Genomic DNA, 288,358 nt, shown 5'->3' with positions numbered 1-288,358 from the left:
CTCTCAGCCTCTAAATATAGGGTCCTTCAAGGTCTGGTTCTGAGTTCTTTCTGTCTCTGCTCTCTCTCCTTAGATTACCTCCTTTAACTCTTTTCTGATCATCCCATATTTATATATCTATCCCAACTTTTTCCTCTGACCTTTCCCATATTTTCCAAAACCTTTATGACATTGCCATTAGGACCTCAATGAATTTTAGGTCTCTTAAATATCATGTCCATCCAAAATGAATTTAATTCTTGTATTTCTTCTCCCCTAAACCTATGTTCTTTCCCATCTTCTTCATTGAAAAAGAGTGGCACCATCTTATATTCATGATTCCAGCCAGACTTCATCCTGCATTCCTCTTTTTCAACCTCAGGTCCAGACCTTCAGTATTTTTAAATTTTGCATATTCAGTTATTATCTAGTTGTAAATCCTCCTCACATGTGTCTTTGAATGTTTCTCTGCTAGACCCCTGCAACTTTGTATGTGCATTAACACATGTAGCCCCATCACCCCTTGGCACCTTTACATCATAATTCATGGAGCCAGGGATGGAGGTATAGTCTTCTTGTACAGAGGCCGTCTTCTAGACTTCACCTTCAAATGAACTGATAGTGCCATTGTATATATATATTACATATATATATACACACACTAATATATATATTATATCCCTGTATATATATTATATATGCTATTATACTATACTATTTATACATATATATGCACTATATATATTATACTATTTATACTATACTATATATCTTCATAAGTAAGAAATAAAACAATACTGAGATACTTTTTTGATACTTTTTCCAATGTTCCTGTTGTTCCTTTATTTCTTACACATACAAGGGAGAACATTACAGAGTAATCTTCATCACCACTGCCTCAACACTCCTACTTATCCCAGACAAACCACTTTCCTAACAAATTGCTTCACTCTCTATTAAGCATAGTGAAAGCAGTGAAACGTCACGTTATCTTCTAGAACTAATAAATGACACCATTTGTGCTCCTTTTCTCTCTCTCCAGCACTGCACTGCCCTTGGTCTTGAGGCAATTGACATTCTTTATTCTTTTCACAATATCTAATGTTTCCTCTCTAAAGTTTTGTCCCAACATTGCAATTCCCACACTTTGTTTTAGGGGCACAAAGCTGCGGGTGATATGAATAACCTCACTTAGATTTTTTTGCATCAATCTCAAAAGAAACCCAACAGTGTTAAACTGCTGAGTTATTTATTCTTCAGTTGTTAATAGGTGAATGATAAGTCTACTTAAAAATAATTATTGACTGGGGTGCCTGGGTGGCTCAGTGGGGTTAAAGCCTCTGCCTTCAGCTCAGGTCCTGATCCCAGGGTCCTGGGATCGAGCCCCGCTTTGGGCTTTCTCCTCTCTCTCTCTGCCTACTTGTGATCTCTGTCTGTCAAATAAATAAATAAATAAATAATCTGAAAAAAATTATTGACTTATGCATATTCCCACTGATATTAAGTGATGTTAAGTTATATGCACAATGAGAATGGAAAACAAGGGCGAACTAAATGCATGTTGGCATTGTCTGTATTTCTGAGTGTATTAATCGTTGGTGGCACATACCTTTTTCTCATAATGTCTCTAAGTCTGCACTGCTTGTTCAGTCTTTCGTTACAAAGCTGAGAAGACTTTTATTATTGCTACTTCTTTTTTTTTTTAAGATTTATTTATTTATTTGTTTGACAGAGAGAGAGAGAGAGAGATCGATTACAAGCAGGCAGAGGCAGGCAGAGAGAGAGAGGGGGAAGCAGGCTCCCCCTCCTGATGCGGGGCTCGATCCCAGGACCCTGAGATCATGACCCTAGCCGAAGGCAGAGGCTTAACCCACTGAGCCACCCAGGTGCTCGTAACATTGTTACTTCTGAAGGAACAAACATTTTACATTTTGATGAGTTCGTAAGAATACTGAAAAAATATGCCCCTTCTGTGTGAATTGGAAGCTGATTTTTAAAAATCCAACTATCATTAGGATTAGAGAATATAAATAATACCCTGTAGTGATGTTTAACAGATGTTTGACATTTGATGACATCAGTACCAAATAAAATACCTTGTTAGTTTTTTAAAATGTAATTTTCAAAAGTCTAGGAAGTACTGTTTGGTGGGGGGAGAGGGGGCTATAAGGTTACTATAACTAAAGATACTTTGGAATTGCTTGGTTGAACCTATTGAGAATCTTGCATTACAACCATTAAGTAAACTTTTTTCCTAACCTTCGTGGTATGCCAGATGAGTAAAAAATTTTAGCTGATCTAAATCAGTTCAAAAGCAGCTGTCATTTGAAACCAAGTGACCAAATCAGCTCAGAGGTTTTGTTTTCATCATTATAGGAGTCAAAATAGAAGTAGAAAATTTTACAGCTCTGCATATGCATACATCCCAACCTATAAGCAAAAAGCAAACTAGAAGAATGTTTTAAAGTGCATGTCATGTGGCTTGATGGTGAGGTAATCAAACGAAGTCTTCAATACCCATACACCCAATTAAGGACCATTTACGTCAGAGGAGTTTTTATAATTGTATGTTGAAGGCAAATTGGGTAGGTGGCCAGCTAGTTATTCAGAGAAAAGGATTATCTAATCTGTCTCAACCCTGGAAAAAAAAAAAAAAAAGTAGATGGAAATTATGGTCAATACAGTCTACCACCCAGGTCTCATAGACTCATTTCAGTATATAGGCCCCTAAAGGAAAGCTTCATCAAACAGTATATATTTTATTTATTTTGAAATATGGAGATCTCTAACTGCTCTTTGAGGAGAAACTCCTCACGTGATGATGAAAAGGCACCTGGGCTCAGCAGGCCCAACGTGCCAAGGCAGGGATGCCTCCAAAAGCAATAAAAAATAGAATCCCTTCTTGGTTCTTTTTATCTCGCTTGTGTTAAGTCTATTTGATTTTGCTATCAGTGTGGCTTATAATGGTCTGGGTGCAATGAAAAATAATTCTGTGAATCTGTGTTCAATATCTCAAGGAGTTTTCAAACCAACAAAGGTAAAAGATATTTTCCCCTCTCTCCTGTTTTAATTGTCTGAAAGATATGCACAGGCTATTTAGAATGACCATAAGAAGTGATGTGTGCAAAGAAAAATCCCTGTCAAGTGCTCCCCTCTTTGCTATTTGCCTATGGCGATGGACAGTGCAGAGATAAAGGGGGGGGGAGCCTAAAATGCATCAATCCCAGAAATCTCTTGGTAAGCAGTAACTGAGGGCAAAATAACATGCTGCTGAGTGATATAAAGCGAGGCTACCTTGTGAATTTAGGGTCGAATTCTCTTCTCCCATCTCTAGTTAAAAACCAAACAATTTTTTTCACGTAGCTTCCAATTGCAGAGCCTGTTGAAAACTCATTATCTTCAAATAGGATTACATTCTGTTAATATGAGAACATGCATATTACAATATCTGGTAAAAATCAAAAGTTCCAATTTGCTCACTACATGTAAATCCAATTCAAAATATTTCCATAACATATATCTGCTGGATGTTACACTATTTGTGTGTCACTCTGGAATGGATTAACTCCATGACAGGCTAGGCTCAGTTTTTCTGCATTTGGTGTTTTTAAACAGTTTATATTTGTTATCATATCAAAGACAGGCTTGCAGTTTTCAAAAGGAAGAAGAGAACACAGCGCCCAAGGCTCCTCCAGCATTACATTTCTTATTCCATTTTATCTTTCTTGGTTTTGACTAATGTCAGTAACAGCTACTGGTAATAAACTGCTTGTTACAGCCTGCTGTTGCCTTGAAGCCTGGCTTTGATACATTGTCAGCCAATCGGAAGCATTTCCTGATTACATTTCCAAATTGCTTGTTTATTGATCGAGAGTTAATAAAGCAAAAGACAACTTTACGGCTTATATTAAATGAAAGTTTCCTTTGATGTTCAAATTATCCAATCAACCAATATGCAGTGAAATGTAAGCATTTGGAAGTTTTATCTGAAAAGAAAAAAAATATATGAGATAAATGGATCTTAGTATAGACACGGTAGCTAAGTGCTAATGAAAAATATGTGCAACTTAGCATACTGTGATTTCATTTATTTCTCAGGCAGAGGGAATGATGTGTTCTTCAGTGCGTCCCACTTCCCAAACCCGAATGAGGAAAAGGACTTCTAGGATGCTTTGCCTTTGGTTGACAATAATTTGTTAAAAACTGGAACCCTTTTAGTAAATACAATGAGGTGTATGTAACTTTATGGATTCGCTCATGTTCCAGCATTTGGAAAGGACGACACAACTTAGACTCTGTCCTTGGATGATCACAGTGTAGCTGTCTCAGTGACACCTAGAGCCAGTTCAGGGATGTAAAAGAAGTCGGCCTCTGAAATTTTCAGTAGCTTTTGACACCCCTCCCTCAATGGGATAGCAATCCATTATGAAGGGACCGGGGAATCGGACGTTTCTGTCAATGATGGAAATCAATAAATATTCAGAAGGTTTGCCGAGGCTAGGATTCCTGGGAGACCAGCCTTTCCTCCTGTGTCACCTAGAGGCGATGTACTTGCTTGGAGGGGAGAAATAGGGTTACCTAAGATCTCAGGTAAATTCAGGAAGAGTTTTTATTTCGCATGATTGTGTTATTGTCACCAAAGACAAATAAACAGAATCGTATAAACAGTGTGATGACAAACCTGGAAGAAGAAGAAAGAGAAAGCTTAATAAAAAATATGCCAAGAAATAAAATACAACCCTAACAGCAGCTATTTTGGAGAGATACTGAAGGTATCTTCCCTCATTTCCTTAATTTTTTTATAATGAACATGCATTACACTTAAAATGGGGGAAAAGACCATTAGTTTAAAATTAAAAGTAATGGCATTTTCTTAGCTGTTTCTTTGATAGTGAAATTGCGAAAAGTGTATCCTGGAGTTGGATATCTTGAGAAGCCTCGAATATATTACCTAGGTATTTGGAATTACATGCCAAATATTTGAGCTTGCCTATATTGCTTTTTCTTCTCCTCCTCCTCCTCCTTTTTTGCTCATTCAAAGCTCTCCAAAGACCGTTACTCAGACTCTGTTACATTTCTAGATTGGGTAAAGAATGTTAATTAGCTGCAAAAAGAATGTGATCCGGTGTCATCCTTCGGCTGGCCTCCTTCGGTCTAGTTGTTTGCCACCAACCGTCAGGTTGGTCTCTTGGAGATGCAGTCTGGTCACGTGTCACCTGCTCTGAACCCTTCAGCGATCCCTGCCTACAAGCTGTGCGGAGCCTGTTTCGGAATCCTCTCAGGGGTTCTTCCGCTCCAGCCTCAAGGGCCTCTTGTGGGTCCTCTCTTTACGTGAACTTACTCCTGCCGAACTCATGCCTTTGGCACTTTGCTGCAGAGTTTCTTCCTCAGGGAAACCCTCCTTGACTTTCAGTCACCATCAGAGTCCTTTGTCATTCACTGTCATCACATTTTTGCTGCCCTAACCCTGGCACCATGTAACTCAGTACATGGCCCAAAGTAACCACTAAACAAATATGTATTAAAGGTTTAAATGAACAACAGTAAATGAAAGAATAAATGAACTAGTTGTTTAACAGAGTTACCCTGTATTCTTCTCAATGTTTTCCTGTAATATTGAGAATAATTCACATAAAAGGCTTTCGTTCATTCATTATTATTTTCTGAGCATTGACTCTGCAGTGACACATTTAGACACCATAGGAGATGAAAAGATGAATTTGACACATGGGCTTTGTTCTAAGTGTTTGTTGTAGGAATCAGCATTTCCCATTGTCAAGGTTAGTTGCTCTTGGATCAAAGTACCATGGGCACTTGAACGTAGAATGGTGCTTATATTTCAGTAATTATAGTAATAGTACTGTGTACCCAATTTTAGGCCAAATCCAGGGATTATCCCTCATTTTTCTCTAGCGTTCACTCCCTACTTTCTCACCCACAAAACTTGCAGCAAACCCTAGTAGCTTACTTCCAAAATGCATTTTGAATCCAACTACTTATTTCCCCTGTGATCGCCTGGCTGAACCAACGACCCTCTTTTTGTCCTTAATGGTCTCCCTGCTCCTTCTTGCTCCCCTGCATTCCTGATCAGTTAATTGCCTGGTTTATTGTCCACATGCCTTGCCCTTGCACCCACCTCGCCCCGGCTTCAAAGCCCTACCTTACTTGCTTTGCCTAATCCTGTGACTAAGCATCACTCTCCTTCTTGATCATCACCACCAGCCACAGCCCCAGGTCAGCCCTGCACTTGGGCCTTTACCTTCATTTTTCTGCATGCCCATCATACCTCCTCAGGTCATTTCATGGGTGACTGCTTCTTTACCTCCAGGTCAGAGCTCACGGACCCGCTCTTCAGAGAGCCGAGCCTTGTCTGGAGTAGTCCCCTTCCGGTTAGTCACTCATGTATCACCCTTTGGGGTTGTCTTCACAGCACTTCTTACTATCTGGAAACATCCAGCTTATTTATTTGTTAATTAAAAAAAAAAATTCTGCTTCTCTCCCCCACCCTCCTACAAGGAAGATTATGCCTGGTGTGGAGTGTGTGGTCTGTAGATAACTTGTTGAATGAGTGAAGACGGGAATGAATGAGTAGCTTTCTCATTCATAGAAATGGTGAGTACTCAGCAGGCTTCTCTGGGATTGCATTTGATTTTGGGCTGTAACTGGCTCTTCCTCCCGGCTCCTACCCTGCCATCAGGTCACATTGCAAATCCCACCGGTTCTGGGAAGCATCTCCCAACAGCCAAGTCTATAGACACCGTCCCCTTTTCAGAACCACTGGCTATAATTTAGTACCCAACCCAGGTTACTTTGGGGAGTGACAGGAGGCGTGCACTGGGACTGTCCTGGGAAAACTGGGAGGTATGTCACCCTTATTCGTATGCCAATTACTTATCCCTTTTGTTTGTAAGATTTTGATAGGGTCGCTTATCGTTTCCCTTATTAGTGCATAAATGCTTAGTTATGTTTAATTATGTTTACCACACAGGTGGGGTACTGTGTTCAGTTAGCAGTACCATATCTTTTTCTCTGTTGTGATGATACAGTTCACTCGTTTGGGGGAAATTAAAAGGGAGAGATTCTTTCATGCATCATCCTTGGTCTGATGTCTAAGAGGGAACTTTCAATTTCTTGTAAAATCAGTAAGAAACTCTTACTGTCACCCCCCTGTAAGGTTCATACGTAGTGCTTACTGCATTCCCAAAACTTTATGCTTCATTTGCTTGGAACACTGCCCTCCCCGTCATCCTCCAGCTAGATTCATCGCTGTCCACTCTACAGACCTCCGCTTCCATGGGCCTCCATCCCCAACGTGTGCTTAAGGATCACTGTGAAGCACTCCACAGTTTACTATACTGCCCGCCGGGGCCCTATCATAGTCGAATGTTTGGAAACTGTCTGTTTCCTTTCCCTCTCCCCATAGGCCTGACGTAAGCTCTGTGAGAACAATTATCCTGTACCTTTAATTGATCTCTCTGTCCCTTGGGCTTCATACGATACCTGTCTCATAGCACATTCTCAAAAAAGTACTTATTGAATAAATGTATGAATGAAGGAGTTTGCCTGTGTTAGCTCTCTGGTGTAAGAAGAGGAAAGTGTGTCTGGATATTATAGTCAGCTAATTTCAGACTACAAAAGATGATTCCTTTGAATAACATCCTAGACCAAGCCTTGGATGAAATCATTCAATCCAGCAACTGTTAATATAGTCAGTCAACCTTGTGTACGTGGGCCAAGCCATTTTTAATTAATTTGAGTGCTGAGAATTAATTTGTTATTTTTAAAATTTGTATTCGGGGGATATAAAGGAACTCTCCACTGTGGCCATTTACTTACCAAAGTTTATAACTGTTGATAACTTTCTGGTGACAGGCTGCAATTAAAGTAGACACATGGACATTCACTTAAAAAAGTCTGTATTTTGTGTTGTAGCAGGGAGTTGTGATAATTCTAGTATTTGATACTTCATAAGCCCATTAATTTAAAATAAATCTAGAAGTAACTCCTATCACTCTTGCTTCTTAATCATGCATAAAGAAATACAGTGATAATAATTTACTTACAAGTATTTTGAAAAACAATCAAATTTTTAATGATAATAACTAAAAAAGGAAAATACCTCGGAAGATTCTGCTCATACTATCAAAAAATGAACTCTCTTAGGAAATATAAATTAATGTGTTAGAACTTGTATTTTTACATACACTCCTTCTGATGACTTTGAGACCCTTTAAAAGCATTATCTAATAAAATAATAGTTCTGCTTATTAGATAGTATATATTGAATGATTTTAGCTCCCATCTCCTCTCTTTCTAATGAATCAGAAAAGTTGATATAAAATGACATTTGACATAGTGAAGTCTGTCTTGAATTCTCTGAGTGGAAGAGAAAGTGATGTTGAGTAGGAGACAGAGCATAGCAAACATTTTACAACATTTTCAATGCACAGGGTCGTGTTCTAAGCACTTCACATGTCTTAGATGTTTTAATACCATTGACAATCCTCTGAGGTAGGGTCTGTTCTTATCCCCATTTTTCAGATGTGGAAACTGAGGCTTGGGAAGACCAAGGTACGTGTCTGAAATCATACAACTCCATAGTAGAAGTTGGATTTAAGTCCACATTCGTCAGGCGCCAAGGTCCCTGCGCTTTCTGTTATATCACGTTTATCCCCAAAGAAGTTTAGTGACTCAAATTCTTTATTATAAGGCAATGCCATCTAGAAGATGAGTTACCACATGGATCCAGACGAGGAGAATATAGCGCGATCCTTTGGGACTGGCTAGTTAGGTTTCACTCAGCCACTCACTGCGGAAAAGCCTCATGTCACCGTATTTCATTTGAGATGACTCTGGCTGCAATGAATTGAATGCCCAACAGTAACTTAGACACTAGGAGCATTTCATTGTTTTTGTCACATAACAAGAATGCTGGATGTAGCTGATAGTAATGACGGTTCACCAGCTCTGTGACACCAGAGTGCTAGGTGGATAATTCTCTTTCCTTTCTCCTTATGCTCACATGATGGCTGCGTTGGCACCAAATATATATATATCATTATATATTATATATATATATTATATTACATATATATGTATATATATACACACATATATATATATATACACACATATATATATATACAAAATCTCCTTGCGTGACAGCAAATAAAGGAAGAAGAGAGAAAAGGGGTTCCTTCTCAGGGGTGTTCTTTTTATGTAAGAGAGGAAAATATTCCCCAGAAACATCCAGACTTCTCCTTTGTGATTCATGGCCTAGAACCGAGTCACATGGACACCCTGAGCTGCAAGGGAGGCTGAGGGAAGTGAACACACGGTCAAAGGAAATGGGATTAGCTTGGTAGACTTTAACCAGTCAAGCTTCTGCCCCAGGGCTGGCCACCGTGCCACCAGAAGGACACCTGATGGTCTTTGAGCAAAGTGGGTAACCAGTAGAGTCTGCCCTCCACAAGCTCCTGAGACCAACACATCTGGGATGCAGAGCAGACACCATTTTATAAATGACTGAAAGGAAGTTGGTGACTTGCCCAAATTTGTGTAGACAGGATCCAGATGAGAATTCCAGTCAGAATCCTTTGGCTCTACCAGAGGTTTTCAAAACGAGTGCCTCAGGGTTTCTACAGAAATTTTATTAGAATATCATTTTAAAACTCTTTTAGTCATGTGTTTGAAATGTGATTAAAGCGGGGCGCCTGGGTGGTTCAGTGGGTTAAACCGCTGCCTTCGGCTCAGGTCATGATCTCAGGGTCCTGGGATCGAGCCCCGCATCGGGCTCTCTGCTCAGCAGGGAGCCTGCTTCCCTCTCTCTCTCTCTGCCTGCCTCTCCATCTACTTGTGATTTCTCTCTGTCAAATAAATAAATAAAATATTTAAAAAAAAAAAAAGAAATGTGATTAAAGCTACAGTACACATGTAGTTTTCTCATGTATCAGAAGTCGACACAATGCAGTCCCTATCACACAAACCGGGTTAGCCTGAGCTGTCAGTTAACTCAGTTTTTGTCACTGTTGTTTTTCAAACTTGGAGTAAAGCATCTTCTGGCATCTCTAGTTCATCATGAGGTCTCCTGGGATTGCTAGCCAGGCTGTTAAAAAGCATTTGTAACCATTTGTCCATGTTAATCTGGATTTTTTTCAATACCGGACAACCACAATAAAATAATCAATTGGGTGTTGACAGTGATATAAGGCTGCAGCAGCTCCTAGCAAATTTGAAATAATCTCTAATTTGAAATTGTCTTGGGTATCAGAACAGCTGCATTATTCTCATCGACCGACTTAATATCTCTCTGGCTCCTTTTTACCTCTCCCCTGACTCTCCCTGCTCCAGAAGCATCTGTTTCAATGCTGGGAACACTTTTCTTGCCTCAGGGCTTTTGCACATGCTTTTCCTTCTAGCATGTTTTCCTCATCTAATTAGATTCCGCTCATTCTTCATGTGCCAGTTAAATGGTACTTCCTTCCCTGACCTCGCAGATTAGGCTGGTACCCTGGGTTTCACACTTCCTTTGGCACACTTGTTTTATAATGATTTTGTTCACAGCTGCCTCTCCTCCTGGGTTGAGAACTGTCTGAGGGCAGCAACCACGGATGCCCCGTTCAGTGCTAAGCCGTCAGCTCCTCATCCTGGCACAATGTGGCTCCAGTGGAATTAATCAGTTATTTTTTATGGAATAACTATGACATGATTAAATGCATTTGAATTTAGATATAATATTGATTAGAGGCAGGTAGGAATGGTGAACATTTTTTTATTAGAGAAAAGCTTATGAAATTGAAACCTGACATCCAGTGAAATATACAAATGTACTGATTTTAAGTGCACAACTTGATGCCTGTTTCCATTTGTGTACATTTGTTAGCCTCCATCCACGTGAAGTATAATACACGTTTAGCTCCCCGTATCTTTCCCTCATGTTCGTTCCTATCACTCCATTCCCAGAGGGAACCACCATTCTGACTCATATCATCATCCCTTAGTTTTTGCCTGTTCTTAAATTTCATATAACTACAAACTATTGAGTATGTACTCTTTCGTGCCTGTGTTCTCCCATTCAGTGTGCTGTGACATTCATCCATGTCATATGTAGCTTTTCATTGTTTTATTGTACTGCAGTGTGTAAAGATACCATGATATAGTTGTTTGCTTTCCTACTGACGAGTATTTGTGCACCCCCCCCCCAAGTTTGGAGCTATACTGAAAAAGATGCAATGAGCTCTCTTATACAGGTCTTTCTGTGACATAAATTGTTAAAAGAGCACTTTTATTTCCCCCTCTTTGCTACGACAAAATTCAGTCAACCTGTGTTCTTATGATGTTCAGAAATATCTTTTCAATTCTTAAAAAGCAATAAGAAATCAGAATACTATTAGCTGTTACAGAAGAAATAGATGAGAATCCTAACTGAACACTGGGCCAGAAGTTAGCACCCTGTCAGAGATAGAAAAACATGAAAAGCTAATGAAATGGAAAACTCATTAAATTTGGTAATGTATCTAACAAAAAAAATTTGTAATGTACCTAACAAAAAAATGTGTCCATTAAAAAAAAAGTGTACAAAGGTGTTCTTAGCATCTTTATTCATTATAACCCCAAACAGGGAAAAAATATCAACAATCTTTAACATATTCTGCACATTTTATTATTTGGGAGTACATAGATGCATTCTGCTATCCCGCAAGTGTCCTAGATTCTAATAATGTCCTACATCTATATAGAAATTTAAAATTACAAATTTCACATACATCACATAGCTAATAAGTGGCAAAGCAGGAACTCAAATGCAGGACTTCTGCTGCTAACTTTAGTGTGTTTCCCCATCACATCCTGATTACACCTCATCAGGAAAAGCAACACTCAACATGATTACTTATGACAAAGTGTATTTAATTTTTAACATTTTTAAAGCTGTGTCTTATACTTTGGAGAGTTTTTCTAATTAGAAATAATTAGTTGCATATGCATTCTGATCTACTCTTGTCAGTGGGTCTCAACCCTTCTGATCTCATGACTTGCCAATCATCCCATCAAAGAGCACGCACCCCTCTCACACATGGTTCTTTCCACGAAAAATGAAGTTTCTTCTTGTTTGTTGGTAGACACTCTGTTATTATGGTTTTCATTTGTGGTAATTCTGGCAAAATAAAAAACATTTTCTTTTTTTTTAGTAGAACATGTCTCATATCTTTTAAAATGGCAGTGTATCTGGTGACTTTAAAGGGCAAGCTGTGTGCACTGTAATTCCCAGTACAGTACAGTTAACAGCATTTCGAAATTCCTGGAGAAAACACATTTGGGGAAACTCCATTCTAGACTTCTGTTTTCTTGGTTATCTTTTTGAAAGCTTAACATTCAACTGTACCATTCCTTCCAATACTGTTAAGTGACTGCCTAGAAATCCCACCAACAATTGATATTCATGGATGGTAAAGGCGTCATGTGCTGTACTCACTTCTGGCTTGAAGATTTGCCCCTTGACAGGAATTATCAAGACTAACCTGAAAATGACTAGTATAAGCTCAGACACTGTGCCGGCAGAAGAGAAACGTGTGCTGTGGTGGGGTAGGGGTAGAAGGTTCGGTCAGAGTTTTAAGTGCCAGAGAGTAAAAAGCCTGGAACCTGGCTTGGGTTCCCTGTAAAGCCAAATGAGTGTACTTGGTGTGGAAAACAGTGAGAAGCATGAACTTGAATAACAATGCTGATACATCATCCTAATACCCACCTCTTACCTTTTTATCTACCTTCCCTTTAATAACTAATATTTGCAAGATCCGTACCTTAATGGGCATACCCAGCAGGAAAAATTGCTTTCTACACATGTGTAGAAATCTTTCTTTCATAAGCTTTCCATCAGGGTTGTTTGGCTGACAGAATTCATCTGCGAATAGTTTTGTTTATTTTTGCCAACTATGAAAAATCACTCTTCATTCTGCCTGTAGCTGGAAATTTAGAGTCATGTCCATTTCAGCAAAACATATTACTCTTTTGTTTTTTTACTGGCTTGTCTTCTCCTCAAGTGTGCAGTGGTCTGTTCTATTAGTACCAGTAGAGCTGAGCTGTTTTCTTTCCCCAGTTTGGTTTAATTAGATATGCTAATTCCATATTGATGTATATTCTAAATGGGTACATTACTGACTCCCTAAAGTATAGTTAAAATAATTTTTATTCTGAACATTTTAACCCTAGATATAGTTTAAAAGGAAGAAAAACTCTCAACCACTAAAAATGAAATAATTATTTTATTTTAAAAGACAGATTAAAAAGTAACAACTAGGTGTTGAGATACAGAGTAATTTTTATATTTCTTAGATGCTTTTGTATGTATTTTTCTTTCAATGAAAAAGACCTTGTGTGGGGCTCCTGGGTGGCTTAGTGGGTTAAGCCTCTGCATTCAGCTCAGGTCATGATCCCAGGGTCCTGGGATCAAGCCCCCCACCCTTCCCCGAGTCGGGCTCTCTGCTCAGCAGGGAGCCTGCTTCCTCCTCTCTCTCTGCCTGCCTCCCTGCCTACTTGTGATCTCTCTCTCTCTGTCAAATAAATAAATAAAATCTTTATTTAAAAAAAAAGACCTTGTGTTCATTAATATAAAAATATACTTTATAGTTGTAATTATTTTTATGTCTATCCAACCTATTCATGTTTTTGTTTTATAAAACAAGAAGATACACTGAGAAGGATTAGCCAGTATGTGTAAATTACATGATCTGAGGGTTAGTTCTATTCTCCTGTTCTAGGAGACTATTTCAAGTAGGTGTCACAATCTGGAACCAGACTGTTTAAGATTAAATTCTGCCACTGCATACTAGCTCGCTAACTTGGGATCAATTATTCAGTCTCTTTGGGCCTCAGTTTCCCAATCTGTTAAAGTAGGGTAATTGTAGAACATGTCTCCTATGTTGCCCTGAGGATTCATTGAGGTTACTATGTGTTATGCACTAAGAACAGTTGGTCTATATAGTAAAAGTCAAAAAACATCCTCATCAACATTATGTACAGAGAGTGATAGACGTATTGGTCCTGTTAAAAAACTAGACTGGGAAATTCAAGAGTAAACATTTGAAAAAAGAGCAATCCCCCCTTCTAATAATCAGGGACATAAATATATAAAATTATAATACCATTTTTTATGCATCCAACTGGTGATCATTTAAGTGTGACGATATCAGAGGATTTCAGAAAACAGGAATTCTCATATACTGCTGGTGAGAGTGCAAAGCGGGGCAGTCACTTTGCAGTATCCAAAAAAATTGCAGATGCTCATAATTTGCAATCCAGTGTTTCTGCTTCATGGCATGTATATATATACTATAGAAAACTCTCCCATAAGCATGAGGAGTTATGTGCAAGGTTATTTATTATAGCACGTGCTTTTTTTAAGAAGAAGAGGAAATTGTATGTATGTCCATGAATAAGAGACTAGATAAATATGATAAATCTATTTTATGGACTTCTGTATCACAGTTAAGGGAAATGAACTAGCTCTCTATACTGCAACATGGGTCTGTCTCAAAAACAGTGAAAAGGCAACTTGTAAAATGATACATGTTGCAGAATGATTTATGTAAATAAAGAACCCCACAGAACTATACTATATATTATCACAAATAATTTTGAAATTTTGTAATTTAATTTATTCGGTGAGCTTGAATGATACAGACTATATGCATGACAATGGTAATTTAGGAAGAAGGAGAGTCTGCAATGGGAAGGAAAAAAAAAGGACTTTAAATTTATCTTTTTATTAAAATAAAAAAGCTTGACACAATTATATAAATAAGGTTAGTATTTGACATTCCTTGGTGATGAGTACATAGTCCTTTAGTATATATTTCTCTGTTTCTGTGTTTTAAACATTTCCCAAAATGTGTATATGTAAACTAATGTTTAAAAAAGATACTCTTCCAAAAAATGATAGGTAGTATGCAAATATTATCAAGAAGGGAAAGAAATAACTTTCCATTATAAATTAATAAAGGACATTGAAACATATGCTATTTAATGACCCCTTGAAGGTCAAATGTCATGCTTGCCTTATCATTGTACCTCTCAAACACCACCCAGCACAGCACTCAGTATACAGTAAGTGTTCAACAAGCTTTTATGAAATTATCCTGGGCCATAATTATCCAGGACATGAAAAAAATTACTTTCACTAATTTCTAAGTAAATAAAATAATATAAAACAACAAGGAGGCATTTTAAATATGTTAGCAAAAATTAAAAGTAACAATCCCCAGTGTTGATGAAGATGTGGGAAAATTAGCAAACTCAGGAATTGCTGCTAACAATTTAAAATGGAGAGCAGTTTGCCAGTATGTTTTCAGAGACAAAAATGTTCCTTGGTTCAGTAATATCCTATTTTTGGAAATCTATCCTAAGGAAATAATCCAGAGATGGAAAGGACTATTACATGTGTATATGTTTACTACAGGGTTACTTATGCTGGAAATGGAAATCGGTGCAAATGTTTACTGATCACAAGATGGCTAAATTATGGTATAAAACTGTGTTAGAATATTATGTAGCCATTAAGATAATAATTATGAAGATGTAAATGCAATGAGACTGAAACCTCTGATACTCGGCTTGAATTGATTTATTTGATAATTATGTACATAGGTAGAAAAATTTTCAAAATTATGCTAAGAAAAAAAAAAAGCAGGCAACAAATAGGAATACATGCATTCTGAATTTATACAAAAATCACATAAGCAGATACCCAAAATGAGAGAAGATAAAAATTGGGGGGAAATATTTTTTTCTCATAGTTGAAATCTATTTTTATAGTGTTTTTTAGAAAGAAAAAAATTCTGTCTGTCGTTGGCATAAATATTAAGGCATCTATTATCATGAAATACCTACTTACTATTATGAAATCCAATCATGACCAAATAACGCTCTTATTTGACAATTGACTTATTGTGGAAGGTAAAGATGAGTAGAAAAGCCCCTGGTTGTTATATTTATTTTGAAAAAAAAAATATACTAACCAATCTTAAGAAAGAAAAGTAGATGACTCTTTTCAAATTGATTAGGGTTTCGATTTATGACGGATAGTGTCAAGCCAGCAATTTTACTTGTTATTTATGCTTGCCGTAGAAGTGTTCAGTTCCATTTTTAGAAATCACCACCGATAATTCTTTGGAAATTTGGTGAAAACATTTCCACCTGGAAACATTTCTGCTCCATTCACATATTATTTGTTTATTGAGTTCTGCAGAAGAAAGATGTGTCTCACCAAGAGTTCCTGTAATAAAACATGAAAAATTGGGGGTACATTGGCCAGTGGGACCAGAAAAAGACAAGATTCTTTTCAGCATAAAAATGATAAATATGAAAATAATATTAAATTACATATGGAAAATGCTTTCATTTAGGTATTGTATGAGATTACTAGAGAAAGAATTATGTTATCCAGCATTAACCGAAGTAGAGAAATAAGAGAGAAAATGTATGTATGTTTTATACTTTAAATCTGCGACATAGAGAGACCAATTGAGATTTTCCGAGGATGTCATCCCTGGTTGCTGCCTCTCATTTACACATTACCTGGGAGAGCGACGTGCGGCTGCATATTCTGAGCTGTTGAAAGTGTTCTGCTCATTTTCCAGCGGGAAGGACCAGTTTCATGCTTTCCGGCAGTGTGTACCTTTTCACTTGTGCTGTTTGTTTACCTGTCTTCTTGCTTATTTACTGTTTGCATTTAGCTTGCCCTGCAAGTGGTTCTGAGAATTGTAGGGCGAGTAGACAATACCTGTGCAGGCCATAATCCTGACAAATAAATCTCTCCCTCTCTTCAGTTTTTATACGGGACCTATATGGAGATTTCATTTCTTTTTATCACTTTACCTCAATTTGATGACATTTTCTAAAGGACCATGCATATTTAAACAAAATGTAAAGGATATCAGGGTTTTTTTTTTCCCCTTAGATTTATGAAACCTGTCCTTAGACCCCCAAATTCTTTCCACAAAAGTTAAATCCTAGTGTGCAACTGTTCTCCACATTAAAAACCAACTCCTTTTTCTACTTACGTAAAAGATAGTGCTAGTTCCAAGGTCGTGAGCAAGTCACTAAACCTGTTTTCAGATTCATCTGTAAAATAAGGGAACTGGACAACATAAGCCCATGGTTCAATGAAAGTTTAATAATTTCCAAAAACCTTTTACTTCCCGAGATTTCCAAAGAATAACTGCACAGATAGTTTAAACTCTGGGGGATGGTGTTTGGTGAATAAATACTTAGCAAACAATTGGAAGACAGACAGGAGAAACAGTCATAGCCCTGGCTATATCAATAGCCACAAACCATATTAATGATTTGGGAGGGAAGCTCAGCAAAATGCTAATTTATTTAATAAATATTTAATAGTGTATTATTTCAATAAATAAATTAGTGTTTACATAGTAAAGAATACAAATGTTTTATGCACACATTCGTGACCCACTTCCATAGTCCTTCTTCAACATTTCCCAAATAATTATTTTTAAGAAAAGATGAACATCAAAATATTTCCGTTTATAGCAGTTCTTGACGATGGGTAGTTAAATCTATAAAATAATCCAATGGTTTATCCCTCTTATCTTGAGAATGTTTAATCATCTTTGGTATTTGCTTTAAATTAGCACTGTCAAATGTACATTTGTATAAAATCTCCCAAATCATGAAAGATTTATAATTTGAAATGTATTTGGATTATTCTCTAGTTAATCAGCTAGATAAAAATTAGGAATATTGTAACTAGAACAATTGAGTTGAGCTGAATGTTATGAAAAATGAAAAATTTGTTTCATGGTGTGCTTTGGCTACAGAAATAAAACTAAAAGCCAATTCACTATCACAGAATTGATGTGCTAAGAGGAGCCATATGTGTCCTTTTCAGGATCCCAGATTAATAATCAAGCATAGATCAGAAGAAAAGGAGTCTAGAATGGTGCATTCTTGCTCATCAATCTACTGCTAGCCCGATACGGGTTTGTGTGGGTTAATTAACTCTGGAATGACTCTTTTCTCGCTCCTGAGAAGTATGATGATAAACAGTAACTTGCCATTCAGTTCAGCAGCTAGGTGTTAACGGCTGATTCTAGTGGTATGCAGTGGACACAGCAATGCCCTAACTGCTGAGGGTGGTGACAGGCTGGAGCGGGGATAGGAGTACAAAAGGAACACAAAGAGAGATGTGCTGACATACCCACTGACTTTGTTGGAAAGTACAGTAGACCGGGCTGGTGTGCACAGTCATGGATCCTCCTTCCTTCCTTAGAGGACTCGAATATGGGGAAGATCCACACTCCTCCTTGTAGACATGCCTTTCAGGGAAGGCACGAAGTATTCCTAGCCTCTGAAGTCTGCCGTCTTCCCTTGGTTACTGAGGCATGAGAATACAAAGCAACTAGGGTCAGCAAGGCACAAGGCCAAGTTGGCTTGAAGAAGGGGTGGGTTGAGGTGGGACTGATGTTTCTGCGAAAGATTTTCCTTAATCTTGAAGAAACACAGAAAAGAGAAAGTCCTTTTACTGCCTTTGCTACCTCTGGACATTGGCCTAAGATAAAATCTCTTCTTCAGACATCTTGTATCCAGGAGGCAAAGACACTAAAGATGACTTAAACTGGACCTAAGAAGAAGGATGGATTTGCATAAACAGCAAAGCGTTTTACCCCAAGCATGAGTTTACACATCTTTGCACACAAATGTACATTTCTCTTGGGTGTTTGGGTGAATTTGAATGTTCAATTTGAAGTAGAGGCTGCTGAACAATTTTCCAAAGTGGTTGGAGCAATTTGGTCTCCCACCAGCAATGTAGGAGAGTTCCATTTGTTCTTTCTATCCTTTTTTTTTTTTTTTAAATGATTTTATTTATTTATTTGAGAGAGAGAGAGAGAGAGAGAGAGCATGAGAGGAGAGAGGTCAGTGGGAGAAGCAGACTTCCTGCCGAGCAGGGAGCCCAATGCGGGGCTCCATTCCAGGACTCCAGGATCCTGACCTGAGCTGAAGGCAGTCGCTTAACCAACTGAGCCACCCAGGCACCCTCCATATAAATTTTTAAATCACCTCATTAGCACACAAAAATTTGCTCAGATTTTTATGGGAGGAGATGAAATCTATATAGCAGCTGGAGCAAAGTTAAAATTTTTGTAATAGTTGTCTAACATGAAAATCCATATGATTCCATTAATTTAGATTTCCTTTTATTTTACTCCATAGTGTCCTGTGGTTTTCTTTGCAGATGTCTTGATGTTTTTGTTAGATCTACTCCCAGAAATGCAGTGCTTTTTGTCACTATTTCAAATGGCATTATTTTAAAAGTCTATAGTTTGCTTTATGCTGGCGTATGGAAATATGGCATTTGCTGGCATATAGGAATTTATTTTTGTGTGTTGATGGTTTTAGTTCTTCCTTGAGAACTTTTTTTTTTAAAGATATGAACTGGCTAGGAGTGCCAGGACAATATTCACAATAGACATTTTTGTCTCATTCCCAACTTCAGAAGGAAAGCTTTCAATAATAAGTTATGGTGCTTGTACTAGGTGTTTTATAGATATCTTTTATCATAAAGTTGAAGAAAGTTTCTACCTATTTCTAGCTTTAAAATTTTTTAAAATTTTAGTTCAGTATTTAATCATGATTGGTTATTTAATTTTGTTAAAAGCTTAATTTTCCATAATTGGGGATTTTTCTGGTTATGTTTTACTATATATTTCTACTGTAATTCCATTGTGGGGAGAGGGTATTTTGAATGATTTCAGCCAGTCTCCCTTGCATTAGGTCCTTATGTGCTGAAATGATAATTTGTTTCCCTACAAGCTTCTTGAATGAAGCCCTGAAAGGGAAAAGGATTAGTGGGAAGATTCAAGATTCCCAACCCTTTGAACCTCTAACATTATATTTACAAGAAACATTCCTCAGTTGTCCAAAATATGTCACTCTCGTTTGTGTATTCCTAGTAGATTTCTCACTTGAAAAAAAAAAAACCAACAACCTTAAAAAAGGACACATTGCTAGGACTGGGTAGGTGAAATGGGAAAAGGGGGTCAAAAAGTACCAACTTCCAGTTATAAAATGAGTAAGTTCTGGCAATGGGTGTACATAATGGTGGACTATAGTCAATTATCATACCATATTAAATATTTGAAAGTTTCTAAGAGAATAAATCCTAAAATTTCTCAAAATAAGAAAGGATTATTTGTTCTTTGGGTGTTGAGTTTGCTAAGTTCTTTATAGATTCTGGACACTAGTCCTTTATCTGATATGTCGTTTGCAAATATCTTCTCCCATTCTGTCAGTTGTCTTTTGATTTTGTTAACTGTTTCCTTTGCTGTGCAAAAGCTTTTGATCTTGATGAAATCCCAATAGTTCATTTTTTCCCTTGCTTCCCTTGCCTTTGGCGTTGTAAACCTGGCAATTCACAGACCTGTACCCCTGGGGATAAAAATATATGTTTATAAAAAATAAAAAATTAAAAAAAAAAAGTATATATGGAGATGGACATTAACCAGACTTACTGTGGGGAATATTTTTAAAATATAAAATCATGTTGTACACTTGAAACTAGTTTTTTTTTTTTTTTTTTAAGATCTATTTATGTATTAGGGTGAGAGAGAGAGTGAGTTGGTGGGGACGGGCAGAGGGAAAGAATCTCAAGCAGACTCCCTGCTGAGCGAAGAGTCCCCACCCCCGGCTTGATTCCAAGACCCTGAGATCATGACCCGAAATGAAATCAAGAGTCAGACACTCAACCAACTGAGCCATCTGAGCACCCCCAAAATAATGTTATATGTAAATTATATCTCAATTAAAAAGAAGGCAAAGACAGAAAAAGAAGAGCACTTTGCCAAGTATTCGTAATTATTTTTAAAGTACAGACTATCGATACCTTATATAGTACAGTTCTGATTAAAATCTCAGCTACATTTTATCTTCCATATTTTCAACGTGGATAACAAAATTGAAAAGCTGGTGTACTAACACAAGTTAATGTAAAGATGAATGGTTAATGGGATATCAGTCCGAGCTTACACATTCACCAGAATATTTATATTGTTCTCAGAGGTTTATTGGAGAACAAGATTTTCTGTTAGCATGCAATGGTATCATTTCAAAGGAGCAGCATTTCTGGTTATTTCTGTTTGTAAATGATTCCTCTTTCAAAAAGTTAAAAAAAAAAAAAAGAAACCTTCAGGGGTAGGTTCTTAGTGGGCTCTGTTTCTTTGGTGCCATTGATGGAACTTGCAAATCAATCCATATGAGGCATTGTGCTGACAATGTTAAATGTTCCAGATGGCAGTTCTTTGGGGAGTCTATCCATACAAGAAGTTTCCAGAAGAAAGCACACCAAGTGGTGGTGGGGCAGACGGGGATAGGTGTCACAACTGAGACTGTGTATGGGGCACTGAATGTGCTCCACAATGGAAATCTGTCAGCATTTCTGAAAAGACACTGTCAGCACAATAAGGTGCTCGATGCTGATATCAGAAAAAATGCAATGGGGAGATACAAGCTCAACACATTTGGATTAAAAAAATAAAACTCATTAAATAAAAACTCTTTAGATAAAAATCTAAAGAAAGGATTGCTAGAGAGGCAGTTCCTGAGAGAACACAAGAAGTTGTACTGAATTCAGAATTTCATATTATGGTAAGATTCTTCAATTATAAAAATATTAGCAGATGGCAAAGGGAGATGGCTTTATTTTTATTTCTTTTCTTCATAAACAATGTTATTGAGGGCTTCCACCCCCCTTGATTAAAGTAGGTTATGTTGATCATACAAAATCTGGAAAAGGGAGAAAAGTACAATCATAATAAGTTCATCACAATCTCCAGAGATGAGCACAGTTAATAGTTTGTAATACATATTATCAGTCTTCTCCATATAAATATATGACTTTAAAAGCCAATTTAATCACACTATACACAGATGCACCAAATATAAGGCAATTTATTTCTCCTAAGTGTTCTGATCCCCCTTTTTAGCCCTCTTCTGACCTTGCCCCCACCTTGGGTATCAAGAAAAGGAAAAAAAAAAATTCAAACATTCTGTCTCTAAGATTTCCTATTCCTGTGCCCAGCTCCTTCCCTGATCAACTTATTTAAAATTACATATCTCCCCATTGCCGTCCTCTTCAGCTTTATTTCTGATCTTTTCCCGTAGTTCTTACTATTATCTAACACCCTCTATATTTTGCCTATTGCTTCCTTTCCTCAGCTAGTATGTAATTTCCATAAAGGAAGGACTTTTTTTTTTTTTTTTTTTTTAACTCCTAAGTGCCCAATACCAAGATCAGTGGCCTTTACCGGGCAGGTCCTAAATCTGTTTGTTGAATAAATGAGCAAGTGAAGTGCTAGTGAATATTTGGCTTATACAAGAGAAAGAGGCTGCAACTTTCTGTCCTCTGGACCTTGTATGGTCTTCTCTGCTGAAGTGGGACTGCTCTTTTTGGCCCATGATCTTGGCCATCTGTCCTGACCTTGAAACCACAACTTGAAATGCCCTCTTGTTTCTGGCCAAGGCTCTTTGACTCTTCCTCATAACTGGGTATTCTGTATTTGGTAACTGGAACAGGGAAACTTCTAGATCCTCTAGAAGCCACCAGCAAGCCCTAGTGAAGATGGCAGGAGGGCCCATAGCATTGCCTCAGTCTCATTTTATCTTCTCCTCCATAGGCGACCTTCCTACTCCCAGTGCTGTGTCATTTAGGTCATGCGATCAAACTGAGGACTGGTACTTTGCAGTGCTTTCATATGTCTCCTAAGATATCCTAAAGCTGTGCTGGCCACTTTTTTTTAAGATTTACTTATTTATTTTAGAGAAGAGGGGAAGGTCAGAGGAAGAGAGAATCTCAAGTGATCTCCCCACTGAGTGAGGAGCCCAGCTCGGGCTTTGATCTCAGGACCCTGAGACCAAAATCAAGAGTCAGCATAACCAACAGAGCCACCCCAGTACCCCACTCAGGCACCTACTGAGTACAGTTGACCTTTGAACAACAGGAAGGTGAGGTCTGATACATCACACAGTGGAAATCTCAGTATAACTTTTAACTTCCCCCAAACTTAACTACTGACAGCCTACTGTTGATCACAAGCCTTAATGATAACGTGTACGGTTAATCAACACCTATTTTATATGCTAATATATTATATATACTGTGTTCTTACAAGAGAGTAAGCTAGAGAAAAGAAAGTATCATTGAACACATCATAAATAAGAAAAAAGACAGTACTGTAAAAAAAATCCATGTATAAGTGGACCCATGTAGTTGAAACCCAAGTTGCTCAAGGAACAACTATATTTGAGGCATGGCTGGTCTGTATGGGAAGAATACAAAGTTGATTTCAAAGACAGTAATAAAAATGTAAAATGTCTCTCTAGTAATTTTACATTGATTATATGTCAAAATAATATTTTGGTTGTATTGGTTTGAGTAAAATATATTATGAGTACCATGTGCTTCTTTTCACCTTTTCCTGTGGTGACTGGAAGATTTGCGCGTATAGGATGGGGCTGGCGTTTTATGTGTTTCATGTGATGTTTCTGTCAAGGGGCACTTTCTAAAGCTCCCTGCACCGACCACTGGCAGAGGGGAAACTAGCACCCTGGCCCCAGCTTCCAAGCTCTCCCTCCCTCTTCTTGCTCAGATGATACTTTGGACAGGATAGGGCCAACTTTGGGCTCTCTTTCCTTTTGAGAACCTTTTCTTCCCCTTAGGTAGGTAGTGTGGCCAGGGTTTGTTCTGGGCAAAAGAATCCTCTTCTCCAAATTAATGGAAAAAACTATGATTTAAGTTTTTAGGCTTGATCCCTAATATGCCAGAAGAATGTAGAAAATTATTTTTCCTTTTCCTTCCCCCCAAACCTGGCTTTAAAGTTTTGTCTTTGACAGTCAGAGCTTTGCAGTAGCTTGGTCTTCTACCTTGTATCTGCCCTACCTCTGAAGCATCAAAATCCTATCTTTGGCTGTTATGTGTGGGAACCCCCCATCCTCGATACCTATGTCAATATGATATTCTTAATCTTATTGATATGTATATCAATTTTATGTGCACATCATGTTGATGTGTCAATATTAAATTCTTATATACATCATGTATACACCCTACAACACTGCAAGAAAAATACTGTCCTTATTACAGAGGTGTTATTCTAATTTTTACTTAATCAGATTTTTATAATTTGCATTTTTCTCTTCAAAATGTAGTGTGACTGGAAGATGGAAGCATGACCCCCTGGCAGAAGGATGTAAGAGAATCCCACAGCTGTCAGGAAAGAAGTTTCAAAGAACACCTGTGAACTCCTCCCTCAGCCCACCCACAGTAGGGATTCAGATTTTTTGCTATTCCTGCACCTTCAGCCTCCCCCATATACCAGCATTGCTAGTAGAAATAGCACTCCAGAGATACCGACCCAGAAATGATTTACTTGTGCTTGATTTGAAGGGCTCTAAACACTTGCTTAGCTCCTAGTATGTGTCCTGAGGGTAGAGCACTTCGCTTGGTGCTCATAAACAAACATTCTTCCTCAAAACAGAAACACCCTGGATGATTCATGTACTTCAGGTAGGATTTCACCTGCCCATGTAGTAAGCTGTCCACACTGTGGGTGAGGTAGTTCATCCCATTCTTCTGTCAGTAGAAATGGAAGTCTGAGTGACAGTGAAAAGGGACCTGGAGGAGAAGGAGCTGGTGGAGGAAACAGGGGTGTGAATAGAAATCCCGAGGCTTGGTCTGGAGCAGAAAGAGGGCAGTACCAGGGGCCCAGTTTTCTGAGTAGAGGCGCTTGGAGAGAGGAACATGAGGAGGAAGTCTGAGTCTGAGGACAAGTGACCCTTTGTCACCATCTTTCCCAGCCTGGTCCTTCGTCATGGCGGCCAATTCTTCCATGCATGAGAAGCAGTTCCTCTTTCTTTCTATAAGTAAATACACAGAAAGTGGTTCAAATAGAAGATAAAAGAGGAGTTTCCAGGGGCTGCAGAGTGTGGGGAATGGGGAGTTACGGTTTAATGGATATGGAGTTTATTTTTGGGATGATAAAAAAGTTCTGGAAGTGGATAGTGGGGACAGTGGCACAAGATGGTGCATGTACTTAATGCTGCTCAACACCTAAAAATTAGTAAAATGGTAAATGTTATGTTACTTTACAATAAAAATTTTGTAGGTATATATATATAATGATATTAATATAATATGTGTATATATATACACAGAACTTATACATTATTGTATATTACATACATATTATATATAATAGATACATTGTATATTATATAACAATATAGTAATATATAATATATAGTAAGTTCTCTGAAACTAAAAGTTTAAAAGCATGGTTGAGATCCATGGGTGGCACGTGCTAGGTAGTCAAAAACTTGGCAGCTGCTCATACGAAAAGAACAGCAGTTGCAAAGTGGAAATGTCACAGGAGGAAATGATGCAGCAAATGCTTACAAGTGAGGACAGAGGAACTAACAGAAAACAAGTGACCCCCAAGGGAGTCCAAGCTGAAATGACCAAAGGAGCCCCTCCCTTCAGAAATATTTAAGGAAACAATTTGCATTTGATTGAATATGACCTGAGGAAAATGGACACTTTGGCAATAGGTAGTACCTGTAACACTTCAGAGTAGGAACCTTATTTTTACACACATACACACACAGACTTTTTTTTTTTTGGAAAGTGCTTTCCTTATAGCATGGGGATAGGACCATGGGCAGAAAGAACTGCACTGTGACTGAGAAGGGGTTGATGATACACTTTTAAGTTGGCGGTGGGGTAGAGATAACAGAAGTCTCTAAAGGGATTTCCGTATATTAGAGAAGACTTTCAGGATCCTGGACGTCTGGCTCTTGTCAAGCTAACGTTGCCTGTTAGTCTCTAGCAAAACATCAACATTAAGGCAGCCAAGAGTTCCTGGAGGAATGTCACAGTCTGCTTGTCTGGGGGATTTATCAATGGGCTGCAAGTTGTAAGAAAATTTAATTTTATCTACATTTCTCTTGCCTTTGTTCTCACCATTCTCCACCCCCGCCTCCTCCCCACCCCCGAACAATTTTGATCCTTAAATCTTAAAGCTGAGGGTGGAAGGTCTTATCTTCTGTAACTTCTTCCTGTTGAATAGAGGTGTACTGGACATGTCCCCACCTATGGGTCAACATTGGTCAGCTGGGGAATTTATATATAGGAGTTATGAAAGGAAGAGGTGACTGAATCCAAAGTAGACAACGTAGATGCGTCTCCTTGAATAGAAAGGATCATATGTCGGCTGGAAGTACAGCAGTGAAGGGGTCTCAGCAGCAGACAGGGAGATACAGGAAAAGACAACAAAATAAGATTAATACTGTTATGAGGAAAAGAAGCCCAATACAAAGGACTTTGATAGTTGACTGAAAATCCTCCTCCAGTCCTGTTTTTTTTTTTTTTTAAGATTTTATTTACTTATTTGACAGAGATAAAGTGAGAGACAAGCAGTGGGAACAACAGAGGGAAACAGAGAAGCAGGCTCCGCGCTGAGCAGGGAGCCCCATGCGGAGCTCAATCCCAGGATCCTTGGATCATCACCTGAGCCAAAGGCAGACACCTAACTACTGAGCCACCCAGGCACCCCAACATTCAGTTTTAACAATGGCTCCTGTGTACCTTGTGCAGTGAACCTCATTTTAAAAAGAATTCACTGAAACTGAATAAAAACAGCCATAACAGCTATCTGTGCAACAAAAGGGGTTTTTTTTTTTTTTTTAAAGACTTTATTTATTTATTTGACAGACAGAGATCACAGGTAGGTAGAGAGGCAGGCAGAGAGAGAGGGAAAAGGAAGCAGGCTCCCTGCTGAGCAGAGAGCCTGATGCAGGGCTCGATCCCAAGACCCTGGGACCATGACCTGAGACAAAGGCTGAGGCTTTAACCCACTGAGCCACCCAGGCGCCCCACAAAAGGGGTTTCTTAACACAGTTTGGTCAGTTTCAGGCTAGAAGGCAGGAGACTCATGAGTTCCTCTGGTGATCACTTCTGATCTCACACCGTGTGTAGTGTTAGCACCTAGAGTCCCTGTCACATTGAAGCATTAATGAATGAAGTATTTGGTTTGACAACAGTCAAACAGGTTTGTTGTCAAGTAGGTCTTACAACAATCCAGAAGGTAGTGCTTCTATACGATTGTCACATCATTAGATGTCTATCTCCAGAGTATAACCAGCAATGTATGCATGCAATATGGCTCAGTCAGTAAAAACTAATCATCATCATCACCCAATGCAGACAAACAAAATGAGGAGAAATAATAAGATTACCTGGCCAACAGTATTGATTGAGATGATTAAAATATATGGCAGTGAAATAGTACCCTTTTACTACTTAATTCGAGTTTTCATTCTGATGGCCCCCACATTAGCCAGTAACTCCTAACAGCTTTAGGAGATAGGTCTTCTTCAAGAAAAATGAGTTTTCCCCCTTTTGGCTTTATCATGGAGTCAATATTACTCTTAGCCAGAGGGGGCCCTGGGCTCATAAATACTGAACACTTGCAGGGACAGCATGCTCTCCCTGCAAGAGCTTTAGAAAGTTGTCAAGGACAGGATGACTTGACGGGGAAAAACCATACTACAAACCACCCACATGCGCGAGTACTGAGGATGCCAGCTCTGAAATACGTTGACATAGAACTGACAGCACCGGCGAAGGGGTTCAGAGCAATCATTCAGACATGATGATATTGGACATGGGGCACTGGAAGATTGACATCAGAAATTGGACTGGCCAATATTGGGAGCACATTTCACAGCTTCCCCTCTTTCACTAAAGTCCTAAAAGTGCCAAAAAAGAATCGACTATCTCCCATCCTGGACCAATAGTGCTGAAATTGCTGGATGGGGACTAGGAAAATCTAATTTGTGTATCTTCCTCACTCTTGTCATGAGCATTTCCCCCTCCTCTCTGTCATTTTCATCTAAGGCAGGGATCTCTCAGCCTGAGTTCAGGCTGTCCCTCCTCCTGCTTTACCTCTTCCCAACTCCCTTGCCCCCACTCCAGGGCATCTGACACTGCCAAGGGATGGCAGCAATGGTGCCTCCAATTTCTGTTACTCTTACCCTATAATATTATTCCCACATGAGTTTCATATCTCCTAGAATAATCTTCAACTATAAAAACAGAAGTTAAATTTGGAAATCTTGGCACCATAAAATCCAATAACACAGTTCTCGCTAGCGTCCTGTTTATAGTTAAACCACACGCCCACAGTGACACATCACAGTACCACTCTAATACAGCAAATTTAAGGCACATGCCTGTTAGGCTGATTCGCAGTGACCCTCCTTACAGAGGAGGAGAGCTGGCGAAGCCTCTTTGGAGTGCTCCTTTTTCCTTCTTTCCCTTCTTTGTTTAGTTGAGTAGCTACTTCGAGCTTTATCAGCCATCCTTGGAATCATGGCCTCCTCTGTCTGTAAAGAGCAGGAATCCAGCATTCTCTTATCTGCCCTTCTTGAATAGCTTGCAACCCCTCCTTCTTTGTTACCATCCAGACTGTTAAACTCATAAAACATAGGTCTTCTGATTCACAGCTGGTTGTGCTTAACCCATCCTAGAAGCCCGTGCTTTGTGCTTTTTAAATTATTTAGACCTGCCAGAGAAGTCTGAATCTGTTTCATCTTCACCTTGTCTTTTATAATATTATTTTTTTTTTATCTTACAGTGTTCTCATTAGTCCTCATGGGCATGCTTATGGGCTAATATAGCCCTCGAAATCACCTTCTGGCATTGAAAATTCTGCCTTGGGGCTTCTAAAGCACTGAAAATTCTGCAGGGACCCCTCTCCTCCAGGCCAGTTGAGTCGATTCCCTGGATCTTTAGAGGAATAAGAAACATACCCTGACAGTAATTCCCTCCATTGGGTACACCGATGCTGCATTCCAACAAATGAATGTTACATGTGGATTTTAGTTTATATTATTTAAAACATATACATCCATGCTATCAGAATGTCCTTCTTTTCACTGTTGGTGCAAAGGTGATATGTGTTAAATTAAAAGTGATCTGTGTAATAGCAGTTAAACTACAAATATGGTTCAGTAAGATGCTGTTGGGACAGATGCTGGTTTCGTGCCGGCGCTCCAGCGTGGGCACCAGAAGCCCTGCCCTTAGCTCTGTGACCTTGTGCCTTGCCCTGTGATACAGTAACTTTAATCCAAATCTCAGTTTCCTCCGATTCTTAGCATACCTTCTTAAGACGTTCTTCTCTTGGGAAAGCAGAAATTTTCTCAGGGTCTTCTGGTTAAACCTTTTTTTCCCCCCTGCAACTTCCAGTTTGGCTTGGGATAAACATTTCTGATCTAATAGTAACAAAGAAATCATCTTTAGGAAGAAAACACTAGCCTGTGGCCTTATCAAAACTTTGAAGGAAGACACTGCCCAAGTATTAAACATGACTAGAATCCTTTCCTACTGCTAGAGCCTCACAGGGGCTCTGGTTCTCATCTGGCTTTGTCAGCTAGAGTTCACGTGGTCCCTTGCATATGTGTCCTAGCAGAGCGAGGCTTAAACGGATGCCCTGCAGACATTGGAAGACTGGCCCCATAGCATGTTGAGTGGCTCTGCACAAACCCTCTGCTCGAACTTCCTCCCATATGTCGGAACACAACAAAATCAGTAAACTGGGCATTGTGTATTAAAACGGTTACTATGAATGTGGCAACTTGCCTTCATCTGCTACTAATGGTAAAGCAAGGTTATAAAACACAGTTGCTAGACAATTCCATTTATATTTGAAAGTACAGAATAAAAGACTAGAAATAGATTCAGCGAAATGTTATAACAACTTTGGTGTCATTACAATGATATTAAAATTGTCATTAGTTTCTTTCAGATTCTTTTGGTGCTTTTCTATGAAAATAAATGCAAATATGATATATTTTCTTGTTAATCCCCCTTTTTTACACAAAAGACATTTTTACACAGAAGATATTTGTGCTAAGTTATTCTGCATGAATACAAACAGTCCCTGAACTTTAGGGGCTCTCAGAGTACATTCTTCTTTCTCCCTCACTTGGTTTACAGACTGCTCTGCTCTACCTATAGCCCTGCTCCTGGCCTACCTGCAGACTTCCCAGGTCATCTTTTTCTGGAATCCAAGCCAAAGGAGCAGCAGCTGTCTGAGGCGTGCTCCTCCTCCTCCTCCTCTTCTTCTTTTTCTTCCTCCTCTTCTTCTTCTTCTTCTTCTTTTTTAATATTTCATGTATTTATTTGAGAGAGAGACAGTGAGAGAGAACATGAGCGAGGAGAAGGTCAGAGGGAGAAGCAGACTCCCCATGGAGCTGGGAGCCCGATGCGGGACTCGATTCTGGGACTCCAGGATCATGACCTGAGCTGAAGGCAGTTACTTAACCAACAGAGCCACCCAGGCACCCCTGAGATGTGCTTCTTATGGGAGAGGGCTGGGGCGAGAAGCTGGTGGAAATTCATGCTGCCTCAGGAAGCTCAGACATACGTGTGTCACATTATTTCAGTGGCTGTAGCATATCACATGGCCAAGCCCAGTATCAGGAATGTATAATCTTATTGGAGAGCAGTGCTTTGCACCGTGTGTTTTTTTCACTTTGCAGTGTGGCCTGGAGATCTACTGATCTGAATATAGAGAGGGCTTCTTCACTTTGTAAATACTTGCATGATGCTTCATCATGTGGTTGTGATGTAGCTTATACAAACCAGCCCTTTATAAATGGAGACATGAGCTTATGTCCAGTCTTTTATAATGTCAAACAATGTTGAAATAAATAGCATTATCCATATATCATTTCATATGTGGGTGAAGGAATAGCAGGGTAAAAGTTAAGGAACCCTAAAAAAAAGATCCAGATATACAGTGTCTTAAAGTTATTTCCTTCACAGAGCAGTCTTGAGAGTAGTGTAGGGGGAGTCCAGTTTGGTGAGGGTCTTGTCCTTGTGATCATTCAAAGGTATCTTAGTCCATTGGGGCTGTTGTGACAAACTGCCATAGACTGGGAGGCATTAACAATAAACATCTATTTCTTAAAGTTTGGAGAGTCCAAGATTAGTGCACAGGTAGAATCAGCTTCTGGTGAGAACCCATTTCCTGCCTCATGGACAGAAATCTTCATGCTGTGTCCTCACATGGAAGAGGGAATGAGGGATCTGTCAGAGGTCCCTTTTATAAAAGCATGAATCGCATTCATGAGAACCCTAACCTCATGACCTAATCACCCCCAAAGTCCCACCTCTTAATACCGTGACATTGGGAGTTAGGATTTCAACCTATGAATTTTGAGGGAGCGCCATCTGTCCATAACAAGGGGCTAGGTTCCTTCCATCTCATTCTTCTGGCTTGGCTCAATGTCTTAGTTTGCATTATTGAAACTGGATCATGTACACACCCATATTTCATGTCATAGAAAGGAAAAGAGAGATCATGGAGATGTGCATGCCCAATATGTGAGGACCCAGACCAAATAAGGGTGAGCATCTCATTCAGTCATGTTCCGTTGGCAAAGACTCAGTGACATGGCTGCCACTAGCTGCAAAGGAGGATGGGAAATGCAGCGTCTGACTGGGCAGCCATGAGCTAGCCACAATTCTACCATCATGGTAGAAGGTGAGAGTGGCATATCTACAAGATAAATTCCTAGAAATAGAATGCTTGAGCCAAAGGATAAATATATTTGTAAGTGTAGAATTCTAAATTGCATTCTATAGAAGCTGAACCATTCAGTACTCCCACCAGCAATGTATGAGGGTATGTCTCTTGTCTTCCCAGTACGATAAGGATTGTATTGTCAGACTTGGGTTCTTTTTGCCAATTTGAAGGTTTTTAAGAATAAATGAAACAAGATGGGATCAGGAGGGAGACAAACCATAAGTGACTCTTAATCTCATAAAACAAACAGGGTTGCTGAGGAGAGAGGGGTTGGGAGAGGGGGCTGGGGTTATGGACATTGGGGAGGGCATGTGCTATGGGGAGTGCTGTGAAGTGTGTAAGCCTGGTGATTCACAGACCTGCACCCCTGGGGATAAAAATACATTATATGTTTATAAAAAAAATTAATTAAAAAAGGGATCTCAGTTTTGTTTTGATTTGAATTTCTCTTATTTTGAATGAGATTGAGTATCATTTCATAGGTTTAAGGGCCATTTGTATTTTTTTCTTTGTAAATTTTTTTTTTTTGCCTATTTCTCTTGTTTTTTGCCTACAATATAAGTTGCAGGAATTTTTCCTCCCCACAGCTGTGTTGTCTTTTTATCATAATCAGAAAGCACCATTTGTCCTCCCACTCTGGGGTCTAAAGACATTTTTAACTATCACAACTAAACAGGCTGGGGTTCCACATAACTGGTGGTCAGAGGCCAGAGAAGCTGTTAACTGCCCTACAGTGTACAAGAAAATGTCCTAGAGTAAGGAATTATCCAGCCTGAAACATCCATTGTGCCGACGTGGAGAAACATTGATTTAAGGAATCAGTTCATGGCTTTTGGTAATAATTTACAACATTTTATATTTTCCGTTTAAACCTTTAATCCATTTAGAATATATCCTGGTCAACAAGAAAAAGTATGGAATCAAGTTTTCTTTTTCCATAGGGGTTCCCAGTTGTACCAACATCAGTGATTACTCCATGTGTTATCTATTGCTGTGTAACAAAATGCCCCAAACTTAGCAGTTTGAAACACAAATGTTTATAGTGTCACAGGATTTCTGAGGGTCAGGAATATGAGAGTGACCTGTCTGGGGGGTCACTTCTTTAGGTGGTTCTTGCTCAGGGCTCCTCATGAGGTTCCTGTGAAGCTCTTGGCAAGGAATGGAGTCATTTGGAGGCTCAAAGACCAGCTTCCAGATTATTCCTTTGGACGTTAGCAGGCTTTAATTTCTCCTTGGGCTGTCAGCTGGAAGCCCGTGTTCCTCACCATGTGGGCCTTTCCTTCAGGTACTTGAGTGCACTCATTATTTGGTATCCCCTTTCCCAGAGTGAGTGATGCAAGATGACAGAGAGCATCCAACACAGATATTGGAGGGTTCTTTTTTATAGCATGATCTTAGAAGTGACATTTGATCGCTCAAGCAATGCCCTATTTCTTCATTAGAAGTAAGTCGCTAAGTCCAGCATTCACTCATAAGCAAGAGAGTTAAGCTTCATCTCTTGAAAGGAGGAGTATCAAAGAATTTGTGGACAAATTTTTTGAAACTGCCACAGTCTGTTTACTTGAGATACCTTTTTTTAAAAATCATATACTTAATCCCCATGGAGATAGAGCTAATTTCTATAATTAATGATGAATTGCTTCTGACAGCTTATGGCAAGGTAATTTTTTAAATGATTCCTATGTCTATGTCTATATCTATGTCTGTGTCTATTTTATGTGCATCTCCTAGCCTGGTAGGTCAAATGAAATTATGTATATGAAAGTGCTTTGCAAACTCTAAGGAAATACACTACTATAAGTTTTTATTACTACTATTTTTGTGTGTGTGAAGATATAGACAAAGAAGTTTGGTATTATATTTCCTATTTGATTTGCTGAAATTGGTTCTTGGATCCAAGTTGGAATGGGAGTTGTGGGCCAGTTGTGGAATTTTCCATCATAACATTTCCTGTGGATACAAACTGAACTGAAACCCAATCCAGGAAACAAACATAAAATATGTCAACTAGGTTATATTCACTGAGTCTTATCTGTCACTTCTGGGGGTGTCATTTTATCTTTTATGTTGCTATTTGGGAAATCATAGTTATTGCAGGTGTGTATAAATATGTGTGGCCAGGTTTGGCTATGAAGTGGGGACTGCGTGAGCCTCACTTGATAAAGCCCCAGCAGGAGTTGCTAAAGATATTTTGTGTGATACAAGGCATGCTGCACCGAGCCTCGTTGCCCAAATCTCTCTGAAATGCTGCTTCCACAGTCCTTCCTTGATTCTTGCAGGACATTTTTAAAAAAGATTTTTATTTATTTGAGAGAGGGTGAGAGCATGAGCAGGGGGAGGACAGAGGCAGAGGAAGATGGAGAAGCAGGCTCCCTGCTGAGCAGGGAAACCTGATGTGGGGCTCAATCTCAGGACCCTGACTGAGATCATGACCTGGGCCAAAGGCAGACACTTAACTGACTGAGCCATCCAAGTGCACCAGAACTTTTTTTTTTTTTTTTTTTTGACAGAGAGAAAGATCACAGGTAGAGAGGCAGGCAGAGAGAGGAGGAAGCAGGCTCCCCGCTGAGCAGAGAACCCTATGTGGGGCTCGATCCCAGGACCCCGAGATCATGATCCGAGCGGAAGGCAGAGGCTTAACCCACTGAGCCATCCAGGCGCCCCACTTTTTTTTTTTTAATTGCAGCAGTCTTTTTTAGATATAATCCTGGAGCAGTAACACTTCAATCCTATTAATTAAGGCTGAATTGAGAGGGAGGAGATGACAAAAGGGGAGACTAGAACTTAGAAATGCAAGGAACCAGGAAAGGAGTAAAGAGATTGAGATGTAAAGACAAACTTTATCTGTAATCTGCATTCTTCACGATTATTAATGTGTTTGGATTTTTTAAATATGAAATCTCCAGTTGGCAGTCCACATGCTGAACCCAGTCCACAGATATGCTTTGTCTGAGCAAAAACAAGTTTAAAAATTTAGTGATTTCCTGAGAAATTGCTGGCATTTCTTGAAAGAACTAGACTCTCTTGCCATCCTGGACATGCATGAGAGCTATTGGCCAGAGCTGTGTGGCGCCTGTGACCTTCAGATGGAGTAAGAATTCCCCACGTCACTACCGTCTCTGCGAGTCCTTTATACCTCCCTGGTACCCAGGTCACATGTGGTTACTATTTGTCATCTTACTTGTGCTGCTATTATTCGTGTAGTGGGAAAATATTTTTTGTACATAAGACCCTAATAAAAGTAGGGTAGAAAAGACAGATTGAAGGGACCGCATGTTTTAAGAAGACCGATAAGCTTCCAGATGGGCCTCCCCTGTGGGCACTCGAGTGTACAGAGCCTGGCTTAGCCACGGCCATGGTCAGGGCCATCCTTTGAGGCCTCTGTCAGGCTGCGTGCCTGTGGGCTCGTGCCCAGCCTCTTCAGCAGCCGGATGGCCTGCACGGTCTTTCCTCAGAGCGCTTATCGTGCTGTACCTTGCTGCTGTCAGGAAGACAAGAGCATGAGGTCATGTTTGAATTGGAGAGACAGTTGGCACCGAATGAACCACATTCTCCAACACGTTCACCCTTGGTCCCTTCCGGCCGACCTATCAAAGGAAGCTGCCTGTGGGTTATACGCAGAGGTTTTCTGAGTGCTGTTCTTGGCCCCAGACAGCCACGAGCTGGGGCCTCATCCATTTCTGATGCCATCACTGAAGCCTTTATGTTCACCTCTCTACAGGTTTCCCAGCTCTGTTCAAGCTTTTTAGTAAGGACGCTTTGGGTGACAGAGTTGCTTTTGTAAGAACTCCTTCAATGGAGCACGTTTAGGAGGGCACTTTCAGCCCCCCGTCCCCCACACCCCCAAGGACTCAGGAAAGAGCTTGCCCTCACCTCAAGCCTGCTCAGCTGCCAGGGAAGGACACAACCTTGCTCACATTATAGAGTGACTAATTACTCCTGTGGGAGAGGGAAGGAGTCCCAGTTGCCTTAGTGAAGAAGAAGGTTCACTTCTTCAGGCTTCTCTGCCCGTCCGCCAAGAGTTTGACCCACCACTCTTGGGTTTTGGCAGGTTAAGATCTCCATGTATGTTCAATTTCTCAACTAAAGCACACTGTGTTATTTATGTGGCCACATGTGGCTTCTCTACCTTGAGTTAAAGATAGCGATCAGAACAACAGTGACAACACACACACACACACACACACACACACACACACACACACCTTCGATGAGCACAGTTAAAATATTCCTAAACTTTATTCGAACCACACCTGATAGAAATGCTAGAGGCAGTTTCACTGTGAATACACAGATGCGTTTTGTCTGTTTTCTTTCCTGTTTTTATCCTATGCATCATCTAGGATTCAGCTAAATATATTAGAAACTAAGTAATACTGGCTTGACCAAAGAGGGGTTTATTTTTCTCCCTTAGCAATAAGTCAGATGTCAACATCCAGTGTCCAGTCTTTCTGCTCCCCTTCCTTTAGCATGTTGGTTTCATTCTTGTGTTTATTGCCTCTTGGTCACGGGAAGGCTGCTACAGCTTCAGCCTCATTTCTGCATTCCAGGCAGGAAGAAAAAGCAGGAGGGAAGATTTTGTATTGATAAAGCAAAAACTCTCCCAAAAATCCTTAACAAGTGTTTTCTGATGTGGAAACAATGGCCATAACTATGTCATTGTAGCCACTCCTAGGAACTGATAGAATATTTTAACTCCGTGCTTTTCTGCGCTTCTTCCTCTCACCGTCCACCTGTGTTCTGTGAGTCAAGAAGGAATGGGGGAGGGACGCCTGGGTGGCTCAGTTGGTTGGACGACTGCCTTCGGCTCAGGTCATGATCCTGGAGTCCCGGGATCGAGTCCCGCATCGGACTCCCAGCTCCATGGGGAGTCTGCTTCTCTCTCTGACCTTCTCCTCTCTCACCTTCTCACTCTCTCTCTCTCAAGTAAATAAAAAAATAAAAATCTTTAAAAAAAAAAAAAAAAGAAGAAGGAATGGGGGAAACTGACAGTGCTCGTGCAGTTAGCAGTGTCTGTCAGTTCTTACTCATTTCAGAAAAACATATAGACACATGTGGACAACTGTTTTCTCACTTTCCTTCACTTTTTTTTTTTTTAAGATTTATTTATTTATGAGAAGGGGAGGCTCAGAGGGAGAGAATCTTTAAGCAGACTCCAAGCTGAGCCCAGAGCCTGACATGGGGCTTGGTCTCACGACCCATGAGATCACGACCTGAGCCAAAAACCAAGAGTCAGATGCTTAAGTGACCGAGCCACTGGGGCATCCCCTATTTTTCCTTCACTCTTAATTTCCTTCTTCTTAATGCCTCCTTTGAAAGAGGAGAGTCCGTTCAGTGCAGGTATGTGAAAGGGAGGATTTCCAGTGCCGGTTGACAGTGTGGTAGGTCTGTCAACAGAGTTGGAAGCACTTGGGATTTGAGCATCCTCTGAGCCTCGAGGCCGGGTCTCTACAGACGGAGAGAGAGGGGAGCTGTGCAAATGTGGCTGTCTACCAGGCACGTTTCCTGGCCTTGGAACCATTTTGATTTTCTCTCTACTAATTGCCCATCTCTGATTCTCCCAGACATTTCCCTCACCTTATCTGCAGATCAGTCAAAGGCTGAGTTGTATTTTTTTTTTATTATTAGTATTGGACTTTGGGACTATAGCCTGCTGCAGTGTGCAAACACAAGCAAAGCAAATACATGACAACATGAATAAATTCATTTAAAGTAAACTACACTCTTATAATTACTTTCTTGGATATTCAGCATAGTTTCTTCTCCTTAGGCAGCATGTACAGTCATGACTATTTCTCATTATTGCTGATGCCATTAATATTAAAAATAATGGCATTTATTGAAGACCTTCAACATGTCACAGCTCTGTAAAGAACACAGCCGGGACCCTGATGACGGGCTTCTACTCTAAAATAAATGTACAGAGGGTGCTTCAAAATCGCAGGGGGAATAATAATTCCTTTGTAGAAATTCCGTGTACCGGCTGTGTGCAACCAATGGAATTGGGTTCTGCTGGAGTTTCCCTTGGGCTCTTGGATATTTTTCTGAGTCAGGTTTGTTCATTTACATCAAATATCTAGTCAAACTCCTTGGCTGTCAGCTGTTAAATGAATATTAAGCCGCCAATATGACCAGATTTTGGATATTTTGGCAAAGCCAGGCAGTGAGTGAAGAGACAAGGTATATGGGAAAGCATATGCTTGAGAAGGCAGAGGAAAGAGACTCCAATAATCTATCCGTTATTGAGATTCCATTCAATGCCACGTATAGAAGTCTATGGATTTATTGTTGAGGTTTGGAAATGGTGGTTTGTTATGCTTGCGGGTCCATCTTCATCCTCAGTGGGAAAGCTGGAAGCTCCTTGACTGCAGGCATTGTTACTCCTCTTTGGATTCTGCTGCTTAGCACTGTACCAAGTACGCACTAAGAGTTTGTTGAATAAATGAATGAATAGGCAATGATACTTTTGAATTATATTTAACTTAACTAAGGGCAATGTAAACACACCCAAAATCTATATGGGTTGGTAGAAGAAATGAATATACTGAATGAGGTTTTCTCAATAAAAAATAAGGATAATTATAGGAAACGAAGAAGCACTGTAAATTAAGTTATTCTGCATGACTTTGGGCAAGTTCTAAGCCTCAGACAGTACACACCTCACAGAATTATTATAGGGTTAAATAAAATATTTGATGTGTTTAACATAATACCTGGTACCTTATAAATTGTCACAACATTTCAGGCATGACAAGTTTCTTTTGATTTCTCTGGGACTCCAAAGAAATTCTGGACCAAGAATCAAGTTGAGGAGTGTTGCGATATCAGGACATCTTGTGAGCTGTGGGGGCTGCTACTTCTCTGGTATGATCCACCATCTGGTTCTGGGTCTTCCTCAAAAGAGCAGTGGGGGTGAGGGGGCGATGCATCCCCGAAGCCAGGATGACCAAAGTCTCTCGAACTATAACTCCCATTCCATGGGATGGACATGCTTAGTTGAGAGATTACAGCAGTACTGGGAATTTGGAAAGGAGAATTGTACGGGGCCAGAAGTCTTTTATAAAGAAGCAGCCCAAGGGAGAGGAGAAGGCGGATGTGAGGAAATTCTCTCAGAGGATAAGATTTAGAATTCTTCTGGGGAGAAGTAGGGATCTTTTCAAGACAGAGGTGTGTTCAGAAAGGCTGTGGTGTCCTGGGTGGGAAGGAGAGAACTCCAGGTCCAAGAAATGGAGGGAGATATTAGAAAGGACCTGAATGTGGTCCCAACAACAGGGTAACTGTGAGTGAGTGACGTGTAGTGCTCAAGGGTTTGAAAGGTCATCCTAGCAAAGACAGGGGCACGGCTTCAGGGGTCATCATCAAAGCTTCTGAGGGCCATCATCAAGCCAGTCATTCCCTCTCTGAGGTCCACCCCAGCTCTCTGCCTATTGAACATCTCAGCCCCCAGCCACTCAGTTCAGGACTCCCTCCATTGGCTCCCGGGATGGGACGTGTGCTGTTCATTCCCTTCATACTAGGATTCTAATCTTGGCGTCAAGTTCATCCTTTCCCACAGCAGCCAGGTTGTTTTCTAAAACAAATCCTGAAGGTCTTATTTCCTTGTTAAAACGTCAGTCCTTGGCTTTCCAGTGTTTTCAGGAAACAGTTTTCCCTTGCCGCCAACAGACCTGTCACCTCCCAACAACCGGGAAATGTTTGCACACTCGTTCTCCTCTTCACCTCCCCCAGATGTGCAAATAGTTTAACTCTGTTCTTCTCCATCCTGGTTAATTCCACTCAGCTCAGTCGTTTCTCCAGCAGTCTGTCCGACCCCGCCCCCCTCATCTGTAAGCTGGGTTAGGTGCTCCCCTCTGCTCACTTACAGCCCGGTGCTCCTCTCCTGCCACCAACCTTCCCCCTCGTCTCATTATCTTTTTATCTGGCCTTCTACTCACACGTTTATGTATGCCTCCAGGGTCTTATTTATCTTACATAGACAGTAGCTAGTTCTTGGTAAATGGTAGAAGCATTTTTCTAGAATAAAAGGACAAATGAATGGATGCCTCATGACTTGAATCAGAACACATACTGAGCAATCAGACTTCTGTTTAAGATGGTTTTCGATGGTACTGAAGGTGTTTCTTGGGGTCTGACCTTCACGGCTTCACTTGTTGGCTTCTCCGGACATCTTTTTTTTTTTTCCCCCTCATTATTTACAGCAGCAGAGCTTTTTAGTCCTTCTAGATTTGATTTTCCTAATTTATCTGTACTTCCATCCTTAGGATATTTATTGGGTAGCCAAAAGAGCAAAGGGAAATTTTTATGCAGGTCATGCCTATACCTGAGTAAGAATTCTTGATGGCAATGAAGTCGGGCTCCTTCTAGAAAGATTAAAAGCCTTACATCTGGAGAGTCGTTTAATAAGAAGTGAACATTCATATGTTGTCTTGCTGACTTTTAAAGGTAATTAAAGCTGTAAGTGAGCTCATGATGAAGGTTCTTCATTGATAGGAATGGTGGTTGTTCAGAAACTCTCAGGAAGCTGACTAGTTAGAGAAGAAACTGTCCCAGAATCTCCCAAGCAAGGATCTCTGACATAACCAGGCAGCAAGCTCATAAATCAAACTTACCTCACACAGTCATCATGCTCAGTGAAGTTTTGAAGGTTAAACATTTCAGTTCTTAATTTGGTTTTATTATTTTAGATCAGATTATGTAGAGATTTTGGTGTAAGGATTAGATATATTATGAAATCAGCGGAACATTTTCAACTTCGGAATCAAATAAAACATATTTAGTGTATAAAAATGCTGGGAGAAGATATTTGTATTTGTCACTGTTACTGGCAAACTAATAGGCAGAAACTATAGGATTTCAAATTTATGGGTCTTAAGAGGTAGTCACAAAGGACTATTTGTTTCTTTGCTATCGTCGTTAGAATAATGTATGTTATACTGCTGTCCCCATTCAAAACTCAAGTATTAAGTCATAATAATTGATAAACTGTTTCTAAATTCTAATACACCCTTTAAAGACAAAGTAATCTCGATGTCCTCCCTTCTGCTCCTCTGCCCTGCCCTGTTCCCCTTCCTGCTTTCCTCACTTTAAGTCTCTGTCTAGAACTATACCCTGAATTGGAGAAGGGAAGCCGATACTCTGGAATCATCAAGCAGCTCTTTTTCTGTGAATTGTGCGAATTTATGTTTACTGGAAGTTCTGATATTTGCCCTCAATGGCACACTTCCCACTGTTACTATTAGCAAAAGCTGAGGACGTTGAAGAGAGCCGAATGCATCTGGCTGCCGATTTCTGGGAATGTGAGAATCTGCCGTGCCTTTTCAAGTATTCTGCTTTGGGTATTTTTCATTTACTCTTTAATTATTAGCATTTATATCTTTTTTCCCTATCTTTACATGTTACTTAAGTGTTCAAAGGCGATATTCCCTCACTGCCAATCTGAAGAGCTTCTTTTTGAAGACGGGAGCAGCATGGGGAGTCCCAGCATCTGCTGAACGGAGCCACTCTAAATGGTTGGCAGGCGGCTGCTGTCGGAAGTAATTTTGAATCAGACTCCATTTGCTTTGCAAAAACAAGTAAAACATGTGTCAGTAGCTCTTCTCCAAACAATGATCTTTGGAGTCTCTTCGTGTATCCCTATGTCAAAAATTTCCATTTATCTTTTAAGTATTTCTATACAGTAAACTTTGAGGCTTGTGTGAGGCGGCGTAATTGGGGACTGAGAGATTTCTCATGAAGTGGGACACTCGTGGGCCAGGGTGCCGAGGGCCTTAAAGGAGAATTCCCATGAGTCCTTTAGCTTCGACTAAAGGACTGGTGGACTCACGTCCTCACAACCCAAATCTTTGTGTTTGCCAGCAACCCACTAGACAACTAGAACATTCAGGTGGCTTTCTAGTTAGTTTTGAATTTGTTAAATTATCATCGTTTTCCAGTATTTTTTCCTTTGTTCTAAATGACATGTCAGGACACATTTATAGACACATTATGTACCTTAAGGTAGCACAGAGTGGGACGAAACATTTAAATCTTCATTGTTACAATCGCTTCTTTTTCTTAGTAATTTTTCTTTGGGCTCAGAACTCGGCTTTCTTTTTTTTTTTCTTTTTATCATATTGGGACCAAATTTTATTTTAACATCCAAATGATCATTTTTAGTGTATCTAGTTAAAGAGTAATGGTAAGCACTAGAAGGTTTTTTTGGCAACAGTTAGAAGTTCAAGGGGATCTTTCTATGTTAATTTTGACTTCTATTAGGCTCCTAGCTTTCAGGAAATTGACTATGGATGTCCACTTCAATTAGAGTGACCAAAAGTTGCAACCTTCTGGTAGCTAAGTAAAAGAGTAGATCATGCCAGTGATTTTTCTGAGAGACAATTCAGCTGCCCAAAGGCGAGCTCTTTGGTTTACACCTAAGTGATTCAGGGTTAAATACAGATCTTTACTATTGTGAAGGACATCAAGTTCCAAGTTCAAGTTCCAAGGTAAAATGTGTTTATTTTTTAACTCTTTGACACTGAATGTCAGTAAAAACAGGCCTAGCAGATTTCATAAGTACAGGGTGAGTCCTTTCCTGGTGGTATGTGACAATCACTAACATTCCTCCTGAAATCTTTATGTGTTGGTGAATTAACTAATTTGCACTGGTAAGCCACGTCTGATTCGGTTATTTCAGTCACCTTAATAATCAATGCAGATTGCTGCATGATCGATTTAGCAGCGGAGTTGGAAATTAATCATAAAGACACTTCCTAGATTGCGGTCAGATGTAGTGCCCACAAAAGATGTGATCTTATGCCAAGGATTCTTTTCACAGGCCTGGGTCTCAGGTTTCTCCTTTTTGTTCTTCCTCTTGTTGGTACAGCTGCAAATACTGTCCAAGTCTTAGAACGTCATAAGCAGGGGGTTGGGGGAAGAACCTCATAAGCAACATTGTGTTTATGACATCACACCTAGATAAAGACGAATTTGAACTTGAGAGTAGATAGTTTAGCTTCTTAAAAAGCCATCCAAAATGATGGCTGAAAAATTAAATCTTCAAAATGACCTGACAGATTTTATTTTCCTTTTTCTGGTACGGTTAAAGTAGCTGAGGGTGTAAACATCTATTAAGCATGCATACACACTTGTGCAAACATACTTGGTCTGTTTGATTACTTCTGTGTTTCACCTATTTTTGACAAAGCATGCATTTTAAATATGGGACTGATAAGTTTCTAAAGACAGTTTTTCTCAAGTCTGTAGACTTTCTGATATTAAGATTTCTGCACAGCTCTTCCTGGGATGCCTACTCTATACTGAGTCCAGTGAAATGAAAAATACTTATTTTCATCTGGGAGAAGTGATCAATGTCTGCACTTACCTGCTGATAGGTCTTGGTTGTCTCTGTCAGGTGACCTTCATGTCAACTGGCACAATAATCATTAAAAACAACTAGAGTGTCCCCGCTGAACAGTTTGAGTCTGGACAGACAGTTACGAAGTATGAAGACATCTGTGACTACAGTGACATGACATCGGTGACTTAAAAATGCTAACTTCTTGGGGTGCCTGGGTGGCTCAGTGGGTTAAAGCCTCTGCCTTCGGCTCAGGTCATGATCCTGGGGTCCTGGGATCAAGTCCCGCATCGGGCTCTCTGCTCAGCAGGGAGCCTGCTTCCCTTCCTCTCTCTGCCTGCTTCTCTGCCTACTTGTGATCTCTGTCTGTCAAATAAATAAATAAAATCTTTAATAAAATGCTAACTTCTCAATGGATTTCAAGTAAATGACTAAATTAAGTGAAACAGAGTCTCTTTGAGACGTTTCCTAAATTGAGTAAAGTATTTTAAGAAAAAAGTACTTTATGGGAAAACACGGTATCACAGGACGTCTTGCAAAGTTGAAGTTCCGTTGAACATGTGAGAAGGTGAAATTGCCCTGGGGATACCTGAACCCCACTCTGAACCCTGCCTGCCCTGAAGCTGGGCGGCACATGGGTTCTCTCACCAAACCTGAGTCTATTAGTAGAGCCTGTGGTGACTTTTTCGTATGATGCCTTGTTGGTTGTATTCTGAGGAACAAATAGTTGGCCATATTCTAGAAAATGCCCTTTGAATATAATACTGCTTTATGGACCATCTAGTTCATGCGAGGCACAGCAGGACAAGATCCAGTTGGGGCCCTTGCTTCTGGCAGGCTCTTGGTGGCCTTGCTTGATCTTGGTTCATGTACTTTCTTCTTCCATACATGAAAGGGCCTGGCTTTTCTTTAGTCCTTGAGAGATAGTTTGTAAAAACAGTTGGTTAATATAATATGTATTAGCTGCTTTCTCCGTGCAAAACACTAAGAGGAGGTTTTTTTTTCCTTTTTCTCACACTTGCATGGAAACAGTAAGAGCAATCTAAAGGACAAGAACGTATTTCATGATCCCACGCCCTGGCCTGAGGAAGTTGGGTATTTAAGGGCAAAAATGTGAAGATACTTAAGCTTGAGAGCTGGGACCTCAGGAAGATACATTTATCTGGCTCTTAATTTTTTTTTACAAAGTGTTATCCTTATATTTGTATGCCTTTTGGTCCAACCAACCAACTACCGACTCAGTAAGGAGTAAACTCAAAAGGTAACTAAAGCATTCAAATCAAGTGAGCTGTTTTAAAAGTAGCCAGAGGAAAATAATTTTATCAAAGTATGTTTTTTTTTAATCCATTTGCCAGATCACCAGTCATTTCTTTAATATGAACATTTCAGTTGGTCAAGAAAACTAAGGCCATTTTTAGACATGCCTCTTGGTCTGAGTGTTCTTTCCACTGATTTATTGCATTAACTTCTTTAATTATTTTTTCTTTTCAAATTTTTATTTAAATTCCAGTTAGTTAACATATAGTATAATATTAGTTTCAGGAGTAGAATTCACTTATGGTGCTTATCATAGCAAGTGTCCTCCTTAATCGCCATCCCCCGTTTAGCCCATCCCTTATCCAGGTCCCTCCATCAACCCTCAGTTTTTTTCTATATCATTAAATGTCTTTTATGCTTAGCTTCCCCCCTCTTTTTTTTCCCTTCACATATATTCATCTGTTTTTGTTTCTTAAATTCCACATACGAGTGAAAGCATATGGTATTTGTCTTTTATGGACTGACTTCACTTAGCACAATATACTCCCGTTCCATCCACATCTTTGTAAATGGCAAGATTTCATTCTTTTTGATGGCTGAGGAGTGTGTGTGTGTGTGTGTGTGTGTGTGTGTGTGTACATATCTTCTTTATCCATTCGTCAGTTGATGGACAGCTGTGTTCTCTCCACAGTTTGACTGTTGCTGATAATGCTGCTATAAACAGGGGGGTACACGTACCCCTTTGAATCTGTATTTTTGTCCTTACAAGTTTTCTACGTGGAGTATCAGGTCATCTGCAAATGGAGTAAGTTCTTTTAAAATGCAGAGTCTACCACAAACAACAACAAAAAAAGGGCAGGCTTCTCCATCTTTTACTCTCTGCTATGCTTGTTTTCCTCATCATTTCGGGACCAGGATCACGTGCTCTTCCCACTTTGAGGCCTCATCATCTTTTCTGCTAAATAAATCTTCTCTGGCTCAAGTTTCACTACATCCAAAGGACTTTATTTCTTTGTACATTTTGTAATTTTCCATTGTGGCCAAATCCAGCAGAATCTTATTTCTGGGAATCTTTCAGGACCTGGATTAAAGGTAAATAAGTCTCTCACAGGAGGATTTGTGTTGCTTCTGCTGGATGTACTGGAATGATATCAATCTGGGAATAATTTATGTTACTTCTTGGCTTGGGATTTACCAAACTTGGAAAGAAGTATAAATTTGATCCCCAAATCTGAATAAAGGCAGTCCTAAATTTATAAATTCTCAGGCAAGACTTTACCCAAGATGTGGGCCTCATCTCTACCTCCATTTGCCAGTGGGAGGATTTTTTCTTAATCTACAGTTGCATTGACTGTCTAGCCCTTTGAAAGTCCCAACTTTATGTGTAGGTCTTGGCTCCAAATGGTGCTCTATGTGAAGGCCCAAGACACTTTTCTATCCTTATGAGGCTATTGATGATCAAAACTGGCAAGTTCTCAAGAGTAGTCATTGAGTCAGCTTTCATTTATGACTCTGGTTAGAAATTCTTCATCTTGAGACCCTGGGAATTTCCTTTAATTTCTTGCAGGCTCAGCTCTGCCTTGAAATACATATCATTATATTTTATGCATCATTTCTAGATGCTCTCCATCAGGAAGGTTTTTAGGATATGTAGCCTGCCATATTGCCAGAAATAGAGGTTCACAGATGCTTAGAAGATTTTTTAACTTAAATACACAAGTGTACTTCTCAGCCTAGAAAGCTACAGGACTTAGAATCTGTATCACGTGGTTTTTTGTGTGCACTCTTGGAAGCTTTATTAATTATCCTGTGTAGCTTGATATGAGTTCGTGTGTATTAGTTGAACCTCTTCCCTTAGATTATTAACTTTTGAGGCTTGCAGTTTACATCTTCTTCTTCTTCTTCTTCTTCTTCTTCTTTTTTTCCCCCTGTATGTCCCATTGGGCCTAGGATAGTATCAGGTACATGATAGTTGTTCAATAAATATTTCTTCCTTGGTTTAAATGATCATCAGGCTTTTCCTTCACCCAGGTTGGGAAAAAACCATTGTAGTTGTCACTTTTGCTGTCTCTTCCTTTCATTTAAGCATTTGAATTTTTCTTCCTTCTAGTGGAAGTTACTGAATACTTATGATTCAGTAATTCCTGATCCCACTGAGGCCAGTCCTCTTTTGGGCAATTAGTGTGGATACTGAAGACCCAATCTGATTTTTTACTTCTCTCTCATTATTGGCTGATATAACCCTGGACGTTTCAGTGTTCTAAATTTTGGTTGTTTTTAGCCCAGTTTAGTTATTTTAGTAGCTCTGATCTGACTTTTTTTTAAAAAAGGTGTTTGAAGAGAAAGGTAAAGATAGTCATTTGTGGAGAAGAGAGAAATGCTTTTGGAAGACAATCAGTGCAAAGGCCTTATTTTATGTGCTAGTTAACCTACAAGAGCTTAAAAATTCTGAAACACATGTGATGCACACCATCAAATAGGGGATTTCTGAAATTATAGTTGTATGCTAATTACTCATTTTAGGCTCTCGTTTTTTGAGGCAGTAAATGATCCTAAGCCCTCTGTCTCAGTGAGGGGGAAAAAAAAAACTTCGAAGTCGGGGACTGTTAGTCACCAGTATAGGAATTGCCACTTTTCTAAACCTGAATAGAAATGAATTCAATAAAAAGAGACATAATGACAGATTTATAAAAGTAACGTTCCTTCACATAATGGGTTTCCTATTCTAATGTTTCTTTACTGTAATCCTTTAAAATTATGCAAAAAATTTATTATTTAAGTGATAGTAAAGAATTCATTAAAAGATTAATAGTTCTGGTTTACCAATTCACTTACTAGGTCACTTAATTATTTAGTTCATTAATTCTGTAAATGTCAGACTTACCATGAACTCTAGTGATTTGCATAAGTAAGGTTATAGTTCTACTGGTAATCACAGTCTGACAACTTCAAATAGGAATTTGGCATCATTTATACATTTCAAAATGAAATAAAATCTTTTTTTTTTTCTTTCAAACCAACAAGGGAAATCCAACAGCTGAGAAATCGCAACAATGTAATCTAGCTATTCAGCTTCCAACTTTGTCCAGTAAAAGGACCATGATGGGCAGCTGTAATGAAAAAAAAAAATCTCCAAAGAACAGGACAGAAATAGCTTCTAGATTAAGCAACTTGAAGGACTCTATTTTTGAGAAACATGCTTTTCTTTAAAAAAAAAATATATATATATATATATATATATATATATATTCCTCTCAGTGAAAGAACTATGAAGTCTTCTAGGGATCCATATTTTATTTTATTTATTAAAAATGGTTACTCACTGGGAAAGCTTCAGGAGAGGCAACATCTCATTATCATAAGGGTCCTAGAGCCGAGCTGGCATGTTCATATATAATGAATATCATTTACACCATGCTAATGCATTCACATCACTCACAGGCACTGTTTACCTTTAATACAATTTAATCTACACAATATAAAATTGGCACATTATTAGATTTAACAACGGAATTAGTACAAATAGCCACCAGCTATTACTAAACTTTACCAAAAGTCACTTGAACAATGCGTAGAATATGATTTTCTTTCTATTCTTTTTTCCTTTATGCAGGTTAATATTATCTTAGCAGGTGTGAATAGAGACAATCTGCTAATGTTTATTAAATAAAATGGAGTGTTTGCAAACTTTGGCCTCTGTAAGGGCACTTCTAATGTATAAGCGCTTTCTTGGGGTGAAATTCTTTTCCTAAGGCCCCTGGGAGAAGTGCTACCCTTTATTTTAGGCAGTTTCTCAGCAATCCATAGTTCATTGGTTCCCCCATGACAGCATTTATCTGTGCTCACAGTTCTAGATTCATTAACATTTGCTAAGAGGGTGTTAATAAAACAGAGAGAGACAAAGAGTTAGGAATGAAGAAAGAAAAATCAGGTTCTCCTGGGACAAAAATTTTATATCCCAGCTGAAGGGAAAATGATCACATTCATATGGAGAAGGTTATAGGTTTTTATAGTTTTTACAAATCCATGAGAATGGATCAGAGACTATATATATCAATCCACAAATAAATAAATAAATAAATTCTTATCTTGGCATATATATTTTCATGCAGGTGTATTCAGGAAGATGAGAAATAACAAGATGGAAACCTGCCTTCAGAGTTGTACTTTGCTTAACAAAAGAGGGAGGAAACAAGTTATACCTACTTTTGTGTGGTCATTGTTGACAAAAATATATACATTTGATTTTATTGAAGGAGCAATTGAAATAATGTGTCTTGTTGAACATTTGTGAGAAAAGCACAGCATTTAGGTTTTTAATGTGTCAAAGGTCTGGGAATTAACTTGCAAGAATAATGGCTCCAGCTGATGTTATCACTCAGGAAGCTATCATCTGGTTGTTAGCTCAAATAATCTTAAACAATGGAAATGTATTATTTCACCTAACGGTAAGACAAGATGTAGAAAAGAGTTTTAAGATTTTTCAAGGAAGAAGCTTCAAAATAATCTTCAAGTTGTTAAAAGACAAAATTCAACTGAGATCTTATTGGCTTTTTTCAATGATTCATGAATCGGGCAGCATCTTGTCCAACAGATAGAAAAGAGCTCCAAAGAGCTATAGGAAATGAAAGACTTTTAGGGACAGAAGGGAGCAGCACAAGGAAGTCATGAGGAAAGAAGAGACTGCTTGTGGTCACCTTCCTTTCAGGGATTGGGGTGGGGGGTTCTACCAGGAAGATTACCTCACTAATGCTGACCAGGTAATTCCAGGTTGACTGGTTTAAGATTCCACTCTTGGGAGAGGTGAAAGTGTTATTACATTAGGTTTTAAGTCTCAGTTTGGTGATGTGGGTTTAGCACAAGTGACTCCATTTCAGACCTGTTGTCTTTTTGAATAATGCCTAACTCATAGACTTGCTACGAAAACTTAATTAGATGATGTAAAGAACATAGTAAGGTGCCTAATGCATAGTTTGTGTTCAACACTTTTATTCCACTGCTTTCCACATCTCTCCTTTCATCTTCTGAAATCTGAATTTATCTTCTCACAGCCCTTCACTCTGCATGTCACATTCTGAACCACCGTCATGTGTCTGTGGTCCATTCTGCAGCTAACATTTTCCCATAGCTTAACAAGCTATAACTTGACACATTATGTCAGTATGTCTTAGTACTTTCCAGGTGCCCTGCCTCTTGCTCAGTCACATATCTCAGTGCTTTGGCCAAACTGTGCTTCCCTTCTCATGAGCTTTTGTTGCCCTTATACGCACCAAGGCATTCCGTTATAAGTTAGGATCAATTCCTTACCATCTCCAAGGCTCTTCCCTTCATCCAAACTGAAGGCCAAATGTATCTCTATCATTGTAATCCCTTTTCTTTCCTCAAAGCAAACATTATCCTCGGTCCCTCCCACCTCTTTCAGTCTGTCTTTCCAAAGGGACCCTGGGACTAGGGTTTATAGATTAGTGGGTTTCCTAGAGTTTATAATTGATATTGAGAGGCTTGGGATAAAAAGAATGGGTAAAATGTTCTGATTTGCCCTCGAAGTCCTACATTTGTTAGGTCTTCTCCTACCCACCCTCCCTAATGCAGAATGGAGGGGAGAAGAAAGTTCTCAAAGACCTCCCTGCCCCAGATTTGCATAATGGCCCTGCTTCCCAAGTGTCTGATGGGGGCACCAGGCTTCTACCTTTAGTTGCATTCTACGCTGTTGGGAAACAGCCAGGTTAGGGTTGTGGAGCATGTCGGAAGAGACGTCATGTTGCAGGAATTCTCATTTTTAAATTTTGTCTGGGGAGATTTCACATAAAGTTGAAGAAGCGAAGCTAATGAAAAGGTTGCAGAAGGTTTATGTGTTAAATGACAGGAATCTGAACTAGATACTTGTTTTTTAGGGGGGCACAAGGCTGGAAATTAGAGAAGCTGTGTAGGAAGTGGCAAGATTTAATGAACTCATGGTTGTAAAGGGAGAGATTGAAAGAGCAGGTTCTAAAACAGGCTCAGACTCGGGCTTGTGTGATTGGCATTGGAGTAATATTCCCTACAGGGACTGCAGAGTTGAAAAGAGAAGAGTGTGTTCCAGTAAAAAATTAAAATCTTGATCTTTGCCATGTTAAACATGAGGTGGTAATGAGACAGCAGGAAGCTACTTTGGTGAGCCAGCAGGAAAACAAGACTTAAACGGCTGGAGAAGTATGACATGCAGAGGTAAAACGGACTGGTTCATTAGATAATCATACCTTTCAATTACACAGTATTGAGCTTTACAGTTTACAAAATACTTTCATATACATCATCCGAATCTTCATGACAACCACATAAAGCAGGCATTATTGTCCATTTTTTACAGGTATGGGGACTGATGTCCTAAGGAGCACTTGCCCTGGCCAGTGAAACTACTGATAAGTGCTAGAACTGTGATTCAGGCCAAGGTACCTTCATCGCCGAGGTCAGTATGCCTCCTGCAGGCTCATACTGGCAGTTCTGAAAGCCCCCTTGCTATTGTTCCCTTTGGAGATGGAATGGCCCAAGCTTTGTAGAACTATATCCCCTGACAGCAATGTAACTTTTGTTTTAAGTTTCAAACATACTTTTTCCCCAGGTGAAGGTCATGTGGCAAATGACCAAGAGCCTTGGCCTGCATGTCCAGAATTCCCCCAGTGTCCTCTAGAATACTGGGGGTAAAAATCATGGGGTTTCTCCCCTGTGTTGATATCCCACTTCTTTTTTGCCAGCAAAACCAGATTTCACAGAGGAAAGGGTGGCCCCGATTACATTTTTACTGTTCTAGACCATCAAGGGTGTCCCATTCCCTTTGCTGTGATTGGCATCTGGGTGGCAGAGGGGAACAGTAGGAAGTGCGGCCAATGTTCTAGGATGATTCCTGGGGAGTCAGGAGCAAGGGTTTCTTGTTTTTAAAAAGAGACAAGGAAGGGATGTTCCCCCTTTCTCTCTGTGGGAGATGTCATGTCTGAATGTGTTGCCGTTACTTCTTTAATGATCTTAGGTCTGTAAGTGGAGAGCCATCGCAGTTAAGATGTCAGAACTCAGGAGAGATGAAAACAACTTGATGACTTGCTTAAAAACAAAACTAAACCGAGTAAATTTTAAACATTTTATTGGCTTTATTTGATGATTCATGAATCAGGCAGCATCTCATCCAACAAATAGAAAGGAGCTCCAAAGAGCTGTGGGAAATTAAAGACTTTTAGGGACAGAAGGGAGAAGGACAAGGAAGTTAGAGGAAAGAGGGGGCTGCTTGTGGTCACCTTCCTTTCCGGGAGGGCGGGGCGGGGGTGGTGGTTACCAGGCAGATTACCTCACTGGTGCTGACCAGGTAATTCCAGCTTGACTGGTTTGAGATTCCACTCCAGGGAGAGGTTGAAAGTATATTTAAGTCAGGTATTAAGTCTCAGTTTGGTGATGTGGGCTTAGCACAAGAGATTACATTTTGGACATATTGTCTCTTATTTAACAATATTATTATTGCTGTTGTTACAGATGAGAAAAGTAAACAAGCTCGCTCAAAGTCACAGAGCTGGCACTTGGCCTGAATCCAGGCACTTGTAAATTCTGCCAAGCCTCTCAATTTTATCATGTGATCACCTTTATACTAATCGTGTGGCACAAGCCACAACAGGCAATTTTACGTTTAAAGGAACTAAGGCTCAGAGAAGTTAAGCACCTTGCCCAAGGCCACACAGCTTGTTTTCTTTGAAGCTGGAATTTTAATTCAGATCAACTTGGCTTCCATGCTCACTAAATTATACGCATGAATGTAACAAGGGAAAACATCACTTAGCCTCAGCCCTTCTTGAGGGCTTCACATATTAGCTATAATTTCACAGGTGTTCGTGAAGAGGTTTCTAAAAGGTGGAAGTGAATTGAGAGTATATTTTCTGTCTGACTGTGGCACCCTGAAACTACTCCCTGGGCCTGAATTTGCCCAGTACCCACAGTGTGCCCTCAGCAGCTGTCAGCTTTCCCAGTGAGAAGACACAGTACCTCTAAGGCTTCAAGGAGTTAGAAGTGAAAACTAAACTCCTTATCAGGCGCTTTCTTTTGTCCAAGTGGCCTTAGCAAAACCACTCTCGCCTTCCTACGTCTTTAACTACTGCTTACAGTTGGTAAAGGCCCTCTTAGCCCTGGAGGGCAGAGGCATCCTGTACTTCAGTGGGGCAGCTGTAGGCAGAGATGGGTCAGAAAACTGTGAGACCCAGCCATCCATCCAACCAGTATTTGTTGAGCCCCTGCTATGTGCTCTAGGTTGGGATGGTGGGAAAATCTCTAGATCAGCTTTCCGCTTCACTTTGGAGCTGGGGTCAAGCGTCCACCCCCTTACTTGTCTGTGTTGTTTCGGGAGGACTCTACCTACAGAGTTTCCATTCGATCCTCTTTTATACAGAGGTACCTATGACACCTGCCTTATAGGACTGATGTGCGTGTTAAGTCAGATATCAATTGGAATGGTCTGTTGCGTAATATGTGATCCATAAATACAACACACACGTCAGTACCCAGAACTACAGCTGCTTGATGAGTACATAGTGCGGCGAGCTGAGAGGAGCGGAGCTCGGAGGGAATATGTAAATGTGAGTGTTTCTAAGTGGTCACATAGATTTTAATTGTGTGTAGTAAGGACTTCCGTACGGGACTGCCTGGTTAACACAGAAGCATGTACTGTACAGAACAGGTGATTACCACACGGAGCTAGTGATTAGCTGACTCTGAAAATACGAAGGTGCCAAGCCTCCCCTCAGGAATACTCCTCCTCCCCTGAACATTTTCTCTTCCTATTTGTCATCATTAGGCAAAGCTGCTAGTAGCTGACCACCTCTTTAACCACAAGGCTGACTGTCTCTAGAACTCAGCTAAGAGCTAGCTGCAAACACTGTGCCCCCCTCACGACCGAAAGGATATCATTAATACCCCTGGGCAAAGATCTCAGGCTTTATTGATCCATGGATTGGATTATTAATGTGATGCCTGCTTATTAAAGGTGACTCTCGAAAGCCTTTCTTTTGCAGACCAGCCGTGAAGGGGAGTGTTTACAGAATAAACCTCTTCTGGTTAGGGTTTTCTCCTCCGGTCTTCTAAACTTGCTGCATCCTACATCATCTCCCCAGTGCACTGGATCTTTTATGTACTAGTATAGCATGAAGAAAAGAAGTTCACAAGGATTTTAGAGAAAAGTTTTTCATCTATAAAAAGTGTATCTCTCAGATACTTATTCTCACTTGCCACTTTCCAGAGGTAAATGGCCTGCATTGTAAAGAGCAAGAAGGTATGACTTATATTTGTATTCTTTTTCTTGCAGTGGCTGGGCTACCTAGGGCAACTTCCTTCACTTTTTCTGGGCCTCATTTATTAGAATGTCTGGACTTTGAAGCCAAGCAAATCAGAGACTGGTAAGGATGCTGATTCTACATTCCCCACAGGCGGACTTCATTTATTTAACAATTCAGTAATTCAGAGACATCTTTTCTAATTCATTCACCTATTTGTTAATTTACTCATTCACTTGACATTAATCCAGCTCAACTCTGTGCCAGACCACTGGTTTATTCCTCATATTATGCAGGTAAATAATTGAAGTTAACTGGTGCCTTCAAGGAGCTTGACTTTGGAAGGTGAGAAGGAGCCAGGTTGATTAAAAAAAAAAAAGGAACTGTAAGACAAAAGTGATAGGTGTCAAAATAGAGGTGTGTGTAAATCCTTATGTAAGCAGGAGGAATGGAATGGTTAATTCTTCCCAGGGGAAGATTTCAAATAATGGATAAGTAGGATATTGGAACTGGGGGAAGGAACAGGATGGGCAAGGCACTGAGAAAAGAAAGCAGAGGAATGTCCTGAATGTCTACTAGTACGATTACAACAATAGAAGAGATTGAGTGTGGTGTTTAGGACCAGATGATCATTTAAAATTTTTAGGGAGTAGAGTATAGTAATTAGGAGGGTAACTCTGAAAGTTGTGTGATAAGAGGAAAAAGTGGGAGGGAGTAGTTTTCAAGAAGCTAGTTAAAGAATGATTTCTAAATCGGGAGCAAGATCATGGAGACTGAATTAAGGTAGAGGCATTGGTCGTAGAAAAATAAAGATCTTTAGAAGGAAGAAGGGACAAAATTTGGTCCCTGGGAATGAAGGGTCAGGGCAGAGGGTATGGAAGGTAATTCACAAACAGCACACACCCATCTCTCTGTTTTTGTAGCTCTTCCACTTAAACACTGATTTGTCCAAGATCAACAAGTATTTGTGTTCATGAGAACACACTGGGGAATTTACATATTGCAATACATGTTTCTTTAGATATTACTTTATATCTTATATTAGTATTAGGACATTATTTTGACTTTTAAAATTATGCTTAAAATTATGCTTACATTGCGTTACAATGTCTATGAGTTTTTTAATCAGTATATTAATGCAAGTGCTGCAAAAGCTGTATTGTAAAAGGAGGTGTAGGCTTTGCTCACATGTGGAATTTAAGAAACAAAGCAAATGAACATAGGGGAAGGGAAGGAAAAATAAAATAAGATGAAAATAGAGAGGGAGGCAAACCATAAGAGATGCTGAACTCTAGGAAGCCAACTGAGGGTTGCTGGAGGGGAAGTCGGGGAGGGATAATTGGGTGAAGGACATACAGGAGGGCACTTGATATAATGAGCACTGGGTACTATATGCTACTGCGGAATCACTAAATTCTGTCCTGATAACTAATAGTACAGTGTATGTTAACTTAATTGAATTTGAATAAAGAATTTTTTAAAGGGGAGGGTGTTGGTTCTGATAGAGTTAAAATTCACGAAGCTAGTAGAAATGAGAAGGCAAGTTCAAATACATTGATAACCTGGAAAGGTGAATGGTAGTATTGTGTGTAGACTCATGATGTGATCCCAGATTTTACTTAATACAGCCTTTTTTTTTGGCACTCTTTCATGTTCTAATGGCCCTACAATAAATACACACTTAAGATGTTGGTGAATTTGGTTCTCTAGTCTTTTTCCAATTCTATTGCTGATCTTACGGTGTGTGTGTGTGTGTGTGTGTGTGTGTGTGTGTGAAAAATACATAGATCTCTCTTGGCCTGACTTCAAATCAATATGGTGACTTCCCTTGGTCTCCTCCTTGACCCCCGCTATGTTGCTGACAACCTCCCCGCTAACAGAACCACACTCCTTTTCCTGCTCTTGCTCAACTTCGAAGCAATAGCCTGTGTGTTCCTCTGTGACCTTTACTTAGCTATAGAGTGACCATAAAAATCTATCATTCAAATGGAACATTTTTGAGAGTGAAAAGGGGTAACTACTTGGGTGCAATAAGAATAAATTGGGACTGCACTGGCAGAGCACAATGTATATTTATCTGAACTATATGCTCCAGTGTGGTAAAGAATTTGCAAGTATTTATTCATCATGGAAGTGACCAGACTTTCTTGCCTGGACCAAATGGTAACTCACAACAAGTCCTTATGAAAAAATTAACTCTTGAAGGCAAGGACCATCTAATGTATGTTTGTCTCCCCAGTGTTGAGTTCACATTTGGGAAGTGGGGTTCAGAGTCCAGTCAAGAGAATCGAACCAGCCTTCAATTAATCAGTCCTTCTGATGTCAAAGTCATCACCCATTGACCAGAAAACTTAATAATGCTAATATATGGCCACAATCTCCTAGAAAACAGTGTTTGATATGGTCATGAGGTGACTTAAGGTAGTAGGTAGTCTTTAAGGATACACCAAGGTACTTTTATGAGCAGACAGGAAACACAATGGTCACAATCTGGACCTTTCCTTACAGACCAGTCCAAAGCTGACCCTTGCCCCCACTGTTGAACTTCTCAAGCTTAAGGTACATATGAGTCATTTGGAAATGCTGTTAAAATAAAAGGCAGGTTCTGGTTTGTAGTCTGCAGCCTGAGATTCTGTGTTTTTAAGAGCTCCCAGGAATGCCGGTGTTGCTGGTCCTCAGACTACACTGAGTAGTAGTATTTCAAGTCTAGCATTGGTATTCACTTCCTGCTTTTAATTGTTTGCTCTCTTTCACCAGGCCAAGCACTGCTCTGAGGACTTGAAGTATTTCATTCATCTTTCTGTCCCCAGGCCTCAGCGCTGCAGCTGGCATGGCTCTGTGCCTAACATGTGGCAACAGCTGAGTATAATTTTATTTCTGAAATGATAGAAGGCACTTCGACCAGTGTCTTCTAATAGAACCTTCAACCAGTAACTCCTTTCTTCCTTTCAGAGGACCTGATAGATGATACTAAGCCTTGTCTTTGTATGTAACACGCCCATCCTTCAGCATATCCTTTTCCCTTTCAAAGCCAATTTCTAACCTGATTTTATTTTTAGAAAATTTCCACTGCGTTCAATGGCCTCTGTCTCCAGAATCCAGCTAGTAAGCTCAGTTTAGCTCTAGCCCTTGGCTAGGAAAGCTGCATAGATTCAATTCCTCTGAATGGCCTTAATATATATAGATTTTCCAGGAATACAATTACTGTGTAATTCAAAGGAAAATTGATATAAATTTATTCAGATATTTACCAAGAATTGGTCATAATTTCATAAATTCACATGATCAACAAGAAATACAGTTAGCATTATGCTAAGAGAAATTAACCAGGTGCAAAAAATCACATATTCCATGATTCTCTTTATACGAAATGTCTGGAATAGGTAAATCCATAGAGAGATGTTTCTGGAGTTGATGTTTTAGTTGGGATCTGCACAGCATTCCTAAATAAATAAGTAAAATATTTTAAAAAAAATCACCACATCTACATTTGTGCTCACTGCCTTCCTTCTGGTTCTCTCCGATACGTATTATCTTATTTATAACATACCATCCAGTCGGCACTCACGATGGAAACCAAAACCTGTCTGGACTTTTCCCTTTGCCATTGACCTTCTCCTGTCAATTTTTTGGATATCCCATAAATTCTTTCTTTTCTTGCCCAGCCATCTCCACTATTCCTGTGTTCCTCAGGCTCCTGTCTTCTCTCACTGGAGCTATTGTAGTGCCCTTCTGAGGAGAGGAGTAATCTAGAAGCAAGAAAACAAATTCAGAAAGAAAAATAATATAGAGGTTGACTCTAAATTTTTTTTTTATTGTCAGTTTCTCTCTCTCTCCAAAATTTTCCAGCTTTGATTTAAAAGATACCACTATGCTCTTCTCATTCACTTACTCTTACCTGATTTATGAAAGCTCTGGTCTTTTCAGAGATTGACCTGGGTTCAACACACCGCACTTAAAGTTTGTCCTGCAGCTGAGAGTCCAGGATTGCTTTCCTTGAGTTGTAGAAAAAGTGTTAAGAGTGTCTTTTTTGGACCTCTGATTAGCTTTCTGAATTGTTTTTAATTCGTTTTGTTTTTTTTTTTGGTAGTCATAAGAGTTATTAAAAAGAGAAAGATTACGGAGACTCTAATTCTTCAGTGGGATTCTCAGATGACTCTTTTCCCTAATCAGGAATTTAAAAAAATTAAAAAATTGTATGTATAGTAAAACGAAAAAAACAAAGTTTTCGCATAGGGCTATAAAACAAGGTATACACTAATCCTGATATAAATTCATAATTCTAACAAGAAGTTTACATATTATTTTCCTACTTACTCATTCTGGCTTGTATTTCAAATTAGTATCTATTAATTGATTTTGACTATATTAAAGGTTATACTGAAAACTTTATTATTTGTAGACGTACTTTCCTAGTGTCCTCTAGTTCCCTGTTGCTCACTTCTTTTGGGTCTCTGCTGCATGGCACCTTAACACAGTGGCATCCTGTCTGTGTCCCCTGTGTACCTTACTGTGGTTTATCTTCTTTATGGTCTTCCTGTACCATCCCCTGACATTACATATGTTATATATATATATACACACACACACACACACACACACACACACACACACACTATTAGACATATATTTAAAATCTGTCATCCACAAATAAAACTTCTTCCACTAGACAGTGTCTCTTTTGTTCACTGATAAATCCTCAGACCCTAAAACAGTGCCTGGCATAGAGAAATTACCCATTAAATTGTTGTTGATTAGCTTTATGTAATTTGATCCTGGCAAAGCCCAGTGAGTTCTGGAGGGCAAGTGTTACTTCCCCTTTTTGTATAAGAGAGTAAGAAGCAATGGTTCTTAACCAGGAATCAATTGATGAAATTCAGGGAATCCTTGAACGTGAATGAGGGGAAAAGTTAATCTCATATTCACTAACACCTAACAGAAATTCAGCATTTACTTCTTTAGTAAATGTAAGCAATAGACAGCAATAGTATTATAAGTACCTGTCATTTTGTCCTCAGTGGGAAGGCCAGATAGTTTCAGGTCACATTACAGTGGTTGCAGATATCTCAAAATATTATCTACTTTGATCAGCAAAATTATTTCGTATATAACAAGACCTGCCTTGTCAAAATTATTTGGTATTTATCAAGACCTGTCTCTTGATACTGATATTTTATATGATAATAAAGAAGCATATTTATTACTACATCAGAAAAAAATTAATAATTCTTTAAAATCCTTTGTGTCATTTTATGCAAGTAAAAGCCTCATTCCAACTTTGACTTTCACCCGATTATCAAAGGGATCCGTAGCACATAGACTACACCAAGAAATTTTGGTAAAGATGTCTAGGGAGGTGTGATGATCTAACCAGTTTGTGTAACTGGTAAATGGAAGTTGTAGACCTAGGTCCCAAGTCAGGCCTTTTGGTGTAGACTTGTTGCTCTTCATGGCCAACTTGATAGGGGAGGAAGACATAGGTCTAAGTTGGTAGAAATACTGCTCCCTGGAGTTTGGGTGTATGGTGGTCCTGACTGAGATAGGTAATCTCACGCCTGTTATTCTTCCCCCCGCTTGCTGCATAAATCTTTAAATACTCATGCATCTAGAAAGAATAGCTGATACTTCCACATTTCCTTTTATCTAACCAGTATAGAGGTCAGTCAGCTTTGCCCATTCCAGCACCTGGGTTAAGGCATGCCAGAGTGTGAGGATTAGAAAATTATCCAGCTTGACAAAAGCATCTCTCCCTGGATGAAAGTTACAGCTCTTGGTTGCAATTTTGTAACTGTTTGGGTCACTGGAGATTTCATGGTCGGTGCTCTTGTTGATGTCCTGTCCAAATTCTCCTGAGTGTGATTATTTTCTGTTGACCTCTGTTCTGCAGTTGTTTCACTTGTATAGAACATTCTTCATTCAGGGTTCTAAATTGTTTTGTGGCATTTGTATGCATAGTTGAACAGTTGGCATGCTTCCGTGTAGATTTCTATTTCGATATATGCCATTTTCAAAGGTATGAACTCATGTGTATTTCATATTACAGTCAGGTATACTTCTGTAAGTACACACAGGAAAGCAAATTAATACATAGGAGACATAGATACAAAATAAGGAGTAAACATATATATGTACACAAACATACCCACATTTATTTCTGAGTGGTAAATGGTGGAACTGAATCTTGGACCTGCATTATCCAATTCCAGGTAAGTTACCTGCATTATCGCCCAACACCTGTATATAATAGTAGAAGAACTAAGTCACAGTCATATGCAGATAGGTGTGTGTGTGTGGCAGGAGGGTGCTTGGGAAAGTGGGGAGGAGTAAACTTGAAAATCAGGATAAATTTTTGAAAGATTATCTTAAGTATAATCATTAATGCACACTGTAGTAATGCACTAATTTATTCATTGAAGAATGTTTCAGCATAGGAGAGTTCGATCTTTTGTGCAGAAATGACTAGTGCATTTACCTACATCTTCTGCCTTAACCATAATTTTTTTATTCTAAAAGAGGAAAATTTGTTCACTGATATATCCTCAGACCCTAAAACAGTTTTAGGGTGGCTCAGTCGGTTGTGCGTCTGCTCAGTCGGTTGTGCATCTGGGTGGCTCAGTAGGTTGTGCGTCTCGGTGGCTCGGTAGGTTGTGCGTCTGCCTTTGGCTCAGGTCATGATGCCAGGATCCTGGGATCGAGTCCCACATTGGGCTCCCTGCTCAGTGGAGAGCCTGCTTTTCCCTCTTCCTCTGCTACTCCCTCTGCTTATGTGCTCTCTCGCTCTCTGTCAAATTAATAAATAAAATCTTTTTTAAAAAATTAAAAAAAATAAAAGCAGAAAATTCTCTCAATAGATAGCAAACAAAGAAGAGAAATTTGAGGAGCCATTTGGACCTCTGACCACACAAGGCCAGGTGCTTTTCCTGACATCAAGTATATTCAGTGCCTTGTGCAGACACGTCCCTTGGAGGGGATGATGACTTTGTATAAATTAAGGTTCTGGTCTATTTACGGCTTCCTTCTTGCACAGACTGAGCATGAGTTTGTGCATTCCTGGTCTCAGAACGAGCCTCTCCTTCTAACATCTACCTTTTCCCCACCTTACAGATCAGTATGACTCACTAAAGGCCACTGAACCAGTTGGTTAGACTGTGACTTTACCTGTTACATGTTACTTATTTGCCTGTGGTTATCTTCCAACAACCATTTCTTTCAACATGTCATTTCTTCGGCCAGAAATAATGAGTATAGATCATGGATTAGTTGCTCTTCCCAGTGAGAACCAGCCTCCTGTCCTGGGGTTGCTTTTGGTCAAAAAATCCTGCACTAGGGTGGGAAACCGTTCTTTAGGTGTTTTGATTTCATTTTCACCCATTCCAGCCATCCCCATCCTCAAACAAAAGGACTGACTCAACCATCCCTGACCCAAGCTTCATTGGCACATTCTCATAGGGTGTCCTCTATGTGCAAGGCCTGGTGACGCCAAATTCTCGTGAAGTTTCTGTCCTCAGGGCACTTAAAATTTAATTAGGTACATAGAACCCATGTCCATAAAAAGTTAGCTGGCAACATCACAAGGTCGTATAAAATAAATATGAAAGGATTAATAGCAAAAATAGAAGAAGCCACATAAGTTCAAAGGATTACTGGAAGTTGGAGTTAATTGGGAGATATTCATGAAAGTATTGAAAACATTTGCAACTAGAAATTTCATGTCTATGAAAAATGAAAATATCTCCTCAGCAGCAGAAGACATTAGTTATATCTAATACGGACACAAGTAGAGAGGCCCTGTCTATAAGTTATAAATAAGATGTCCCTAGGGGTGCCCGAGTGGCTCAGTGGATTAAGCGTCTGACTTCAGCTCAGGTCATGATCTCAGAGTTCTGGGATCAAGCCCCAAGTAGGGATAGTCTACTTTTCCCTCTACCTCTGTTCCCCCTCCAACTCGCGTGCTCTCTCTCTCTCTCTCTCTCTCTAAAATAAATAAAGAAAATCTTAAAAAAAAAAAAAGTCCCTAAACATCAAAAAAGATGCTAATAGAATCAGCTGTTAAGGAATCCATTTACCTTGGGAACAGGAAAACTCTGTTTAGAATCAGGCTAACCCTCCTTGAGAAATCCTTCCTTGCCTGGGATCTGTCACTTCAGGAGAGCCCCTGTGTGTTAGGTGCCCAGGAACTTTCACCTTTTATATAGCGTCAGCTTAAAAGACGAGGAAAGTGTACAGTAAGGCAACGTTCAATGGTAAGAATAGAAAGGTTAAGAAAGTCTCCTCTGCCTAATTCTTCAGGTTAGCTCAGTTTGCTTTTTTTTTTTTTTTCCATATAAGAGAAGGATATCCAAAGAAGTATAGAAACCGAGAAAAATGAGCTTTTAAGTGGGTGGTGGGAGAAAACCACACCGATAAAAATTATAAACAATACTGCGCGGGCCCTTCACAAAGTGGGCTCTCTGAATACCCTGTGAGGCATGTTTACCAGAAGAAGAAAGATGGAGTCGGCTGGCGCCTCTTAAATGTGCCTACTCAGGAGTTTGGGACACACATGTGCTTTTGTGTGTGTTTTCTCAGAGGACATTTGCAGACACCCAATCTTTTTCTAATCTCACTTGTGTTTTCAAATTGAGGCAGGTATGGGATTTCTGTAGAGGACACAGATATGGAAAAAGCCATTAGGAAGTTATCTGATATTTAAATAGAAAAAAATGCAATTAAAATCCCACTACCCTTTTCATAGTTTGTTTTCTTTATTTGAAACAGTCAAGAATTAAAAACAACTGAATTTTTTTTTGTAAACCTTTCAAGAAGTTCACTTTTGGACTAAGCCCAAACCTACAGTTACTAAGCCAAAAATGGACTATTTTCACAAAGAGTTGAGTGATGGAAAGCAGAAGCTGTCATGGAAAGTGTTATGTGAATACTCTCATTAAAATAAAAAAAAAAGACTGTGAATTGGAAGTAGGCATTTCTTTACCTTATAAAAACTCTGGAAAATTATTTCCCTTTGGAGGATGATCATTTGAGCTAATTTGCCTACATTCCAAATATTATGGGTCTTGTGACAGTATGCAAGGTTTTGTTTTGTTTTGTTTTGTTTTTTTGACAAGCTCCCCTCCTGGTCTGTGGACAGACTCTGGAAGTGTCTCAACCCAAAGTCAAGGCTGTTCAAACTCTTAATTGAAGTGACTGTCTCATCGATTTGATTGGCAGGATTTTGTACTGTGTGATTCAGTTACTGATGCAAATTTTGAAGGTAGTTTGTGTACTTCCTTGAGCTCTCACTAAAATATTGTAGTCAGGTATAAATGAAGATGGACTATACACAAATGATTTCAGCAACCATTGAAAACTGTGGAGCGGTGGTTCTCAATGTGTAGTCCCCTAACCAGCAGCTTTAGCATCACCTGGGAACTTGTTACAAATATAGAACTTCAGTGTCCAGCCTGGGTTTATCAAATCTGAAGCTCTGGGGGGTAGAGCTCCCAATTTGTGGTTTAACAAGCTGACCAGGTGACTTGTGCTCAATGTGAGAGCAAGTGCTAGAAGACATAAGAGTTATAGATACAATAGGAATACATGTAGAAATTTTTTTTATAATTTGTAAAAAATTCTCATACTGGGGCAAATGTAAAACAAGCTTTCATACCATGCCATCCCATGCATGACACGATGGACTTAGCCTTTCATTCGTTTACACAACATGATATAAGTATTTGAGAGTTACTTAAATGTTCATCCTATGGGATATTTAATATAGGATGATGCTGATGTGCTCTTAGTAATTTTCCAGATGGTAGTTTTAGATGCAGTGAAATTCAGTGAAAATTTGAGTTCTGCTAAACAAGGCTCCAAGAAGATGCCTGTTAACTTTAGCTTTGAAATGTTCCAAGAGTAAGGATTAATGGTAATATCACAATGACTGAAAATTATGGGATTACTCCACTTGAAAACATTCTTCCTTCTGTCATTTGTAATTCTCTTCACATAACTTAGAAAAAGAGATCTGAGTAATACTGTCAGATAATATCTAAAATCTGAGTGTCATAGATGCATATAAGGCCCTTAAAATTATTTTTAACAAATGCTATTATGCTGGAACTCCAATTCATTTGGCAAGCTTTCATTGATCTCTGTTGCCAGCAAATAAAAAGAATGATAGTATTGCATAATAGAAAGGGCTTTCGCTGTGGAGCTGGGGATGCAGCCTCTAAACCTGGTTCTGACACTGGTGATGTGTAGCTGGAAGTCAGGCATTTAAGCACTCTGGGCCTCAGTTGTCTCATCTGTAAGATGGGGAGGTGACTTAGATCTCTAAATCCTGCTTCAATTAGCTGTTGTGGTCAAACAAACTATCTTAAACACAGGGGCTTCCAATAGCAACCATTCTTATTTCTCAGGAGTCTGCAAGTCATCTAGGTGGTTCTGCCAACCTCGCTTGCGTTTGGCTAATCTTAACTATAATCACTGTGGTGAGACCGCAGGGTGACTGGGAGCTGACCAGTGTATGATGGCCTCTGTGTAGTTTCTCATCCTTCAGAAGGCAGTCTGGGCTTCTTCTCATGCCTGTGGCAGGTTCTCAGAGAACAAGCCGAAGCATGTAGTCTCATGGGGCAGAGGTTCAGGATTGGCCCAATATGGCTGCCACACTCTACTGGCCAAATGAAGTCATAAGCCAGGCAGATTCCAAAGGTGGGGAACACCTTCTATGGAACACCTTCAGTGGAAGGCCGTGCGGAGTCACATCGCCGACAGTATGCTGCAGGAAGGAGAAGAACCGAGGCTGTTACTGCAAGCAGCCTACCTTCCGAGCTTTAAAATACAGTAAAATATCAGGAGATACCTCCCATTTAATGCTATAGAATGCTCATTGTGGAGTGTTTTAGAAATAGAGAAATATTTAGAAAAATGGAAGATGCAGAGGGGATATAATGTATTTGTGAAAACCAGAGTAAGCATGTTTTAAGCAAGGCTTCTCTTTAATTATTGTCTGAGTTTCACATAAAGTCTGCTTCATCAACTGGATAAATATTTGACTGCTGTTCAGTAAATTGCATTAGTTTACTTTAACTGTATGCTCAGCCTTATTCAGGCATCCTACATTAGGCAATGTAGTGTGTAATGCGTCTCTGCAGGTGACCAGAGCTATTCTCTGTATGAGGTAAATTAAAACTCATATTTTAAAAATTAAACATTCTTGCACTTCATGATTTCAATATTTAATTATAACCTGTGTCAAGGCCTAATCTCTGACTGAGTCAGGCATGAAATTAATCAAAAAAAAAAAAGAGGCAAAAGCTTAGCAATTCTTCTACACTGTAAAAATAATGTGGTTTCTTTAGTTCCACAGTGATGTTTATATCCATTTTATGAAGAAGACTACTAATATATCCAGTAAGTTGGTATACTACGTTAGCATCTGTGGGGACACTGACCGGTTCAGAAAAATCGGGAACCCGAACAGACGTTTATAGATTTTAACAGAGAGCCAAACTTTCTTTTAAAAAGAGAAATAAATTATTTTCCAAAAAGATAAATTATAGACCTTGCTGAAAGAGATAATAGAAAAGAAAGTTAATGTGTTGACATCTTGGGTTGGACAAAACTAAAATACATCCCAAAGTGTGTTTGTTCTAAAGGTACCATTCATGTCTGTTCCCATTTATATTTTCTACTGGCTTGTCCAAAACTTTTTGTATGAAAAAAAAAATCAAACAAGTTTTCCTAGGAATATATGCTTACAGAAAAAATAGACAACATTTGTTGCAAGTGTTTGTTGTTGTTGTTTTCCATGCAAGAGTTCATGTAGAATTACAGGGTTGTGTTGATCAGAAGAGGAATGTACCACATTCAAGGAGGAACACGTGTCGAGCTAAGTTAGTGGGATTGATAGCATGAAGCCAGCAATTTCACAGAAGCACCTGTGGGTTCCCAAGTCATGGGGATGATGCAGGCAAGTTAAAGAAGATAATCATACTTCTCTTCACTGGAAGAGTCATGAGATGAACTTGAATGCCTTTAAAGATTAACAGCATGGGACAGGTTGACTTGAGTCTTATTGGTGTAATTGTTGTCTTGGTTAAATAACTCCTTTCTTCACATGATCACATTATATGTAAAGGTCACAGGCATATTAAATAAATAGGTATGGAGGCAGATGTCTCAGGTATCATGTGGAATGAATTTGTGGAGTAAGCAAAGGAAGTGAATGCGAAAGGATGAACTTGAATATAAAACAGGTTGCTCTGAGCCTGGATGCTCTAGAATATCTTGCATGTTGCCATCTTGATGCTTCTCCCTCTAATTTTGGTTGCAGTCAGTGTGACAATTAATTTTAGAGAGATAGGTGGGTAGATGGATGGATGGATAGATAGATGGAGATATAAAATAAAGAGCAAGAGTATCCTTAATATCTAATACCCTTCATATTTATAAATATATAAGTAACATATTAAAAAACTGCTCAATAAAAAATAAAACATAGCAATTCTCAAAGAAACCTGAATGTTTTACGAAAATACAAATTTAAACACAGTGAAATATAATTTCATACCCAATAGGTAAGGCAATAATATAAAATCTAACAATACTGAATGTTGTGCAAGATGTGGGTAAATAACTCCCAAACCATTTTGGAGAGGAATTTGGAAATGTTCAGTCAGTGTGAAGATTTATGCATTCTCAGACTCTGTGTTTCTATGTCTCTGTACTAGATTGTTTATCATAACATCCATTTTAATAGTAAAAATTTGGAAATAATCCAAATGCCTTAGTTGTATTTGTACATTGTGTTAATTTATATATGAAATAATATATGAAGGTTGAATAATTAAATTACAGCTGTATATATGAACATGGATAAAGTATTGAAAAATATTCAGCAAATATAAAAACACTAGAGAATGGTACATGTGGTAGAGTATAATTAGTAAATTTTACAAAATGCAGTACTGTGAACTGCTTATGGATACATTTTTTTTGAATGTTTAAAAATTTGTAAGTGATGTATAATTGACATACAATATTATATTAGTTTCAGGCATACAGCATATTGATTTGACAACTCTATACATTACTCAATACTCACCATGGTAAGTACAGTCACCATTTGTCACCATACAATTTATTACAGTATTATTGACTATATTCTCTATGCTGTACTTTTCATCTCCAAGATTTATTTATTTTTTAACTGGAGTTTTACCTCTTAATCCTCTTCATCTATTTGACCCCCACCCCCTCACCTACCTCATCCTTTGGCAACCACCAATTTGTTCTCTGTATTTATGGGTCTGTTTCTGTTTTTTGTTTGTTCATTTGCTTTATTTCTTAGATTCCACATATAAGTGAAATCACATGGTATTTGCTTTTTTCTGTTGGACTTAACCCTGTTGGTATGAATGACAAGATCTCATTCTGTTTTATGGCTGGTAACACCCCATTGTATATATACACCACTTCTTTATCCATTCATCTACCCGTAGCCACTTCCATGGCTTCCATATCTTGGGTATTGTAAATAATACTGCAGTAAACATTGGGGTACATATATCTTTTTGGATTAATATTTCTGTTTTCTTTGGGTAAATATCCAGTAGAAGAACTACAGGATCATATAGTATTTCTACTTGAAATGTTTTGAGGAAACTCCATACTGTTTTCCACAGTGGTTGCACCAATTTACATTTCTAGCAGCAGTGCATAAGGGTTCTCTTTTCCCTACATCCTCACCAACACTTGGCTATTTCTTATCTTTTTAAAATTTTTAGTGTTGATACTAACCATTCTGACTGGGATGAGGCAATATCTCATTGCAGTATTGATTTGCATTTTGCTGATAATGATTAGTGATGTGGAGCATATTTCCATGTGTCTGTTGGCCATCTGTAAGTCTACATTGGAGCAAATGTATGTTCAGGTCTTCAGCCAATTCTGTGATTGGATTGTTTGTTCTTTGGTATTGAGTTTTATTCAGTTCTTTATATATTTTAGATACTAACCCTATATCATATATGTCATTTGCAAGTATCTTCTCTCATTCAGTAGGTTGTCTTTTTATTTCATTGATGGTTTTCCTTCACTGTGCAAAACTTTTATTTTGGTGTAATCCCAATGGTTTATTTTTGCTTTTGTTTCCCTTGTGTGAGGAGACATATTTATAAATATGTTGCTAAGGCTGATGTCCAAGAGATTACTGCCTGTATTTTCTTTTAGGAGTTTTATGGTTTCGAGTCTCCCATTTGGTCTTTAGAGTTTACACATTCTTTTTTTTTTTTTTTTTTTTTAAAGATTTTATTTATTTATTTGACAGAGAGAAATCACAAGTAGGCAGAGAGGCAGGCAGAGAGAGAGGAGGAAGCAGGCTCCCTGCCGAGCAGAGAGCCCGATGCGGGACTTGATCCCACGACCCTGAGATCATGACCTGAGCCGAAGGCAGCAGCTTAACCCACTGAGCCACCCAGGCGCCCCTAGAGTTTACACATTCTTAAAGGAAATGTTCATGTAATTGTAGATGCAAAATTGAGCTAGCTTCTGTCTCTTTCTCCCTCTGTCTCTCTTTTACTTGTTGAAAGAGAAAAAGGGAATACATGGTGATTGAAAAAACCCAAGGAATGGTTCAGATGAAATGAATTTTTTTAAATGTCTGAAGAAAATACAGCTAAATGTCAGGTTTTGTTAAAGTGGGTGTAGTCAGAGTGTTTATTATCTTATATATGTTGTAACTTAAGAAAGGAAAAGATTATTTCTAATTTTATTTCTGATTTAATGATTGGCCCATATTAACAAGTCTTCTTCACCTTTCACTTCCAAAGTAGATATCTGCCTTGTATCTAAACCCAAAGTAGGATCAAAACAAGCAGATATGGTAAACTGTTTCAATGTGACATTATAGTGGGTAATAATTCTGACCAGAGTGGGTAATAATTCTGACCCTAGCACCAAGTGTTATAAGGTATTCTAATATATTTTGAATTTGGAATTCAAAAGTTGGCTTACTCTGAATGAATGAATGAATGAAAGGGTGAATAATTGCATAATACTTTCATACTGTGAAAGAATAAATGAATGATTGCTTGATAGTGTCTTAATATTTATACTGTGCATCAAACATATTTTAGTTAAAAACTGAGATCTCCTTTCTGCTCTATGAAAATTACTATTTACTCCCATCAAAGTCTTGACCCAATAATCAAATTGGTTTGGTGAATATTCTTACTATGTGATTTGCCACTGATTAGTGACATGTTCATTGATGTTCCTCTTCTTTACAGAATACATATGCACAGTGAGTACTTCCGTCTATAGCAACTATACTAATCAAACTAACTCACAGTCATCTGCTTTTAGATTAACAGTGGAAAAACTCTGGCTATAAAATCCAGGTGAGCTAAAGGGAGGTAATACAAGTATCTGAGTCAGTGAGAACCACTTGATCAGGTAGTAGATGATGGCTAATTTGCTTCCCTCCAAATAAATCATTTTATTATCAAGTACAGAATATGGAAAAGCAGATTTGTCACAAGTTTTTATCCCATAATTTTCATATATAATTTATTAGGGACTATGACTGTGATGAGTACTATAGTAATACACTATTAAAGGAATTTATAATCCTCACCCAACTCATACATTAACCCTATTTTGCAGATGAGGAAACTGTAGATCAAGGAGGTTTAAAAGATCACTTATGTTTACAGAACTGGTAAGGAGAGGTAGGATGCAAACCCTGCTTTGTTTTATTTAAAAGTCCACCCACTTAACCTCCCCACAAATCTCTCCGTCAGTATGATTGCATTAGCTGCAATAAAATCTTCAACTGTAGCAAAATATAACATTGCCACTTATATCATGTGGAAATTTTTGTGCCAAATTCTAGGACAAACAGCTTATAAAGGGAAAAAGTAAAACAGATAAAATAATAAAACAAAGGAGCCAACTTTTTATCAGTGCAATAATAAAGTCACAACCTTTTCCACACCTTTGTTATTTCCTCTCAAAGAACATGTTGCTCCAATCATATTTTCATAAGCCCACTCTGATATTTAAATTCACACTCAGGAGGGGCTCCTGGGTGGCTCAGTCAGTTAATTGTCCAAGTCTTGATTTCAGCTCAGGCCATGATCTCAGGGTGGTGAGATCAAGCCCCACATCAGGCTCCATGCTCAGTATGGAGTTTGCTTCAGATTCTCTCTTTCCCTCTCTCTTGGTGCCTGCCCCAACTCTCCTTCTCTAAAAATAAATAAATAAATAATAAGTAATTAAATTCGCACTCAACAATACCTACATACATGGATGAAATTTTTCAGTTGTTTTATATGTAATTAATAACAAACTTTAAAGCTGCAAGTATTCATAACTTACTACATAGAGTTCCAAGTTATGTTTACCTGCTGGAATAAGAAAACCCAGATAAGGCCATAAAGTTCTGTAAGAGTCCAAATTGTCAATTCATCTCTTTCCTTTGGTGACTTGCAAACCAAGATTATCGGTCTCTGCTTTATTTCTGATCCAAGCCAGTTATTTTTTTTTTATTCACAATTTGGGACACAATGAAAATACTAACTTCTGGTGTGTATGTTAAGTCAGTACTTCTCAAATTTTAGATTGCTACCCATTAATGGTTTGGAACAAACTAGTAGTTGTCAAAGCAATGAGTAAATTATAGACAGCATTAAAGAAGGAAAAAAATAGGAAACAGAATAGAATAAATACCCAAATACATGACATGGCATAAGGGCACATAAGGGTAAGTGTGATTTTAGATATCTGCCTTAAAATGAATGTAAAATCTATTTGTTACTATGTACCATAGTCAAAAGTTGAGAAGCAAATGTGGTAAGATTAACTGAATCCAATTAGAACATTTGGCTTTCTTTCAGTTAAGTAAATCCATAAGCACACCCTCAGACCAATGATTACTCTTTTTGAAGGTACTTAAATAATCAATTTTTGAAGGTCCTTAAATAATCATTGACTCATGAGAAATCTAATTAGAAAGCCAGTGGAGATTTTTCATGTTATCATTTCTACCTCATCCTCTATTACCAAATAGAAACAGCCTTCAAATGACTGTCCTAATTGCTGACAGTACAGTCATCTTTTTCAGAACCTTACATTGTTACTAATTTTTACTCTTAATTTTAGTCTGTTGAATAGGGGGAAACGGTCAAGTTGATTGGTATACCATGGAAAACAGAATGTTTAGATGGTCTTTGTCATTTTTGGCTAATTATTTTGACTTTCTGAAAGTCTAGGATAAAAGTTAGCCTTAGCCACTAAAATAGTCATCTAAAATACTCATAATAGCTAAAAGTTTTGAATACTCATAACCCAGGAGCTGTGCTAGTTCCCATTCTAGTTAGATTACAAGAAATTCTGAGGGAGTTCATCTGAGAAAGGCAGAGAGAGGGGGGGAAGCAGGCTCCCTGCCAAGCAGAGAACTCGGCATGGGCCTCGATCCCAGGACCCTGGGATCATGATCTGAGCCAAAGGCAGGGGCTTAATCCACTGAGCCACCCAGGCGCTGCTCAATGTTTAACTTTTTGAGGAACTTCCAAATTGTTTTCCACAATTTCTTCTCCATTTTACGTTTGTGTCAACAGTATATGAGGGATTCCATTTTCTCCATATCTTCACCAACACTTACTCTTCCTTCCTTCCCTTTATTTATTTATTTATTTAAAAAAAAAATCTAGCCATTTTGGTGCACACGAAGTGGTGTCTCATTGTGGTGTTGGTTTTCATTTCTCTAGTGGCTAATGACGTAAGCATGTTTGCATGTGCTGGCTGGCCATTTGTGTATCTTATCTTCTTTGGAGAAATGTGGACTCAAACCCTACATTTGACTTTAGAATCCTCCTCCTTTCTTTTTGCGTGGAGGCCGCTCTTTCCCTGTCTTCCTCATAGCGGTTATAATAGTGATAATGACAGTAGCTGCCTAATGCCAGGCCCAGTGCTAATCACTTTAAATATATTACATTCTTAAATTCTGTCAGGTTTTATCTCTTACTTTTTTAAATCTCCAGGATAAGAAAACTGAGGCCCAGAGGTTTAGTTGAACGTGGTTGATTAAAAACCAAGAGGTGGAGTCTGATTTCAGAGTCACTTCTCTCTGATTTGAAAGTCCATGCTCTTAACCTCTGTGCCAGGGGTCTGCACACTTAGCTCAAATTGCTTACGTATACTGGGAAATTATTTTTTCGTTATGTGCCATCTTATACATTTTTAATAATAAGTATAAGTGACTGAAAAGGATGTAATTTCCCACATATTGTAAATATTAGCATTTAAAAATGTAACTGTTAGATCACTCTTTTAAATGTTTCCAAGGGACTCTAAATGCCATGGTGATACGGTACCCAGAATCATTGATTTTAAAAATTCATGAATAGTTCTTTCCTTTTTACTTGCAATTGTACTTTTATTATATTACTTCCCCAGAATGTTATCACAATATAACATTTCTCATGCCTGAAAGTCTTTTATTGATCACCCTCTCATACTTTCTGGATCAAAATATGAATATAAATTAAAATTGAATTTTAAATAGTTTCTTATTACTATAAAGCTCTGAGTGTTAAAGATTCCTTTTGATTGAGTTGTTATTAGCAGTAGTTAAGTGATGAAATCAACAAAAATATATTACAGATTTTGATAACTTTTCATTAGCTGTAACAAGTTAATTTGTATTAGAAATGCACCTTTTTAGTAGGATTGATGGGGTTGATATGGTGTCTTGATTGAAGGAGAATCTGTGCACAATTTTTCAACATGTCCATTTGATACCCCAGAGCCTTCAACTATCGAATAATGCAACGTAGCAAATTTGTGTTAGATGAAAGGAATGGATTTTTTCATTTCTTTTCTTTTCTTTTTTTTTTTTTGGCTAACTTGGTGGAGCTAATTCCAAAAGAGTTGTAGGCAAAGGAACCTTGATACTCTCACTAGACATAGGAACATTCTTACACAGGTCAAGTTTATATAAACATCTTTTGTAAGATCTCATCATAGATGTCTTCTTTTCTGGCTATATAATAGGTATCAACTTAAAAAAATGTAATTTCCCACAATGGAATGTGGATGTGTAAGAATTATAACTGATACATTGTTTTTATACTTATGTACCCAAGTATTTTACTATACCTTATTATTTCAACTAAACTGTCTAAATGTCTAAAATATCTAAAATGTCAAGTTTAGAAAAAAGTACATGTAGAAATAATGGACCTGGATATGAATCTTTTAAAATGATTCATGCATTCTATTCCTTGGAGGTTCTGTGTATTCCTGGTAATTTGAAGACCACAATGCTGGTCTATTATATTAATAAGTGAATGCCCTTCATGACTCCAGCTTAACTCCACTAGTGGATCTTAGAATAAAAGCCACGTACTACATGACTACCTGTGTGCTAAGAATTTTGCACACATGGGATCTTGCTCAATCTTTGGAACAACTTTGCAAAGTCGGATGTGCATGGTATACAAAGAGAAGGTAATTTGTCTGGATTACAGATACTGTAAGGAGCTGAGCAAAATTTTGAACTCATTCTTTTTGTCTCCTTTTTCCTTAATTCCTTTTTTTTTTAAATATTTTAATTTTGAGTAATCTCTATAAGCAATGGGGGTCTTGAACTCACAACCTTGAGATCAAGAGTTACATGCTCTACCTATTGAGCTAGCCAGGTGACCCATTCCTTTATTCTTTATTAAGGAATAAATTTATTTATTTATTAAAAAAACAAACAAATAAATAATAAATTCACTCCTTGATAAAGATAACTAATAATAATTAATATTAATTAATATTATAATTAATAATAATAGTGTTAACTAGAAGCAATGACATTCAGTTCAAATCATTCTTGGCTGTTATTTTTTTTTAACTCACATTATAACAAAGAGCTCAACTTAAATGTGTCTGTAATTAGTGAAAATTTTTTTTAATAGAGAAGACATCTTGTGTCTACTACATACCTCTGGCCACAAGGCACTCCCACAACAGTAGCCGTTCAAAGATGGACAAAGCTGCCCCTTGATTTTCAAGAGGTATGGATCTGGGGACCCCTAGCTCAGTCGTTTGTGAATTATAAGGTTGTGATCAGATTTTATATGAGAGATAATTGTCTATAGTTGGGCAGTCACTGAGTGTAAACATTTTCTTTCTTTAAAGTGAGATAATTATAAAACCAAATCATTAAACTGTAGAATAGTTTCTTTTCTGACACAGTCGAGAATTCAGGTTTTAAGAAATAGAAGACGGATTGTATAATCTATTTGTGAGTTATAAGGTAATGTTAGGTTTAGCCATCATTCTATAAATAGAGCAATAAAAGCACAGACCAACACCTTTCAGTTACCCTGTAAGTAACTTCATGGTCAGATTTATCTGGTATACTGAGCAGAAAGCCATTTTCTATCACATAATGAAAATATTTGGAAAACCACTAGAGCAATGAGAGTTATAGAACTCTTAAAACTGTAATTGTCTCATTCCATTATTAGAATGAAAAGTATTTGGAAATGTTTTAGTTTCCAAGTATATGGCAGTGTATCATTTTGAGATTACTAATTGGTATCCCCACCCCTTTTCTTTAGAGACTAAAGTATGATGAAGCCAAAAAAAAAAAAAAAAAAAAAAGAGAGAGAGAAAGAGAAAAAGGAAAGTCAAAAGGTAAAAGAAAAATTTTTTAAAGGCGGTCTTTGCTTTTGAGATTGGTATTCCTTTAGGTGACAGATTAGTAAGCAAAAAGTGTTAACATTCTTAGAATGATCTGGTGTTTATAGAAGAACAATGCTTTCATGGTTTCTTCCCAAAAAAGTCCTAGATGAACTTTATAAAGCAAATAGACACATAAACAACAGAAAATGAGCACCCCTTGCCTGGTAAGAAAAAAAAAACCCTAAATTACGGACACCTCTTAATTTTTTAAATGTTCCTTTTTTAGACATTACTGGCATTTCTTCCCCCTCTCTTCTGCTTTTTGCCTCTTAGATAATTTCACTGCTTGTTAGAGGCTTTGCTACAAAGCAGACAGGCTTAAAACAATGAAGAGATGAGACTGACTTTACTACTTTTTAGCACATGGTAGGATCAGGAACAAGGAAAGACAGCATGAGGGTTATGGATTATGTGTAGATTTCAGTTATCTGAAAGATCTGGATGCCCCTTTTCCAGACAATGCAAATTTAATTATGGCTTACTTCATTATTCATCAATAAGTTTATGGGAAAGCCTAGGAAAAAGGTGAGGCATATTCATGAGCCAAGAACTCAGCTGAATACACACACAAAAAAAGGGAAAAAAAAAAATCAGCTCAGCATCAGCTTTTATTCAGGAAAAATCCACTTAGAGAAGTTACCTTGAAAGAAGGATAAACACTGGCGGACAAATTGGTCCATCTTGGGACCAGTTTTACAAGATAAGTGAACACTTGTTTCTTTGAATCCAAGAACTGTGCTGCAACCTGACAAATCCTAGGCACAGTGTATCAAACAGCCACAACAGGTTCCTTGGAGATCTCACAAATGACATTTCTTTACGTGCAACTTGATAAGTATAATTCCCAATCTCCAACTTTTCCTGTATTGCTTCATATCTAATCTAATTCTTTTTTCAAGAATTGTTTTATGCCTCTTAATGTATTGTTGGGAATTTGCTTTTAGGCTCTTGGGTAACAGGGGGAAAATGAATTGCAATCTAGTGGAATCTTGACAATATAACCATTACATTGTGAATGCTACAGCCAACAAGGAAAGTAAAGATGAAGAGAGCAGTGTTTGATTCTGGTAAATTGTTTCCTTCACAGTTTTGCTTTTGTAGAATAAATACACTACATGAAACAGCCGTCTAAGCATAATCTATTAGTCGCTGTACTCAGTGGAAAGCAGAAGTAATTCATTCAATCTTGGAAGAACTTGATATCTCCATGAGCTTCATTTGCAAGAAGAGACGATTATTGTTATTTTGCAAACAATTACTTGATAGTTTAACAAATTATGCTTACTTAGGAAATGCATCCCTGTCATGAGGAAAAACACACACTCTTATAAGGAGAAAATGACTGCTTTCTCATTTCTAGGATCAGAGAAACTACCCACAAAAAAAAAAAAAATTAATTTCAACTTTGGAAACAATGACTTTTTATGGTTGTTAAGCCTCAGTTATGTGCATAATGTCTAGAAGAATGTGTAGGTACAGTGCAATGGAAAGAAAATAATCTGGCTGTGAATACCCAAACCAATGAATATCAGAAAATATTTTATCATTTGCCCTATCGAGTCACTTGAAGGTTCTTGTTGTGTCAGCCTTGGGTAAGCATCTTGAAGCCTGTTTGCTTTCTGGTCTGCTTCCTTCTCCTTGGTCTCCCCAGCATTGCAGTTGGTCGTCTCTGGGCCTCTGCCCTTATCCCTAAGTCTTAACTCCACCTAGTTGAAGCTTAGGAGCATTAGTCGCAGCTGGAAGTGCTGCAGTCGATTTTTTTAGTCCTTGCGGAAGAGTGTTTAAATCTTTCCAGTTATCCAAGAGACGTAAGCATAAAGCATTTAGGGAGCTTTCTTGCTAGTAGTGACCACCTCTCAGAGCATATGTCTGGGTTTACCCATAACACCGTCTACTGATTTATCAGCAGTGGGAAAGTCAAAGGAAGAAAATGGACAGAAGAGAGGAAATCTCGTCTTGCCGTATAACTCAGACATCAACTAACATTTTAAACATTTAATCAGCACTGTATTTGTAAACTTGACTGCCCTTTTAAAATACCTTTTAAAATTGTATACACATTTAAGGGGAGCACCTACAAATAATATATAAAATAATGAAAGTTTAAGGTGAATAGGGAGCTAAAAATAGTGTCATTTGAGTTCAGTTAGAAATTTATTGAAAAAGTATGATTAGCTTAAAGATCACATATCTGTTTCAATGTAATACTGCTCCAGTAATAATAATGATGGCTAATATTCTAGTTACTATGTGCCTGGAACTGTTTCGAATACTTTATAGGTATTATTTCAAAATGGGAAATGAAGTAAATGGTTATTATCTTAAGGTACTAGATCTGAGAGGCTTTAAAATAATGTGCCTTGTATTTCTCTGATGGTTCCTGATGTAGAACCTGATTACTGGAGCTAATGGGACAAAAGGTCAGTTTTTTAAACTCCTGGCTCTATCATTCATATTAACAAATTTCTTTAAAGACTGAAGTCAAAACAAATCCTGTGCTAGTCTTCAGTTGTTCACAATCATCTTTTCAATTCTTGAAAACTTTGTTATTCCAGAGCTGAAGGGAAGAAACAAAAACGCTCATGTAACTATTCCAACTGGTTAAGCATCTGTAAGTAAATAATTAACATGCTTATGATTCAGTAATTTCATGGCCTGTAGAGGAATGTCACAGGACCCACCCTGGAATGAATGTTATTTATGCTCATTTTACTAGATCTTTGACTCTGTGGTTATAGACTACATCTCCTTTCCCACAACCAGTTGTCAGGACACATGTGTCCCTTGAATTTAAACTGAACACACTGTTCTTGTATCTGTGATCTGCCTAATCTTTCTAATAACATGGAAACTGCTTCTGAGCTGTCTAAAAATCTTTTCAATATCAAGAATTTAACTTGAAATTTCCAACATGTAAGAAGAAGAAATGATGTAAAGACTCCTTTAGAATATAAAAACAAAGAATATTCATATATTAAATTCCAACGTGGCATATCCTTTGCCTTGGATTTGGGGGATTATCTAGAGATAGAGTAAAATGGCCAGAATGCATTTTTGTCAAATCCTTCATACATCAGACAGAATGACCAGAATGGGTGCTGGGTACATCTAACGGAAGGAAACACGGATTTTGAATTAAATTTAAAGGAATGGAGATTTATTTTCTTTTCCTGCGTAATCTCTCCAAGTTTTCTCAAGAGAATAACTGTAAATTAACTATTTTGATGCACAAACATTTTTTTTTTCTTTTGTGAGAGATGTTCATCAGTTTCCAAAACCACTTGTTTGGAGTGTGTACTCATACTATTATTTGCTTTAATCATTTCTGAAAGAAAGAAAAGGCAAATTAAAAAATAAGCAATGAAATTAACAATCATTTTTTCTTCCCACATTGGTTTATTGAATCATGTTGAATTGATAGGACGCTTCTAGCTGCATCTTAAATTAAACTTGTTCAAACCATAAAAGAGATTTAGTAAATCATCCTACCTCTGCTCTCCTGAGCTGAATCTCTATTTTTGTGACATGCCATGTACTGATTAACTTAAATGTAGGTTAGCAAAACCAATCACAATGCAAGGGGAATGGGTTTTGCTAACTGGTTTTTCTCAGTTTTAGCCCAGCTCAGGAGGTGGGACTAGCATCCCTTTTATCCAAAACATCCCACTCTGGGACACCTGGGTGGCTCAATGGGTTAAAGCCTCTGCTTTCGGCTCAGGTCATGATCCCAGGGTCCTGGGATCAAGCCCTGCATCAGGCTCTCTGCTCAGCAGGGAACCTGCTTCCTTCTCTCTCTCTGCCCACCTCTCTGCCTACTTGTGATCTCTGTCCGTCAAATAAATAAATAAAATCTAAAAAAAAAAAAACACACAAAACATCCCACTCTGAAAACATCCTACTCCACAATGAAGGTGGAATAGACTGGGGTAGAACCATAAGATCCAATACATCTAATACATCTACACTTTTAGTATTGGAAGTTAATTGCTGATAGATTTTTCTCTTCTGTTGCCTCATTATTTTTAAAGCAAAGAAAAATATGAATAAATATTACTATAAGATTAGGATCTCTTTGTTTCTTTTTTTTTTTTTTTTTTTTTTTTTTTTTTTTAGACTTCATTTATTTGAGAGAAAAAGAGAGAGACAGAGTGAGCATGAGTGGGGTGAGAGGCAGAGGGAGAAGCCGACTCCCCGCCGAGCAGAGAGCCCACTGTAGGACTTGATCCCTGGATTCTGGGGATCATGACCTGAGCCAATGTCAGACACTTAACTGACTGAGCCACCCAGGTGCCCCTGGATCTCTGTGTTTCTTCTACATGTGACTTACGAACAGAAGCACTGACTACCTTTGTTCCAGACTACCTTTTCAAAGAGGTGTATATGGCAGAGAGCATCTCAGGATAAAAGGTAGTGTCTCCTTTTGTGGCAAAATTCAGGTAGGCTTGCTGCCCATTATAAAAGTTTTGGGTTCCCTAAATTTGGGGTTCCCCAAGCTTGGGGTTTCCCTCTTGCGACAGCTCACTGTGTGTTTATGCATCAGTTGGCCTGCTTTGTATTGCTCTATAGAATTAGGGCTTGGGGAGCTGGCACCAATGCTGATACTCTGGCTACTGCTGGAAAACTAAATAAAGAACTCTGGTTCTTTATCTCTGAACCACGTGCCTCCTGTCTTCTACCAGCGTCTGTGAACCTATGGCAGGCTAACCTAAGTGTCAGTAAATTTCAGACTCTTCCTGGTTCTCAACCGTCAAATATGATTAATATGTGACACACAGATACCCCACCTATAAAATTTTTTGCAGTAGGTAAGTAAACCTTTTATCCACAGCCAGGGCTATTACACGACAGCTTTGGAACCGTTACTTTGTTTTGTTTTGGTTTGGGGTTGTTTGTTTTATTTTGTTTTTGTTGATTTTTCCTGGATGGCTAGCATTTCCAAGAGACTGCTGCACCAGAAAAATCACTCTGTACCCTTGCAGAATGAATTGTAAATCCAAGGCTCTATTAAGTCCACACCACACCTATTCTATCATTTCATTCTTTGCCTTAAAAAACTAGGCAAAAGAAAAATCCTTGCAATTTTACCCCACATCTGGACTGTCTTCCCAAGCAAAGCCTTAGCAGGACTCCAGGCTTGCTCTAGGTAGTACTTTTTATTTTAGCAATGGAAGCACTTTGGAGCCTACTTTCAGTTTGAGCAGGACCTGCCTCGCTTTGGACATTCACAGTGCTCAGCATAATCTGTTCAGTCTATTCTAGAAGCAACTGGCCTGGGGTTTGATTTGTACCTGAATTCAACTACTTAAGCTTATTTATAGTTTTGAATGACTGATCTTGCATTTTTGCATTTAATATTCTAATGCTATACAAGTTGGTTTGTGTAGTTAAAATTACTGTGACCATTCTTTCTCAATTAATACAGATTAATTAGATTTGGCTTGCTTATGCTGTAATTCTCTTTTACATAGAACAAAAGTGAAGCAGTTTCTCTTTGGGTCCTTAGATGCTGCCTTCTGGGCTCTTTCTCAGTTTTACTTGTGTTTCTCTTCAGAACAAACTTCCTTTAGGGTTCCTGGTGACTTCGTGCTCTCTGTTTTCTCCCTTCAAAATTCAACTTTCAGAAGAACGTATGCAAGTGTAAGTTATTAATATTGTTTAATATTATCATATTACATCTCTCTTCACACACTGCTCCAACCTACCAGCCATAAGCCAGAATTTTTGGTGATAGAATCTTAGATTATAAGTATCAGAAAACTTAGGGAGGAGCTTTCAGGGGCTGGAAGAATATCCCTGGTCACCAGAAACCATACCATGTAACCTCTGTTTTTAACTCCTAGGCTTAAGGCTGGTGAAATAAAATAGTCTCCTAAGTAGAAACAAATATTCACAAATATAAATAGGAGAAGGTCTGCCTTTAAAGGCTTCCAGAATACTACAGGAACTAAGGGCAATCTTACTTCTTATTTTAAGTGCTTTATAGGTCACTGACAAACTCTCCTACCAATTAACTGAGTAACCTTTCTGTAATAAGATCTCACCTTGTCTCAATTTATCCTTCCATAAAATGAAAATACTACTACCTGCTCCTATTTATAGGACAATCAAGATGAAAAAGCTCTGGGTAGGAGTAAAGTATAGTTTTTAGCTGTAGTTCCCTTCTAGGGGAAATGAGCACTCCTCCTGTGGAGAAAAGGAAATAGAGCTTTGCTTTTAGTTTGTGCGGCACTAGCTTATGGCTCCTGTGGACGAGGCAAGCTCGATACTTTCTAGTTTCTTTACAGGAAGCTGTGTGGTGGCCATGCGGGCTCTCTGACCACCGAACAGTGGGAACACTTGCTCTTAAAATTGAGAAGTCAGCTTAGGATAATTTCACGGACAACGTGTTCTGCCATGTCTTGAGTACTCAGTAGATAGTGTGATTCCGTTATCAGCAAAGATCAATGACAAATAGGAAATTGATCAGTTCAGAGGTCTGCACCTTCATTGAGGTCATCTCATCACTGGAGGGACAGCGCAGTATAAATGTGTCTGCTGAGATTCACATTCCGGATAAACCGTCTGTTAGCTGTGTGCCCTGGGGCAAGCCACCCAACCACTTTGTGTCCCCGTTTCACCCCCCAGAAGTTGAGAATGAGAGCAAGTACAGAGAATCAAATGAATTAGCGGATATGAAGTCCTCAGGACACAGCATAATATAAATATTTGTTAAACAGCAGTAATTGAAAAAGCAACAGTGAACCATGGGTAAAGAGATGGAAAGTTTGAATATGAACCAGATTCCTGAGGAAGTATAGTTGTAAAAGATTTTTTAAATAGGGCGCCTGGGTGGCTCAGTGGGTTAAGCCGCTGCCCTCGGCTCAGGTCATGATCTCAGGGTCCTGGGATCGAGGCCCGCTTCCCTCTCTCTCTCTCTGCCTGCCTCTCTGTCTACTTGTGATCTCTCTCTGTCAAATAAATAAATAAAATCTTTAAAAAAAAAAGATTTTTTTAAATAAAAAGACATTAATAGATAAACCTTTATTGATGCTTATAATGAAACCTAGTCCTCCTTCTTTAGTTTATAAGAAGAAAGAAAATTTATATTAGAGACATTTACTATATAGTACTTCTGAATGTAATAAAAATGAACATAAAATATTTTAAATTTGTTGATAATGCTCATATTACTCTCATATCTTTGATCTGAATGAGATAATTTCCAATTTCACATACCTATTATTGTGCCACATAGACTACAAATGCCCAGTAAATCCATAGATGTTCATGGCCACTCATGCAGAAATGAAATATTTAACTACAAAAATATCTTGTATTTGGGAAGCTATTTGCTGGCATCTCTTCCTCTGATATTTGGAGAGCATGCAAAATGATTTATGCACAGAAACTTGAAGGAAATGCTCCCATAGTGACTTTCAGAATATTTTGAGAATACTGCTAATACATATTTTAAAAGCGCTTTCTGCTGTGACTTTTTTTCTTTTTCTTTTTCCTTTTTTTTTTTTTTATCACGTAAAAGCACATGGGGCAAGCTCATCCTCTGGAGAAACTCCTTAGCTCATCTTATCAAAAACAATAAGAGGACATGGATGTCCATTTTTTTATAAGAAAGTAGACAAAATGTGCTGTATATTAATTATGGTTATTAATTTAACTTTTGTTAGAGGAAAGATTAATTATAATGCTTTTCTTATAGAACAGCCCTTCATTACTTTTAACTAACACTACACATTTGCATAGTAGAAAATTATTTTGGTTTAATAAGAGCAGCTATTAAAAGAAGTTAAGCATTTGTTTTGTATCTAAAACTAACTAGAGGTGTCCCTTTTTGTAAGAAAGTCTAATACAGGAACGTTCATACTTGTAAAAGTGGTGTACTGGGGGTGACAACTTGTATTTCAAGTATTATTGGGTTTTGGTAGTGTTGGTTTTCCGCCCCCCCCCCCCCCCGCAAAAAGTTTTCTTTAAATAGTAGTTCTTCTATTCATATCAGCAATCATTGCCGACCAGTCTTTTCAACAAAGAAATCCAATCCTATGTGTAAGGTGTCACTGCTGAATCAAGTTCAGTCTCAGTCATGTGTAAAATTATAATGTAAGTCAGTGGGCAATTTTGATTTACCAAAACTGAATTTGTATATTACATGTATAGAGTAAAATGAAGAAAGTTCATTTCACGTTCCTTTAAAATCAAATTTTAAAGAGAGACAGAATGTTGGGATGGCTGAAGAACTCAGAGACCTTGGACAGAAAGTGACTTATCTGAGGTTGCACCTCAGGGCATAATTAGTATTAGTGTTAGAAATTACATGAACTTCAGTAACCAGATGTGGGGGGGGGTTACATAATGAGATGATGACTTTGTTTTTTGCATACTAAAAAAAAAGAAAAAAACTGATACCAAAATTTTGGTGAAGTGATTAATAAGTGTCCATCCTGACAGGTCGCGTGGTAAAAACAATTTCTCACCTGGCTAAGCGAGAGCTCGTTAGAACCCAACAACATGATCACAGTTACCATTATTAATGATAGCTGAACTAAACTACATACCTGTGGGCTAGCACAGTTAAGTTTTGCTTTATCAAGTGATAATTCATTCTATTCCAAGTGGTTGAGATATTTCTCATTTTTCTTGAGCTTCATTCCAAGATAGCGTAGAATTCCTTTTACGCTCACAAGACTGCCTCAGCTCTTGAAGAAATTTTAATTGGCACACCTAAACAAGGAAAGTGAAACTATATGTCTGAAAAAGTGATATTAGAAACCAGTATTATTTTGTTTTTTGTGTAAGGCTTAATAGGAGTCTGTTCTCTTTTGAGACACCTATGGTCACCATAGTTTTGCAACCCCAAATCACAATACACAGTCTTAAAATATGAGGTCAGCTTGTTTCCAGGCATAATCAAAATTATGAATATCTAGCATGGATGCTAAAAAGAATATTTCTAGATAGAATATTATCCATAATCATTTTGTTATGTTTTCTCAAAGAATGGGTATACTACACATGGTAGGCCTAAAGGTAATTACTATGAGATCAATTTTACTTGCTAGTAATGTTGACTTATTAGGAAAATAGTTTAAAAATTGTGATATTTAACTCTAGTTTTTTTCCCCAATTGTTACTTAATTTTTTCCAGAAATAGTTTAAGATATTCTATAGATTGTTGCCAGTTTGTTTGTCTACCTAGTCTTTTTAGAATGCCGTTTGATTACTTAATTACAATAGGATCGTTTATAGGGTAGAATTAAAAAATGGAATTGAGGATTTGGTAATCCAAAGTAAGCCACTGAAACATGATAAAAATGGGAAGAATGAGGAAGCTTAAAACAGTAGAAATGATTTGACCATTCGCTTCTTTCCAGGACTAAGGCCAATATTATAAGTGGGATATATGCATATCCCAGCTGGACTGGTATTTCTCAGTGGAATTGATTATTATATGAATTGTTAGGTATGCACTGAGTGTTTGTAATAGATTTTGTTATTGTTTTCAGTTATTCGCTCTCCGATTTCCCAAAATATTACATACCCTTACCATTGCCATGAGATAGTAACTTTCTATGAGAAGGTCATTCTTCCCCACCTCATTACTATTTGTTTTTTGTTTGTTTACTTGTTTTTAAAGATTTTGTTTATTTATTTGACAGAGATCACAAGTAGGCAGAGAGAGGAGGACCCAGGCTCCCTGCTCAGCAGAGAGCCCAATGCGGGGCTCGATCCCAGGATCCTGGAATAATGACCTGAGCCCAATGCAGAGGCTTTAACCCACTGAGTGACCCAGGTGCCCCTGTTTGTTTGTTTTTTTCCCAAGTTTTTACCTCATTGTTCTTTGACTTGGCCACATGATTTGCTTTGCACAATGAAGTGAGCAATAGAGCTCTGTGCCACAATCAAGCAAGATAGAAGAGGTACCGTGTATTAAAGTTCTTGCTCTCCTTTACCTCTGTTCGAAGAACGGCATACCACAGCTGCGGGTTGCTCTGTCATCGTGGGTTCTTGAATGAAGATGGTGCATGAGATGAGGGCAGAGCTGCAAGCAGTCACACAGGCTAAACTTTGTAGCTATTTTGGAATGATTTATTACTGCAGCAAAATAAATTCTTAAATACATGCAGAATTTCCTTTTAAATATTGTGGGAGCCAGTTTCTGGGATAGCTCGTACTGATGATGCATCTTGTCTCCTCGTGTTTATTCCGAGGGTATCCCCCTTCCACAATTTAATAGAATTGAACTGGATCACCTATAAGGTATTGCAGAAAGAAAAGGATGGGACTCTCATAGAAGAGCTTGCCACTCATATTTGGCTCATTCTTGGTTCACTCATTATGGGAGGAGGTCAGCTGCCATGTCACAAGGACACTTAAGCAACCCTATGTGAAAATGGACAGCGGCCCCCTAACAGTCGTCAGTGCCTATGTGCCAGTCATGGAGAGGAGTCATCTTGGAAGGTCATCCTCTGGCTCCCAGGATAACATCTTGACTTCAATCTCATCAGAGACCCTGAGTCAGAACCATCTAGATGTACTTTTCATAATCCACAGAACTCCTGATGCACAGAAACTGTGACATAATGAATGCTTCGAGGTTTTTTCCTTCAGTCACTAAATTTTTATGTAATTTGTTATATGACTGTAAATAACTCGTAAAAATGATATCTCAGGAGACTTTCACTTCTGGGTGTGTAGTAGTACTTTCCAGGAGATCCGTGCTTTAGCCAAGAACAAGCCTAACATAATACAGAAGACATCTGCCTGTGGTCACTGGAGAGCCACTCGGCCAAGGATTAAAAAACCAAGATTCTAGAGGGAAGGGGCCAGTGAGTTTATACCAGTCAGCCCATCTTTCCCTAGAACAATTAGAAGATTCGGGGCACAGAGCAAAGGTCTGAGAACCTGATCTTCTTTAAGCAGAGAAAATAAGGAAACTGGGTTTGGTGTTGTGGTGCTGCAGTGCTAGAAAGACTTGAGAATCATAGATCATAGTGAGCAGGGATCAAGGAGGACTGAGCCTGACACATAGCTAATTCTCTCTCAAGGCATTTGTCCGAATGTGAAGTTGTGTGGGGCAGCAGGCTAAGTAGGGACACAGCAACTTCCTGTACAGCAGAATGGAATTTGAGGCAAACTGTGATGTGCGGGAGACAAAGATAAGGGGTGAATACCTGGAAGGGAAGGGGCTCTGGGAGACCATGAGGCTCTCAGGTGGGATTCCTGGAAGGCTGCCTTAGGAGTTGAAGCAAACCCCAGCTAGAGGGCACATTACCGAAACTTCCACACAGACTCAACTCAGTCCATCTTGTAAACGGATTGAAGGGATAAAGAAAGCCTCCATTTTGTCTTCCTAGCTGAGAAAGAAAAAACCATCAAGGGCCTCTGTCATTTTTTGTGAAAATGGTATTCAACTTAAAAAACTACCATGCATATTAAAAAATCCAAGAGAAAAGACCCACAATAAAAGTAGACTCCAAATGATCCCAATATTTGAATTAGACAAGAGAGAGGCAGCAAGAGAGTGCTCTGCAGCGGGAACTGGCCTAAGGGCTCTAAAAGGATTTTTCTTTTCTCCTTCTCTGTGAAACTTTCTGTTTTCTATGTAAAGTGCATCTCCTCCTCCAAGCAGATGGTCACACCACTCATTCTGATAATCTTCAGAGCACTAACCACCATTTGAAATCCTTACATTTGTGCATATGTTTACTTGATTTGTTTGTGTCCACAATATGTAAGTGACATTTTCTCACTTGGAATCAAGGTACAGTACTAGTTAAAAATACAGATTTCTAGTCCCTAGACTAATGGCTCTGGGATGTGGCCTAAGAATCTATCTTTTTGACAGTCATCCAAAATGAAACTTATGCCAATATAATAACCACTATCAAATGGTGGCTTTTATTTTAAGACATCTATTTTTCAAATTTATTTTCTATGGTTTAGATTTTATGTGGGCTAGGCAAAAAGATTTAGTCAAGTAATAAAATGATTAAGGTAGATTAAGAGAAAAATTTACAAATTTAAATTGAGATGCATTATAAAATAGTAGGCATTCAGCTTTCTTCCCAGAGCTTTAAAATGCTACGAATCAGACAGTAATAGAAATAAAGAAATTATTTATTTATTATTTATATGCTACTGCCTTCTGATGAATGCAAGATACTTATTCATTCTCTTATGGGATATTTTCACAACATATTCTACTTATATTTTGAGATGACAGATGAAGGGATAAGTGTTCGAAGTACCTACTGGTAGATCCAATTCTCAAATAAAAGACTGACACTGTAAAACAGAAGATTCACATGTCCTTTTCCTTTTTGATGGTTTTTTTTTCCCTGTTTCTGCTAAATTCAATTTTCTGAGAAATGACTGGGTCCCAGTGAATGAAACCAGAGTCGTAACTGTTCCCAAAGAGTTTACGTTCTGATGCAGGGAGAGACAATAATCAATAAAATCACAAATAAACACACAGTTATAAATTGACTTCATCTATGGTGAATTGTCTAATTTTTTTTATCAACTCCATCTGACAGAAGTGAACCCAAAATAATCAGGGCTTTCCATTAACACAGAAATTACTACAGAGATTGTCAGCTCCATATTTTGTTTTGACTTGGTTTAATATTTATCTCCTAAAAGTGTCATGTTTCTCTCTCTCTCTCACATAATTTATCTGTAAGAACATCTGTTGTGTGTGTGTGTGTAACGTCTATGAAAAGATTAATTTGACAAAAAGGCTTTGGAAATAGCTAAAAACAGCAATAAGCCTGTAGGACATGATCAGCCAGTGATGTGGTTAGAAATGACCATACGTATTCCTCAAGGGTCTCATGGGTTGAGCATGTTATCCAGCTGGAGACTGAAGCAGGAGTCTTATTTTCCGTTCTGGGTATTTCCAAGATTCTGTTAGCTTTTCCAAATGGGGAATTTCGCCAGTCAATTTGAAGCAGGTCTTCTGAAAATAAGGTGACAGAATCTTCTCATGGGTGAAGGGGTCACTGTTTGTGTCTGCACAACTGAAAAACACAGTTAAGAAGAATCTTAAAGCCTTCTGTGAACTTGAGCAGCCAACCTGAGGAATTTCTACTTTAACAGAGGTGTGAACTCATTTAAATGTTGTGGAAGCAACGATTTGTATTTTAAAAATTTGCATCCATTGGTTGATCAAATAAGAAAACTAGGAGAGGGACGCCTGGGTGGCTCAGTGGGTTAAAGCCTCTACCTTCGGCTCAGGTCATGATCTCAGGGTCCTGGGATCCAGCCCCACATCAGGCTCCCTGCCTGCTTCCCCCTCTCTCTCTGCCTACTTGTGATTTCTGTCAAATACATAAACAAATTCTTTAAAAAAAAAAAAAAGAAAGAAAGAAAGAAAAAACTAGGAGACTCGGGCTTTTTTCCATCTTCATTTCTTTCCCTAATAATAAACCAGAGGGGGCCGGTACACCCAAATGACGACATATGCATGCCATGGGGACGCTCTGTCTCTGAACCTATCAGTGGTGACCATCCTGACCCTATTTCACATCCCACCCACACTGTGTATACCGTGGGATGCACTCCTTCCCCTGCTCAGCTCAGAACATGCACCCTAAGTGCTAAGTTTTGGATATTCAGGAAAAGCACTGGGAGGAAGGTATGTGGTATTTCTGTGTCAGCTAAGACAAAAGACGGGACACGTCCCGTCAGCTGGCATTGACTCGGGTGTTCTCGGCTGCTTCTGATAATGGGACGTGAAGGCAACAGTGAAAGCTAGGTGGGGGAGAAGTCGAGTTTTACAAATCTACAATTAAAGAATTTGAACCTGTCAAAGCACCTTTCAAACTTTCTCGTATCCTGCTCCCCAAGTTCCGATCCCAGAGGAGGACCAGCTGGAGCGTGAGGCCCCGCTGCCCATTGTTTGTAGTGGGTGCAGGGAATCGGGGTCTGGCAATTTGTATCGCTCCCTGTGATGTGCAGTGCGGCGTTTGTATAATTTATTTCTTCATACATATTTCATTATTATTAATCATCATAAATAAGTAAGTTGCATCTTTTAATGACATGGGGGTTGAAGAAATAGACTGTGTCAGTGGGCGACAGTGCTACACGGTCATCATTAGGGGGATTTATTATTTTGGGTAAAAAGCAAGTTAAAAGACTCAGCTCCAGTAGTCAAAAGTGCAATTTGAGGTTTATTGTGCAAAAACCTAAAGTGGAAACAGTTCTTCTGAAACTGTTTAACATACATGTAATTCAAACAACCTTCTTTACAAGGCCTTCAGTGCATTCATGCTAGTACAACAAAGTTCCCTGCCCAAGTTATTCCTTTCAAGCTTCATAGTCAGAGCACAACATGAATACCTTGGCCATAGGAACTCACTGAAGCAGCAAACACCGAGCTCCGGATCCCTCCTGCAAATAGCAGGATTCTGGGGAAGCCTCCTTTCGCTCCCTTAAGAGGCAATTAATGATTTTGAATACACCTGGAGATGATTAATTCTGGGAGCAACCTCCAAGCTGCAGGTCACATTTCACTTTGGTCTGGAAAGAAACCAAATAAAAGAGAGATTTAGAAATGGAGGCAATTTTTATTCTAATATTTTTGCCTGCAAACTGTTCTAGCTTCCTTTGGCAAAGAAATAAAAATTTCCAGTCTGGGGAACTTCAATGTGTCACATGAATATTACATTTTTACCTCAATTTTAGCCATTTCAAACAGGAAAAAAAAGAGAGAGAGAGAGAGAGAGAGCTCAAAGAAGAGCCGGTGCCAGGCAGGGTGGTTTGGTTCTCCGGAGCTTCCGTGGAGAGATGGTCACAGTGGAAAGAGGGCCAGTGCACATCAAGGCGTACACTCTTTTCAAGGCTGCTGTATGATCACTGACTCGTAATCCCACAAGCTCAGCATGGTCTCAGGTACTTTTGATTTCTGGTTTGGGTCATAATTGAAGAATGGACAGAATATATCATCAGTTTTGTAAGGTGACTTCAAACTCTTTAAAAAAAATGGCCCTCTCACTTAAAATTTAAATACATATTTCTTAGTGCACTGTATAATAGGGTTTACTCTAAATCAATGCTCTCAACCCTGGCTGCACATTTAAATCCCTAAGGGAGCTTTTAAAACAGTTGGGAATGTCCAGTCACGCCCAGTATCTGATTTTAATTGATCTGAGGTGAGGCTCAGAAAATTTTTAAAAGCTTTCTGGATGATTCTAATGTGCAGCGGGGTTGAGAACAACAGCTCTAAATACTTAGATAAGTATGGAAATTATCATGATTATTTTTCTAAGTATATGTCATGTTTTAGCTTATGAAACTGAGGAAGGGCACTCACCGATACAATCTAGTGCAACATCTCCAGTCCTAGTTTGGAAAGTTTAGAGAGAGTGATTTTTTTGCATATTTTTTTTTTCTTTATTCTCTCCCTTTCTTAGTGTTTTGTTTTCTTTTTCCCCATCTCTCCAATACACACACACACACACATACCCACCCCAGCATACACAAACATTTATGGTGTTGTAACTGTACCCTTTTTCCCTCCCTTAGGAATATATTATCTCTGATATTGCCTTAAGCTTCTGCTGGGATAACCAAAAATTTATAGAGCATCATGTAATTAATCAGGATATGGGCAAAAATATCCTACCACATGACAAATGTAGATGGAGATCAAAATTTTTTACAAACCAGTGCCATACACAATACTGATATTCCTATCTAGTGCAAAGTAAGGAATTGAAGTAGATATCAAAACAAAACAACTCAATATTTATTTACCTAAAAATAATACTGAGTTATAATGAACATGGGTACTTTTATTTGGTTATTTAGTATATTTTTAAGCAAATTAAATGACCAGAAGTAATACTGATAGCCAAAGCAAAGTGAAGGGTGAAAGATAATGTCTAGTTCATATTGAAGGAGAAAAATTAACTTTCTAGAATCAGAGAGAAGGAAAATCCCGTGGAAGTCATCAGGTCCACGTGCCTGTACTTTCCAGACAGGGATATCGAGCCTATGAGAATTAACAGTCTTTCCCTTGCTATCTCTTTGGTTCTATTAAGAGCAAAGGCAACTAGCTTCTCTAACAGACAAAAGTAGAACCTGAAAGCTGGAGAAGTTTAGAGTTAAGTAAGTTATTCTGTTCTGAGTCCAAATTAAAGGATATCCAAATGGCTTTGTCACTAAATTGTGTACCTGTGATAGATTTTATACTGAATAAGGAGAAAGTGAATATAGATATTTGAGGATGTTAATATCAACAAAATTAGAAGTATTTGAAAATTTTACTACCCATGATGTATGAATGTGTTACTGTGTAATTATCTGGAGCTCTGTACCTTGAAACAGAGTGAAGGTAAGTGCCTGTGATTAGGCTCCATTATACATATGAAACCTATTACGACACATCTGATCACAAAATGGGTTTATAGTAATAAATACTTTTATCAAAAAATGCATACTAAAAGTAAATATTTGATTTAAAGACTATAATGGTAAAATATATTTAGTCACAAATATGTTAAATAGATTCTGTCCTCTGACAAATACTAAAATAAAAGCAAGAGATGTTTGATATATGATCATATGCTGATTTTTTCCCCTTTCATTAATACTAAATGCTCAAGAGTATTGTACTATATTTCACCCTCTAATTGAACATTTTAATGTCCAAATGACAGAAACTTCAAATATATTGTTACCATAGTGAACATTATTTAAAATATTTTAAACACCATGCATATCCAGGCAAAGGCTTTTATTCAACACCATGAATAAAAGATACATTCGTGTTTGCCAGTGAGATTTGGGCAAAGAAGATTAAAACTGCCGAAAGACATTGTTTCTTGGTGCTCCAGAATATAGCCAGAAATGCTTAAAAGGCCCTAATCAAATGGTCCTCGTCTTAGAGGGCTAAATAAGATATCAAGATAAGCTTGAAAATTTCCCCATTCTCCACGACACAAATACTGAAATACTCTGGGAAATTCTGGATTTAATTGGTGTCTGGCACCTACTCAGTCATGAATTATTTACATGGATCCTTGTAATAATCTAGGTAAAGATACGGCACCAGAGCCCTTTGAGAGGGCTTTCCATTAAGGTAGAAACGGCTCTGTATTCCTGGTTCCTTTAGTTTGGAATAGAACGTTGAGCCCATTCTGAAATAATCCCAGCAGCCCAAGGGAGGGCTGGAACAAACCTGGCTTCTGGGAGGAATTATAGCAGAGTCACCAAGAGACAGGGCTTTGGGATTCTACAGATCTGAAGCCTAGTTTGAACCCTAGTTCCTTTACTAATAGGCTTTAAGATAATTGGCTAAATTATTTAATCTCACTACAATTTGGTTTCTTTTTCTTTTCTTTTTAAAGATTTTATTTATTTATTTGACAGAGATCACAAGTAGGCCGAGAGGGAGGCAGAGAGAGAGGAGGAAGCAGACTCCCTGCTGAGCAGAGAAGCTGACCGGGGGCTCCATCCCAGGACCCTGAGATCATGACCTGAGCTGAAGGCAGAGGCCTAACCCACTGAGCCACTCAGGCACCTTACAACTTGGTTTTCTAGTCTATTAAAGAACGGTAGCATCCAATTTGCAAGGTTATTGTGAGGAAAAAATGAGATCACCTCTGTAAAGGGCTTCCATACAGTGTCAGGCACAGAGTGAATGCACGACACTTTTACTCCTTCAGTGAGTGTTGAGCTCTGGATCAGTAGGGTAGGCTACATAATCTGTAGGCCCCAGGGGAACATAAAACTGTGGGCTACCTTGTTCAAGAAGTGGGAAAGAGTGCCATTAAATATAAAGCCTTTTTCTTTTAGTGATCTCTTTTTTGAGGTATCGTGGGTTTTTCCTTTTGCTTTTGTAATTTATTGTTCTAAGTAAGAAAAAATACAAACTTTAAATGATTAGCATTCATTTTTATATTGTACCATGCCAGGTTTTGTATTTTTTTTTTTTGTAAGATTTTATTTACTTATTTGACAGAGAGAGACACAATGAAAGAGGGAACACAAGCAGGGGGACTAGGAGAGGCAAAGCAGTCTTCCCACTGAGCAGAGAGTCCAATGTGGGGCTCAATCCCAGAATCCTGAGATCAGGACCCAAGCCGAGGGCAAATGCGCAATGACTGAGCCACCCAGGTGCCCCGGATCATTCCAGTTTTAAATGAAAATATAAGCTCATTTAACTAGCATCTGGATTCACTAAAATTACACCATTCATAATTTACAGCTCACACATGCATATATGCATTCTGTTCCTATGGAACAGAAGACCTTGCACAAAAGTAACATGATGTTTTTATTTCATTTCTTGGTATGTGTACATTCCACCAACATTCTCCACCTTTGTCCTGAGTAAGGAAGGACTGAACGGAAAAAGAACTGTCGATAACCCTTTTTTCCTCTTTCCTCATACATGGCATTTTCTGTATAACTGATGGGCTAGGAAAGTAACAGGAGTAAGAAAGAACATAATGGGCTTCCTGGGTCCTTCATACCTCACAGAGTGCCACTGTTCTTTGCAGTTTTGAATCAAGTTCTGGCTTGAATAGGAAGCATGGCCTCTTAGGGCTCTCCACTCCCCACTTAGTCATGAATGTAACGCACTTGCCTTGTAGTAACTTTAAGTCTTACTGAATGCCTACACATGTATGTCTGTCAGATTTCTGTACTCATGAGGCATCACAAACACAGCATGAGAAGGGGGCAGCAAAAAGAGGACATGTATACTGAGTGCATTTCCTCAGCTCATGTGTATACTCCATTGTCCACTTACAAGACACAAGCTCCAAGATGAAATTATCAATCTCTAGATGGTGACAGTGGAGTGTTAAACCAGGCAGAAGGCCAAGTACAGTTACACAGGTTGTGCATCCACAAAGTCAGCCCTGTTGATCAGGCATGCTTTACATGCTGAGATACTGTGCTGAACACTATAGGCCATGCTGTTGCTTCACTGAGCTTACGAGGAAATGGACAGATAAATAAAGATAATTCAGAGAGTATAATTCAGAGACAAGTATAATTAAGAAAGTAAAATATGAAAATGTCGATTGTTGCAGATCACTGCTCACATGGGCATTTTAGATAAGGTCATTAAGAAAGACTTTTCTGCGGAGCTGACATTTGAGCTGAGATCTACATGACAAAAGGTGTTAGACTAAAGAGATCTGGGTGGGGCGCAGGGAGGAGTTCCTAGCGGAAGGAACAATCACCAGGTTTCTAAGGGGAGAGCAAACTTGGTGAGTTGCATTGCTGCTCCTGGTGCTGAGTATGGCCTAGCCAAAGGTCTGGAGTTAGCACCAGCCCTCTGGCACTTGGCTACTCAGAGCGGGCTCCCAGGGCCAGCACCGTCAATATCACCTTGGAGACTACTGTAAATGCAAGAATTTTGTCTCCCTTCCCGTACCTACAGAAAGAAATCTCCAATTTTAGGAAGACCCCCAAGTGATTTGTATGTGCATGAAGTTTTAGAGGCACCGAGGTAGGGGACCAATGTGGTTGAAATCTAATGAATCAGTGAGTAAGTTTGGAGTTTAGAAAGTCAAGGCCAACTCTTATAGGCTTTATCAACCAGAAAAAAAGGAGTTTAGGCTTTGTTCTAAATGTGATGGGCACTATGGGAGACTTTTAAAGGGGAGTACGTTGGTGGCAATGAGGGTTTTCAAGGTTGAGAAGCAATAGAAAGGGTAGGGAGGTGCTGAAGGAGATGTGCGAACAATTTACCACTTTCCTGCCACTGAAGTTTTCTCACTGGTGGCCAAGTCATATAGAATAGCCATATAGCTCACCCAGCGACCGCGTCATGGTCCTACACAGAGACCTCCAACAAAATGCGTAGCGTGTTGTGCCACTGTGTTGCTCCACATTTCTATTTCTCTCTCTTCTCCTGGCTAAAACTTCTTCCACAGCATACACCACATTTTACACCCTAATATTTATTGGAAATACAGTACATGTGTGTTGATTGGAGTCCATTGAGAAAGTGCGAGCTCGGGGCGCCTTGGTGGCTCAGTCTTTAAGCGGCTGCCTTCAGCTCAGGTCATGATCCCAGGGTCCTGGGATCGTGACCCATGTGGGCTCCCTGCTGGGCAGGAAGCCTGCTTCTCCCTCTCCCACTCCCCCTGCTTGTGTTCCCTCTCTCACTGTGTCTCTTTCTGTCAAATAAATACATAAAATCTTTAAAAAGTGAAGTGTGAGCTAAAGAAACAGGAGTTCAGGACATTCTTACAGGATGCTGGTCTGTCCTCTGCTCTCCTTCATCTGCTCATACTTTTGAGAACTGCACCCTAAATAACGGCAGTAGTAGGAAAGAGTCTTCAAATGGTTGAATGTGCAACTCTTTAGCTGAGTAAGAGTTTACGTTTAATTTGTTAAAGCTTTTTATTTTTTATTTTATGTTTTAAAAGATTTTATTTACTTATTTGACGGACAGAGATCACAAGTAGACCGAGAGACAGGCAGAGAGAGAGGAGGAAGCAGGCTCCCCGCTGAGCAGAGAGCCCGATGCGGGGCTCCATGCTGGGCTCAATGCCAGGACCCTGGGATCATGACCTGACCCGAACGCAGAGGCTTTGACCCACTGAGCCACCCAGGTGCCCCTTGTTAAAGCTTTTTAAGTGAGACTTGTTATACACTTTTGATTCTGCTCTTGGAATCCAGCACATGTTACAAGAGCCAGGAGGCTGGTGTGGCAGGTGGCCATACGCAATGGTGCAAGTGGCAGACAGGTCCTTCCCGTCCTCCTCCTGTGCTTGGACTGTTGTCGGAACACCTTGCCATCCTGTTGGGCTCCTGGCTCAAAACTCAGAATCCATCCTTGTCCAGAAAAACCCAGGAGGCTCTAATGCTGCCATTCTTACCTCTGCCCATGAAAACCTGACCACCCTCTGTCCTGGTGGAAGGGTGGGGTTGCAGCCTCTGTTTTCAGTGTTTTCTGCTAATGGTTAAAAAATTCCCCCTTACAAGGGCGCCTGGGTGGCTCAGTGGGTTGGAGCCTCTGCCTTCAGCTCGGGTTGTGATCCCAGGGTCCTGGGATCAAGCCCCACATCGGGGCTCTCTGCTTGGCGGGGAGCCTGCTTCCTCCTCTCTCTGACTGCCTCTCTGACTTGTGATCTCTGTCTGTCAAATAAATAAAATCTTAAAAAAAAAAGAAAAAATTCTCCCTTACAATCCAAGCCGCGATCCATTTATATGCCTACAGAAGAAAAGAAGAATAAATTACTTTTTTGGGGGGGGCGGGATATGAAGATCCTTATATTTCTTATGCCTTGATGGACATGGCAAGGCTTGCTGGCATTCCTTTTTACCGTAACTGTAATGAGATAACTATATTTTCTTGAATGAGTGAATCACAGTTCAATTATAGCCTGCATCACATTGTCCTGTAAGCTTTCATTAAAACTGATTTGATCTCATTGCCATCAGCATAGAAAGAACAACAACAACAAAAAGTTGGCTATCAGTTTATTTATTGACTCTCTGCTCTCTTGTTTTCATTAGTATAAAATAGATGAACTTTAAAGCTAAATCTAAGTTTGAATCACTCTTTAAAATAACAGGTGCCCTTTTCATCAGTGAAAGGTTGGTTTGTCGGCATGGGTTCACTCTTGAGCACGTAATCATTCTGGGAACCTGTGAGTAAGTGTCAAGCATTGTGTGCTGGAACAGGGTGTCAATGATGACGAGTTTCATAGATGCTTCTCGGCTCCAGACATCCATCATCCCGCTGGCTGTATCTTCGCCCAAGCACCACGGTTTCTGTTCCTTTCTATTCCAGCCACTAGATATAATAAACATACTTCTTGTGGAGATTTTATCAATGTCAAATTATAAACATGAAATTCCTCAGGCAGAAGATAGTCTTTCAGGTGGTTTAGAGTTTTCTTTATCTGCTTGTGAATAAATAAAGGATTGAGACTTCTTGCCATTCCAGCCATCCAAGGAGCTAACTTTAGATTTTTGTTTGTTTGTTTTTTGTCTTATTTATTTGACACAGTGAGGGAGAGAGAGCAGAAGTAGGGGGAGCAGTAGGCAGAGGGAGAGGGAAAAGCAGGCTCCCAATACAGGACTCCATCCCAGGACCCCGGGATCATGACCTGAGCCGAAAGCAGATGCTTAACAGACTGAGCCACCTGTGCACCCCGTACCTTTAGCTTTCTGATACTAATCTGGCTCTGCAAAATTTTATATGTCAGATTTTAAAAACTTAGAGAATTAAAAGTTGAATCTATGAGTAGTAAATTACCAAGAGAAAAAGTAACAGGCATCATAAAATTCACCAGCCTCACCTTGCTGTATATACCGTCTGTGTGAAATCCTGACTGAACAAAACCATTGTATCCCATTTTACTTATACAACAACCATTCCAAGTGCTTTTAAATTTGTCTCTGTATCTCGTGTGACTTGTTAAGCGACTGGGCTTCTAATCCTTCATTGAGAAATGTTACTGCTGAGACCATTTAACCTCATGCCAGAATCTGAAATGCATCTTTTTTTCTATGGAGGGAAAAGACAAGCAGTCTACCCACTACCCCGACTCCCTAGCAAATGCTACCACCCGCCCTGAGGGCTTCTGTGCCTCTGCAGATTTTCGATGGTCTGGTTCCTAGACTTAGATTTATCTCCTTAGCTGACAGTACTCAAGTCTCAACTGTCGCTTGCAGTTCTAGGCTAGTCTTTAGTCTAAATTTCCCATTTCCTCACAGTAAAAACCCCAACCCTTGGCCTTTCTCCCATGATTGGCCCCCTGGCTTCTATCTGGTCATATAGATATGATTGGATTCCTGTGGTTAGACTGTTGTGACACCTGCGATTGCTCCTTGTGGTTGAATTATGATGGGGTAGAAAGGTTCTAAGAAATCTGGTTGTTGGAATCCTATAATCCTTGACAAAAATTATTAATCTTAGAAGACTTTATCGCTCTCTGATAGCATATATCAGCACATAAATTGTTCCATAGACTATATGATAAAATTCATATGACATCTGAATAATAATTTCTATTTTGGACACTTGCTACATACCAGGTATCTTATAAACATTGTTTAAAGTATATATGTATAATGCCTTCAGCCTCAGAATCCTATGAGGTAGGTGTTATTTCTCACATCGTGCAGATGAGACCCAGAGATATTGAAACACACACCAAACTTCGACCAGTGAGTGCATGAAACAATATTTGACCCCCAGTGTGTCAGTCCGAAGTGCATGTTCTTAACCACCCACAAGTTATACATGTGTTTAAAGATAGTCTGTATTTCAGATTTACTGATGGTTTATATTGCTTCCTACTTCAGTAATATTGCATTAATAGAGTTTTACTGTAGGTTACCTGCTTAAAAAAAAAAAAAAGATGTCTAATGGTAAAGTAACAAGATGGGTGAAAGTGATTTTATCTAATAAAATATCCTGCTGCTGTCAATCCAAAATACTGAAGATGAGGCCCAGATGGAAAAGGACACTAGGACTATCTTTCCACTTGAAACACCAAGCACTTCTTTCAAATACTAGAAACAAAAATAATTGGAGTGGTGAACATGTTTTTGTTTTTGTTTTTTTAATTTTAAAAAGCATTTATTGCGTTTATAGAAAAAGAATAGATCCAGCTTATGACATTTCAGTAACAATGAAGAAAATTAGAAATAAAGACACAACAAGAAACAGAGGTTCATGGCAGAAGTCAAGCACCATAGCTAATACTAGAAGCCAAGAGAAAAGGGAAATTTGTGGCATTAGATAATTTTTGTCTCAAAAAAGAAAGCATATGCTCCTTGGATGTCTAATTAGACCAATCAGGTTTTTCTGGTTTAGAAGTCATCATGAAGGTTCAAGTGGCTTTTTCTCATATTGATTAAAGGAGAAGTGTATCATGCTAACTCTTGAGAGAGAAAGGATGAATGACCTTCAGTGAGTACCCGTCTGTGCATAACTTCATGTGAGGCACTTCTATATTGCTTAAACACATCCTACCCAAGAATCTCTCAGTGCATACCTCTACCCTAGCACTTAGGCAATTGCACTTTTGTCCCTCTGTCTCATGTTAGACTATAAATTCGAATGCAGACATTTCTTGATCATCTTTTCTTGTCATTCATGTCTGTCAAATGTCCACCTCTGGGTGGGATCTTTCCTGACTACTGTTTCTAAAACAGCCATATTCCCACACAGTCACATTCTGCTTTATTTTCTTCATAGCTCCTATCACTTGCTTGAATTTATATTGACTCAGTTCTTGGTTTTCTCGTTTACTTTCTGAATATTTTACTAAAATACAAGCTACAAGGACAAGGAAGCTGTCAGCCTTGTTCAAAAATTTATCTCTATCCCTCAAGACAATACCTAACATACAATAAGTGCTCGAAAATAAATATTAGGTCAGTAAATGAATGAAATCTTTTATACCTAACCCCAACACAAACCCTGTACCTAATAGATACTCTAAAAGTGTTTGCCAGACTAAACTGAATTTTGAAAATTCTCTGCGCTCGAGGAGAGTAATTTTTTCAAGGTCATAAATGTAACAGTTAGAACATTCTAGAACATGAATCCGGGTGGATGCATACCTTGCGTATCACACATACCACTCAGCACTGATTCGAAGAACAGCAAGAATGGAGTCCATGCATGTTGATTTCTGTGTTGTGACTTTATTACAAGGTTAGGTGTAGAGAGTCTGGAGAAAAGGACAGGTGATCCCAAATGAGCTTTATGCAATGAGAGAGTGGAAGTCAATTCATGAGTTATATCTGTGTATTATTAACTGTGGGGAGATCCATAGGCCAAACAGATACGGGTGACACAGAATTAATAGTCTTTTGTAAAAACTGAAGAACTTAAAGTGTATTTCCTATCACAGGGCCAGCCTGCACACACATGGAAGTGGGCCAAGGAGATACCTTTTGGAAGGGTTGTATTTTCCCTATAAGCCTTGTAACTGCTCCAGCTCTTGCAAAAAAAAAAAAAAAAAGTGCTTGATATAAAGTGTTTCTTTGCTTCATTATATAACATGGAAAAGGCATTTAGCCCTGAAAAGGTTTAATGACACATATTAATAATGGAAATGAGTTGACCAAAAATAAGTTTGTATATGCTCTGTGAAATGCTCGGTTCTTTGGAAAAGTACTTTATCATGGCAGCCAGTCAAGATTAGTGGACTGCAAAATGCAGCCAAAGTAGCTGAATGAATTGACCTGTTGGGTAAGATTTTTAGGATTGTTTACCTGAATAATAATGTTTACCAAATATGTATGGTAGTAATTTTTACTAAACTGCCACTTCTGACAATAATTAATAACTAAAGTCAGCTGCTTCTGAAAGTTTGCTCCTAGTTAGACATGGTAAAGACATACATCAGCAGAGAATGACTCATGACTTCCTGGCATAGTGGAAATAACATATGCTATAGCGTCAGTCCAGCCTCGTTTCAAATGTTCATTATGCACTGCCTGGAGGAGAGATGCAGAGGAAGTCGTCGCTGTGTTTCATAAAGTTGTCCTGCAAAGGAAAACGAATAATACATATGAAGTATCTACCTAACCCAGTGTTTGTCCAAAGTCGTTGGGACTCAGTGAGTCTTCTGTAGCCTAGATACAAGCTCCAGAATTGTGTCTTACATTTGGCCCAAGCCAAAGCACTAACAGAGATTCAATCTTCATTTGTATCTCTTCAAGAACATGAAAGGCACCCTGCTTCAGAGCTTACTGCAATGTCTCCTAAACCTCCTGTTTTTCCCACCATACTTCTCATGTCCTGGCAACTTCTGTTGCCTCTCACTTGGCTCTCTTCATCCCTCAAATAACAACTTAAAAATGGGGGTGCCTTTCTGGCTCAGTCTGTTAAACATCTGCCTTTGGCTCAGGTCATGATCTTGGGATCCTGGGATGGAGCCCTGCTCGGTGGGGAGCCTGCTTCTCCTTCTCCCACTCCTCCTGCTTATGTTCTCTCACTCTTGCTGTCTCTCAAATAAATAAATAAAATCTTTAAAAAAATAATTGAAAATGTTTTTCCACACTCAGTTCATGTCATTACTGGATTTATTTCATTTGTGATTTGTGTCTTCTAAATGCTAGGGCAAGTAGCCAGTTGCTTATATTATGATACACTCTTGCATAATAAAAGTAAATCAAGACATTCAGACACGTCCAAAACTGGACTTGCTCTAGCGTTGTAGGGAATTCTGTTGAAGATTGGTAAATGAACATATCCTGAGCCATTAGAGACTGGAACACCCTTCCGGCCTGTCGGATTCTTTCCAGCATCTTGACCTGAGATTCTTCATTCAAACTTGGTTTTGGTGTGTAGCCAAGGTAGTCCCAGAGAAAACTGGGGAAATCTCTTTGGATTATAGAGAAATCCAAGGTTGCTTAATGAATCTTGGCTATAATTTTTTTCTTCTTCAGCTATGAGGTAGAATAAGACTTGTCCTTCAAGTTGTGTTCTGCTTGCTGATGAAGAGCTTAGAGTGAACACAGAGGTAAAACACTTTCATACCCTTACTGATTTGCAGCTATAACTCCCAGCCCCAATCTACTTTGCCATACACTCATTCTACGTAGAGTCTTAGAAAGAAATCAAGTCACATCTCTTTATTTTTTTCTTAATTAATTAATTTTATTATTAACATAAAATGTATTTTTTGCCCCAGGGGTGCAGGTCTGTGAATTGTCAGGCTTACACATTTCACAGCACTCACCATATCACATACCCTCACCAAAGTCCATAACCCAGCCACCCTATCCCTATGCCCCACTCTCCACCCCCCAGCAACCCTCAGCTTGTTTCATGAGATTAAGAGTCTCTTATGGTTTCTTTCCCTCCTAATCCCATCTTGTTTCATTTTGTTCCCTCCCTACCCCCCACAACCCCCCACTCTGCTTCTCAGATTCCTCATATCAGAGAGATCATATTATAATTGTCTTTCTCAAATTGACTTATTTTGCTCAGCATAATACCATCTAGTTCCATCCAAGTCATTGCAAATGGCAAGATTTCATTTCTTTTGATGGCTGCATAGTATTCCATTGTATATATATACCACATCTTCTTTATCCATTCATCTGTTGATGAACGTCTAGATTCTTTCCATAGTTTGGTTGTTGTGGACATTGCTGCTATAAACATTTGGGTGCACATGCCCCTTCAGATCACTACATTTGTATCTTTAGGATAAATACCCAGTACTGCGATTGCTGGGTCATAGATTAGCTCTATTTTCAACTTTTTGAGGACCCTCCATACTGTTTTCCAGAGTGTCTGCACCAGCTTGTGTTCCCACCAACAGTGTGGGAGGGTTCCCCTTTCTCCGCATCCTTGCCAACATCTGTCAAGTCACATCTCTTTAGGTCAGAGAATCCTCTCAGTAAACCCTCTCCTAATCTCTGCCATTTCTCATTATCCAGGACCTAATATTTCTGCAGCATTGGGATTCTATAGCTATTCATGACTTTAAGTCTCTGCTCTGAACCCAGGCATAGTGTGGCCTGAAACTGTTCTCTGATAGAGAGTAGCCAACTATGAGCAGTCCCAGAGCCTGCTTGATTATAAACCACAAGATGGCAGCCATGTCCCGGGCGTTCCATTTCTACAGCCTTGTGGGGCAGCATCCCTAAACCAATTTGAGTAGCTCTGATACTGATGTCTTCTCTCTATCCAAACTATATGTTCATAGAGATTAAGGTTAAAATTAATTTTCATTCCACAATTTGTTCATTTATTCATTTCAGAATAAATGAATTTTGGAAGTTATAAATAACATCACACAAATCTGGTTTTCTTCCTAAAAGATCCAGTCTTAAATAAGCATTCTTCCCCCAGAATAGAAATTCCAACATCTGTATTGTATCTACCATGTCTATCTAATGTTGAGGTTCTCAGAAGCATACACCTAATGTTCAGACATTGGGCACCTTTTCCCCCACAAAATCCCAACAGTGGGGTGGAGGATTTCTCTGACTTGTCTAGAAAATAATATTTTAATCTGAAATATGAAATTAAACATGTCACCTAAAAGTCAAAACCTCTAAGGAACCCCTAAAATATAGAAGCCGGAATCCAGCCAGATCCCACCTTTTGCCTGCCAGCTTTATTGAGATATTACTGACAAATAGTTTAAATTTAAGGTATATATAAATACATAAATATAAATGTATATATATAACATATATATAAAATTGCAGAATGATGACCACAATAAGGCTAGTTAATATGTGCATACCTCACTTAATTATAATTTTTTTTAGTAGTGAGAACATTTACGATCTACTCTCTAGCAACTTCCAAGTATATAATACAGTATTGTAAACTATAATCAACATGCTGTACATTAAATCCCCAGAACGTAGTCATTTATGACTAGAAGTTTGTAGTCATTGACTATCATCTTCCCAGTTCCCTGCTCCCTAGCCCCTGACCACAACCATTCTAGACTCTCTCTTTCTATAAGATGGGCTTTCTTTTTCTCCTTTTTTTTTTTTTTGAAGATTCTACATGTAAGTGAGATCATACTTATTCAAGGTCCCAACTTTCATAGAGCTGTATTCAAAGAAACACAATAACATTCTGGAAAACTCTTTCCTTTGTATTTATCTTATACCCCATCATCTCCTTCTCATAGGAAATGGTATATATGTGTAGAAATGGAAATACATGTATATCTCCTATTATGTCACTATTTCATACTGTTCTTCAAAAAGCAAGATGATCCCTAACTTCTCTGCCATTAGGACAATTCTGAAGTCCATTGTCCTAAATCATTCACTTCGCCAGTCTCTAATCACTGTATTCCTCCAGCGTTGCTTCCATTCTCTTTCCTTCCTCTCGGTATCCTTAGCTAAGGAACAGGAAGACCCTCTCTGATGAAGGAATAGAATTCTGTTCCTTCTCAGCCCATGACGGATCCAAAGTATACCTCTTGTCTTACTCCCTCTCCAGCCACTGCCAGCCATCTCATACGTGCACTTAGGCACACACAGGCACACACATATGCCTCAGCGGTGTGCAAGGCGAGGCTCCATTGTATTTCCAGGCTGCTGTCCTACTTCTTCTTTCTTGTCCTCTGCCTTTTTCCAGAGTTGGTCCATAGTTTCTAACTATGTTTTCTTCCTTGATACTTGCAAAATAGATTGGAACTAGATTGGTTTAATATGAAGGCTCGGTTATAGATCAATGACTTTCAAACCCAGCTCATTATCGAAATCCCGGTGACAGATTAAAGAATGCACCTTGTCCAATCTACTGTCCTAGACTAGAGGTCTGGTGTGAAGGTGAGGTACCTGAAATATTTAAAAAAGACACCACAGGAGATTCTAATAACCAAAAAACCCCCATGACTTTTAGTTTCTTCCAAATACCATGAATAGAGACTGGAACTAGCAGTTGTTAATAAATATTCTATTAATCACATACTTCTTAATTGATATTGTAACAAACAGTAGTGGTAGTTGGCGATACAATGTGACAGAGCTGTAAGTTAACTATTCCTCAAGAGCATGTTTCCTTATTACAAAATTTGACAAGGAAATAGGGTTTCATCAGCAATAAACAAATTTACTTAAAGGACTTCTCAGATCTTTTAATATGGCCGTGTGAAAATTGAATCTTCAAGAGATGTATCCATCATCAAGCTTAGGGGACCGTGCATCTATCACTTTAAACTTACTTTTAAATGTTTTTGTTTTAAGGGACATTTTGATGGACAATTATTAGGCAGAATACCACCTGGAGAAGGCTTCTCTGGAGCTCTTTGATGCTACATTCTCCATGACTCATTTGGACCAAATCTCTTCAAAGCTGGTTACATGTTAGAATTATTTGGGGGAACATCTAAAACTTATGGATATCTGGGTCTCACCAGAGACCAATCTAATCAAAATTTCTAGAGAATAAAGCCAGATAGTAGAATTTAAGAAATAATCCTCAGATAATTGTAATGTGCTGATGAAGTTGAAAATCATTGCTTAAAAACTGTAAGCAAGATGTAAAATGTATTCTGAATTATTGGTTACCAATAATAACTAAGATTTATTGTTAATTGTATGCCAAGTTTTTTCCTTATGTATTCTCTAACTAAATCCTTGTGGCTATTTTATGAGGCAGGTACCATTATTATCCCCCATTTACAGATGATAAAACTAAGGCATCAGGGAGTAAAAATTATTTGCCCAAGACATGCAAGTAATAGATTAGGGTGTTCGTGTCTAGGCACTTTGATTCTAGAGCTTGGGCATTGAGCCCTTATGCTGCCCTGCTTCCCTAAACTCTTCTTTCAGCAGACTCTATATGCTTAAAACTAATACATTATTGGGGTGCCTGGATGACTCGGTCCTTAAGTATCTGCCTTCGGCTCAGGTCAGGATCCCAGGGCCCTGGGAAAGAGCCCTGCATTGAGCCCCACATCGAGTTGCGCATTGAGCCCTGCATCAGGCTCCCTGCTCCGAGGAGTCCTGCTTCTCTCTCTCCCACTCCCCCTGCTGGTGTTCCTGCTCTCACTGTCTCTCTCTGTCAAATAAATAAACAAAATCTTAAAAAAAAAAAAAAAAAAAGACTAAACTAATATGTTATCTACATTTACTGGACTAAAATGCTAATAGGAAATCTAACTCAATGCTAAGTTCCTCTACCCACAAAATCAAATACTTTGATATTTTGACCATTGTATCGTTGTATTTTTTAATCTGCTCCATCAAAGACCTTCTGTTAATAGTTGTACACATAGAACATAACCAAGGTCCGCCAGCCCCTCCCACTTTTGATAGTGAAATAGGGAATTGATTTAGGCCAAATCTTCATGCCAGTAAAAAGACTTTAAAGCTGATTCTGTTAGTCAAAATAATTCAGCCCTCCTTTTTCTTTGTTTGTGAAAATGTATTTACTAAATTCACATCAATGAAGGATTAAAAAAATCAGTTAATCTAATTATAATTTCCTTAATATAACAAAACCTCAATTGAATGGTCCCAAATAATGGAATTTTTAAGTAATTGGGTAATTTTTTAGCTTACTGTTGTTCCTTCCTTCAGAAGCAAAGGAAGTGGAAGCAATTTAAAAATCAGGGGCCTTCAAAAGGTACATCACTATTGTTCCTTCTTCTGAAATTCTATTCTACTAATTATCTGCATATTTAAATAATGTTAGTTTTCTCTTGGAATCCTTTAGAAATCAACACAGAGCTGGCAAGTATGGCCTCAGAATTAGGAAGAGAGATAATCTTCTATTTGGAATTTAAGACATGCAAACTTGTATTGTTATTTATTCTTCTTTCTCTTTTAAACATCCTCACTGTTGCTGCAATTAGATATTAAATCCCTAGGGTCTGTACATTCTTTCCCTTTTGCTTCTTGGCTCCTAGCAATAAATACATAAGATGGTTGGGTGCTGAGCTGCGGGGGGTGGGGGGGCATTGGGGAGAGAGGGAGAGACACAGAACCAATCTCCCATGCAGCCAGCTTTTTCAACTATAACATAAAAGCAAATTGATACGTTTCAGCATTTAAAGATCATGAATCAATAAAATTACTTAATTATTATTGGTATATGTTTACTATGTTATAATTATTATGCTATTTTTTAATGTTTATTTTTAAATATTTGGGCTACAACATAGAGTATCCTTCTTTCTTTATATTTACACTTCATGAATGTTACTGTCTGTATTGTGTTCCTCCTCCCTGAATTCATTTTTGAAGTCCTAACCCCCTAGTAGCTCAGAATGTAATGGTATTTGAAAAATCTTTTAAAAGGCAGTTAAATCGAAATGAGGTTGTTAGGGCAGGCCCTAATTCAGTATACTTGTGTCCTTCTATGAAAAGGAGATAGGACACTCACAGGCACAGAGTGAGGACCATGCAAGGACACAGGGAGGAGATAGCCAATCCGCAAACCAAAACAGAGGCCTGAGCAGAAACCCAACCCTGGTAACGTCTTGATCTTGGACTTCTGGCTTCCGGTGTTGTGAGAAGTGTAACTTCTGTTCTTTCAGTCTGGGGTACGCTGCTCTGGCACTCCTAGCAAACTAATACAGTTCATTCGGCCTGTTATAATCTTATGGGTATACTTGCCGTTCTAGGTAACATCATAATGTCTTTGTGCTTTTTAGTGTCTTTAGTGCTTTTTATTATTGAACATTCTCTTTGGTTGTTGCTTTGGATTTTCACAAATCCTTGACAGAAAGCAAGGCGGATCTTTATTTCTGCTTCTCTTCTTTTCTGGAATGCAATACGATAAAAAATGAACAAAGTAAATGGTGTTCATTCTAATAAGCAGTTTGAATTTATAGAAAGATGAATTTTTATTTGGGAGCATTTAAAATTAAAAGGTTAACTTTCTCATTTGGAAGAAAAAAAAGGATTCTTCTTAAAATATATCCAACACCAACAATATGACTGGAACTGAGCTTGATGATTTTCACTGTCACCTTGAAGCTCAGATTAGCCATTGAGGGGTCTCGGTGCAAAGCTCGGGTGGGGTCTGTCCCCCTCAGTGATGGACGTTAGACAGAAGCATGCCATGGGTTACCTAGGTTTTTGAACATTAGAAATAGAATGCTCTACAAATCACCTGACAACTATTACCAGATATCAAACATAGGTTTTTAAAATTGACCTTCCAAAATGCTCTTGTAAAGGAATTCCATAGCTGATAGCAATTAAGTACCAATGACTTAAAAGGGTCTATTTTTATTGTCTAACAGACATTTTCCTTATTTATTTCTTTTTTTTTCCCCTCGGTCATAGAGTTTTTTTCAGCTTTGCCCTCTTCTCTTTTGACCCACTTCACACTTCCAACCCCAGCTCAGTAACTGTATTTTTTTGACTTCACAAGTTGTAAAATGGTTCGAGTCATAGCATTTGCTTCATAAATGTTGTTTGGGGGTTACATAAGATGAAACCCATCGAGCATTTAACTAGTTGATTTTCACATTCCAGGAACTCATATAATTGTGAGTATTATTATTTTTTTAAAAATTTATTTATTTTAGAGAGAGAGAGCCCACGTTTGTGAGTTGGGGAAGGGGCAGAGGGAGAGAATCTTCAAGCAGCATGCCCCCTGAGCACAGAGCTTGATGGGGGAGGGACTCCATCTCACCATGGAAACAAAGAGTCTGACCTCAATGGCCTCAGCCACCCAGGTGCCCTGTGGGTATTATTATTAATGTTAACAATTAAAATAACTTTCAGTAGGTTCCTAGTCATGTAACTCATAAATTATCATATGGCTATTTAAGTTATAAAACAATTTGTAATATACCTGAAATATACCTTCAAAATATAGGTAGAATATCTTTCAGATAATACAAAGAAAAGAATATTTCAGATAATGTAATGAAAAGCTGTTTATGTGCCATATTTTGTTTGGTCTTGAGAAAAACCTTCTGAATTGGTATTATTAACCCTTTCCTGCAGACATGAAATCTGGGTCTCAGTGGGGTTACCATGACCTGATGCAGCCAAATCATACTGTTAGAGGGGGTGGTGCTGGAGCTCCCACTCAGGCTTTCCCTCCCATTTCCACTCCACGATCCTTGAATTTCAAAGAGTTTCTAACTTTGGCCATTTCTTCTTGTTAAGCTATAAAACAAATCACAACATAAAAATCTTGCATACCATACTGTTTATTTTATTACCATCTCTTTTTCAATAGATAATAAACGATAGTGAGATACTTGGGGCTCTCAGCGTTTCCTGACCAGGGGTCATGTTGGTAATTTGACAATTCTGTCCCATTCCTGAGGTGCCTCTTACAACAACGTAGGCACTGAATTCTGCCTCTGTGAGGAACATCATTAGACACAGCGAGGGAAACTCCTTGCAGTGTTTCCTGTAATGATGGGAACTTACTGTTCATTCCTTTATAAAGGATCTCCTCTCTTCTTCTCAGATTGCAAATCAAAACTTGGCAGACCTCTGCACTAATGCTTCATTTTTTCCTCATAGATACTGTCAGCCTCGTAATTAAATACAGTTTTCCTCTTGATGTTACAAGCGTAGAGCTCATTTTGAGTTCATCTTTTGCAAGTGAATGTATCTTGTGTCCTGTCCTCATTCCTGGTTCCTTCTTCTTTTCCTCCTTTAGGTTCTTTTTTCTTCCTGCAAGTTGGAAATTATTTTTATTTTGCTACACTGTATGAGTCTTTGTTAGAACCCCAAACCCTTCTGGAACATATCAGTCACGCAACTTCAGCTTTTTGTGTATCTTACAGTCTGATTCCAGGGCTTGGTTGTTCCAAAGGAAAACTCAGATATGTTGCATTTTTTTATTTTGTTTTGGTTCATCCAGCCAACTTACAGTATAGCTACCTTGGGATCTATAAGAGGTCCTGCATTGCTTCTGAGCAGCAAATTTGTCCATAAAATGATGATTCCTGCTGAAGATTATAAGCAATTTTCTCTATGTGTGAATTATTAGACCCCAGAATATTTTGTTGAGGAAAAAGAAGGAAGAAAATATAAAGCCTTTCTTATTAGTCATTTGAAAGAAGAGAAAAAGATTACACAAAGCATTAAAAATTATACCATGAAGAAGAAGAATGCTTTGCTGAAAACTGGATTGACTGGAAGACAGACCCCAGACTCTAAGTGAAATCTCTCATTCATAAATCAAACTGTTGGATGAAGATATTCTGCTTAGGAAAAAAAAAAAAAAAAAGTTCATTCCTTTACATAATATGTTAGTCTCTTACAAAACATTTATTTAAAGCATTTCAAATAGTGCCATCCAACTGCCTTCCCTTTCCACTGACCTCCTACCCAGCACCTTTAAATCGGGCAGCAGGAAATGTTGTAGCGAACATATTATCTTTATAATTTCACAAGTCCCTCAGCTGGAGTTCAGGATCAATTCTCACACTTTAATCCTATCTGCCAAGGAATTTTTAAACTACATAACTGACAACCTGAGCTGTAATTTATGGATCTTTCCTCTACGGGAAACAGATAGTTACGGCTGGTTTTTAATACAAATTGCCCTACAATCCGTAAAAGCAGACTGATCTTACCAAGACCCACTGATTCCACAAACAAACAAACAAACAAACAAAACTAAAATGCAAGAGCAACATAAAAAATGTTGCTAACTAAGTTTTGTGTCTTTAAGAGGACAAATTCTGGACCTAGACCCATTACACTTTTATCCTCAGTCTAATCCTATTGTATTCCTTTTTTTTTTTAATATCATTGCCACCCTTCCAGTTCCTCTTCTGGTCACATTATTATTCACCCTTCTGATTAAAATATTGTTGCTTTAATAAAAATATTATACGTAATGCATTTAGATGTTGGTATGCTTTCAATTGCATATGTGTATTTGGAAAAGATGACAAGTTTTTTAATCTCGTTTATATATCTAAGCTCCATAATATTTATCCAGACTTTCCCATGTATGCAATTGCTTATTTGACATCCACAGCCAGGCTTTTCAAAGGAAGGGCAACATGTCTAAAATTACACTTAGCATCTTCCCTTCCCATACTTGCTTTTCTTTCCATGTTCCTATTTCAGTGAATGCTATGGCCATTTTGCTTTCGCCTACTGAGCACAATCAATCCAATGTCTCCTAAGTAGCTCAGAAATCCATCTTTTTCTCTCCTTACCCAGTGCTGTTATACCGCCTACCGGATTAATGCCATAGGCTCTTGTGATTGTTAATTTTATATCTGAACTGGACAAGGTTTAGAGACCCCAGATAACTGGTAAACCATTATTTCTGGGTGTGTCTGGAAGCATGTTTCTGGAAGAGATTAGCATTAGATTCAGGAGACTGAGTGAAGAGATTCACTTCACCAGTGTGAATAAACATCATCCAATCCACTGAGGGCCTGAATGGAACATGAAAAGTGACAGAGGGGTGAATTGCCTCTTTTCTCTCTCTTTCTCTGTCTCTCTCCGTTCTTGAGCTGGGACATCCATCTTCTGCCCTCTGACCTTGAAGTTCATGGTTCTCAGGCCTTCAGACTCTGGGACTCCCACCAGTGACCTGCCTAAAATCTCAGCTCTTCTCAGACCTCTACCTCCCTGCCCCAGTTCTCAGGTCTGTGGATGAAGACTGAATTATACCACCAACTTTCCTGGTCCTCCAACTTGCAAGCAGCAGATCGTGGGACTTCTTGGCCTCCATAAGACTGTGAATGAATTATTTTAATAAATCTCCTCTTACGTATATCTATATATTCTTTTAGTCCTATTTCTCTGGAGAACCAGAACTAATACAGCTCCCAATCCTGACTCTTCTCCTCAATTTTGATCTTGAACTCCTTCCATTCATTCTTCAAATGCAAACAGAAATATCATCTCCAAGAGGCAACACAATCATGTCAGAACCCTGCTCAAAAACTCTTTGGTATGGTTATTGGCTTATTTCTTCTTATTCTTTTAGAAGATGATTTAAGCTCCTTACATAGCTTCAAGGCTCTTCCAGATCTGCTCTCCTTGTCAACTTCACCCTTCACCTTCTGATGAGTGATACTCTAGTCACATCAGGTTACCTTAATTTTGATAATGAATTATATTCCCTGTCGCTCATTATTGCTCCTTAGATAAGAATTCTTCTCCAGCGGCCATTCCTCTGCAAGACTCACTGAGGTGCTCTTACAAGGTACTGGATATGATCTCCCTTGTTAAACGACTTATCTCACTCTATTTTGTTTATCTCTTATCTGCATCTCATCCATTAGACTGTAAGCAATCTGTGTCCTTTTGATCCGCAAATACATAGCACCTAATGTGTTATTCCATTCATTCATTTTCAGTGCTGTTTTCTCACTCTCAGCTTTCTTTTCATATTCCTTCAGAAGCAATTCATGCTATAGTTTCATTGTTTAAATAATTTAAAGAGTACTAATGGATATATTAAAGATTCTACTGCATATAAACATTGTTAGGTGACTATTTCGTTCTATAAAAAATTTAAAGATACTCTGAGTATGGGGATATCAAAAAGGTGCTATATTTTGCTAAAGGTATTTATGTATTCCTGAAAATAAGATCTTTCAAAACCTTAGAATATTTCTAGGTTGTGCTATTTATTTATTATTTACTTTTTTTGCTCCTCGCAAGAATGTTAGGTTTTTCCCCTTTTGAACATAAAACAGAGCCACTATTCACTTCATTATATGCTGCAAATAATAAGGCCAAAAAACATTTTTTAGAAGTTATTCTTCTGCCCCCTGATAAGGGTATACTTAAAACTTTATAAAGATAACCCGGTTTGAGAACCGCCTCAGCATGTAAGTTTTAGGAACAGTATAGCATGAGCATTACTTATAACTAGAACTTACACGAAGACAGAAGACCGTTCATTCAAAATTTTCTTTTTTGTCAGCTGGTAATACTGCTTCCCATTACAAAATACTGCAATGCATTTTAGAGTAGACTCCTAAATAACTTCTTTTAAATACTGAAATATTTATGTATACGTTCAGATAGCAAAGATAAAATCTTGGTCACATTTTTCCATTTGGGAAACTTTAGTGTTTCTTTGAGCAACATGATAAAAATCTCAGTTTAACAAATAGTGTAAGTTTGTAGTTCATTCCCGGCTCTGTGACTTTTCCTGTTTAGTTTTTAGCTTACTTGGTTACATAACCATTGCTTTTGCTTAAAGGTCAGCCAAGAGTAAAGTTATATCTTGCTGGAGGTGAGATGTAAACAATGTCTGATCTTGCCCTGCCATTTTTCTTAAATCTTCCACAGAGCTGGGTGAAATTGTGCCAGTATTCATAAAAGAAGATTATGTTTTAGAATCTGTATTGTATTATTCAATAAATATTTCAAGGTGTCTGCAAACAGGGATTAATGGATATTATATTTCAGGAAACCAGAAAGGTATCAACCCGAAGAATTAAATAAAACACTCGTGCTTGATGCTCATATAAACTGTAACTTAAAATAAAATGTGTATAAACTTCCTTTTCCTTTTGTTTCATTTTCCTGTCAAAAGATAGTACAGAATAAAATGAAATAAGACCAAAATGAAAGGAGACAAAAAAAAAAAAAAACCTAAATTTGACCTTCACCCTGAAAAGTAATGCCTTTCCTCAGTCATCAGTGTTAATAGTCAGCGATTGGGCCTGCATGCAATTAAAACATCTGGATGAAAAATGCATGTTTTGAAGTCTAGGTGGTGTGTTTCACTGGTGAGCTGCAAATCGAGGCACTTGGAAGAATCTGGTTGGGAGGGGACAAAACTTTGAAGTCTTTCAACTGAAATTTTGGATGTAGTAGGTATTCAAGCATTTAGTCATATTTAAATGATTGGATTCTGTGGAAAAACATTCTATTTGTGCCATCACTGGAAAACAGTTTGTACGTCTTAAATTGGATCTTCATTCAAGCCTTGTAGTTAATGGAATCATTAGTGATCTTAAATAGCTTTCTTATCTGCTGCAAAACTCCACAGAGCATAGCTGAATGCCCCATCCCCTTGTTTCTGTCCCCCTGTTTGTGTTCCGGAAAATTCTGTAAAGAGGGCAGCTACTACTGCCTAGAACATGCTACAGTAGTTTAAGAGGTCTTTTCTCCTGATATTAACCACATTCATTTTTTAAAAATTTTTAGAGGACTAGCTCTTCTTGAAGTGTAACCTAGATCTTGAAAAATAATTGTATGCCCTAGACTCTCCTCTAAGTGTTATTTTTATTGTTTTTCCTTCCTAGAAGAGTCGTATTTTTTTTTCAAATAATACAAGTGACATTGTGAGCTAGGATTAAGAGCTCCAGGAAGAACTTGATCCTGACTAATGCCCCTCTTTGTATTTATATTTTATTTTTATTTTTCACCTCGAGGTGGGTTTTTGTTAATTGAGATATAATCGACACAAATCAGTTCGTTAGTTTTAAGTATGCAACATAATGATTCAATATTTGTATATATTGCAAAAAGATCACCACAGTTAGTTTAGTTAACATTTATCCAATTGATTTTTATGCATGTTAGAGCTTTAGAAGCTAGAGAGACCCAAACTTCCAACTAGGATCATGTGCAGAGTTTTAAAAACTATCATCACCCCTCCCCCATGGGTTCTGTCAGTTGGTCTTGGGTGAGGCTAGCAATGTTGTTTTAATTAGGTCCTCCAGGTGATTCTAAGGTGAGGGATCCCGAGTATATTTGTGAGAGTTGAGTCGAGGTTTTGTATTCGGGCTTAGGTAACAGGGTGCGTTCGTGAGTTTGGTACGGCGGGTGGGTGTAGCACATGGTATCTGTTCTATGGCAGAATTTTGTGGCATCTGTGGGAGGAGAGCGCTCTTGAAGACTAGGAAGGAGAAGTTTCAAGTTTGGTCTTCCATGTAGGAGCTCTTTGCTTCTGAACCTCTCCTGAGACAAAGGACAGGAATGGGTGGACGTTTCTATAATTCATGTCTCTCTGTCCTCAGGAATGATGGTTGTAGGTGAAGGGTCCGTGCCGAAGCCTTTCAGGGTGTTTTTAAAGATGCATGTATGACTTCTCCCATGGTCTCCCCTGAGGAAGAAACCCAGTGAAGATAGAGGAAGATCTGGTAGGTTCTCAGGTAAATGTCTTCAGGGGCTGTGTCTTTTTTTTCTTCTGAAAGGCTGTGGTTTTAAAACGTATAAACCTTTCGCTCTTTATCTTTGGTGTTCTTAACCAGTTTGATTTCAACGACGTTTTTTCCCCTTCTGTAACAGCCACGGTTAGCTCTCTAGGACATTCTCTCCTATATCCCCAGACCTTCTCCCCATTTCTCCTTCAGGCTTCCAATATGCCCTGAGCAATCCTCACTTTTAATTATGGACTTGAAACTATTCGAAGTTGTTCCTTTGAGAGAGAGCAACTTGGGAAGGTGATGCTGTCCCAGATTCTTGTATGAGATGAGGTGGGTCCTGGAATATCAGTAAAAAAGGCAAATATGTGGTCTTCAGATGCATCTGGATGCTCCATCAGCTCCCTGTAAGCCAGGCTTAAGAAAATGCCTATCTAAATAGGATGCCATTCATGGCTCAGAATGCCTCAGAAATGTCTGAAAAAGAAGAGTAATTAGAAGAGACAGGCTCTCTAGGATGCTGAACCAGGACTGCTTAAATGCAGTAGAACTTAGAGAATATGGGTGCTCCACATGGGCTGACAGTTGAATAAAACTGATGTTTTTCATGATTAGATTTAGGTTGTGATTTACTTGCTTTTCTGACCAATAATGCAGCAGCGACTGTGTGTCCTTTGAGAAACAGGAGGCGCCTGACCGCGCTTGGTACCATTGCAGCTGATGCTAACTTTATTTGCTTGGCTCAGGCGCTCTAGCACATTCTTCCACTACTCCTTTTGGTACTTAAAAATATATATGTATATTTAACAATGAGGTAAGAAGGATGTTCAGAGGCATATAATGATGTTGGGAAAAAAAGATTCCACTTGTCCTATGAGAAATAGAATTCTTTTGGGGTTCGGAACCGTACATACGTACAAGTTTACAATGCCTTGGTAATAGGATCCGTGTACTTGTACCTGTATGTTCTACACCTACCTCTTTCTTACCTGTGATGGTTTACTTGCTAAAAATTATATTCTGGTGGCAGCCAATTGCTCCCATTCTTGGCTGCCATTGTCTTAAAAGATGAATCAGCTTAAATGCCCTCAGCTTGGTCTCTGGCTTGTGTTAACCACATTGAAGTCTTGCTGAAAGTAGTTCTCCAGGCCAGGATCTCCCACACACACCTCCAGAGAGTCGAGGCAATGCTTTTTACAGAGTCTATGGGAGCTAACTTGGCACCGAAGCGACCGGGCCGGAAAAGTACTTCACATATTTGTCGTTTTGGCAGGTTGGTAAGAAACAAGAAGACAAAGCGAGTAAGTTTGAATTTGGTAAAGAATTATAGTCACCCGGACTCTGATACTTCGCTTTCCATTTCCATTTCCTATTCCTTGAAAGCAAAGTTGGTATTTTGGGGGCTAATAGGTTCCATTTATAGTTCACGCAGGAATATTTAGAATTATCATCCTGAAATAATAGTGGTGAGAAAATCAGCAAGAAAGATTAACTTTCTCCATGCATATTCAGGGACTTGACTTGGAGTCTTTTTTTTTTTTTAAGATTTTATTTATTTGACAGAGATCACAAGCAGGTAGAGAAGCGGGGCAGGGGGGTGGGAAGCAGGCTCCCCACTGAGCAGAGAGCTCTATGCGGGGCTCAATCCCAGGACCCTGAGACCATGACCTGAGGCAAAGGCAGAGACCTTAGCCCACTGAGCCACTGAGGCGCCCGTTGACTTGGAGTCTTATCAGTCTGTTTCTCCCACCAATTACAGCCTAACCTACTGCAGTAGAATGTTAACCTTCTGGGGAGGAAATTCTGTTATTTCTTGATAATCTTCTCCCCTTTTCCATAGTGTAAAGTGTGTGTGTGTGTGTGTTTGTGTGTGTGTGTGTGTGTGTGTGTGTGTGTGTGTGTTTTAATCCAGAGATTAAAAACTACATTTTCCCTGCTTGTGTAATCTAGGCGTAATCTAGTCCATTTAAGTTCTGACAAGGGGAATGAAAGGGAAAGTGGTAGGTACAATTTTTCTTAGAGAGAGGGGACTGCTTTTCTTCCTCTTCTATCCTCTGGCTGGAGTATGTCCATGCCGACCAAAGCTGACACAGTCACTTTGGACCTTGAGTTGATCTGGATAGTGTAGGTCATCGGTGAGCAACAAGGTAAAAGGAGCTAGGGTCCCTGAGATCCTGAAGTCCCATACAGAACCTGGGCCACTGACCTCTGAACTTACTTGAGCCTTCTTTGTGTATCTGGCTTCCCCTAGATCAGTGGTTCTCAAACATGAGTGCACTTAGAACCACTTGGGAAACTTTTAAAATTAGAATTTCCACTTCAGACAGCATCTTTGAGAGTGGGATTTGCCTATTAGTATTTTTTTGAGCTGTAATTAACCTTTTAGTGTCAGGTATACAACAGAATGATTCAATATATATATTGTGAAATGATCATCACAATAAGTCTAGTTAACCTCCATTACCACATATAGTTTCTTTGTGATAAGAACTTTTCAGATATACTGTCTTAGTAACTTTCAAATAAACAGAACTTATTGTTAACTGTAGTCACCACGCTGTACGTTATATCCCCATGACTTCTTTTGTAATTTAAGTTTGAACCTTTTGATCCCACTACCTGGTCCCCACCCCCACCTCTGACAACCACCAGTCTGCTCTATCTCTGTAAGTTTTGTTGGTTGATTGTATAGATTCCACTTAAATGTCAGATTATATGGTATTTGCCCTTTTTCTGTTTGGCTTCTTTTTTTAGCATAATGCCCTCAACGTCCATCCAAATTGTCACAGTGGGCAAGATCCCATTTTTTTTTTTTAATGGTTGTATGACATTCCGCTAATATATATGTCATTTTTTTTTTTAACCCATTCATCCATCAGTGGACCCTTAGGTTGCTTCCATATCTTAGTTATGGTAAATAATGCTTCAGTGAACATGGGGGTGCATATATCTTTTCAAGCTAATCTGTGTGTTTTCTTTGAATAAATACCTAGAAGTAGAATTGCTGGATCATATAGTAGTTCTATTTTTAATTCTTTAAGGAACCTCCATACTATTTTCCATAATGGCTGTACTAATTTAGATTTCTACCAACCATTGATGAGGGTTCCCTTTTCTCCTTCTCCTTTGTCTTTTTGATAATAACCCTTATAACAGGAATGAAGTGTTACCTTATTGTAGTTTTGGTTTGCATTTCCCTAATCATTGATGATGAATACCTTTTCATGAATGTGTTAGCCTTCTGTATATCTTCTTTGGAGAAATACCTGTTTAGACCATCTGCCCATTTTTTAATCCAATTGTTTGCTCTAGAGTTGTATGAATTCTTTATATATTTTGGATGTGAACCCCTTAACAGATACATGATTTGCAGGTATTTTCTCCTATTTGATGAGTTGCCTTTTCATTTGTTGACAGAATCATTTTTAGATATTACTTATCCTTGTGCTGGTAACTAACTATAATATATGCAATGGAAAAAACAACATTTTTTTCCAGTTATTGAGGAATGAAATTCAATTTAACAAATTCTATTTAAACAGATATTAATAAAATGGAAAAATAGTTATTTCCATGTAGAAACATGAAGTAGATAATTATATAGAGAAAGAAAATCAGACTCAGTCACTTCCTTCATGGCCTTCTCAGAATTTCAGATGATTCTCAACACAGAATTCCGTAAACATCCCACTTCAGGGGCACCTGGATGGCTCAGTGGGTTAAGCCTCTGCCTTCAGCTCAGGTCATGATCTCACAGTCCTGGGATCGAGTCCCGCATTGGGCTCTCTGCTCAACAGGGAGCCTGCTTCCCTCTCTCTCTCTCTGCCTGCGTCTTTGCCTACTGGTGATCTCTCTGTCAAATAAATAAAATCTTTAAAAAAAAAAAATCCCACTTAAGAACTTCTGTAAAAGACAACCAGTTTCTCAAGTACATGAGTTATATTCTAAAAGTTCTTACAGTCTGTCTAGAACTACTTTCACCTATAATACAGAAAAGCAGTTGGAATTCTATCCCTTCTATTTTGTTTGTTAAGCTTCTTGGAATTTTTAGATTTAGCTAACATCATAATAGAATTCTCAAAAGTCTAATTTTCAAAGTTTTAATTAAAAAAATTCCAAACTAAAAAAAAAAAATTCCAACCTATATGTCTTAGTTATATTGTTAATTAGAAGTTGATACCACTGTTCTGGTTTTGAATTATAAATATAATATTTCAATAAATTATTTGTATACCTTACCATTTTGAGGAATCAGATGTCTGAGTTTTGAAAATTGGTACATTTCAACTTAAAAAAATTAATCAGAGTGTTATTGTGACTACATAAAAAAAGACCTACATTCAAGAAAACAAGACCAGAAGGATAGACTATAATGTTACTAGAACAAAAAAGCCCAGCTGAAATAACATATACGGAAGAGCTTTTAATCAAACATAATGGTTACCCAACCTGTTCTTTAATTAGGATTACTGAAGGGTTTTGACTTTTTATCTTTTTAAAAGATTTTGCTTATTTGAGAGAGAGAGAAAGAAAGCATGTGCTCAAGCAGGGGCAGGAACAGGGAGAAAATCTCGAGCAGATTCCATGGTGAGGACAGAGCCCAATGCAGGGGTTGATCCCACAACCTCAAGATCATGACCTGACGCAAAATCAAGAGTTGGACACTTAACTGAGCCACCTAGGCCCCCCTGAAGAGTTTTTAAAAACAGTTGCCTGATCTTCATCTCCTATCTATTGAATTAAAATTCTTCTTGGTAGTGCCTGGTAATTTATCATTTTTTGTTTTTTGGGTTTTTTTTTTTAAGAAAGCTTTCAAGGGTCTTCTTATTCATGGTTTTGTGTTTGTGATCTATTAATCTAAAGAATACAGGGGTTTTTTTGTTTGTTTGTTTGTTTTTGTTTTGAGAGAGTGCATGAGCTGGAGGAGAGGCAGAGGCAAAAGGAGAAAGTGAAGCAGGTTCACTGCTGAGCAGGGAGCCTGATACGGGGCTTGATCCCAGGAGCCTGAAATCAGGACCTGAGCTGTAGGGAGACATTTAACCAACTAAACTCCCTAGGCAGTATCTATTCATTTCTCTAGAATACTCTGATTTGTAGAGTTTCTTTAGTAGAGCCAAAACTTAACATTTTCTTTACTTTTATTGAGAATGGCTGTAAGAAGGCAACATTGGGAGCATTTCTGAGTATTTCACAAAACTGAGGAGACCATGGATGGATGTGCATAGGCTTGATAAGTGGAGTGAGATTATGTGCTCCACACATTTTGGGGGGCCTAACTTGAAAGGTAAAGGTCAACATGAAGGAAGGTCATCAAACTTAGACTTTTGATACTTTTATTTCAACACATACATGTGATTTATGTATGTGCTAAAAGGCTTAGTTAGATATAAATATTTATAATGTCACAATTTTTGTAACCCAGCTTTTCCCTTCCATTTTAAAAATCTATTAGGGACTTAAAAAAAACACCAAAAAAACCTGTTGTGACTGTGGACGTTTCTTAAATTTGAATGATCCTACCTAACACCTTTCATTCAAAAAGTCTCCTGAAAAGAGTTTCAAATGAAAATCAGAGATAATGAAAAATCTGCCTATCTTGAAGAACTGTGAGGCTGAGAGAGAACAAAAACTCTGATGGTTATTGGGAGATTGTCAAGAATAACAACGGGATTTGGGTAAGGTTTCTTACTCCTTAATTTCTGTCACTGATCCAGCAAACCAGCAGGGCAGGTATTCTAGGAGCTCAGGGAGCCATGGGACTGGATCTACATCTCCTTGCTGCCTACCTGGCTCTCACAAAGACCTGCATGGCAGCGGTCACTTGTGCAGAGGGAGGGGTCAGGATCACAGGGCCAGGCATGTCCGCCTTTTATAATACTGGCCTCAGTGAGGAGGCCGTTGGCATTCGGGGTCTCCCTGGAGTTCTCCTGACGCCACAGTCCAGGACTTTGGAACTCTGCCTTACTTCATAGCCAGGCCTAGAATGGGTCTGCGCAAACCCACCCCAAGGAGGTAACCCATCATGTCATTATGTCGCCCTTGTTCTTGGCTTCTGGGATCTTCAGTACTGTTTTTGTGTTTAATCTCAGTGTGCATACTCCATGAAAGCAAAAACTTCGTTTTGTTCATCATTGAATCTCTAGTGCCTTCAACCATGCTCAGCCCAGATAAGTGTTCAATCATTATCTGTTAAATGAATGGATAAATTCAGGAGCTTTTCTCTCTCTCTTTTTGGTAGTTGAATATCTTACTGTGACTGTGTTTTTATTTTTTAAGTTTTTATTTAAATTCTAGTTAGTTGACAGAGTATATTAATTTCAGGTGTACAATTTAGTGGTTCAACACTAACATATAACACCCAGCGCTCATCACTATAAATGCACACCTTATTAACCCTCATCAAGAGATTCTTTTTTTTTTTTTTTTTAAAGATTTTATTTATTTATTTGACAGAGAGAGATCACAAGTAGGCAGAGAGGCAGGCAGAGAGAGAGAGAGAGGAGGAAGCAGACTCCCTGCTGAGCAGAGAGCCCGATGCGGGACTCGATCCCAGGACCCTGAGATCATGACCTGAGCCGATTCTTAATTTTAAAAATTAACTTATAAGATTCATAAATTTTTTAAATTGTTCCTTTTAAAAAGCCTCCTCACATTTTTGTTTTCAGAACACAGCAGCCTATTTATTTTCAGAAAATTAAATTGTACCAAGACATGTACCGTAGTTTAGTTACTTTTTACTTTTAATTTTTGCTAGTCAATCAACAGTCTTCTCTGTTATACAGAACATTACTAGGGGAAAAACAAAATATGTAGAAGACATAGCCTATAATTTACTCATCTCCATATTCCTTGGAGAAACTAAAATTTATAAAATGTTAGAATCTTTTATAAAAATTTCCATACAACTATGTACTTATAGATAAATATGTAAGGAGATAATTTTGTGGTTAAAGTTTGATAGTGATTAAAAATTGCCATAATTACCTAAATTCTAAGAGAATAAAATTTCGATGTGAATGCTATAATACAATGCAAAAACAAAAACTTCAGGGTAAGCTTTCTATCTGCAACTTCTATTTCTAATCATTTTCCCTGAGATAACCACAGAAACATGGGAGTATTTCATCCATTATATTTTCTTTGCACTTACATTTCCACATATGTGTGGTTTCTACATCTTGCTCTCCTTCAGCAATTTGCCTTGGAGACCTTTCAAAGTTAGCAAAAAGATTTATCCCATTCTAAGAAGGTTAAATTATTTGGCTCTAACCATTTGTTTGACTTAACCTAGTTCCACATTTTGTAGGTAGGACTGTATGTGCCATGTTTTATTTTCTAAGCTAAGTTATTTTTTGTTATTTTACTATATTTCACCTTATTGGCAAGGTACCGGAATGACCTCATTTTGAGAATACTTAGCTCTTGAGATACTGGTTGCTATGAAGTTTGCTTTATCTGTAGTATATGTCTCTAATAAAACAGAAAGTGACATTTTTAAATTGTCAATTGTTTAAGTTTCAAAATGAATAATGGGTCCTGTTTTTCTAATTCTATGGCAGAGTCAGACTTTAGTGACATGGTTCATGTCTTCTGGTACAACTCCACCAATCTGTGTCTTATGCTATTTGAAAATTGAATTTTTCTGGGCAAGGTTAAAAAAGAAAGTAGTCCTTAGATGATCACTGCCCTCTTAATGAAAACAAGAAAGATTGCCAAGAATAATTGTTAGAAAAGGAACATTTCTGGTTGTTGACTCCCATTCTTCCTTCTCACTTTATTTGGATGAGCCGCATCCAATCTAACTAGGTATTGTTTTAATTGAAATTAAGCATTTAAAACTCGGTGTATGGCTTTATATATATGCTCTTAGTACACAGGAATTTTTTCCTTTAACAAGTACACTGCTATAATGTGTCCAGAAAGATCCATCAAAATTTGTAATTTCTTAATGTAACAAAGGTCACAAGGAATAAGAAGCATACTCGAACTCTTAGATGGAATTTTTAATGCCAAAAGTACATAATCTGAGTGCTAATGGCCAAAGAATAAAAATATACCAAACTGTAATGTTCCAACGAGATGGCTCAAGAAGGTCACCAGTCATAGAAATAAAAGGGAAAGGCACAACTAAATCTCATTTACAAAATGCAAGCATAACATGCCCACTGATCTAGATTTAGATCCAGGCTAGAAAGTATTGTATGTGAAGAATTTATTAAATTTGCACATTAGCCTACTTTTGAGTCATTATGTTTCTTTAGCAAAAAAATGTCCTAAGAGTGAGAAAGGGATTCCTGCTTTGCCCCAGAGAGCAATGCAGCGATTAATTCCACCACCTGGAGCAAAAGAGCTCAGAGCAGATCTGCCTTCACAGTAACAATCCCAACTGAGAAAAATAGTTTCTCTAAGTGTTCTTTCATATATTTTTGTTTCTCATAGAAGATTTCTAATCTCCATGTTGTTAAAGCTTACATGCTAGAAGAGTTATCTGTTATATTTAGGATACTTTTAATCCTAACAAATATCCACTGAAGCTCTTTGATTCTCTATGTAATTCACTATTATTTGGTCTACTAAAGTAATTTAAAAAAAATTTTTATTTGCATTTATTCTGTGCAGAACTCACTCCCGGGCCATAAATTTTTGTTTCTTCAGTTTCTTCTGGGATATCTTTTTCTTCTAAGCAATAATCTGCTCTTTTTTGGTGAGGATCATCTCAATGTGGCAGGGAGAGCTCATGTATGGGTTAATCCGACCATGAGCCCTGTAAGTTCTACGCCGCATCTTGGGAGCTTTGTTCAATGACCAGAGAATTAACATCTAAACCATTAAGTTTAGCATTACTCTCTGCATTTTTAAGTATGTGCAGTAAAAATTCAGCACTCTTCTTGGGCCACCGAGCCTGTGTCCAGCCCCACAATTTGGCCTGGGCACACCTACCAACACTACCATCATAGTGATGGAAAGGCACACACTGCTTCTGCCAAGTGACATCTTTCAGATACTTGGTGGCTCTTCGGATACGCATACCCTTGATGGCCTGCAGTTTCACATGTGTTCTTAAAGTGAACAAGAAGATTTGAACCTCTTGATTTGCATGATTTTGTAGGGCTTCCTGGGTCAAGTGAATAGTGAACCATTTTCAGAGGTCACCCCAGGTCGCTGAGAGGAAGAGCCACTAAAGTAATTTTTAGGGTTGTTGTGGGTTCCAAGAATGTATGTGTACCATATATAAGCTTTACATTAAGTACCTTACTTCCTAAGGAAAAATAGAAGTTACTTTGTAAGTCAGAACTGCTTTTCTAGTTACTGAATACGTAGACTAAATTTCTTACGTAGCTCATACTTTCATTAACTTCAAATTAGATGGGTTATAATACTGGGCATTTAGGTTTTTTTGTGAACAAAAGATTAGAAATTCTGTTGAGTGTATGTTGAGGGGGAGGGTACTGATAAAAACAAAGTTTCTAAAAATTAATCTAGTTCTATAGGTTTAGTAAATCACCAGAAAACCAGATTTTATCTTCTGTAGTAAAATGAAATTACACTTGCAGAGATCACTGGTAAAGATGAAAGTCAAAAGACTGTCTTTCTGTTTTCAATCTCTTGACTTCTCTTTTGATTACCCTCACTTTACAATAAGATATGTAACACCTCTGGTGATTGTTTATTATATTAACCATGATATTTGTCATAGGTGACCAAAAAAAAAAAAAAAACCCAACTCAAACTTGATTTAGCAAAAAGAATAAATTGGCTCCTAGAACTAGGAAGAATAAGGATGTGTCTGTTCGTAGTTTAAGCTGAATCCATAAACTAATAGAAATCTTGTCATCTCCCCATCTCTCCTATCAGCTTCTTTCTGGGTATCAAGCTTTTTCTCTCTTAGTAGAAAGGGATGCCCTCCATATGGCAGGGGATATAGGTATTCACAGCTTGAGTCATACACTTGAATTAGTGAATCAGAGGGAATGAGAATTTCTCCTTTCCAATAACTGAAAATCCTGGGAAGGATTCTCTTTGGGATCAGCTTCGGCAGAGCATGACTGCCCAGTGTATAGTGATGGAAGTCCGAGGAGAACCATGTGGAGTTGGGGAGGGGACTGTTAGGCCCCAAAGGATTTAGGGGAGAGAAAAAGGGGAGGGTCTAATTAAACATCTCATTGTTCCTAGTGGCCCTTTGATATTGCTGATTTTTTGCCCCCTACTAGTTTTGCCAACTACTCTGTTGGCTTTTCACCCTCTTCATACCCCCTAGCTCTCATTTAGACATTGTCTAACATTCTATTCTTCTAGAACTATATATTCTGTCCCACAAATAACTCCTCTTAACACACATTTTCAACTAGTGTGTCTATGCAGAAGCACTGTGAGTTTATATCTTTTTTTTAAATTTTTTATGCCATTTCTTCTCTTAAAAAAGACTATTTATTTTAGAGAGTGAGTGAGCAGAAGTTGGGGGAAAGGGCAGAGAAGGAGAAGCAGACTCCCTGCTGAATAGGGAGCCCTACATGGGGCTCCATCCCAGGACATCGGGATCATGACCTGAGCTGACAGCAGGTGCTTAACATTAACCAACTGAGCCACCAGGTGTCCCATGAGTTTATTATGTCTTTATGCACCAATACCATCCTTCCAATTTGTCATATAAGAGCATAGGTGTGAGTTACAGGCTTACCCATCATCAAAAAGTTTAGCTGCTATAGAAGAAATACGAACATGGAACATGCATGATACAGTTAATTTTTACTGATTTCTTAAATCTTAACAGAAAATTGTTATGAATCACATTTCACTCTTTCCCACACCCAAGACTTAAATATGGAATTGGCATTCTTGGGACTCTTTTTTTTTTTTAAGATTTTATTTATTTATTTGACAGAGAGAAATCACAAGTAGACGGATAGGCAGGCAGAGAGAGAGAGAGGGAAGCAGGCTCCCCGCCGAGCAGAGAGCCCGATGTGGGACTCAATCCCAGGACCCTGAGATCATGACCTGAGCCGAAGGCAGCAGCTTAACCCACTGAGCCAACCAGGCGCCCCGGAATTGGCATTCTTAATAATAAAGTTAGCTAAGAACTATAATTAATAGGTAAAAAAAAATTTCTTTCTATACAAAACATCGAATGTATATACTTAACCCAGAAACAACTGGGAAAACCTTCAAGTCTTTTGAAATAAAAGTTTTGTAACATATGTGTTATGAGGAAATTATATGAACAGTATCATTCCAGGACTGTACTGAAGCCAGTGACTTGATTGCTTTGCACTGTCCACATTGGTGCCTTCTTCAGTTCCTTCATACAATAGAAGTAGACAGAAAATCCATTGTAACTTACCAGAGCAAAACATAATCCAGACTAACTGCATTCTACAAGTATCACTCACCCCAAAGTCTGCTCAACGATGGCCCGCCATGAGGGGAAGAAGACTGTGTTCACTTTACTCAAGGTCTGTGTCACCCACTACAGGACAGCTAGAGGCATACTGCAGCAGTGCCAAAAACAAGGAAAGAAAAGTTATGGGAATAGAGAGGAAGTAGACAGATAAACCTGCTCTTTATTTTTTTTTTTAATTTTTTTAGGATTTTATTTATTTATTTGAGAGAGAGACAGTGAGAGAGAGCATGAGCGAGGAGAAGGTCAGAGAGAGAAGCAGACTCCCCATGGAGCTGGGAGCCGGATGCGGGACTCAATCCCGGGACTCCAGGATCATGACCTGAGCCGAAGGCAGTCGTCCAACCAACTGAGCCACCCAGGCGTCCCGAGATAAACCTGCTCTTACGGGAGGGGAGAGTAGACACATAAGGGAGAAAGTTAAGTTCAATTTTAAGTTTGAAAAACATCCATCCGGAAAATTAAAGTTAGAATCTTTGGTTAAGGACAAAGATTTCTGCTACAGGTTGGAATATGGGAGCCATCCAGTTAACGAAATTCTACAAGTGTTTAGGCTTTATTGTGTGAGCAAATAACCTAATTTCTAAGCATTCTGGTTTTCCTACCTTCAAACTAAGGAAAATAAATATAACCACGTGTCTGTGTGTGTGTGTGTGTGTGTGTGTGTGTGTGTGTGTGTTAGTTATGAACTTAAATAGGTCAATTTTCTGCCCAGTTTTTATTAACTAGTAAGTTATTGTTACCAGTGTGTTAACTGCCATCACAGTGCACTTGGCTCTGTGGCATGCTGATGGGCTTAATGAAACCGTCAGGAAAGAATCTAATGGAAAGAACCATGATATTAGAGTCTCCTGATGACTGCCTTACTCTGTCTTGACCTTCTTTTCACCTCCCAGGATGTTTCTTCTTTGTGATTCATTTTTATTTATTTATTTATTTTTTACTTTATATCCTGAATCATTTTACTCAAGATGCTACGGAAGTATCCTATCACAGGTGATAGTTTTGTTGTATTACTAATAGTATTGTGTATAGCTTACATTTACTAAGTGTTGACTAAAGAATCCTTGTCACCACTCTGTGAGTAGAAAATTGAGCCAGATTCCTATCAAGTGACTTGCCCATGATGCACAGCGTTAAGAGACAGAGACAGAATTTGAAAGAAGACATTCTGAATTAGGACCCTCTGGTTTTGCCACCTCCCCAGGCCGCCTCTGTAAGAGAATGAGTTTTCTTAGTCAAATTCTGCCCATCTTCTATTTACTTCCAGTCTCGAGTTTTTAGGAAAGTATTTCCTGAACACAACGGCCATTGATGGTTTTCTCAGTGTTCACACACAGTATCTTTCTCAGGACTCTGATTCAGAAAATGGAAAGGTCTAGGTGAGATGCCGTAATGGGTGATAACAGTAGGGTAGTCAGAGTTTGGGAAGTAGAGGGAAGGAAACGCATCTGTTATGCAAGAGGTACAGCACAAGCCTGGGCACCACTCAGGAGAGAGAATGGAATGCCTGAGGAATGGTGAGGACCCTTCTGGGGTGGAGAAAAGCAAGATACAGGTAAATAAGGAGAGTGAGGTCAGAGACTTGAGCGATAGATTGAGGATGTTGAACTTTATCTTAAATGAAGTGGTTAAACAGATTTTTTAGAAAAGAGACTAATAATTCAAGGTTTTAGGAAGGTTGAATCCATGTTTGGTGTTCACAGTAGACTTGCACAGAGATCAACAGGGCCAGGAGAAGTAGCAGAGAGATGTTGCAGCAAGCTGAGTACAGAGTTTGAATGCTTGCAAGGGTTGGGAGTGGGGAGGATGAGAAGAAAGGTGCGTTGATTCACACTCTTGGAGGAAGACATTAAGGTGCTTAAGGAGTCACAATTTAAAATTCAAGATGATTGGAAAATAGACTAAATCACATCCACTCAGGCTGGCCCAATCTATGTGCTACTTTGAGTTATTACTTTTTTTTTTTTTTTAAGTGGGGAATCCATCACTAATGGACTCTGTTATTATGTCCCTTTTGACTTTGCTTCTTACTCTGATGTAGGTTTAGTCTAATAAGAATTGTGACTTTGTCATTTCTTGAAATGTCACCATCCTTGTCCAGCATACTTGTTGCCAGCTGCCTTTCTGTTAGAGGACCAGGGAATTACTTTATTCTGAATTTTTCTAGCTTTCACTATTCCTCCCTGGTTATTCAGTGAAGGTGGGAATGGGGTGTTAAGGGAAAGAGAATTATGGGGTTACATAAATAAGTAATTGCATTTGTTTTCAGTTGTTGAGTTAGTAAGGCATACACTGTTCAAGATTCCTTCTCTCATGTGGGAGGACATGGGGTCTGCTTTGACTAGGGCCACCTCCCATGCCTCCATGTTTTGTGAATGAAATGTTACATGATATACACACATTCAGTTTATGCCCTATCCAAAATTTTGTCTTTTTAAAATTTTCACTGTATTTGATCAACACGGACGAATGGAGTACACTTGTCCAATACTGAAATAAGTTCTAAGAAATTTTTTTTTTAAATAAATGAAGGAAGGAAAACATGGTTCCAGCTCTCAGGGAACTAACTCCTGTTATATAATGTCAACTCTTAATTTTTATTTGCCTAATGGGTTTCTACTTTCAAGGATCATTTGTCTATATTGAGTTTTTCAGAATTTTATCATTTTCTATAAAGAGTGGCAACCTTTTTTTGTAAGAACTGAGATATTTGTCCCATCCTTCATTTGTACTTTTATCCTTTACTTTTCTTTTCTTTTTATCTTTACTTTTCTTTAAAAGAAAGATGAAATTGAATGCTACCTTAAATATTAAGATGACAAGTAAAATGATGGAAATTCAGAAGAAGCAATGGAGTATGTAACAGTCCATAGTACCTAGCTAAGGTGGGAATGTCTAAGAATATTTGTTTTATGGGTCTACATTGCCTCAGTACCTCAAAATTGTATAATGGCTTGAAAGAATAATGTAGGGTATCGACTTTGTCATCAATTAAGAAATAATCCATAACATTTGAGGTTATACTAGTCTATGAATTTTACTGCTGAGAAGAAAATAAGAGCTAACTGATTCTGGCCAGGTAGTTTTACAGATGAGGCTCCACTGATACAGGTCCTGATGAGAAACTGGCTAGGTAAAAGTGAAACCTTGAATGAACCCTCTACTTCATGACTTTCATTTAATCTGGAGATCTTTGCTTTACATGGTTTCTGAAAAATAACATACTATTTTACTCTTCGATTTCATGTGCCACATATATCTTTATGAGCCAAACAATTCTAACAATTGGATATGTAAGGCTTTGTCTACATGATACTAGAGGAGGTTATCAAAGGGAAGGACACTTTAAGGTATGCATTTCATTCATTCATGAATATTCAGCATGTGGACACTAGCCAGGCATTTTGCAGGACAAGGAAATAACCTGAGCTATAGGATAGACACAGCTGTGTTTCTACCCTCTAAGAGCTTTTGTACTCTTTCTCAGACTGCTGCTTCCCCCGCCCCCTCGGTGTTCCAAGATTCATTGTTTATGCACCACACCCAGTGCTCCACGCAATACCTGCCCTCCTTAATACCCACCACCAGGCTCACCCAACCTCCCACCACCTCCCCCCAAAAATGCTCAGTTTGTTTCTTAAAGTCCACAGTCTCTTATGCTTTGTCTTCCCTTCCTTTTTGCCCCGATTCACTTTTCCTTTCCTTCTCCTAATGTCCTCCATGTTATTCCTTATGCTTAAGCAGAGAAAGTCATTTATCAGACTGCTGCTTTAAACCCTCCAGCAAAGGGATGCCTGGGTAGCTCTGTCCGTTATGCATCTGCCTTCAGCTCAGGTTATGATTCCAGGGTCTTAGGATGCAATTCATTATTAAGTACAGTCAAGATGCTATATATATATTTCATCCCCCTTTATACTTTATAATCGGAAGTTTGTACCTTTTGACCCCCTTGGCCCATTTTGCCCACTCGGCACCTACCACCTCTGGGAACCACCAATCTGCTTTCTTTATCTATGAGTTTGATTTGTTTGGTTTTGATTTACAGATTCCATGTGTGAGATCATATGGCATTTATCTTTTCCTGTCTAACTTCTTTCATTTAGCATAATGCTCTGAAGTTCCATCCATATTGTCACAAATAGCAGGATTTCCTCCCTTTATTTTTTATAATATTTGAAAAATATTTCATTGTACATTCATATCCTATTTTCTTTTATGGATAATAAAATGGATACATTCATCCATTAATAGACACATGTGTCTACATCTTAGCTATTATTATTTATATAAATATTATTATTATTATTTAAATGCTGCAATGAATAGGAGAGTAGAGATTTGTTTTGAAGTTAGTGGTCTTCCCCCCACCCCACCCCACCCCGCCTTTGGATAAATACCCCAAAGTGGAACTGCTGGATCCTATGGTAGTTCTATTTTAAATTTTTTGATGAATTTCAAAACTTTAGTATAGTAGCTGAACCAGTTTACATTCCTGTCAGTAGTGCACAAGGGTTTCCTTTACCCAATAAACTCACCAACACTTATTTGTCTTTTTTTTTTTTTAAGATTTTATTTATTTGACAGAGATCACAAGTAGGCAGAGAGAGAGAGAGAGGAGGAAGCAGGCTCCCTGCAGAGCAGAGAGCCCAATGCGGGGCTCGATCCCAGGACCCTGGGATCATGACCTGAGCTGAAGGCAGAGGCTTTAACCCACTGAGCCACCCAGGCGCCCCAGTTTGTGGTTTTGCTATTGAGTTGTTAGTTCTTGTGTTTTGGATAGTAATCCCTTACCAGATACATGATTTGCAAATATTTTTTCCCATTTGGTATGTTGACCTTTAATTTTGTTGGTGATTTCCTTTGCTGTGCAGAACCTTTTCAGGTTGATGTAATCTCACTTACCTTTCCTATTGTTGCCTTTCTTTTTGGTGTCAAACCCCAAAAATCATCACCAAGACTGATAACCAAGGAGCTTACCCTGTATGTTTTTTTCTATAAGTTTTATGGTTTCAGACCTTACCTTGAAGTCTTCAGTCCATTTTGTGTTAATTTTGTGTTAATTTTGCATATAAAATAATAGTCCAGTTTTATTCTTTTGCATGTGGTTGTCTGGTTTTTCCAACACCATTTATTAGAGGCTGTCTTTTCCCTCTTGGCTCCTTTGCCATAAGTTAATTGATCAAAGGTGCCTGAGTTTATTTCTGGGTTCTCTATTTTTTTTCTATTGATCGATGTATCTGTTTTTATGCCAATACCATCCTGTTTTGATTACTATAACTTTGTAATATAATTTGAAATCACAGAGCATGACACATCCAGCTTTGTTCTTCAAGTTTTCTCTGGCTATTTAAGTCTTTGGTGGTTCCATACACATTTTAGGATTGGTTGTTCTTTTTCTATTAAATAGGCTCTTGGCATTTTGATAGGGATTTTATTGAATGTGTAGACTGCTTTAGGCAATAGGGACATTTTAACAATATTTTTTCTTCCAATTTAAGAGCATGGCATATCTATTTATTTGGACCCTCTTCATTTTCTTTCATCAATGTCTTATAGTTATCAGTATGTAGGTCTTTCACTTCCTTGGTGAAATCTGTTCTTTGTTTGTTTGTTTGGTTTTTTTTTTTTTTTTGGATGCAATTGTAAATGGAATTGTTATCTTAATTTTTCTTTCCGCTACTTCACTTTTAGTTTATAGAAACCCAATGGATTTTTTTATATATAGATTTTGTATCCTGCAACTTCACTGAATTCATTGATAAGTTCTAATTTTTTTTGTTTATGCTGGAATCTTTAGAGTTTTGTATATGTAAAATTGTTATCTGCAAATAGTAACAGTTTTACTTCTGCCTTTCTGATTTAGACACCCTTTATTTCTTTTTCTCATCTAATTGCTGTGGCTAGGACTTCTAATACTATGTTGAGTAAAAGTGGAGAGAGTATGCATCCTTGTTTGTTCCTGTCCCTCTTTTCTTTTTTTTTCTGAAGATTTTTTTTAAATTTATTTATTTGACAGAGAGAGTGAGAGATGGACCACAAGCAGAGTGGGGGAGGGAGAAGCAGGCTTCCCACTGAGCAGAGCCAAGTACAGGGCTTGATCCCAGGACCCGGGATCATACCTGAGCCAAAGGCAGATGTTTAATGACTGAGTCACCCAGGTACCCCTCCTTTCCCTCTTTTCAATACTCAATTCCACAGGTACTTTTGATACTTTTAATGATTTTAATAGTAATCTGATCGTGTTTAAGAAAAAGCTACTTCCCTCAGAATGAAAATTTTTGCATTTAAGAGAGTGTTTTTTTGCAAAAAATGTGACAGTTTTATTTTACAGTTAATATGATATTAAATTTACTTAAAGAATGAAACATAAGCTATTAGGCATTTTGTATTAAGCACGTGAGTACCTATTACTGAGCACAATGACTACTGGATGAAGCAACATCATCTAGATTATGAAGTAATTTTAGTACACTGTACACTACTGGAGTCACCTGGCTAGATGTCTTCGATTTCATGCTCATGTTAACACACTTCCTGAATGCAGAGCACTGTCTCTTTTGTTTTGTACTATTGTGAAATTTGATTTCATTGTGCTAATGGGACATAAAACACCCTATTTTTCTAGAGAGCTCTTGGCATTTCTCAGCTACATAAAGTCATTCAGTTTATGGCCTTGTAACACCATCTGAGGTATTTAAAATCACAGAACTCACCGATCTTACTGCCTTTATCTACCTGGTGACCAGCTGACCTTCAAAGATTCATCAGGAGGAAAGGACATGTGGCATTCATATTATGAGTTTAGGTCAGTTCTGGATTCTTGTAGTTGATGAAAAACCAGCCAGCCCTGATACTGTAGGATTTGTTAAATGGCCATAGATGAAATTTAATTTACATTTTGCAGATTTGGGGACTTTAGAAGTTTATCCAAACTTCTACATCTATTATAGAACTTTAAAAATAACAGCTGGGGTGCCAATAACAGTACCAATAACCAATAACAGTTGGTTAAATATCCGATCATGGTTTTGGCTCAGGTCATAATCTCATGAGGGGTGAGCTAGAGCCCCATGTTAGGCTCTGCGCTCAGCAAGGAGTCTGCTTGAGATTCCCTCTCCTCTCCCTCTACCCTTCCTCCTACTTTATCCCTGTCTTTCTCTCTCAAATAAATCTTAAAAAAATAACAGCTATGCAATGAGCACAATGAAAATATGTTCGCTGCAACTAAAGTTGCTAATTCTTTTACCTATATTGACTGTATTCTGTTGAGGGTATCAGCAGGAATAAAAAAGTATTTTTTTATTTGATCATGTAACCTCCTGAAAACCTGGGTTTTCTATTAATTTCTACTACAAAATTTAGAAGTACCATTTCATGAATGTAGAATAGTAAGTAATGTGTTTAAGTAAATAGCTTTTGAATATTATAACTACATTTTTATAAAGATTTTGCTATGCATGCAATATGATGAACTTCTATTATGCAAATATATTCTACTATTAATATGCATTCACAGCATACCTGCATAATGGTTCCAAAGGAACTGTTACAAGATACACTCTGAATATATATGAAGAATAATAGACACATGTTGTGGGTTCAATGTATAGTAAGGGTCCAAAAAGCAGAATACATGGTTTCATTAATATTTATTCACTGAAATGCTGATGAAACAAAAAGAGACATATTGTGGTATAAGTCTGAATATATAGTAAATATATACCACAAATTTAGCCAACCTTTATCAGTTCTTTGATAGTATACAGTAATGTGATGAATGGTATTTTGTTATAGAACTTTAGCTGATCTATAGACAGAGAATGATTTAGATTGGATAATATAGCTTACCTTTGAATAAAATGAACCACTTAGAAATTTGTACCTGTGATCTATTGATCAAAGTATAGGTTTGGTGGGTCTGCTTCCCATAAGAGGGAATAAGCTTCTACTAGATTGGTCCTCTCACATATTACAATAATCCATTTTGGAGAAAATAATACAAAAACAAAACAAAAACCTCTACCTGAAGACCATGGATAAAGATAATGGACAAAAGCTGAGATATTTTGGAAGAAAGTTAGTACTTAAATGAATGAAGGAAATGGGACGGTTTGATTTCCTGGTTTATGCAAGCTTTGGACTAAAGGCAACAAGTTGAAGTTCTAGTAGAAAAACTATGACCTTTCTGATGGCCTAAGGAAGGAATCAGAAGACAGCTCAAGATGGCCACTGTCATACAAAAATGGCAAGTAATCCTGATCATTAAAGAGTTAGGAAAGAGGAAGCCCAGGTTCTGTGTATAAACTCTGCCTAAATGTCTGAATTATGCTTAAGAACTGAAAAATTGAACTGAGATTTGAGATACCATAGTTGAGGTAGAGTTTTCAATTTGAAAATCAAATCAAGATAATTACCTTCCAAGACCAAAAAAAAAAAAAAAAAAAAAAACCCAAAACAAAACAACAGCAGCAACAACAACAAACCAACACTCTTCAAAGGAATGTAAAGGAATCCAGAGGCCCTGCAATATAACAGTCAATATTTAGGGTATAATCTGCAATTACTTGACATACAAAGAACCAGGAAAATGTGACACATTTTCAAGAAAAAGAATCCATAGAGGCTGTAATCATTTTCATTGTTGCATAACAAGTTATCGCAAATTTAACAGCGTAAAAATACATACACTTATTATTTCACAGTTCCCATGGGTCAGGAGTCCAAGCTCAGCTTAGCTGAATCCTGTGCTGAGTTACAAGGTATCTGCTAGGCTGAGCTCTCTTCTAGAAGTTATGGAAGAATCTGTGTCCCAGCTCATTCAGGCTGTTGGCAGAATTCATCTCTTTGTATGGCTAAAAATCGCAGTTTTTTTGCTGATGGTTGATAGGAGGCCATCTTTGGATAATAGAGACTCCTTATACTTCTAGAGGCAATCTGCAGTTGCTTGAGTTGTGGGATTTTCCTTAATAGCTTTTTAATTAAGAATTGGTCAAATTAAAAAGAGCAAGAATATTAGATCTGGGATTTGAATTCTATCAATAATCTCATGAGTGAGCTAGGAAGCAGATTCTTCCTAGTGGAGCCATGAGGTGCCTGCATCCTTTTGAGAGACCTCGAGCTGGAGGATCAAATTACACAGTGCCCAATTTTCAAACTTAAAGAAAGTATTAAATAGTAAATGTTACTGTTTTTAATCCACTAAATTTAGAGGTAATTTGCAGTAATGAAGAAGTAATATATCTAAATATATAGCTACTGTTTGCTAGAAAGACAGGATAAAAGTAAGAATAAAAGTAAAAAGGAACATGGATTTTCAATTTTGAATATTCATGAGCAGAAGGGATAGACTTAGGAAATCTGAGAGATAGTGGTCTTAAAAATCACTTACTGAACCACTTTGTTTTTTATTCTTGTGCATAGTAAAGTTATATAACTTGTCCAAAGACCTAATATCATGGTTTAATTTGGAATTCACTACCAAAGTGATTTTATTACCTAGTGATTTTCTCATGGCTCCTTCTACATACATGTATTTCTTAGCCATTTCTCACTAGTGAAGTCTCCTAATTGACCCTAGCTATGTTGAATGCCTATGAGGAAAAGAATGAAGATGAACACTGAGTAAAGATAATAGCAAACAGATGCTGTTCATCTGTTGTACTAAGCAATGATCTGTGTCCTCCATTGCAGGTTGATGAATAAAAAATAAACAAAAGTGATTTTAACAAAGTGTGGGTGGACAATTGAGAAATGCACTCATGAATTAAATTTACATAGCTAGTCAGGATTTATTTCACGAGCTGATGCTGATAAAGTGCTATGCATAGTACATGCTCTAAGTAAAAGTTCCTTAAGTGTTAGAAATTATTATTTTAGAAATGACTAGTTTCTATCTTTGAATTTTTATTAACATCTATACAACACACAGATAGAATTCATGTATAAGTGATATAAAATCATACATCTTGGCAGTGTATGTGCATACATGTTTTTCTTCCTTTCATCTCCTTCTCTCAGTAAAGGACTTTGGTATCCTCCCCATGCCCAGAATAACCCATGATACCAAAGTTCATGCTTCTCTATTTATGTATATACTATCCTATTTAAATTTATATTATATCTACATCTACTATGTTTCTATCTGGCTCATAGCCACATGTATATTATATCCATAGTGTGTCTATGTCAATAACCAAATACACAGTGAACATATTACACAGCTTCACATACATGAATGGTACCCCTGGAGTTGTTTAACAACAGCAGTTAGGTTCTATGCTACATTTACACCTAAGTGTATATCCATGTCTTTACCTGAGGGATTTTTTTCTTTTTTGGTTTGTGTTTTACATAATAGTATATTAAACATATTTGTTTGCATTTTGGTTTTGTAGCTAAACATTTTGGGAACTGATTCAGCTTTGATCCTTTCTCTGATCCTTTTTCTTAATCTACTAGTCTGCAATATGGATCGTGGCATAATATATTCAATGACTCTTTTAATGATAATATTCACATTATTTCCAGTTCTTTTCCCTGAGCATTGCCATAAACAACATTGTACATGTATCTTTACCTACTGGAAATTATATTTCTATGATAGGTTCCTAGAAGTTGTCATGGGTAGAGTGTATATGTAATTTTTCATTTTAATTAAAGTTGTAGATTACTTTTTAAAGCAATCTTTTCTCCTATTCACACCAGTACTGTAATTTGTAGTCTTGTCTAAAACAGTGGATATTGTTGTTTTCCATCACCGTATCCTATATACATTATTCTAGTTATTCTGTCTTGGTATGAAGTTTCCTCTACAGATACAGTTTCACCTGTATATTCTATATGTAATTGCTTAGTTTCCTGCTATGATTTATGTTACTTTATTTTTTACCTTTAAATCCATTTGAAATTTTTTGCCTTTGGTTTTAAAATTAAACTTAATATTCCAGAAAGATAAATTATTATATCAGCCTCATTTATTAAATAATCTTTTCTTTTTTATACTGAAAAAGAATAACAATGTTTGTCATATTAAGTTATTTCTGGATCTGTTCCACTAATATCTTGGTTTCAATACCATCTTGATTTGATTACTTAGACCATGTAGAAATTTCTAATAACTGGTAAGGCAAGTTCCCCCTTAGTGTTCTTATTTATTATATATTAGGTTATTCTTATTTATCATATATAATGTATTCTAATGTATTTATTTTTCCATATTCTAAGATTATTTTACCCCCAAATTTTAAAAAAATGCAACTGGAATGAATTCTAATTGGAATAACATTAAATGTATAAATTACATTTAAGAGGAATGTCATTTTATAATATTAAAATTTCTCATCTAACACAACTCTCCCCATTTGTTCAGATTTTCTTTCTTTTTTTTTTTTTTTTAAGATTTTATTTATTTGACAGACAGAGATCACAAGTAGGCAGAAAGACAGGCAGAGAAAGAGGAGGAAGCAGGCTCCCTACTGAGCAGAGAGCCCATGTGGGGCTCGATCCCACGACCCTGGGATCATGACCTGAGCCAAAGGCAGGGGCTTTAACCCACTGAGCCACCCAGGCGCCCCTGTTCAGATTTTCTTAAGCCTGTTGGTAGGATTTTTCTTCATATACGTCATAGATCTTAAATTTATTTCGTGATTCATGATTTTTATCACTACTGGGCAAGGAATAACAATCTCATTTCCATTTCTAATTTCTCCATTGCCTAAGGAAAAGTTACTAGACTTGAAAAAATATACTTACTTTAGGGGCATCTGGGTGACTCAGTCGGTTAAGCATACGACTCTTGATTTTTACTCAGGTCATGATCTGAGGATCTTGAGATTCAGGCCTGTATGGGGCTCAGTGCAGAGTCTGCTTGAGATCCTCTCCCTCTCCCTCCCTGTATGCATGTGCTCTCTGAAGTAAATAAAATCTTTCTTTTATATGCATCCATCCATTTTGGTAGTTACTATTTTTACTGATCTCCTAATTCTAGGTATACAGTTCAACTTTAGGAAAAAGAAAATTTACCACCATTCCCCATCATGTTTATACTGATTGTTTAATTTTCTTCTGTGTTAAATTTGCTAGACTCTGAGGACAATATTAAATAATAACAGTATTTAATACCTTTTATTAAACTGGGTTTACTGTTAGCTATTTAGAGTAATATTTGCTCTTGATTTTATTAAAGAGGCTATTGTATTTAAGTAGTTTTCTCAGTTTTTTCTACTTAATGTTTTTACAGGTAATGACTTGAATTTTATCAATTTTGGGGGCATTTTTCTCTTTAAATTAGTTGACATATTTTAGTAAGTTGATAGATATCTCAATACAGAATCCTCCTTGCATTACTGGAATAAATATTATTTTATCATGCATTATGCTTCTTTTACAATATGGTAGATTCTATTTGGTATGCCTTCATTTTAAATTTTAATGCATTGTAAGTAAGATTTATCTGTACTATTATTTGTTATTTATAAAATGTGGGAGTTAATGTTATTTTAACTTTACACAAGGGATAGAAAACTTTTATACCTTCTTCAGCTTATAATTGTGTATTTGGCATTTAATTTGTCTATTCTTTGAAGGTTAAATGAAAGTCAGTGATGAACCTATGAGATTCTGGTGCTTTTTTTTGGTTGTATCTCTAATCACTTTTCAAGTTTCTTCAGTGGTAACAGGTTTTTTCCATTTTTCCACTTGTGTTTATTTTGGTAGTTCATATTTTTCTACAGAATCATCATTTCCTCTAGATTTACAAACTTAAAGGAATTGCATACATTAAATTGTATATCCTGGTGTCTTTTAATTCCCAGTTGGTGGGGGAGGTAATTAGGGTGTTCTTTTTTTTTTTAAACTTCAGCTTGATTGAGTATAATTGACATATAAAATTTTAAGATATTTGAAGTGTACATCTTAGTGATTTGATATGTGTATGTCTTCACCACTCCCCCATCTGTTAATTAATACCTTTTACCTTGAGTGTGTGTGTGGTGTGTGTGTATTTGGTAGGAACATTTATACTCTGAGCAAATTTCAGTTATACAGTACAGTATTACCAGTAGTTCTCATATTTTGCATTGGATCCTCAGAATTTGTTTTTATACCTGGAAGTTTGTGTTCTTTTACCAACCTTTCCCTATTGCCCCCACTCCCCAGCCCCTTGCAACCACTTTTCTACTGTTTCTATGAGTTCAACCTTTTTTTTTTTTTTTTTCAATATTCCATTTATAAGTGATGCCATGCAGTATTTGTCTTTATCTGGCTTATTTCACTTAACATAATGTCTTTAAGGTCCATCCAAGTTGTCACAAATGGCAGGATGACCTCCTTTGTTATGACCCAATAATATTCCATTGTATGTGGTATATATGTATATGTATGTATACCTATATCACTTTTTCTTTATTCATCTATGAATGGACATATGTTGCTTCAATATTTTGGGTGATGGTTATATAGATATATATATAATTGTCAAAACTGTATTTTATGACCTATTAACATCCTACATCTCAATTTTTAAAAAATTTTTTAAAAAATCAGAATGTCTGATGCTTTAGGGAGATAAAGGAATGTGTGTAACTATCTGTAAGTATGGTGGGAAAAATTCAGACACTGAGAGTAAGCACACATTTACTTGGCTGAAGGATAACTCTGGTGTTTATTTGGATTGAGAAGCAAAGGTACAAGGAACCTTTGTTCCTGGAACATCAGCCTAAGTGCTGGGCATTAAGGCAACTGCTAAAGCTTAAGCTCTCCATAGTGAGAGTTGAATGGTGTTCTTTTGCACTTTGTAGATGGAGAATAATAATTTAGCTAGTTTTTTTTTCCCTATCAGTTATCTATAGATGCCTTACAAATGACCCCCAAACTTGATGGCTTAAAACAGCACCCATTTATTAACTCATGGGTTCTGTGGGTAATGCATCTAGGAAGGCTTACCTGGCTTCTCTGCTTCAGGGATCTCACAGGCTGAGATCAACGTGTCCGCAAGGGATATGGTTTCTCCCCAGGGCACCACTGGGGAGGAACTGCTTCCAAGGTCCTCGTGGTTTTTGGTAAGGTTCGATTTTCTGAGGGCTGTTGACTGAAGGCCACCCTCAATTCTTTATTATAGGACAATGAGAAAGCATGATTACCAACAAGAGTCAGAGAAAGTGCTGGAAGATGGAATTCTTAGGCTCTTCCACAACTTAATTGTGGAAGATATATGCCATCACTTTTGTCTTATTCGGCTCATTGCAAACAAGTCACTAGATCAGGCCACACACAAGGAAAGGGACCGTGCAGGAAGTGAGGATCATTGAAGGTCAATTCAGAGCACTGCCTGCCCAGATCCTTACTAATGTGGCTAACATAGGAAAGACTGAGTGTATATTTTTTGGCCTTCAGTATGCATGAGTTATTTTATTTAATAATATTGAAGAATTTTCATGATGTTAAAGAGAAAAATATAACAGTTCTTAAATATATCTTCATTGTGTATAGTTGTAAGTGCATAATATAAACATTGACAGGGAATGAAGTAATTTTTTCATGTTATAGATGATTAAATTTGCTTTACAATTCATAAAGTTAAATACTAAAGGAAACATGACTTAAGTAATATTTTAAGTCAATTTCCTTAGTCAACTGGATCATTTTCAGAAATATAAATTTGCGTGGTACGTTATAATAGTTTTTATAGTATAGTGGCTATAACTTGATTGTATGGACAATTGATTACTTACTGGCTTGATAGTTCAGTAACAGAATTTATCTTAAACCAATGAAAATAATTATTTACTTTTAAAGTTGGCTTCCTAAGAGAAAGGACCCAAATAGATAAAATCATGAATAATGGAGGAGAGATCACAACCAACACCACAGAAATGCAAACAATTATAAGAGAATACTACAAAAACATATATGCCAACAACCTGAACAACTGGGAAAAAATGGACAAATTCCTAGAAACTTACAAACTACCAAAACTAAAACAGGAAGAAATAGAAAATTTGAATATACCTATAACCAGCAAAGAAATTGAACCAGTAATCAAAAATCTTTCAACAAACAACTCCTGGGCTGGATGGCTTCCTAGGGGAATTCTACTAGACATTTAAAGAAGAGTTAATTCCTATTGTCTCAAACTGTTCCAAAAAATAAAAATAGAAGGAAAACCTTCTAACTCATCCTACAAAAGCAAAACTGAGGTATTAAGACTTCATTAGGATGAAGAGTTTCTGCACAGTGAAGGGAACAATCAACAAAACTTAAAGCAGCCTACTGGAGAAGATATTTGCAAATGACCTATGTGATGAAGAGTTAGTATCTAAAATCTATAAAGAACTTATCAAACTCAACACCCAGAAAACAAATAACCCAGTTAAGAAATGGGCAGAAGACAAGAGTAGATACTTTTTCAAAAAAGATATCCAGATGATGGCTAACAGACATGTGAGAAGATGCTCAACATTACTCATCAGGGAAATACAAACCAAAACCATGATGCCATCCCATCTTACATTTGACAGGATGGCTAAAATTAACAAAAGAAACAGCAGGTGTTGGTGAGGATGTAGAGAAGGGGGAACCCTTTTGTACCCTTGGTGAGAATCCAAACTGGGGCAGTCACTCTGGAGAACAATATGAAGGCTCCTCAAAATGTTAAAAATAGAACTACCCTACAATCCTGCAATTGTGCTACTACATATTTACCAAAAGGATACAAAAATACAAATTCAGACGGGTATATCCACCCTGATGTTTATAGCAGCATTATCAACAATAGCCAGACTTTGGGAGAGAGCCCAAATGTCCACTGACTGATGAAGATGTGGTTGAAAAACAACCATTATATATATATACATATATATATATTTTTTTATCCATCATTTGCAATGACTTAGATGGAGCTAGAGTGTATTATGCTAAGTGAAATAATTCAGTCATAGAACGACAAATAGCATATGAACATATAGGAAGGGAGAAAAGAAAAAGGAGAGAGGGAAGTAACTCTTAACAATAAAGAACAAACTGAGGGATGATGGAGGGAGATGAGTGGGGTTTGGGCTAGATGGGTGATGGGTATTAAGTAGGGCACTTGTTATGATGAGCACTGAGTGTTGTGTTTGAGTGATGAATCACTGAACTCCAGAAACCAATGTTGCACTGTATGTTAACTATCTAAAATTTAAATTAAAAATATAATAGGGGCAATAAACCAATATATTAAAAACATAATTTACTATGAACGAAAAAAGTTGGCTTTCTAAAGTACTGATATTTTAAAATTTATCAAGTACAGTGCTATTGTTATACATTTAAAATAGTTAGGGAAAATAGTACTAATATAAAAAGAAACTGTATCTTTTTTTTTTTTTTTTTTTTAAGATTTTATTTATTTGAGGGAGCGCCTGGGTGGCTCAGTGGGTTAAGCTGCTGCCTTCGGCTCAGGTCACGAGTCCCACATCGGGCTCTCTGCTTGGCAGGGAGCCTGCTTCTTCCTCTCTCTCTTTCAGCCTGCCTCTCTGCCTACTTTGATCTCTGTCTGTCAAATAAATAAATAAAATCTTCAAAAAAAAAAAAAGATTTTATTTATTTGAGAGAGGGAGAGAGAGCATGAGAGGGGAGAATGTCAGATGGAGAAGCAGACTCCCCGCAGAGCTGGGAGCCTGATATGGGACTCGATCCCAGGACTCCGGGATCATGACCCAAGCTGAAGGCAGTGGCTTAACCAACTGAGTCACCCAGGCACCCAAAACTGTATCTTTTATTCAATATTTTGAAATTACCATTGGGCTTCTACTGAATACACTAAACTGCATGCATGTAGGTAAAAATTTGTCTTAATTATAGTTAAGAGCATCACCTAAATCCTAGAAGCCAGATTCTTACAAGTACAGTTACTACTTTTAGGGGGAATTTTAACAAACAAAATGATGCTTTGTGTTGTTAAATGATGTTAATGATTTAAAATCATTATGATGTTAAACTTATTAGAGAATTAAAAAAATGGTTTTCTTCCATTTCATCTCACTTAAAATTTTTTATGTATCTGTTTGCCCTGGGTTAAAGGCTACTAGGGAAATAGTTCAAACTGATAATTGTTTTATGATGGTTTTCATCTTTCTCTTGGATTAAGGTTGCAAATTCTCAGAAGTCGTCTTTGCCCCTTGGTCCATTGTCTACTCTAATGGGCTTGATGGGCTAGGGGAGAGATGTGGCCCCTTAAGGGCCACTGAGTGTTGGAAAGCATGACTTTGGCAGAGCCAAAGAAAGGAGTGGTTTGTGTTTGTTACGCTAAACTAAAAAATAGAATCATAATTTGAATTAAGAATCTTAAGTAGCCTTGCTTTTAAAGTAGTTAGGGTTACTTCCTGAGTTCATTCATTTTAGAAATGACTTTTCAGAAGATGCTAAGAAAATCCTCAACCCTCTCCAAAAATTGATTAGGAAAAAAAATCTAGGTGGTCCAAAGAAGTTACTTCCTTCTGGTTTTGAAGGTATTCACATCCTATATGAAAAAGGTATAGTGTCTGTAATGCTGAATGATCACAGACAATGTCTGTATGCTAGTCTGAAAAGAGAGTGCCCTGGGTCTCAGTATAGACCAAACAGAATTCCTAAAGTATTCCAGTAATTTTAAATGTCATGGTTTCATTTTGTAATGGTTTGTTTCAACATTGTCTTTCTTATCGTCTTTGGCATTAATGATTGTTTTATGTGATTTAGAGATTTCTTTCTATTTTGAAATAACTTTGTAATCCTTCCTTTATAAGTATCATTCCTTGTTTGAAACATTACCTTTATTTGTTAGTGGACTTTTTCAAATACCCACTTCTTCATTACAGAGAGACCCAGGAGAGATTCTCTGTTCTTTGGAGTTTAAAAAGCAAAGACTATAGGATAAAGAGAGAAATGACCCAAGGAACTCTAACTGATGTCCTACTCCTGTAACACCATGGGGCAACACAATTCTCTGGGTGGTACTGGTGGTACAATTTATGGTGCAAATACAAATGAGCTTTTCAAGCTTTTGTTTTGTTTTGTTTTCCCCTGCCTGCTGCTATCAGGTAGATTTTTGCCAGCACCATTTAGCAAACAGCATTTTGGCTAAACCTCAGATGGACTGATGTCTGATCACCTTGGAAAACTGAATATTCTCATTAATAGAGAGTTAAAAAAAAAAAAAACTTAAGTCTAAAGCTAACCTAAAACTGTTAACTATACTGGAATTAAAATTTAAAAACTTAATAAAATTTTAAAACACTTAGCCGAGAAATCCCTCCAATAGAATTCTGAGACAAAAGTTTTTGGAATGTATAAATATGGTCTTGTTTTGGATTAGGCATACATGTCTTATGAAATACAAAAGAACAGGTAGAGGGTTTGGAGTTCTCTGTATGCTCTCCCTTTCCCTTCCTCCCCTTTTCTTCTGGTTGAATCCTTCTCATCTAGGCGCCTCTTGAGACCTGTCTCATGCTGGAAATTCTTCTCTCCACACAGGGTTTGGTTCTACCTCTTGTGCCCTATCACAGGACCCTGTTCCTACTTCCTACTTAGTATGAATCACATAATCCAGGATGATCTCTTCATTTCAAATACTTATTTGTGTCTGCAAAGACCCTTTAACCAAATGATGTAACTTTCACAGGTTCTGGGGATTCGGATGTAGACCTCTCTTTTTAGAAGCCACCACTCTGCGGACAATGAAAGTCTCTATGAGAGTGAGAAAAGAAAATGTCTTTGTATAGGTTGGCTGTTGTAACCAAAATATTCTGGTGTTGCTGACCTTTAACACAGATAAATTAGGTAATCATATCCATAGTCATTTTAGTTACCCCTTCCCCAATATATATGACACAGAATCTTCAATTCTTCTGGTCCTCTGTGTGTGTGTGTGTGTGTGTGTGTGTGTGTGTGTGTGTGTGTGTTTAGATTATTTATTTGAGAGAGAGCTCAAGTGGGTAGGAGAGGGAGAAGCAGGCTCTCCCCTGAGTAGGGAGCCTGACATGGGTCTCAATCCCAGGACCCTGGGATCATGACCTGAGCCAAAGGCAGATGCTTAACTGAATGGGCCACCCAGGAGCCCCTCCTCTGGTTGTTTTATGGCATGGCCTGATAATCTACCAAATACAAATTTGGGCAAGTCTATTATTATTATTACTATTACTCTTACATTACTATTATTATTGGTAGTAGTACTTGTCACTGTTTTGAATCTCTGAAAGAAGAGTTAATCAATACCTTGGTACAGGGCCCCTTATCACGGGCCCCTTATCACAGGCCTATGCAAGTCCCCTTTCTTGTACACATGCTTCTTTGCATGTGTATGTTCCCTTCGATTCCTGTTCATTCATCCTTCCCTCCACAGATTACCATTGAAAGGTATTTGTGTAAGTCCTTTTGCTTGTGTGTATTATAAGTTGTGTTGGTTTTTTTGTGAATGTATTTTTAATCATTAATCGGTGCTATGCTGAAATTATACTATTTCTTACCCTTTATGGGCCTGGGTATATTTTGGGGTACTATGAACATGGGAACAGGACTTTTGCTCCTAGAATGAGGAGGGCTATGAGTTATTTATATCTTTGTGTTTAATACATGAAATTGAATTCATTCCTTTAAACTTCAGCACATTATTTGCCCAGGGACTAATGTTGGGATTCTGGGGTAGCAGGAGAATAGAATGGGACTCCAAGTGCCTGGGGGGGAGGGGATGTTCAAAAAGGAGAGAGGAAAGCAACGGAAGGTGGGAGGGTAGTCAAGAAAACCCCGCATTTTTCCTCTAGTTGATTAGAGGTCTCTGGATTGAGTATCTTTTAAATGTCTTCGTCATGGCCACCCTGCAGTTACAGGTTTAGCAGGTCAGTGATGGTGTTCAGGACCCTCCTGTATTCATTACTTTTCCACAATGCCTGGTACATGCGGGTTTGCTTTCTGTCTACCAAGAAAACGTCTCCTTATTGTCCATTGTATACAATATCCCCATTTTCATTTCTGTCTTCACTCATGCTGTTCTTATCTGACATGTGCCACTGTGTGGCTTAATGTCTCCCTCCTTTCCTTCAGAACACCAGGAGAAAAGGAGAGTGACAGCAAGAAAATACCCTGCAGGCCAGAGCCGCAGGCCAGAGCAGTCAGCCAACTGAAAGGACACTCACGGAGGGCTTGGCTGGGAAGTAGAAGTCAAACTAATCCAGCAGCAGGAGATCCTGTGCCCAGTTCTTGGGCCACGTATGCACAACAGAAAATCTCGGGAATTCCTAAATACAGGATTAGGTATGGCCTTTCTTCGCCATCACTTAGAACAGATGAATTCACTGACGTGACTCAGCTAGACAACTGCAATGGGAAGCCTAGATATCCAGAGACTTAGGCTCTAGGGCCATCTTTGTAGTGAACCCACTCAACGACCTTTGCCAAGTCATTTAATTCTGTGGGGCTTTCCCACTCCTGGGTCTTTGCATATGTTACCCCTGCTTTCTGGAATTCCCTGAGCTCCTTGACAGGCAAAATTTTACTCATCAGCGATACTCAGCTTGGTATCATCTTCTCTCTGAAATATCCTGTGACTGTCCCCGCCTACGCCTGAGCAGTAAGGTGCTGGTTTCTTTGTGCCCTGTCCTATGGTTATGTGACTGTCCCTGCCCCACTCTGCTCCCTGCCCTACTCCTAGCATTCTACACCATGAGCTCCTACTACTTCCTCTGTTTTTGCATAGAGGAAGTATGTAGCATATGGCTTGATACTCAGTGCATGTTTGTAGAGGATAATGAACTTTGTCTTCACATCCTTTTGCGTGTTAAATGAGCGAGTTGGGCAAGATAGTGGTTTTCAAATGTTTAAAAAGTGGATGGACGGGTTTTCTCATTTAAAAATTTTTAAGGGAAGGACTGATGTGTTATGGAGAAAAAGAGGAAGGCGCTCTATTTGAAATAAGAATGGGATTCCAGAAACCTGTCCACTTGACCTCTTCTCTTCGAGAAAGCACTAGGAGGTGGAGAAATACAGTTAAAACAAATTGGCCTAGAATCGCAGTTACTCATTTCCCTTGCAGCTATAAAAATGTAATTCTGTGAAAGATACTCTTTCAAGTTGCAACAAATTTTTTATGTGAACATTTTTGGGTGAAATTTTTCCTGAAATATAAAAATACTAACCTGCTTCCATAAGAAACAGAATGCAGTACTAATTTAACGGAATCTTCCTTAATGACCTAGACCTCGTTAGAAACATTCACTTTCACTGGGCTGAATTCACAAAGGCACCAGGATGACGTGTTTATTTTCCCGTATCTTCCCTGTCTGTCATCTACCATTTCTTCTGCTGTCATTTTTTTCTGACCTAATAGCTCCCTTAGCTAATGTCTTTTTCTCAAAGCCCCTATGTCCTAAATTTTTTGTGAGCTAAGACAATAGAAAATAAAGTTTGTTTAGAGGTCTGTGTTCACACACAAAAAAATGAGTAGGATTTGAGAAAATTGATGGCCATTGTGTTGGCACGATGTGAAGGTCATGAAGGTTATTTTTAGTATTTAAGAGTCTTAGGGTGATTTCCTGGTTGCTATGTCCCTGGGTTTGGGGTTTGCTAAAGTCACACTTCCACATGAATGAGTTAGGTATATATCTTTTCTAGAAAAACTACCAAAGACCTTGGTACAATCTGGGAATGACTGACTTTAAATGATTAAAGTATATAAGCCTTTTTTTCCCCCCACAAAACAAATAATAGACTTTTTTTTAGTATGAACCTCTAATGTATATTTATAAATGACATGCAAGTGCTTTTTTACTAATGTTTTATATGCACTATAAAACATACTCAGAAATAGAAATTACAAATAACAAAAGAAAAATATAAATGCTCAAATTAAAATACTTTCTCATTATTCTCTCACATTCCAGAGACTTGTCTTGTGCACCCCCTGGGATCCATGCACAATGACCTATCCTGCTTACAGAACTCTGGTTAAGCTTACTATGTGAGGGTAGTTACTCTGACTTGAGCTATGCCATTCAGTCTCTGCCCAACTGAAAACTAATTTAGCTGCTTTTCAAGACCTCAAATAAAAATTTTTAGCAACCAAGCCTAACATGTGGCAATGTAGCATATAGTAGGTGCACAATAAACGTTTGAATGTTGAACAAATGGTGAAGGTTAAGTAGTCCATAAGGATGCTTTATAAACTCATTTGATTAGTTCATTTTATCTGCTTAGGTCATGACCGACTTCTCTGACAATGTGTTCACATATTCTATCACTAGTGTGTGTATCACCAAGCAGAAATGGTTGCAATACACATTGGGATTTTAAAGAAGGTAGAGGGCTTTGAGCCAGGACTAGAGCACTTAATTGTAATGGGAGGCCCCACCCGGGATAGTTTCCACCCATGGAGATCATTATAGTACGAGGCGTGGCAAAACCTGATTGAACGAACACGATGATGTGATGATACCCATGGACATCTGGGAGGGTAGGTGTACACTAATCAGTAGTAACTAAATAATGGTGATTCTCAAGCTAGAGAGAGAACAGTATGATGACCTTGGGAAGCCTGTAGAGAAAAGGAAAGAGGCCAGTGAGGACACACTTGTATTGAGTATCAGGGCATAGCTGTGTCTTAGGCCTTCTGCCCTTACATGACATGTTCATCTTGGGTGTCATAATTTCTAGCCAGTGAAGTACCATCTATGTGCTTATATTCCCAGCTCCTATCCAGCAACCTTCCGGATGCTTCCAGTTAGCTCTCTTGCTAACTCTCTTGCTAGCTCTCTAGCTCTCAGACACCACGTGATCTGCATGATTAATTCAGCAGATTTTCCCAAACCTGTTTTTCCTAGATGTTTCGATCTCTGTGGGTGGTATTGCCACTCTCCAACTAGATTCAGAAAGCTGGAAGTCACCTTTGATTCCTCTAACTTCCTACCTTATATCTCTATTTGGTTTCACTGCCAGCATCATCCCTTGCCCCCTTTTGGACTCCCAAACTCTAGTCTCAGTGCCATCGGACTTACATTGACTGTTGTCAGTTCTCCACAGATGCTTGGCTGTCCTCCACTCTCTGGCCTGCCACCCTCATGGCTCCTTCACCTGGGGCAGTCTGTTTCTCTTCTTTTCACTTTCTCCTTCTGGTCTCAGCAGAGACGCTATTTTTTCGAGGAACTTTCTCTTGGTTCCTAGACCAGACTGTATCTCCCTGCTAGGTTACTATCCTAGCACCCCAAAACTTCCCTTGCCATGCTTCTTAGCAAATCTGTTGTCAAGGGGTTGCGTAACCATACTTTTTCTAGGCTGTGAAATCCATGGGCAGTGGTCCCACTTATCATCTTCATTGCTATGTCCCCGGCACCCACCACAGTGCCTTCTGCCTCCAAACATATTTGTTGAATAGAAGAATGAGAGAATGAGGGCGTGGAGTGCTGCTCATCAGCAAGGGATGGGGTAATTGGGAAGCTTGGGGGACACTTAGGAGCCCACACTTAATTTCTGGTCTATCGGATGCCACCTTTATACCTTGCGGAGGGAAGACTTGTATCTGCCTAAACAACTGAGATAATCTGCTTTATAGTCAGATAGGTCTGAGTTCTAAATTTTAGCAATGAAATCCTGGCAAGTTAGTGGTAGAGCCAATGTAAAAATTCATTGAGAAAGTTTGTGTAAAGTACATGCATGGTTACCTGGTATGTTGATGTGGCCGTTGTGTGATCTTGCCGTCATGCCATGCTCCGTGTAACCCATCAAAATGCTTCTGCTGTCCAATAACAGTTAACACTTTGGAGCACCTGTCTTCCTATCTGACGTTCTTCCAAATGCTATAAGAGAATTATCTTTTTATAGTTTTAATTTCTATTTTAATTATTTTATAATTATTTTAATAATTATCCCACTAGCCCTTCTGGGACTCTGTAAAGAGTTTCTCTTGCCATCCTTATTTTATGAGGCCACCAAAGCCGAGAGAGAGTTTGACTAAGATGCCCAAAGTCACACAGCTGAACAAGATACAGCATTTAACCGTTAAGGTGATTGTACAACATAGCCTCTCATTTATTCTTTATATTTTTATTTAATTTTATTTCTTTCCCGTTAAGAAGATGTTTAAATTCAAGGATTGACTCACATGTGTGCAACACTAAGTACTCTGCAAAATTACCAAATACTTATCACTGACTGTGACTTTCCAGAAGAGTGGTATAACTTCTTTATATTCATGGACTTTACCATCTTTGTGAGGCGATCAGAAAAAAAAAAAAAGGGCAAAGGAAATAGTAAGAAAGGGCTAAAACAGAATCTTTCAGAGTGGTTACTTTCTTCCTGTTTCTTTGATTGCAGATAACTGTGCACTATACAGTGATGCTTTGTAAATGTTCGTTCTTGCGTGATAATGCAGTGATCCTCAGAACTGATCTGCTTCCATCAAGTAGATTCCAGAGTCCAGGCCCCTGTACATGTTTTCAGGAAAGTGAAGGCACTTCTATGCACACCATATCTGAAACCTCTACACTAAAGATAGAAGAAAAAAAAATGTGTTAGTCCTAAGTCATTAGGGAAAATGTCATTTGTTTTTTGGTGAGTAGAGTCTGAATAACTGTCATCAGAAACTTGAAAGACTGTGTTTTTTAGATTTAATTGAACGTTTGGTTGCGCTGACTCTAAAGAAACAGATCTTCTCAATTAGTTGGACTCAATTCCAGTTGGTTTTTTTTTTTTTCTTAAGAAATGAGATTCTTGAGATATTATGAATGATATACCTAGAAAGATCTATCCAGTACACATTTTCTTCCATTTTTTGGTAACATGGCTGTGATTCCTCTCTTGTCCTAGAGATCTGAAGAATGAGTTTGTTCTACCGTTTTACAAATGAATTCTGCATTTCACTTACAATGAATGAAAAAAAAAGAGCACAGGTTATGTGAATGTATTATTAAAATACTTTATATCTGCAAATTACTTAGTACTTGTTATTCTAGGCTTGTCAGATTAAGCTACAATCAGAACGTCTGAGAGTTCCTTGGCTTTTGACTTCCGACCACAAGTTTATCTCGCCACAGAAGCCATTCAGGGTGTCGTAGTCCTGGCTTGGGGCACTGGGTTGCAGTGTCCTCTGTGGCATCTGTCTTGTCAGCCTGGATGCCTCTCCTGGCTTCAGGCACGTGCAACTGGTTTTATGGAGCTAGGATCCTGTTTGACCAAGATCAAGCCTTGAAAAAGAGAATAAAGGTAATTTAAGAGGCACAGAGTAAGAATTTAAACACTCTGCTAAGGGGCACAGTTTCAAAACCACACTTCTGCTATCCCACCTGTAAAATTCGATAAATATTTGTACTCTTTTTGGTTTTGCATTGTCCACCCTAAAGGTTTCTCCTTCACTGATATAGTTCCCAGAGCTTCAGTAGGTCTGGGACAGGATTGGGAAGAAAGGCTGGGAGAGAGAGATTGGGGTGAGTATGGCCAGGAAGATGCCAGGGCAGCCAGGGACCAGCCAACTCTCTCCTTTCTCCCAGCCCTTAGACGAACCCCTAGCTCTGAGCCAGCCCATTCAGGCTTTGGCCTCCTGACCCAGAGGGCTTGGGCGAGAAGGGAGCCCACGTTGTACCGCCCCCGGGCTCGGGCCACCCGCCAAGAGTTCGAGGCCGCCTGATCCGGATATGATGAAAAAGAGCAACAGAGGGAAAAGTGTTTCAGCAGTGGAGAGGTGGAGGACCGGGGAAAAGAGAGGCAGAAGGGGAACAGTCCCCCTCGGCGGGGAACGGGCCGGACTGAGCTGGCTGGAAAGAGGGGGCGGAGAGCTCGGAGTCAGAGGAACGGCCGCTGGCGCAGTTGCCGCCACTGCAGTGTCTGGGCTGAGCCGGAGGGAGGCGGGGAGGGACGCGCCGGGGCGGCCGCCAGTGCTGCCAGGCCGCTGGGGCAAGATGCCTCCGCGGCCAGAGCTTTGCTAACTTTCTGGGCGGAAGAGGAGGAGGAAGAAGGGGCTTTGAGAGAGTTGGGGGGATGCTGAGGTAGGTGGTGGTCGGCCGGGCCAGGAGGAGGAGGAGGGGTTTGGTCCCCTTCCCCAGGCTTCCAAACCCAGTCTCCCTTCCCCGCCCGCCTTCAGCGCCTCCCTCCCCCGGCCCACCCCCCATGTCAACGTGCGGGGCAGCAGTTTTCCTCCCGGGTTTCAAATCAAAACTTCTCCGGGGTGGGGTTTGGGGGAGGGAAGCGGAGGGGGAGGGAATGTCCCGTAGGGGTGGTGTGCTGGTCTCTAAAAACACTTTTTTTTTTCCGCCAGAAGCAGTCAGTCCTCTGCACCCAACACCTTAAGAGCCCTTCGGTCCGCCCCCGGGGCGGAGAGCTCGGCGGCAGCGCGGCGCGGGCTCCGTGGAGCGGCCCATGTCCGGCGCGGGTGAAGCCCTCGCTCCCGGGCCCCAGCGCGGCGCCGAGGCGGGCTGCGGCCGGCTGGGCGCCCCAGCCCAGGGTGAGTGCCTGCTTGCAAGTTGCAAGCCGCTTTGTCATTGTCGCATTTTAAAAAATCTGTTCACACGTTTACGGATCGGGGGCGGAGGGGTGGAGGTTGGTGCGGGGAGGACGGATTCTCACTTCGTAGTTGTGAACTTTTGCACGGTTACTGTTACTCAAACAAGTTCTCCAGGACTCCTGCCCCAGATCAACAACCGGATAAGAGGGCGGGATCTGCTGGTCCTTCCACTCCCCCTTCCTTTGGTTGCCGGGGGGTGGGGGGGGGGGTGGGGGAAGGGGATGACCTGACTGGTCTTTCTTAAGCATATGCATTTTGGGGCCTAAGACTCAAATATGTGGGATCCCTCCCTCCCCTGCTTGGCTTCAGTTCTAGTGTCTTCATCAGATCCCGGTGTGCTGCTGCTCTCTGACCAAGTATGCGCTCTCTGCTCATCTTTCTGTTTCTTGTGGGCCACCCTGTGACTGGACTCCGTTGATGATCCAGGTTTCTGTGACCCACTGCTTGGGAATGACTCTCACAGATGTTTCAGTAACTGTTTTGTTTTGAAATAAACATGCTTTAAAAGAAACACTTTCCAAGAATGAATTAGCTCCTCTGTGTTCTTCCAAAGTGTAAACACAGGCAACCTATAGAGAAACTAATCTTGTTTCTGGGAAACTTCCCTAAGAAGCTTATAAACAAGTCAGGCAGTATCTTTTTTCTCTTGAAGGTAACCTACTTCAGGTCTTCAATGGCGACAGTGAACAAGGGCCTTACTCTTCAGATGCATTTTCCTCTAAGCGTGGCTCTGATTTAAAAAGTTCTGATATTGATAGAAGCTAAATGTTCCAGATCTCAGAAGCCTACTTTATACTCTTGATTTTAAGCATATCTGATAGCTTTTCTTTTCCTTTGACCATAATGTAGTGAGCTTCTTGGGATTTTGTTTTTATGTTTGCATTTGTGTTTGTAAAGGCAGCAGAAATGGAAAAGAAGAAGTTAATGTTGAACTCAGAAAAGGTTTTGCAGAAAACATCCATGACTAAATTAGAATGTTCTGGCATTCAGGGCTGTTAAATTGAATTATGTTTATCATTGCCTTTTGCTTCTAAACAGTGAGTCATTTTTTTCTGAAGAACAAATAGAACGAATCAGAGAGCTAGAATGATCAACATATTTTCCCAGAAGCAGCCCACGTTCTTCACTCTGTATTGCCAACGTAGTCATTTTCCTGTTAGGCATGCCCTTCATAGTCTTATCGACTCATTGATGTTTATGTTCACACTTGAGCTGTTAATCACTCTTGTTAAATGATGCTTATGTCAAAATCCACATCAGATATACTACAGAAACAATTGATTTGACATAGTGATATCTACAGTGTCCAACTTTAATAATGCATCTTCAGAGTCAGAACTTGCAGTGGTACTAAATATACCTGTGCAAATGCGATGCTGTAGAATACCCCAGGATCTGGTATTAAGAAGTGGTCATCTAGAATGGTCCGAGGTGCAACTGACTGCATACAACACCCAACACCTACGTTATCAGTGTGAAAACTCTTGGACTATATTGTACCTGAAAATTGGCTTATCCTTCACAACATAGTTATATGGTGCTTTTTTTACTAGTTTATCTTTGACTCACAACATCCTTTAAACAGGCATCAATTTAATTGTAACCATAATACAATGTTGATCTTTAAAAAAAAGATTCTTGTTATAATACTGTGTCTCAAACAAGCAGATTTCATAAAGTGTATTGAAAGAAAAAAAAAAAATTGAGCCAGTAGATAGAATAAGAGCTTCAAGATGCTGCCTTCCATGGTTAGGTTGGTTTTACTGGTAAAGACATTAGGGAAGAGAGCAGCTTTGCTCACAGAGCACTGAACTCTCAAGCTCTTGCTTGAGTTGTTTTGTCCTCTTCCTTCTGTCCTTGGATTCTTTTATCAGCCTTTCAGAAGAACAGTTTAATCATTCTCTGGTAAATTGTGGGTGCTTAGTTAATGGAAACTTAATTTAAAATTTTTATATATTGAAATCAGTGAGAAGAATGGAGTGTTGTAGGAAAATTAGCCGAGAATACCTTTTCATGAGCGAGACATAGAAGGGCAAGTCTTAACTTGTAAACAAAGATACATAGATGACAACATAAAACCTACACATTTAGTACTGGATTATGAAGCGCTATCCATACTGCTAACTGAGGACCTATAATGTTCAAGTTACAAGACATTTTCGGGGGTCTGTAGTGAACTCACCATCAACTCTAGCATTCCTTTCTCCATTCCTTCAGGTGGTTAGTTAGACCCCAAAGTGTAGCTCATTTTACTCATCAGCATTCAGAGTTAGGAAGGTTTTTCTTATTAAAAGCATAGTTTTCTTTTTTCAAAATTTCTACTCTTTTCCTGTGATTCTGGAAGGAAAATTCTATTGCTTTGAAAGCATTAAAAGTATTTTCTGTGTATTTTGAAAATTGTTACAGAGCAAGGACATAAGCTCATATGCTCCAGGCTGTGAGAGGGACCCAGGACCCAGGATGGATGTCAGAAGAGAGGGAGCAGCAGGGACTGTGGGCCGTAGGATGGCTCATGGGCCAGGAGGCTCCAGCTCATTGTTGCCATTTGGGCTAATATCTTCCAGTATTTCAAGAGACACTGGAAATACAGGTTTTTATGTATCATCTCTCCCTGTTTAAAAGTTGGCTATTGATTAAATACAATCTTTGTCCAGGCCAACAAACAACTACACTTTCAAGCTGGAAATGGCCTCTAGGCAACTGATCTGTTATCTCTGTTACAGAAAATAGCACGTAAACATCTATTTATAACTATGCAGAGAACCTGTATAAATGTCTTAGTAGGTGAAGGATGAGTAATACGTAAATCGTATTCATCATATATCATCCTTCACCTTAGTAGGTGAAGGATGAGTAAAATGTAATATCGTTTTAAGAGAGAGTGGATCCTAATATGTTGTATGTTAATTAATTGAATTTAAATTTAAAAGATATGGATGTTGTGTATGTGGTTCATCAAATTGTCATTTTTTTTTTCTTTTTAGGGTTAGACATCTTAAGATTCATTGTGTTATCAAAATAGAAAATATAAGTACTTACCTTTTGGTGCAGTAGTTACTAGAATCCATACAGCGGAAAGAGCTTTTTAATTAAGTACTTCACTCATGCATTTGGGACTTGTAACCAGAAGGGTTTTTAGAAATAATTTTGTCCAACTTGCTCACTTTTTAGAAAGGTTGCCCAAATAATTTAAGTGACTTGGCCAAGGTCTCATGCAGTCAGTAGAAATCAGGGTAGGACCACAAATTGTGGAATATATGTCATTGTGATAAATGTGGTTGAAGGAGAGAATCAATACAACTGTTTCCTACGGCTGGATGAATTAAAGATAATAGGCTTTGGATACTGTGAATCACTTGAGCCTGTTCCAGTCCCTGCATCACGCCCCCACCCCCCACACACCCTATTGCATTTGCCAAGACTTAGACTGTTGGACTGTGAGTGCTGGAATATACTTTAATGTGATAATGTGTGATTTAATGCACTCTTTTCTCTTGGGAGAGTCCTCTGAGACTATTAGGCAGACTTTTCATAGCAGGATGCAAAATGCCAGTGAAGTTAATTAAAAATAATTTAAAATAGAAGCTAGGGAGAAAATCTTTGAGTTGAAATTACATAAGAAGAGCTTCGACTTAGAAGATTAGCTGAGTTGTCAGGAGTTTATAGTGGCTAATCAGATTTCCTTTATGGGAAGCCTGTTTATTTCATTTTATGCAGTATATGCTTGTAATACCCATATTTTTCTATTTGTATCATATTGTTTTATCCTTCTGGTTAAGGATGGCATTTCTCAAAGTGTGTCATCTTTGGATAGCTTCTGTCTCTGGTTCCAGTCGCGGATGACCGTGTTTCCAAGAGATATTTGGTAACATCTGGAGGCCTGTTTAGTAGACATGCAGGGAGTGGAGTGGGTCCTCCTGGGATCTAGTGGGTAGAAGCGAGGGTTAATGCAAAATATCTTAGAATGCACAGGACAGAACAGCTCCTTACAACAAAGAATTATCTGGCCTTATAATGTCAGTAGTGTTGAGATGCTATCCTGATCTCTTGAGGTAACTGACATTTTTGGTCCCCCTCTAGACTTAAAGTGTCCATTTCTAGGTGGAAGGCTCAAGAATCTTCACTTTTAACAGGCTCCAGGTGCTCTTTATTTCTGGTTGGAAATCATTGTTTTAGAGTCTTTTATCTGTAGAAAGACAAGCTATCATAGATTTCTAGTAAGTCTCTCTCTTTTTTTAGTAGAAAGAATTCAGAAAGCTTTTAGAAAGTCTTTTTTCAAGTTCCAAATTTTCAGTGCTATCACTCTGCATTACTGGTCTTCAGCATTTTTATTACCTACCCAATTAATAAAAATAGTGCTGAGTATTCATCTTCAAAGAATTTTCTTAAATTTTGTTTACCACCATACAAATGTATCATGTGTGAACGTTAGAAAAGAAATACATAAATAAGAGTTGTAGGCAGATGAGATAAAAATAAGTGAACCAGATATTTTTATACTTTCTTCCACCACTTCAGCAGATAATTCTTGTCCTGCCGCCCTACACTTCTCTTTGGAGATCCCAGGATTATGGAATAATGAGGCAAAGATTGCATAATTTGCACATTAGTTGTGTTCCTTTGTGAGCTGGAGTTTTGGAATCTTGATCCTGTCTTGTAGAAACAGTGATCAATGGAATTTTGTTATGTGACAGGTACAGAGAGAAATAGACGGAATGAAATCAGAATCTCACAGAACGATGGGGAAATATATACATTCACCCATAACTATCATGCAAGGTAGACTGATAGGTGCTATAACAGATGTAGGAAGGAAGTGCGAAGGCAGAACGTGGGCATGAGAAAGTATCTCTACCTGGGGCATTTGGAAAAACCTCAAGGGAAACTTGATTTGAGCTGGATGAAGAACCATGATCACAGGACTCAGCTCTGTGAGATGGATGGTGGGCAGCAGAGCTTCGAGGGAATTACTACAGAATGCTAAGTACTTTGCTAAACCCATTGTATGGATTGTAGGAAGAAAGCAAGAGTGGAATAAGGTTGAGAAGCAAACTGAGGTGATTTTGAGGATGGCCCTAATTCTCCATGGAAGTATTTGAATATCCTTAACTGTGAACAGTGGTGAGCCATTAAAAGTTTTTGAGAAAGGGAAGGACAGGACCAAGGTGGTTATTTTTAGGACAATAAATCGGGTGGTAGTACAAATGATGGTGTTGGTGGGAGGGGCAAGAGTGAAGGTAGTGATTATCCAGGAAGCTATTATTGTCACCTGACAAAAGAGGACGTAGGGCAGAATGAGTAGGAGTAGAATTGAGAAAATTAGTTTAAGAACATAGCAAAAGTAGGATAGAGTTCTACCTAGATATGAGAGCCCCTGGAGGGCTTTTGATTTTTACTTATCATCTGTGACTCCTAAAGCACAGTGTCCAAATTTTGTTGAATTTAATTGATATAATTGGGCAACATATTTAATATGGGAGATGATGCTGAAAAGGTAAAAATTTAAGGTAGTCCACAGGTTTGCCTTTTTGGCCTGAGCAGCAACATAGGAGAAGCTGTTGAGTCATCTTTTGATCCCGTTGGTTCCTGAAACTTATCCCTTGACATGGGACCCAATAAACCATGGAAAGGTAGAACTTGTACCTAGGAGAATGGTGAGGGTCAGGCCCCTAGGCTAAAAGTTCACCACCGGGTAGCTGATGGATGGGCACAAGAATGAGAGAGAGGACTGAGGGGCAGACTTTGACGTATGGGCACTCTTATGGAGGAAAAGGAAAAGAATGCAGAAAGAGAGACTCTAAGGAGTGGTCACAGAAGCATTAGAGGTTTAGTGGTTGTGGAAGAGGAACGAAAATTGCAGTCTGGTGAGGGAGAAGTATGGTGTATAGAAGGTTTCTGTTGGATGGGTAGATTTGAGCATGCTCACCACATGCTAATGGAAAGAAATTTAGAGGATAGAGAGATTGAAGATGAAAGTGTATGGAGCATAGTGATGGTGTGATGGGTGTGTGTAATTGAAAGAGTAAAATTCTGGGACCGAATGGCATGGAGACCAGTCTTAGGAAAGTAGAGAATATTCCCTTTTCAGATGGGTATGGGAGAAAATGATGAATGATAATCTAGAGAAAGTTTGATAGGAAAAAGAGATCCTGGGAGGCCTCGATCTTCTCAGCAAAGTAGATGGTAACATTTCCTGGGAGCAAGACTGGGGGGTGGTTTTAGGATGAGCTGAGAAATTTGAGATGAGTGGAAAAGATTTCAAAGAATGAAGTATTCAAGAGGGATTCAATCTGGGGCAAACAAAAGTCTGCTCAGTAACACTGAGGGCTTAACTAAGAATGAATGGCATGAATTTTTAGTGGACAAGGTCAGCATGGTTGATTGCCTTGCTCAGCAAGGAGCAGGAAGGAGCTTGAGAATAGAAGCTGATAGAATGAATTTTTGGAATTAGCAAAGGGTTGGAGGTTGGCAGGGTGGAAGCAGTGGGGGACAAGGGAGGAGGATTATACATGTGTGGGAAGAGTGTGTTTGTTCTAACTAATCTTGTGTTCTAGGGTATATGGGGAGCCAGAGAGACCAGAAGTGCAACTGGCAGGCAAAGGTTTCAGGGCAGCAAGAACTGTGCCTGTTGGCCTTGTTTGGTCAGTTAACATATAAGGATTTTTTTATAAAAAAAAAATATGTATATATGTGTGTGTGTGTATAAATAAAATATATACATATAAAATATAGATAATATACAAATAGTAAATATAAAATACATATAAAAATATACATATATATGTGGGTATATACATATATATATATATATAAATAAATTGAATGACCTTTGTAGAGCTAGTGGGGAAATTGGAATTTTTGGGTGTGTAAGAGTCTTTCCTGTTTCTTTGAACCTTATTTCCTGGATCTTGTTGAGGTGATTTCATGGAAAGTTCTAATAGCTGTGTGCAATTATTTTACCAGCATTATATTTTTATAATAATAAAAGATTTGGGGAAAATAAGGAAGCGTAAATTGACACAATCTAAAGTTAAGCCATTTGCAAATGGAAAATAGAACGATACAATAAGCAACAACAGAGTATAACAATTCAACCAAATTGTCTTTCCGAGATAATGTAATTATTCTACCGTATGTAAAGGCAAGGGATGTGATTTTTATGTTTCTATTTCTAAAGGTCTTTATAATCAGTTTTTGTTAAGGGAAGACAGATTCTGCACTGGCTAGATGCTGGATGTTTGGCTAGTTGGATGTTGGTGAGTCAGTGGAGCAGGGGAAGGACGCTTCAGTCCTTCCTGCTGACCTAATCTTACATGTGTTTGTGCACCAGTTTTTTGGATGCTTCGCTTTGCTTTATCTTCGTGGCTCTGTCTCTTTTTCCCTTCTCTCCTCCTTTCCCGAAGTTAAACTTTTCGTATCTTCTTTCCACGTCAGCACACGTATTCTGAAGGAAAGCTTTTAACTTTGTTTTTGAAATCAAGTTGTATTTTAAAAGATTCTAATTTAATCAGTTAGGGTTCACCAAGTAGGAGCTGTGAACAGAGTTATTTTAACATTAATTTCGTTTGTGGTTTCTACTTGCAGTCCACTTCTGTTTTCGGATTCACACCCATGTGACCTGAAGTAAGATGATTCATATGCATGTGCTTTTATGCCTGAATTTTTTAGTAGTTTCAGGAGTCAAGTCTGAAGTTAATTTTCATGCCAGCACATAGATTTCATTATTGACACGTTTGAAGAGAGACCCTGTTAACAAACATTTTTTTGTGTGCCTACTATGTACAAAGTCCTGTGAAGATTAAAAATGTGTCATGCAGCGTTTGCCCACAAGGAATTTATAAAGTAGGCGAGAGAGAGAGGATGAGATATAAATGTGCCAAATTAAATTTTAATTCCTTGTCTAAATATCAGTTGCACATTCCAACAAGAACCGTGTGACAGATGAGTTGATGGCCAGTTGCCAACTGACGGGTGTAGTTCTGGAGCATACAAATTCAGAGGTTGAATGAGAAACTCAGAATGGCAACGAGTCAGTTTTGCTGGGTTGGACTGCTAGTGATCCCCTCTGAAGAATGCGCAGTTTGTAGGTCTTTATGGTTTGGATTATGCAGAGTTGAGCACTAAAAATAAAGCAATTTGTGGTTGAGTAGGTGACAGGCGCTCCGAAGGCAGCTGGCAGAGTACAAAGGAACTGGCTTCCCCTTCAAGATACAGTCCTCCTACTCTTTTCCATGATGGATCAGCCCTTGATCTTTGGGGCTCTAGAAATGTGGACCTACTCTGTTCTTAATTTTTCCATCATTTAAGCAACATGCATTTTCTGAGGGGTATTACTCTATTTCTCACCAAAATGCGAGATGAAATTATGGAGTGTGGGGAAGGTGTAGGAGCTTACATTAAGATGTATGCAACATGAAAATAACTATACCAATTTTTCATCAGTATGCAAAATGAAGTTAATTTTTCTTGAGCTGAGTCATAGTATAGTCAGTCTTTGTGTTGAAAGTATTTCTGGTTGGAGGAGATAAGGATTGGTGGCACTGGTAGTGGACACAAGGGAAAAAAAAGTCTACATCTGAGAGAAATTGGGAAGTTGTAAGTAGCTCAGTCTCATAATTGATTTTGTTGGGGCCGGGAAAAGAGAGAATTGAAAGATGAATCTGTGAATACCATTAACCAAGATACGGACTACAGTTGGAGAAACAGGACAGAAGAGAAGTGATGACTTTTAAGAAATGTTGAGCTGGAGTTGCTAACGATGTACTGATGTGCGTTAACTTTAGATTTGTAGGTCAGGACATGGGAACAGGCCTAGAATAATGGATCTAGAAGTTTGTCTCCTAGAGTTGGTCATTATGGACCCTTGTAGAAGTTAATGAGATTACAAAGATTATGGAGCCGACATGGGTTGGTTGTCTTACAGGAGAATCCAAAGAAGGCAGTGTCTCAAAGAAAAGAAGCCCGATTAGTGAATTCTATGAGAGGCTTTTCTAGTTTGGGCCTTTAGGAGAAGTACCAGAGAGGATCAGTTCCATGACCTATAATCTCTGTCTATCATTCTGAAGTCCAAAAAATAAATTCCAGTACAGCTCTGATTCTCTTATCATTATCTTATTTATGGTTTCACTGCTCTGTGAAATGCTCTTCTCCATCCTCTCTCACTTAACCTATATCAGGATTGGACTCAAATCATAGCTGTGAAAAAGCCTTTGCAGAAGAAACAACCCCCTTTGGTTCACTTTTGATTTCCCTTGGCCTTCATTCTCATAACAGTACCCAGTTAAGGGTTCATCTCCACCTGATAGAACTGAGAGGTAACAGAAAAGTTTTAGAATTGTGGCAGTTAAAACAGTGATCATGAAAAGACTAAAGTTGGGTGTGTGACCTCATTTTAAGAAAAGGGGAAGATGTCAGAGTCCTCAGTTCCTTTTTGTCATAGGCTTAGTCATTTACTAAGCAAGAGAACTGCTGTAGATATGGCTTCTCTGTGTTCTCGCAGTCAGTAAGACAAAACTCTTTCATAATAGCTTTCTAGACAAGATGAAGAAGACCGTCCTGTCCATAAAGGTGGGCAGAAGTTAAAAAAAGGCCCTGAAAAGCCCCTGAAGAAATTAAGGGTGTTTAGCACAGAGAAGATAAAGACACAAGAGCATGAGATATTTTCCAAGATGAGACTGTCACATTGAAGGAAGATTAGACTTAGATTGCGAAGAGCAAAATACGATGAATCGGTGAAAAAGACAGGGAAGTAGATTTTAGCCAGTTATGAGGAAAGTCTTTGAATTGTCACAACAGTCCCAGACTGGGGTGAGCGATGTGCTGAGGCTGCGTCCCGGTTCCTGCCTGGCTCCTTGGGTTGTTCTTGGGAATATTTGATGGTGTTAAGTATTCATCTGACTTCAGGTTATCTGGTTGGGTTGAGACCTCTAAAAGCCCATCTAACTCCAAATTCCATGAGCCGGTGAGTGTTTGGTGTTAGCATGAGTATACTTGGTTGAAAGAATACAATTGAACATCTATTTGAAGAGGCAGGAGTTCACTAGGCCTCAGGGTAGGTCATCCTGAAAATATATCTTTAGGACAAGGAACTGTAGTTTAGATGTCAAAGGGAGGAGATAAAACGTGACTGAAGTAATGTGTCCTGGTTGCCAGTAGGAGCTCGCTGTCACCTCACCTCTCCCTGCTCTTTCTGCCGTTTATTTAGAGCCCCGATTGAGATATTACCGGAACTACAGCGGCATTTTGTACTTAGTCTTTTGCATAGTCATATTCAGTTGTATGTTGATCTGATTGTGGAATTGTTTTCCTCTGTGCTGTGTGTATAACCTGCTCTCCCTACCCCCACCCTGTGAACTAGTCCAGTCAGTGTCATTTGTATCACTCTCGCATGTAAATGCACCCTAAGCCTCTGAATGCATAAGAAACCCTTTGAAGGAGTGCATTTTAGATTTTGCTCAAAAGTCTTAACTTTTCAAAATATTGTTAACAGTGAATCAATTCAATTGATTTAGGCGTTTCTGTCTGTAAATTTCATAATGATCTGTGCTTATATAATAAATTTATTGTCTTTACAGAATTATGAAATTTTATGCATATGCACATTCATGTGTTAAAAATGCTGTGTTTTGGGGGCGCCTGGGTGGCTCAGTGGGTTAAAGCCTCTACTTTCGGCTCAGGTTATGATCTCAGGGTCCTGGGATCGAGCCCCACATTGGTTTCTGCTCAGCGGGGAGCCTTCTTCCCCCTCTCTCTCTGCCTGCCTCTCTGCCTCCTTGTGATCTCTCTCTGTCAAATAAATAAATAAAATCATTAAAAAAATGCTGTATTTTTGTTGTTGTGTGTTGTGTGTTGTTGTTGTTTGTTCTTGTTGTTTTTGCACAGTGAGATTTTGATCCATTCGAGGGCATTAGGAAAAGCACGTTTGTTTTGCTGTGCTTCTTGAATGTCATTGGGCTTGAGGGGTTTGTTTGTTAGTGTTTGTTTGATGAGTGAAGAAGAAAAATTCCAGAGCCTCAGGTCTTCCTGAAATCTGCCTTATCTGTGGTTTTTAAAGGTTACATTTGGGAAGCATTTGTAGATTTCCACATTGTTCTGAGCCTCTGGGACAAACAGACCCAGATATTTTTACTTTTCCCAGTTATTTTAGTCTTGGATTACTTGAGGTTTCATAAACCGGAGCACACATAGATCACCTGAAATAATACTGGTATTTTAATGGGAGAGTAAAAATTGTTTAAAGCAATTTTGTTTTCAGAAAAAGGAGGCGTGAATATAGATTGCGTAGCAGTAAGAATATATATCTTATGTAGATTATAAATGATCTGTCTTAGATTATTACCAAATATTAAGTTGAATTGGATGAGACCTATCATGCAGAAACCCCCAAATTTAAGTATAAAGAAAACTACTTATATTCCTTTTCTGTATGAATATATGTGTATTTTACACTAAGTTTTATGAGGTTTTATTAAGATTTCTGCCAAGCACCATTGTTTGTATTAGTCTTTTATGAAGTAAGCAAATAAAGTCTGGATAACAAGTAGAAAATGTATTTGATGGTTGGTTTGTGCATTTAGATATACCTCTGCCTAGTTCAGCAGAATATTTAAGGCAGCTTATAATAGTACATTTTAAAAGAAGATTAAAACATAATAATAGAAAATACGGGTATCGAGGAGATCAAAACATGGGGGAAATCAAAATGTACAGAGAGACTCAGAGTCACTCAATTTTGTCTATAAATTTGGGTCAAAAAGAAGGCATTTTATTTTTATTTTATTATTTTTTTTTAAAGAATTTTATTTATTTATTTGACAGAAAGAGATCATAAGTAGGCAAAGAGGCAGGCAGAGAGAAAGGAGGAAGCAGGCTCCCTGCTGAGCAGAGAGCCCAATGCAGGGCTCGATCCCAGGACCCTGAGATCATGACCTGAGCTGAAGGCAGAGGCTTTAACCCACTGAGCCACCCAGGCACCCCAAAAAGAAGGCATTTTTAAAAAATTTGATGTTTACTGTGCATCAAGGAAAAAAAAATACAGCTTCTCAGAGACCACAATGGTTTTCCTTATACTCAGTCTAGAAACAGATTTCTTGCATGGTTTTTCGCATAGGGGTTATTGAATAGATAACTGCCCTCAACAGCTCCCATATGATAGCTTTTTTAAAAGATTTTTATTGGGGTACCTGGGTGGCTAAGTGGGTTAAAGCCTCAGCCTTCGGCTCAGGTCATGATCCCAGAGTCCTGGGATCGAGGCCCGTGCCGAGTTCTCTGCTTGGCAGGGAGCCTGCTTACCCCCTCTCTCTGCCTGCCTCTCTGTCTACTCGTGATCTTTCTCTATCAAATAAATAAATGAAAACTTAAAAAAAAAAAAAGATTCTTATTGTCCTAACAGTTAATGAAATACTATTAGCAAATATGGATGAGCCCTTATTCTGTACCAGAAACTCTGCTTCCCAGACATGATTCCGTTTCTTTTCACATCCACCTTATGGGATAGATACTGTTGTTGGTCCTGTTTTGGCAAAAGTAGTTTTCCCAGGATCTGTAAGTTAGTGGTGGACCCCAGGGCCCTAATTTGAGATCCTCTGTTCTTAACCACTTCTAGTGGAAACTATGGTTTAGAGATGGTATTTCTGTCCCAGAGAAACTAATGAGAGTCTTTTCCTTTGTCAGGAAGGAATCAGATACATCTGGACTTTTACATGACAATATTGTCTCCATTTCTTGGAAACCCGTGGCACATACAGAACTTTATGTTTAAAAGCTCATTAGTAGCTTTGACAAACTAATCATCCTTATGCAGCATGACTAGATTCTTTCACTATTACGTGCTCACAGCATTTAGCTATTGAGATGGTACATTTGCTTGATGACAGACTGCTGGAAAGAATATCCCTCTTCAGTAGTTGGAAGTGTTGTCGTTTAGGAAGGGTTACCTTTACCGTTTCTACCGATAATGGGCAGAACTGGGATTAGTTATAAATTACCTGGGAGCAAATTTATGTTGAAAATAAAGTATAACTTGCTAATGAACCTAACTGACCGAGAATAGGATGTGTTTCTTTGTGAGGGGTCATTCCTTGGAATTTTGAAGGGCTGAGTGTTGGAGTGGGTCTTTCTGCCACTAGGTGTGGTATGAAATGAGCCAAGCTGCGTGAGGCTCTCTAGCTCTGACTTTAATCCTATTTTCAACTGCATATCTGTCTCTGAGACTCATTCTGTATTCTCATCAGTAAAATGGAGCTAATGTGTTCTTTAAAATATCGTTGATGGTTCTGAAGATCAAGTGAATATTATATATCAAATTCCTTTGAAAATTGCTAATGCTGTAATTGCAAAAATTCATTAATTTACTCTTCCCACAAAAGAAAGTGTTGTTTCATTTTCAAAAAGTTGTTTAACAACCATATACCAGCTGAGTGGCTGTTGTGTGCATAGAACATAACATAATGTTGCACATACATTATTATCGAATTTGCTTTTTTTTTTTAAGATTTATTTATTTATTTATTTGACAGAGAGATCACAAGTAGACAGAGAGGCAGGCAGAGAGAGAGAGAGAAGCAGGCTCCCTGCTGAGCAGAGAGCCCGACATGGGACTCGATCCCAGGACTCTGAGATCCTGACCTGAGCCGAAGGCAGCGGCTTAACCCACTGAGCCACCCAGGCGCCCACGAATTTGCTTATTTTTAATGCTCTTCGAGTTTTCTTTTGTGAATCACCATTCAACTAGGTTATCCCCGAGCTCTCAGATAGGTAAAATTTTTACTCTCAAAAATTTAAATTTGTATAATGTCAACTAAGTAAAATATTAGAGAATTTTTAATTAAATGGAAATTCTGTTTACCTGGTTCTTTCTCCTTCTTCATCAGTGGGAATGATTGAGATTAGAGAGAGATTGCTTCTCACCTTCCGTACCTTTCTTTAGAAAAATAACAGAAAGCTAAGAGTATTAATCCTGTAAGAAGGTCATTTCTGCATAGGGCATATTGTATTTTAAATTGATTGCTTAGAATTCTTATTTTCTTCTGATTCTTTTGCTTAATTCATGCTTATTATTTTCTTGGAGAATTAACTTAAATCCAATGCCTTATGAAGGCTTTTTTCCAATTGCCTCCACTCCATTCTGAGTGCCCTTCATTGTGTATTTGAAGTTTTGGCTGTTCAGCCCTTTTACAGAGTTAGATTTACAGAATTTGGAGTTAAAAAAAAAAAAAAAAAAGACCTCTGCAACCATCCAGCTCAGTGCCCTCATTTCCGGTTGAAGAAAATGTGCCCCAGCCACATAGCTGGTCAGTTTCTGAGTCACAATTATAGCCCCGTTCATTTTTCATTACCCTCAGTTTTGTCGTTTCTTGTTTTGTGTATATGCTGGGTCTGCCCAGCCAGAGGATTTCTTTTTGGTCAGGGCTGAGGGTTTTGGTAGTTGTTGGGGTTCTCCCCCACCACCCCAGCCAAAGATTCATCTGTACTTCGGTATTCAGGGTAACTAGAATTCTTTGGGAAGCCAGCCTTTTGGAAGTGGCTGCCAGAAGTAGGCAGCTATTTTCTGGACTAGTGTTATCTTTAAGGTATCTTCAGTTTTTATTTTAGTCTCTAAAACACGCTTCTGTAGTCATCTGTTAGTAGAACTGATGAGTGTTCGCTATGATTCAGGTTTTATATTCTCATAGTTCCGGCATGGGGACACAACTGAATACCTCTGTATTGGTGATGAGGTCAACTTGCATTTTCTGCTTACTTGGAATCCTTTGATGAGGTGATGCAAAAAGCAAGGTGTGTATCTCAGTGTTAAATAGGCACTCCCGAGTTTTCTCTAAGTTGTGTAGAACAGAAGAACTTAGAGCAGTTTCCTTCACACCTGTCTATCTATGATGATAACAGGACTTCTCCTGTACCACCTGAATTGGGACCTCTGAGGTTGGGACCTGTGCATCTTGATGGTTAAGGAGCTCTGCAAAGAACGGCGTTATTGAGCTGATGAAGGTCTCTTTTCAAGAAAAGATTGTTAAGTTAGGGAGGAGTGCTGCTTGGATATGTATACAGAATTCTTGCAGAAAGATACAGACTGATCTCATGCATCATGAAGTTACTTGATTACCTATGGGATAAGCGGGACATGTCTTTGAGGACCACATCCTAGATGAATAGCCACTACAAACCTTTGAACCCAAAATGATTAAACCAGGACTGTGGCCCTGCTTCTGCAGTTCAGAAGTAACACCATACTGATCCTAGAAATCCGCTCTTTGAAACTGCCTGTTGGTCATCTTAATGAGTAGTGGCTGACCCAAGATATTGAAAGTTGTAGTAAAGTGGGTTCTGTGGCTGGACATCATGGTGCTCATCTTAAAATTGTCTATCAATTAATTCTTCCTCTGCCTCAGTGCATTTTTTCAGTGTTAGATGGAACTGTGCACCATTTATGAGGCTGCCGAATAGGTATTCCATTAAGTATTACAGATATGTTAATAAAACAATATACGTATGTGAGAAAGCTGTACAACACTCAAGTGGTCACAGAAGTTTAGTTTATAGACGTGGAGAATTGGCAAAAGTCGACTGAATTTTTATACTTAAGACCTTTTCTGAGCCTTGCTTTGGGCTGGGTGCTGTGGGTCACAGCAAAAAGCTGAGGCCAACTTTTGGGCCAAGACGTTTACTTTTCAAAGAAGGTGAAGTTGGATAGACTGATGATTGTGATTTGAGAGTCATTACACTTTAGTGATTATTTCTTGAACATAATGGGACAAAGATGATAGTTTTTCTTTTTTAACCTGAGGGGAACTCTAACTCCAGTATTTCACAGATCAGGAAACTTAAAAAAAAAAAAAAAAAAAAAAGTGAAACTGTCCCTAATAAATATTTAAAGCAGAAGGAACTTTATGTTCCTCTTACGAGTGGGTCACTACTAGACCCGTGTGCGTATGGACCACATGACATTTTCATTTATTCAGTAGAGAGTCTAGAGGGCCTGTGTTGAGCACTTGAATATTGGACATGATTCAAATGTGAGTCAAGTGTGTCTAGAGGCTTTATTCATACCTATTTTCTTTTAGTCAGCAATGCTTCATAATGCCCTGGTTTCATGAATTAATTTTAATGGAATTAAACTTGAACAGCTCAAAATTATATAATTAATTTCATTCAGCTTCAATTAAAGTTACTAATTGAATCAAGCCTACTAGCATGACACCTGGCGGCAGTTAGCTACATAACAGTAGCTGCAAGTATGTGGGACTGGGCTGATGAGCTAGAGTATGTAAACTAGTGAGTTTTTATAAAAAAGCTCTTCTGTTGATAATCTCAGAAAGGCCTTGAGTTGACTGTAACAGTGGAAAGACTTCTGGAGTTGTTTAAAAAAGTCAAGATTTTAATTGAAACGAACACCTCTCAGGAAGATTACATTTTCTCTCGGATAATGCTGAGTAAATGTTACATAAATCTTCTAGAACATATTGGTTTAGCATGCTTCTGATTTATATTTTACTGCTATCTGAATGTGGTTTTGCTTTCTGAAAATACTTAGCATTGAAGACCCTGCTTTTCTTCAGAGACTTTAGCCTCTGGATTTAGTCCTAAGAGGGTGTCCATTTATTTTCATGTGTTGAAATGTGTTTCATGGCAGAACTTTTCAATTGTTGTGAAATCCCCATGGTACATGAGAAACTTTTGCATGTGCAGAAATTTTTTCCTTCCACTGGAAATGTTAACACAGTTGACTAACAACTTCTGTTTGAATCTCTTTCCTTTCCTTGCTTCCATGGCTTGACATCATCCAGCTTCTCGTCCTTCTCTGACTCCTTTCTAATTGTACGGGCCCGTCTTGGTACTCTTGGTACTCTTTTTTTAATTCTTCTGATGGGCCCATTCACTTAACTGGCTTTAGCAGTCAAGTTGAGGAGGGTCACTGTTCCAAGCTATAACTTGATTTATTTAGGATTTGCAAATTCAAATGTGCAACACTAAAGTCATCCACTAAACTGTAAAGTCCGTGAAGGCCTGAGTCGCATCTCACAATTCATTGCATCCTCATTGCCTAGCACAAAGCTTAAACATCCACTGTGTACAATTACATATTTTTAAATTAATAAATTATTCTTCTGGCCTCCAGGTTTTCCCAGTGAAATCCTTGACCGAGAGGGCTCCCTCATCTCCAGTCCCATCCGTGCAGAGCTCTCGTTTTAGATGGATAGGGAGATAGGTAGAGAAATAAATCTAATTATATTCTCACGTCCCCCTTTCCCATCTTGTCGTTCAGGATATTCAACTCTGATCAAACTGGACTCTTCTAAGTCTCTCTTTTAGTTTCCCTTCCTCTCTTCTCCCTCTTAGGTACATCCATACTCCAGTGATTCAGGGATATTAAGTGCAATAAAATTACCTAAGTGCCCCACACTCAAGTTGAAATAGAGTCTTTGGTGGTAGGGCCCAGGAATCTGTTTTTTTTTTTTTTTAAAGAGTGCCCCCAAGTGAGTTAAAGCGCAGTCAGGACTGAGGCACTGCTGTGCACAAATGTATTAATCTTCCTAATGCATGGCTCTGATAAGGCATTTCATAAAGCTTCAGTGGCTACTTTGACTTACTTATCTTGCCTTAAATTCGGTCCAGATTTCTCACCTTTGTGTGCAAATATCCATGCTGTGTCCCTAATCAAACCTTTACAGTCTTATCTCCTAATGTCCCTCTTAAAGTATTTCACACTCCAGAGTGCTGGAACCTTTTTGCTTGTAGAGTTGGCCCTAGCCGTTCTTCGCGGCATCGCCTTTCTCCCATCCCTGCTTTTAGAATTCCTATGAATGTTCTGAAGACCGTCCAACATGCACCTTTTTCTCTAGTGCTTTTCTTGAGCTCTGAATCGGGGTGAGTTTCTTTTTCTTCCTTCAAACTTCTTCAGTGCTCTGGACCTCTTATAACATGGATTTCACCTTGTGTTCCAGTTAGCTTTTTGTTTGAGTTCTTATGTCCCGAAAAGGTGGTACTTTTCCTTACTGTTTTTCCCCCTGGGGACCCATAAACCCATGTATAAATCTCCCATCCTCAAGAGCCTCCCTTTCTGAGAATGCGGAACACAGTCGTTGCCTCTTTCCCAAGCTTCCACAGAGAGAACTTTACACTTGGTTTCTACACCTTCTCACTTCTCAGTCCCTCCTCGTTCAGCTGCAGTCTTTTAGCCCAGCCGTTCAGTGGGATCTCTTCTCCTTTAGTGCTTTACCTACCATGCCTGCCCCCTACTTGTACAGACTCACTTTCATCTTGTACATGACCGTTGCACATGACTCTGTCATGGCAGACCACGTGTGTTATGATGACTTACTTATAATCTTTTTTAAAAAAGATTTTTAAAATAGTATTTATTCGAGAGAGACAGAGCATGAGCAGGGGGAGAGGCAGAGGGAGAGGGAGAAGCAGACTCCCCATTGACCTGGGAGCCCAGTGTGGGGCTCAGTCCCAGGATCCTGGGATCATGACCCAAGCCGAAGGCAGACATTCAACCATCTGAGCCACCCACGGGGCTCTACTTACAATCTTAATAGGTTATTTTTGCTGTACGCATGTCTGTTTCTTTGATGCTGGTCACATAGTAGGTGCTCAATAAATCTGTTACTGCAACAGTCGATAGAGATATGGCTCCCATTTGCTTAAATTATGGCAGACTTGGAAGCATTTGGGGGGGAAAATACCTTAAAATAAGAAAAAATAGAGAAAAATATATAACATTTAATAATAATATATCTTGTGTTTTATCTAGAAAAATGTGATAAAGAAAATACTGAGAGAACTGTAACTCAAGCTACCAATAGCTGCTTCACACATGGAGAGATGCAAGACCAGTCCATTTGGGAAAACTGTTCAGATGACGAACTCATCCGAAGTAAGTATTTGTAGAGAAAATCAGAGTGATTTGGGTATATCGCTATGAAAGTATGCTTTCAGTTAATTGTTCCTTGTAGTTCTCCCGGAAATCTCTAAATCAGCAGAGTTTATCTGAAAATATATTCATAAGTATTTTAAGATGTAGAGCTAAAACTAGGATATAAGTAATACCGTCTGTCCATTTTCATCCTTTTATTTTATCTAAAGGAAGAATTGACCTGTAAATTTTGGACTTTATTCTCCTAGAGATATAGTTAAACTTACTTCCTTCTTGAGCAGTGATGAAATAGAAGTTGGACAATTCTGAGTGGACTGTGAAACTAAAAAGATAAAGACAGAGCAAAAGGATAGTAAACAGTACTTTGGTGATTGGTACCATTCTGGTCCCTGTTCTTGTGACAAATGATTCCAAACTGGTTTTCTGTTGTCATCTTTTTTTTTTTTTTTTTTTTTTGCAATTAGCATTTTTAGCACTACTTGGTTTCTTTTTACTCTCTTCCTCTTCCTGAACGTAGTCTGTAGAATATGTACAAAAGCTTTGGTGTATTTTCATCTGAATGTGGGAATGTCTGGCAACAGCAGTATCACAGGGGTGCTGTTCAGAACTTCCCCTCTGTAGGTTCAAAGAGTGAATTATTCTTTCTAGTAAACAAATAAGTAAAAAGATTTTTGCTATAGTGTTTGGTGAAGCTCCATCTTAGGTACAGAATTCATACCATTAAAGGGAAAGGATTGGAAATAAATTCTTTGCCCTGTCATCTATACTAGGTAGGTGGGCAGTGATTTAAAAAAAAAAAAAAATGTAAATTGCATTAAATAGTTTCGTTGGAGATAATGATGGTTTAGCTTGTACCAAGGGACAGTGGAGTATCTGAGAGCCACTGTCTAGTTTTATGGCCCCCTCTGAGAAGGCTGCTGGGGAAACAGTCGAATGGATATCCGGAAGAAAAAGGCCAAAGGCAGCAATGCCACCCCCGGCCCGAAACATAGCTGGTAAGACTCTCTGAATATTTACGGGTGACCTTGGACTCTGAATTCTGATTACAGATTTCAGAAACTATATTTTTGTCCTCTTCCTGGTCACACATTTTCTAGGCAAAGGCAACTTTGTTGCGTCTCCAGAAAAATCTGATATCTGGATTTGCCAAAACGGAACGATTTATGTCATCTTTAGACTCGACTCAAGGTTGGCTAGCACTTCAAAGTTTGACACTGTGATAGCTTCTGCTGTTCCAACTCCCTGACACTGGCCTCCACAGAGCTGTCTGGATTTTCTTCTTTGGCCTTCCCAGTAGAGTAGGTGGTCGTCTGCATAATTCATTGCCTGTCTCTCTTAACTCCAAGGTGAGTGAGGTGTGTGTTTTCCTCTTCGGCCCCTAGCACACTTGAGGGGGCCCAGTAAAATATTTTGTAATCACAATAGGCCCTGGAAAGAAGGCCCTGGCTCTGATTTGCAAGGGGGAGGAGGGGGGAACATCTGTGGTGAGTCAGGCCAGGGCTGGCTCCCATGCCAGGAGTCCTGTGTGGCTCCCTGAGCACTGTGGAAGAGGCGGGCAGCTGGCTCTCATGGAATTGATTTTAGTGTTCCCACTGTAGTGTGAGGTTGGTTGGACGCAGGAATCATCAGAAAAATGAGGCCGGCCGGGGTGTGGGAACGTTGTCAAATGCACAGCCCACTCTTTTTCCAAGCTTCCATGGGACGGCTCAGCTGCATAAGCAAGAAGTGGACGAGAGTGAGTCGGTTTAATAGGACTTCTCTTTCTTTCTCTGCTCCTGAGAGTGGTTAGAAGGCTGGCAGCTAACATCTACATTGTCCTGGATGCCTGCTGCTTTCTTTGTTGGACATTGAAGGCGTAATTTATAGGGGACTGTTAGCTGTCAGTGTGATGAGGCTGTTTTTACTTTCCTGAGAATAACTGAGCTCTGGAAAGTCAAGGGAGTGGTTGCTTTGGAAATTGTATTCTAATTAAAGGGTGTATTCTCAGGCTTATAAATGAGATCCAAGTGGAGAATAATTTCCAAATTATTCTGTGAACTTTAACCCTGACCTCAGTGGACCACCCACTTGTGGCTCACACTTGGTTCATGCTCCACACACAAGTTCGAGCTTTGTGGGCCTTCCCTGGTCCTTCTAGAAAACCTTGCAGGTGGCAGACCTCAGGTACAGTGCTCTCAGGGCCTGGATTTCAAATCAGTTGCCCTTGAGTTGCTAACTTATTACAGAGAATCCTTTCTGGAAGTTATAAATAAAAGAGAAGAAATCCATATGGAATCGAACATTTCGAATAAATAGGCCACACACAATCTGGTCAGGGAATGTGCATTGTGATTCTCTTTCTTATGAAATTTAAATTAAAAAGACAATTCCAACTACTCAAGTTGGTTTAAAAATAAAAAAAAAAAAAGAAAAGACCTAAATCAGTAAAGAATTAAAAGCATAATGGAGGTTTTTGAGGAAATTTTATGATTGGGAGGTTTTATTTTTTCATCTTATGAATTTTCTTTTTACAGTTTAAAAAGGGGTTCATATTCCGAGGAAACATTTTGGCATATAATTTCTGGAATGAGGCTTAAATTTTAGTTTATAAAAGTATCTTTTTATGGGAACACTAGTTAAGACTTTGGCTTTTCCCCTCGGATTAGCGTATATGATTCAGTATATAATTTGGAGCTCTGCCTTGTTTTTATAATCACTATTCCTCTGAATTGGTAAAATAAATGTGGCAGAGAAGTGACACCCTCAATTAATATTAATTTTTCTGTTTAACCCATAATATGCATAAACTGATAACAGGCAATAGGCAACATTTCATGTTTTAATTAGACTAGAAAAAGAACAGAAGTAACATTTTGATCTTAGTCTTTGGGGGGATTTCTAAGGTAGGAGAGAGAGAGAGAGAGAGAGAGAGTGAGAGAGAGAGAGTGTGTGTGTGTGTGTGTGTGTGTGTGTATCCTGTGTTTATACTCAGATATTTGTAGTATTTTCCTTTAATTTAGGTCAAGTTCTATTCTAATTATTTCCTATAGAGAGAGAGCTTACATTTTTCTTTGTTCTTCTTTCCAAAGTGCCTCAGGTCTCTATCGCAGATTTTTCTAGGTCTTTCTGAAAATTCTTATTACTTAACTTTATCCTTGGACATTGCTTTTACATAAACGTCTCCTAATTCTAAATGTCATTACTTAACTCCAGAAATTTTCCTTAGCTCCTCTTCTGAAATAAGTTTCCCATTAAATTAAACTATTTTGTACAGCTAATTCTCTCCTTTGTGATTTTGTAGAATTCCCATGATCTGAAGCAAAGTTAGAATGCTCCACTTAAATGGTAATCCTCATTCTATTTAACCCATTTATTCATTCTGAAGAGTTTTTAGCTCTCCTAATAGTAAGCACTTAATTGGTAGAAGAATGCAAGCCTCTTCTCGAATGCACACTTGTCTCCTCTTCATGGAGCTAATGCTTCCTGCTGTTTCACTCTTCCTGCTGCTGGAAATCTTCCTCTTGGCATCCTTGGAGTTTCCTCTCAACATCGCCAAGCTCGGTTCTGAGGAGCTCTATTCCTTCCTCTTCCAAGACTTTGCCAACTTACCTCTGATCACTCTTTAGTGAATACTACTTGATCACTTGACGGAATGCCTTCTTTATGTCAAATGCTGAAAAAGGCCGAGACTCAGGCCTGCTGTTTACATACTGAGAACATTTCTTACTTGATGATAAGGGAAGAGCATGAGAGATATAGATTTAAATTTCTTCAGCAGTTCTCATGTTTGAATGCACATGATAGTTAATATTATTACTATTATTCCTTTAGAATTCACTTTATATAAAAGAGGACATAAACAAGCCCCTGAAATAAGTATCATCCAGTAAGACTGTGGGGGAAGGGGGTGAATGTAGTTTTGTGTTATGTTTCTTAGGTGATGTGGAATTCTCTCTTAATAGTGCCTTCTCATTCATTCTGGGATCCCATATTGGGAGTAAGCCTTTGTGACTTCACCTGGCTCAGTATCTTTTCCTCCATTTGTCTCTCAGAAAAATTCTCTTTTTTAAAAAAAATACGCTGACCAAATGGTAATGTGGCTATAGTTGAGATGCTTTGGTTATTGCTGTAGAGAAGAATCGTTAACCACTAGTTATTCCAAAGTCCAACTCATGATTTGGTTTCAGGGTTGAGTGGACAATCAGAAGCTCTTTTGGGTGGTTACCTATATTTATCTCATTGGCCAATGACCATGATTAGGCTGCATTCTAGAATAGAACTCAAGTTTATTGATGTATTTCTTCCTTAGGGTCCATCATTCCAAGCTTATCTGGGTTTGGGTCAAGATGCTAGGGAGAACCATTGCCCATTGTTTCTGCGTTGGGCATCCTAGGCTCAGAGTCTTGGAAGCTGACTGCCAGGTTCGGATATTGACATCGTTATTCCTGGTGTTGGACATGTTACTTAAACTCTGTGATCAAATTTCTCATTTTTAAAATGAAGGCTAGTTCTGTATACCTCATTGTGTTATTTTAAGGATTATTTATTTATTTTAAAGATTTTATTTTTTATTTGACAGAGAGCACAAGCAGGAGGAGTAGCACAGGGAGAGGGAGAAGCAGCCGGCTCCGTCATCAACAGGGAGCCAGAGGTAGGGCTCGATCCCAGGATCTCAGGATTATGACCTGGGCCAAAGGCAGCTGCTTACCTGACCCATGCAAGCATCCCTATTTAAAGGATTATATGAGAAAACGTATTTTGTATGCTTAGTTAGCACAGAGTTGTATGTGTAAACATTGAATGAATTTATTGATTTTCATTATTATTATCCTTGGGTAGAGGTATCAGTTACGAAGCTTTGTTTTTGTTTTTTGGTTTTGGTTTTGGTTTTGGTTTTGGTTTTGCTTTTTTTTTTTTTTTTTGATCCATGATTCCAGTGGGTTACGTGTGCAGACATGCTGGGTAATAGACCATATCTTCCCAAGATTGTGGATATTTATGTCACAATGTTAGCCAACACATTGGATGCTATGTGGTTTATGCTTAATAAATGCGTAGGAAGCACATAGAATTAATGAGATTCTTTACCCATCTTGCTTGTACTATTTCTGACTTTAAGGTCCTCTCACGAACATGCTAAATCAATACATTCTTCCTTTTATTCCTTCTAACTCCCTTCTTACTCCCAAGCTATACATGATTCATTCATGTCAAGTTCCAATGACACTAAGGGTATTAAAGCAGTCAAGTCATAGGTTTGACTGCTTTTTGCTGATAAGTTCTTCTGAAGAGTTCTCAGTGATCCATGGCCATGATCTCAATAACATTCATTGTCCATGGGGGTGGGTGGAGATGGCACTTTATGTAGGACCTTTTTTGGTTCCCCGTTTCTTACTCTTCTTGTCTAGCCAATAAGAAGAGAGTCTGAGACTGATTTAGTTTCTTTCCTTCCTTCCTTCATCCCTCCTTCCCTTGTTTATGCCCAGCCTCGGCCTTTCTTCTTCCTTTTCCTCTCTTCCTCTGCCTTTCCAAATTACTTATTAAATGCTTTGTGTTCTGTAAAGTGCAGTGTATGTTGTTGCTGCTGCTGTTCTTACCGATCCTATGAATAGTTTCATTTATTACTTCTCCCTTCACCCCTACCCTCTACCATGACTGGTTTCATTTCCAGTCTATCTCCTGCTGCCCTTTGGTCAAAGATTTTCAGTCTCTTTCTGATGTCCTTAAAATCTTCTGGTCTTTACTGGGGGGAGATGAGATAGTATTGAAGTGTAAGTGGTGGGTAGGGTCCAATGAGGGAATCAGATTTATTCCTTTCCCATTTGGGACTTTCTTTGAGCCTCGGGGAGGTGCTGAGGCCTGGGAACTACCTCAGAGATCAACCTGAAAATGCTAACCACTGAAGGAATAACTAACATGTAAAGATCAAGGCCATAAATGCTGTGGTCTAGATAATTTTAGTTCTCAAACCTCCCAACTTCCTGGAGCTGAACACTATGTGAATTTACACATAAATTATTTTTTGTGGAGTATGTTATTCATACAGAACTTTCAGGATTAGCAGTCAAAATATAACTTCTAAAGCTGAATAAGAAATCGGCTACCTTAAGATGGAGTGTTACACTGGGCTGACTCTGTGTTATGTTGATGATACAGTGAGGAACAGTGCAGGTGTGGTCTGTGTGTTCAGAATTTATGGTCTTGAAATGTATATTATGAGTGCTATGATGGGAAAGGGCAGGCTGCTATATTTTCACATTTGAGAAGCACAAATTCTCACATTGGGGAGAGGTCAAAGAGGGTGTTCCAGAGGGACTGATGTCTATAGGAAAGCCTAAAGGAGTTAGCCAACTCAGGCAGAGCATGGGAGTGGATGGTGCCATAGTAAGCAAAAAAAAAAAAAAAAACAAAAACCCCAAAACAAAAAACAGCATACCTACAGGTCTAGAGGTAGTAGGTCAGCTTGAGGAGAGTTACAGAAGTTTTATATAAGCTGAAATATAAAATGTTCGACTAGAGGTAGAGAGAGGTAAGAGGCAAAGAATCTGTTAACAGAGGTTTAAGGGAAGATGGAAGGTATTGAAGGGAGTAGGGTAGGTTTATGTTTTTATATTTGCCTATATTTTAGGATGATTACTGTTGTGGTAGTTGGAATATAAGAATGGGAAACTGAAAGTATCAGGAGACCAACAGGGAGACTGTTGTATTAATCCTGCTGAGAAAGCGACATCTTGGTTAGGGTCATGGCAGGTGGGATCCAGCTTTCTATGGTGTATGAGGGGTGAGAGAAAAGCAGGTGCTGGGAATGAGGCCAAGGCTTTTAGTTTGGACAAATGATAGTTGTTTCCAAAGGTCGGATGGCAGAGGTTTTAAGGACTTTTCCAGAGGGGGTTTGAAATGCTGGGCTGTGGCTGTCTGATGGGCTGAGAAGGGAGTAAAAACAAGAAAGGTCTAACAACTAAGAAAAATAGCCAGAGAGGCTGACAATCCATCACGGTTTCTATTCCTAGAGAAACAAAACAGGTATCAATGGAGTAAGTGAACAGGGAAAGTGGAAAGAGAAGATGAATTATGAAAACGGAAAGTAAGAACTCTCAATTTTGAAGTGGAATGGTCCCTGGTGAGGACAGGCTACAAGGTGCGGTTGCACGGATGCTAAATGAAATAGTTTCTCCCAAACCTAGATTGTTAGATTTGGAAGAAATTTTAGAGGCTTCATAAAAACTGCCCTGTTCAGTAGGTGGGGAAACAAATCCAGAGGTTGGTTCCCATCTTTGTGGCCATTAAAAGGCAAAGTTGGGGCTTATCTATGTTTGACTCTCAATCTTCTGAATTCCTCATCAAAACTTAATAGTTGAGGAGAAGCCAGCAAGTTGGTTATCTCTGGTTCCTTCTGCTTTGCCCTAAGACTAGTTACCTGTTGTGGAGGAATGGAAGAGTCGTTTGATATTCTCTAAGCTGAGGACTCTGAAATGAAAAACAGTGCACGTTGTTTGGAGCTGCTGGTTTGCCTCATTGTAAGATTTAGAAAGGTCTTCTCCATCTAGTCCAGTAACATACGAGAATGGGATTATTTTAAAAAGAAAATTGTCCTACATAGCTAACAATGCCAGGGTAAGGGTCCAGCTTCCCAAAGTTACATTAGAGCCCAGTCCCCTGTAGGAACTGTTTCAAGTAATAGATAAGCCAGAAGATTCAGATTCCTTCAGGTTCTGCAGGAGACAGGACCAGCTAAATAAATTGGTGGGTGGGGTATGTATGGAGTATAGTGCAAAATGAGAATTCTGGTCCCCTTATTCAAAAAGTGTGAATTTCAAGATGGCAGCGATAGAGCATTGAACCCACTCAGGGTCCTTCTGAGCATGGGGTTCTGTGCCATTGCCCACATAAGTCCCATGGCTGCAAAGCCAGGCCTAGCTGGAGGCATCAAGGGAGTGGGAATTCAGTTCTGGTAAGCAAAAAAGAATACTGTATACCCATTTTAGAATTTTTTTTTTTTTTTTTTTTTTTTTTTTTTCAGTAAGGCTCTGAAATTCTAGAATGAGGAAGTTTTTCTGGGCTGGGCAGATCCTGTCTTTGTAACAAGTATGAGTAGCTTGTACAGGTATGTGGGACAGTTGCTATGTAACAGATTCTTGAAGGCAGTGGTTGCCAGGTTTTATCCAGGCACAGAAGGACTGAGACCTGCTTCCGGCTATAGTTTTATCCATGGCTTGGTAGAGGATGAGGTGTATGAGAACGAGAAGGAACATTGAAAATCCTCTCCACTCCTTCCAGGAGCTCCATTCCCCTCCATCTTAGCACACTTCAGAGTTAATACGGTGATTTGTCCCACGTTTCCTTCACTGAGTCTTTCAGGACTGACGGTAAATCCTGCTCCACAGTTTTCCATCAGAAGCTGGAGTCTTCCTAAGTCCTTGGGTTCCACAGTAAGACACCCAGAAGTCAGGGAAATTTTTTTTTGAAACCCTCCGATGCTGGTATTGGAGGGTAAAATCGCATTAAATGAGCTAGAGAAGAGAGTGGGTGGAGTGATTTGTTCTGCATGGGAACATAATCTCATTAAATACATTTTCCATGGTTTTGAGAATTTGGACTGGGAAATTTAAGAAAAAAAAAAAAAGATTCCTACCATCTCAAATTGTCATAAATAATTGATTCATGCCAGCGTGATCTTTAAGATTTTATTTATTTAGTTTTAGAGAGCAAACACAAGCCACGGGGAGGAGCAGAGGGGGAAGGAGAGGAAGGGGAAAGAATCTCAAGCAGACTCTGCACTGAGGGCAGAGCTCGATCTCACAACCCTGGGGTCATTGCCTGAGCTGAAACCAGGAGCCGTAGGCTTAACCGACTGAACCAGCTAGGTGCTTTCATGCCAGTGTGGTCTAATGAGACCATACATGTCATCTTTTTTTTTTTTTTTTTTAAGATTTTATTTATTTATTTGACAGACAGAGATCACAAGTAGGCAGAGAAGCAGGTAGAGAGAGAGAGAGGAGGAAGCAGACTCCCTGCTGAGCAGAGAGCCTGATGTGGGGCTCCATCCCAGGACCCTGGGATCATAACTGGAGCCGAAGGCAGAGGCTTTAACCCACTGAGCCACCCAGGCGCCCCCATACATGTCATCTTTGAATGTTGCCTATCGTTCCTTGTCTTAATGGGGGGGGAAAAAAAAAAAACAACCCATACTGTATCATCAACATAGAGGCCCATCTTTGCAGGGCACCTCCATGTTCGTTGAGCATTGCAAAGGTGCTGTCATAGCCACAAAGATGAGCAGCAGTGAAAACAATACATCCAAAGAACGGTGTGATCGTGTACAGTTAGCCTGCTCTTTCTCGTGAGTTAGATTCTTATTGCATTTCTCTCATATCCAGTAAATTTTTGAAAGAGATTTATTTATTTACCAAAGAGCATGTGAGCAGAAGTAGAGGCAGAGGGAGAGGGACTGAGAGAATCTCAAGCAGACCCCCGCTGAGCACGGAGCCCTACCAGAAGTTGGGGATGGGGGCTCTGTCTCACAACCCTGAGATCATGACCTGAGCCAAAAATCAAGAGTTGGCCACTCAACCCACTGAGCCACCCAGATGCCCCTCCAGTAGATTTTTAAAAGTCTTGTCAGATAACTCTGAATATGAATATGTAACACCGGAAATATAAAATAAACCCATGTTCTTACATATTTAGGTTTTTAATATTTTTCATTTTAGCCAGTTTCAGGTGGTTGATTTTTGATCTGGCTTTACACTGTTAAAAGCAACAGAGCCAATGCCCTTCAGTGTTTTCCAGGTAGATATATCTCATTTGCCTTTTTAACTTCTTATAGATTATACCCCAGTGAAATATATGTGCATAATATTTAGAACATACTTTAAATATATATCGGGTCTTTTTTATAGGAGATCGAATAATACTGACTTCTTCTATAAAGTCCAAGTTTGTTTGAACTGATTCACATCAGGCTCAAAAAATTTCAGTTGATGTAGACATTAGATTTGAGCCTCACTGCCCCTCCGAGGCCTGGAAGGTCGGTATGAAGGGGTGTTGGTGGTCGCCTACACTCACAGTCGAATGGCAGAGTCTTCGGTGAGTCCCCGTGTGGAGCGGTGTTGGGTGTGATGGTGCTGTGCCTGCCCTTGCATCCGGCTCCTCCTCCCAGCATGACCTCTTCAATCCCTGCTAGTATCCAATTTGTCCTCTAAGTCAAGGCTGCTTTTAATTTCCTTGAACTGTAGAGCTGCTTTTCCTTTCTTTGAAATCACACCGATGCTTGACTACTTTCACTCAAAGAACCTCAAATCTGTTTCACTGGAGCCACCTTACAAACATGGACACACTTTGGACTTTGGTGCCGCCAAGGTCTCTTTTCTAAGATCTTGAAATCAGAAACTCGAGTTCTCATTTCTGCCCGTTCTTTAATTATGCTTAATGTGTTAACTGTGTTCTTTTCCCCGACTTGAATCTCATCTCCTTAACTTCACATGTCTTTTTGTTTTGTTTTCATGGCTTGCTGACACCAGCAAATGATCTTCCATTTTCTCCCCCAATTCTGTGACCTTGTGTACAGTTGGCCATGATAACAAGGGAACAGCCAACACGGTCCGTCTTCTCCGTTCAGATTCGAAGGCCTGGGGACTCTTAGATAAAAGATGTTCAAGGCAGTGCGATCAGGTTTAGGATGACTACACATTCTCTGATCTCAGTTGAGACCTCTCTGCTTCTCACCTGTACTTTAATTTCTAGTTGATGTTTGCTTTTGGTCCATTCTTGCCTTTTGATTTTGTGACACTATTTTCTAAAGACTCCTCTTATATTCTAATGTATCTGTCTCTATCTCTGAGACATTTTAGGCTATATTTTAGGACGAGCTCCTGGTATTCAAACCCACTTCTGGTCTTCATGGCTGGTACTTTTTCTACCTTGATAGATGTCCTAGATCTAAAACGATCTCTTAATACTGATAAGGCAGTTTGCCCAGTGGCCTCCTCTCAGTCCTCTTGTAGTGTTTGTCAGGACAGATTTCCTGCTGGAAATTCCTCCCTCTGCCTCCCGAGCTATCCTGGCTTTCTTTCTGTCCTCCAGATGCCCTGAGTTCCTTTCTGTCTCTGAGCTTTCCCACTCTGGGTCATCGTGTCCCCACCACCGCCCCCCCCCCCTCCAACCTCCCTGAGCTCCAGACTTAATTCTCAGTTCCGAAGAGAGAAATCTGACTCCTCCCTGTTTCTCCAAGCACCCTTTCCTTTCAGTTGTTGTCACAATTTGTAACCCAGTTCTGCTACGCCGTGGCTATGATCTGCTGGATTTCCGTTGCAACCCCAGCAATGAGCCCCAGTGCAGGGCCACTGTGGACTTTCCCAAAGCTGTTTTGGATAACTATGGGAAGAAAAGAAATTTGGCTTTTTCCTTCATGACTTCTTTTCATGTAGTTTTACTGTAGCCAAAATAGATTCCTTGTTCTTCCCTCTACATGTGCAATCTTTTCCTCCTCTGCTTCAGTCAGGTTACCTGTCTCCATGCATCTCCAGCAGCACGAGCAAGGCCTGCTGTGATTTCTCCCTCTTCTGGACTCGCAGACTGGGTTCGTCTTCATCTCTCCTAAAGGACTTGTTAATTTTGAAATTGTCCTGCCGTGTGGATGGCCCTCTTCCTTGTCACTGAACTGAAGCTCCTTAAAGGCAGAATTGGCGGCTCTTTCAGCTTTGTAGCCCTCCCAGCATCTAGCCTAGGGCCATGCACAGAGTTTGCTCCCAATACTGTCATGTTAATTGTTGCATAAATGAAAATCTGTACCTTTTGACTACATTTAGCTTCTCTGTAGGAGACTGACAGCTTTGAATTGGTTAAGCTGTAGTAATTTGTCTTAAAATGTGGATTGACTATCTTTGCCTCTCTTAAGGAGCTAATTTTCTCAGTCTACAGTTCATGCATATCAAAGGATGCTTTTTATTAGTTATATTAACAATGTTATTACTTAGAGCTTTTTACAGTTAATGAAATTTTTCATATTGATGATCTCACTTGGCCTATCAGCAACTTTATCAGACAGGTGGAATAATAAGTATTATTGTCTCTAGATGAGGCTGGGCTCAGAAAAGTCAAGCGGTGTACCTAAGGCCACACAGCTCATCTCCTGATCATCTAGCCTCCAGTCTCAGATGGGGGATGGAGTAGGGAAAGGGTTGAGACATTATGGTATTCATGGTCTCCTAGAGATTGCATTCAAGTCACGGGCGAGGTGATAGTTTTCCCAAATTATAAATTTATCCCAAGCTGAAAATTCTAATCCTTTTTCCTACTTGGCAGTTATTGCCATTCTGTCACTATCATGATGTGACTATATCCTGCCTTTGTGTTGGAACATAAAAAAGTTAGGAAAATTTTAATGTACTATAGTCCTTTGGAATTTTATCTTTGTTGTGATGAATTCAAGACAGTTCCGGGCTAACGGTATACTTGACATCTTACTAAAAAGGCTTGTTTAATTTTGAGAACTATTTCCTCATTGCCTCCATGAGAACTTGCCTGTTCTGATTCCAAGAGATGGGCAGAGAATCTTGACACCTGCTGTTCATTCATTTCCTTCTGCACCAAGAAGAAATCAGAATAACTGAAGCCAAAGTTACAGAGGCAGGAATATGATGCTATAGTCCTATCCCTTTGTTCAAAGCAATGGTTCTCAGCTCTTCACATGAGCTTAAAAACATACTGATGCCCAGGCCGTACTCTATACTAATGAACCTAGAATCAGATGTGAGTAGGTCCTGGACAACCTTAATTTCTGAGAGCTTTGCTGTTATTTATTTTTTTTTCTTTAAGATTTTATTTATTTATTTGACAAATTATTTATTTATTTTATTTATTTATTTGACTTGTGATCTCTCAAGTAGGCAGGGCAGCAGGCAGAGAGAGAGGGGGAAGCAGGTTCCCTCCTGAGCAGAGAGCCCGATGCAGGGCTTGATCCCAAGACACTGAGATCACGACCTGAGCAGAAGGTAGAGGCTTAACCCACTGAGCCACCCAGGCGCCCTCTTTGCCGTTAATTTTGAGTTATGGCTCAAACTTAGGACTGGTAAGATTTTCAATTGAATATATTGCCCTAGAACAACAACAACAAAAAAAAGCTTGCACATTGAGCAGTTTTTTGAATATTTAAAAACTTTCTTTTCTTTTTTTGGGGGGTGGTGATTTCTTATAATTGTGATTGATGATTGATGACCCGTAGGGACTGAGAGCCGTGGCTGCCTGTTTGGGAGAACCCAGATCCTGGCTTCTTGTTTTTGCCCTTAGTTCTTCTGGGAAGTTGTTTTCTGGAGAGATGTTTACATGGTCGAGAAAGCGTTTTGTGCTTTTAGTTTCACTCTGAAGCACTTTAAGCTTTATGATACTGGAAAAGAGCTATCATAATTTGCACTGTGGCCTTGCGAAGTGGCGTGATGGGGCGGGGAGCGCATTGAAAAGGACTTTAGGATCGAAAACTTGATGCCGCCATAGGGATTATTTGATTATCTTCGGAATCTTGATGTATTAACTCAAGATCAAGGTTTATGTTATTTAAGAGTTGGATTTCTTAAGGTTGAAAACACTTTTGCCTGTTTTTCTGAGGAATTACAAATGCCTGTTTTCATCTTCTCTTGACACTCTGTCCCTAGTGGGAATAAGCTCTCGCTTTCAGTTAAAAATCTCTGCAATAAGCAGTCTCCCAATCAAGTGCTTGTAGATAGAGTAGAAAGAATACCTCCTTAACCATTATAGCTAGAGTTTGTTCTCGGAGTAGAGCAAAGTCCCTTATAATAGAGATACAGTTTACCTAAGCGTCATATTAATAAGTAAAAAAAGATCAGCATTTTGAATAATATATGAATTCATATGATATCAGTGGTATCTGGGCATTTGGGACAATACATAATTAGTTTCAGTTCCTTTAGAAAGGGAGATGTGGATGTTAAAATAAATTGCTGATGAAGCACATACTTTGGAGAACAGTGTATTTCAAAACTTTGTGCAATATCAGCTATTTCTTTCAATGGTATGGAAATATAGCATAAGACGGAGAAGATTTATTAGGGGCAGTTTTACACCATTCTTACTGTCTAGAAGTTCATAGTTTGCTCATTTGGAACTAGTTACTAAAAGAAGAATAATAGCAAATATTTATAGACCTGCTGGGAACACATTAGTTCCGTGCAACTTTGGCACCATTGTTTGTCACCGGTAAACCAGTCATAATCATTTGCTTGTGTAAGAATAATCAGTATCACAAAATTTCAGCATTTACAGGAGCTTGGTCATTTCGTTATTAGGAGGTACCCTTTTGCAAAATTCCGAATAATGGAGCTACCCCAGAAAACTCAGCACCTACACACAGAATAAGAAGACTTGGAATTGTGGAATAAATACATTCTGAGGGAAGAAGGGAGGGAGGGAGTTTGGAATAAATGGTTTTTATTAAGTAAAAGTGCAGAAACTGACCTATGGAAGGAGCTGTTTTGCTACAAGGAGTAAATACTCCAACCAGAACTGTTCCTGGGCAGTCCTGTCTCCTCATTCTCGCCTTGAGGGAGTCCCTTCAAAGGTTTCAGTTTTACCATGGAAACTAATTAGTGAGGCTCCAGCATGTACAGTGTAGGTAGTATAAGGCCCTCCACAAGCACGGTTCACCATCTTGAGAGACACAAACAAAATACTGTATCTTTTGCACAACTCTTCAAGTTAGTACTCTGATTTCAGTACAGATACTGTCCTTATCTTAAATATGTCCAAAAGTTTTCTTCCTGAGAAATGGGGCCTATTACTTAGGCAAGGATCCATGCCCTTGCTCGTCACCTTTCTCGGGTTTGCTTCTTTTGAGAAACATCGCGTTCATGATCGATTCCTCGTCTCCATTGAGGCTAAAGAAAATGAGGGGTTTGTTAGAACGCTCACTGGAGAGAAGTCTTTAGTTTGTTTTTCTGATGACATCTATGGTGTTAAAGTAAAAATATTTAAGTGGAAGTTCACCGGGTGCATACTTAATGTGCAAAAAGCCTGAATGTGAGGGAGTGTTCATTTTCTGCATTTAATTTTCTTCTTTCTTTCTTTCTCTCTCTCTCTCTCTCTCTCTTTTTTTTTTTTTTTTACTAAAAACAAACAAACAAAAGCCCAACCACTACTTCTTTGACAAAAAAACTAAAATGGGATAACTAAGCCCACAGAGTCAGAATCTAGGGCTCTGGCAGCCCGAGTACGTGCGATTATAGTTTGGTCAGTAATAATGACAGATTTTAGTGTCCATTTTAGTGTATGAAACACTAAATTACAATGAATTGAAAAGATGGCTGTTTATGGTCCTAGAATAGCATTTCTGGGAGGTAAGGATGACGTGAAATCATTTCGGGGATGGTTTCAGTCACTTCTCTAGTAATTGCAGGGACAGTGTTGTTTTCACTTCTCTGCAGGTTAATACAAATGGGAAAATGTTTGCGGATGGTCTGTTTGGGAGAGAGACTCATTATTATGTCTCTCTCCACATTTAACCGATCCCTGCTTTTCTGTTGTTTGTTTTCGGCACACAGTATCAGTACTCAGCCCATTGGAAAAATGTCATAAAGAAGTTTCATTATTCAGATAACTTAATTCTTTTTCGCAAGTCTGCAAGCAGGCTGCTTCAGCTAGAGAGTTGCCAGTCAGTCGGGCCTGATGGAACCCACTCTAGCCCACCTTGCAGACTCAGTGCTGGGATCTCTCATGCTGTTAATGATAAGTATGAAGACTTGGGAAGAACTGGAGGCGTCACCGACGACAGATACAAACATAGCATGGTGCGTTTTTCAGGTAGGGAAAGGTACACATGTGGCAAGCCAATTATTGACTTCCATATTCCAAATAGACAACGTATTTGGAGCAAAAGTGAAAATGAATTAATGGCCCAAAGCTTGACTTGTCAGCTAGCTCAGTGTTTGGCAGGAGGGAGGCCCCTGGTCAGACATTGTGAAGGGGCCAGCACGCAACCCCCGTGCTTAGAGAGAGACCAGGTGTAGGTCAAGAAGGTAAGCTCTTGGGTCCTTGGATTCGGATTCTGATCCTGCCTGAAACCCATTGGCCTTGTGGCATTATGCCAGGTCACTTCATGTTCTGCATCTTCAGAAGACGGATGGCTGGGGAAGTACTGTCTTCCCTTAGTACCTCATGAGGTCAGTGAGGGGGCAAGTGGGAAAACCCAGGTGGAAATACTTCATTAAATCTTAAGTTTCTTTGTGTAATTTGTTAGACATTATGATAAGAAAAACTAGTACCTGGGTTAGAGGAAGAAGTGCTGAACCATTCTGAGTTATTCTTTGGAAAGAATGGAGCCTCTTCCTTAGTCCCATTTTCGGGTGGATCCAGAGATACTAAGCAAAGAACCAGGAAAGAAAGTAGAGTGTGATTCTCTGGGTTCTCGCCTTGGTTATCCAGGAGTTAGCCGGGGAGAGTCAGGTGCATGCAGCATGGCCTCTTTTTATGATCCTAAAATAAATACAACCTAAATCACATCATCAGAGTTGCTTACAAAAATATAAGGACATGAGCCACTGCATTGAAGATGCCCCTCTTTAACTTGAAATGCATTTTCAGTTTTAAATGTAGTGAACTATCTCAGTCAAAACAGAAGATTATTTTTTAAGAAAAAGGTGATACTGTTTTGCCCTTGATTCCTGGTAGTATCCCACTGTATTAGTGTTATCAGGATAAAATGATGCTTCTATCTAAGTTACCAATCAGTAATAATTCACTGGTTTGTGGCCTTAGGTACTTAATAAATAGAATTCTGAGTTTTCTTAGCATTTAATTAGCTCCTTTAAAAACGAGAGTTAAAAAAGAATATCAGAAACACCCATGTGCCAACCAAGCTCAGACTTAACAGGTGTTAACATTTTGCCACATTTTCTTGAGATTTTTTTTTTGTGTGTGATGGTTTTTAAAACTATTTGCTTCACCATGGCAGATTGAACATATATATTCCGTTCTCTTTGGAAATCCCATGAAATGATAGTAAATTAATGATAATTTTAACAAAGACATAAATTGAAGGAAAGCAAAAACAGACAAGGAAATGACAGATCAGAGATGTTAAAACATTTTCTGAAAGACAGAAAGTAGGTGGAGAAATCAGAACTGGCTTTGTAGCGTGGACTAGCCAAAACCTGAGTGTTCGCATGACACGGTGTGGCACTACCCTGAAAAGGTTCAAGATTGGAGGCACAAAGGCTCTTGGAATCGGGGAGGAAGTTGGGAATGCACAAGTGTGCCGCTCAGAAGTTTGCTTACAGATGACTTAGTCCATCTGGTCTCTTCTACCCCTTGAGTCTGAGTAACCATATCATTCCCACTCTGACCTTCACAAGACAAAAGAGAGGGATGCTCTGAAGAATTGAAACCAGGGAGGCTCCAGACTTGAGCGCCTGGCACAAGAGTGAGGGGTCTCCTGGCCAGGGGGGCCCTCAGTGCAAATCAGCTGCCCAAAGGACGAGTCCCAGTTGTCATCTCACCCTCCTTTCCCCTTAAGATTGATGGTCATAAACCAGACATCACACAACATAGAGAGAGACTGAGTTTCATATTCTCTTTTGGTCTCTGATTTTCCATGTTAGACCAAAAAAAATGGAAGAGATTTAATTTTACCCCCTCTTGCTTACTGTTGTCACTAGGAGCAGGCCTGAGCTCCTGACACCTGGCTAAATGAACTTTGTTAAATTAGTAATTGTTGGTTGAAGGTGGAGAGCAGAGCACTTAGTCCCAACAGTCACTCCCTGTGGTTAACCTTGCTCCCACTGAATGGTTCTATTTACATGTCATACCTTCCACTCTCTCATACGTCTCTCCCTAAAAAAAAGACATTTGAATAATTACATTAATAGATATTCTCTAGATGACTTAGATTCTGAATGTTAAGGCCCTAACAGTGCAGGTGCTTACATTCATATTTTCTGGTTTGTGGTACTATGTTACACTTAACATGTTGAACATTTTCATGTTGAAAATGAATTATGGGCCTATTTGTTCTTATACTGTTAAAGTTAGGGAACATCCCTAGAGATCAGTGTGTTCAGCCTTTGTGGCTTTTTTGTTTTGCTTTGTTTCTGCTGGCAAATTGAGCATGAAGAGGTAAACAAGTCATCTGAAGTGGCCCAAGAAGTTAGTGGCAGAAGCAGGGCTAAAATTATTGAAAATGGTCTTTGATTATCCATGAGAATATATAGTTGCCACGTGGAGTTTGTAAACTACAATGTGGGATTGGAAAGTGTATATCTATAGAGAGAGAGAGAAGTTTTTATTTAAATTCTAGTTAATTAACATACAGTGTAGGACTAGTTTCAGGTGTGCAATATAGCGAATCACTGCTTCCATCCAACGCGCAACGTTCGTCACAAGTGCTCTCCTTCGTCCCCGTCATCTTTTTAACCCATCCCCCCATCTCCTCTGTGGTAGCCATCACTTTGTTCTCTCTAGTGAACAGTCTATTTCTTGGTCTGCCTTCAGGTCTCTCTCTCTTTTTTTCTCTTTACTCATTTGTTGTGTTTCTTAAATTCCGTGTATGAGTGAAATCATATGACATTTGTCTTTGAAAGACTAATAGAAAATAAGTGCTAGAATATGCGGGTAATTTTTAAGACCTCTGGTAGATAAACTTAATCTACTGACTGTTCAGTTTCTCGTTTTTGTTGTTGTTGTTGTTGTTTTAAAGATTTTATTTATTTATTTGACAGACCGAGATCACAAGTAGGCAGAGAGACAGGCAGAGAGAGAGGAAGGGAATCAGGTTCCCCACTGAGCAGAGAGCCCGATGAGGGGCTCGATCCCAGGACCCCAGGATCATGACCTGAGCCGAAAGCAGAGACTTTAACCCACTGAGCCACCCAGGTGGCTCATTTTGTTTGCCTTCATGATAAAAATTTGCTCTTGGTCTGCATTCTACTTATCTGTGGCTCCTGTATTACAATTAGGATTCTCTAGTGCTGCACGCAAGCCAGGAGATAGGAGAGTCGTTGGAGAAGTTTGTTTTTTGAACCCACACAAGATACTACAAAAGGATGTGTGTTGCTCAAATAAGCCCTATGGAGTTGGAAAAAGATTGAGAGCTACTGCTAAAGAATTGTATTTTTAGTAAAGGAATCAGATTTGGGAAATTGGAATAGAATAGGAAGGTAAGTATAAATCACAGTGATAGTCTCTTATCTAAAATCTGAGCAGATTCATAAGAATAGTAGCAAGATTCTTGCACAACCATTCACTTTTCTATTAGAGATCATCAAATAAGTCCTGCTACTCTCTCTAGCCCCAGAACAATTTCAATATAAATAGATTTGTACATTTCCGAGAAATAGATGTATGTGTTTCTTTCTTGGGAAGTAATTAAAGGCTAAGATTTCTATAAATGTTCCCTAATATTCCAAATTGTGGTTGTATTTTACATACACGGTTGATGGCCCCTTTTTGTAATTTCCTAAGAAGTCTTTTACTGGGAATATCTTGATTCACGGTAAAGCATGTAAGTCAACTTCTGGTCGGTTTTACTAAGAGTGGTCTTATAAGTGAATAATTTATTATAGTAATGGCTTATAGGGTGAAGAAACATAGTATCTGGGAGAATATTACCAGGAATTGTTGATGGAAGCACATTCTGTGATTTTTCTAATGTATTTGTTAATGTTTATAATTTGAATTAGGCCGTAAGTATATGGTCCAAAGGACCGTGGGAGTATTATCTAGCCACACTGGCTCAACGTTGGGTCAGGAAATGCTGCGAGCCCTGTTCTGCTTCGGAACTTTGCTCGTGTTGTTAGGCTGTCCTGAAACCCTATTACTCCTCTTGGTGAGGCTTCTTCCCTTTCAAGTCTTTGTGGAAATGCCATTTAAGTATTTGGTAAAAGAAAGCATAACACAGGGTGCCTGGGTGGCTCAGTGGGTTAAGCCGCTGCCTTCGGCTCGGGTCATGATCTCAGGGTCCTGGGATCGAGTCCCACATCGGGCTCTTTGCTCGGCAGGGAGCCTGCTTCCTCCTCTCTCTCTGCCTGTCTCTCTGTCTACTTGTGATCTCTCTCTGTCAAATAAACAAATAAAATCTTTAAAAAAAAAAAAAAGAAAGCATAACACATAAAGAAAACATAATTTTATATGTGATGGGCACTTCCCACTCTTTGTCTTCAAGTGTTAACATCTGTTGGTGGTGGGTTTTACCAACTCCAGTGATTATTTATGGGTTTTTATCTACTGTTGGAAGACAGAGCAACATTCTTCTACATGTTAATGAGATTAATATGAGGTCTATGGTGACGAGTACATTAGACGTTCTCATTTTTCCCATTTCATCTGAACTATTAATGTCCAGCATATTATAAATAACACCGTGCGTGTGGGCTAGTTGTTACAGGGCCAGAGGATTGGTGTCTGGAATAAGTAGAGGTCAAATTATATCAAGGATGTATGGGAAAAGGCAGCTGTTGTGCTTACATTTTCCTTATTTACTTTTCAAGGTAAGAAATATGTACTTATTAAGGTTTTACTTGAATAATTGAAATTAGGACCTGTAGAATGAACGTTGTTGTTTCTGTCACTCCTTCATTTGTTTTTCTAAGTGACCCCTGTTCCAGGTGCTGGAGCACGTTGTCAGAAGGACTTGGCACTTGAATGCAAGCTTAGTAAATGCTCATTAAATGTCTATATGAATGAATGAATGAATGACAGGTTTCTTTCTATAGAGAAGCATTCATACAGTTGGGTAGAGGGGGCAAACCTTTCAGCAAGTGTTGATCTGTGGGGAGAGAAGAAGGAAGGTTTCATTTTAGTTTGGAGGACTCAGTGTGCACCAACGAAACTGGAGGGACATCTCCTGGAGGAGAGAATTTTCTTCTCTATATTCTTAAAGGGACAGTAAGAAAGAGCATGTCTTTTTTTCAAGGGCTGTCATCATCTCTGGATGTGATGGCTGGTGGTGTTTCAGAGTCTTGTGACTATGTGGCAAGAGTCCGATGGGAAAATTGACATGCCGAGGATGGAGGTGAAAATACAGAACCTGGGAAATTAATATTAGTAGAGCTGCCCTATCTTGGGATTTCTTGTCATGCAAGATAATAAGTATTTGTAAGCTTTGTGTGGGCAAGGTATTTGTAAATTTTGTAATCTCTCCTATGCCTGGAACAGTGCCTGGCACTATAGTATACTTAACAAATATTTTATAATACATTTAAGTTAGTTTTGTCACCAGAGGCACCTTGATGGATTTAGTGGGTTTAATGGCAAAATCAGAGGAAGAAAACTTTTTATAAATGGTCTCCATTGTGTCCATCTTTAAATGTGGTTAATACATTTCTTCCTCTGTATGGAAGCCATTTTTTGGGGCTTATGTTTGGGTAACAGTTTTATTCCCATAGAGGTTAAAAACCCCCTTGATGCATTGAAAAAGACACGAAACTAAAATTCACATTCTCCAAATCAGTCTTCAAAAATGTAAAGTAGGGGCGCCTGGGTGGCTCAGTGGGTTAAGCTGCTGCCTTCGGCTCAGGTCATGATCTCAGGGTCCTGGGATCGAGTCCCGCATCGGGCTCTCTGCTCAGCAGGGAGCCTGCTTCCTCCTCTCTCTCTCTCTGCCTGCCTCTCTGCCTACTTGTGATCTCTCTCTGTCAAATAAATAAATAAAATCTTAAAAAAAAAAAAATGTAAAGTAGCCCTGTAAGAGGGTGGGGAGCGGGTCTGAGATTTCATCCTCGGAGAAGACAAAATGAGAATGAGAAAATCATGTTATTTTTGCTTATGCGTTTACATATGGAAACCTTTCCATTGCGTTTATGTTATCCTTTCCATTGTGTTAAACTTTTCCATTGTGTTATGTGATCTGCGGTTCACAAGTAAGAAAGAATTTAAAATTCATATATACTTCATTGCCCCATTTTTTTTTTTTTTTTGAAGGTTGTTTTCAGTTATGTGGGGTAAGCAGCTTGTTCACTACTTCCTTAGGGAGGAAGCTCTCCAGGATCTCCTGTAGGGGTTGGACATGATCACCGCGACAATCCCAGCCTTAGAGTCAATTCTGAGAACTTTGCTTGGAGTCCTAAATCTTTAAATTATGTCAGAGCATCATCTATAATGGGATGTTCTTAGAACTAAAACACAAAGGTTTCCTCTTCTCGGACCATATCTTAAAGGAATTTATTGAAGAGTGAAAAGCTATCCCAATAACAAATACTCACCAGTGAACTTTGAGGGTTATGACCTATATTAAAGCTCGGGGGAATAACAGTGGAATTTACTTTTTTTCTGATTTACCTTGTATAAGCTACCAGAAATAAATTTCTTTTTAAACGTTCAGTTAGCAGTGCATCGTTTCCTCCACCAGATTCCCTGTCTTCGGCCTGGAACTTCATTTGCATTTCTACTGCCCTAACCTCAAAGAGATACCAGTTTTACTTATACATTAGGTTGGATTTACTTTTATTAAAGGGTGGGGGGGAAACTTTTAGTCAGATAATTTTTACTGAGTTTTTAATGCTGTTTTCAAGAAGGTCACTTAACTAGTATTTTTGATGCATTTCCCTCCACATTGTATGATATCTGTAACTGAATCTTTAATTCCCTTGTTAGAGCAGAGAGAATTTCTCAAATCCTTGCTGTGGCTCCACCATCCTCATATTATGCTTTTACAGCAATTCCCTAGACTCTTGAAGGTGAAGGATGAAGTTTATAATGGTATTGAATACCAAACTGTTGCTTGATTTATTCAGAAAGGTTGTTATATACTGGGATCAAGTGACAGCTTAAAAGCTAGTATAATTCATCATCATCAGTTAATTTTCACTGGGTGTCCACTGGGTGCTGAACATTGTACAAGGTTCTTTGTCAGCAGGTAGTGCCTGATAAGGTTGATGGAACTCTAAGAAGACGGAATCTTGTCTTTAAAGCACTCGCTGTATAATCAAAGGCAAGTCAGTGAATGCCCGGTGTTAAGCTCTGTGTACAAAACATGGGAAACTAAAAGTGCTTTATTTTTTTGAAGGGTTCTTAGTAGTAAATTGAGGTCCTGCTCTCAACAGCTATGCTGACACCAGAAGAAAGTGGGTGATATGGGATGGATCAAGGTTAGGTGTCTGCTATGGTCCAGTCCTTGCTTGACCCCCACGCATTTACTTGTGTGTGGACACACAGGTGCTTTTTGTTTCCGTGCATATGATTTCACAATATTCTTAATGAGACCCAGTTATCCTTTGAACAAACATGTGTATTCTGCCTCTCCCTAATGGGAGACAAATCAAAGTCACGTTCAGATGATGCATCTAGAGCTGGAGTCAGGTCATTGTTCGAAGACCTCTGGGTGATGTTTATGCCTCCATTGAGATGGTTCAGAAATGTGACCTCAGTCAAATTTGGAGTTAGCTCCTCGTGATCTTGCAAGTTATGTTTTATCATACTCCTGGCTCTATGATGGTGAATGGAGTATGGGATAGATGCATTGTCAACTTTCAAGGGCGGTGCTGGTCTGGGGACTATCCATATGCCTCAGGTTAGGGATAGCACAGAACCATCTCTCCATTGAGCTTCTCCCTTAACCTTGGCCTCGGTTCTCCTGTCAATGGATGTACTTACTCCAGGATTCTCGGCTGAGATTTCCCCTGTTGGGTGTCCTCCGTGGCCGGAACGGAGAAGGGCTTCAGGGGAGGACTCCCTTAAAGGGGCCTTAGCAGTTCTCTTCTTGTTAACAAGGACTTAGATTCAGGGATTGCCTTAAGGTGGAACTGTCACAAGCCTTTATTCGCTAAGCTAGAGATTTATTCTAAAATATAATTTCTTTAAATCTTCGTTCATTGCTTATCAATACCCTTTCTTGGGAGATGGGTGGGGGGAAGACTTGGTGTTCTAGTAACTGGCATCAGAAGTGCTGAATAATGATCTCGGACTCTGGTCCCTTGACTTGCCACTTCTGTTTTTGAGCTCTGTTCTCCCTGTCTCCACGTAGTAGTTTGCTGTCCCGAGCATTACTTCCTTGGGTGGTGAGGCTTGGCCCAGCGGCTGCTCCGTCCACAGCCAGCATCCCCTGTGACGGAGTTGTGTGAACGACTGACGGGCGGTGAGTGCGGCAGGCACCGACCGAGTCTGCAGTTTCAGGCTTCCCGGTTCTCGCTCTTCTCCCTGTTCCGTTGTTCAGCACTTCGAGTTTACCAGATCGGCATGCTGAATTTTGACTGAACCCGTATTTGGGCTGCTGAAGTTCAGTTACCACATCTGACCATCTGAACATCGGTGGTCTCACCTTCCTGGCCACTAGGGCTGCTGCTTGGGGTTGTATGCCTGTGAATTGCACAGAGACGAATGGAAGCCAAAATCCAGTCCTTGCTCTGATCACCAGGACTTGCGCTCAGGCAAGGAACGCTTGTGAAATTGGTCTTTGCAGAGGGGAGTACCTCTTTGGATTTACACACTAGCCAAGTTTATTTGTGTGTTGCTAGCTTTGTGTTGCTTGCAGGTAAGGAGAGCGCTCTGTTTTTTTCCCCCAGTTGGCTTTTACCATCGCCAGTTAGAATGGAGTTTGTTGTTTTCTTGTAGCAGCTGCTGAAATCCCTCAGATATCCAACATACCAGTATATAAGTAGTTCTCTGCAGAGTACCCCAAAGTGCCAGCCTCAGTACCCACGTGATCCGTGTTCCAGGAACTGGTGGCCGCTTCTTTTAACTAACTCCTCGGCCACCTGTTTTTCTATGGTAGGATGTATTGATTCTCATCTTCTCCATTCTTGGCTTTACTTAGGTGATTGTACATTTTAACAGTCTACTTTCTTTTTTTTTTTTTTTAAGATTTTTATTTCTTTATTTGACAGACAGAGATCACAGGCAGGCAGAGAGAGAGAGAGGAGGAATCAGGCTCCCTGTTGGCAGAGAGCCCGATGCGGGGCTCGATCCCAGGACCCTGGGATCATGACCTGAGCCGAAGGCAGAGGCTTTAACCCACTGAGCCACCCAGGCGCCCCTTGTCTACTTTCTATGTAGGTTCTTCCTATTTGATCAGAGCTCTTGGTTTCAAGGTTGGTTTTTTTTTTTTTTTAATTTGTATCCTTGCTTGACTGAGAGCCCTTATCCCATGGGGGAAGGCTAAAGGACCCCTTTAGCAGGGATGGGTCTAGGACCTATGTCAGAAAGGAGTTCTCCGTCCGCCCAAGTGTGTCAGTGTGTATCTTAAGTTGAAACCCTAAAGTGCTGCGTGCTTCTTCATGGGGGGTCTTCCACATGCTTTGTGGTCCTTGAAAGCTGTAATCAGCATGTAAAGTTCCAGGATGAATTCCGAAGTTTCAGATACTTGGGGGTTTTGGTGTGTACTTTCCTTAATTGTTACCAGCACTAATTTTATTGCAGTATATGTTGTTTGATGTTGTTAAATAAAATATTTCTGACCTGGGGCACCTGGTGGCTCAGTCGGTTAAGCCTCTGCCTTCCGCTCAAGTCATGATCTCGGGGTCCTGGGATGGAGTCTCACATGGAGCTCTCTGCACAGCGGGGAGCCTGCTTCTCCCTCTCTCTCTCTCTCTCTCTCTCTCTCTGCCTACTTGTGATCTCTGTCCGTCAAATAAATAAATGAAATCTTTAAAAAAATGTATTTTTGACCTGTTAAAGACGTGTGAATGTGTCCTTATCCCATTGTGATAGTCAGGTGCTTTTAAAGTGAATACTTACAAAAACAGGTATTAATAATTTTTAAAATCTTTTCCTATAAACCCAGGGTGAAATGCCACCAAGGTCAAAGAAATGTTTAACTTATGGTCTAAAGATTGAAATATGAGTCATTGCTGTCTGGTTCTTCTCTTGCCTATTGTTCTAAGAATCCTGAGGAAAGCTTTTTGTTAAAACTTAACATATTAATAATAGTAGGACTTTTCAGGCTTCTGCTTGCCTGTCCACTAATTGCTTTTTTTAAAAAAACCTAAGAAATGTCTTTTATAACTAAAAACAAAACAAAACAAAAAACTGTAAAATTTCAGTATGTAAAATAGACTTTTGGAAGATTGTGACTTTGTGCTATCTTTTTATTCATATGTTTTCCTGTCACCCAAAAAACATTGCTTAGGGTATTTATTTTCTATAAATATAAGTACATATGCATTTATTTAGATAATTTTGATATAGTTATAAATAATTATAAGCAGATGTCACTTTATCAGTTGAATCAAATGTTAGAAATACCTATTGAGCCTGAGAACAAAGGGATACCATAGCCGAGATCCCATCTTCACTATGGGATTATATTGGAAGACAATATGATCTTGTAATATATAAATAAAGCTTATAGATAACAATCCATAAGGAAGCCTGCTAACTTAAAGTGAAACATACTCTGTTCTCAAATGCAGGAGTGGTGGGCTCATATTATCCATGTAAGTTAACTAGAAACTGATGTGCAAGAGTGGGCATATAGTCAGGCCAAGTTTGTCATTCGTTTGTGGTTAGAAACAAGCATTCAAGAAAGGCTACACTTGGAGGGAATATAGATGTTTTGTTGTTCTTTGGTTTACTGCTGGGTACTTTTCAGTAAAACGTGCAAATCTTAAAATGCTGATTATTTTCCTTCATAATCCTTATATTTTAGTATATTTTTCAATGAAATCGTTATTTTTCTGGAAAATGAAAGATAACGTTTGTGTATTCTTTTCAGACCTGTTTATTTCTAAAAAGGTTTTGTTTTGATTTATAGGGGGGAGCAAAACCCCCTAGTAATGGTTTAAAAAATAAAAGCCTAATAGTAAATCAGAAAGAAATGACAGGAAAATTTTATAGGGAAGAGAAAAACAATGGTATGAAACTGGGAAGTGTTAAACCTGTCCAGAGGGACCCGTCACTTTTTCTCATTTTGCCAGTGAAGGTCCTAATGCCCAGGGGAATGGAGCGACTTTCTCAAGTTCACAGAACTGGGAAATACTGACTCCAGAATTCAAACCCTAGTGGGTCTCCCTCAAAGCCTCTGCCCATCCCTCCATCTCCTGATGCTGGTGTCTTTTGAAGGAAAACAGTAGCAGTTGTGCACAAATTGCCCCCGATAGAGAGGAGACCAAATCCTGATTCACCTAGAAATGTCCTGGTTTTAAAACTAAAAGTTCTGCATCCCAGCACTTCCCTTAGTCCTGACCAAACCAGATGGTTGGTCATTCGACAAGATTTCCCACCAGCCATGGGGAAGATACAAATTGTCTTCGAACGGCAGAGAAATCCTGGGGTTCTTTCCCTACAGAACTGCTTGATACATGCTTATCCTTCAGTAATAATCAGCTTCTGCATTGTAAGGCTCGTCTGCTATCTTCTGAGATTCACCACAGGCTGTGGATTTGGCAGTGGTCTTTCTGCTGCTAATAATGTACTGTTGCTTTCTAGTGAAATGTGGCATCTTTTGGGTCCTTTGGGCCAGGGGCAGTTCACATGTAAGTATATATAATGTGCCTCGTTGTTCATAGGACTTGATAGAAGCTGTATTAGTGTTTTATAACAGTGAGTCCTGGCATTAATCCCATGGCTAAATAAAAGTTTATGTCTTAGGGAACAGTATAGGATGAACATTCCAGGTCAGTGAGAGGCTCTCCTCCCTGCTGTCCTGTACATTCCTTCCGTTTGGTTTCTCCAACCCAAGATCTTCCCTCTGCTGTGGTCAAAGCTGGGTTGTTGGCAGATGCAAGAAACAAAGTACAGAGGACACACCCCAGGCTGAAGCCTAGGCCTGGAAGTGGCAGAAATAATTTCTGCTCTCATTCTTTCAGAGTGAACATGGGTACATGGCTGAACTGAACCACCAGGAAGACTGGGGAATGGGTTAGCCAGGAGCCCAGGACGATGGGGAGCGTGAATCTGGGGAAAAGCTAGGAGTCCTTCCTCTTTCAGAGATGTTGAAGTACTCTCTTCATGTTGTTCACCGAATGAAGAAAAGGATGGACTCTCCAGACAACTTCGAAAGTTTTATCCTTTTGTTGGGGAAGAAGTCTTTGCAGCCCCTGTCACTGATTACTGATGAATTACTGTTAGAAATGCTTTCGTAATAAGACAGTCTCCTCCCCTCTGTGCATTCCAAGTCATGTGGGTAGATGGAATTCGATTGGGATTCTCAAAGTGATCAGTGTTCCCAAATAACATTTCACCATGTTAATATATACATTAAATAAAATGAAAATGTACTAGGTGTTGAAAAAGTTCAGAGGCTCAAGAGAGAAATAGTAATTTTCAGATATGCCATTGGAGGGGAATTGAGGAAACAGGTAGAAAACACCACGTGCTCCTCCCAGACTGTGGGAGTATTAGGGTACAGGCTCTCTCTAGGGTACACCAAGGAAGGCTTGCATCAAGCTGAGGAACAGAGTTGGCCATTAGTGCACTTGTTTTACTTGATTTTAGCCTAAATTTACATTATGACAGGTAAATACAGTTTTATCAGGAGTGCATCTTGAAGTGATTTTTAAAGCTATTACTCTGTCTAGATACATGTTATACATATTTATAATAAAACCCTGTGTTACTCATATATATAATCTCTACCATTTGAGTGTGTGTGTGTACACACGTGCATGTTTGTCTCAGAATGACCATGGGGGAGCTTAGGACCACTCACCTGGGAAAAGCTTCATTAACTATCTCTGGGAAGAGTAAGTTCTGTTCATACCAAGTCATCCCTGGGCAGTATTCTATTTTGATAATTTCGTTACAATTGTGAATTCTAAGCATTTACATTTTCTTTGTATGTGTACAACCAGCATTTAAACTGGGTGCTTGGTATGAGAATTCTTTTGTAATTTTATTAAATATGATTTGTGAAAAAGACCGGGGACTGAAGATGACTCTTGCCCATGCTAATAGATTATAGGCTGTAACAAAATGTTGCTTTATATTGCCACTCCTGCAGCTGCAGTTTCCAGTGTAGTTATTATCGGCTACAATATCATCCAGGTGTTTTTTTTTTTTTTAATCAAAAGAAGTTCATGCTATTGACTCATTACTCCCATATTTATTATTCTTATTGAAAATCACTAGATTTAATTCTATTGGTTTCCCTCCTGATTGAAAACATTTGAACCCGAAAAGCACAGTATTTCTTAAGACGTTTGTAACAATGCATCACGGATATGAAAATTACAATCATGCGCCATTGTGTGAGCAATGATTTAAAAAAAAAAAATTCTTTACACATATGGTAAGCGGGTGACCAATGCTATCCAGGTTTGAAGATGCTGAATGTTCATATAACTGGTATTTGAAATTTTGATGTGTATTGCATTCGTTACTGAATATCAAGAATCCATTTTTTTGCTCATATAGAGTAAGTTTAAAATGGGGTCTTTTGTAGAAGCACCTATCCTGTTTAGAATGATATAACAGATGCTGAATGTTCACATATCAAACAAAATGCCAGCTTTCTGTAGAAAAGAGGTGTCAAAAAGTTTCTTTGTACCTTTAACGCATGTGATTATGTAGTACAAAATGCAGAGTTTGTAAAATTTCTTGAATATACAGGCAAAAAAATGAATAATTCAAAACAACTCATAAGTTCTACATTCTATTGTCCCTTTATAACGCAGGCAGAAGATAGCAGTGCGCTCCCAATAGAGCTGAATTTGCACAAGTTACACCTCTGAAAATGCCAGATGGTCTATGGTCTACTTTTGAGAGCTGTCACATATGTAAAGATTTGAAAAAAGAAAGACAGCTGAATGAGAGCAGTGGATCATTAAAGGGAGAGTGAGGGTCCCTAGGCATCACTTGTGTTTTAAGAAGCATTGTGTCGTTCCCATATTAGTGTGCTGCTTTTTTTTTTTTTTTAAAGCCATACACAACTTTTACACAATGAGGATAAGAAATCTGTTTAAAGCCAAGGAGTTGGGGTTTAATCAGTGAGATGTTTTTGTTCTTTATATGAGAATAAAACCCTGTTTCCGACTTGGTTTCACTTATAATTTTACCATAAGATTCAAGTCACACCCATGAAAAATTAGCAGTGAAGTTAAAATAAATGTTAAGATAGCTAATCTATCTAGGGTTTATCCAGTTTTAATTTGACTTACACACTGCATGTATCTGAACAAATCATAAAACTACGAAATTGTGTTAATGTTAAAAATCTGGCATAAAAAGATAATACTCGGTTGTTACCTGACCGTAATACAAACTATAGGAAAAATAATTAGGTGACAGTGAAACAAAAACGAATGTACTATCATTTATCTGCCAGCAGAAATAGATATCATTTTGAAGACTGAAATGTAGATAAATCATTAAGGATATGTTTGAATACCACGCCAGCCATACCCGGTAATTTGCAAATAGTCAATTTTGATAGTAGAAAAAGGTCAGATCTGTCAGTTTGAGAATTTGGTGGCAAGACATAGTTGTCTTTTACCACCTTTATTTTTATTTCTTGAGAATGTTTAACTATGACATGGTAATTTTAAATTTTTCTTGGATTATGGACTATGACAGGACATTTTTGATTGATAAGAAGGCTACTTAGCATGGGTCAGTTGGACATTTCAATTTAAGCAAGCTCTCAGATTGCTTGAAATATTCTTTTCAGAGAAAAAGTGGGCCAAAACATTCCATTTATTTGGCGAGATTACTGGTAAATGCTCCGAAAAGAGCACCAAATGAGGTTTAACTGTCTTCTTTGGCATCCCTTTAAATACATATGCATAACTATCCATGTTCAATAGCAGTCATTAGGATGTCATTCTAGTTGATACAAGAAGCTAGGGGAGCAGCAGATTAATCTCTAGATCAAATGATTGCACACCCATAAGAAATAGATCTCCTCTTGCAGATGCCTTGAACAATTTTGTTATAAGAAGGTCACATAGAGCTGCTGAACAGAGAAGTAACTTTTTTTTTTTTTCATCAAGAGTAAGGAGAAAACCAAAATATTTTGATATATTTTCACACCATTACTTTGTGGTTTTCCCAAATATTTAATTTTTGGATAATCATTCTCCTGTATCGCTGAAGAACCAAAAAACTGTACTGTATGAGGAGCTCGTAAGTTTCATAAATCAGGTATTAATGGTAACAAGATTTGGTAGGAAGGATGCTTTTGTTTGTTAAATAAAGAAATGAATGTCTTTAAAATTGAAATAGGCACAATCATGAGTAGAATGTTTTGATATGTTAAAGATATTTTTCTTCAAGAGACATAGGATATGTGAACAAAAATGGAAGTAAACAATGTGCTAAAGACCTACTCAAATGCAAACTATCTTCTTTGTCAAAAATATATACCGTTTTGGCTAATCCCCAGATCACAGATAATTAGGTCCTTTTAGACATTGTCAGTGCCATGTATAATTCTTAAGCTTTGCATGCAGTACTTTTTCTAAATTGAGTTCTTAGTATTCAGATTTAATTTACATTTCCTAACTGCTCATAATCATAAATGGAAAAAAAAAAGACTAATTAAAATAGCAGGTTTTGGTTTTGAAATTACAGGAAATTGTAAAATAGTAAAATTTTGGCAACGAATGGAATAGTTTTTGTTCTTTCTGTTGTTTTTGCTGCAGCACTGTGATTGATAGCTTTGCTTAGGGGCTACTCAATCAATGTAAATGTTGATTTTAATAACCTCATTACTTAACCAGTATAAACAAATAACATTTGGGAGAGAGAGGCGTCAGGGCTCTTCAGCTGCAAAAACTCGAATTCACTGTAGGTAATTTAAATAGAAAAAAAAACTTACTAGTGATGTAGTTTTGGAACATTGGTGAGGTTTAGTGGGGTGGGGTACAGAGCCAATGGCCCAGAAAGAATTCTTGAGACCTCTGTGGTGCAAAAAGGTGATTTTATTAAAGCACAGGGACAGGACCTGAGGGCAGAAAGAGCTGCCACACGGGGTGGGGCTGGGCGTTTGTTGTGAGGATTATCTGGTTACAAACTCGGGAGTTGGGGGTAGGGAAAAAGGGAGGTCTTCAAAAGAACCTTCATATGCTAACGAGGGCCTACAAAATACTGGAGGCCTTGCATTGTCAAGTTAAGGTGATTTTCCCCTCCAGTAAGGCATTAATATTAAGACAGTTGAGAGCTTCCTAGAGGGATGGGGACACCCAGGAGTGGGGGCAGTGGGTGGAAATGTTGCAGGGTGTCAGCTTGGGCTTTGTCCTCAGCTTGCCTTCTGCTGCCTCCTCATTAGCACACGGACCCTCCCAGGAGTTCCAGAGCCAAAATCATTCCCATCCATTCAGTGGGGCTTCTCTGTTGACAGCCCCACTGCTGTGCCATCAGCCCATGGTCCGCTAGGGAGTGAATATCAGACACTGCACCCCACTGCCAAGACCAACAAACGCCTTCTGTATCATTTGTGCTGAGAGTTCCACCTTCCTGGTGTGGCTGGGGTCTTGCAATGGCCACTGCTGGTCTGTAAGTCATCCTTGTGCTTGGTGGGGCTTAGGTCACATATCTGCCCCTTAACTGCAGAAGAGCAGAGGAATGGGATAGAGGTATTGACCAGAAAATCTGTGAGGGTGTTCAGAAGTTCCAGGCAGCACAAATGATGAATAGTCATGTTGCAGAACCCGGACTGCATCCTGGTGGAAGAACCAAGCGGCACTTGGAGACTCTGGAGGATGGGAGGTTTATTTAACACCGGCGGGCTCAGAGGAGGTTGTTCTCCAAAGATCTGAGCCCTGAGCACAAGCAGGGAGGGGGATTTATACCCTTCCCCTTCTCCATATTTGGTACTTTTGGTGCGTGCCGGAATCGGAGTAGGAAAGAAGAACCTGGAAGGGCTTTGAGACGGGACTGGAATTCCCTTGCTGGTTTGGTCCGCCATCTTAGAGTACAGTTTTTCCCTATCAGTCATCCTGCTTCTTTAGGAGTCACTGTCCAAAGAATCAAATTTGTCCTTCCATAGTATCATGGTGGTAAGTCTCATATTCTTTTTAAAGATTTTATTTATGAGAGCGAGCATGCATGCTAGAGAGCTGGGATCGTGGCGTGAGCTTGAAGCCAAGAGTCCCATGCTTAACCAACGGTGCCACCCAGGCACCTCTCATATTTTTTCTTCAATCTGAAGTGTTTTGCTTTTCATATATAGGCATTTAATGCATCTTTAATTTATCTCTATAAGGTATATATGCACTTAGATGTGCAAACACATACATGTTTGGAGTGCTCTCTTCTTTTTCTGCTGGTTATTTGTGCTGGACCCATAACACATGGCTTTAGTTGCTGGGGTTTCTTAAGAAGACTGTGTAGTAAGTCAGGTGCTGTAACCCGCTTTTACTTTCTTAAAATTGCTTTAGCGATTCTTGCTTATTTTTCCTTATAAATTTTTGGATCAGATTCTCAAGTTCCATGTAAAAGTCTGTTGGAAATTTTTTGGGAATTACACTGAACAAATAAATTGGGGGGGGATGAATATTTACTCTACACTTAGTAGGATTTTCTTTTATGTCCTTCAGTATTGTTCTGTGATATTTTGCCAAGAATTTCCCCCATTTTTTTCCCTAGCTTAATTCTTAGAAACCTAATGGGAGCTTTGGGAGAGGCTTTTCCCTTTACTTTATTTTTACTTTTTTGATATTGTAAAGGGTTCATTTTTTTCTTGTATATTAGCTGCTTGGTTACTGTTGGCGTAGAGGAAATTTATTGATTTTAATGTGGTTGATCTTGTGTATATCTTCTTAAATTCTTAGTGTTTCAGGGTTTGTAGTCTCCTAAAATTTCCCCTAGAACATTCAAATTAGGGATGCATCTCAAAAATATTTTTTCCAGACCGGTTATTTTTTTTTCATGTTATATTGCTTTCACCAGTGCCTCCAGTGTAATGTCGAATAAGATGGATGAAGCTGAGCCACTTTTTCTTGGTCCTGACCTAAATGGGAGCATTTCTTAAGTGCTGACATTTAATTTTGGCAGATGTGTTTTGTCAGATTCTACTTCCAACGTTTCATAAATGGTTTATTTTTTATACCAAATTAAAAAACAAATATAGGGAATGTTTTCTCCAGGATTCAAAATGAGATAGAAACAGTGCCTGGCTGGCTCAGTTAGAAAAACATGTAACTCCTGATCTTGGGGTCATGAGTTGGAGCCCCACACTGGGTGTAGAGATTACTTCAATAAAACCTTAAAAAAAAATTAAAGTAAAATGAAATTTAAAAGAAAACTATTTCTTTCTATATTGTCTAGCTATGATACTTGGATTCATTGCTTTTTTCCTTTTTTCTCAAAAGATAATTAAATATTTTATCCCAGTATCAGGGTTATTGAGATAATATTGCCATGTTTCTAGCACCAAAAGAGGGACCTGGTACAGAGAAAAACAAACACTTGCTGTCTAATGAGTGTATAATAACTTTTTCAAATTTCCAACTTAAATTTTCTTTATTTTAATTATTTATATTAACATATAATGTATTATTTGCCCCAGGGGCACAGGTCTGTGAATCCCAACTTAAATTTTCTTAAAAAACAAAGCAGTCTTTCCCACTATTTTCATATGCCTTGTATAAAGTCACTTTTGATGACCCTGCCCCACTAACCTTTTTTACTAATTATGTTTCCTCAATGTCCATGTTTATTAGTATTTTTCCTTTTTTTTTCCTTTTTCCTCTCCATTTTGTAGAACCGTGGGTAAAGCCCGGAGCCGGGGGGCGGGGGGGCGGTTCCTGAATATATTTTGATGATTTTCAAATATTTCTTTTTTAACCGGACCAACATTTCCTGTTGTTTAGCCCAACCCCAGCGCTTGCCTCAGCTTCCAACGTGCTCACAGGAACCAACTGAGGAAGAAACCAGCAAGATAAAGAACGGCCACACAAGTCTGAGCAATGGAAATGGAATTCACCATGGGGCCAAACATGTATCTGCAGAGAATCGAAGACTTTCAGCACCTGTTTCTCACAAAATGCATAGAAAAATTCAGTCCAGCTTGTCTGTAAACAGCGATATCAGTAAGAAGAGTAAAGTAAATGCTGTCTTCTCCCAAAAGACAGGCTCTTCACCTGAAGGTAAGTTGGAGATATATGCTTATTTTATTTGACCGGATGAAAATCATATTCACCAATAACTACTTGATCAAGCAAACATGAACCAAGACTCCTGCTCATATTTCAGGCAAACTGGAATTTTGGTAAAATGCAACCACTCCAAAGGGAAACACAGGCTAGGAAAGGAAGTGCCAGCAGCTGACATCCTGCTTTAAAGATTATTGTCTTCTAGAGTGAGGAGTCATTACTTTAAATAGAACTGATATACTTACTGTTTTTCATACCATGTTTAAAAATATGAAGGCAACATACTGGTGGTGGATGCATGTGTTTTTTCGGTCTCTGGTTCATTTTATTATTCTGTGGTTCAGAGAGATTACCTGCTTGTATGTTCATCTTGCAAATGAGTTCTTTTCTTTTCTTTTCTTTTCTTTTCTTTTCTTTTCTTTTCTTTTCTTTTCTTTCAGTGTTCCAAAATGCATTGTTTATGCACCACACCCAGTGCTCCATACAGTATGTGCAAATGAGTTCTTAAATATGCAGCACTAAAATGAGAAAAAGATTTGGTGATTGTCATGTTCTTGCCAGAGAGTGGGGCCATGCTAGTATCTTCCAGCCATCAGGGCTTCCACAACCAACCCCCTACCATTCCCCACTCACTCTGCTCTGGCCTTTAGCGCCTCCCATGGAGGTACAGGGGTATTCTCTGACCTCTCAGGAGCTAATTATTATGTCTTCAGTTCTGTTCCATCCTGCCCTTGGCCAGGTCAAAGGCTAAATACTATGAACCTGAGGAAGGTTTTCTCTATTATGACCCAAACCTATCTGATGACAGTGGGTTTATAACCCACAGACTTCTTTTATAAAACTAGTTTGCTATATTATATATGGATATTTTGTAAAAAGAATAGTCTCCCTACCATGTATAAGGTCCCAGATTTCTGCCAGCCTATCCGTGTTCCTCTCTTTTTCCTCTTTCCTCTCCTTTAGCAGTTCTTGAGATCCAAAAACTCAAATCTGTTTTCTAAATATAGATGTAGATGTATCTTTCCTCCTGCTGGTTGGGGTATATCTGATTTTTCTCTTATTCCCCTTACCTTTCAATTTTAATTACCATGAAATCTTAAGTAAGGCAAATTCTGTCGATGCTTCTGTGAAGTTGGCCATGCTTATTCATAGAGATAAATTGAGTTGTAAATAGGAAATTGTATCGAGAGTTACCAGTAGTGAGTGGGAGAAAGGATATTACATTTTGGCTACAGGTGTCGCAAACTCAACTGAGGTAAAGTGTTGGGTTGATCAGATGATATGATAATAAATGGTCTGCATAGTTCTAGGTCAGTGACACTACTTTCCAAACTAATTAGATTGAAAGGGACATGATTGACACTTTAAAATGAGTTTGACATGTAAGCTGTATGGTCATCTCTGAAGCAGAGAGAGGCTGTTAACTAAACTGGCTCTCCAAGGAGTTGGGAAGGCAATGCAATTTTCTTTAGAGTATCTTTGCTTCTAGGTGATTGGGTGAAATAATTGAAATCTACTTGTTTTATACATTTGAATTTACTTATTACAGCCTTAACCTCTTATTTGCCATTTAATATTTACTTATTTTAAAGAATGCTCTCTCAGTCCAACCGGAACAGTGCGTATCAATCCAACTTGAAATAGCTTGTGGAATTTTTAGAAAATTTTTCATTATTTTCTTATTTTTAATACCACATCTGAAGTTATTTCTGATGGAAGAAGGCAGCTTCTTCTTCTTCTTTTTTTTTTTTTTTTTAAGATTATTATTTATTTGAGAGTGTGTGAGTGGGGGGAGGGGCGGAGGGAGAAGGGAGCGTCTTAAGCAGACTCCACGCCCAGCACAGAGCCTGACATGGGGACGCAATCCCACGACCCCAAGATCATGGCCTGAGCTGAAATCAGGAGTCAGACGTTTAACCAACAGAGCCACCCAGATGCCTCAGGAATACAGCTAAGTAACCTACAAAGGAACAGGAGAATCAATAGTGTTGAAGAGAATTCTACTCTTCCCCCTGCTCTTGATCACGAAATGTTTTCCAGACTGGAGTGGGGGTACGAGTCCTATGAAACACAAATGAAGGGGTCTAAATATATTGTAGAGTGTCCTATCCAGAACTTGGCCGGGAGGCCATAGAACTTAGCCGGTTCTGTGTTCCTGGTGTGGGGATTGCTCAAATCCAGATGAAAATTTCCTTGTCCCAGTTCATGTATATTCTCCAAATTAGGTGTCCTCATGTTTTTTGATGCTATTTAAAGTTGAGCACTGACTTTCAGTTTTGAAGCTATGTTTCTTCTCTGGTAAATGTGCTGTAGCGAAACAAAAAAGGACAGAGCAGGCAGATAGCAAGTGAAAGGACCAACATTGTGAGTGTGACCACCAGCTCGCTGGGCAACTCGGGTTTCTCTGGGGCTGCTTTCTCTAGAAATTGGTTTGGAGGAGAAATCTTCCAAGTTAGTTTGGGTTCCAAGATTCTGTGATGCTGTTCTCCCAGCAGGACTGCTCCATTGCAGGGCAAGTTTCTTGCTCAACAGAATATGGGATTCCAGGCTGAGCAGAAATATAATACTTGCTGAATGGGGGCAAGGGCAGGGATGGATTTGACGCACAGGGATGGCATCTGGATTTCAGGAGCTCCATACGTCAGAATGGTAGGTCTTAAACACTCGATTCAGGACACGAATAAAAATGGATAAAAATTATTCAAAAAATGAGGGGCTTAATATAGTTTTCTCAGTTTTGTTTTTCTTTCTGTTTTACATTTTCTTCGATCTTTATTGTCTGTGCCTGTTGCTCTCACAGTAAAATGAGCAAATGAATAGCAGAGTCTTACTCACCATAAACCTCAAATCAGCTAACCACAGTTTGACAATGTGTGTTTTTTCTGGACAAACGTCCCTTGTGGTTATTTTTGGGTTGCACATGAATAATAGCGACAAGCACAGGGGCATTTTTCTGACTCAGATGATGGAATTAGATATTTAACTATTTCATTTTTCTTCAATAAGAGAAGTAGGGACCTCTTTGCTGACAAGTTTGGGAAAACTCTTGAGATGGGGACTCCTCACTGCCACAGAGCTAAAGACTCACCCAGCCTTGGAATAGAGCCCGTGCGTTGGCAAGATCTCATGAGCTCTAACCGTGGGTTAGCTACAGCAGGACTACAAGTAGAAATGCACACCATCGATTCTCTTGCTGAGTTGTGTTGATTGGTCAGTTACTTCCTTCTGTGTTCCTGCTGCACTCATGTGATCTCCTTGCATCCTCCCCATAGCACTGTAAGTCCATCAACTCTATGTGATTTTCTCATTGTAAATGAGGAAACTGAGGCACAGACGGGTCAGGTGAACCCACTGACAGCCGTTGGTATGTGGTAGAAATGAGATTCAACCTCAGACATTCTGACTCCACAGCCTGTGCTCCTAAGCACTGGTATTTTGCCTTCCTAGAGTTCCCTGAGATAAAGGTAATTTCTGGTCATTCCAACACTGCACCGTGTTGACCCGGTTACTTGTGGGTTAGGTAGGGATCTTTATATACATGTGCCTTTCCAACTAAAAGGAATTTGCACACTTTTGCCCTATGCTTGTTTTCCTTTCCCAGAGGCTGGACGCAGATGAATCTGTTTTGTTTTCTGATTTATTGTGGTGCCCAGCACAGTGGCTTCCTGAAGTTGCTGCCAGTTAGTGAGTGAGGCAGTGTTTTATCTCACACACCTTTATCCTACTCTTCCTTCAGGCTGGCCCTGGAAAATAAATGTGTACTCATATTCATGAAAAAATGTCATTTTAAAAAGTGCCTTTTATGCAGTAGAGGGAAAAAAAATACCCATGTTGGAGAACATTGTACTTTTTATTTAAAGGTTATTAAATAGGTAGATTCCTACTTGTTTTGTATAATTAAATATTTTCATACATACTTTAATTTTCTGATTGCATCACCCAGGTGGAGAGTTTTAAGACTAAATGTTTAAGATTATTGACCTTTGCAATAATTATAATATGATTTAGTATCCTATAATATTCAAATTGCCAAGGGTTTTCATTAGGCTCTCAGACACTTTTCATGTCCTAGGAATAGTGAATCCTAACATTTCAGGTGTGCCAATTAGAGCCCTGTATTTTTGTAAAAATTAAGAAGTTTCAACAAAGAGGTTTTTAGAACAGACTGCATGCCTTTTGGATTAAGGTTCCATTGTATATGTACCTCCAGCTCCAGGAGCTCATTGAACAGAAATGTTGACTAAGACCATCTAGAACCTTGTAGATGTGGTAGTACCTAGGATCTTTTTGTTTTGTTTTGTTTTGCTTTTTAAGATTTTATTTCTTTGAGAGCGAGCATAAGCAAGGGGAAGGTTCCAGAGACAGGAGCAGGGAGGCTAGCATGGGGCTGGATCCCAGGGCCCTGGATCCCAGGGCCCTGACCTCACCCGAAGTCAGACGCTTAACTGAGCGAGCCACCCAGGCAGCCCAGATCCATCTCATTTTTTCTCACACGGACGCTCTGTGGCCTACTTTTCTTTTTTGTGGACTACAGATTAGAACACAGATGCTGGGACCAGTCTGCTTGGGTTCAAATATTGGCTTTACCGTTGTCTGATATGTCTTTGGGTAGGCTTTATGCCTCAGTATCTTAACTGTAAAATGGGGAGGTTATTGGTCCCTACTTAATAGAATTGTTGTGAAGTGGAGTCGCTGTCGAATTCCTTGGAGTTAGAATAGCAGTCTGGCCCAGATGGAAGTGTTTGGTAATGACAAGGACAGCAGTGACACTTAAGGAACTCATGGGGGTTAAGAATGTTAACTTCCTTGAGAAGGCAGTGGAGACTCAGTACATCCGGTAGAAGGAGAGACGTTCCAGGCTGAAGGGGTGTTATGATTTACTGTGTTTTTTCCAGAAAACCATCAGCATCTCACTGTTCAAGTGGGAGTAGGAGCAGGGAGACTGGAAATGTGACAGTTGGCAAGTCCACACCACCCCTAGGATGTCCTGTTCCTCTGAAGCTTTCACGCAGCTTCTCAGAAGGACATCATTTTATATCCAGTGTGCATCTCTTTGAAAAAAAGTCTTCTCTCCATAATGCAAAAACTCCATGGTTGTTTTTTTAAAAAAAACAGATCCCTTAATATTTGTTCAACATGGCTACCTAGTAAGCACCCACACAGAGACGGCATTTACCATCCTTTCATGTGTTAGAAATAACTGCAACTTTGGACTTGTTGAGCTGGGATGCTACCAAGCTCTGTGAAGCCTTTGGATAGACCTAAACTCAGTCTTTGATTTTACTGGTTCTCTCTGCTTCCCTCTCTTCTAACTCTTCTGTTGGCTTCCTACCTTTTTAGACTCCGCCTCCTCCCCCTTTTCTGTGTATTTCCCCTTGTTTTCATGGGGAGCAGTAGTTTTTCATGGTCTGTAGGAGAGGGACAGGGCATGGTAATCAGGAGGAGGACAATAGGCCTGCCTTGGAGACAGGCTGGGTGGGGCACACAGCCTTCAAAGGGGATTTAACATAATTACCAGGACAGTTTGAAAAGGGCACAAGGTGCTCAGATAGGTCCTGCTGCCCCCTCCCCCCACCGACTTCCCCTAGCCTCCACTTTCCATCCAGCAGAAGACTCCACGTGTTTGAAAGTATGCCTCTACTGCAATCCTTAGAAGTCTGTGTGTGTGGTTAGTGGCACAGCTAAATGCCCTGTTGCTTCTCCCCGCCACCCAGCCTGGAATGTTCTCATAATTTTCTTCCGCCTGTTTGACCTGTGCACATTTTCTTCAGAACTCAACTTGGGCATCATCTCCTGAGGCCGTTGCGAGCTAATTGCCCCTCTCTGTGTTCCCTGCAGCACCTTCCCCATAGGTGAATGTATCCGCAAGGATACTCAAGTTTATCTGTCTTCCCGCACTAAAACCCAATCTCACTGAAGGCAAAGCTTCTGCCTTCTTCTCATTTCCAGCAGAGCCTAGAATCTGGCTTGTAGTCAGTGTTCAGCCGATGTTGAAGCAAATAAGGAGTATAAATCTGAGAACACAAGTACCTGTTCCTTAACATTTTATAGACATTATAGTTGAAACCTCAGAGTGGCTGAAATCATCAAGGGCGAAAATGTGGAGCCATAGGAGTGCAAATATCTGAGGTCAGAGTGAGGCGAGAAGAAACTCCACTGAGGCAGTACTGGAACTCAGAACTTCTGCCTCTTACCCTCATCGTTTCCTCATCATTCCTTGAGGTTTTCAGTCCACAACATGTTCCCAACTCCTAAAGCCAGAAAGAGAGGTAAAGTTCAAATTGAATTGTTCATTTTCAGTTACATAATATTATAAATCTTATATTCATTTTCCCCCCATAAACATGTCAGTTTGGGCTGTAATTATAGAAGTACAAGTATTTTAGTGGACAAATAATGGGATTTTATGATATGACTATAGTGTTATAATCTGAGCTTCCAGAAACAAACTCTCTGTGGCTTTGGCAAAATATGTCCCTGCATTCCTCAAAATACTTAATTTGCTTGGATGATGTTTTGTTTTGTGCTGTTTTCTCAGGCACAGGGCCTTCCATTCCATGTCAAAATGATTGTGTGGGAGAAAGGTTTAGAATTCTGCTTTCCGAGGCAGTATTTGCCAGTCCAGTGGAAAACAGGCTTTTAGTAAGTTTTACTGCTCAACTAACAAACTAAATGGAATAACAGTAATACAATGAGAGGGGTGTGTGAGCCAGGAAGGCCTGATCAAAGTTGACAGTGTCAAAGTATAAATCATTCTGCATATATAAATCATTTTGCTCACTTGAGATATTTAATCAGCTGTGTTTTTTTTTTAATTGAACAAATTATCTATCCAAAGTATTTATAAATGGTAAGTGTGTCTTTAGGGCTAAATGCAAATATTTGAACACACGTCCTTTAGAGTTGAGAAAAATAGGTTAACTCTGTAATTTATGTTCTAGAGTAAATTATTCCCATACCCCTCAGTTTGATGAGGAGCACAGGAAAAATTTATAAAGTCCTGAAATACATATAACTTAACATTTGAAACACTTTAGATTGCTTCTTTAAAAAGAGCTGAACATGGAGCAGGCACCAGGGTGGTTCAGTGGGTTAAAGCCTCTGCCTTTGGCTCAGGTCATGATCCCAGGGTCCTGGGATCGAGCCCTGCATCGGGCTTTCTGCTCCGTGGAGAGCCTGCTTCCTCCTCTCTCTCTGCCTGCCTGCCTCCCTGCATACGTGGGATCTCTGTCTGTCAAATAAAAAATAATTTTAAAAGAATAAAAAATATGAGAGCTGAGCCCTTTGCAGGCCCAGTGAAAGAAGAGAGAGAGGCCATCAGCTAGGTATGCATTTCACCTCCTTTACCTTTGGCTTTTGGGTTTTGTAGACAAGTTGCTTAGACCACTGCTCTAACAATTTAAATGAACTTAGCATTCACTCAGGAGGTGGGTGGGTGGAGAGGAAATTAAACAATGGAGATACAGATAGATTGGCCAGGAAGCTCTGGGGTGTGGGGTGGCAGAATGAAGAGACTGTTCAGAAACCCAGCTTCAGAAGAATAGGCTCAATGGAAAAATTGAATAAATCTTACGACCCTATTAATACACCATCATTTTAATTTTTGCATTCGTAGTGAAAAGTTTCAGTGGTGTTTTTAATAGGTCAGACAGCACTAGGCAGGTACAGCAGCGAGGCTGTTCTGGGATAAATATTTGCAACCCTGTGACTTGTGCGGAGGGTGAGCACCGAGAACCCGAGGTTTTCTTCAGGGTGTCAGGATTAAGTGCTGGGTCCCAGGGTTAAAAGTGAGTAGAGCTGAACAGCAGTCAGACATCCATCCTAATGAGGACTGACCTTAGTTTTCTATTTCAATTAGTTGGGAAAATGAACAGAAATTAGGAAATCATGTGCAGCTCAGTGTAGTTTGAGGATGACCAGAAGTTGAGTTTTAGACATGTTGAATTTCAAATGATAATATACAGTCCAAGAGCATTTGGAAATACATGCTTGGAGCTTGGGAGGAGTTAAAACCAAGTATGCTAACTTATAGTCTCACAGAATACTGGACATTGTGAATTTGGATGAGTTTTCTTAAGAGACTGAAGAGAAAAGATCAGATGGCTGAAAGCTAAGTGATTCAGGGATCACTGGAGGCCAGCCAGTTTGGTGGGCTGGGAATGGGAGTTCAGCTTGTGTGCTTGGGAGGAATCCCATGGAAAGTTCAGACTTCTCTCCATAGGTGATGTCAAATAGAGAAAGTCAGAGTGAGGCCAAGACACTGAGAAGATAACCTACAGGAGAGGTCAGAGGCAAAGATAGGAGGATGATTATCTTGCTGAGGGGAAAAAAAAAGGGAAAGGGTAGTGTCATGGAAAGAATGTTTTAGGAAAAGGCTGCATGGATAATTGACAGGTTCAGCAGGATGAATACTGAAATAATTCTGATGGATTTCATTGTGGACGTCATTGGGTGACCTAATTGAGAGCCATTTCACGGAGCAGCCAGAATGATGTGGGCAGTGGAATGCTGAGGAAACACACTGATAACAATAGTTCTAGAAAGGCTATAGTCCAGAATGGGAGTGTGGGTCCAGGGAGGTTGTTTTGTTTTAAGAGGGGAACGCTTTGAATGTGTTCGCATTTCAGTAGAAAGAATCTAGGAGAGAGGCAAAGTTTGACTATATAAAAAGGTAGTAACATTAACTTCTTGAAGAATTCAGCTCTTGAGTTCAGTTACCAAGCCAGACAACTGAGCGACCCAAGAAGCATTTACTGAATTGTTAACCTAGATGACTCTACTCTGTTGTGTGGTTGGTTAGTCTTAGAAGCCTTTTGAGTAACTTCTGTGGAATGGCTGGGTATGAGGAAATGTGACTTCAAGTGATTAAAAGCCTATCTCAAGCCCTCACTCCTACCTCATTCCAGAAACACTGACTGACATTTGAATGGAAGGCATGGACAGGGTGGGCAGTTAGGATGTTTGGATTCTGTGTTCCAAATTTCTCATTTATTTATTTATTTTTAAATATATTTTATTTATTTATTTGACAGAGGGAGATCACAAGTAGCCAGGCAGAGAGAGCAAGGGGTAGGCAGGCTCCCTGTTGAGCAGAGAGCCTGATGTGGGGCTTGATCCCAGAACCCTGAGATCATGGCCTGAGCCAAAGGCAGAGGCTTTAACCCACTGAGCCACCCAGGCACCCAAATTTCTCACTATATTTTGGACAAGTTGATGGAAATTTAGAATTCAATTTAAATCATAGCTTATATATAAGTATATAAGTAGTATAAATATATAGCATAAGTAAGGAAATACAACATCAACAAGTAAAAAAAGCAGTTAAACAGTTACAAGAAAAGTATAGGAAAGATTAGTAAGGAAACTACCGCATAATCCAGAAAAATAGAAGACAGGTTAATTTTAAAATGTATGTAAAGTAAATTTATCTTTTAATGTGGCCTACTCTTAACTGAATTACTATTGCAGGCAAAAGGTTGAAAAGGTTAGGACCTAACCTGTAATAAATTGGAATATTGATTATGATAGTCTCTTACACAGTGATTCATTTTTCGTTCATGGGCTTCTTTGAGAATCTGACAAAAGTTGTGATTCTTTTCCTCCAGTTTTTAAGAAAGATGGTAATGGAATCCTGTTATCTCTTTTGTTGTTCCCAGAAGTAAAGACATTGGACACCTTCAGACATCTTACTCTAAAATCAAATGTCTCTAAAACATTTGAATAGCGAAGGGAGAGCAGATAATGGGAATGCTGATGAGCCATTGTTAGGGTTTTGAACAGATGAAGGACATGATCTAACTTACCATTTTTAAGCATTACCTGCCTCTGGTGCTGAGAGTCCACTATAGGCCCATGAGGGCTGAAGGTGGAGGCCTGCCTTGTGTCTCCCACAGTAATTCAGATGGCAGATGTCTGGGTTGGACCAGGGCGGCAGTGGTGGAGGTGGTGAGATATTGCACAGACTTTTGAAGGCCAGACTAAGTTACTGAATGCTAAGATTTCAGTCAGTGTGAGAGACAAAGTTAAGGATGACTCCCATGTTTTTGTGGCCTAAGCAGTCTCAAATAATGAGTTCTCATTAACGGAGATGAAAGGTCTACCAGACGAACAGGGTTTCATTGGTGGAGGAAGATAAGGATTTTAATCATGGCCATAGATCTGAGATACCCTTTATTTAAGTAGTGATGCGAAAGGAGGAGTTGAATTCAGAAGAATGGTCTGCAGCCCGAGAGATGTATTTTATGAGCCATCATAGACTCATATAAGGTATAGAATGTTCGGTGGACTGCATCCCCTAGGGCTGGGGTTCTCAGCCCTGGCACCTGGGTATCTGGAGTAAGAGATTCTGGGCAAAAAATATAGGAAGTAAATTATCACTCTCTGGGTTTGCCCCAAGAAATTCTAATTCATCTGGAATGCGGTAGGGGTGGCTAAGTTATCAGTATCCTTTAGAAGCTCCCCCACAGGATTTCAATATGCATGCAGAGTTAAGAACTACTACACAGGATGCAGGAGCCCTGGACTGCTCTTATATAGAGAGGTCAGAAAAGGAAGAGGAACCATTTAAAAAAAAAAAAAAAAAAAAAAAAAAGGATGAGTAACTGGTGATGGAGAAGGCACCATGAAAGAAGGACAGCTTGGAAACCAAATGACCCTTGACATTGTCCTGTGAGGGTCATTGGTGACCTTCATGCTTTTGGTGTTGTGATGGGGACAAAAGTCTGATTGAAGATGGTTCTAAAGAGAATGAAAAGAGAGGAATTAAGGATGGCAAGTCTAGCCTATTCTCGTACAAGGAATTTTACTGAAGGGGAATGTTTTTAGAGATGGGAGATATTGGTTGCCGGTTCCTGATAATGAGCTACTTAAGGTGAGAGAAGGATGTCCTGGAGTAGGAGAGAGGGAGGAGCTCTGTTACAAAGTGCCTTAGGTTGTAGTTAATGATGTATGTATGTATATTACATTCTTCACAGGTTCTATTTATTTATTTGTTTTTTAAAAGATTTCATTTATTTGACAGAGAGAGAGAGAGATCACAAGTAGGCAGCGAGGCAGGCAGAGAGAGAGGGGGAAGCAGGTTCCCTGCTGAGCAGAGACCCCCCCCCCCATGAAGGGCTCGATCCCAGGACCCCGAGATCATGACCTGGGCCAAAGGCAGAGGCTTAACCCACCGAGGCACCCAGGAGCCCCCTTCACAGGTTTTACAGTGTTAAAAGAAAGCAGGCAGGTGCTATAAGGTGATCTTACCAAGTGTCTGCTACGAATAAGCACTGTACTACTGCGGGCCCTATACACTGAGCCGGGTATCTCTCAGGTGACCAGTAGGATGTGGCATGGATTTGGAGTTTTGGAAACCTTCCACTTTAAGAAAATATTTTATCATTTGGAATGATGCTAATTATGATAAAAGTTTCCGTTCGTTTTAGAGGGATTTCAAAGAATTATTTCATAGTTACAATAATAGCCCTAGACACTGCGTAATACTACAATTCTCAAAGGGGGAAGTTTTTGGGAAAAGATACAGAATGTGCAGGATGTTTTGAATCTTCTGACAAAAACTGGCTGATGACTCATGAGTCTCTTGCAATTTGTTAAGTATACAGAGGGAAAATAGAATCAAAGTATTGCTCACTGGATATAATTTTTGTCTTCAAATATCAGAGGTGACAACTCACAGCAAAACTTTATCTCAGATGTTCACGATAAATCAAGACATTTTTATTTCACTTCAGCCTAAAGTTTACTTTAGCTATAGTATTAGCGTTGTAAAAAAAAAAAAAAAAAAAAAAAAAAAAAAATTGTTTCTGAAGGTTTGAAGAATAAAAATATTTAAATAAGCTAATGAACTGAAGATAATACTGATGTGTAATCCATACTTTAGTTTATGTCCAAATGTCCTGTGGTCTCTCCACTGACAATCTGGAAGAAAGAGAAAATTCAAAATGTTAAGTTTAACTGGGTTATATTCTTTTTCCTCTGACTTCAACTAAAACCATTTTTGATGAATACTATATTGTGTATTTTTTGTCTTGGTGTCTTCATAAATTTCCTGGGGTCTTTTTGCCCTATGTTGTATTATGTTCTTTGAATTCTTTCCTTTGTTTGCCTGCACTGTCATCTCGATCTAGTTAAAAAAAAAAAAAAATCTATTGTTTCACTGTCAAAATACACACTAAAATGTTTAAGAATAGAGAGCTGCAGTTTTGGGGGGAAATTAAAAAAAGGTGGTGCCGAAGGAACAGGAACAAAAGGGTGTCCTTCATCTCTAGGAATAGGTCTGTTTTGTCCCTAGAGAAGCTTCTATCTTTGCAGATCTGGCCTGCAAGCCAAGTTTTGTCTCAGTTGAGTTGTTACTCAAAAGTACACCTTCCATAGCTTTCTCCATCTGCCTCTCTTTCTCATCGCCCACCCCCCCAATCTGTCTTTCCCCTCATTTTTCTGTCTTTCTCCCCGACTCAGAAGTTTTGCATGATTTCATTGAAGATTTATTGCTATTTAGAAGAACCCAATTGCTGTGACTTCAAAGTGATGTTTTAATAGTATTTTCTAATAAGTTTATTCTTACCTTGTATATTTGTGAGTTTGGGTACATGGAGATTTTCAGAGCTATTTCTTTTAAGCTGAGACCCACTTTTTTTTTTTTTAAATAATGATTTATTTTTCTAGATTGAATTAAACTCTGGTGATATTTGAGTTGTCTTTCAGGATACATAGTTGCTTCACTGAAGTTACACAGGGACATTTGAGAATGTAATTTTAAAAGATCAATTGAAGTAACATAGAAATATATACAGTTTCTCTTAGAAATGTCTTCACTAATACCAATATATAGTGTTAAACTAGTAGAGTTTTTGAGGACCTTTTGTAATTAATTTGTATAATTCTCAATTAATATAGTATAAAATAGGGTAGAGGAGGAGCTGATAGTACAAATTTGCCTTATTTCTAAAAAAATCTTGCAAGGCATTAATTTTTTCTTATATAGAAGGTTTAAGTTGAATACAGTAGGAAGCTTTTTGAAAGATTCACTTAGGATCCTCCAGTTGAGGGGTTCCTAGTTTTGGGAGAGTCTGTGACTTTCACTTAACTTCTATACTTGAAATCTAGCATTTCCTTCATTTATAAATGGAAGTAATAAACTTCAGTAGCATTAATAGTACCTCTGACTCTGTCACTGATATTTTCATATCCTATTACCATTGTGGCAGAAATCCTGAAATATTGTTTATGCTAATCACTACTGTAAAATTACAGTAGTTATCAGATGACCGCAGAATCTTGTTATTGATGTGCGAGAAAAAACACTTAACAATACTTTTATTCTACTTTTTTTTTTTTTTTAGATTTTATTTATTTATTTGACAGAGAGAGATCACAAGTAGGCAGAGAGGCAGGCAGAGAGAGAAAGAGAGAGAGAGAGAGGAGGAAGCAGGCTCCCTGCCTAGCAGAGAGCCCGATGCGGGACTTGATGCCAGAACCCTGAGATCATGACCTGAGCCGAAGGCAGAGGCTTAACCCACTGAGCCACCCAGGTGCTCCTTTTTATTCTACTTTTAATAACTATTTCAACATAATTGGTTTCCTATGAAATCATTTCTGTTTTATACATTTAAAAATCTTTTGTCCATGGCATGCAAAAAACCAAAAAGTGCTCTACCCTCCTTTGCTACATCCTAAGCATTCTTTGTAGCATAATTTCCTTTGTAATCCTTCATTTCTGTGTGTAGTTTTCATAATGCAGAGAATGCAGATTTTTTTAATAGCTTTTTTTTGGCTCACATGAAATTGAAATAAGTGTAAAAGACATATCCAGGGGCACCTGGGTGGCTCAGTGGGTTAAAGCCTCTGCCTTCAGATCCCAGGGTACTGAGATCGAGCCCCGCATTGGGCTCTCCGCTCAGCAGGGAGCCTATTTCCCTTCCTCTCTCTCTCTGCCTGCCTCTCTGCCTACTTGTGATCTCTGTCAAATAAATAAATAAAATCTTAAAAAAAAAAAAAAGACATATCCAAATTTCCACCTTGAAAAACTGTTAAATAGTAAGTAGCCGTTGTTCTCACGTTTACCTTTTCATGCATACTTTTGTAAAATTATTTGTTTTCTAACAGAGCATAGTCAATGGTATTGGGATACAGAGGAATGGAGAAAATGATTTCTGTGGTTTTGCATGCCACAATTTGGGTAATGTTAACTCTCCATTAAAAATACAGGAGAAAACAGAAGAAACATATCAAAAGTCAACAACCTGGTGAGAATTTTGTTTCCGGGGTCTCAGAGAGATCTTCCTAAGAGATTGTAATTGATACGTAACAACAGTGTGGCTTCAGGCCCTCTTCCCAGCACAGGACCCCGGTAGTTTGTACTGGCTTCCCTACTTCTTGCACACTTGACCGAAGCGAAAATGTCAGGTGGTGGACGTTGGCTCGGGAGGTAGAGGAGGCAATTAGAAGAAAATATGGAATAATTAGAAAACAGTTTGCTCAGGTAAGTTAATGATATTCCTTCCTTTGACAGGGAAAATATTCATACAAATAAATAGTTGTCTCCTCAAAGATTGAAAAATCCAGGAATTGGGGAGAAATGTGAAGATAATTGAAAGAAAAGAGCAAAATGGATTAATACACTAGTTTCCCAAAGATAGATATATTAAACCTGCCTAAATTTCTACTCTGAATTCTCTTGGGAAATCAAAGTGGAAGAACTGGACCTCTTGGGGAATAATATCCTCATAACATAACATAATTTAAAGTTGACACTAGACGCTGAAGTTTGTTTTTTTTTTTTTTTTTCCCTAATAATTATGCTCAGTGAGGGATGCAGAAATTGCATTTTGGAATGACAGAAGAGCAGTTCTTTTAGAAAGAACTTTTCAATGTCTGTGGTAGCTCTCTCCTGGAAAACGTGTTCTGTGGAGTGACAGGAGAAGATGAAGTAAAACCAAAAGTCATCTCCGCCTCAGGCCATACAAATGAATTTCATAAAGTCAACAGGTATTTAAGGATTTGCCCTGTACCCAGGCTTGGGTACGAGAGTGTGTAGAGCAGTCCCATTCTATTTCTTAATCTAGTGCTTTGGGTTATTCGGTCACTTATATTATACCAAAAGTATAATTTTTTACAACGTATGAACATACTAGCTCTTGAACCCCAGTGGACTCCATTATATGTGTGTGTGTGTGTGTGTGTGTATGTATATGTATGTAAATATGTATATGTGTGTATGTATATGTATGTAATAAAATCAGGCCTCCCAAATATCATCTTCCTAACTGATACTTATATCCCTTGCTAAACCTCCTAACTTGTTTAAGATCCCGGCCTTCCGGCATACCTGCCCTTCAGAACCAAAATCCAGACTTTTTCAACTTCATACCAGGGAGCTGGTATGGAGAGAAGTTGAAACCTCCATAAAAATCACCATCATGACCCATGTGTGATCTTGGGTCTCAACTGGATTTTCAGAATCCCTCAGCAGACCTTTGGTGTGCCCTTCATTCATTCAACATCACCGAGCTTGTGCAGGGGCAGGCACACTGTTGGGGACTGGGACACCACAGTGGACTTTGCAGACAAGCAGACCTGCTCTCTCTCTTTTCCACAATGGCTGCTCTATTCTGTTGCCACTCTCTTGAAATGAAATTCTCGGAAGCTTTCCCTCACTCTCCAGGGGCAGAAGATGCTTTCTCTGCATAGATTTCTTGAAAGGATATCTGCATTTGCTGTCTCTACTTCCTCATTTTTCAATTACTTCTCTTCCCACTGCTCTTCAGTTTCCCTGTCACATCACTGAAATGTCTCTGGCTAAGCACCGTATTTGACACAATCTCCTTGAAATCTTTTCTTGCTTCCATGTCCCCTCCATTCCCTGGAGTTTCTACATCCTTAGTAAGTCCTCAGTTTTTCTCAAATGATGTCATTCTCCCTGGACAACTTCATAATTTCATTCGTTATAAGAATTTCAGGCACAAGTGGCTTCCTACCCTGGATCTGTCTGTCTCTTACACTCTAGGCCAGTGTCTCCATTCTTGTCCAAATGTCCACCTCTTGGATCCCATTTGGGTATCTTCAGACTACCATGTCTATTATTTTTAAGTAGGTTCCTTTAAGTAGTTTCCATGACCAGTGTGGAGCCCATGGCCAGTGTGGAGCCCAGTGTGGGACTTGAACTCACAAACCTGAGATAAAGATCAGAGCTGAGATCAAGAGTCAGACGCTTAACTGACTGAGCTACCCTGACACCTCCCCAAAGTATTTTAAACCACACTATTTTTCTTTCCATGTTTCTTTCTTGGTAAATGGCTCCAGAAACCAGGAAGTCATACTTCACTATTTTCTAACCATCACTGCCTCATCTGTTGTCTTATCAACTCCTACGAATCCAAGGACCCCATTATATTCCTTGAAGTCACCTTACCTGACCCTCCTGAAACCATATTATTATCGTTGATGTTGCTCCTGCCTCCTCCTTTCCAAAATGGAAAATTGAGGGTTTTCTCTGCCCCAACAATGTTGAGCCACTTGCATGTCTAAAACTGTCTTGTTCTTCGTGTGCCTCTGAATAACCTCCGGACTACCTGGAGCCACCTTTACCTTCTCTTCACCCCGCACGTGCCCTCGGCTCCCCTGCTTCTGGGGCTTAGCCAGCTTGGGGCCCGCGCATATTCAGCATTCATTTCCTTTCCACTGTACTTAGACTGCTGTGTGAAGCCAAGTAATGGCTCTGTTCAAGGCCAAGGAAGACCCTGAGCTAGACTTTCACAGACCTCTTGTAACCGGAAAGAATCTGGAGATCATTTTCTTCTGCATTATATGCATATAGACACTGAGTGAAATGATTTGTTCAAGGTCATTTAGCCAATTAGTGACAGAGTCAAAACAAGTCAAGACTTAGAAAATAGAATGTCATTTTCCTGGTTGCTAGAAGCCTCACCAAACCCAAACAGACAGACAAACACCACAGACACTTGTGGTATTCCTTCCAGTCGTTCTGGCATTGCTGGCCTGAATGGGCAGCCTAGGTAATGAACTATGACTCAGGGAAACCTCAGTGGGGTTGGGGGGTTGGGGGGGGTGAAGTGCAGAGCAGCAAGAGGCAGCACAATAAGTTTTTTTGTTTTTTTTTTAAATCATCTTTTCTATGATTTAAAATAACAAGGCTACAGAAATTTTTCTGGATGAGAAAACCAGGTTTGTCAGTATTAGGGGCCTTGCAAACAACATGTTCATGGATTTTCTTGGCTCTGAAACTGTTTGTACACTAAATTAAGGTGGAGGTATTTATACCTTATAATTTCAATGTCATGCTGTCCTGTTCATCTGAGGCTTAAAAAAAAAAAAAAAACAACAAAACAACAAAAAACCCAAATGGTATTAATAGATAACATGGGTGGAGAGGGAGGGATGTGGAAAGAGTAACAGTGCCATCATTGATTCACAAATTAATTCTGTAAATAACAGGATTTACCTCCTGTGCACTGCTTTGAAATGTGCTTTGGTGTCTCATTTCACTAGGCTTTTGCTCTTCATCCTGCCTGGAGTGTCTGTCAGACTGCTGTGTCTCTTTGGTTGGGGCCCGGCTCTTCTATCAGGAGGGGGGAGCACATCCTGAGCCTTCTCAGGGCAAGGCTATTCTTGCCTGTAGGAGGCCCCTCCCCCTGCCGGGGCTGCAGTCCTGCCTCCATAGGAGATTGCAGGAACAGGAACTGCCAGGGCCTCTCAGCCCTTTGGATCACAGAGGGGCAGGGGCCTGATCCCAGCCTTGTGAACACTGTCAGCTTCTCGTTGTGTGTGTGTGTGTGTGTGTGTGTGTGTTCCCACAAGATCTTATGTCATGAGTAAGCTGGCCCATTCTGGGGGTTCAATAATAGGCTAATAATAGGTGACTAAGCATCTCCAGATGGCAGTGTCAGATTCTGAACTCCCCTCCTCCCGTGAACACCCCAAATCTACAGCTACATCTGAACCATTTCTTCTGAAAAGGACCTGCAAACTAGCTGTGTATCCTTCCCATCTGGCAAGGAAAAAAAACCCACATCCAAAGCAAGCAGGAGAGGCTGAGGCTATCCTGCAGTAAAGCTCACTCCGGCGCAGTGATGAACACTTAGGAGGAAACTCAAAACCTGGAGCTTCTCCCACATTCAGTACCCTAACCTTTAAGACTGCATCTGATGGATGAGCCCCCGAACATCTAGCTTTTATTTATTTATTTATTTATTTATTTATTTTTTAAAGATTTTATTTATTTATTTGACAGAGAACACACATAGGCAGAGAGGCAGGCAGAGAGAGAGGAGGAAGCAGGATCCCTGCTGAGCAGAGAGCCTGATGCGGGACTCGATCCCAGGACCCTGAGATCATGACCTGAGCCGAAGGCAGCGGCTTAACCCACTGAGCCACCCAGGCGCCCAAACATCTAGCTTTTAAATCAATGGTGCTTGCATCCCTAAGACCCAAAAGAAGACTATGCTGAACTGAGGAAAGGCTATTAATGGGCTTGTGCTCTTGGACCCACAGGCCCCATGGCCCAGTATAGAGGCAGCTGATTGACAAGTTAGATGTAAACCTTAAGATAGGCAAATACTCTTTAACATAACCAAGGATCAGTAAGGGGGCAAGCATCTAATTTAACACACCTGTAGGGGTCGTCTAGGGTACTGTGAGAACTGAAGCTGGCAGGTACTACCTTAGGGAGGTTGCTTTCCCTCTGCCTCCCGCCAACTAAAAGGAACTTGCATACCCACCTGCTATCCTGATTTTTGTAACTTCCACCCAGTGGACACCTCTAGATTGCCTAGCTGTGGAAGGCAGTGGGAGTCCTACTTGTAGTCCTACAGGATTATGTATGTTTGCATACTTTAAAACTGCTGTTGTGTGTGTTGGTGGGGGGAGGGCGAGTCTGTCTTTGAAACAGTTTGAGTCTAGGTGCTGACTGAGATCCTTTCTTTTGGAACATGGATAACTTTTAGCATACTCTCAACCACTGGGAGCCACTGAAAATAAAGTAGGCTATTGGACAATACAAAGGTTTGAGAGACAACCAAGAGCTAGGATAGGATTGAACAATAAGATTTATCTGCTACACAAAGCCACTCTACTTCTTCATCCTGGGCAAGGTGGCTGTTGGATCTAATGCATAGAAGCCAACATAGAGAGTCAAGAAAAATGAATAAAGAGTATAGTTTAAAAGAAAGAACAAGACAAAACCTAAGAAAAAGTTCTTAAGCAGTTTACCTGACAGAGTTCAAAATAATAGTAGTAGTTTTAAAGATGTTCACCAAACTTGGGAGAAGAAAGAAATATACAAAATTACCAAATGGAAGTCACAGAGCTGAAGAATACAAAACCAAACTGAAAAATATGCTTAGAAGGATTCAGCAGCAGACTATATCTGAAGCAGAAGAAAAAAATCAGTGAACTCAAAAACAGGGCAGTGAAACTCACCTCATCAGAGCAATAGAAAGAAAAAAAAAATGGGTAAGATAGCTTAAGGGAGTTAGGTGACATCAAGTGGGCCAATATTCACATTGAAGGGATCACAGAAGGAGAAGAGAGAAAGGGGCAAAAAAGTTATTTGAAGAAGTGATGGCTGAGAATTTTCCTAACCCCGTGAAGAAAACAGACATCCAGATATAGGATGCTGAGAAATTTCCAAATATAACAAACCCAAGGAGACTCACACCAAGACACATTATAATTAATATGTCAAAAGTTAAAGAGGAGAGAATCTTAAAAGCAGGAAGAGAAAAACAACATACATACAAGGGAACCCCCTACAGACTATACTTGGATTTTTCAGCAGAACCTGTGCAGGACAGAAGGGAGTGGCATGATATATTTCAAGTGCTGAAAGAAGAAAAACTCACAACCAAGAACACTCTCCAGCAAAGCTGTCATTCTCGATCTTAGGAGAGAGCATTTTCCAGACAGACAAAAGCTAAGCCTGCCTTACAGTAAACGTTAAAGGGACTTCGTTAAGCTGAGGTAAAAGGGCATAAATGAGCAGCAGAAACACATATGAAAGTACAAATCTCAGTGGTAAAGGTAAATACACAGTAAAATTCAGAATAATGTAAACATGGCAGATCAATCACTTATAAAGGTAGTATGAAGTTTATAAAAATAGTAAAACTACAATAAGTAGTTAAACATATAAAATGTGACATCAAGGAAGAGAGGAAAGTAAAAATATGGAGCTTTAGAATGCATTAAAACAAGTTATAAACTTAAAATAGACTGTTAGAAATGTTATTATATATAAGCCTCTTCCTAACCACAAAGCAAAAACCTAGGGCAGATTACACACACAAAATGTGGAAAAGAGATTAATCTTAGCATACCACTGTAGAAAATCTTTAGTTATAAAGGAAGAGAGCAAGTGAAAGGAAGAAACAAAAGAGCTACAAAACAGCCAAAAAAAAAAAAAAATTTTTTTTTACAAATGGCAGTCAGTATATGCCTATCAATAATCAACTTTAAATGGACTAAATTCTTCTATTAAAAAGGTTGAATGAGGGGCGCCTGGGTGGCTCAGTGGGTTAAGCCTCTGCCTTCGGCTCAGGTCATGATCTCAGGGTCCTGGGATCAAGCCCCGCATCGGGCTGTCTGCTCAGCATGAGCTGCTTCCCCCTCTCTCTCTCTGCCTGCTCTCTGCCTACTTGTGATCTCTCTCTCTCTCAAATAAATAAATAAAATCTTTAAAAAAAAAAAAAAAGGTTGAATGAAAACACAAGATTCATCTATGTGCTCCCTACAATAGACCCACTTCAGATGTAAAATCACACAGACTGAAAGAGAAGGGATGGTAAACAATCTTCCATGCAAATTGAAACGAAAAGAAAGCTGGAGTAAGTGTATTTAGATCAAGCAAAATAGTCTTTAAAATAAGGACTGTAAAAAGAGACAAGAGAAGCACATACTGATTAAGGGGGCAATACAACAAAAGGATATAACATTTTAAATAATTTACCCACATAGGAACACCTGAATATGTAAAGCAAATATTTACAGACCCAAAAGAAGAAATAGCAATACACTAATAGTACAGGACTTTAATACCCCCCTTTCATCAACAGATAGATCACCCAGATAGAAGATCAATAAGGACACATTGTCCTTAAGCAGATCATTAGACCAGATGGACTTAATATACACAGAACATTACACCCAAAAGTAACATGGAATATTCTCCAGGATAGAGCACGTTAGGCCACAAAATAAGCCTAAATCAATTTAAAAGATTGAAGTCAATATTCAGCATCTTTTCTAACCATAGTTGTCTTTAATTAGAAATTAATTACAAGGGGTGCCTGGGTGGCTCAGTTGGTTAAAGCCTCTGCCTTCAGCTCAGGTCATGATCCCAGGGTCCTGGGATCGAGCCCCACATCGGGCTTTCTGCTCCGCAGGGTTCCTGCTTCCTCCTGTCTCTCTCTGCTTCTCTGCCTACTTGTGATCTCTGTCAAATAAATAAAATATTTTTTAAAAAAATTAATTACGAGAAAAATGGAAAATTTACACATAATGTGGAAATTAAACAGTCTATTGAACAACCACTGGGTCAAAGGAGAAATCAAAAAATGCCCTGAGAATATGAAAACAGAAGTACAACATAACAAAAATAATGGATACAGCAAAAGCAGTTCTAGCAGGGAAGTCCATAATGATAAATACCTATCTCAAGAAACAAGAAAAAATCTAAAACAACCTTACTCTATACCTCAAGGCATTAGAAAAACAAATGAAGACCAAAGTTGGTAGAGTGGAAGTAAATGAAGTAGAGGCTTAGAAGACAACAGAAATGATGAATGAAACCAAGAGCTGTTTCTTTGAAAAGATAAGCAAAATTGGTGAACCTTTAAATTCACAAAAAAAGCAGACTCAAAGATCATAAAGAGGAGACATTACAACTGATATCACAGAAATACAAAAGATTTAAGACACTACTATGAACAATTACATTCCAAACAATTTTACAACCAAGAATAAATAAATAAATTCTCAGAAACATAACCAAGAAACACTACCAAGAGTAAATCGTAATAAAGTATAATTATTTATTATAAATATAAAGAGAAATTTAAAGAGACTGGTTACTAATAAGGAGTTTGAATCAGTAAGAAAAAAATCTCCCAAAAAACCAAAGTCAGGACCAGATGGCTTCACTGGTGAATTGTAAAACCCATCCTTCTCAAACTCTTCCAAAAATAATAGAGGAAACACTTTCAAACTCATTTTATAAGACCAGCATTACCCTGATATAAAAACAACACAAGGATGCTACAAGAAAGAAAACTACAAGGCAGTATCCCTCATGAACGTACATGCAAATAGCCTCAACAAAATATTAGCAAACCAAATTCAACAATTCATTTAAAAGACCATACATTGTGATCAACTAAGATTTATTCCAGGGATGCAAGGATGGTTTAATTTCTGCAAATCGATGTATATACCATTTTAATAAAACAAAATATAAAAATTATATGATCATCAGTAGGTGCAGAAAAACTATGACAAAATTCAACATAAATATATCATTAAAAATCTGAACCCTTGTGTATGGAGGGAATATATCTCAATGTAACAAAAGCTGAATATGACCAGCCCACAGCTTAACACCATACTCAATGGTGAAAAGATTGAAAGCTTTTCCTCTAAGATCAGGAGTAAGACAAGGATGCCCACTCTTACCATTGTTATTCAATATAGTATTAGAAATTCTGACCCGAGCAATTAGGAGAAAGAAACGGAAGACATACAAATTGGAAAGGAAGAAATAAAACTATCAGTATTTGCAGATGACATAATATATATAGAAAACCCTAAATATTCTTACAAAAACTGTTAGACCCAATTCTGTGAAGGTGCAGGATCCAAAAATCAGTATGAAAAATCTGTAGCATTTATATATATCTATATAATCAGAAAGAGAAATTAAGAAAATAATTCTATTTACATTTGCATCAAGGAATAAAATACCCAGGAATATATTTAACCAAGGAAGTAAAAGAATTGTACCCTGAGTACCAACAGACATTAGTGCAAGACACTGAAGACAACATAAATACGAAAATACTCTCTGCTCATGGACTGGAAGAATATTGTTAAAATGTCCATACTACCTAAAGCAGTCGACAGGTTCAATGAAATCCCTAGCAAAACGGCAAGGGTATTAATAGAAATAATAGAACGATCCTACAGTTTGGAATTACAGAAGACCCTGAATAGCCAAGCCATGCTGAGAAAGAACAACAAAGCTAGAAGCATCACACTGTCTGATTTCATCTATATTACAAAGCTGTACTAGTCAAAGCATTATGGTATTGGCATAAAAACAGACACATGGATCAATGGAACAGAATAGATAGCCCAGAAATAAACCCATGCATGCATAGTGAGCCAAGAATATGCAACGAGTAAAAGTCTCTTCAGTAAATGATACCAGGAAATCTTGACAACCACATGCAAAAGAATGCAACTGGACCACTATTGTATACCATACACAAAAGTTAACTCAGAATAAAGACTGTAAGACCTGAAACCATAAAATTCAGAAGAAAATACAGGCAGTAAGCTACTCCTTGATTTCTACTCTGGTGGCAATTATTTTAGATTTGGAACCTAGAATAAACAAGTAGGACTACATCAAATTAAAAGGCTTCTGCACAGCAAAGGAATCCATCAACAAAACAAAACCACAAGCTATCGAATGGGAGAAAATATCTGTAAATATTGAATGAGGGGTTAGTATCCAAAATATAAAGAGAAGTCATACAACTCAACAGCAAAAAAACCCAAAGAATCCGATTTAAAATGGGCAAAAGATTTCAATAGATATTTTTCCAAAGATGATATACAGGTAGCCAACATGTCCCATGAAAAGGTGCTTAACATCACTAATCATCAGGGAAATTCAAATCAACAACACAATGAAATACCACCTCACACTTGTCAGATTGGCCAGTATCAACAAGACAGAAATACCCAGTGCTGAGGTTGTGGAGAAGAGAGACTCCTTGTGCACTGTTGGTGAGAATGTATATTGGTTTAGCTACTATTGAAAACAGTATGGAAGTTGTTCGAAAATTAAAAATGGAACTGTCAGGGTGCCTGGGTGGTTCAGTCATATTATTTGCCTTCAGCTTAGGTCATGATCCTGGTGTCCTGGGATCAAGCCCTGGCATCAGATTGGACTCCCTGCTCAGTGGGGAGTCTGCTTCTCCCTCTCCCACCCTCATAAATAAATGTAAAAAAAAATTTTTTTTTAATAAAAAAATAAGAAGTACCATATGACTCAGTAATTCTAATGCTAGGTATTTATCCAGAAGAAATGAAAAGGCTAGTTCAAAAAGGCAAATCCACCCTCATGTTCACTGGAGATTTATAATAGCCAAGATATGGAAATAATGTTTCTTAATGGATGATTGAATAAAGAGGATATGATCAATACATAAAATTGTGTGTGTGTGTGTGTGTGTGTATACACACAAATGAACATTATCCAACCATAAAAAGAGGAAATCTGGCCTTTGCAACAACATGGATGGACCTTGAGGGCATTATGCTAAGTGTCTGAGTTAGATAAAGACAAATACCGTAGGATTGTAGGATCTCACTTATATGTGACATCTAAAAACAGAAAAAAATGAGTTCACAGATATAAAGAACAGATTAGATTGGTGGTGGCCTGAGGCAGCAGGTCGGGGTGGGTAAAATGGATGAAGGAGTCCAAAAGCGACAGACTTCCACTTACAAAATAAAGAAGTCATGGGGACGTAACGTACAGCATGGTGACTATAGTTAACATATTACCTATATGAAAGTTGCCAAGAGAGTAGATCTTAGAAGTTCTCCTGAGAAAACTATGGTGACAGATAGTAACTAGACATATTGTGGTGATGATTTCACAGAGCAGTTACAATAAATCATGTTGTAAACCTGAATCTAATATGTTACATGTTAATTATACCTCAATAAATACATTAATATTAAATAATTTTGTTTTATTAAATAAAAACTGCACCTTCCCACCCCCTGGGCACTATTTTGCCAAAAAAATTTTTTTGTCTTAATTTACTTTGCACAATATTTAGACAAGCACAGGTAAGAAGAGAAACTGAAATGTGAATTGTGAAAGAGACACAGTTGGGAAAAATGGGAAGATCATTTCTGAACAGTCTTAAGAACATAAATCCTACCTCGCACCAGACAGAATGGATAAAATTAACAAGTCAGGAAACAACAGATGTTGGTGAGGATGCAAAGAAAGAGGAAACATCCTACACTGTTAGTGGGAATGCAAGCTGGTGCAGCCACTCTGGAAAACAGAAAAGTGGGTCCTCAAAAAGTTGAAAATACAGCTACCCTATGACCCAGCAATCGTAGTACTGGGTATTTACCCTAAAGATAAAAACATAGTGATCCGAAGGGGCAAGTGCACCTGAATGTTTATAGCAGCAATGTCCACAATAGCCAGACTATGGAAAGAACCTAGATGCCCATCAACAGATGAATGGATAAAGAAGGGGGTGTGTGTGTGTGTGTAATGGACTACTATGCAGCCATCAAAAGAAATGAAATCTTGCCATTTGCAATGACATGGATGGAACTAGAGGGTATTATGCTGAGCAAAATAAGTCAACCAGAGAAAGACAATTATTGTATGATCTCTCTGATATGAGGAATTTGAGAGGCCGAGTGAGGAGTTTGGGGGGTAGGGAAGGAAAAAATTAAAGATGATGATATTGGAAACCATCAGAGACTCTTAATCTTACAAAACAAACAGGGTTGCTGGGAGGTGTTGGGGGTGGGGACAGGGTGGTTGGGTTATGGACATTGGGGAGGGTATGTGCTATGGTGAGTGCTATGAAATGTGTGAGCCTGACGATTCACAGACCTGTACCCCTCAGGCAAATAATACACTATATGTTAATAAAAATAACTTTAAAAAAATAGAGAATTCCCAAATACACAAACTATCTTTACACCTCAAAGAACTAGAGAATCAACAAATTAAGCCAAACCCATGGATGGGAAAGGAAATAATTACAATTAGAACAGAAATCAATGAATTAGAAACCAGAAATATAGTAGAACTCATCAACAAAATCAGAAGCTAAAATTAAAAGAATTAATAAGATTGATAAACCACTGGCCAAACTTCTCCAAAAGAAAAGAGAATGGACCCAAATTAATAAAACTATGAATGAAAGGGGAGAGATCATGGCTAACACCAAGGAAATAGAAACAATCACTATAAATTATTATCAACAACTATATGTCAATAAATTTAGCGACCTGATAGAAATGGATGCATTCTTGGAACCTATAAACTACCAAGACTGAAACACAAAGAAATTGATAGCCTGAATAGATCAATAACCAGTAATGAGATTGAATCAGTGATCAGAAATCTCCCCAAAAATAAGAGTCCAGGACCTGATGGATTCCCTGGGGAATTCTACCAAACATTCAAAGAAGAAATAATACTTTTTCTACTGAAACTCTTTCAGAAAATAGAAACAGAAGGAGAACTTCCAAACTCACTCTGTGAGGCCAGCATTTACCTTGATCCCCAAACCAGGCAAAGACCCCGTCACAAAGGAGAATTTCTGACCAATATCCTTGATGAACATGGACACAAAAATTCTCACTAAAATACTAGCCAGTAGGATCCAACAGTACATTAAAAAGAGGATTCACCACGACCAAGTGGGATTTATTCCTGGGCTGCAAGGTTGGTTCAACGTCTGCAAATCAACCAATGTGATACAATACATTAATAAAAGAAAGAACAAGTTAAAAAAAAAAAAAGTAAATCTTAGTTTTAATGAAAAAATTTATATTTTCCTGGCCATAGATGGCATTGTGACCAACTTCAGCAGACCGTTAGACATACTCTTTCTAGGAAACTGCTTCTAAGATCTAAAGTGGATTTTGTTACCCAAAAGTTACATTCAACTTTATTAATTAAACCTTTTGGATTAGGGGTTTTCCAACTGGCCAACTGAATAAAGTCAACACTGACTAGGTTCAAGTAAAGTATGGTGTTCCTCTGTTTAAGCCTTCCAGCTTCCAGAGAAAAGTAAATGGACGTAATTTAAATATGGAAAAAGATGATTATTTTAAGTCTTCCGCTGCAGCCAAACATAAAATTTCCTAATTTTTCCTGGGCAGATTTCTGCCTGCTTTACTCTTCTGCAGATTCTCTTTCTTGCGTTTTTGGGTCTCTCTTTTCAAAGTGTTTCAACTATAAACTGAGCCTTTTATAACCCTCCCTTGGTTAAAATGGAATGACCTGATTTTAGTGTGGTGATCAGAGTAATGAAATATTGGTAGGTAAAGAGGGGTGGGCTCCCTAGAAGAAATCTTGTATTATTTCTGTCACTATAACAGTAACAATATTTAGTAAGGACTTCATGAGAAATCCCTTCTTGAGCACTTATAGGTCCTCATTTTAACCCTTTGAGGACAGTGCTGTTATTACCAGCTAGCCAGCTTGTTGTCTGGTTCAAGTAATGTAAATATTATTTGCACCATCTGTATTTTTTTTTTTTTTTTTAGCTTTTCTTTACCCTCTTCTCTGCTCAGGTACTAACTGTACATGTAAAATGTTTTAAATAAACACCTCTACTAACTGAGCCTTTACTCCTCTTCATGTTTCTTTGTACAGCTCCTGAGGGGAGCAGGGGGGCAGGGGCTGTTCCTAGAACACCCCCTAAAAAGGTTCCTAAAAGGCTGTGTTCCTAGACTTAGTAGATGCAACTCTTCAGAAAGGACTCCTTGACTCAGTGCTACAGTTAAGTCTTGACTGACAATTATTGGATCAAATCTCTCAGTTTGGAATATTTAATGAGTCGACCACGGAACAGGCAGCAAGATAAATGAGTAAGAGAAGCAAAAAAAAAAAAAAAATCTGTGCTATTCACTTAACTGTAATTTAAAATGCAAATGCACTTCCCATAGGTGCAGGATGGAATCCAGAATTTGGACATGTGGGAGGAAAATCAAGGAGTCCCTTTGTGGGAGGTGGGAGAACGGTTTTATATTTTTTTCCCAAGGTTCTTTTGAGTTTGCTGAGAGGAAAGATAATAGTAAAGATAATTGTTCAGTTTTCCTAAGCGTGGTCTTCTCTGTACTGCAGTGGAAAATACAGCTCTTCTCTTCTCTTACCTCCTGACCTAACTCACTTTCTTCCCTACTAGGAAAATGTTGACTGTGTTCTGGCTGAGAAGCATGGCCTCACGGGGACAGCAGTGTGCCAGAGAGTTCTGGGTAGGAGGGACACTTTGGGCAATTTATGCAGGCGGCAGGTCATCGTAGGGCTGTAGGCCAGATGCTGTGTGTCCTCTGGCTTGGAGACACAGGGCTCCTTGGAGCTGAGCTACCGTGCTGTATTAGTAAATATTTCCTGCCCCTGCATACGCTTGAGGAGCAGAACTCCCTGGAGATGTCTGCGTCTCATCCCTCACCGCTGGCTTTTCACAGAGGCCACATACTTAGCTCTCCTGGCTGCGATTCAGGATTACTAAACCCCAGTTCTAGCCTGCTTTTTGATTTTGCGTTGAGAAACAACGGTCTCAGTGAGGCTGCGTCTGGGCACAAGAATTCCTCCACCCAATTAGGCATCCCCTGTACAATGAGCCCCTTTGTACCCCCGCCGGGCAGACGTGAGCCTTAGCAGCTAAAGACATGGCGACACCTGTGGGTTCTCTGTAGCTTTGGTCATAAAGTCAGGTTTGATCTCTGTGCAATTTCCTAAATTACTAATTACGCATAATTGCTCATATTTTTATCTGCAGTTGCTTTTTGGCACACTGTCAGTCTGTTACAAATGGTAACCTCTTTTTCTCCGTATACAGTTTGCTTGTTGGGGACCTGATGAAGAAAGTTGTTTCAAGCGTGTAAGTCATAGGAAATGATATTAGAGATGAGTCGAGATAAAACACATACAAATCTGCGTGCACTCAGAAATGGTTTGTGGGTTATTCTCAGAATTCGCTGCTCTGTGCTTCCCAGTACTCTGCTGCTTGGGGTCTCTGTTCCAAGAAATTCAGAGCACCTGTCATACCACATCTTAAAAAAAAAGAAAACGAAAGAAATTTAAGAGGCTCCCTTAGAACAGAGCAGAGTTGAGGGTGCACATAGTTTTCTGATGGCTCTTAAGTCTGCTTCCCTCATATTTTCTTAGCACTTTAGGTCACATAGGATTGGGTCAATCAGTCTGACATAAGCACTTTGGGTCACAGAGGATTGAGTCAATCAATTTGGGATCATTTCTTTATTAAACTAATGTGTTCTTCTAAAAATGAGCCTCCAGTCTCTTCTTAAACAGAACCAAGGCCGTTGGACCAGTCACAGAGGCTTCCACCAGTCCTCTAAGGATGCTGGTTATCTGGGTTTCTGGCGCTACCTTCATGGCATGGGACAGCTCGATGCTTTCCAGATCGATGACCTTTCACAGGACTCCTAAGATTTTGTTTGGGTTTGTTGTCTGCAGTCATTCGTAACGGTTTTGGTTTCTTTTAGTCAAACGTTGTGCTAAAGCTTTCTTTTTAGGGCTTCTTGTGGCTGCTAGTGTGTTCCTTTGTTTTCCTCAGTTTACAGTAGCTGTCAGTCTTGCGCCGAGCTCCCCTCTCAGGAGTACACTGAATTGTGCAATTCTTGCTTGGCCCAGTCTGAGACAGGCATCCTTCCCAGAACCTAGTTGGCTTCTCAGAGGTTAAATACTTTTGGCAAAAACTGCAAATATGACTGAATAAAACCAGAAAAATGAAAAGCCTCAAGAACAGGGGGAAAAATAATTATTCCTGACTGTGAACTACATCAGTGCAGAGGACTCATCTTCTTTCGTCTTCTTAGTTGGCTAATACGTCTAATCCTCTCTGCTTCAAATAAAACCAGCCTGGTAATGCTGTTTGTGATTGTTGATTCCCCTGAAGGGGGTGGGGTGACCCGTGGCAGAAGCTGTCAGCTGTTTGGCCTTACTTTAACCTCTTCCTTACCTCAGGTCACCATGTGATCCAACTGCCCTTTCTAGAGCACAACAAAAAAGAAAAATAAATTGATCGGAGAGCATTTAGGGAGCTCCTTGTTGTCGTCATACCTAGGTAGTTCTTTACTTCTAAAGGACAGATAATGACTGTGTCTGTGGTCCCCGTCTGTACAGATGCACCTTGGTTAGTATTACTGTTCTCTCTGAACTGTATTTTGGTTTGTGGCTTTTTTTAGGTGTCCTTGAATTGATTGGTTTTTCAGAGTAGCCCAGAGTGGTTTCCAAGTAAATGATGTGGAACCTGTGTTTTAAGATAATGTCTTTTTTGTGTCTGTGTAAGTTTTAGTATTTACATAAAGAACTTCTTCTTTTGAGACCTGTGTCATGACTGTGTTTGACCAGAATTCCTGTGTCATCCGTTCACTGCTTTTGTGCAGGTAAGGACGGACCTGAACTTTTATCCTTTAAATTGACAGATTTGTTTCTTCTGAGACATGCTCTCTCTCGGCTGCCTACTGTCTCCTGTCTATCTCCACAGCGTGACCGGCTGCTTATCAGGTCTCCTACTCATCAACTTTGCTCTCGTTGAGGGTTATAGCCTTTACTACCAACTCTTCATTAAAAGTGAGACTCAGACTCATCTTTAGAAAGGAAAGGAACATGAATCAAGGCTAAAAACAGATCAAGACAAATCAGAAAGTTTTGGATTTATAACTGATCTTCCCCCAAGGAAGATGAACCGAGTGCTCCACCCCTGTGGTCAGCCCAGCATGCTGGACTCGAGGCTGGCCCATTCCGGCGAGGCGTGTGGCTTCTCACTCTGACTCTGCTGCCGGCCTCTAGGACTCGGGGCGAATTTTCTAAAATTCCTCTAAGTCTATATTGGTAAAATGGGGATCATACCAGTATTGCTTCTTGAAAATATTATTAGAATTAAGGGAATTCATATTTGGAAAGAGCCTTACACAGAGTTTAGTACAAAGTAAGTATCTAAAATAGTTTTTTAAAAAATGAAATGGTGTGGGTGCCTGGCTGGCTCAGATGGTTAAGCATCTACCTTCAGCTCAGGTCATGGTCCTGGAATCAGGTCCCCCATTGGGCTCCCTGCTCAGTGGGGAGTCTGCTTCTCCCTCTACCCCTCGCCCCTGCTTGTGCGTGCTCTCTCTTAAAAATATATCGTTTAAAAAAATGAAATAGTGATGAAAACATCTCTCTCCTAAAAAACATATTTCTTAATTCTGAAAACAGCAAATAAATAATTTTCCTTCATTAACACTAGGCTTTCCATTCTATGAAAAACAACCAATCATAACTATTAGCTATAGAAACCACATTTGGGGGGGGGGAATCACATTTTGTTATAGAAGATAGTCTAGAAAGGAGTTTGATCTCTTGGCAGCTAAGAACTTTTCCATTTTGTTTACTAAAAATAGTTTAATAGACTTTAATTTGTGAATCTTGTTGGCTTAAAGTAGGAGTTTGGACAGATCCTACTCTGGGTGTAGGGCTTCTCATTTCTGTATGACAACTGTCTTGTCTAAAATCTGGAAGAGCTTTTGATTTCCAGGGAATATATAGGTCCTCCGAGTGGCGATTAACTGTTTAGTTTGGAATGTCACTCCTGTCCCTTTTTATCCTGCAGGCTCTTGATTTCTTAACAATTACATTCAGTCTCTCCCCTCCTGATTATTGGTTTCTTCCTCTTTTCTCTAGGTAGGCATGGCTGGGCTCCCTTCTTTTGAATCAGGCATAAAAACTTTTTATTTCATTCTGCTACCAAATCTTACTAAGGCCTCCTCAGCCATGGAATCAATCCCATACCTTTAGCTAACTGTAAGATTTGATTCAGATTTCTCTTTATTACTTTAAACTCTCAAGGTCTAAAAATTAACTCATCTGTCTCTTGTTGTTTTATCTTTACCTTTAAAAAGCCACATACTGAGAGCAGATAGTCATTTTTGAGAAAGGACTGGTATCTTAAATATCTACAAATCAGTAAGAAAAAAACAAGTAACTTAATTAGAAAAATGAAGGGGAACTTGAATGCCTGAACACCCGTTTTAAAGAAGAAGAAACACAAAAAGATGTCTAGACTTACTAGTGAAGATATAAATGCGAAGTGAAACCACCATGAGATGCCCTTTCGCACTCAGCTAACTGGCATTAATGAAGGCAGGACAGTCTCCAAGACTGATGAAGATGGAGATATGGAGCATTCTTAAGCTTGGTTTGGGGGAGTAAATTTTGGAGCAAGCAGTGTTTTTGGAAACAAGTTTGCATATCCTGTGAGCCCAGAGCTCTGCCAGTGACCTAGCATGGGAGCTCTAAGGCACTTGCACAAAACTATTCCAAACAGTAATGTCTGGAATAGCAAAAACATTGGATATGACAAATATATTCATAAATAGTATGGATAAATTAATTATGGTATATTTAATCAATTGGGGTACTCTACACCTGGAAAATAAGTGAACTTAGCAACATGATCCTGGAGGGGAAATACACATTACTGAGCAAAAAAATGCTACTCACAGGAATCCGGAAGGTACTTTTATCCTTTCTGAGAGCTTACTGAGGGACGTTTCCACATTCACTGTCGGGAAAAGTATGGTGCAAAGTAAGGGAAAGATGTAGTCAAAATTCAAGACATTGATTATATTGTGGAAGAGGAAGGGACCAAAGGAGGCTTCAAAGATGGAAGCCTGTCCTTCTCAGGCTGGGTGGAATGGCCATTCTTTCCCCCCTTGAAACTGATAGATCCAACATGGATAGTTCTGTGTATGATGTATTCTGTGATTAATATATAAAGAATCTTAGGTTCAAGAAGATTCTTAGGGCTTTAAGAATACTCGGTTAAAGGTTCTTCAACGTCAAGTAAGTTTTTGTAGATTCCCCTTTTAGCCTTGAAATAGCGGCGTTCCCAGTGAAGTAGAAAGTTAAGGTCACAAGTGTTAGAACTAGTTAGTACTCATATCTCTGTGAAGGCATATTGAACAGAACTGGCTTTCTGAAAAGTAACTATTTTCTTCATAGGATAATACATCTAGCTCTTTATAACAGTTGTCTTACAAACCATGATGACAGTATAATCCTGGAAAAGCTCAGTAATCTACTGAATGTATCGTACTGAATATTTTTTCCTCCAGTTTGGGAGCAGGTGGGTGGTGCAGTGAAATGTCTATTTCTAAAGGACTGCGAGGTCACAGAAGTGTTTAGCCCGTGTGATGGAGAGCAACAGGATGTAGGGAAGATGGGGGAGAGGCACAGAGCAGTAGAACCGAGGACTAAGACCACTGTACGGTGTGTGAGAACAACAAAATTTCCCCCACATGCATACATCTGGTCCCACACCCCACCACCACCTTTTCGGTTGGTTGGTTGTTTTCTGAATGCAATATCGACTTCTAAAGACGGCTCTTCTAAAATTTAAGCTTCTTTGTGAGCTTCCAGCCCACGGGAAGGCTTCTGAGACTGCATGTCATGGGGTTTTGGATTATTTTGATCAATTCTTATCATTCAGCCCATTGATGATTTCTCTATTTGTGTTCATTTTTTTTTCCCCCTCACTACATGGTCTCTTCCCAACTGAAAATGAAGATTGCTGTGTCCACTGTATCCTGGCCTGCTTGTTCTGTGAATTCCTCACCCTCTGCAATATTGTCCTGGGCCAGGCTTCCTGTGGCATCTGCACCTCCGAAGCCTGCTGCTGTTGCTGTGGAGACGAGATGGGGGACGACTGTAACTGCCCTTGTGACATGGACTGTGGCATCATGGATGCCTGTTGTGAATCATCGGACTGCTTGGAAATCTGTATGGAATGCTGTGGGATTTGTTTTCCTTCATAGGTATTTGTCTTCTGTTTGTGTTAAAACTGGAGGTTTTACAATTTTTCTTTGAAGGGGGCAGAAAATCACATGGTGAGAGTCTCATGAAGCAACCCAGTATTTGCACTGTTAACTCATTATTTTAAGTAATCTCTGAAAGCCTTTTCTCTCTAACCGAATCTACATGTTTTAATATGTGAAATTTTAACTACTTCTAAACTAAATAAGTTACAATGACTGAGGGACATTTTGACCAAAAAAAAAAAAAAAGTTAAATGTCTCCTTTTTATGCATGTTTCTGTTGCTTTTAACCATTCTTAAGAGCTTCTTGCTCCAAGTGTATTATTTCTCTGTATTTAAACCAGACAGTTTATATTTTTGATGTTTATCTGTTCATGGTTCCAAGTAAGCATTCCTTCTTTTAAAGTGAACTTTGGGAGAAAAACTCACACCATAGTTGGGCACCCAGTGTTCAGCTCTGTGCTGGGTTCTCACTTTCTCCCCTCGCTCATCAGACACTAAGCCCCGGCTGTGTGTAACGGCCTCTCAGATGCAAAGACGGATGCCACTCAACTCCCAGCCAGAGGACTATACAGTTTAGTAGAGGAAAGACACCTGTCAAGTACACACCAGTCCTCAAGGCATACTGAAGTGCGGATGATTCGAGAGAGAGGCTAAAAAGGCTCTAGGAGTACATAGAAGAGACTAGCTCTTGTCTACCGGCATAGGCACACAGCTTCAAGGACAAGGGGGCATTTGAGGAGGACTTTTAGGATGAGTGATCCATCCATGGCTTGGATGAATCAGATATAGGAAGACCAAGTTTTAGGTGGGGAGCCTGAACTGTGTGTGCCCTTAAGCTGTTAAAAGAAAAATGCCTTAAGTATGTATTTTCTTTATTTGCAGGAATACAGCTTTTTATTAAAGCTTATAAAATTTAAATTAAAGAAAAATTTGCAATTTTTTACACATCATTTAAATGTTATGATAAAGTTTTGATAAGAATATAATGCTTTATTAAAATAGCTCTATTTTATTAAGAATGTGGAATACTTTTGACAAAATGCATTTAAATTAGGTGATTTTTAAAAAATATTAAAATCTCAGTATTCTGATTTTGATTTTGATCAAAAGTGGTTGTTTGGGTTTTTTTTGTTGTTGTTGTTGTTGTTGTTGTTTTTGTTTTTGTTTTTGTTTTGCGAGGAGGGTTTGAAAGCTTTCAGTCTTTTGCAGGAGGGGGAGGTTGTTTTGCTTCGTACACAATGTTTATAAACAGGGCTCACCTTAAATGTAAACCCTTCCTTCCAATACAGTGGGAAACTGAACATCCGCTACTGTGAGCAGATTTTATTTAGTACTGCAATTTTGTGTGAAATGAAACCAACACTGCAGGTTATCAAGATGCGGCAGTGTAAAGAAATAGTCTCATAATTGACTGAAGTATATAGTTAGTAAGACACACTTTGTGTAGCCCAGATGCAGGTGGGGGTAAATTTCCATACTGTGTGCTCTCCTACTAAGTCTGATCTTCCCAGAACTGTAGTTTGGTTTGATTTAATGTAATTCCTTGTAGAAATTCTGGAAGGATACTAAGTTTTGGATTAATAGTTATTTTTTAATTCTTCCAGCTGAAATTCAACTTGATAGTGAAAACAAATGCATAGCAAGGCTAGCCTTTTAAGAAAGGTTTTAAACCTAAAGGGCAGGAATGTCACCTCTGGTTTTTCCTTTCAGATAAAAACCTAGCTTCTACTTCTATCATTACTTAAAGGACTTAAAGGAAACAAAAAACAAAAAAAAAAACCCAAACTTCTGAATCCCCTTTTCACTGCTATGTGTGTGTATACACACACATACCCTTTAAGTTGTCAGGTTTAAATAGAATTATAGAAAACCGCTTTCTCTTGCCTAAAGAGTGTTTTTGTTACAGTAAATATAAGAACATCTTTGTACTATTTCATAGTAGCCAGAATCTGAATATTTACGTATACTCAGTTATGCGTATCTATTAGGATAGAGGAATATCATCTGTGTATTGACATATAAATTAGCTTTTTAATGACCTGGAATTGTTAAGATGTGTCACTTTTTATCTTGCAAGATTTTTCAACCAAGTGGTTTATCTAATATTTAAATATATTCTGCAACTATTTGCAAGGAAAATATTAGCACTTTTGAAGGAATGTTTCTCCGTAACAGAGAACATTAATTGATAGCAGAATTTTTTTTCATATTTATATTCACAGTACTTTTCCTCTATTGTCTACTCTAGTCATTCCATAAAGTATTTGTATGGCTTTAAAAAATGAGGAAAAAAAAAAACCAAAGTAGGAAAATGTGAAAATAGTTTCAGTATATGTTAGAATTTCTGTATGTAAAATGTTTTGTTGAATATATGGCCGTCATGACTAAGTGCTAGAGTTTACAGTTACAGATTTGGTCTCTTTTTAAATGTGGAAACTAAACCTTTAATATTTTTAAACTGGACCTGTATTATCCTGAATACATTATTTTGAAATAAAAAAAAAGTTATCTCTTGTGCTTTAGCATATTTTCTACCTAATTGATACATTGATATTTGAATGAATTTGACTGTCATTTAAAACTTGAGGCTTTTATCTTGTTACTTCCCTTTCTGAAGATTTCCTAATTTCCTTATGTAAATTATATGACTCATGCTCCTAAATAAACTATGAAAGATTCAGATCCGTTTATACTGCAGATCATAGTTAACATATGATTTTAAAACATGGTCTTAAATAAATGGTTTTTAGAAGTTGGGAGATAATTCCAAAAGAAGTAAATGGAAACAAAGTTCATTTTAATATGTATAGTGAGATTAATCACAAAAAAACCTATGAAATCGGGTATTAGAGTTAATTAATTTCATCCAAAAGTTAAATCATCAGTATTTTCATCTAGGGTATTTAGTAGTGCGATTTTTAAGTAGGAGGTAGTGTTTTATAGTTACTATTTAACCACCCCCCCCCCATCACTTCAGCTAGAAGGCTTTTTACTTAGGAATAGAATCGGATTTTTGCATTCTTATAGTCTATAAACTATATCCTTTTTCCTAACCTAAAGTAGGGTTTCTCTGAACAGTTCAAGGAGTAACCAAGGCAACCTTATGTAATAACTTTTCATTCTTTATCCATACAACCTCTATCAGTGCCCTAGATTCTAACGTTATAAATGTCAAAGTCACTGCCTACCATAAATAAGACTGGAATCCTGAGTCTGTGGCTTGCCTTCTGGAATTCTGGATTAAATGCTTCGATTTACCCAACCACCTAATGAATAAGTTTATTTATTAATGAGGTTATTTTTCAAATTATTCAAGACCTTTATGCCCTTTCCAATTACTTGTGATTTGTAAGCCCGTAGGTTTATTACATCTAATCTGACAGGCAAGATAAAATTTCATCAAATAATACACTATCCATTTTTCTTTTCCTTTCACACTAATATAGTAAAGCATACCATTTTTTTTAAAAGATTTTATTTATTTATGTGACAGAGAGTAGCACGCACACCAGCAGGGGCAGGGGCAAAGGGAGAGGGAGAAGGAGGCTCCCCACTGAGCAGGGAGCCTGATGTAATGGGGCGCTTGATCCCAGGACCCTGATCATGACCTGAGTCAAAGACAGACACTTAACCAACTGAGCGACCCAGGCACCCCTAAAGCTTACCATTTTTGTTTTCAAGACTGGTTAACATATTGATAGGGCTTACTGCATACTTGCTGTTTACACTTTTGGATCAAGCTTTTTTTTTTTTTTTTTTTTTTTTTTTTTTTTTTTAAAAAAAAACAAAGGAGTCTCTTTAACCCTTCTCCATGCCCCCCCCCCCCGTCACCAGTAAAGTTTCAGTGTCTGTTTTCTCAAGGTACCCCAGTAAGGAGTCAGGACCCTCACGTAGTTTCAACCCAAGCAAGGAGTTTGCCACCTCTCATGAGAAAACTGCCCATATTTACTTGCTTATTTAGTGTTCGAGATTTTGCAGACGTGGGTGTGGAGCGGGGAACACACTGCAGCGACGCAGCCCTCCAGTGGAGGGTGGTTTTGGCCAAAATGATCAGTAGTGACTAAACCCAGCACAAATTTTTGCCTCTCAAAATGCCCAACAATGATTGCTTCCTCGACCGTGAAAGGGCTGCAAATCAAAACATCATGTAAATATTCAAATTTTAATGGTGTCACTAGGCAGTGACAGAGTGAGTGAACGGAAAGGATTATGAGCACAGCCGTGCCTCACCTAGGAAGCAGGATCTCGAGGCAAGCAGAAACCTGCAGCAGCCTCTTCTTCATCAAAGGGGGGACAATGGTGGGACAACGGCCACGGGGGCTACCCCGATACTCCCAAGCTGCCAAATGTCAACGGGAGCGGTTTCCTGCCTTCCTACTGAACTCGGGCCACTAGTTCGGGTTCCACTGTGTGTCTGTTATTGATGCCCTCGGGCCCTCACCTGGGCGCTTGCTGAAACGGAGTGCTGCTTTCAGTTGCGAGGGGACCGGGAAGAAATCACGGGTACATAACCATCCTTTGACACGTTACCGACATGGGGTATAGATGACATGTGTTAAAGACAAAGTGTAGCTTTGCAATTAAGTGCTCGCTTCCAGGCAGGTCTTTGTGTGAGGTTCGGTTGAGAATATAATTATTAGGAAAATAGTAAAAAGCAAATTCAAACAAATTCTAAGTTTAGCTTGAAAAACTGAAAAGGTTCTTAAGTTCTGTCTGATGCATAAAGGGGTAGAAGCAAAAGAATTACGTTCCAAAGCCAAGAAAGAGGGTGTACAAAAGCAGCTGATCCACTTGACATAGTTCATAGCCTTTTGCAAAGGAATAAAAGCCTGTTGAGCAGGGAACCAAAAGATCTCATTATAGGATGAAGCCAAGCCATATTAAAGCTTGTGCACTAGTAACTATGTCTAAAAACAGCCTGCTGTTTTATATTGAACCAATACATTTCTTAACTTGGTAGGTTGCAGTGTAAAGATGTACAGAGCCTGTCTGCTGGATGCAATGCCAATTACAGATGTGGCCGAGTGGTGTCAAACACCTACAAATAGTTAGGATCTCAAGCAATCTTAGAGTGAAACAAAAGAAGTTTTAAAATGTCATCTCAAAACCTAGAAAGCGCAGTTCGTCATGTGTGTCTGACTCTTAGAGTCTGGAGATCACCTTTATTATATAATTTGATGTGGACGTCATATGATCCCTCCATCAGAATGCTCAGTTCTTTCAAGGACATGAATAGTGCCTGAGAGATAAGGAGAGTATCTTTTAGAAGTAACACCTTCAGATGACAAGGCATCTGTGATCAGCTCTGCAGGAGGGGCGTTTTCTTGGTGTTGAGGCAGAGGCGGAGGGAAATACTCACGAATGCATATTCTATTAGATTTTCTTAGATCATCAGAAAGAATAATTGGGCATATTTACACAATTACATTTTAGTAAACTATTATCCCGGTTTAACGAGAATACATATCCTGGTAAAAGTACATTAAATAGCAATCCAAAAGCAATTTGGCTGCTGAGGACATTATTTTTTTTATCTAATTATTCACAAATTAATGAATAAAATTAAATTCCAATCACTGAAGAAAATGAAGCAATGGTGAGAATCAGAACTACAGATTAGTTAAAGCAAAGACATGCAATGCATAACAGAATTAAAGCATTTCTTTTACTCAAACTCAGTGCTTAAAAAAGAACAAATCCATCATCTTGAAATTTGACTTGTAGCTTGACATTAAAAATAATATGAGTAGAATTTTCAGTGGGGTAAGCACAAAACTAGTTCAAGTTGTGTCACTCTCAATTACTGTACTCAGGTGGTGTGCCCATTAAAATTCCCACTTGTGGGTTCCGCTCACTATGCAAATGGGGTCATTACCTGGAGAATTTAATTGGTTATGACACTGGGAGTAGGACTTTTCCTTTCAAAATAAACCCACTTACACACATTTTCACTAGAAATATGATTGTTATATATACTTTGGATTGTTTTGCTCTATCAATATTTACTAAAATTAGACTCCCTTTGCTTGCTTACTTCTTACGAATAATTCACAGTGGATCCAAATTACTTTGTGGATATGGTCTTATTTGTCCGTAAAACTACTTAGAATGACTCTTCTCATAAATCAGATTGCTTCTCACAATATCATATAAGTCTCTGTATCTGTCACCCCACCCTTCATGCGGGTACATTTCCAGTAAAGGTTTTCATCTTTTCATAGAACACATCTTCTCTTTCATCAGCGTTCTCAATATTTGATTTGAGGGGATTCTTCCACTTTTGTCCCTCCTTTGTCACTTTAAAGAACTGCACAGGTAAAGACTTAACCTGCCCTCTTGGCTGTCTAACACACATACTGTTGTATAGTACAGAATGTATAATAATCTGTATGGCCAAGGAGTCATATCTGTACCACTTCCAAGGCCCTCACGTTCACTAAAGAGTCTAGGCGAGGACAGAAGTCATTCTCAGAATGAGTTCCAGAGACACCTCCACCAAGAACCATTAGACGACTGAATTTACTTTTTTTTTTTTTTTCAGATTTTATTTATTTATTTGACAGACAGAAATCACAAGTAGACAGAGAGGCAGGCAGAGAGAGAGGAGGAAGCAGGCTCCCTGCTTGAGCAGAGAGCCTGATGCGGGGCTTGATCCCAGGACCCCGGGATCATGACCTAAGCCAAAGGCGGAGGCCTTAAACCACTGAGCCACCCAGGCGCCCCAGAATTTACTTATTTTTATCTAAGATTTTTATTTGTAAGTAATCTCTACACCTAACATGAGGCTCGAACTCACAACCCAGAGGTCAGTGGTTGCACACTCCACCAACTGAGCCAGCCAGGTGCACCTTCATTTGTTCTGAATTTAAAGAACAAATAGCAAGTAGGTGTGAAAAGTGCAGCTCTTCATACACCTAGACCATCTGTTCTCATTGACTGTGGCAATTTCAACTGGAGAAAATCTGAGTTTACAGCTACCTACTAAGAATATTAATAATGGCCTGAATTTACAACAAATCCTGAAATTACAGCATAGTTTAGGGGATCTAATATTAAACTGGGCATCCAGGAATTTAGTTCCCAGACACTGACCCAACCAACAGGCCCAGAGTGAACTTGAAGTAGGAACAGGACTGTTGTTAAGTATTAATGATAGACTCTCTGGGAAGCACTAATGGTTCCCGAAAGAGCAGGGCCATGCAGTCCAAATTTTTATCACTGTACCAAGTTGTATAAGCCAAGATTTTATCATGGGCTGATCTGGACCTAAAGAGAACATTTTTTCCTTTAATGTAAAAAAGAATATTCTAAAACGAGAGTAAAAATAATTCCAAAGATGATAGAAGCAGAAATAGTACACATTCATAACTGGACCATTGGGCAGGATTTTTAACATCTGTAACTATGGGAAATTTCCCATAGAATATCAAATATGGATCCAAGTCTCTAACATTCATTTTTCTATGATATTTCTAATTGTGCCCAGAGGATAAGAAGGAGTTGGCGCATCCAATAAATATAATCATTTACATGCACGGAGCTCCCTTTGAAGTTAATAGGACCTATGGAAAGGAGAGTTATGCACCACGAAAACGGAGTTCAATGTGAACCTGGTTCTTTCTTGTTAACATGCAGCGATATTGCCAACACATTTGGATTTTCTTACTGCTTATCTTTTCTTTGTATGTGCTGTTTAAGTTGGAGTCGAGGGAAGTGCTCCATGTGTAGAGGCAAGATAGTCAAGAGCGCGGATGTGATGATTGCAAGCGTATACTCGGGGTCCAGCTTTGTAAGATACTATCCAAAAGTGGTAGGGCCTGACATTTGTAGCGCTTGTTTAGCTTTTCACAAGGAAGCCATTTCTACTTTCCCATTTGATCTTTGCAACCCTGTGATTCATTTAGGATGTGCATTTTTTCCTTCCATTTTGCAGATAAAACAACGGATTGCTTAAGCTCATTTTCTAAAGTAGTTCCGTTAGACCCAGGAAACCTGATCTTCCAGATCTTGCTATTACAACAGTATTTTGCTTAAGAAATTTTACATGTAATTTAATATAATAGACTCAATCACAACTGCTCTGCTTGAAGCTGGCTTGAGGATATGGGGATCTGAAGTGTCACCAGCCTTACTCCTGTCTCCCATCTTTGTCACCTGGCGTGGTGTCCTAGCGTGGGTTCTCTCAGAGACTGAAAATCACAGCCACTGTACTACTTAACTCGCATTACATGCATTGACCCAAAATCTGTCGATCCACAGTATTCTGCTACCTTGTGCCTACTCATCAATTTTTTTTTTTCCCTTGATGTATGATAAGGAATCAGGAGTTAGATGTTCTTCATGAATTGTTTGCTGGTCATTCTCCATCTGTCTCTCTAGGTCTGTTCTCTGTCTCTGCCTTTGTGCCAGGCTCCCTTGCTTTCTGGTTTCTAGTTGGCTTTGGTGGATGGCAAGCACTGATGGGCAATCAGAAGGTGGGAGGAGAGACAGGTCAAGGTATTAATTCCTATCCCACTCCCTGGGCCCCTTTCTGCCAGGTAATGACCTTTACAACTCCATTCCCAGACATAAAGTGCTGCTATGTAGTCATCCTTCTTCCTGCTTCTGCCCCTTCAGGCATGGGGAAGTAACGTCTCCCACTGTGGCTAGTTTCTGTCACTTCAGATTCCTCTGTTAGTTACCTTACAACTGATTCTTCCTCTGTGAACAGTCCCTTTTATTAAGTGCTCTTTAATTAAGGCCTTTGAGTGAGCCATCTGTTTTCTACCAGTCCTCTAATGAAGTAGCAAGACTGTGTGTGTGCAAATGCACATGTCTGAATCCAATCTTGTTATCATGTATTTCTCAGATTTATCAAAATAATGTAAACTCTGGTGGTTTCTTAGATGTTTGTCTCTTTAGCATTGACAGTCAAATCTAGTATCACAAGAACCATACTAGACACTACACAAATTAACTTAGCAATTTCAGGTTTGATGATTACACACCTTCATGCTAACATCTGATACTATAACAAGCTGGCAGGGGAACAGGGAATGAAAGAGGGAATCATTACCGTGAGTGATCCAAAATCTACAATAGAGTTTTTAGAGCTCTAGGATCCCAACAGATGATGAGGTTTAACTTTGTTCCATACATCCTGGAATGACTCAACATCATTATCAATGTAAGCAGACCCACAATAGAAATCTTAGCCTGGAAATCAGTCCCTCCAGAAAGGTCTTAGAGACGCCATATGAATGTCAACAAAGATAATAAAACAAGATAATAAAACAGCTTAATTTGCAATCTGTATGCCTTCAGAGTTGGATACTTCTAAGTTAAAGTAGGTCCAACATCAGCCTTAGTTGTCTAGGTCAACACTAGATTGGTAAATGGCAACATTTTAATTGGTACTTCAGATATTTACCCAATTAGTCAAGGAGCATTTACTGGTCACCTGTGTGTGCCAGACCCAGGACTGTGAGTAGGAACAGCAAGGTGTCCATTAATGAGTTCCTAGAGAACGCACATTAAATTGATAGAATTCAAGAGTTAAGAGACAGGTAGAATTGCTTCAGGAGTAGAGAGTAGGAGTGACTAAGGGTCTCTGGAAGAGCCAGGAAGGTTTCCCAAAGGAGGGATTATTAAAACCAGGATTGGAGAAAGAGTAAATAGTTATCTGTTCATTCTCAAGTTGCGATAATATTAAAAGGACAGAGTACAGGTGAGGCAAGAATAACAACTGAGCCCAACAGGTAGCACCATAAATGCTTTGGTGAAGGTTTCTGAATGCAAACCTGTAGGCAACATGAAGCTTTCTGAGGATTGTAATCCAAGAAACAGGATCAAATTTGTATTTTAATATAATTTTATTGGGGCGGCAGTGAGTGACAGCTTAGAGGGGACTGAAGATGAACTTAGGTAGACAGTTAAAAGACTGTGTATTCACTTACACAAAAGATGGTGAGAGCCTGAACTAAGGCACTAACTGTAGGAACAGATGGGAGTAGAGGAGGGACTGAGGAGGGACATTTCTGGAAGAGAACTGAAAGACTATCCTTGGAGAATAGACATGTTACATGTGCCCAGTGCTTGCATACAAAACCAACTGCATGAATGTTGTACAAAAGTCAAGTTCACAGAAGTTTTCAAGTCCATTAATGTTTAAGGTCACAAATGTCATGTTTTCAGTCAGTGAGATAATGGGTCTCAAAGTGCTTATCAACAGTGTCACCCATATTAGAAATCCATTTAGGGTTTACATGGTAGGAATGGTAGCATACCTGGTGTTCTGGTGGTGAACCAGTGAGAAAAAGACCATATGGATGTTAATGCATGTAGCCGGCGCGGGGTGCAGGGAAGAAGTACGAGGAAAACAGGAGTAAGGACAAAGATCTCCAGTGTTCCCGGCAGGTAAGAGGTGTTCATTTATATACTTGTTAAATTAATACATGAATGAATAAATAACACGTGTGTGTGTGTGTGTGTGTGTGTGTGTGTGTAGCATGAATAATAATGAGCAGAATCACACGTGTATTTCCACAACACACTGGATGATGATTATAAGCATAACCACTGAAAGAGAGGACAATTTCCACTTGACTATACACACAACAGTTTGATCATTTTTAGCTAAACTGATCACTACCCAGTTACTGCTTACTAATGGTTAGTTAAATGAGTCATTCTTTAATTGCCCTAATGAGTAAGTCTGCTTCCCATCATAAGTCTTAGGTAATGCATGACCCAAATCTCTTTGGTGGGCCTCCAGCAGCTCTAAAATTAGCGAGTAAATCTTCCAAAGTTATATTCTTGCCGGCCTTTGTCTTTTGGCACAACCTGATTCAAATGTTCAATTGGGCAGCTTCCAAGTTTTGTGTTAGTCTGGGAGGGTGTTTACTGGCCCCCAGAGGTTGGCTAATTTGTCTTAAGTTCTGTGCATCATACATTATGTTTCCCTCTAAAAAAAAAAGACAAAAAAACAAAAATACCCCCAAACCTCCTTTAACTATTTTTTGCTTCACAAAAAAACCCACAAAAAATAGAAAAAGGATCATAGAATTAGACTGTTTTCTTAAAAAGTAATCACATCAAAATGTAAATATTTAAATTCACATTGAAAATACTAATTAAATTTTAAGGAGCTCTTTAAAATATAGGTGCTTACTAATAATAATCAGGGAGGAGGGAGCCACCAGGGCAAAAGGAAGCCACTCGGGTTCAAGCTGATACTTTAAGGGAAGGACAGTGAAGTTGCCCAGACGCTACGGTGATTCGTATCCGGCAACTATATCCTAAAAAACGAACCAAGGGCTTTTATCCATTCATCAGAATATTTATTAATTGTTGAAAGTGTGAAGGACAAGGCAATGGGAATCCAAACCATAATATAAAAACTTAGATTTGCCAGATTCTTAAAATCTTGTCTATTCCAGTTCCTGGGGTGGGGGGTTGTTTTCAGAGATCGTGTCAAAAAAAAGAGGAGTCAGGTGCTAGGATTTCCATGCATCATCAAAGTCAGAGCTGCCATTCATTTGGATTTCATTTTCCTTTAAACAAAACTTTAGGTTCTTTGACTTAAAATATGATACATGATACAGCAGGGGATGTGTGATACATATAATTAAGTAGCGGCTATCCCCAAACATGTATTTTTAAACTATTTTGATACATAACATTGGCATGGCAATCCTTTCTTCTTTAAAGAAGAGCATCTGCCTTGAACAACCAACTATTTCCATGGGGAACAAAGTTAATATTTAAGAAGAGTAAACACTTTGCTTGTATGCTTTCTTAAATTTCAACAAGTATATGATTTTACATCCCATCAAAGCATCAAAATGCCGCACATCTTTGTGATGAAAAAGTTCCATTCTTTCTACAGGCACTAAAATATCCCCATTATTTGGAAGTTGGCAGATTGTCTTCAAAAGTTTTTCTGAATGAAAAAACACGGTGGGATAATACATTGCATAATTACATTCCAAGTTTGCATGAATAAAATACTCCACTTCTAAGTTTTACAACCAGAAGTAGCACTGTGGTTGTCATATATCACCGTACACACAATTTGATTGTTACAGAGTAGACATCTGCCAGAAACATTTCAGTTTAGCATGATGAATTTACCTTAGCCCTGTCAAGAATTGCATTACAATGCCAAAGTATTGCTTTGAATGTATGTTGAAAAACAGAAAAAAAATTATTGAGATAGGGTTTCAAATCCTCTCAGAATCCTGTCATTACTGGTACTGTGGCGAGGCCCCTGTGAGCTCAGGTTACTCCGTGGGGGATTTGCCAAGAGTGAACGTCACTCCCTTCGTTGGAACAGCTCAAGAAAAGGTACTGTTGACTGTGAGTGATACAAGGAGTTTATCTGCATCACAGCAAGGATTCCAGCACGCTCCATTTATTAAGAAGTATGAGGATATTTAAAACATAATTCCTTTCTAAGCCATTTAAACATACTCATATGGGAAGTTGTTTATCTGCGGCCTCTTCTCTGGTAAACTCTACAAGATTGAACTGAACTCTAATAGAAACCATATTTGCCTCAAAATGCTTACTACTAGCCATCATACATTTAAATGGTGGAATCTGTGCTTTCCTTGTGTGTGAAGTACAAACAGGTAGATAACAGGGGATGCCAACCAGTGGTGGGTTATTCCAGAACCGTTCAAGAACTATCGTTCAGTTCACGTCCAATATCTTTGGGAGCCAAGGTAGACCACAGTTTCTGCTGCTGCCTGCTTCGCAAATACCAGGCAGAATTTTACTCTGATTTCTTGAAAGGCTTATGAATTCTACCAAGAATTTGCTGCGCACCCTGGAAAGATTTTACGGTGTAGACATGACCACATGATGGGCAGCTTATGTCCGTAGCAACTTTTAAAGTCTAAGATCCAGAATAAAGACTACGGCCTTAATAACACCAAAGGGCCGGATCCACATAGGCAAGATTGTGTGCAAGGTTCACAGTGGAACTACCATAAAATTTAGCTGCCGCTTTCATTTGAGAAATGTGGCAGATAAAAGCAGTTTCAATATTGCACCACTGCATTAATGTAGATGTAGCACAGATATATTAAATTTTTTCCTCTCAACACCATGCTCTAAGAAAGTAGTTAAAGTATTATGTTTGCATGATACTGATTTGACATGTAGTCTGAGAAATATATGAAATGTTGTATTTTTAAAGGACTTGGCTTATGAGAAGTCATATTTGAGGGAATGTAGAATCAATTTGCAGCGATAGTTTATGGTCTAGGAGCTCTTACCAGCTAATGGGAGAAACTGGTTTGTGTGTGGGTACGTGTGGGTATGTGTGTGCACACATACACATGCATGTGTATACACACAAAACACAGAAACACAGACACACACACACACACAGAGACATATAGCCTCACAGAGAAATAACTTATATCGAACTTCATCAAGAGAGAATAAAAATCATATAATCCCTAGGCTTATAGTTGCAATGTATCAATACTATTTACTTAGTCCAGAAAGTGTGTTTAGATCATTTTTCCACTTTTCCTTTTCTATCTTCTGATTGCTTTCAGTTCCTCTAGAAATACAAATTTCTATCACATTCACGTAAGCCACGTATTAAAAAAATAAGATCTAAGTTAAAAAGATCCCTGAAAAGAATGAATTTCTAGTGTGTATGTTGTGTGTCTGTGTATCCTTGTTTGATGTACGACTTCTAGATCCTGGAAGAATGTCCAGAACAACTGACTTGAAGAATATTTACCGATACTTTTCTAGTAAAATCTGACAATAATACAGACATGAAAAGAGAGGAGAAATGTCTAAGAGGCGGGGCACCTGGGTGGCTCAGTGAAGCCTCTGCCTTCAGCTCAGGTCATGATCTCAGGGTCCTCGGATCGAGTCCCGCACTGGGCTCTCTGCTCAGTGGGGAGCCTGCTTCACCCTCTCTCTCTGCCTGCTTCTCTGCCTACTTGTGATGCCTATCTTCCAGATAAATAAATAAAATCTTTAAAAGAAAAAAAAGAAAAGAAAAGAAAAGAAGTGTCTAAGAGGAGAAACCCCTGGCAAAACAACCCAGATAAACAGAAGACATGATAGAGAACAAATACATGCAATTATACTCTATGAAGAAAACACGACGAGACTATTGGCAAATTATGGAAAAAAAAAAAAAGAAGAGGATTCATAAGACTACCAGATTGTGGCACAACAGAATATTATATCTCTATGTCTACAGGACAGTGAAAAAGAACACGGCACTCATAGGGGAAAATTGCTTTTATTGGAACTATGGGAAATCCTTTTTCGTAGGAATTCAGAAACTTCAGACAGCATAATAGGTCTGGTATCTCTCCAGTGTATCTTCTATATTAAAATCAAAAAAAGTTTTCTCATCCTTTCTACTTGTCTGCCATAGTTTAGCAAGGGAAATTAACACTATAAATCAAATCTATTTCCTCTGAAGTTATTTAGATGATGAAGCATGTCCAGTTTTTTTTTTTTTTTTAAATTTTTAGAGTTTCCAACTTTTTGGCAGGCAGATACCACTGCTTCTGGGGCTCCCTTTCTGGCTTTGAGATCGGGGAAAATAGCAAACACTCAGAAAACAATGCCCCATAGTCTTTCTGAGATAGAGGCCTAGGACCTCAAGATTCTCAAAAGGCAAATTTCAATTTGCAAAATATCTTCAAAATAGAAATTTAAATTTAAATCGCTTCACATGGGCGCCTGGGTGGCTCAGTGGGTTAAAGCCTCTGCCTTCGGCTCGGGTCATGATCCCGGGATTCTGGGATCGAGCCCCACGTTGGGCTCTCTGCTCCGTGGGGAGCCTGCTTCCTCCTCTCTCTCTCTGCCTGCCTCTCTGCCTATTTGTGATCTCTGTCTGTCAAATAAATAAATAAAATCTTTAAAAAATAAATAAAAATAAATAAATCGCTTCACATTACTTTGTACATTATGGTGCCTTTATGTACACAATAACTTAAAGCATAATTTGCAATATTAAATTAATCCAGAGAGTAGAGCAGTTGGTATGAATAACAGTACTTAGGAAACTGAGCACTAATAACCTGTGGGATTTTTTGTAAACCACAGTAACATCCCGGGACCTGAACGTCTGTCTCTGTCACTGGCAGTTCTCCTCTCGCTGCACTCTATCTGCACACCTTTTTCTTCTCACAACGCTGATCTTCCCTTGACATTCCAGCTCTGTTTTCATTCATTACTCTTCACCACCTTCTCCCCAAGTGCCTGTGGATAGACATCCTTTCCTAAGTCCATCATCCTCTCTTCCCTGTGCTTTTTTTTTTTCTTTTAGTTTTTAAAATTTTATTTATTTATTTGACAGAGAGCGAGCAAACACGAGCAGGGAGAGTGGGAGAGAGAGAAGCAGGCTCCCTACTTAGCAAGGAGCCTGATGTGGGCATCGATCCCAGGACCCTGGGATCATGATCTGAGCCAAAGGCAGACATTTAATGACTGAGCCACCCAGGCACCCCTTCCCTGTGCTTCTCCTCAATGTCTAATTCTCTCTTGATGTTCTCGGTACTATTCAGTTAAGTTTGGTGCACCTAAGTGGCCACTCTTTCTGGGCACTGGGAAGACAAGATAAATCAGAGTTGGCTCCCACATTTCTGGAGCACAGGGCAGACTGAGGGAAATAAAGATGGGTACATATTGTGAAAATGCATGGTTAGGAGACCGAGAAATGTGAACTGGGTATGGAACTGCACAAGACTGAGGCTTGGCAGGAACAAGAATTCTGTTGAGTATTAAAAATATATTATATGTTTATAAAATTTTTTTTTAAAAAAATAAAGAATTCTGCTGAGGTATTATTTTAAGCCAGTTCTTGAAAGGTGATTTCAAGTTTCTCGGGCTGACAAAGAGCGGGGGAGGGGCAGTCAAGCAGAAGGAGCAGCACCACAAATCGCTGACGCTGTGAAGAGCCTTGAGTGTCCCAACACCCGAGCCCGTTCAATGTGGCTACACAATAACTTCAACAGGAGAGACAGGGCATCAGATGAGACCGAAAATAGCTGTGGTCAAGAGGAGTTTTTATGCCAGGCCACGTAATTTAAATTTTATTCCATGTGCTGTAACTTAAAGCGAGAAGATCATTTCAGATTTGTGTATGAGAGAGGTCATTTGGACAAAGAGAATGGAAGACACTGGAAAGGAGACAGGAAGGGGAAAGTGAAACCAGCTCCAAAGCTGTTCTGGTGGAGATATCCATGATTGTCCCTCCCTAAGGCTACCAGGTCTTCGGCTGTGGGGTTAAAGTATGGGGGCTGAGACCTTCAGGTGATGTGCTAACGGTCCAACCCATGGGACTTAATCTGTAATAGGATAGGAGAATGAGGAAGAAGAAAGAGTCAAGGATGACACTGGAGTTTTTATCTTGAAGAACTGTCTTACGGAATGTCACTAGCCACTGTAAGAAACCTCTGATGAATGGAATGTGCTAAGCATGAGGGCCCCATTCACACAGAAGTTCAAGTACCAGGCAGCTTGACACGCAGGAGGGGAATGCCAAGAGGAGGTCAGGACTAGAAAAGTAAATTTGAGAGTTATTTCAGTTTGGATAGGGTTGCCCTGAAAGCCAAGTCTGAGGCAAGAACTTCTATACAGTTTTTCTGGGAGGTGATCCCAAGAGCAGGATTAAGGGATCAGGGACAGGGAAGCAAGTGAAGAAGAAAAGCCCATTTAAAGGTATTACTGAGGTTATCACTATGGGCACAGAGGCTCAATTCTGCCAGTGCTGAGATGGACATGGAATGTTTTCCAGGAATGTATATCTAAAGGACAAGAGGCATTAAGCTATAAACTCCTATTCCATTGACCTACACTGCTCCTGGCAGTGTGAACACCCAACCCTCCAAACTGGTACTGGCTCTGGCTAGTCTAGCTCCCACAAGGTCTGAACTAGAAACCCTGGTGCACAAAGCTAGTCAGGGGTCCCCTCGGGCCAAATTTGGTCAGCATGAAATAGGCAGAAGTCCACAAGGAATTACCTGTCCAATTCACATGAGACTATAAAGGTGACCCTTTGAGGACGTGAGTCAGGGTACCAGATGAGTTTGTAGGAAAGATAACCACAGAGAGGTGCTAGCTGAAGCTACTCAGCCTGATGGGGTCTCCTGAATAAACACGGAGACTGGCATCTCTTGCCATGGTCCGATTATAGAGCAAACCCACAACCGGCATAAAATATGTTGATATTTATTTCTATACATATTTTCCTGAGAAGTAAGTCCAGAGCTTTCATCACATTCTCAAAGTGGTTCTTGATCCAGAAAAGTTTAAGATATGCCAATTTGGAGCAAGAACGGAAGCTCAAGAAAAGAAACTTCAGAAAAACATTTCAGAGTCAGAGAGGAGAAGATGGGAGAAGCGTTAGAGCCCAAGCTTCAGAATCAGAAGAACTTGAGTTTGATCTTGGCTCTATTTGAATTTGAGATTATTGCATCCTTTGAGCCTCATGATGCTCCTCTGTAAAACAGATAGAAATGGTAGCACCTAGATCACAGGAGTATTATGAGGATGAAACGGGAAGTGTGCAGCACCTAGAATTAAGTAAATGCTCACTTAATGAGGAGTCATGGGAAAAGTGGGAAAATGTGAGGAAGAAGCTGTATAACAGAACCCAGGGGAAAAAAAAAAATTCCAAAAAAGAGGCAAACAATAGTTTTCATTAGGCAAATACAGACAAGAAGGTGGAAAAGAGTTCGTTGAGTTTTTGATGATTGTCAACAACAATCGCAATACAACGGCTGGGTAGAGAAGGTCAGGAGAGAAACGCGCTGAGTGAAGCAGCGTGTGCCCAGAACAGACTCCTACTCCTCCCCATCAGGGATTCCACCCAGGAGTGACCTTCACAAATAATTTTAAGGCTACCCTCAATTGGGGCGCCTGGGTGGCTCAGTGGGTTAAAGCCTTTGCCTTTGGCTCAGGTCATGATCTCAGGGTCCTAGGATCGAGCCCCACATCAGGGTCTCTGCTCAGCAGGGAGCCTGCTTCCCTTCCTCTCTCTCTGCCTACTTGTGATCTCTGTCTGTCAAATAAATAAATAAAATTCTTTAAAAAAAAAAAAAAAGGCTACCTTCAATCAACAAGCACAGATGAAATAGGCCTGGAGTTTCCACACAGCTTTCCAGGTCCCTCCGCCCACATTAGACACGCCATCCCCAGCCCAGGATAATACATGGAGTCCCCAAAAAGATGCTCAATGTCACTATTCATCAGAGAATGCAAGTTAAAACCACAAATGAGATATCACCGCACACCAGTCATAACGGCTAGTATGAAAAAGACAAAAAATAACAAGTGTTGGCAAGAACGTGGAGAAAAGGGAGCCCTGTGTGCTGTTGGTGGAATGCAATTCCACTTCTGAGTATTTATCCAAAAGAAATGAAAACACTGACTCAAAAAGATATCTACGCCTCCATGTTCATGGCAGCATTATTTACAATAGCCAAGACATGGAAACAACCTAAGTGTTTATTGATAGGAGAACAGATAAAGAAAATGTGGGACACACACACAGGAGTATTAATTAACAATCAAAAAAAAAAAAAAAAGGAAATTCTACCATTTTAACAACACAGATGGACCTTGAGGTCCTTATGTTTTGTGGGTGAAACAAGCCAGAGAGAGAAAGACAAATACCATATGATCTCAATTGTAGGTGGAATTAGAAAACACCAAATCTCAACCCCCACCCCCAAAAGCAAAACTTACAGATAACAGAGAATAGACCGGTGGTGGCCCATAGAAGGGACTGGGGGGGTAGGCAAGACAGGTGAAGGTGGTCAAAAGATACAAACTTGTAGTTTAAAAGAAAAAAGCTGATTTATACAGAATTATGGAAATGAGTATGTTTTAAGTCTTTCACAAGTTTGTAAATCGGTATGTAATGTTTACAATTAGTTTTAGCTAAGTTTAAATCAATGGAGCTCTTCTATTAGGAGAGCAAGTTATTGATATCGCTTCCAACCTCAGAACTTTCTTCCATGTTCCAATAAATTGATGACCTTATAAGTCATATTTACTTACCATGTGTAAAAACTGCTACTCTCAGGTCTACCAAGTCACAGTTACCCAGAATCTAGACCCAACTCTTTAGGAGGTGGGACCATGGAGGCAGGAGGATGGGGAACCAGTATGCTTAGTTTTTGAAGTGTATCAGTTCTATAAACGTTAAACATTGAACTATGATCTTTTTCTTCAGCTCAATTGGAACCATCCATAGATCCCAAATATAAACAGTAACAAAAATAACATTTGAATAAACCTAGAATCCAGGAAAAACTTTGCATCATTCAGAAGTCTGAAAAATGCCTAAAGAAAATAATTTGTCTTTTAAGAAATATAGTAACTCAAAATACAGTAACACAGCCTTTAATTTTCTATTGTTATTTATCAACGGCGTAAAACCCATTTTATTTTAAAAAAAGGTTTCAAACTTTGAATAAATTGTTAAGCACAATTAGTGAAGGACAATGCAATCAGACCCTGAAGGACTTTTTCTCTAATCTTGTGTACTTTTTAGTTAGATTGTCACTTACCTAGTGCCAATGTGAATCAAAATATGGAATATATATATATATACACACACACACTTAAAAACAGCAGACCTACATATTCATTTGGGGAAAAATTAGATAAATACTGAAAAAATGCATCCTTTAAGACTTTCTCAGAAAAAGAATTAGAATCCAATCCTAGCCTGTTTTTTTGTTTTTAGTTTTTGTTCTACAGATACATGTAATGACCTTTGAGAAAATTTACTGAAAAGTTTTCTCCTACCTGATTCTAGAAAGAACTACCAGAATTAAAAGATAGAGAACTTGTGTAGCTATTTCACATCAGTAATAGTTACATGAATGACTATGTCTCTTGAAATGTACTTCCATACTGATATCTAGCATATTTTTTTTCTGAATCTCTCTAGAACCTTGTAGTATATAGAAGCTTAAAACCAAGGTTTTGGATTTCTTTGAACAGTAAAATTTACAGAAACAGTTTTGTTGAATCTAAGATTTTTGACTATTTTATTTTTGTTAAGAAAAGACATTTTAAAAAACTGCTAGTTAATATCATCAAAAGATTTTAACACACAAAATTAACCAAAGGCATAGTGTCAGAATAAGTTATTGTTTTCCCAAGAAATAATGGTTGGCAGCTTTATAACAAAACAAATAGTTATCACTTACATTACTTGTTTTGAATTAATCCCATGAATATTTTATTGTTGAATTATTACTCAAAAAGTATTTATTGAGAGCTGACCATATACTAGGTTCTGTTCTAAATGCTAAAGGATAGCAATGAACAAAATGAAGTCCCTACTTTCAAAAAGATTGCATTCCTGGGGGACAAAATTAAAAAATAAAAGGACAAGTAAACATATCAGCTGATGATGTTACATCAAATGGAGAAAAATAAAGCAGAGTAAATGAAATAAGGAGTGCCAGAGTAGACAGATGATTATTTTATATAAAACAGTCAAAGAAAACCTCTTTAAAAGGGTTAAATTTGTTCAGAGATCTGAAGCAATTCTGTGAATAAATCATGCTGCTATCTGGCAGAGGAAGAAGCAAGTGCAAAGGCCCTGGGGCAGATGAATGCTTAATGTGTTAGCGAAACAGCACACAGCCCTGCATGACTGAAGCAAAGTGAGGTGCAGAAAGATTACTTAGGGAAAGATATTAGAAAGTTCATGGGTGGCCAGATTATATAGGGATTGTTACGCACTTAAGCTTTAACTTTGAGTGAGATGAGTAGCAAATGGAGAATTTTGAGCAAAATAGTAAAATTGTCTGCCTCAAGTTTTTCATCTTTTTTTTTTTTTTTGGTGGAGGGGATAGTTTCAGATTTACTGAGAACTTGCAGAGGCAGCAGTAAGAGTTCCCATATGTGTGTCACTCAGTTTCCCCCATTGGTAACACCTTACACGACAGCTTTTTCAAAAGTAAATAACCAACATTGGTGCGTTACTGTTAAGCTCATTCAAGACTTATAGGGATTTCATCAGTTTCTCCATCAATGTCCTTTATCTGTTCCATGAGTCAGTCCGTGCTTTGAGTTACTTTAGGTTGTCATGGCTTCACAATCTCCTCTAGTCTATGATGGTCTCTTGGTCTTCCCTGATCTCTCATGACCTTGACAGTGTTGAGGAGTAGTGGCCAAGATATCCTGCACAATGTCTCCCACTCTGGGTTTGTCAGATGTTGAACTCACGATTGGACTGAAGTTTGGGGGTCTTAACAAGAACACCATAGAGGTGAAGAGCCCATCCAGTCATGTCGTATCAGTTCTTAGGATATCCTCATGGATATCCTAATATCCTAATATCTCAGGATATTAACATTCATCAGTTGGTTATGGTAGTATTCATCACATTTCCTCACTTAAAGTTACTCTTTTTTTCCTTCATAACCTCTGCTTTGGAAGAATGATTTAATGTTTTAAAAGGGTCATTTGATTACTATTTTGGGAATTGAGTAGATACAAGGAGGCAGCTGGGAGGCTGACGCTGTAAACAAGGAGAGCGCGTGATGTTGCTTGCAGGGCACTTTTCTGGAATGAACCCCCATGTGAATTAAAAGAAGGTGCCATTTTCTCTCAAGACTATCTTTCATGAAGTAGCAATAATTATTAATACTGAATCTCAACTCTTAGGGACAAGGCTTTCAAAATAAACTAACAAAATTGGATAAACACTTCTGTAAGCAGCAGTAATAGTCTTGAGGAAAATCGTACCTGATTGTGTGGTAAACTGAACAAGCCACTTCGCTTCCTAGTACACCTTTTTTTTTTTTTTTTTTCCTACATGAAGGGATTACTAATAGACAGTCTGGTTATTCAGACTTGGGTACCTGGCAAGCATTATCTTGAAAAAGGACAAGTAGATCTCTCACTTCAAGGAACACTGCTGCCAGCATTTGTTGCCAACAACATTTAAGCCTTCAAGTGAAAATTAGAGTTTTTGAAAACTTGTACTCAACACTCAAAACCTTTTTTTATTATTAAATCATCCAAGATACCAATCAATGTGATTTTTAAAATATTTTAGAAGGAAAATGTCAACATTTGAAAGATCTGTATAAGTCAAAGAACCAAGTTTTCCAAAGACCAAGGAATGATGTTAAAATATCACATATGGGTAAAAAAGAAACAAACAATAAAAACCATGCAAAGTGTTAGGTAGGCCACTGGATGTTAATGCAACAATACTAAAAGTTTACTGAGGTGTGATCAAAAAGAATATCATTATTTGAAAAGGTTATTATAATACTCTTTTTTCATCAACAGATCTCTAGCCTGAAATTTCTTCCTATAATTCACCCAAACACCACATTGCAACAAATTGAATACAAAAGTTGACATTAGACTCTGGCTCTCTTCTATTATGCCAGACATGGAGGAGATTAGCAAAAATGTAAATTAATGAAAATTTTTCCTAATTATTTTTTCCTGGAAAATATTGTTATTTCTCACAAAAATATGCTTCTTGTGTTAATATATGAAGAGTTTATTAATGTTATTTTTGAATGAATATAAAGATTTTTTTAATGTCATGGTTTTCATTGCTAATATAGAAACTATTGACATAACCAGTACAAATAAAAAAATTTTGGAATTATCACTAGCTTTTAAAAGAGTAAAAGGATCCTGAAAGTAAACATTTGAGAACAGTTTCTCAAAAAAAAAAAAAAAAAAAAAGTTCAGTTCAGGTCATATCTTTTCTACAAATCTTTAATGACTTTCAGTTTAAAAGCAAAGGAAGAAATCATTGAGAGGAAGAGAAACTAATGTGAATTTGCAAAAAATTAAATAACTACTATTCAGAAATATAAAAACATATTAGGCAAATGGCTAACTGGGCAAATTGTTACAACAAATATTTACAAGCCAAGTATCACTAACTTTAATTCAAGAATATATTGCTTTTTTTTTTTTAAGCCAATCCTCAATATGATAATATTCTGCCACTCCCTTCTCCCATCCCTCCCTCCCTCCAGAAAACATACTAATACTTAACAGTGAGTGGTTGTCCCTAATTAGTGAGATTAGAATACTTTTAATAACTTTTCTTTACTGATCTGAATTTCTAAAATCTCTACTTTTTATGCCGGGGGGAAAAAAAACCCTAACAATGTTTAAAGACCAGATATTTTATTTATTGATTTGACAGAGAGAGAGATCACAAATAGTCAGAGAGACAGACAGAGAGAGAGATGAGGAGAAGCAGGCTCCCTGCTGAGCAGAGAGCCCAAAATGCGGGACTCGATCCCAGGCCCCTGGGATCATGACCTGAGCCGAAGGCAGAGGCTTAACCCACTGAGCCACCCAGGCGCCCCAAGACCAGATATTTTAAAACCAATGATGCACTTACACTGAAATTCTGTATTATGCAAAACCAAAAATCATTCATCCTGAATCTTTAAAATTATTTGAATAAAAGTTATGATTGCTTAAATGTATTAGTATATGGTTTCTTTATGGGCATTAATAATTATAGATATTTCGATACTTCCTTCAAGCTCAGAGCACTTTTTCAACAATTAAATATAGAACTGTCAAGAACAGAATTCTAGTTGTAGGTGAATTTATAAATGTCTTTGATTATTAGCAGTTCTAATTTGAAAAAAAATAGATTTGATAAAAGAAAAGGGAAAGATATTACCTTAAACATGTTTGGGTAATAAATATTGATTTAAAGTTTTCTTATCTCACCAGTCTTTTATTATGAAGACAACTCATGAATTTTTACTATCTGCCCATGATTTGAAGGACTGGCCCAAAACTTTGGGTTGTAGAATAAATTAAGTTTAGTTCACTGTGTTTTCATTATATTCAGTTTTATTTCACTACAAGATGATTAACAAAGAACATTTTGAACTCACTTTTAAATTTTATCTTCTTATTGACATGTCAGCATTACAATATTTCCATAATTCTTAATAATTTAAATTTGAAAAGTTAAAAATGGAAAAAGTAAAATATCCTATTTTATGTCTTTTCTGCAATGAAGTCTGATTATAACATCCTTGCTCTCAAACCATCAAATCTGCCAGAACTTTGTGCAGTAGCTTTAGAAATGTTGTTTTGTGTACAGTTTTCATTTCTTCTATTTCTCCTACAAAAACAGCAGCTAACTGAATCCAACCAAACTCACCTAAGTTTACCCTCTCTCTTCCCCCAGTGGTGTGTAGGTCTTCTAAAAATTGTGCTTTCAGAGAATTAAAGTAAATGAATTGGCAATGTTCACTGACATGTCCAAGTACTATGACATTCTGAGAAATTCAAGGGTGAGTTTATTCACAGTACCCTCAATTCTCCATTTTCCCCACCGGCTCCAAAGCCTGAAAGGTATTTGTACTTCTAGTGATTATGTCCACAGAATTACCTTGTGAGAGTTGTCTCTAGCAAGTTTTAGGTCACACTCAATAGCCAACAGAATGCTGTCAGGTGATTAAATTTCCTATAATGGCTTTTTTTCTGACCTTCCCCACTAACTAGTGCTTCCATATTTCCATTCTTACTGGGTAGCAGAGATTCCATTTTTATTGTAGCTCTCTAGATGTAAACCAAGAGAAATTCCTTTCCATTAGAACTTCTCTCAATGCTTAAAAAATCTCACTTCAATCTCTCGCTTTTATTTCCCATTGTTCATCCATTTCAATCTTACTTTTTGGTTTCTTTCACCCTTTGCACAGGAATCATCTCTTCATCTGTGAAGGCTGCCGCCAAATGGCTCACCAGTAGGTCAGAAGTCCCAAGCTTCCTGTAGGTTGCTCTTCAGCTTTCTTAGCTAAGCCCATTGAGCAGATGTTCATATTTTGTGGTGGAGCTAGTGAGGCAACACTGTGGAAAAGAATCACGTAGGTAGTAGTTCAACACTGTATGGTTATTCTCCTCAAAGTAAAAATCTTGAGGCCATAGAGGCAAAGTTGTTCTTTCTCCTTTTATCTGACGGTGGTCAGGTTTCATCCATTTGTCTATCCTTGTAGAGTTACTGAAGAGGCCTCATTTTCATGTTTATTTCTTCCAAATGGAATAAAACTTTCCGTATGCCTTCATTCAACTTTGCTCTTCCATACATTTTTATTTTAATCAAAAGCTTTCTTGGAGTGAGTGAAGGCCACCTACCGAGCTAGTTTATGTCTTTAAAAGCTTTGTTTATCACTCAGAGTGATATAGCCTATCATAGGGGATTCATTTTGGTTCAAGGACACATTATTGTCTTGATTGGGCTCATACATCAAAGGCAAGAATTAAAGCGTTCTGATGAAAACTTCCCACCTGACACACAGGTGGCTAAAAGTATGTGCTAGCCTTTCTTGGGTCCTTTTGTCACCTTTCTTAGCTTTCTTGTTTTGAAACATGATAATAGTAGTATTTGAGTTTTCTGGGGATTTTTGTTCTATATTGCATGCTGTGAAAGGATTTTTCTAGGTTCTGCTTCTGGGCTCCCTCTGATCTTGTGATGTTAAACACACTGCTGTCTTCCCTCGGCATTACTCTCATCATTTTCTTCTCCACTTGTCCCACTTCTGTCCTGTGTATGTGGGAGGGGGCTGTACAGAAGATGTGAGAGGAAATTGAGTAGAATGGCAGAGTCGGGGGATGTCAGGGAATCACACTGCTGAAAAAAAAGACCTCGACAACTTCTAAAAGAAAAAAGGATAGGCTGTACTGGTCTTTGCATTTTTTTTTTTCCAGCATAACCACAAAAGTTAAACTTTTTTTTTCCAATGAAGCCTTTAAAAAAGACATACTGTCCCTTATCTTTGAATTTTGATATCATCTAGGTCCTAGAGCAATTCATGGCTTGTTTTCTAAACAGTAGAGAATGATTTATGCAACACAAATCCCATATTTTCTTGTAGGACCACTGTCATTCTGACCTTGAAGAACTGTGTGAATTGTAATGAAAATAAATACTTCAATAAAGCATGACATCATATCTTGATTCATTTTGCATTGTGTGTATTTAAGGAAACACTAGAACTTCCTTCTGATAGGTTTAATACCTTGGGAAATATGTTGACTTTTGCTTTCTCTCTTGCCCTGGGGTCATGTTTGGAAATTCCATTCAGTATTAGAACCAGATTTAGTCAGTCAACAACAACAAAGAGAAAGAATGTGGGGGTTTTTTTGGACTACATGTCACTTTTTAAATATTTTCCTTATGCCAGTCATTTTGGTGAGAAATACATACACAGACGAACACAAAGGGGAGCAAAATGTTGACAAACATATTGAAGAATAATTTAATATGGATCAAACTTCTTGCACATAAGATCTTTCTAGTATCACATTCTGCTATTCAGGGCTGCAGTTTAATCTTTCTTTGATATTATTTCCTGGAATGATTGGCTGGGGTTATATAATTAAAACAATCTGCATGTGCTAGCATAAATTTGATTGTTCTAGACATTAGGACTAAATCTAATACTAAACATGATTAAGCTGTGATGGGAAGAAAAAAATACTACTCAAGCTTTGGGAGGCTATCTACTTCATATTTCATAATCACAAGTATTTTATATTCACTAAAGAACTTAGCGTAGATACTGGCACATAGTAGGAGACAGATACAGATATCAATATAATTCTGCTAAATATAATACATGAAGAAATATGCCAGGCAAATTAAGTAGCTAACAACTCTGAGAAATTTTTATCCTAAGAGAAACAATGTATAAAAATAACCATGAAGTAGACAATTAAGATACCTGGAAAATAAACAGTAAACAAACCTTAAAATGACATTAACTGCTCTCCCAGCTCTGTAGTGAAACATCCATGCCTTTACATATAATAACGTGTATGTTGCTAAAATATCAACTTTTTTTTTTCATTCACTAATGCACACAGTGTGATAGATTTGTTTTTAAAACTTCAGAGGGCAATTCACAACTGCTCTTATTAACATATTCCAATGCTAGAACTCCCTGTATAAAAGAAATCTTTTGATATAACACACTGCTTTATTCTGTCCCTGTCTCTCCCTCTGTATCTCTAGGTCCTGCTGGCATATTATAATTGGCTCAAACAAGACCCTTCTTTAGTTTCATTCATTCATTCTTTCATTTATCCATCTATCCACTCATTCATTGTCTTTCATCCATGTCCCCCACTCCCATCTGCCCCCCTCATTCATCTTAATATATGCATATATATATATATACACACATATGTATGTGATGTGTGTGCATATATTCTGTTAAATGTGTCAAGTTTTTTGCATACAGTTTTTAATTTTAGTAAATGATATTGCACATTGGATTATTTTTTTCTCTTTTTAGATCAAGTTTTTGGGATCTATCCATGCTGGTTATGCATATCTCACCCATTGCTCTGGCATATAGTTCCTGCTATCATACTAAATATTGGTGATACAGTAATGGGTAAATTACTTAAGATAAGCTTTAATTTCTTCATCTGTGAAATGGGGATGATACGTCTACCTCATGAAATGGTGTAAAAAATTAAATGAAAAATGTGTGATAGCTACGTAGCACATAAATTCTCCCATGAATTAGAAACTCAGTATGTATCAAGAAACCCACATGGCTTGGCAAAATGGGTATAGAATGGTGGGGAAACATGGGGTAATACATAAGACAAAACTGGAGAGTTGAAAGGACCTGATCATGAACATTTTTTCTACAATATGGAAAGAAATTTGTACTTTCATGCTTTAAATTTTTGTCCAGAATTCCCTTAGCATCACCAGAGATTGAGAATTCAGATTCACAGGACCCACTGACAGAGATGAGTCCCATCTATGTGGCTTAAGCACATAGATGCTTTTACTATGCCACATTGACTTCTGCCCTTGAAATTTGTGGTGGGGAAAGGACATCATTCCTAGAACTGAATTTTAAAATCTTGAAACTTAGAAGGAAATTACTTAAAACCCTTTGTTTAAAATAGAAGGTGAATAAACCTTTGAATTCGGGGGTGATAGAAGTTGGGTTGGCCCTGTATCAGCCACTTGTCTGACCTAAGTGAAGCCTGTTACTGTCCTCTGCTGGTTCTGTCTATCTCTAAAGGAAAATGACCAGCCCATCTTGCCCCTCACCTTCAGTCTCTGGGGAAAAAAGGACTACAGTCCAGTAGACCATTGGCCCTTTTCTTCTATAAACAAAACAAAATAAAACCTGGGCATCAACTTTCCTAACAAGCTATTCAGAGGACCATGACTATTCAAACATGTTAAAATTTTAGGACTTTTTGGCATTGAAGAACCATCAAACGGTCCATATATTTTAGAACTGTAATGTCCAATACTGTAGCCACCAGCCACATTCAGCTGCTTGAATTTAACTTAATCAAAATGAAATATAATTTAAAAATTCGGTTGCACTCGCCCCACATTACCTGCCCGATAGTCATATGCATCTAAGCTGCTACTATACTAGACCATCCAGACACAGAACTTTCCATCATTGCAGATAGTATCACTGAGAACAATGTTTCAGAAAGCTTATTCTAGGGGCGAGCATGGAGGATCTATTAGAAGGGAATGCTATAGTCCAGTGAGAAGAACATGTCTGGAGTGCTGACAAAGACCTTTGAAAACAGGAATAGTAAAGTTAGAGAAGACAGGATGGATATGAAAGACTTTGGTTTTGTAACTAATTCTTTGAAAATGTATTTATAAATATCTTTTTCCTGAAAGTCTCCTTCCTTAAGAAAATGAATACAATTTTGATTACATGGCCAATGGTTTTGAAAACCTCTCATTAAGTATCGTCAGATTGCTTTAGAAAAACACTGTATCCATTTATCCCCCCAACAATACCCTATCGACAACCAACATTAGCACTGAAAACAACTTTTCTCATTGGATTATGGTAACACAGAGTTTCATTTCTTTTTTTTTTTTTTTTTTTTTTTTTTTTTTTTTTTTTTTTTTTTAAAGATTTTATTTATTTATTTGACAGAGAGAAATTACAAGTACACTGAGAGGCGGGCAGAGAGAGAGAGAGAAGGAAGCAGGCTCCCTGCTGAGCAGAGAGCCCGATGCGGGACTCGATCCCAGGACCCTGAGATCATGACCTGAGCTGAAGGCAGCGGCTTAACCCACTGAGCCACCCAGGCGCCCCCAGAGTTTCATTTCTAAAAGCTTACTTTTCCTGGTTTATCTTTTGAATCATTACATTTTTGATATACCATGTTATTAATTGTTATAGTCAAAACTTTTTCTTTTGTTTCTCCTAAAATATCTATACATGTGATGATCCTTCTTTAGATGCTAGATTATACACTGTAGACCTCTGAAGGGTTCTGCAGGTCAATGAAAATTGTGTTTATGAGAATCTTAGTTAGGATCTAGGAGGGAACTTTTGGGAAACTTACAGTAATACAAGGATGAGATGTACTTTGTCTTAGGAGATGTAGAGGAGAAAAAGCAACGATTTATACAAGAGATATTTTGAAAGAATCATTAATGCCTTCCAGATATTGCCTACATATGAGAGGAGGACCTATGAATCAGAAAGACTTTTTTTTAAATAAATATTTTTATTTATTTGTCAGAGACAGAGGGAGAGAGAGTGAGCGAGCACAGGCAGACAGAGAGGCAGGCAGAGGCAGAGGGAGAAGCAGGCTCCCTGCTGAGCAAGGAGCCCAAAGTGGGACTCCATCCCAGGACCCTGGGATCATGACCTGAGTCGAAGGCAGCTGCTTAACCTACTGAGCCACCCAGGCGTCCCAGAAAGACTGGTTTTAACCCAGAATGACTGAGCGACTCCTAGATTCATGATTAAGGAAATTAAACAGGTGGTGACAAATGAAGTTTTAGAAACACTGATTTGGGGAAATAGGCACATGACCAAGTGGCAACTAGCAGTTATTTAGGGGCAAAGAATTAAGACCCAGGCAAGAGGAAGGAACCAACAATATGATTTTAATTTCAGAAGAGAAAGTAAGTACCTGAACTGAAAAAAATTTAAAAAATAAATAAAATGGAGGAACTCTCTGAGGAAGGTATTTAAAGAGAAAAGGAACCAGTCTCCAGGTTTGAGCAATTGACTTCCTGCCTTCTGAAACCTACCCTGTTTTATGTGCACTTGGCCGTGAGTCAAGTTGGGGGAGCAGCAGATAATGATAATATACCACAAAACTCGTTCCCTTTCTGGGTTATCAAGTAGGGGCACATTTCATGAGGGTTATGCTGTTCTTTTTTCTATATTGCCGTAGCCTCCTAGTAGGTCCCCTTGCCCCACGCCCAGTCTAGTCTCAACACAGAAGTTCTACCTCGTCTGTGCCAATAATGTTACCCCTCTATCTAAAACCTGCATAAAATTAACATTCTTTCCAAGATGGCCTCTAGGTCCAACCTGATGGCATGGTCCGCTCCCCTTACTTGCTTTCTGACCTCCTCTGGCTACTTACAGCTCCCCTACTCATTTTTGCCTTGTAAGCCACACTAACTGGACTCCTTGCTGTCTCTTAACATACCGTGCATGCTCACATCTCAGGACTTTGGCTCTATCTCTTCCTTCTGCCTGGAGGAAGAAACACATCTCTCCCCAGGGCCTATGCTCTCAGAGAGTTTTCAAGTCTCTGCTTACATTTCAATGAATCCTACCGGGACTCTTCTGTCTCTATCATCCTTTAGTAAACCCCAAACTTCAGTCAGTTATGCTATTTCTTCTTTTAATCCAGTGCATATCCCCCTCTAACATGCTATCTACTTTACTATGGTTGTTATCTGTTTTTCTTTCTCCAGAGTGCAAGCTCCACCAAGGCATCTGAAGCACTGAGTTCAAAGTCAGGTACATAGGTCTTCAATAAATATTTGAACTATTTCTTTCCTCCAAACTGATGAACTTCAGTACTCTCTATATATCCTGTTAAGTAACTTTGTCATTTTTATCAGATCTTGGTACCACATTCTTAAAAATTCTATTTTTAACTGGTTCCCCCCCCCCGAAAGTCATCTGATTGATGCAGTGGTCTCGATGCTAGATATTATCATTGTGTATTTGCATTTTATATAATCTTCTGGCCTGCTTGTCTCAATGACATGTGTCAGGGAAATGGTGCCTACCAGCCACTTGCACCAGTCTTGTTGATGTTTGATGGCTTGGCTTATTTTGTCTAGTTCACTTCATAATTTCTTGAGAAATTTGGCAGAGCCTTTCCCCAATGGTGTGAAAGCATTTTCTATGGGCTTGCTGACGGTGTGACTATTTCCCTCTGGTGTTATAGCTTTCGAGTGGCTTAAAATAAAAGACTGAATTATTCCTGTACCTGGCAGTCTTTATTGCTGCACTTTATCAACTCAATCATACTAACTCATTAATTTATGTTACTTACCTGCCTACACAAGCATGGTGAAAAGGAATCTGCAAAAAGGCCACAAAATCAAGTGCCTTCTTGATTGCATCTCTGGCATTTATACAAAGCAGAAGACTTCTCTTGCAAATTCTCTTCAATTTTCCCATTAAAAAAAAAAAAAAAAAGCCTGTCTCCCTAAATTTGAAAATGCCAACAAAATCACTTCTATCAGAAAAAAAAATTTTAAAACATTATAGTTGCCATCTTCTGCCTCTAGCACTTTCATAGACTTGTTGGACAAAGAAAGCCTCAAGGACAATTCTAGGACTCTTCTTTTCTCCTTAGATCCAGACCACTGTGCTTCCTCGTCTTTCTAGAAATTCTGTATGCTAGCTTTCCCTCATTATCTTGCTATACTCATCCTCCTGAAAATAGCATACTCCATGATACTGAATTTTGAACATTAGAGCTCAAAAGAAGAGATTATTTGTCTAATTCTTACACCGTTCGGAATAGAGAGACTGGATCATGAAACATTAGATTCCTTATCCAGGGTTTTTTCCATACTCTATTTACTCCCAGAGCTTTCTTTCTTTTTTTTTTTTTAATTAAACTTGAAGACCTACAGTAAAGGAGAAAAAAGTATGGTTCAGACTGTTGCTGTCAGGTGAATAAAAAATTATTTCCTTTAGTTTCCAGATAAGGCAACTGAGAAGTAGAGAGTTTACAAAACTCTTCCAATGTTGCAGTTAAATTGTTACTGGAATTCATGCTGCTCAATTCCTCAAGCTCTCCAATTTATAATGACATAAACAAAACTACTTAACATTAAGCATAATTGCAACTCATCTCAATTAATCTTCTACTCAAATGAATTGTTATTTATAAATATTTACAGAATTTTTGGCACTGGTGATAGTCTGAGGTTTGTATTTCATATTTTGGAGGAATACCTATTCTTCAAAGTATAGGCACTGTAATTTTTGGTTGCTCATGAAATATTTATTAATGCTAATGCTAATAAAAATAATGCCATGGTGATTATGCTCTTCAGTCATTAATGCCCTGAAAGAAGTAATTTGCAAATTGGTACACTGTCACTCAAAGTATTAATTTACCACATGTGGGTAACAAATTACTTCTGGAATCAGGCTAGGCACAATTGTGAAGAGTCTCTGAAGTGACACCTCTCCCCCCGACCCACCCGTAGCATTCACATTCAGTCATTTGCCAAATCTTGTAGAGCTATTTCCCACAATGTCTCACATATATTTTCTATTCCCACCATTGTATCACCACTGTTACAACCTGAGTTCAGGTTCCCTCCTCTTGTTTAGAGAACGGCATAAGTCTAGTAAGTGGTTATTCTGCTGTCATTCCACCTCTACCCCAAACTGTCCTATGTAGTGGCCAGGTAAGACTTCCCAAAACATGGAGACTTGAAAAATCACCCCAGGGAAGAAATAAACAATACAGCCAACCAACAATTGGGATTCAAAAGTCATCAAGAGATAGCTAGAGCTTATACTTTATAAAAGCACAGGCTAAATTAAATACATTGGTCAATGCTTATGTAAACCTTCACTGGCTCCTAAATGAAATTCAGACCCTGGGCCTGCCCTTGCACACCTGTGTGTGCACACACAGAAAATGGTCATGTACACATGTACGTACACACTAAGTTTCTCAACTTTGAGGCCCACCAGAATCTTCTACCTAACTTCAAACATGCCGATTCTAAGTGCTTGGTGAAGAGTGGTGGGTGGGCATTGGGATTTGCCAAAGCTCCCCAGATGATTCAAATATGCATTTGGAGGCTAAGAACTTCTTCTTCTTCTTCTTTTTTTTTTTTTAAACATATAAAAAGAGGCAACTTATTGTAAAAGGGAAAAATCTCTCCCGAGAGTCAGCAGACCAGTGCTCACTTCTGGATTTTGCCTTGAACAAAAGATCTCCAACACATCAAATGCAATTCTACTAAATCTCGTTTCCTCATCTGTAAATGTAACATGAAGGAACAGGGCCAGGTTAATACATTTAACTAGCATTAACATGGCATTTGTCATGTACTTGACTCTGGATCAGAAGCTGAGAATTTAGCATTGAACAAGAAAAACAAAGTCTCTGTTCTAATCCACTTTATGAAGCCTAAGAGACAGTTAAAAAATTAACAAAGTAATTATAGATTGACATAAAAACTAGGAGAGAAATAATTGATATTATGAGACAAAATCTTAGGGTGGGGATGGGCACTATAGTAAAAAGAACAGTCAGAAGTCATTAACTGCCAGATTTTAGATAATCCTGATCTCAGTTTTGTAAAGAATCAACAAGGTAGGCCACACCAATGAAAGGAAACCACAGACTCCTGAAGGCTTCATATTTAATGTGTAAACATTGGACAGACTGAAATTTTTGTTCAACAGCATTAAGTAAGATCCTGCTTCATTGTTTCCCCACTTTAAACACCCATGTTTTGATGAAATAGATAAAATATACTCTTTCAGATCATTTGAAGGTAATAAAAATTGATTAAGGATGACTGGACTCAAACAATAGCTTTACCGTACAATGGAGCTGTAATACAAACACTCCTTCACCAGGGTTTGAGGACTCCATTGCTCCTAGAGCACAATTTCTGAGCAAACACAGATTTCTCAACCTTCTAAGTTGTCCAGATATCACTAATCCTTGGCTGTTTGTCCACACTGACATTGCTGAGATGCCACTTTCTTTTCCTGGGGCCATTTTATCTGCTCTCTTACAGTGGGAATTCTAAGGACTCCACTTAGGGCCAAGAAAGGCAACATTGGGGACAATTCCTAGTGTTAGGGTGTCTTGTGCTTTATAAGCTATTCATGAATTAGACAATCTGGATCCTTGTTAACAAGTCCAAATGGAATAAGAAACGTGAGCCAAGATTCTGAGCCAAGTCAGTCTGGAACCATGATTTGCTTGCCATCTGGAAGAATCCCACAAGTCAAGGAGCAAGCAGATTGAGGCTGAAAGTGGAGATGCTTCTCAGAGTCTAAGGAAATGCCTAGGCAGTGAACATTTTTACTTTTTATCCAAAGTGGTCCAATTTCATTTTAAGTACTAACTTTTTTTGATGCCATTGTTAAGATTTGATTTCTCCAACACTCAATTTTTTTTCCCTCTGGTTAATTTCTCTGCCCTTATAAATGGCTACCCTATCTCTTCAGTTACAGTAATAGCAGGACAATAAGGCAACCAGCATTTAGAGAAGACTTGTCACCTGCCTGGCACTAGCCTAAGACCTTAACCCTGTGGTCACTGCTCTGGCTCTCTCTAATCTCAAGGCTCAGCTGAATGAGGACTTTAAAAGGGCTCTTTATATAACCAATTGCTCTGGCAGAGAAATAGTTTCCAGAGAGAGCAGGTGCATTCTACAATGCATTTGATATTTGGAAGACTAACACCTTCCTGCTCTCAGGGTTTAGCCTGAAGAATTTCATGTCTCTGATTATGCAGCATGCCTTATGGGGGTTACACAGTCTCAGCGTTGTCAAACATTATGGGCAGGAAAACAGCAAGCTTAGGCTGATTAGTTCTGCTACCCTGAAGCCAGATAGCAGGGTCAGGGCCTGGCACTGCAGGGATGTGGCAGCTGAGTTCTGGGCTGGCATCTGAGAAGTCAGGAGAGCACAGCACTTCACCGTACTTGTGCTGAGAGCCCTACAGACCATGTGTGGCCTTCCCAGGAACCGAGGTCTACCTACTCTATGTGATGGGTCCCTCATGGGTTATTGCACACTCATTCCTCCTTCCTGTTGTTTCTTAGGGGTCACTCCTCCAGCAGGAAAAGTCTTAGAAGACCTCATTCACGGGGGCATCAGGCACCAAGTCTCTGATCCCCTCATGTTGCCACTTTCCTCCACAGACTGAGGAACAGCCAAGTCACAGAAACCCTAACACCTGTTTACTTGTTGGAGTCACCATGCGACTAGTCTTTTAAGTTCACAGGTGTCTTTGCTTGAACTCTCTGGACAGTCTTTGTTGTAACTGTATAGGGGCCCAAAACATGAGACGAAAGGTAGAGCACGTGGGAGCAGCCCCAGTAAAAAATGAATGCAAAATACTAGCGCTCTCCTCTAGAGTAGTCACGGTTTTGAGAGTTTTCAATATAACAACTCATTCCACCTTTTTAGTAAGCTTATGAAGTAGGTTTCTATTATAAATCTAATTTTATGATTGTGGAAACTGAGGCCTCAAGAAGATGAAGCAACTACCTAAGGTCACAGAGCCACTTGGGGCAGAAGCAGGACTTGAACCTAGGAAATTTGGCTCTTCCAGCTCTGTTCCTAAGTGTTCCTAACACTCTACAGAAAGTCCTATTTAAATATAAGTTATGAATTTCACTTTGTGTTTATGCAGAGTATTTCTCGAGGTGGAGGAGGCGAGGTCTTTCACACAGCCTGCCACTTAGACACAAGATTAATGCGTTGAGGCATCATCAGGGTCAACTACCACGCTGTTTTGTAAATTAACCTTGGTTGTGCTGGAGTCAGACTGCACTGAGAAGTGAAAGGCTTTTCATCTTGGATCTTCCTCATTTACTTACAGGCAATGCCATCTGGGCCCCGTGGTGGCTGGCTTCTTGACTATAATCTAACAAACACTGCTCTAAGACATTTTATTCAGAAGATTGAAATGTGATGGTATAGACTGTGGGATACAAAAATACAACAGGATCTGGTGATGTTTGACAGCATCAATTTAAAGAAAATGCTCGAAAAATATTCAGTGAGACATGAGTAGGGATATCTAGCAAGCATCTGTAAGGCCTTTGTGCGGTTATTTCCATGAAAATACATGTCGTCTTGGACACAAAGGGATTGTTACTGTTGGTTAAATGCCTGAATACAAGAATCGGGAGCTGCTTCACTTCATTATGTCTCATCCAAGCCAAGGGTGGCTACTTTTAATATTAAGCCATTTATTATTTTCTAAGGAGGATCAAGGAAGTCGTTAGCCCATGTACATTAAAGAAGTGCCAATGTAAACACGAGGGCAGATGTAGTGGTATGGAATCCTAGTTTATAAAATGGATGTGAAACAGCTTCATGTACACTTCGGCAAGTAATTCCCATTAGACTCATTGTGGTCTGTCCTTATTGGCATGAAGAAATTTTATTTATGTTCATTATACCCATTAGCCTCACTTTGTAACCTATCTCTTTTTGTGGCCAAAGGGTTTTCAATTCATGACTACATCGAATCACCTTTAGAGTGGTTCCAAATGGACTCTTAGGTCCAGTGACTTTTTTTTTTTTTAAAACTCATCTTTCACAGGAAACACATCCTTTTACTTGATTATGATGAAATCGTTCTCCATTGGTATCGTTGTGTCCCATGACAACTGGAAATTGTTCGGCAAGGAGAAGCTGAGTTGAAGTAAATAAGATGCTCACACTTCTGCACTATCAAATCTATTATGTCAAGCTACTCGATCTTCATGCTTTTGCCCAACTGGTTTTACCTTAAGTAAATAAGAAATTCATAGCATACATGTCAAGAAGATAGAAAGACACCATCCAATGAAAACAAAAGAACACAGATGGGAAGGATTTTTAGGGTACAGATAGAGATTCATGGTTTAGAATATAGTTTTTTCAAGTTAATCCAAGCACTTACTCTTTAAAAAACAGTAATGCAGAGAAACCATCAATCCATTTTTATCAAAAAATAAGACACACACACAGGGACAATGTTGTAACAATTTTATATAATTTGTCTCAACACTTCCTTTTGGCATTAGCCCTCATTTTCACTTAATGAGCCCCTTCCCCCATATCAGTTCATGAGCTACTAACTACTGGATCCTAGAGATGTCAGTTAAGTTGGACCCATTCAGCATTGTTTATGGTAACTGGATACTGTAGGACCGCATGGCCGATGCTGGGCCCAGCAGAATGACTCCGGATGTTTGCTGGTGCAAGTGCTTGTTCTTTTAGCCTTACTCAAAACTGGAAATATCTTTTCTTGGGAGATTCTGACGACCATTTTGTGACACAAGGAAGAGTTAATTTGAGACTGATCAAAACAGAGGCAGTGGCTAAGAAAGGGGGAATTTTTTTTTTTTTGTAAAATATTTTAAACCCCTGTATTAAGCCTCTGTATATTTATATTCATTAAATATAAAAATATTTAAGCCTCTGACATGAGATCTAACTGAATATTTAGCAAAGCAAATCAATGAATTGCCACTTGTGCTTAAGACAAACTCAAGTTCAGTTTTCTGTCCCTCAAAACAAAAACATTCTAAATGAGATGTACATTAAATTAGTCACATATATAGCCATGTACTGGTAAGGTGGAGGTGGGTAATAAAATCACAAATTTGGAAGTCTTCTTATACAAAGATGGTGTATGTTTGCTGCCATGTAAAAAGGACACTCTCTAATGCTGGGTTGAGTGTGTAGATAGAAGCCCTCTCATTCCAAGTGTGGAGCATATATCCATCCATACAACTTTTCTGAAGGACAATTAAGAACACCGGATTAAGCCCAGAAAAAACATTTTTTGAAATTACCCCTCCCGAAATATTCAGAGTTGCACAGAAGTCTTCCAGAGAGAAGGATGTATAGCAAGGTGAAATGTTTTTTAAAATTTAGGTCATTAAAATCTAGAGAAACATGCACCAGAACGTAAATGAAAGGACCACAGAATTAACATTTAATTTTCTGTGTTTTCCTCTTTTTTCTACTACTTTTTCTATGGAGTAGGCTTTTAAAAAAATGCATGTTCAAATGTAAATTTTGGACTTTTGGCTTGCTTTCTTATTTTCTAGCATTTAAAGATAACAGCTATAACTGGAGCATCTCTTTGTAAAATGAACTTACAGAAAAAAATAGACATCTAATAGACAAGTATTCCAAACTGTGGGCACCAAGGCTCTCTCAGGCCGCAGAGGGAGAGCTCTGTGACTGCCATGGTTGACTATTAGCTCCACACCACGAATCTATCCCTAAAGGGGTTTCAGTGTCTAGCACATGGATGGAGAGCTCTAAAAGTAAATACAGGCTCTATTTAGACATTTACTGCTTCAGGTAAACTGGTATTTATTCAATTTTTTGCTTCATTTCTTTTTCTTATTTCTTTGCAAGACCCAAAAATGAGAACAACAACAACAACAAAAAAATCAGCTCCATGTTATAAGATTCCTTTTTTTTTTTTTAAGATTTTATTTATTTGACAGACAGAGATCACAAGTAGGCAGAGAGGCAGAGAGAGAGAGAGAGGAGGAAGCAGGCTCCCTGCTGAGCAGAGAGCCCGATGTGGGGCTCAATCCTGGGACCCTGGGATCATGTCCTGAGCTGAAGACAGAGGCTTTAACCCACTGAGCCACCCAGGTGCCCCAAGATTTCTCTTTCTGAGTGAATAAAGATACTGGCTTTTCATTAGTGGTCTTAACCAAGAACTCAACATGTATTTCTTAGAGTTTAGAAGACTTTCCTCATTCTGTGACTCACCTTCTACCCTGCCTATAACTGCTAAGCTTTCCGCTGATGCTCATTTTGTTATTGTTGTTGTTGTTCTTATTGAGGGATATTAAGGTCATTCATTTAGCCAAGGTGTGTTTTTGTACTTTATTTCTCTAGATGGATCTTCTTGGGCTTATTATCACACCCCACCTCCCCCCTACCCCGCCACCCAAATATGGACTCATTCACCTTTTCCCTTATCCACTCTTTCCTTGCCTCATTCTTAAGGCACTGCTCTTTGGGTTGGACATTTTCATAAGCCATCTGCTGACAAATCTTTTGCTTTGACCTTTAATCTTCAATTAGGATATTATTAGCTGATACGATTTCCTACCCTGAGCCTGAAGCAGATGGATCACTTTATCCTCTTCGCAGAAGAAAAATCTACACAGAACAATGAGGCATTACAATGCCCCAGAAATTGTATTATTCTTTTGATTTTGATAGTTTAGTTTAGTAATTATAAATACTTATTATGCTCTGAGTACTAACATGCAAATTCTCTTAGGGGCAAAGACTTCACCTTTATCACCACTGTGACATTCACCAAAATCCTACCAACATGAGTGGAAGCTCCATTCGTTATGCACATATGTCTGACTGGATGTCCTGGGCCCTGCATGTCCTTACGGGGCTTACATACTACTGTTATTAACCTGTTCTATGCCTACACCTAATCCATGTGTACAACACCCACCTCCCAATCTTAGTCTTCATGAAAGAAACACAAATATTTTCAATGCATTATTGTATTAGTTTCCAGAAATAAATAGGGTACCCTAGGAGCTCAGAAAAGGGGCACTTAAATTAGTCTGGTAATTCTGATAAAGCTCCTGGGGGAAAATACTTGAGCTGTACCCTGAAAATGGTAGAAGAGTTCAGGAGTAGAAGAAGACAATGGCTGATACCAGAGTGCAAACCCCATCACCACAAGAGACTGGTAGGTCACGGATCTGAATGAGGACTACATCCAGCTACCTAATTTGCAAGGCCCAGGGGAAGTGTATATGCTGCATTCCCATGCCCATGAAGCCGGCCCTGGCAAAGTAGGGATTCAACCAGATTCACACATGTCTGCAAACATGTGTGCATGCACACACACAGAGCTTGGGAGATGGGAGCTGTGACAACCTGGAGAAGTCAGCTTCATGTGAAGGGACAGCACAGTCCAGCCTCAGTGGGCAAGCAGGACCTATGCTGCTGGAACTTCTGCTTCTCCAAGAGAAACAAAAACTTAATGACTGAACTTGAAGTATAGTTTTAAAATGTTTCATTCAGTGGCACCTGGGTGGCTCCGGTGGTTGAACATCAGACTCTTGATTTTGGCTCAGGTCATGAGCTACTTGGGGTGCCACACAGCAGGGAATCTGCTTCTCTCCCCCTCTGCTCTGCTCTTCCCCCTCTCTCATGCTCTCTGAAATGCATCTTAAAATCTTTGGTTCGATTAAAAACAAAACCACACAAACCACAACGGCAAGACCGCAGGCCCCAGATGGTACCAGGACCATCTATTTGTCCCTCTGACCCAGAGAATTCTTCCAGCTATGAATTATTGACAAACACTGCTGAATGGAGAATACTGTCCAGGAGAATCATTTTCAAGCTGATTTTGAAGAACTGTTGGATTTGAGAAATAAAGTTTCAGTACGGTATTTAGAAGGATCTCGCATGTTCCCATGACAGAATTCTCAGCAGTGTTCACAGTACTTTAAAAGATGCTTCCTGGGATGCCTGGTTGGCTCAGTCAGGTAAGCATCTGCCTTTGGCTAAGGTCATGATCCCAGGGTCCTGGGATCAAGCCCCACATCAGGCTCCCGCTCAGCGGGGAGCCTGCTTCTCCCTCTGCCTGCTCTGCCTACTGTTCCCCCTGCTTGTGATCTCTGACAAATAAATAAATAAAATCCTAAAAAAAAAAAAAGCTTCCTATCTACAACCTTAGTCCAAAAGATCTCCAACAGTGACAATGCCACAAAAATCACCTATGAAACAAATACGAGTCTAAGAGAACCACCCTGAGCCTATAGAATGAGAACCTCCAGGGATGTGGACTTGAAATTTGCGCTTAGAAAACATCCATGCGCACCAGCTAAAAATTACTGTAAGATTTGGGGACATTTCCATTGCCTTTTGCTACTAAAATTAGAGATAAATGTAAATATTTCTGTTAAGTTTCTAAAGTAATATAGTGACATTATCTCCATTTTGTAGTTAATAAAACTTTCACATTTACAGAAGACACACCGAAACTAAGGATTTTAAGACTAGAATACTACTTGCAAAAACAGAATGAATTTATTGACAAATACTGACCCACAATTTTACATATATTATACATGAAAATCATGTATTTGTTATCAATCAGTCCATAAAGAATAAAAATCATCTAAAATATGGATATCACCCTCCACTCAAAACCCAATTAATAGGTCTAAGTGTGGCTGATAAATCATTTATAGACTCCTGCCTAACTAAGTGACTCATACATTTTGTCAATATAAAAGTTTCTAGATATGCATAAATTACTGGAAAATAGATTTAAAAATACTAGATACAGTGAAACCCTAGGAAGATTTGTCTTAAAGTAATCAGTTGGCTTGTTAATTTTTTAAAAGGCTCTGAGGAAGTAATTCTTCTAAAAATTCTTTAGAACATTCTGGGGACAATTGTAATCAAGTAACAATGAGTGCATTTCAAACAGACGGCATTTTTCATGCATGATTACCAAGCTACAGCAACTTTTGAAGAACCAACCTTCTCTTTCATGTTTTGCAACTTTGGTTGCCATAACAACGTAATATTTGTCCTTTACTCCTTAAGAGAAAAAACTGATTTTTCTTTTCCCTGAAGAAACTTCAAGCATGATAGGTGAAATGGTACATTTACTAATACCAAATTTGGTACAATGTAGAGAGATAGTTGGGGCAAAAACAGAGTCTCATTCATCATGTTAATCCCTATTCCCCCTCTGTAGGTACTTCAACATGTTTTGCTAGTATTGCATCATATTTGAAGTTGCAAGATTATTTTGCTTACCCCTATATTTTTAACATTATGATCTTAAGTTCAAGTAACTGTCATGGTAAATTCTACTTAGGAAAGATGTGACTGTGGAAACTGAACTAGAAAAGCTCTAATTAAATAAGAACTAAAGGAATATTAAAATAGATACTATGATCCACACCCAATCCCTTTTTGGGAAGTCCTCTTTCAGTCCCTCTTGAAAAGGTGAATCCTAGTGACCAGGTTGGCATCATGGAATCCTGACCCATGGGATTGGATTTGTATACTGCCACCATCTGTATTCAAATTCTCATTAATATATAATCTGTTTCCTCAATGCCTGTACTACAAAGAGAACTTGTCACATATGTTTTTATGGAATAATGACCACTGCTGAATGGTCAACTAGAGGAGGGTACTGTGACCTCTCTGGGTATTCCCGTCACAGACCAGTATGCCGTTGAGAGCTCCCTGGAAACAAACTTCGCTCTCAAATCACCATCCAGTGACTCAAAACAACACTACCACTACCACATACTAAGTTATTTTCGACTCTTCCATTTTCCCATTATAACATGTAATCCATCAACAAGTCTTACAAAACCTATCTCAAATTGCTCTATTTCCTCTGTTCATACCATCAGACTCCTTGTTCAAGCCACATCATCTCCCTAACTTCTGCACTGACCTTCCTGCATTTATGCTGGTTCCTCTCCAAACCATTATTCACACAGCCAACAGAATCATTTTCTTAAATGAGATCATGTCATTCCTTGGCTTTAAGCTTTCAATGATTTCACATTACTTTTAAAATAAAATACAATAGCTTCAAGGTTAACATCATTAAGAGAGAAGGCAAGGATACACCCGATTCTTCCCAGTACTCAGGGAGATAGGCCAAGCCGAGAAGCAATGCTGAGTAGGTAGTTTTGGTTTGTTTTACAATGGAGACATCCTCTTCCCTCAGTTCTCTCTCTTTCAGTAAGTCAGGCATTAGAGCAAAGTTACTCATGGAGCATATCATCCTGCCTGGGTGCCAAAGACTCTAGATATGAGGGGTCAGTTCTTACAGGAATTGAAATTGTCCATGGACTTCCTCTGACAGCATATGGAGATTTGGGGACCCTGGGGAAAGACAGGTTTCTCAAGCTGAGCTCCGAGGCAGATGCTTTATTGGGAGAGGGGTGGGGGTAGGCCTGGTCCCAGCTATCTTGTCCAAATCTAGGCAATTCAGATTGAACATTCAGGCCACTTCCAGAGGATCCTGCTCTTTGTGTAGTATCCAGATAGTCTCCTTCTCTTATAATTTCATTTTCTTTAGAACATTTATCAAAATCAATTGTATTTTGTTTCTTTCAAAAACAATTAAAAAGTGCAATTGCTTATGCCTATTATGTGTTATTATTCTAGTATTTATTTACTTATTATTATCAGTATTTTTCACAAAAGGTCAACTCCATGGGCAGGGAGCTTTTCTGTCTTATTGAATATGTTATCCTCAAATAGGCACTACACAAACATTGGTTAAATGAGCTAAGGAATGAACTGCTAGTTGCTAACTGGTGTTTAAGCCAAAAACATTTTATTTCAACTTATCAACTAACACTCATTTTTTTTTTAAGAATTTATTAATTTATTTGACAGAGATCACAAGTAGGCAGAGAGGCAGGCAGAGAGAGAGAGGAGGAAGTAGGCTCCTTGCTGAGCAGAGAGCCCGAAGCGGGGCTCGATCTCAGGACTCTGGGATCATGACCTGAGCCAAAGGCAGAGGCTTTAACCCACTGAGCCACCCAGGCACCCCAGCTAACACTCATTTTAAAAAGGTTTGAGCTCTAACCTTAACCACATTCTTCCAATGACAGTTTTGCCCTCTTAGTTTTAGTATATTCTTAACTTTTATCATCTACACTGGCTTACTTGTGAGAGTGAGAGGCTATTAACAGTATGCCAAGCTCTGAAGAACTGAACAGACATTTTTTCCAAATAAGACATCCAAATGGCCAACAGGTACATGAAAAGATGCTCAACATCGCTAATCAACAAGGGAAAGGCAAATCAAAATGGCAATGAGATCATTATCTCATACTTGTTAGAACGGCTATCATCAAGAAAACAAGAGCGAGCTAACAAGTACTGAAGGGATGAGGAGAAAAGGGCACCCTCCTACACCGTTGGCGGGAATGCTAACTGGTGCAGCCGCTCTGGAGAACAGTATGGAGTTCCTCAAGAAACTGAAAATAGAACTTCCGTGTTATCCCATCATCACCCTCCTGAGTATACATCTAAAGAAAAGGAAAACCATACTGAAATACATCCGCACTCCCTGTTCATTGCAGTATTATTCACAATTGCCAAGGTACTGAATCATGAAGTGTCTGTCAAGGGGTGAATGGATGCAGAAGAGGTGGTCAGTAGATGTACAAGGAATATTCTTTAGCCATAAGAGATGAAAATCCTGCCATTTGTGACAACATGGATGGACCCTGAGGGCATTACGCTAAGTGAGATAAGTCAGAGAAAGACAAATACTGTCCATCACTTTCGGGTGGAATCTAAAAAAGTGGAACTCATAGAAAAAACGAGTAGAATGGAGGTGACCAACAGGTGGCAAATGAGGCAATTGGAGAGATGTTTAGGGGGATAAACTTGTAGCTAGTAGATTAGTAAGTTCAGAAGATTTAACACAGGGCATAGTGATTATAGTCAACAATACTGTATTATCAACTTCAAAGTACTGAGAAACTAGATCTTAATTACTCTTACCACAAAAAAGACATGACATGACAGAGGTGTTCATTAACACTAGGATGATGACTAAATTGCAATATATAAAAGTATCAGATCAACACGGGTTACACCTTAAACTTACACAATGCTATGTATCAGTTATATCTTTAAAAAAAAAAAAAAAGGCAGGCCAGGACAACAAGATTAACTGAGATTGCCCTAGGTAATCCAAACTGTATGGCCAGCCTACTAAATTATTCTACAGTAACAAAATCTGTTTCAGCTCTCTAAAACAGTTCTCCAACTAACACATGATATTTCTAATAATCCAATTTGTCATGTAGGCTCTTAGATTTTAAAAGGAAGAATAAGTTATACTTGGATATTTGTTGTCATGATAAAGATAAAAGCTAACACATGGTGCTTACTATGTACCAGGACATACCCAAATGTTTGACTTACTAATCCTCACAACAACCTTATAAAGGTATGCACTGTTACTATTCTCATTAGAGATGAGAAGACCAAGGCACAGAAAAGTTAAATAATTAGCTTAAGGTCACACAGCTGATGAATATTGGAGCTCGGTTTCAGGTGCAACCAGTTTGCCTCCACAGTCCACGATCGTGTCTGCTGTGGTTTGTGCGTCATGCACAGATTGGCAACATACATTCAGTATCTACTTGTTCTTCACATAGTAACTGGTATGGGATAGACTGTGCAATGGTTTGAGGAAGGCTTAAGAACTTGACACAGGCAAAGCAATTCACAGGGAATTTCAGACATACTGCTAAGTATGGTTAAACTGCCAAGAATATCCATCCTCATTCTGGGTAAGTCTTGGTTAAAAAAGGAAGAAAGAAAAAAGATAACCTGTTTTTCTGTTAGAAACCTATCATTTGTTAATCTTTCAACTAGTAAGCTGAAAATAGGAAATTTCAGGCCAATAAAAAGTAATGTGAGATTAGAATAGTCTTGAATAAATTAATGGAATAAGAATTTGCTTTCAGGCAAATGAAATTAATGTCTCAAACACTTTTAAATATGATACCTCTGACTCAAATATCAAATATTATACCTCATTACAATTTTAAAATCCTAGATGGAAGTTGCAACATGTAGGAAACCAAAAATGTCTCAATGTAGATATTTTATGAAGAAATGCAAGTTTAACCATTTGTAAGGAGAATTCTTTTATAGATCAAAAAATTATTTTACACTGTGGTAACAGTTATAATGTTGTCCACTTGTATTTTTTTTTAATTTTTTTTTTTTAAGATTTTATTTATTTGTCAGAGAGAGGGAGAGAGAGCGAGCACAGGCAGACAGAATGGCAGGCAGAGGTAGAGGGAGAAGCAGGCTCCCTGCCGAGCAAGGAGCCCGATGTGGGACTTGATCCCAGGACGCTGGGATCATGACCTGAGCCGAAGGCAGCTGCTTAACCACTGAGCCACCCAGGCATCCCTCCACTTGTATTTTAATCCTCAATAGTTTTTACTTTTTTTGTTTTGAAATTACTTTAAAAATAACATTGATTTTCATTTCTGCACACTTAAGAGCTTAGAAGTTGCCACTTATTTTAACAAGTAAAAAGCTGAAAAAACTGAAAAGCCAACAACTCTTCTAAGGTTAAGGCAAGGGAGGACTCAAGGCAAATGGCTGCCCGCAAGACTGGAAAGCAACGGGGCAGATTCAGGGAGTCACAACATAACCGGAGCAGAGACTCAAGAGCAGAGCAGATACCTCTGTAGGAATGAGTACGGTGGGAAATCTGAAACATAATGGAGAAATTACTGACGACTCAGCGTGGACAGGTCGAGGACTTAAAAACTCCAGGGAGACCCAGTCATAGAGGGGAAACCCCCACAATATTATGAGATTTACCTCCAGAAGCTTGACTAGGTTCCCATAGTAAATATGGAGAAAAATGGTCTCCTGCTTCCAGCAAGGGGGAGGAGGAAAGCCACCATGTTGAAACACACCAGAGCAGGGCTTTTCTTCTTTATAGAGCCTGCCCTCAGGGGAAACTGACCCAACCTGGGCCTAACTCACCCCTGTATTATCAGAGCCTATCTGACCTGGGGGAAGGAAAATACCTAATTCAAGCCAGCTTTATTTAGCCTTCCACCAGGGAGGGGGGAAGTACCCAACTCTAGCCAACAGGAGCCCTCTGATCACATCCAAAGGGAGAAAAAAACAAACAAAAACTGAGGAACTCTTAGAAGTTCCGTCCAGAGGCCTAGGCTCAACGAAAGTCTGAGACCTAATCACAGGACTGAGGAACACTTTTTCCCCCTGCCCTGACACCTCACCAACATATTACTAAAAGCCTATTTACAATTGTTCCTTTTATGGGGCACATCATGTTTGGCTATCAAGAAAAAAATTACAAGTCATGCCAAAAGGCAAAAAATGATCTGAAAAGAAAGAGCAAGCATCAGAACCAAACATGTCAGAGATGTTGGAATTACCATACTAGGAATTTAAAACAACTCTATTTAATATGCCAAGGGTGCGAATGGATAAATTAGACTGCATGTAAGAACCAATGGGGAATGTAAGCAGAAATATGGAATCCTAAGAAGAAATCAAAAAGAAACGTATGAGATCAAAAATGCTGCAACAGAAACGAAGAATAACTATAATGGGTCCATTAGTAGATTGGATAGTGATGCTGAGCAAAGAGTCTCTGGGCTTGAGGACCTATCAGTAGAGTCCTGGAAAATCAAAAGCAAAGAGAATAAAATCTTAACAAACAAACAAACAAAACCACACCAGAATATCCAGGAACTGTGGAGCAATTACAAAAGGTGTAAAATATGCTTAATAGGTGAAAGGGTGCATAGACAAAAAAACGAGACTGATACAAAGTGAAGGTCAAGCAAAGCTTTATTTCACGCCAAGCATCGAGAATCAAACTGACTGGCCAGGGCCGTCTCTTGCAAAGAGGCGACCCCTCCCAGTCTCACAGACTAACTTTCATAGAGTAAAGGCCATGTGGTTGAGCCTGGCCACACACAGGTGGCCAATTGAATTACATTTTACCCCATGATAGTCATCTAATTCAGCCTATGACCTTGGCTAGAATTTGTCTGGAGCCCAAAAAGCAGGGCTCACACTCCTTGGTGGTTAATATGTGCGCTTTCCCTTGATTGGACGTTTCCACCTGGCCAGACACGGCCTTGTATGTGGGCTCCGTTATCTGGGGCTGGTCAGTCATATTTCACCAGTTCTGTTTCTAAGCACTTTTCTCTTGGGGGGAAGGGGCAGGTTCAATCTAAGTTTACTGCATAAACAACAAAATGGCTCGCTCTGGCTAAGTAGGCCCTTACAACAGGAATAATAGAAGGTAAAGAAAGAGAAAGGAATGGAAGAAATATTTGAAACAAAATGATGGTGAATTTCCCCAATTAATGTCAGACGCCAAATCACATATCCAGGAATTTCAGAGAACATCTAGGAGAAATATAAAAAAACAAAACAAAAAACCCAACAATAAAAAAACCAAAACCACCCCAAACAATCAAACAAAAAACACCTAAGCATACCATTTTCAAACTACAGAAAACTAAAGATACAGAACAATTCCTGAAAGCAGCCAGGGGGAAGAAACACTTTATCTACAGAGGAGCAAAGACAAGAAGTACCTCCAGCTTCTCAGAAACCGTGCAAGGAAGGAAACAGTGGAGTGAAATATTTAAAGTGCTGAGAGAAAGAGACCACCTACACAGAACTCTGCACCCTGCAAAATGATCCTTCAGAAGTGAAAGTCGAAGGTCTCTCAAGCTCGGAAGAGACATTGATGAAAGTTAAATGTATTTACTAAGTGAAAGAAACCAATCTGAAAAGGCTACATACGGTCTGATTCTAATTATATGACATTCTGGAAAAGGCAAAATTATCCAAACAGTAAAAAAAGATTGGTGGTGGCCAGGGGTTGGGTAGGGGAAGGAATCCATAGGCAGAACATGGAGGCTTTTTCAGACAGTGAAAATACTCTGTGTAATATCCTGCTGATGGGATACGTGTCATTATACATTTGTCCCAACACATACAATGAACACCACCAAGACTGAATTGTAATGTAAACGGTGGCCATTTGGTGATGATGATGTGTCCAAGGCTCATCAGTTGTAACAGATGCACCACCTGCTCAGGGATGATAATGGAAGATGTGCACGTGTGTGGACGGAGGATAGACGGAAAATATCGAACCCTCCCCTCAATTTTGCTGTGAACAGGAAACTGCTCTAAAAGATCCTATTAAAATGACACATTTTAATGGTAAACTACTTATTAAAAATAGAAATTAAAAATCCCCACTCAACCCAAATCTAACCATCTGAAGTACTCATTAATAAAACTAAATATAGGGACGCCTGGGTGGCTCAGTTGGTTAAGCAGCTGCCTTCGGCTCAGGTCATGATCCCAGCGTCCTGGGATCGAGTCCCACATCGGGCTCCTTGCTCAGCAGGGAGCCTGCTTCTCCCTCTGCCTCTGCCTGCCTCTCTGTCTGCCTGTGCTCGTTCTCTCCCCCTCTCTCTCTCTGATAAATAAATAAAATCTTAAAAAACAAACAAACAAACAAAAACCCTAAATATTATTCAATGTGGTGC

At 38.9% G+C, this 288,358-nt stretch overlaps 1 protein-coding gene, 2 long non-coding RNA genes and 1 pseudogene across 4 annotated transcripts; 2 read left to right on the top strand and 2 right to left on the bottom strand.

Moving 5' to 3' along the window:
* Positions 1-79,718: 79,718 nt before the first annotated feature.
* LOC116569182 lies at positions 79,719-150,281 on the top strand. The gene is made up of 3 exons (XR_004276902.1): positions 79,719-79,856; positions 149,400-149,636; positions 150,038-150,281. It is a non-coding gene; the product is annotated as an uncharacterized LOC116569182 (long non-coding RNA).
* On the bottom strand, positions 122,309-122,826 carry LOC116569181 (annotated as a pseudogene).
* Positions 150,282-151,338: 1,057 nt separating the features above from the next.
* On the top strand, positions 151,339-240,289 carry MDFIC (MyoD family inhibitor domain containing). Of its 2 annotated transcripts, none has more exons than XM_032304202.1 (4): positions 151,339-151,521; positions 170,333-170,455; positions 205,117-205,392; positions 238,982-240,289. In XM_032304202.1, the coding sequence occupies exons 1-4, from the start codon at positions 151,437-151,439 to the stop codon at positions 239,227-239,229; spliced, it is 732 nt and encodes a 243-aa protein (XP_032160093.1). In that variant the 5' UTR covers positions 151,339-151,436; the 3' UTR covers positions 239,230-240,289. The 2 variants fall into 2 exon arrangements, with proteins under 2 accessions (XP_032160093.1, XP_032160094.1); XM_032304203.1 differs by lacking the exon at positions 238,982-240,289 and adding an exon at positions 222,943-223,586.
* LOC116568654 lies at positions 205,391-238,982 on the bottom strand. The gene is made up of 4 exons (XR_004276717.1): positions 237,917-238,982; positions 217,275-217,317; positions 211,429-211,649; positions 205,391-205,916 (listed from the first exon to the last, which is right to left on the bottom strand). It is a non-coding gene; the product is annotated as an uncharacterized LOC116568654 (long non-coding RNA).
* Positions 240,290-288,358: the final 48,069 nt, after the last annotated feature.

This window comes from Mustela erminea, chromosome 11 (assembly GCF_009829155.1).
Source record: "Mustela erminea isolate mMusErm1 chromosome 11, mMusErm1.Pri, whole genome shotgun sequence".
In the NCBI taxonomy this organism is placed as follows: Eukaryota; Metazoa; Chordata; class Mammalia; order Carnivora; family Mustelidae; genus Mustela; species Mustela erminea.
The sequence above is the reverse complement of the archived record's forward strand: the minus strand, read 5'-3'. Positions and strand labels throughout refer to the sequence as shown.

Excerpts from the sequence above, each read along its gene's own strand:
- MDFIC (XM_032304202.1), top strand. The coding sequence starts at position 151,437 with ATGTCCGGCGCGGGTGAAGCCCTCGCTCCCGGGCCCCAGCGCGGCGCC. Across the intron at positions 151,522-170,332 it reads GCTGGGCGCCCCAGCCCAGG|AAAAATGTGATAAAGAAAAT; the intron begins GTGAGTGCCTGC and ends TGTTTTATCTAG. Across the intron at positions 170,456-205,116 it reads AGATGACGAACTCATCCGAA|CCCAACCCCAGCGCTTGCCT; the intron begins GTAAGTATTTGT and ends CCTGTTGTTTAG.